Source organism: Pinus tabuliformis, chromosome 5_1, assembly GCF_031772625.1.
Source record: "Pinus tabuliformis cultivar Carrire ecotype Pingquan chromosome 5_1, CPIR1, whole genome shotgun sequence".
Taxonomy (NCBI): domain Eukaryota; kingdom Viridiplantae; phylum Streptophyta; class Pinopsida; order Pinales; family Pinaceae; genus Pinus; species Pinus tabuliformis.
In genome coordinates this window covers 263163361-263451718 of record NC_142305.1, presented here as the reverse complement: position 1 = coordinate 263451718, position 288358 = coordinate 263163361, and positions in this window count along the sequence as shown.

The following is a 288358-nucleotide window of genomic DNA, read 5'->3' as shown; positions in this document are numbered from 1 at the left end:
CACTGTGTCCACCAACTGCTATGTCTTTACCAAAGACAAAATCTAAGGGAGACTTTGGCATAAAACCAAAACAAGTCTCAAAAAGAGATCTCTGAGTAGAAGAGTGCTTGGCACGGTTGTAATCATGTTGCACATAACAAAAATTCGCATCCCAAAGCTTGGGATGATTACTGCAATAGACTATGAGAAACTGTATCACTGACCTGTTGACCACCTCTGTCTAACCATCTGTTTGTGGATAAATGACGTGTTCTTCTTCAACCTGGTGTCCATCAATTCCCATAGATTTGACCAAAACTTCCCAACAAATTGAGAATCTTGATAAGATAGAATAGAAGTAGGTAACCCAAAATGAACCCATACCTTCTGAAAGAACAACTTTGCTATTTGTTAAGTTGTAACTTGCTTGTCACAAGGTATCAAAATACACATTTTACTGAACCTATACACAAAAACACACAAATAATCATGACCTTTTCTAGATTTTGTCAATCCCCCAACAAAGTCCATGGAAATACTTTCCCAAGGAGGAGAAAAAATTGGAAGTGGAGTGTACAAGCCTAATTTTCTATTACTTGGTTTACTTTTAGCACACATTGTACATATTTTGATATATCTAGAAACTGTCTCATGCATTCTTGGCTAATAATAAAACCTTTGCAATTGTGCAAATGTTTTACTTACACAAAAATCACCTTATATGAGAGAAGTATGTGATTCTCGGATTATGTTAACTCTTTCAATTTGTGGAATGCATAAATTTCCCAGATGATATACGAGTTGGTCCTTTACATAATAATCCAATTCCTCTACTTGCTTTCCATGACTTAAAGTTGCATATACATCTTTAAAATCTACATCTTGAGCATATGGTTTAATGTAGCTTTCATTCATTACTGAGTTATGCTTAAGTATAGTAGATGCATTTATGATTGGTCTTGATAAAATGTCTGCAACCTTATTGTGTATGCCCTTCTTATATCTGATGAGAAGATGAAATTGTTGTAGAAAACCCATCCACCTATAATGTCTTGATTGCTGCAATTTAGTTTGTGAGTGAAACCATTGAAGTGGTTGATGATCTGTGTGTATGATTCGTTCCTTACCCATTAGGTAATGTTTCCACTTTTTCACACTTTGTACTAATGCATACAATTCTTTATCATATGTGGGATAATTAAGTACTGCAGAAGTAAATGTCTCAGAATGATAGCATATGGATTTTCTATGTTGCGTCAACACTACTCCCATGGCATTATCGCTGGCATCTATCTCAATCTCAAATGGATGTTGAAGATCTGGTAGTGCTAGTACTAGTGTTGTACTGGTTTTATCTTTTAAGGTGTCGAAGGCTTTCTGTTGTTTGCCTCCCCACTTAAACACATGTTTCAATCCTGTTAAAGCATGTAGTGAAGCTGCAATCGAAGAAAAATTAGCAATAAACTTTCTCCAGTATTGTGCTGCCCCTAGGAAACTCCTAACCTCTATAGCAGATTTGGGTTTAGGCCAATTCACAATGACTTCAACCTTCGAGGGATCTATCTTCAATTCACTGCCCCCTACAACATGACCCAAATAATTTGAAGATGTTCTACGAAATTCACATTTTGACAGTTCTACATAGAGATTTTCTCTTTTTAAAACATCTAAAGTCTACTTTACATGGTTTACATGGTCTTCCCATGTCTTAGTAAAAACAATAATGTCATCTAAATAAACAATTACAAAGTAATCAATAAATGGTCTGAGTACATCATTCATAACTCTGATAAATGTAGCAGGAGCATTAGTTAAGCCAAAAGGCATAACCAACCATTCATACAATCCTTTCTTTGTCTTGAAAGTAGTCTTCCATGCATCCTATTCAACAACTCTGACCTCATGATAGCCACTTCGCAAGTCTAACTTAGAAAAGTAAATTTCTTTTCTCAATTGATCTAATAGATCATCAATACGAGGAAGAGGATAACCATTCTTGATCGCTATTTTATTTAGTACTCTATAATCAAATTTATATTCTCCACGAACCATCTTTCTTTCTCACTAGCATGATTGTAGATCCATATGGTGATGTGCTTGGTCATATAAACCCTTTATCGAGCAACTTCTGTACCTACTTCTTTATCTCTGCATTATCTAAAGATGACAACCTATACATTCCAATATTAGGTAATGGAGCATCTTGCTACAAATAAATATCATGTACTATTTCTCGCTTGGGTAGTAGACCTTTTGGTTCTTGAAATAGAACATCATACTCTGAAACAACTTTAACTAAATTAGCTTTATGTTTAGAATCACAGCCTTCAAATGCATTAGATTTTTCTGGATCCTTTACCTTTACAACCATTAGTAAAAATTTCTTACTTGAATTCACAATTCCTTTCATCTACCTTGAGTTTATGAGAGAATAGTTATCTTTGAGTTTATGAGTTCTTTCAATGTATTCTATTTCATTTTTAATGAGTTGATACTTATTCTCAGCTCTATAGAAAATAACTTTCCTATCATACAAGTATGGAGTTCCCAAAACAATACCACATATATCCGATCGAATGATATCTAAATCAACGTCATCTACAAATGTTGATCCAATAGCAAACCTAAGTTTACATTGTCCCGTTACTTGTAGCTTTGTTTTATCACACACATAACCTAATGGATATGGCTTCTCATGAGGTTTTGTTTATAATCCCTACTTCTTTACAATTTTTCCAGAAATCAAATTTACTTATGATCCACTATAAAATAAAGTATCAACCTTATTGTGCTTGGAAATTACTCTAATATGAAAAAGCTCATTCCTTTCCCCCTCATTACTTTCATTATCAACAGATTGTGTAGAATTACTTGTGGATGCTTCAGAATCTTTACCTTTAATACGTGTGGCTATAACTTTTGTTTCATTGCCTGAATCTGATCGTAGGTCCTATTGAATAGCAGCAACATTCTTTTTATTCCTTCCACCGAACTTCTTAGGTCTCCGTTCTAGATGCAAAAGCCAGTTGTGTGCCTCATCATGTCCTTCTTTCTTACAGTGAGTGCATGAAGGTTTATCCTTCTATATAGTGTTTTCTTTACTCTCCTTCCATTTTAGTTTCTTCTTTTCCTTGGTCTTGCTTACAGAATATTTAGATGATCCCCAACCTCTGGGTTTACATTCTTACCTCTAGCTTCTAGATGTGTGGCTTGAACTGATACATCATCTAAGCTAGTGGGATTAAACATGATAATATTATGCATTAAACAACTATTAAGACCACCTATATACTTCAATAAAGTCTCAGGTGAGTCTAATGATATACCTAGAGTTAAATCTCTCTTTCTAAATTCCTGAGTATAACTCTGTACAATTTGTTCTTTCAACTAATGAAGAGTTTGCTAACTCATTATTGCCTACTGCATGTAAGGTAAAGGATAGAATTGACTTTTTATAGCAGAAACAAATTCATTCCACATAGAAATTATTTTACCATGTTTTTGCAGATTAACTTGTGTCTTGCCTTCCCACCATACTAGTGCAGTTCCTCCAAGTGGAAGGCTAGCCAGCTGAATCTTCTTCCTTTCTGAATCAATGTTCTGTACCCTGTAATCTACATCAATCTATCCTATCCAATTATGTAGCTTTTCTACATTTAGTTCTCCATCATAAATTGGTTAATCATACTTCCCCCCCGCACCCGCCTGCGTGGAGGGGTGTACAAACTTCCTGGGGTATACATCCGGCCAAAACAAAGACCTTTGAACAATCATGCTCCACACACAACAATCTCCCACTTGGAGAATGATTGTAGAAACTCCACCGCTGCTTCATTTGCTGGACAATGACTCTACTTTGGACCTGGCTATTTCTCATATTCATCGTCATCCTTGAAGACCAATTGAAACTGAACATATTCTCAGTTTCTCCCTGGTTACAACTTTTGTTAGCATATCTGCGGGATTCTGGCTAGTGTGTATCTTTTCCAGCTTCAACTCTCTATCTTCCAACACTGATCATATGAAATGGTACTTGAGCTATATGTGTTTAGTCCTAGAATGAAATGCTGAGTTCTTTGCAAGATGAATGGCACTTTGGCTATCACTGTATAACGTGCCCATATCATGCTCCTTACCCAATTCACCCATAAACCTTTGTAACCAAATCATTTCTTTACTAGCCTCTGTAGGAGCAACATATTCTGCTTCTGTTGTTGAAAGTGCAACAACACTTTGGATTTTTGAAATCCAACTGACATTTGTTCCACCAACAGTAAATACATATCCTGTAGTGCTCCTCCTGTTATCCCTGTCACCTGCCATATCTGCATCAACATATCCTTGTAGGGAGATGTTTGAACCACCAAAGCATAATGCTTTATTTGTGGTACCTTTCAAATATCTGAGAATCCATTTCACTGCCATCCAATGTTCCTTTCCTGGATTGTTCATGTACCTGCTTACAACTCCCACGGCATGTGCAATATCAGGCCTTGTGAAAACCATTGCATACATTAAGCTTCCAACTGTTGATGCATATGGATCTTTAGACATATAATCCATGTCCTCTTGGGTCTTTGGGCACATTTCCTTGCTAAGTTTGAAATGGCTAGCAAAAGGTGTACTAACTGCTTTTGCATTGTGCATGTTAAATCTTTTCAACAGCTTTTGTATGTACTCATTTTGAGACAATCTTAATTTACGATTTTTCCTATCTCTAGTTATTCGCATACCAAGGATTTGTTTTGTAGCTCCCAAATCCTTCATTGCAAATGAATTTGCCAATTTTCTTTTGAGCACATTTATTTCCTGCATGTTAGATCCTGCAACAAGCATGTCATCTACATACAATAACAATATAATATAGCTGTCATCATTTTTCTTTTTCAAATAAACACAATGATCAGAGTGACATCTAGTATAACCTTGTTCAAACATAAACTTGTCAAATTTTAGATACCACTGCCTTGGAGCCTGTTTTAAGCCATACAAGCTCTTCTTCAACTTGCACACTGGTTTCTCCTTCCCTTTCACCTCATATACTTGTGGCTGCTGCATATATATCTCTTCCTCCAAATCCCCATGGAGAAAGGTTGTCTTTACATCTAACTTCTCAAGATGCAAATCTTCAGCTACTACAAGACTTAAAATGGTTCTGATTGAAGTCATTTTAACAACAAGAGAAAATATTTCATCAAAGTAAATACCTTTCTTTTGTGCAAACCCCTTCACCACAAGTCTAGCTTTATACCTCTGTTTTCCTCCATCTTCTTCCTTCAGCCTGTAAATCCATTTATTCTTCAATGTATTTTTTCCTACAAGCAACCTGACTAAATCCCAAGTCTGGTTATGCATTAAAGAGTCCATCTCCTCTTCCATGGCTACCTCCCACTTCTTCCTGCTTTCAACCTGCATTGCTTCTTCATAACATTCGGGTTCACCGAAATGAGTCAACAATAAATAATATAATGAAGGAGAGTATCATTCATGGGGTCTACTTATCCTGGTAGATTTTCTAACATCACTTTCAAGTGTTTGGGGTGCCTGTTGTTGTTGTGGTGGTTGTTGTTTTTGTGGTTGTTGATTATTATTATTTTCAGGCACCTTTCCTTTTTCAGTGATTTCATCAAGAACTGCGTATTCCTTGTTTTCCTTTTCCTGTTTCTTTTCCTGCAACTAATTCTTATACAAGACCTTTTCATTGAATATTACATCTCTGCTCCTAATGATTTTGTGATTCTCGCAATCATATAAGCGATAAACAAAATCATTAACACCATATCCAATAAAGGTACATTTCTTTGACTTTGCCTCAAGCTTTGTTCTATTTTCTTTATCAATATGGACAAAGGCCTCACAACCAAAAGGCTTTAAAATAGAGTAGTTTACCTTTTTACCTGTCCATGCTTCCTCTGGAACACCATCATTCAAGGGACTTGAAGGACCTCTGTTCATTAGATAAACAACAGTATCTATAGCATCTGCCCAAAACTGTAAAGGCAATCCTGCATGCAATCTCATGCACCTTGCACGCTCCATGATTGTTCTGTTCATCCTTTCTGATACACCATTTTCTTGTGGTGTTCTTCGAACTGTCTTCTCTTTGCGAATTCCATGCTCTGAATAGTACCTATCAAAATCTTTGCTGCAATATTCACATCCATTGTCTGATCTAAGACACTTCAATTTCTTTCCTGTCTCAATCTCAACCAAAGCTTTCCATTTCCTGAAAGTATCAAATACATCAGATTTATTCTTAATACAATAAATCCAAGTTTTTCTAGTTGCATCATCATTAAAAGTAACATAATAATGAGAGCCACTGAGAGATGATACCTGAGCACGTCCCCATACATCTGTATGCACAAGCTCTAATTTTTCATTCTTCGTTTCCTTCCCAACTCTGAGAAATCTGACTCTCTTCTGTTTTCCATAAATGCAATTCTCACAAAAGTCCAAATCAACATTCTTCAAACCCGGCAACAAATTCCTTGAGTGAAGAATCTTCATCCCCTTTTCACTCATGTGTCTGAGCCTATGATGCCATAATGTTGCATCTGCTCCTTTGGAAGTTAAAGCATTAACAGAGTTAGAAATACCATTGCATAAATACAATGTACTAAACTTTTCACCTTTTGCTATTACCAAGGCTCCTTTGGTGACCTTCCAAGCTTTATCTGTGAAAGTTGTCACACAACCTTCACCACCTAACTGCCCTGTTGAAATCAGATTTTTCTTTAGATCTAGAACATGCCTTACCTCCTTTAATAGCCATTGGTTTCCATTCTGATGTTTTACAAGAACCTTACCCATTCCAACGATTTTACAGGGTTTATCATCACCCAAACGAACTTGTCCAAAATCTCCTTCAACATAGTCATGAAAATATTTCTTATCAGGTGTGGCATGGAATGAAGCCCCTGAATCTACCACCCAGGAATCAGTAATATTTTTGAAAGAAAGAATCAAAGCATCTTGTAACACCTCACCTGTCACATTTGCTTCATGATTGTTTTCTTGTTGTGCATCTCCTTCTTTTCCCTTTCGAGATCTACAGTCTTTCTTTAGGTGTCCTTTATTTCCACATTTCTAGCACACTATCCCCGAGCTGGACTTGGATCTATCTTTCCTTGATTTACTGTGATATCCTGAGCTCTTTCCCATTTCCATTTTTCTTCCTCTAGACTCTGCACTCAAAGAATTTCCCGATGTCTCACTGAAGCTTTTCCATCGCATTTCCTCACTAAGGATAGCACCGACAACATCATCAAACTTTAAAGTACTAGATCCAGAAACAGAGTTACTAATGGCCATTACCAAACCATTCCGACTTTCTGGTAATGGGCACAAGAATAACAGAGCTCTAACTTCATCATCAAAGTTTACCCCTACAGAACTTAATTGACTTGTAACTATATTAAAATCATTTAAATGGTTTGCAACAAATCCACCTTCTGACATATTCATATTAAATAACCGTTTCATAAGGAATACCTTGTTCGAGGCCGAGGGTTTTTCATATAGTTTCGACAACATCTGCATCAAACCCTCTGTCATGGTTTCCTGCGAAATGTTGAAGGCGATTGATGCAACAAGGCACAATAATATTGTTCCGAGTGCCTTTCTATCGAGAAGGTTCCATTCTTCGTCTTTCATACCCGTCGACATCTTTGTTTTTCCGCCCAATGGTAGGTATAGATCTTTCCGATACACATAATCTTCCATCTGCATCTTCCACAACGAGAAGTTTTGGCCGTTAAATTTCTCGACCCTAAACTTACCATCTTCCGCCATTTCTCCCACTCGAACCAGGAACCCTTCTTTCCTGCGATTTTATCAGCCAGATAGACCTTCGGCTCTGATACCAGTTGTTAGAAAATTATATATTACGGAGCAATGGAACACATAAAATATTGCAAAAATATAAACAGAGAAAACGCACAAAACTGTTGGAAATAATACTGAGAGGGGGGGTGAATCAGTATTATCAGATTAATCAAACTTTTCAAATGCCCAAAACATATACGCTACTTCAGTTAAGTGAACCAGCGTGTACACGCTACTGTGACGAAGTAAAACAGCGTATAAGCAGAAAACTCACAATTTAGTTGGCTTATTCTTCAATTAAGTGCATCAGGACATTATTCATCATATTAACAGTAAACATGTGCAGTATAACAGAACAGATAAAAAGCCACACACATGAACACCAAGATATAAGGTGGAAACCCAATGTGGGTGAAAACCACCTGCTGCAAGTTGTCTCTATCTTTCTTAATATGAAATTTCAGTTTACAATCTTTTGTACTGGTGCAGCCTTATACCAGTACGCAGGCTACAACCTGCAGAAGGCTTCAACCTTCTCTCGTTCTCCAAACTTCCTTGGAAGGGAGCTCCAACCCCCTTTTGCTTTTGTACTAGCCAAGATACTAGTACGTAGGTGCTGACCTACAATCTTCCTTCTTCCAGGTATCACTTTTCATACATTTCAGACTTGGATATTCCTGAAGCACAACATTACAATCTGAAGACCACAATTCATTCAATTTTCACAACAGATCATTGAAGCATAAAACAACCAACTTTGAATCACTGAACCACTGAACCCTGTCAATCACCAGTTACCAGAACACAGAGCAGACTACAGAACTCTGTAATAACAGTCAGATCCCACTGTAAACCCAAATCAAGCTTCAAAAGATATACGCTACTTTAATGAGCAGAAACCGCGTATACACGCGCTTTTACCGAAGCCAACCTGCGTACAGATCTAAAAATAAACTTTCTCAACTTGCAGCTGTACCAGATATTAGTTAGACTCAGAACGTAACATTGCGACAATATGCAGATCTAGAAATACGCATAATCAACCATAACATGATAGTGCATTTCAAACCATTTGATCCCGATCTCTCCTTAGATCTAGTTCTCCATCAACCGATGAGATCTCTCCTTAGCTCAGATCAACCAACTCAGAACCTGCATATCAGATCTCTTTCTCTCTTAGATATTCATGCCTTGTCGAAAGATGATCTTTGCCTAATGATCTTCTTCTCCTTATATAGCCTTAGGCCTTTCTCAATACCAAGAGCCAAAACCATAGTAACACAATACCATCAACTTTAAAACTAGGGATCGACACGCCCGTCGAGACATAATGGTCCGAAATCATAGGCACAACTTCCAAGGTCTAACCACCATGAACCAAAGGAACCTTTCCACATACACGCGCTTTTTCTGAATCTAACTTGCGTGTACACGCGACTTGGGCTTAACGAAAGAGCGTGTATGAGCTTTCTTGCCATGCTGTACTGAGATCTGTCTTCTGATTGAGTTGCCATCACCTGTACTAACCTTTGAGCACCTGTACCATCCACTGAGTGAGTTGCCATCAAGGACAACACTTGAACCATAATGCCAACAATCTCCCCCTTTGGACTTGATGGCAACCACCACACCAAGTCACTCTCCCCCTTTGACATCAAGGGCAAAGGGAGGACCAAGATATTCTCTTCCTTGGTAATCCTTCTGCTGTCCATACTGCTGTCCATACTCCCCCTGAGTACATGCTGAAATCTCCAAGTGTGCTCCCCCTTTGTGAATGCCAAAGAGTAACAATCTATCCATCCTGCTCACCAAGTGCTGTTCATGCTCCCCTTGACTGTAGGCAAGATCTGCAAAAGATGTTCTTCAAGAAGAACATGACTCTATACATCATAAAAGACCTTCCTATCACCAAAGACTCATACATACATCCATTTCTCAACTAAGTGAGGATATACAAAAAAAATGACTCATCCACCCAACCAAGTGGGGATACATCAATATTGACTCATCCACCTAACCATGATAATACATGAACATTTCATCATTCATCCCAGGCATAGTGGGGAAACCAACAAAGGCCGTTACATGACCTTGACACCATAAAAGAGACAAGAGAGATACATGACATAGAGACAACAGATCTAGACCAAGACTTAGGAAAGACATCAGCAGCATCTGATAAACATCTTGTTAGATCAGCAACTAGAATTTCTTTCTGAGCTCCTTCTCCTGAAACCAACAACCAAAAACATCTGAATGCCAACAATGCTTTATGAGACTTTTGAGCTGCTCCCCCTGAACCTGTGCCTGTTGCACTCCCTGAAACTGTGCCTGAATAATTCTGACATTCCTATTGCTGTTCAGAACTTCAGAGTTTTCCCTTGCTGTTCAGAACTTCATATACGCGTTTTCTCCTGTATAAAACAGCGTATGTACGCGGATATTCTTTCTGCAACAAGCGTCCAGCATACACGCGACTTTCCCACCATGAATCCGCGTGTATACGCTAATATTACTTCCGTAACCTGCGTATACCAACTTTTCTGTAGAACAAACAAATTTCAACAACAGGATGAAGCATTAACTACTCCCAGCTTTTGTCTGAGATATTCAAAAGTTTCCCTGGGCAGTGGTTTTGTGAGAATATCAGCAACTTGCTCCTTAGAAGGAACATACTCCAACTTGACCTTCTGTTCAAGCACTTGTTCCCGAAGAAAATGGTACTTGATTGGTATGTGCTTGGTCTTTGAGTGCATGACTGGATTCTTTGAAATGCTGATTGCACTTGTATTATCACATAAGATAGAGACAGGTGGAGTGCAAGTGATTTGAAAGTCCTGCAAGGTCTGCATCATCCAAAGAAGTTGTGTACAACAAGATGCTGCAGCTACATATTCTGCTTCAGCTGTAGATAAGGCAATCGAACTTTGTTTCTTGCTGAACCAAGATACTAATCTGGAACCCATGAAGAAAGCACCTCCACTTGTGCTTTTCCTATCATCCACACTTCCAGCCCAATCTGCATCTGTGTAAGCATGAAGAGTGAGATCAGTATTTCTAGGATACCATAAGCCATAGTTTTGGGTCCCTTGAAGATATTTGAAGATTCTTTTGACTGCCTGAAGATGAGTTTCCTTTGGGTTGGCTTGAAATCTTCCAACCATTCCTACTGCATGTGTAATATCTGGTCGAGTACCTGTCAAATAAAGCAAACTCCCAATCATGGATCTATAAGTGGGTTGGTGGACTGCTGCTGATTCATCATTTGCACTGAGGCTGCATCCTGTAACCATGGGTGTACATACTGGTTTTGACTCTTCCATGCCATACTTCTTCAAGATCTGCTTGAGGTATTTGGTTTGAGACAAGAAGATACCTCCTTCATTTTGTTGGATTTGCAATCCAAGAAAATATGTCAATTCTCCAAGAAGTGACATTTCGAATTCTTTCTGCATAACCAAGGCAAAGTTTTGACTCATAGTCTCTTCATTGCTGCCAAAAATAATATCATCTACATAAACAACAAGAATTAGCAATTTGTTATTTTCAACTTTTATATAGAGATTGCTATCTGCTGATCCTTTTGAAAAGCCTTGTTGGTGAAGATATTTGTCCAACCGATAGTACCAAGCCCTTGGAGCTTGTTTGAGCCCATAGAGAGCCTTTTTCAATCTGCATACAAGGTTTGGATCATTCCCAAGAATGAACCCATCTGGCTGCTCAATATATACTTCTTCTTCTAAGTCTCCATTCAGGAAGGCTGATTTCACGTCCATTTGAAATACCTTGAAGTTTTGAAAGCTTGAGAGAGCAAGGAACATTCGGATGGCCTCTAGTCTTGCCACAGGAGCAAAGGTCTCTTCAAAATCTATTCCTTCTTGCTGTGCATACCCTTTACAAACAAGTCTGGCCTTGTTTCTAATTACTTCTCCATTTTCATTTAACTTATTCTTGAAGACCCATTTTGTTCCTATTACATTCTTATCTTTTGGTCTAGGAACTAATTCCCAAGTGTTGTTCCTTTCGATTTGCTCAAGTTCTTCATCCATTGCTTTGACCCAACATTCATCTTTGCATGCTTCTTTCACATTTTGTGGTTCAATGGAGGAGAGTAGAGCCAAGTAGCTTGAAGCTTCTGCAAGTGTCCTTCTTGTTTGTACTCCTGCTTCTTTCTGCCCCACAATCTGAGTTTCTGGATGATTCTTTTGGACATATCTGGATGGAGTCTTCTCTTCTATTCTTGTCTGCTCCTCTGGTTCTTCTTGAGATTCTTCTTCTTCTTGAGGTTCTTCTTCTTCATCATTTCGCCTTTGAGAGTAACCTTCATCTTCTTCATGATGAACTTGCCTAGGAATATATCCCTTCTCATCAACCACTATATCAATACTGTCAACAATTCTGCCAAGTCTTTTATTGTAGCACTTGTATGCTTTGCTATGTGGAGAATAACCAAGAAGAATGCCCTCATCTGCTCTAGGTTCAAGTTTGCCAAGTTGCTCATCAGTGTTCTTAATATAACATTTGCTCCCAAAGATTTTGAAATGCTTCACGGAAGGAGTTTTACCACTCCAAAGCTCATGAGGTGTTTGAGTGCTGTTTACTCGGACATTTGTTTTGTTAAGAATGATAACAGCAGCATGTGCGGCTTCTCCCCAGAAGGTTGCAGGAGTACCTGATTCATCGAGCATAGCACGAGCCATTTGTTGGATAGTTCTGTTCATTCTTTCCACAACCCCATTTTGCTGAGGAGTTCTAGCTGTAGAGAATTCTCTTCTTATCCCATGTTCATCGCAGAAATCAAAAAATTCATTTGATGTGAACTCCCCACCTCTGTCAGATCTGAGGCACTTGATTTTGTGTCCTGATTCATTTTCGGCCAATGCTTTGAAGGATTTGAATTTTTCGAATGCTTCATCTTTGTGCTTCATAAGCCCTAACCAAACAAACCTTGAGAAATCATCAATGAATAATATCAGATATTCTTCTCCTCGAGGTGACCTTTTCCTAAATGGACCACATACATCTGTATGGACTAGCTCAAGAGGCAAGCTAGCTGACCCTTCCTTCTCTGGAAAGTTAGTTCTGGTCTGCTTTCCAAACTGACAAGATTTGCATATGGTGTTGTCTGGAATTTTGATATCTGGAAGATCGCGAACTGCCTGATATTTGCATGCTTTCCTTATTTGTGAGAAGCTTAGATGTCCCAACCTTCGATGCCATAACCAGTGCTCTTCATCCTTGCTAAGATAGCATTGTTGTTGTTCTTCTTCAAATATGTACAGATTATTTGGAGTTCTTTTGCCTTTGAGAACTGTTTTACCTGTATCAAGATCACGAACAAGACATCCATTCGATCTGAAAATAACCTCTGTTTTTTGATCACACATCTGGCTGACACTTAGAAGATTATGTTTCAATCCATCAACATACAAAACATTTCCAGCCTTGACCTTTTCTTTTAAAGGAGCAATACCTTTTCCTTTTATAGTAGCAGGAGTATCATTTCCAAAAGAGACTTTCTTTCCCTTTTCTAAAGTAGAATAAGATTCAAGTTTTTCTTTATCACCTGTCATATGTTTCGAACATCCACTGTCAATGTACCATAGATTTTCCTGTCCTTCTGCATAAAATGCTATCCCACATCTTTCTGTTTGAGGTTCCTTTATTCTCCATGTTTTGGTGCTTGTGGCTTGTTCCTTTTTCTCCTGAAACCTGCTCCTGCATTCAGAGTCTTTATGACCAAAATTATTGCAAATAGAACATTCAACTTCATTTTCAAGCACCGAAAAGTTGTTATAGGTCCTTTTTGTAATCCCTGTCATACTTCTTTGTTTTTGAGCTTCCCTAGTCATGATTGTTTTATATGCAACACATTGAGCTGCTCTGTGACCAAAGTTGTGGCAAGAAAAGCATTGTCCATTGAAGAAGCTTCTGCGGTTATTGAATCTACCAGCCAACTGATTGTAATTTCTATTTTCATCTATTCTTGAGCCAAACTGAGAAGATTTTACCTGTGGTTGGTTGTAGCTTTTGTTCATCCTTAAGGAGGATTGTCCCTGATAGTTTCTGTTTGTAACTCGTCCCTGCTTTACCTGATTATCTTCATTGTTCTTCCGCTCATTTCCTCTTGCTGCATCAAGATAACTTTTTGAGGTGGATGCTTGAGAGGTTTCTCCATTATAGCCCAAACCTGTTTTGTTTAGAGGAGACCGCTGCACACTAATAATCTCATCCAAGGTTTCAGATCCTTTGACAAATTTAAGATTAATAGTTTTTGTTTTCTCAATTTCTTTTCTGAGACCAACAATTTCACCTTCTAGTTTTTCAAGATGTTTTTCCTTTTCATCAATTTGAAATTGCAAAGTATCAATAATCACATTCCTTTCTTCTATGCTTCTCTTGAGTCTAGTGATTTCATTATAGAGATTATCCACATCTATAGCATCCTCATAATCATCATCTTCAAATGCCATTAACAGCTTATATTTATTACCTTGTTCATCTTCATCACTGTTTGATAAGCCATCACTATCTTCATGGGTGTAGTAGCTTTTCCTATTTGCACTTTGTTTCTTGTTCCATCTAGCAGGTTCTTTTCCTTTATCCTTATAAGGACATTTTGCAGCATAATGACCTACTTTCCCACAAGCAAAACATTTGAAAGGTAGCTTACCTCTGAACCTTCCAGAACCCCTTTGAAGATTTCTGACAAAATTTGATTCTTCTTCCTCTTCTTCTGGAACATGGCTTGCTTCATAGTAATCTTCTTTTCCTGATGCCTTAAAAGCAGCTTCCCTTCTGTCAGATGGACCTCCCTTTCTCATTTCATAAGCGGTTAGAATTCCATGTAGCTGAGACATAGTGAGAACACGGAGATTTTCTTTTTCTTCTATTGCAGATACTTTAGATTCAAACTTGGGGGATAAAGATCTTAGAACCTTTTGAACTACTATAGTTTCTCTTATTTCTTCACCCAAGTTTTTCATACAATTAACAATCTCATCTACCCGGAGAAAATAATTAGCCACACTTTCATCATTATACATCCTGAGAGTCTCATATTGAATCCTGAGTGTTTGAAGTTTAGCTTCCTTTACCTGTTCATCTCCTTCATAGCTAGTGATCATTTTGTCCCATATTTCTTTTGCTGATTTGAAGTGCATGACCTTCATGAATTCTGTTTGAGATATACTTCCTAATAGGGTAGCGACTGCTTTTGCATTTGTTTCATATGCCTTTTTTTCATCTGGATCTGTAGGAGTAGCTGAAGGAAAAGCATAGCCTTTTTCTACAATGTCCCAAACTTCTGTACCAAGAGATTGAAGATATGCAGTAACTCTTACCTTCCAATAATTGAAATTTGTTCCATCAAAAACCGGTGGCCTGATTGATGCTTCTTTCTCGTAGTTGCTCATGATGAATGATCTTCCTTCAAGCGATCAAGCTTCTCTGAAGGACCTGCTCTGATACCAATTGTTGGAAATAATACTGAGAGGGGGGGTGAATCAGTATTATCAGATTAATCAAACTTTTCAAATGCCCAAAACATATACGCTACTTCAGTTAAGTGAACCAGCGTGTACACGCTACTGTGACGAAGTAAAACAGCGTATAAGCAGAAAACTCACAATTTAGTTGGCTTATTCTTCAATTAAGTGCATCAGGACATTATTCATCATATTAACAGTAAACATGTGCAGTATAACAGAACAGATAAAAAGCCACACACATGAACACCAAGATATAAGGTGGAAACCCAATGTGGGTGAAAACCACCTGCTGCAAGTTGTCTCTATCTTTCTTAATATGAAACTTCAGTTTACAATCTTTTGTACTGGTGCAGCCTTATACCAGTACGCAGGCTACAACCTGCAGAAGGCTTCAACCTTCTCTCGTTCTCCAAACTTCCTTGGAAGGGAGCTCCAACCCCCTTTGCTTTTGTACTAGCCAAGATACTAGTACGTAGGTGCTGACCTACAATCTTCCTTCTTCCAGGTATCACTTTTCATACATTTTCAGACTTGGATATTCCTGAAGCACAACATTACAATCTGAAGACCACAATTCATTCAATTTTCACAACAGATCATTGAAGCATAAAACAACCAACTTTGAATCACTGAACCACTGAACCCTGTCAATCACCAGTTACCAGAACACAGAGCAGACTACAGAACTCTGTAATAACAGTCAGATCCCACTGTAAACCCAAATCAAGCTTCAAAAGATATACGCTACTTTAATGAGCAGAAACCGCGTATACACGCGCTTTTACCGAAGCCAACCTGCGTACAGATCTAAAAATAAACTTTCTCAACTTGCAGCTGTACCAGATATTAGTTAGACTCAGAACGTAACATTGCGACAATATGCAGATCTAGAAATACGCATAATCAACCATAACATGATAGTGCATTTCAAACCATTTGATCCCGATCTCTCCTTAGATCTAGTTCTCCATCAACCGATGAGATCTCTCCTTAGCTCAGATCAACCAACTCAGAACCTGCATATCAGATCTCTTTCTCTCTTAGATATTCATGCCTTGTCGAAAGATGATCTTCGCCTAATGATCTTCTTCTCCTTATATAGCCTTAGGCCTTTCTCAATACCAAGAGCCAAAACCATAGTAACACAATACCATCAACTTTAAAACTAGGGATCGACACGCCCGTCGAGACATAATGGTCCGAAATCATAGGCACAACTTCCAAGGTCTAACCACCATGAACCAAAGGAACCTTTCCACATACACACGCTTTTTCTGAATCTAACTTGCGTGTACACGCGACTTGGGCTTAACGAAAGAGCGTGTATGAGCTTTCTTGCCATGCTGTACTGAGATCTGTCTTCTGATTGAGTTGCCATCACCTGTACTAACCTTTGAGCACCTGTACCATCCACTGAGTGAGTTGCCATCAAGGACAACACTTGAACCATAATGCCAACAAAAACAAGAGAGACAAAGATATACGTGGTTCACCCAATTTGGGCTACGTGCACCCCGAACAACCAGTCCTTCCTTTCTATTATCCAGCAAAATGAAGAGACACAACCTACAACAAATCCATTGTAATATCCTTTGTTTTCTCTCATAGTCTCACCTCTCTGTTTCTCGCTCATAGAATACACATCTATTTCACAGCCTCAAATATAATACCCTCATACAAAGAGAGGGGTTGCCTTCTAGGGTAAAAAACCCTAAACTAAACATAAGTTCTACCGTCAGATCATCTGCCTAATGAACGGCCCAGATTGACTAGAAATTACTATACTTTTACAAGGCAATTTTGCATTTGCTTTTAGCTTCGGGGGCGCTGCCCCCGAGCCCCCGCCGGGGGACCACTAGCCCCCGAACCCCCCAGCCGAGGGGGATCAGCCCCCCCAAACCCCCGCGGGGGGGACAAGTCCCCCACATACCCCCCCACGTGGAGGGGTGTACAAACTTCCTGGGGTATACATCCGACTGAAACAAAGACCTCTGAACAATCATGCTCCACACACAACATTTTGGAATCTGTGATGCGATAATGTAATCTCAGCCATTGATCTCTGCGCTTGATCAACGATCTACGTTGTTTCATCGGATCACTATCCCAATTTCCATAGGGCCGCCTCCAATATATTCCGTCGATGCGATATGGCCGAACCCTTCAATCCGATTCGCTGATTTGATCTAGACCGTTGATCGATCCGATCTGACGGCTCTTGTGCAGCGGTAGTTAGACCTCCGATTAGCTCTATTTTCTACCATTATTCTTGGTTTTTCTTTTGTGATAGTGTTTTCCGTTAATATGTATATGAAGACTTGGAGGTTTTAGGATCCATTTTGTATCAACCACCCCCCCCAATGACCACAGATATATATATATATATATATATATATATATATATATATATATATATATATATATATATATATAATGTTAAAGAAAACATTTATGGCACCAGGGGGGGTTTGAACCAGCTCAGCCCGTGTGGGTTGGCCTCCAATGGACAACCCCGCAAAACGTGCAAACAAGACAAACTATTTGTCAGTTAATTAAATGCACCAACTATCAAAGGCGCCAAAAAAATTATGAATTCCAAGTTTTGAAGGGGCACGATTTGACCTCCCAACCACTAGGTAACCAACCTTCATACTTACCACTTGGCCAACACCTAACTATTTGAAAATTTCACCAACGTTCAACAATATAAACATTGTGTTTACTCATTAAAGAGGAGAGAGAACCAATAGAATAGTGGTGCATGAGCAATGTGTGGCGGAGTAAAGGGGTCTTCCCTTGGCACAGAAATCGAGGCAGGTTCCAAGAATATTCTTGGAGAATATTCTTGGGAATATTCTCATGCATATTTTTTAAGGAATCTTGGAGATTCCCTTAGAGGTAAAAATTAATTTCCTCACAATATTATCAAGTTTACAGTCATTTTTGTCAGATTTTTGTAGGGAACACGATGGTGAAGTCAAACTCGTCATCTAAGCAACAGAATCACTGACACCCCGCAGAAGAGAATCTTTAGAGAATCTTAAGGAATCTTTTGATTCCCTTGGACATTGAAATTCGGTAGACTTAGAATGCAGCCAAGTTCATATTCAAAAGTCTCATAGTTCTACAGGGATATCAATGGTGAGATCAGATTTACCATTTTAGGAACATATCTTCTGTCAGCGCATGGAGCAGAATCTTTGGAAAATCATGGGGAATATAAAAGATTCTTGTAGGCCCAGATTTTGACGGTGGAAGAATTTGATGAATGGATAGTCGATTTTACACCACATGACACCAAAAATTTAGTGGTGTAGTTAGTTTTTCCAACTGAGCCTTCAAGCTAACTTGAGAAGTGAAGGTACATGAAGGAGTCATGTTCTATTTACTTTCATTATTTCTAAGATGATGTATTATTTGTGATATCCTTGCTTGATGTTATGTTGAGGGATAATCATCACCATATTATGTAAGATGTCTTTAGCTTTTTATGTTATGTATCATGCTTTATATCCCTATGTAATTATGTTGAAGGGATACTCATTGCCACATTATGTGAGATCATGTTAGTTTGTCATGCTAAGAGGAAGCCTTCTTGAGTGAGAATTCCTTTAACTGGAATGTCTCATGGAGAGACAATCCACTCTTGTGGAGGGCATACAACCTTTTTATGACAAAGCATTTTCCATGTACATCATCATCTCTTACAACATTATATGAAGCGGCCTACACCATATTGACACCGGGCCCAGAGATGTAACCCACACTAGGTGAACTTTGTTATCAAATGTATTGTGTTCATGGTCTGCTGATTGTTTTCATATTTCCTCTTATTTAAGCATGCACATGTTGTTCTTTATGCTCTTTTAAATGCAATTCTAACAACATCACCGAAGTTAAAGGTCTTGGAGAATTCCGGTAGCTGAAGAAACCTGAATCTGATACACTGGTTAAGAATTAACAAATAATAAATCAGCTATCTAGATATACACAATATTCATAAACTATAGTCACGTACACACGTGGGTTTCCTGAATGACAATAGTGTACATAAATAAAAATATGAAATAAAAAGTCAAAGTGGGTTTTAAAATACTAATTCAGCGACCCTCTTAGTATCTTCCCTAACAAAAAATTTAAGTTAAAGATCCCCATCATGAACAATAACATTCATAGCTTGGCTATATAAATACTAAATCCCCAACTAATATGTACATTGATCTCAGTAATACCCTACATGGCCCATTTTACTTAATGATTAACGTCATAGTCATCATAAAACATACATCATGAGGCTTAATAAAAAACCAATAATATACTATCTTTTTCACGAAAACACTACCATTTAGTTAGTTCATATTTGTTACTCTCAATTCTAACCCTAATAAAAAATACACTACTTAATACACTCTTGTAGCACTAAAATTTAATCCCTCTGGCAATAGCCATCAATAAATTTTAGACTTGACAAGTTCTATGTAAGTTAGACACTTGATCATTATACTCACTGTCAACATTACAAATGACAAGCAATACCTAAAAAACAATAATAGTAGTACTTCTATGCCCATCAAGTTGGTTAAATAAGACTTCAAGTGAGTATCATAATAGTGAATTATCTTTACACACAAACATTGTTTCCCTCGTTGTAAAACCTCAACCACAACATCAACAAATATATAGTCCTTTTAACCATGCTCTTATCTTTTCCTAACACTACGCAAAACATGTAATTATGACATGATTTTTCACCACAATGATATGCGATATATTGCAGACAATTGTGATATTTTTTAATGACCAAACATGCACAGAAAAATTTAGTAATTCATTTCTTTAAGACAATCAAGAATAACCTATAGAGCATGATCAATAGTACAAATAGAGCTGATGATCCATTTAAAGTTGTGTCATTATTCCATGCGCCCTAACCGATGCTAGTGTTTTATTTGTTTGTTTTACGATTGTAATTGTTCGATCACTTGTTGAAGAAACAATGGTGTTTTGGCCTTGTATTGATAGCCGGGGTATTGATTTCCATCTTGATGTAATGTTGACCAAAGAGTATGTGTTATAAACACATGGAAAGTATGGGATTTTTGGATCATAGTTAGTCATGAAATAGAACATGTAATTTGCAAAATATTGTACTATATTTTTGTAGAGGATGAAGGTGTCAGCTCATTGCTTATGGCTCCAAAGAACAAAGGTGAAGGAGATTGAAGGGTAGCCTGAGGACACTTGTGCTACAAACAATGTACAAGATAGTTACAAATTATGTTCATGATTTTGGAGGACCAAAAGCTCCTCAGTGGGGAGGAATGATCGAGGTGGCTCTAGACACACTCGAAAGTTCAAGGTGACTTAGAATAGCTAAAAAATAATGGTAGTCATATTTCTTTGAAAATAGAACCAGATCGAAGTGCTCCACTCTGTGATTCCAACGGTCTAAATGAAACTCAAATCCGAGTTTGTGTGAGAGAGATAGAGCTAGTCAATTTTTTGGTCAAACTTTCCCAAGTGGTAGGCTTAATGATCCTACAAATTGGCCTAGATCTGGCACACGAAAACTAGCCACCGAGCGGGAAAAATTGTGGCCTACTTAATTTTTCCAATATCCATTATTTTCATTAAAACTAAAAATGACCATTAAAGTATAAACAACAAAAAAACATATTAAATTCATGGGGGCCCCTAGGCCACCAACCCCACCACTGATCTTAAAATGATATCGTAAATCAATATTAAGGTATTACAGACTCGTGTGCAAGAATGCCTATATTACTTATTGGGATCGAAAAAATTGCGAATAATATAGACAATCAGCAGTTAGAAAACATAACAGACACACACATCAGCACAACAAATAATCAAGAATTTCACCAAACTTCGTGGCTATGTCTCCTGGTCTAGCTTTCAGTTTCGGCCTCTATATTGAGTCTTCAAGAATAGATTATTACAAGAGTGAGGTCAAAAACAAAGTCTCAACCAACAATGACATCAAAGAGGGATCTACTTGAAAACCTCAAGTCTAAAAGAGTGCACCAACTCTCCCTCTGTCTAGTTCCTCTATTAAATCTGTCTCAATCTGATCGACTAACTCTCTTTCTGTGACTATCTTCAACTAACCCCTTTATGTGCTACCATTGAATGGATTTTAAGCCTATCGGCGCTGTCAGTTTGCATTCCTTTTTGGGCTCTCTGGCTCCCGGCCATTGTTCGTTCAAATTCCCATTGAGCATTAAACAATCATTGCAAAATGCTCTAAGGTATGGTGGCCACCTGTTTTCAAATGGAAAGGATCAGCGTGGGTGAAAATCCAAAAGAATCGTTTCTCTGTTTACACAAATAAATACACAGGAAATACTCTAAAAATAGTGACAATTTCCACCAAGCCGGACTTCTGAACTATAATTCTATCAGGTCTGTGTTTTATCACAATCGTAAATCGCAATGCTCAATGGCCAAGGTCTCCTTTGTATTTCAGTTTTATAATAGAAATTCACCAAAACAACCCGACAAAATGTCGCATATCAGATTTCAAATTTTACATAGCCACATCTATAATTCCTTTCGGTCTGCCCTGATCGCAATCGCATATCGCATTGGCATAGCCCCTTTGTATTGCTATGATCCCATTCCTTCGTCGATCACCGATCGTCAATATCAGCGCCATCGACCCAATACATATCATATGACGCCTTTGCATTGTTGCGATGCGATATTACAATGCAATATATCGTAATCGCATATTGCCGATCGCTATCACACCTTGGCCCTTTACTATCCTTTGGTCCTTCCCCTTTAGTTCTGTATGATGTGATAAGTCGCAAATCGCATATCGCATAGTCTTCAAGCTTGTGGTTTGGGCCTTCCCCTATTGGAATCTGCAATGTGATAATGTAATCTCGGCCATTGATCTATGCGTTTGATCAACGGTCCACGTTGTGTCGCCAGATTGCGATCGCAATTTCCATAGGGCTGCCTCTAATATACTATGCTGATATGATATCGCTGAACCTTCTGATGTGATCTGCTTATTTGATATAGACCGTTTATCAGTCTGATCTAACGACTCCTGTGCAGCGGCAGTTAGACCTCTGATTAGCTCTTTTTTTTGCCATTCTTCTTGGTTTTTCTTTTGCGATAGTGTTTTTTGATAATATGTATATGGAGACTTACAGGTTTTAGTATCCATTTTGGATCACGCCTTCCCACTAAAAAGTTTTTGGACCACCAAAAGTTCATTTTCAGGCATCGAGCAAGTGAGGATACAGCTCCCTCACTTGTTTAACTTCTATCCATCATGCTTTTCTTGGATTTGAACCTTTGAGCACTACTCTCAGGTACTCAACAATGAATTGAACCTTATTGTCTAGAACCGTGTCCTCCTATAACTCATTGAGATACTCAGGAAAAAAATTCCAAATATAAGGCAAGTGACATTGCTCTTCAGGATCTTTAATTAATGAAGTTTCCTACAATCTCAAGTTTTCTACATTAACGACTGAATAGGTCTGCATATATGCTCGCCAATCAAGGTGAAAAGCTTTTTCACCAATTTTATCAAGTATCTTGAGAGGTCCATACCTTATTGGCTTTAGCTTCTTACCTTCACCATGCATTCTGTCTTTGCTGATGTACAACTAGACTTGATCATCAACCTAAAAACTATGCTTATCTCGATGCTTGTCATGTCTTGCCTTGTACTTGGACTAACTTCCTTCCAGTTGTTCCTATACTTCCTTGTGAATTTCATGGATTTGTTCAATGAACTTGGTTGCTTTGTCCACATCATTGTGTCCACCAACTGCTATGTCTTTACCAAAGACAAAATCCAAGGGAGACTTTCGTATAAAACCAAAACAAGTCTCAAAAGGATATCTCTGAGTAGAAGAGTGCTTGGCACGATTGCAAGCATGTTGCACATAACACAAATTCTCATCCCAAAGCTTGGGATGCTTACTACAATAGAGTCTGAGCAACTAGATCATTGTCCTGTTGACCACCTCTATCTGACAATCTGTTTGTGGATCAAATGATGTGTTATTATTCAACCTAGTGTCCATAAACTCCCAAATATTTGACCAAAACTTTCCAACAAATTGAGAATCTCGATCAAGTACAATAGAAGTGGGTAACCCAAAATGATCCCATACATTCTGAAAGAACAACTTTGCTATTTTTTTAGTTATAACTTGCTTGTTACAAGGTATCAAAATACACATTTTACTAAACCTATCCACAACAACATACAAATAATCATGACCTTTTCTAGATTTTGGCAACCCCCCAACAGAATCCATGGAAACACTTTCCCAAGGAGGAGAAGGAATTGGAAGTGGAGTGCACAAGCCTAATTTTCTATTACTTGGTTTTCTTGTAGCACACATTGTATATCCTTTGATATATCTAGAAACTGTCACATGCATTCCTGGCTAATAACAAAACCTTTGCAATTGTGCAGATGTTTTACTTACACCAAAATCACCTTATATGAGAGAAGTATGTGATTCTTAGATTATGTTAACTCTTTCAATTTGTGTAATGCACAACTTTCCCAAATGATATATGACTTGGTCATTTACATAATAATCCAATTCTTCTACTTTCTTTCCATGACGTAGAGTTGCATATACATCTTTAAAATCTACATCTTGCGCATATTGTTCAATGTAGCTTTCATGCATTACTGAGTTATGCTTAAGTATAGTAGATGCATTTATGATTGGTCTTGATAACATGTATGCAACTTTATTGTGTATGCCCTTATTATATCTAATGAGAAGATGAAATTGTTGTAGAAAACTCATCCACCTATAATGTCTTGATTGCTGCAATTTAGTTTGTGAGTGCAAATATTGAAGTGGTTGATGATCTGTGTGTATGATTGTTTCCTTACCCATCAGGTAATGTTTCCACTTTTTCACACTTTGTACTAATGCAAACAATTCTTTATCATATGTGGGATAATTAACTACTACAAAAGTAAATGTCTCATAATGATAGCATATGGGTTTTCCGTGTTGCATCAACACTACTCCCATGGTGTAGCCACTGGCATCTGTCTCAATCTCAAATGGATGTTGAAGATATGATAATGCTAGTACTAGTGTTGCACTAATTTTCTCTTTTAAGGTGTTGAAGTCTTTCTATTGTTTGCCTCACCACTTTAACACATGTTTCAATCCGGTTAAAGCATGTAGTGGAGCTGCAATCAATGAAAAATTAGCAATAAACTTTCTCTAGTATTGTGCTACCCCTAGGAAACTCCTAACCTCTATAGCAGATTTGGGTTTAGGAAAATTCATAATTACTTCAACCTTAGAGGGATCTATCTTCAATTCACCATCCCCTACAATATGACCCAACTAATTTAAACATGTTCTATGAAATTCACATTTTGACAGTTTTACATAGATATTTTCTCTTTTTAAAACATCTAAAGTCTACTTTAGATGCTTTACATGGTCTTCCATGTATTACTAAAAACAAGAATTTCATCTAAATAAACAATTACAAAGTAATCAATAAATGGTATGAGTACATCATTCATAACTCTCATAAATGTAGCACGAGCATTAGTTAAGCCAAAAGGCATAACCAACCATTCGTGCAATCCTTTCTTTGTCTTGAAAGAAGTCTTCCATGCATCCTGTTCTGCAATTCTGACCTTATGATAGCCACTTTGCAAGTCTAACTTAGAAAATTAAATTGCTTCTTTCAATTGATCTAATAGATCATCAATACGAGGAAGAGGATAATGATTCTTGATTATTATTTTATTTAGTGCTTTATAATCAATGCATATTCTCCATGAACCATCTTTCTTTCTCACCAGCATGATTGCAGATCCACATGGTGATGTGCTTGGTCATATAAACCCTTTATCGAGCAACCTCTATACCTGATTCTTTATCTCTGCATTCTCTTAAGATGACAACCTGTACATTCCAATGTTAGGTAATGGAGCATCTTGCTACAAATAAATATCATGTACTATTTCTCGCTTGGGTGGCAGACCTTTTGGTTCTTGAAATAGAACATCATACTCTGAAACAACTTTAACTAAATCAGCTTTATGTTTAGATTCACGGCCTTCAAATGCGTTGGCTTTTTCAATATCCTTTTCATTTACAACCATTTGTAAAAATTGCTTACTTGAATTCACTATTCTTTTCATATGCTCTGAGTTTATGAGAGAATAGTTATCTTTGAGTTTATGAGCCCTTTCAATGTGTTCCATTCCATTCTTAGTGAGTTGATACTTATTCTCAGCTCTATAGAAAATAGCTTTCCGATCATATAGGTATGGATTTCCCAAAATAATACCACATATGTCCAATGGAACTATATCTAACTCAACCTCATCTACAAATGTTCATCCAATGTCAAACCTAAGTTTACATTGTCTCCTTATTTGTAGCTTTTTTTATCACACACCCAACCTAATGGATATGGATTCTCATGAGGTTTTGTTTGTAATCCCAACTTCTTTACAATTGTTTCAGAAATCAAATTTACTTGTGATCCACTATCAAATAAAGTATCAATCTCACTGTGCTTGGAAATTAATCTAATACGAAAAAGCTCATTTCTTTCCCCTCTCATTGCTTTCATTATCAACAGATTGTGCAGAATTACTTGTGGATGCTTTAGAATCTTTACCTTTAATACCTCTGGCTATAACTATTGGTTCGTTGCCTGAATCTGATCCCAGGTCCTGCTGAATAGTAGCAACATTCTTTTTCTTCCTTCCACCGAACTTCTTAGGTCTCCGTTTTGGATGCAAAAGACAGTTGTGTGCCTCATTGTGTCCTTCTTTCTTACAATGAGTGCGTGAAGGTTTATCCTTCTATATAGTTTTTTCTTTCCTCTCCTTCCATTTCAGTTTCTTCTCTTCCTTGCTCTTGCTTGCAGAATATTTAGATGATCCCCCAACCTCTGGGTTTACATTCTTACCTCTAGCTTGTAGATGTGTGGTTTGAACTAATACACCATCTAAGATAGTGTGATTAAACATGAGAATAGTATGCTTAAAATAGATATGAAGACCACCTATATAGTTCAATAAAGTCTCAGGTGAATGTAATGATATACCTAGAGTTAAAGCTCTCTTTCTGAATTCCTAAGTACAAATCTGTACACTTTGACCTTTCAACTAACGAAGAGTTTTCGAACTCATCATTGTCTACTGCATGTAAGCTAAAGGATAGAATTGATTTTTTATAGCAAAAACAAATTCATTCCATGTAGAAATTATTTTACCATGTTTTTGCAAATCAGCTTGTGTCTTTCCTTCCCACCATACTAGTACAGTTCCTTCAAGTCAAAGGCTAGCCAGCTGAATCTTCTTCCTTTCTGAATCAATGTTCTATACCCTAAAATATACATCAATCTGTATTATCCAATTATCTAGATTTTCTACATTTAGCTCTCCATCATAAATTGGTGAATCAAACTTCACATCCAATTTAATCAAAGAATTTTTCTTCTTTTTCTTATCAGGGCTAGTTTTATGCGAGTAATATGATGAGGATGATGAAGGTGATGATAGAGGAGATGGTGGAGGAGGCATTTCCCCTTTCCCTTTGCCTTGTGGAGGGGCAACTAGAAAAGGTTCCTCTCCTCCTTTGTCTGGTTTAGGTGTTGAAGTGATTTCACTTGGTCCCTTCTCAAGTTCCATATACATCTCTTCCACCATGAATTGGAGTGCCTTAAAACTTTCTATAAATTGAGATTCAGATCCCAATGTAGTTTCTTCTGCCATTCTCCTATGAGAATAGACTCTTCCAATCTCTGGATTAGCCTCAACAAATTTTCCTTCTCCTAGTCTGAGCTTTAACCTAGTTAGCATTCAAAATCCAGCACAAGCTTGTCTAACCTTAACAAAACCAAAACTGAATGCTCTGATACCACTTGATCTGAAAATGATATCTTAAATCAATATTTAGGTATTACAGGCTCATGTGTAGGAATTCCTATATTACTTAGTGCAATAGATCGAAAAAATTGCGAATAATATAGACAATGAGTAGTTAGAAAACATAACAGACACACACATCAAAAAAACAAATAACCAAGGAGTTCACCAGACTTCCTGGCTACATGTCCTGGTCTAGATTTCAGTGTCGACCTCTATATTAAGTCTTCAAGAACAAATGATTACAAGATTGAGATCAAAAACATAGTCTCAACCAGCATTGACATCAAAGAGGGATCTGCCTGAAAAGCTCGAGTATAAAAGATTGCACTAACTCTCCCTCTATCCTGTTTCTCTATTCAATCTGCCTCAATCTGACTGTCTGACTGTCTTTCTATGATTGTCTTCAGTTGAACCCTTTTTGTGCTGCCATTGAATGGCTTTTAAGCCTATTAGCACTGTCAGTTTGGATTCCTTTTCGAGCTCTCTATCTCCTGACTATTGTACATTGAAATCCATGTTGAGCATTAAAAAATCATTGAAAAATGCTCTAAGGTATGGTGGCCACCTGTTTTCAAGTAGAAAAGATCAGCACGGGTGAAAATCCCAAAGAATCGCTTCTCTATTTACACAAAGAAATACACAGGAAATACTCTAAAAACAGTGACAATTCCCGCCAAGCCAGACTTCAAATGATATTGAATCTAACCTATAAACTTATCAGGTCCGTGTTTTATCGCAATCAAAAATCGCAACGCTCAATGGCCAAGGTCTCCTTTTACTTTAGTTTTATAACGGAAACACACCAAAACACAGAAAACCCGACAAAATGCTGCATATCATATTTCAAATTCTATAAAGGTGCATCTAGAATTCCTTTCGAGTCTACCCTGATCTCATTCCTCCATAGATCATTGATCGCCGATATCGATGCGATCGCATATCGCATGACCCATGATCCTATTGGCATCACCTCTTTGCATTGTCACAATGTGATATATCAGAAACACATATCGTCGATCGCTATCACACCCTGACCCTTTACTATGCTTGGTCCTTCCCCTTTGGTTCTGTGCGATGCGATAAGTCCCAAATCGCATATTGCATGGTCTTTAGGCCTGTGGTTTGGGCCTTTCCCCATTGGAATCTGTGATGCGATAATGTAATCTCAGCCATTGATCTCTACGCTTGATCAATGATACATGTTGTGTTGTTGGATCCCGATCAGAATTTCCATAGGTCCGCCTCCGATATACTCCATCGATGTAATATCGCTGAACCCTCCAATGCGATCTGCTGATTTGATATGGACCGTTGATTGATCCGATCCGATAGCTCTTGTGCAGCGGCAGTTAGACCTCCAATTAGCTCTGTTTTCTAACATTATTCTTGGTTTTTCTTTTGCGATAGTGTTTTCCGTTAATATGTATATGAAGACTTGGAGGTTTTAGGATCCATTTTGGATAAACCACCCCCCCCAATGACCATATATATATATATATATATATATATATATATATATATATATATATATATATATATATATATATATATATATATAGAAAACATTGATGGGGCCAGGGGGATTTGAACCCACTCACCCCGTGTGGGTTGGCCCCCAACAGATGGCCCTGCAAAATGTGCAAACAACACAAACTATTTGGCATTTAATTAAATGCACCAACCATCAAAGGCGCCAAAAAAATTATGAATGCCAAGTTTGGAATGGGCAAGATTTGATCTCCCAACCCCTAGGTAACCAACCTTCATACTTACCACTTGGCCTACACCTAACTCTTTGAAAATTCCACTAGTGTTCAACAATATAAGCATTGTGTTTACTCATTCAAGAGGAGAGAGAACCAATAGAATAGTGGCGCGCGAGCAATGTGTGGCAGCGTAGAGGGGTCTTCCCTGGGCACAAAAGTTATGGCAGGTTCCAACAATACTCTAGGAGAATATTCTTTGGAATATTCTCATGCGTATCTTTTAAGGAATCTTGGAGATTCCCTCAAAGGTAAAAATTCATTTTTTCACAATAATATCAAGTTTACAGTCATTTTTCTTAGATCAAGTTTACAATAATATCCTTGCTTGGTGTTATGTTGAGGGATAATCATTACCATATTATGTAAGATGTCTTTATATTTTTATGTTATGTATCATGCTTTATATCCCTACATAATTATGTTGAAGGGATACTCATTGCCACATTATGTGAGATCATGTTAGTTTGTCATGCTAAGAGGAAGCCTTCTTAAGTGAGAATTCCTTTAACTAGAACGTCTCGTGGAGAGACAAACCACTTTTTTGGAGGGCATACGAACTTTTTATAACAAAGAGTTTTCCATGTACATCATCATCTCTTACAACATTATATGAAGCAACCTACACCATATTGACACCAGGCCCGGAGATGTAACCCACACTGGGTGAACTCTGTTATTAAATGTATTGTGTTCATGGTCTGCTGATTTTTTTCATGTTTCCTCTTGTTTAAGCATGCACATGTTGTTCTTTATGCTCTTTTAAATGCAATTCTAACAACATCACCGAAGTTAAAGGTCTTGGAGAATTCTGGTAGCTGAAGAAACCCGGATCAGATGCACTAGTTAAGGATTAACAAATAATAAATTAGCTATCTAGATATACACAATATTCATGTACTATTGTCATGTACATACATGGGTTTCTTGAATGACAATAGTGTACATAAATCAAAATATGAAATGAAAAGTCAAAGTGTGTTTTAAAATAATAATTCAGCTTCCCTCTTAGTATTTTCCACAACAACAAATTTAGGTTAAAGATCCCCATCATGAACAATAACATTCATACCTTGGCTATATAAATACTAAATCCCCAACCAATATGTATATTGATCTCAATAATACCCTGCATGGCCCATTTTACTTAATGATTAACATCGTAGTCATCATAAAAAATACATCATGAGGCTTAATAAAAGACCAACAATATACTAAATTTCTCATGAAAACAGTACCATTTAGTTAGTTCATATTTTTTACTCTCAATTCTAACCCTAATAAAAAATACACTACTTAATACACTCTTGTAGCACTAAAATTTAATCCATGTAGCAAAATCCATCAATAAAGTTTAGACTTGACAAGTTCTATGTAAGTTAGACACTTGATCATTATACTCACTCTCAACATTACAAATGACAAGCAATACCTAAAAAAAAATAACAATAGTACTTCTATGTCCATCAAGTTGTTTAAATAAGACTTCAACTGAGTATCATAATAGTGAATTATCTTTATGCACGAATAGAGAAACATTGTTTCCCTCATTGTCAAACCTCAACCACAACATCGACAAATATATAGCCCTTTTAACCATGCTCTTGTCTTTTCCTAACACTAAGAAAAACTTGTAATTATGACATGATTTTTCACCACAACGATATAACATATATTGCAGACAATTGTGACATTCTTTAATGACCAAACATGCACGGACAAATTTAGTAATTCATGTCTTTAAGACAATCAAGAATAACCTATAGAGCATGACCAATAGTACAAATAGAGCTGATGATCCATTTAAAGTTGTTTCATTATTCCATGCGCCCTAACCGATGCTAGTGTTTTATTTATTTGTTTTACCACTATAATTGAGCCATAATTTGCAAGTTGTTTTGTCTCTATCATTCCACTCAAAATGATTAACAATTATTAAATTCAATAATAAAGCATTCTTGTCATACCTTATAGAGTGTTTTTATGTGCTAGATAGAGCAAGTCACACCTTGACACCTCTGCACCTCAGATTGCTTCTAAGGTCTAATTTAGTTCTTTTACATCCATGATCACCCAAAGAAGAAGATAGAAAGGATGCAATGATTACCATACAAACCCCATATCATTCATGCAACCATGAATGCACCAACGAGATTAAAATAATCTCAACCAGATAAAAGAGATGTTCTTTATGCTAAAGAAAACAACATTATGCCAATGAATCCTTACCATCAAATCACATTGATTTTGAAAGAATTTTTCACTATCCTGAAAGAAAAACATATGAAAACTAAGTCAGAATGCACCATATCTTCATCACTTCAAGGAAACATCATATTTTTATCAATCATCCATGTGATTATACATAATCACTCATCATTACACTAATTCTTCTCACTTTACGCTACATAGGTCTTACATCCAATTAGGTAAACAACCATACCCCAGATCACAGACTTATGCCCATTGCATCTAATTAGATTACTATTAGATTGAGACATGCACCCTGCACCAAAACAAAACAAGAAAAAAATGACTATGCACCAAAACAAGACTCCTCTTTGCATCATTTGTATGCTAGATCGAATCATACAACAGTCACAAATGCACCATTGGAGGTCAATTATGGTCTGTATATATATAGTCATTGAGACTATGTACATACCGTGGGAGAGTCTATGGTATTTTCGATCGGAACCAAGTGAAGGATTTCACCATCAATTCCATGAGAATTTATCATGGTGAAGCTGACTTGGAGAGCCATGAAACTAATACCAAAACCACATATTTACCACCAACATTAAACAAAGAGAATTAGCCCCCCGAAAAAAAACCATGGGAATAGAGACATTGACTGTGAATGAGTAATCTAGGTTGCAGATGTGTTTATGAAATGGAAATATGGGTTGTGGATGCAATTTAGCCATGGCTAAATGGAAATATGAGTTATTGATGCAATTTAGAAATGGCTAAATGGAAATATGGGTTGTGGACACAATTTAGTCATGGCTAATTTGCATTTATTTCCTAAATTTAAAATTTTGTTACATCCAAGAAAAACACAAAACCCAAGATTCATCCCGTTGTTGGTCTATGTCAATATTCATGCCATGCCCCTGCCACTATAGATCCATGTTGACATCAATGCCAAAACATATCTCATCAAATTTATGATAAACTTATCCACCAAGTTTATAGAAAAAAGATACACTAATAGATACCATCATGCCCATTCTAACCACCACCTAGCCTAAAATTATGTCATTCTCAATACACCCATTTCTCAAGTTATTTGAATCCCTACCCATCATATCCTTGGAAAATAAAAAATCCACCTAACTAGTTTCCTCTGCAAAAACAACAAATCTTCAATGCATCAAATCTTCAATGCATCGCCACCTTTTTACTTCTCTCAAATAATTCAAGTAGCTTTCATATTTTTTTTAAAACCCAATAAATTTTAGTTGAGAAGATAGATACAAAGTAAGTGAATAATGAAAACCCAATATCCACTATTGCGCTAAGATCTCACATAAACGTAAAAGTAAATATTTAACATGTAATGTTTAATATTTAACATTTTTTATTTAATGTGGGCCCCATCTAGAAATAAATCTAATTATTATTATGTATAAATACAATATAAATTTAAAATATAAAGAAGTTTATGAACACTAAACAAGCCATTAATAAAAATAAAATATTAATAAAAATAAATATGGCTCATGGTATTGACCCTTCGTATTGAGAACCAATGGTATTGACCCATGGTATTCAGGAATGTAGCCTATTTAAAGGGGGGAATTAAACCTTCCATCTTTACTATGGATCTACGAGAGGGATCAAATATCTTGATACACAAACTAGCATAAAGTGAAAAAAGATGTGATCCCTCTCCGTGCTTGGTAGATCCAGAGTAAAGATGGATCTATGCTCATCTATTTCAATAAACTGCTTCAACACAATCTAACTATTCTACATTTTCATGTTTTTGTGTGAATCCAGCAACACAATTTTTGGTGAGAATGTCAATATTTTAGGAGAGATGGTCAATTTTCATTGTTTGAACTGCAATCTTGAACATAAAAATGGATTAAGAACATTAAAAGAACTTGGGTTTTAGATGAAATAAAATGAAAAACATTTCCTTATCCTTTTCTATGTATTTTTTATATGCAATGTCAAACCCCAAATTTTAGATTAGAATTGATGGAAAATAAACCCAGAATTTTAGATTAAATTAAAAGAAAAATATTATGGGTAACTCATTGGAGTAATCTAAACAATGCTCGAAGTCAAATCCCAGATTTTAGATTAAAAGATTTCCTTATATTTTTCTATTTCTTTGTTTAGCCATAGTGAATGGGTAACTTATTTGAGTAATCTAGACAATGACCAACATCAAACCCTAGTAATTTTAGATGAAATTAAATGGAAACTATTTCTTTTATTTCTTTCTCTCTTTGTTTTTTTAACCATGGTGAATGAGTAACTGATTGGAATAGTCTACACAATACCCAAGATCAAACCTCTAATTTTAGATAAAATTAAATGGAAAATATCTTTCTTTCTCCCATGGTTAGGGGAGTGAGCCTATTTTTTCAACCTTATGACAATAACCCAAAAATGTCTCACTCATAAATCCCACAAGAAAATCTATATTTTAATTTAAATATCAACTTTTCCACTAACCATTTTTTATTTCTCTTTCTTATTATTTCTTTAACCTCATTCTTATCCTATTTCTTTCCCTAATTGATAATTATTATTTCTATTCCTTTGTGCTCTCCCTGGTCCCCTCCTCCTCCCGACTTAGATATGTTTACTCATTCCGAGTTAAATATTTCGTGTGTCGTGCTTGTTGTTATATTTTTTCTTTTTGCCCCTCTTATTTTTACACTTTGCCACTTAAATATTTCCTTCAGGGTCCTTAGCTGTTATGTTTTTTCTTGTTTACTTGCTGTCCATCATGTCGTTTTCAGCTTAAGCTTCCCTCTTCCTCACTCTTTTTTTATCACTTATTCCTTTTAAAATGGTTTAATTTATTTATTATTTTTACTACAATTACCTTGTTACCCTTTTTAAGAAATTTTGATATTTTAAAATTTAGATTTTAATTTTAAATTAAATCATTGACTTTTTATTTTTTATCTTTTTCCAGTTTAGAAGTTATTTATTTAATTTTTATCTTTTCAAGTTTGTTTTGGAGGTTATTATTATTATTTTTTATTTTTATTTTACTCGTTCTTATTAACTGTTTTCAACGGCTATTATATTTTAATTATTATTTTTTTCTTAAATCAAATCTTCCCAAAAGCTATTAGGTTTGTATCCATATATATACGGATATATAATTAATTAAGTGTATGGGTAAATCTGGGTAGAGAAACTCTTCTGATTTGGACTCCGAACATAACTCAAGGTCAATTGGCAAACACATTCTGGAACAGAAAGTCGCACACCGCAAGCCATATATAATCATATACTTCGGTAACGATATGCAAAAGTGTCCATTCGAAATTCTTTGTTTCTTGAGTTCACACTCCAGCGAAATACGTGCGCTAGATTAAATAAATAAGTTCTATATGAAATATGAACGCTCCGTTTATGTCTAGAAATAGAGTCGCGGTAACTTAACTTTTTAAATTCTTTTTCTACTTTAAAACAGAATGGTAGGTTGAAGAATTCCACAGTTGGTTTGTAGAGTGTTACTGCGATTAAGACTGTACCCTATATCTGAATCATGACTGATTTTTGGCTTTGCTACTTTTTGTTTTGACTCTGCAGTTTTAATATCCGAAGCACGCGCGTAATCGGAAGAATCAACAAAGAGCCGTAAAAGTTGCTATTGTTGAAATGGAAGGAGAAAGCCGAAGAGGTCGAGAAGAAACACCCGAGGCAGAGAGTAGCAATCGCGGTAGCAGTATCGCAAACCCTTCCTCTTTGCCCTGCCGTAGTGCTCGGAGGAGAAGTAGGAGGAGGAGTGTGGACAATGACAGGAGGAACCAGGCGGAGAGTAGCAGTAGCGGTAGGAGTATCTCAAACCCTTCCTCTTTGCCCCGTGGTAGGAGTATCGCAAACCCTTCCACTTTGCCCCGCCGTAGTGCTCGGAGGAGGAGAAGTAGGAGTAGAAGTGTGGACAATGACAGGAGGAGCCAGGCGGAGAGTAGCAGTCGCGGTAGGAGTATCTCAAACCCTTCCTCTTTGCCCCGTGGTAGGAGTATCGCAAACCCTTCCACTTTGCCCCGCCGTAGTGCTCGGAGGAGGAGAAGTAGGAGTAGGAGTGTGGACAGTGACAGGAGGAGCCACACAGAGAGTAGCGGTCGCAGTAGGAGTATCTCAAACCCTTCCTGTTTGCCACGCCGTAATGCTCGGAGGAGAAGTAGGAGTAGGAGTGTGGACAATGACAGGAGCAGTGTGGAAAGCGACAGGAATAGCAGTGGAAGTCAGGATAATGACAGGAGGAGGAGGAGAACCTTTGATAATAACAGGAGGAGCAACAGGAGTAGCAGTAGAGTGGATGGTACGATCATTAGTACCAATCAACCTAGTAGTGTGGATGCGGCGATCATTGGTTCCAATCAACCTAATGGTGACAATGACGTGAGCAGCAGGAGAAGGCTAACAGCCAGAATGAGTGTTCCACGGTGGGAATACATCAATCCCTCGGCGAATCCTGCAACTGTTGCACAGCGTAATTACATCGTAAGTGACAATGCAGGAATAGAAGCGAGACGAACTCTGCGGCAAAGAAGGCAAGAATTTATTTTCAATACTTTTGAACAAGCTCGGCAAAGAAGGCAAGAATTTATTTTGGAACGAGCTCATTTTTTGGAACAAGCTCAACTTTTTATCATGATGATCCATGATCAGGCCATCCTACCGGCGGATAGAGCTGCCATGCAGCCCATCCTACCGGCGGATAGAGCCGCCGTGCAGCAGTTGCCCCGCGTAATCATTTCTGAAGAACATATCAATAATAACAATGATAATTCAACGTGCCCAATTTGTTGGGAGAAATACCAAGTGGGGGAGGAGGCATGCGTAATGGAGTGCGGGCACATGTACCACAAGGCCTGCATATTTGAATGGCTGGAAAACCAACGCACCTGTCCGCTCTGTCGATTTGAAATGCCTTCCACAGCATAATGTCTTAGATTTTATTTCTTTGCTATCTAGTTGGTTGTGATTTCCTTAAATAAATACTGCAGTGTGAGGTTGTGATTGGATTAAATAAATACTGCAATGTCATGGTTGTGATTTCATTAAATAAATAATGCAGTGTCATATCCAAACCTGATCAAATCTGTCATACAGATTCGTGAAAATACTGGTCGGTGAAAATACTGGTTAAGAAAGATTCCTCATTTCACGATTTCTTTAGGCTTTGCTGAAACAATTTAACTCCTTTCGTTTGAAGGTTTGGTTTGTTTCTGTTTTCTTTTTGCTTTTTGCTGTATAATTTCACTGTGTATGTTTTAGTACATGAATATCCTGAGTTTGAATGTTTAAAAGATTGCCTGTGATCATTGATCTTTTTTCAAATTCAATTTGTTTTGTTGGTTTGAAAATTAAAAAAGCATTGCAAAATATTTCTGTTCGTTTATTGATGGTTACATATGTATTAAATTTTTGGAATACATTTTTAGGTAAAATTGATAGATATATTGGTTATTTTGTTGAAAAATGTGAAATTAGTAGATGAATTAGTTATTTTAGTAAAACTGTAAAAAAAAAATTTTAGGAAAGTGGAAAGTAGAATAATTGATATATGTATTGGTTATTTTGGTCAAAATGTGATTGTTAGATATGTTGGTTATTTTGGTAGAACTGTAGAAAAAAAAATTGAAAAAGTGAAAAGTAGAATAATTGATAAATGTATTAGTTATTTTGGTAAAAAATGTAAAATTGTTAAATGTGTAAGTTATTTTTGTAAAATTTCTATTTGAGAAAAATAGAAAGTAGAATAATGAATAGATGTATTGATTATTTTGGTGATAAATGTGAAATGTTTGTTTTGGTAAAAAATATGATTGTAAAATGTATTGGAAAACCAACACACTTGTCCGCTCTGTCTATTTGAAATGCCTTACACAGCTTAATGTCATAGATTTTATTTCTTAGCTATTTAGTTGGTTGTGATTTCATTAAATAAATACGGCAGTGTGAGGTTGTGATCGGATTAAATAAATACTGCAGTGTCATGGTTGTGATTTCATGAAATAAATAACGCAGTGTCATATCGAAACCTGATCAAATGTGTCATACTGATTGGTGAAAATACTGGTTATGAAAGATTCCCCATTCCACGGTTTCTTTAGGCTTTGGTGAAACATTTTAACTCCTTTGGTTCGATGAAGGTCTGGTTTGTTTCTGTTTTCTTATTGCTTTTTGGCTGTATAATTTCATTATGTATGTTTTAGTACATGGATATCCTGAGTTTGAATGTTTAAAAGATTGTGTATGATCATTGATCATTTTTCAAATTCAATGTGTTTTGTTCCTTTTGAAAATTAAAAAAGCATTGCAAAATATTTTAGGTTATTGTGTTGATTGTTATATATGTATTAATGTTTTAGAATATATTTTTATGTTAAATTGATAGATGTATTGGTTATTTTAGTGAAAAATGTGAAATTATTAGATGTATTGGTTATTTTCTTGAAAAATATGAAATCTTTAGATGTATTAGTTATTTTGGTAAAAGTGTAAAATTTATTCCAAAGAAAAATGGAAAGTAGAATAATTGATAGATGTATTGGTTATTTTGGTGAAAAATGTGAAATTGTTAGATGCATTGGTTGTTTTGGTAAAACTGTAAAATTTATTCTTAAAAATGTGGAAAGCATGATAGTTGATAGATGTATTAGTTATTTTGGTGAAAAAAGTGAAATTGTTAGTTGTATTGGTAGTTTTGGTAAAACTGTAAAATTTCTTCCAAAAAAATGGAAAGTAGAATAATTGATAGATGTATTTGTTATTTTGCTGAAAAAGTGAAATTACTAGATGTATTGGTAATTTTGATAAAAACTGTAAAATTTCTTCCTAAGAAAAATGGAAAGTAGAATAATTGATAGATGTGTTGGTTATTTTGGTGAAAAATGTGAAATTGTTAGATGTATGGGTTATTTTTGTAAAACTGTAAAAAATATTTCTTGCAAAAATAGAAAGTAGAATAATTGATAGATGTATTAGTTATTTTGGTGAAAAATGTGAAATTGTTAGATGTATTGGTTATTTTAGTAAAACTGTAAAATTTCTTCTGAAAGTAGAAGCCTTGCTGAGTTTGAGTCTAAGGCTCAAGCCTATGCCTTAGGCTCAAGGTTACATGATGTAACAAATCATTGGATGTAGACAAGATCTCTATGAAGTGTACAAACAAGTGGGCTTATGTCTTTAGAGATTAGACCATTTTCTTCTTTTAAAATATTGAGTTTGAACCTTAGGCTGAAGCCTACATCATGTAACAAATCATTAGCTTGTCTACAAGATTGCTAAAAAGTGGACAAACAAAGGGGCTTAAATCCTTAGAGATTGGACCATTTTCTTCTTTCAAAACATTGGAGGGAATCTTTAACTAGATCTAGGCTTAAATCCTTAGAGATTGTACCATTTTTTTTTAATTGGATGGAATATTTGTGACCCTATTTGGATGGTGAGTTTGGCATGTTGATGAATGAGATCACTTTCTAGTTTTCATGGAATTGGTATGAAAGGGTCACAAACATCTAAGATTCTTTAAATTTAACTTTTTGCTTAGTTGAATGAAATTAATTTTGTGGAATTAATAAAAGATACCTAGGTTTGATGGATAATTATGTGAGAGAATTTTCAATTATATGATTTGAAAAAAACTTTAAAAGTATTAATTTTTTTTTAGGATATTAATATTTCAAATTTTAATTTTAAATGATATCATGAGATTTTTATTTTTATCAATATTTTATTTTGTTTTTTTATTTTATTAAATGTGTTTAATGGTTATTAGTGTGTTACAATCACCTTTGATCTTGATGCAAGGAGGCCTTAGGTAACAAGGCACCGATTATATGGTGCCATCTTTGATTTAATCATAAATAAAAAGCATGTTTTACTTCCCCCAAGTTTCTCTATGATGATTTTTTTAGTACAATATTTCTTGATCTATTTTATAACTTATATTGGAATGCATATGATATGATCTCTCTTGTTTTTGCCTTTTGATCTGTCTTGTAGCTATTTGGACGCAAGGAACAGCTAGGAGTGAGCATCTGAGCTAAGGGATTTTGATTATACTAAAAGTTCGAGAGCATAAGAGAGAGGTAGGCCATCTTTCTTTGTCATTTTTCATTCGGATCTAGGTTAGGGAAGTTTGCTTGTTTTATCATGGTTGTTCTTAGACGCACATATTGGACTAGAGGGATCACTTCTATCCATACAAGGGATTGCTTGGTTAAAAAATTTGGGACTTGGTTAGGAAGCCTACACCCTTTTCATCCTCCTTTCACTTTTTTCCTTCTCGTTAAGTTTGGCCAATAGTGGAAAGACATTATCTTTGGATTGATTTTTACTCTGAGTTGTTGGCGTCTTAGGGGATTAGGTCTAGAGTTTTTCCTCAGTCTTTCTTGTTTTCCCTAAAATTTCATAGAGCGTGTTTTATTAGTGACGGTCGCACTGTCTTCCACTTTTTACCCGTGTTGAAGACGAGCACACGTTTTTCTATGAAAAGTAGTCTCCCGAGCACGAGTTTTGCTATGAAAAGTAGTCGTGATAACCCTTCAACATGTGTTTTTCTATAGAAAGTAGTGTTTTTCCTTGAATGTGAGAATTTTTAGGGTCTCTACTAGAAACTCTGGTGTGTCATTGTCTCTCAAGTCCCTTTTCTGATTTAACTGCATCATTATCTCTTTGTATGCTACTAATTTCTTTGTGGAATGCAAAATATTGTCTCTTGCTTGAGGTGGTAAAAAATCAGATTTTGATTGAGTTTTTTTGAGTTTTGAGTTAATTTAGATCTTATTTTTTTTACTTGTGTGTTTGATAACTATTGATGTTGTGTTAATTAAAAATTTATTTCTTTTTTTCATTCATTAAAGTAATCAATTTTGCATTGAATTAGTATTGATTTGAAAAAAATTACTTTTAGTTAAAATTGCATTAGATCACTTGCATGAGAAGTTATTTTTTGGAAATAATCTTTGTAAATAGATCACTTTTTTCAATAATTGAAAGCTAAATGGTGCATTAGTTGCTTTAAATAATTTAAAGCAAGAACAAGAGCATAATTCATATAACTGCATCTTAGGGAAAGTGAAAATCAATTTTACTTTTTGGTATTGCATTTGGAAAGTGAAAGTGAAAGAAATAGTTATGAAATCTTTGTTTGTTGCATTATTCATTGTTGCATCATTGTTTGAATATCTTCCCTTACTATATTAGCTTTCACGAGAATGGAAAGTATCCTTTTCTCATGATAGTTGCATCATAGGATTTCAGGTGGCATCGATTTTAGCTTTAAAACTAAAAGATAAACTTAAAATTTACCTCAATTAACATTGACAGGTATAGGCTAGAGACGTCTTCTAACCTCGTTAAATGTAGGAGTTGTCATTTTTTTCTAGCTTTGTATCCTCAGGTGAAATCCCATTCCATGTATGGAAGTGTATAGGACTGTTCTCTAGTACTTTCAAGTATATCAGAGGCTCTCCACTCATGGTAAGTATATGGGAAGACTCTCATCTAACACTTACACATTAGACATCACTATTATGGAATGCGCTCCTGTGTACCATCACGTATATTTTTGGAGTCCCCTATAGGTTGTTATCCATCCATATGTAACCGAGTTTGCTGGCTTGTATACTGTGGTACATCGAACACAATATTCCAGGATATTGGTTGTCCTACATTAAGTCCTTGGTTCCACCAAGGTGTATATTGTAGTTGTTGTTTCATGGTAAACCTTTATTCCTAGTTGTCCCTTTTGATTTATTTGTTGTTAATTTCTAAAATTAATTGACCACTGAATAATAACCTTCGTGTGGAAACACTCCTTAGTAAATATTAGGTGGAGACTAATGGCAACAATTCCTGAGTCTACCAATCAAGGGGACTCCTCTAAAGCGAATCCCAGTCCTTTTCATTCTTTTGAAAATATTGGTGCTCCTTATATGGCAATGTTTTCCCTTCTCGGATTCACCATTGGTTTACAGGTTTGGTTATTTTAGACCCCTATGGTTCCAAATGTCCAAACTCTTCCTCAACCAAGCTCTCCTCCACTTGAATAGTATCAACCTCTCGTTGATTCTAAAGTTGACACTTTTCCTTCTTTGACTATTCGGTTTTCTTCCTCTGCTACCTCTTTGTCTCATGAAATATTGCAAGCTAGTAACGAGGTGGATAAGAAGAAGAAGAAAAGGAAGATTACGAGGAAGAAAAATAAGCAAGGGGGATACCCAACAACCATTGCTACCAATGTAACTGATGTTGAGAAACATTCCAATCAACCTCAAAAAGTCAAATTCCATTGAAATATTTGTAAGGGTGACCACCTTCCTCGAGAATGTATCAATATTCCCAAGATATTAGAAGTGTGGTCCATAGTTTCATATTGAACATCATCAACTTTTGGAGATCATGTTGGTGATAAACTTTCAACTAGTGACAATAAAGCCCATATGAAAAAGGGAAAATAGAAATTTCCCTATAGCTTATGTGAAGGGCGTCATCCTATTCACCTTTTTCCTTATATGGAAGGAGGCTCAAAAGTGTTGGATAACCTTACCACTTCTCAACCTTGTCTTCTAATTGTTTATTAGAAGCTTTCTTATTACCCTCCACTAGTTGATAAAGTGATTAGTGAGAAATCATCTCTTGTCAATCCCACTCTCTCTTAAAGTGAATCCCATGTGTTTATTTTTGAACAACCATTGGCTGAAAAAATGGCTGAACTCATTCCAATTTCAGTTGATCATATCTATCGAGTAAAGAGTGTATTTTATACCTCTCAAGTTCTTCTGGTTTCTTAAAATTCAAAAGAATTAGGGTGAAATCCTCTTATTACAATAGTACACGGGTGCAATCCTCCTATTCCCATGGTACAGGGAGGCGATACTCCTATTCCTGTAACACAAGAGGGTAGTTCGCCCATTTCCATGGCACCCCCTCCAAATAGCATGGTCACTTCCTTTGATTGTTGTCGACTGGAAGGATATCGTATACCTTCTTATGCTCCACTCTAGATCATGGTGAAAGCTTATAATATGGTTGTACATAGCACAATTATAGATAGAGTGTTTGTTAGTGTTATATCCTCTACTGCTAGGCAAGCTTTAGGTTCTCCCCAGCTTTTCCTCGTTACCAAGAATTTGTTAGCTTTTAACAGAGGATCCAATCAAGCATTAGGGATCCTTCCTAATTTGTCGATTACTTCGGGACGAAAAACCATCTATCTCGATGTGATGGCTATCCAAGGCCCTTTAAATTTTAATATACTCCTTAGTTCTGACTATGTTTATGTCATGGGATCTCTTGTCTCTTCTCTCTTTCATGTCATATGCTTCCCGCATGAAGGAAGAATTGTGACCATTGATTAGTTGTCATTCATTGGCCCTAATTCAATTCCTAATCAACCATCTTCCCTAAATGGTCCTTACATGCAAGTGGTAGCTTCTCCGCCACAGGTTAATAATGTGGCCACCTGTTCCATTCCCGCATTAATTGATGATCTAGTCATTGATATATTGCATCATGTACTAGGGACATTGGAACCTAATATTTCCATCGGATCCCTTGACATGTATCCATTTCAGAGTGGTTTTCTCTCATTTGATGAAAACATATTGGAATTCATGGTCTCTTATAGTCCATGATAAGGTTTCATGAGGTCAGTTCTTTCAATATGTCTACCTCGTTAAAAAATGAAATAGGTCCCCATGAGGATAATTCATTTACTATGTCAACCTCATTAAAATATGTAATAGATCCCCATGAGGATAATTCTTTTACTATGTCAACCTCATTAAAACATGAAATAGGTCCCCATAAGGATAGTTATTTTACTACGTCAAATTCATTAAAAAATGAAATAGGTGTGGAGCACGATTCTTTTTTTTTTTCAAGCTCCTTAAAAAATGAAATGAGGTTTCATGAGCGTGGTTCTTTTCATGTGTCAAGCTTTGTAAAAAATGAAACAAAACCCCTTCCAATTCGATTCTTTGATTAGATGTCATAAAAACCTAGTCGATTCTTTCACTTGATGTCGTAAGTGAACATTCATTCCATCCACTTGTTAGTAACCAGTAGTCTGCTTCGGTGAATGAAATGAAGCTTGGGGGTCATGTACCTCAAATTGGGTCATTATGTTGAAGGCATGCAAAATCATCTCAAACCTAGTTTATATTTGTTTCAATATTGTGTAAAAATGAAACCAAAACCAAGCATAGCTTGTCTCTATTTCAAGCTTGTGAAAAAATGAAATCAAATCCAAGCATAGTTTTTCCCACATTTCCAGCTTGTGAAAAAATGAGACCATCTTCAAGTATACTCAACCATAGTTTCCCATTTTTCAAACTTGTGTAAAAATTAAACCATTTCCATTTTACCTCTCGTGATTGCCATTTTTAACCTATTTTTGCTAGATGAGATTTGTTTTTTCCATTCTATCATCACCATCTCTTTGGCCGATCATACACTTTCACTTGGTTGTTTTACCCTTTCTTAAGGAACATTTATGATGAGTGGTCTTATTAGTAAGCCTCTTGACCTTTACATGTTTTGAGTAGCTACACCATGACTTGAACCAGTTGTTGTCCTTTTAAACCACTCATTCCTCCAGGTGGAGTCCTCTTTCAGCTATTTTCAGACTCCAAAATATGAAAAGATTACCGACCACTTGTATTTTCAAACTCGTAAAAGTAAACAAAAAGGCCTCTACTCAGTATAATTTTAACCCTTTTCTAGACTAAGATAGACTCTTGTATGAAAAAGGAAAACCTTAGTAGACCATGACTAAGAGGTTCTCGCAAATATTGTTTTCTACCTTTTCGGATTCAATAGACTATCTACGAAAAGTGACCTTTGGATTTTTCTTTTTCGAACTCTCTAAACATGAAAAAGACGTCAAGTTACCCCTTCGTCAGACTCGTAAAACTTAAATGACATAAGACTTGTCACCATGAAGAGACCGAGCTCCTACTTCCTAAGGCTCATTAAACTTGCTAGGATTGATTCATTTGAAGGATGAAATTAAACTACAAGAATATGGTATCCTGTTCAAGTTTGTAATTAAAAATAAAGAGGTATTTGCTAGTGATAATGGGGAGAAATGGAAGTAAACATGTCCTGTATTTTGTGTAAAGGCGGCATGTTACTCTTGAACACGACACTCATATGCATCTCATGTCGACTTTGGTATATATTCTCTTCGCCACTTACCTTTATGTGTTCAGGAAATCCTTTTTTCTCTCATTCGATTGCCCTTATTATCGTCATGACCTTCGATTGCATTTTGAGTCAATTGTTGCCAAACTTCGAGTCATGTCACCGATATGTTGAAGAGAAGTCCTATATGCAAAATTCAAACCTCTTCTACCTATGTTACCCTATCTACAACAATTGTGAATCACTCTTATCATTTTGATATATCCTATGTTTGGTGTCAATGATGTGGGAAACATTATGGGCCTCCTTCAAGTGATCACTTCCCTTTGACTTCAAGTCATTATCTAAGAATTTTATCTAGAAAATCGCTTTTATTATCTTGGAGCTTATATGCCTCAATTGAAATTTCTTCATGTCTGATGACATGCTTACATCATTGGCCTTTGATTGAATGATTTTGAAAGTGTTCGACTTCAACTCACATATTCACACTTGTGGATTGTACTGATGTACCTTGAGGACCATCATCATTATTGCAGGTTTTTATAGCACATGTTAACGGTTTACATTATTGACTGGTAATCAGGTGGTTTCTACCATGTTCGATGTCAGCACATCTATTCACATGGTTAGATTCATACTTTGATTGGGATAAAGATGAAGACCTTGGATCTCATGTATTAAAATCCAAGTTGCGAGGATTTATTGACTATTAATGACTATATACATTTTTCATACGGATGGTTGCATCCATGAAGTCGATCCTTAGACATCATCCTTTTCATATGAATGGTTGCATACATGTCATTGATCCATAGACATGATCCTTTTTAGATGGATGGTTGTGTCCATACCATTGATTCGTGTATTATACTTTGATGCATATTTCAGATGTATTATCAAGCATATGTACATATCAAAGATGTCATATTTTGTATCATGTTTGATTTGCAGTTCTCCTGACGGTGGTATCCCAAGCTCCTTGGCTTATTTGATAAAGCACTTCAACCATCACTTCATGTTCTGCTTTCATGCTTTAGGGGCATTTGTTACACAATATTTTGTCACATTCCCAACTCTATACCTGAAGTGTTTTCCTTTGTGCCACTATCATCACAAAAGTTGTAAAGCAACAAAAGTTGTATAAACTCATTCACCATGAATTATATGCTCAATACATCCCTGAAGAGATGGAGAACTAATGTCTTGAAGAAACATTGGAAAAATGTGTGGAAAATCCTAACTTGCAAGACCAATGCTACTTTTAGTAGGAAAAATCGTGTTGGTAACCATTTGTCGAACTAGTTACTAGCGCTAGAAGCATGACTTTTGATAGGAAAATCCATGTTGGTCCCCTTCATGACAATCCCATTTAGAGCCCTTGATCTTGAATGGGTTGGTCATTATTGGTTACCATTATTCTTCTTAGATGCAGCCATTTTACTAAGCTTGTTAAGTATGGCTTGGACTTGAAACCATCCTAAAGGAGACCTTCAACATAAAGGCACCAATTGTATGTTTCCCTCTCTAATTTAATCATTAATACAAAGAATGTTTTACTTCCCATAAGCTTGTCTATGATGGTTTTGTTAGTACCATACTCCTTGATATGTTGTATAGCTTATATTGGAGTACATATATTATGATATGTCTTGTTGTATTTTGATCTCTCTTATAGGCATTTAGACCCGAGAAAGAGCGAGGAGTGAGCTTGGGAGCTAACGGATCAGGATCATCATCAAAGTTCGAGTGCATAGGAGAGAGGTAGGTCATTTGCCTTTCTCATTTGTCATTGTGATCTAGGTTAGGGAAGTTTACTTGTTTTGTCAATTTTTGTTATTAGACCCACATAATGGGCTAGACATGATCACTTCTATTTGTATAAGGGATTACCTAGTTAACAAGGACTACGGCCTAAGAGATCCACAAAATTAGTGGGACCGAGGGGAAAGTTATATGAGTGCTTGACTTGTCTCCTAAGGGTTTTGTTGATGATGTTAGATGACTTTCTGTGATGCTTTTGATGATTCCACTTCTTTAAGGTCACATAGGAGGTCGAATCTAGTCATAGTAGCCTATTGTCTCATGTTGTATTTTGATCTCTCTTATCGGTATTTAGATGCAAGAAATAACGAGGAGTTAGCCTGAGAGCTAAGGGATCAGGATCATCATCAAAGGTCAAGTGCATAGGAGAGAGGTAGGTCATTTGTCTTTCTCATTTGTCATTGTGATCTAGGATAGGGTAGTTTACTTGTTTTGTCACATTTGTTACTAGACCCACATAATGGGCTAGACGGATCACTTCTATTTGTAGAAGGATTACCTGGTTAACAAGGACTATGGCCTAAGAGATCTAGAATATAAGTGGGACCGAGGGAAAAGTTATATGACTGGTTGACTTGTCTCCTGAGGGTTTTGTTGACGATATTAGATGACTGTGTGTGATGTTTCTGACGATTCCACTTCCTTAAGGTCACATTGGAGGTCGAATTTGGTAATAGTAGCCTCTCATCTCATGTTTACCCTAGTTGGCATGGTTACATGGCTGGATGTGGGAGAAAGGTGTTACAGATTGGTATCAGAGCATGGTTCAACTCTCAGACTAGATGGGCAATGTGTGTTGTTCATGCGTGCATGTTAGTTCCATGTGTGTATCTTACACTTACATTCCATGTTCTTGTTACATTTTCTTGATGTTAATCATGAGGATAGTAAGGTTGTTATGAGAAACTTGATGATTGATTTCGTAGAATTCATTATCATGAGTATATGATTAGTTACATATTGTTACATGTCGCTTAGATGTTGATTTTATGTCGCCTGCTTATTTTTAGTTTTTTGGTAGCATCGAAAGTCCTCTAGCCTTTAAAATTGGTGGAGAGGCTAAGGAACATGAGTTCTAAAGGACCTAGAAACCATTTGGTAAAATTCCGCTGGGATTGTATTTTAATAAAATAATTAATATTTTTAATGGAATTCCTAAGTCTAAACTTAGGGAAATTAAAATATTAATGGGTATTAATCAAATATGGGTGAGAATGATCTATAAGGTAGATCAAGTCATGTTTTAATCTTAGCCACTAATTATAGACTTAATCTTGACTTTAGAAGACTCAACAGGAAAAGTATAAGATGGAGGCTTGGGGTTGATTTAGAAACACACACATAGAGAACGAATTGAACTAAGTGACCATTTTGCAGCAGAGAGGCAAAGATAATCTAGGAGAAGGACTTTCTTGAGAATACTCACAAAAAGGCAAAGAGAGATTGTAGAGAGGCAGGATAGTAGATGGGAGAGTTCAGGTTGGGTCAGTCTAGGCCCACATAACCTCAACCTAGAGCCATAAGGGCCAACGCATAAGGGAAAGATGCCTATCAAAAAGAATTCAGAACTGCCAGAACAATCAGGATAGCTGATGCAGGGCTTACGTAGGGCCAGTGCATAATTAGTTAGGGTTAGCCAGTCTTGTTGCAAGATCAGCTAGAATTTCATAGGCGAGGTGAGGCAAAACTCATTCATTGTTTCCCCTAGTATTTTTCTCCATAAAGGATTGCTATATGAGAATCCTAGATTTGTATTTAGATATTTCTCCTTCATAATAATAAACCCTCGGTTATGTTGCAATAGTTTTCCTCCATTGGGTTTTTTCAGGACAATTGTGTCCAAAAATAAGTGTGTCATATGTATCTTGTTCTTTGCTTTGTTTTTTATTTAATGAGATCAAATATTAAATTAGTGTAGGATAGAGAAGTAATTTGATCCAGTATTTAGAAGAATAAATTAATGAATGTAATTTAAAATCAAGTAGGAGAACTAGATTCAGATTTGTTGTAGTAGGGATTCCTTCAGTGTAGGAATTTTCACATGGTATCAGAGCATTGATTTTGAAATAGGGAAGAGGAGATCCAATGCTGAAGAGTGAGGCCAAAAGCTTCACTTAGCAGCAAATTCGGATCCCCTTCAACTGAGTGCGTAGCCTTCGCCAAGAAGAATATCCAAGGAAATGTCTCTCTCAGTAAGACGATAAAGAAGTTTGATTTCAAGTCTGTGAGTTTGCTGAGGTAGAGGCAATGACGCAGAGCCTCAGTGCAGTACTTGAATGGTTCAGGTTTTGTTGGGTATAAATCCATTGGAAAAGAACAAAGGCACATAGAAAGGGACTTTTATCGTGAGAGAACTTTGTGAAAGAAAGTTCAAATTTCTCACTTGTTGAGGAGCTGAGCAGTGCTAAGTAGGTACTCAACATCGCCTTGACACGTAGTTCTTACCTTCCTATCCAGAACTGTGTCCTCCTGTAACTCATTGAGATGCTCAGGCAAAAAATCCCAAATAGAAGGCAACTGACTTTTCTCTTCAGGATCATCAATTAATGAAGGTTCATACAATCTCAAGTTTTCGGCATTAACGACTGAATAGGTTTGCATATAAGCTGGCCAATCAAGGTGAAAAGATTTTTCACCAATTTTATCAAGTATTTTGAGAGTTACATACCTTATTGGCTTTAGCTTCTTACATTCACCTTGCATTCTGTCTTTGCTGATGTACAACTAGACTTGATCACCAACCTGAAAACTATGTTCATCTCGATGCTTGTCATGTCTTGCCTTGTACTTGGATTGACTTCTTTCGAGCTGTTCCTATACTGCGATGTGAATTTCATGGATTTTTTCAATGAACTTGGTTGCTTTGTCCACATCACTGTGTCCACCAACTGCTATGTCTTTACCAAAGACAAAATCCAAGAGAGACTTTGGTATAAAACCAAAACAAGTCTCAAAAGGAGATCTCTGGGTAGAAGAGTGCTTGGCACGGTTGTAAGAATGTTAGACATAACAAAAATTCTCATCCCAAAGATTGGTATGCTTACTGCATTAGACTCTCAGAAACTGTATCACTATCCTGTTGGCCACCTTTGTCTAACCATCTGTTTTTGGATGAAATGATGTGTTCTTCTTCAACGTGGTGTCCCTCAAATCCCATAGATTTGACCAAAACTTCCCAAAAAATTAAGAATCTTGATGAGATAGAATAGAAGTGGGTAACCCAAAATGAACCCATACCTTCTGAAAGAACAACTTTGCTATTATTCAGCTGTAACTTGCTTGTTACAAGGTATCAAAATACACATTTTACTGAACCTATCCACAATAACACACAAATAATCATGACCTTTTCTAGACTTTGTCAATCCCCCAAAAAAGTCCATGGAAATACTTTCCTAAGGAGGAGAAGAAATTGGAAGTCGAGTGTACAAGCCTAATTTTCTATTACTTGGTTTTCTTGTAGCACACATTGTACATCTTTTGATATATCTAGAAACTGTCGCATGCATTCTTGGCAAATAACAAATCCTTTGCAATTGTGCAAATGTTTTACTTACACCAAAATCACCTTATATGAGAGAAGTATGTGATTCTCGTATTATGTTAACTCTTTCAATTTGTGGAATGTGTAACTTTCCCAAATGATATACGAGTTGGTCCTTTACATAATAATCCAACTCTTCTACTTGCTTTCCATGACTTAAAGTTGCATATACATCTTTAAAATCTACATCTTGATCATATTGTTTAATGATGATGGGCTTGGGAAGTGCAGACTGAGTTTCTGCATCTGCATTTACAATTGTTGCTTTATTTGAATGAATAGTAACATTATTGACTTGCTGTTTATGGGAGTCTGTTTCAATCTTCTGAACAGAAACAGGTTCAGAATGATGACTCCATTGCTGTAGTTCTTCTTGCTGGAATTGTGATTCAAGTTGCAAAAAATCGATCTTTTCTTGTGCATTATATAGGCAAGTCTGAATGTCACAGAGAGTGTCTTTGTTGATGTTTACCTTCCCATCAGTAGTGGAATATATCAAGGTTTTTAATAAATCTAATACATCACTAATTAAAGCCATTTTCACTTACAACAAAAGAGTACTGAAACAACTCTGCCCTTTTTTTTTTTAATATAGCAGAGAGTTATTCCAGCTGTCCATATCTTTGGAAAATTATAAATTAAAAACCCGGAAATTTAAGACACACAAAACCTCTATCTTTAATACAACGGCGCAGAAACTCCGTTTCGTCTAGCAAAACCTGTAAATAATAGCGATGAATTGGCCCCTAATAGCAGTAAAACCCTGTCAAAGTTTGTTGAGCAAAAGACCAAACAACACAGAAATCACGCCGAAGTGGAGTTTTCCAGAACCAAAAACCGTCTCCGAATATCTTAAATGGAAGATCTAAGGCACATAAATCGTACTTCAGACTGATAAAATGCAAGAAGCATTACCATAAGGAAGGACATGACACCAATGCTTGTATATTTCTAGAGCTTTCCGACATTCCAGATACTGCACAGGTCACTGAAGGTTCACTGATTTTTGTTTTTTTTTTTTGGCATATGCTGAGTGCTTTCCAACATACATAAGAAGAAAACAGTCCTTATCGCATATCAGATTTACATTGCATGGTTTTCAACATGTATTATAAAGCATACTATTCTTCAATATCATCACCATACCATTCGACCATGAAAGGGCTGAAGCTTATTAGGAGTCAACAAACCAGTGGTTAGAGCCTCCCTTCAATTCAGTGAACAACCCTCTGATCGAACCAGAGACTCGCCATTGTTGGTCTTGTTTTTAACAATAATGGAGATATATACAAGTGCCTAGATTGTCTGCACCACAGGTTCTATAACACTCGGTCCCTCTAAAATTTATTGCCAATTACTGCATTTTATTGGCTGAACCAACTCTCCAAATTTGAACCCCAATTTTCCTATTTCTTTCTTCAAATTGTGCTGCTACAACATATGTAAAAATGAACACAAATTCTGCTTAAAAACAGACCCAGTATAAGCGTGAAAATTCCTCCGCTGTTTAACCTTTGGATCCGAAGGAAAATTATTTGGAAATAGGATCGCCTACCTCGCCCTTGCGGCCGACTATTCTTCAATATCATCACCATACCATTCGACCATGAAAGGGTTGAAGCTTATTAGGAGTCAACAAACCAGTGGTTAGAGCCTCCCTTCAATTCAGTCAACAGCCGAGATTGTCTGCACCACAAGTTCTATAACACTCGGTCCCTCTAAAATTTATGCCAAATTACTGCATTTTGTTGGCTGAACCAACTCTCCAAATTTGAACCCCAATTTTCCTATTTCTTTCTTCAGACTGTGTTGTAACAACATATGTAAAACTGAACACAAATTCTTCTTAAAAACAGACCCAGTAGAAGCATGAAAATTCCTCCCCTGTTTTCCCTTTGGATCCGAAGGAAAATTATTTGGAAATAGGATCACCTACCTCGCCCTTTAATATTTTGGAACAAGTTCTGACATGTGTTTGGAATATCTTCTTGGCTGTTGATGCCCATTGCCAAGAAGCGATCCATCCAAGATGAATCTTTGTTCTTGATGGACGTCTGTTTTTGAAGCATCTGTGTGAAGAATGGCTGGTTTTATGCAGTGCTCACATGGATGAAGATCAAAGTAGTGATCTTTCAGATGGCCAACTCGGTCACAGTGTTGGGATTTCACTATCTGTCGTTTTTGTTGTTGTTGTTGCTGTGGAAGAGGGGCAGAATCTGGAACAGCTGAAGCTGAACTGTCATGAGGAGCAGGTGAACTGTCATAAATGAATCCAACACTCTGAAACTGAATGGGCTTGGCATAGTCTGGAATATGAAAGGACAAGTCCTTGTCATATCCAAGACTAGTTCTGTGCTTGTTGTGGACAAGCTGTTCCCAAGGTCTGATGGTGGGCTTAGGAAGTGCAGACTGAGTTTCTGCATCTGCATTTACAATTGCTGCTTTATTTGAATGAACAGTAACATTATTGACTTGCTGTTTATGGGAGTCTGTTTCAATCTTCTGAACAGAAACAGGTTCAGAATGATGACTCCATTGTTGTAGTTCTTCTTGCTGCAATTGTGATTCAAGTTGCAAAAAATCGAACTTTTCTTGTGCATTATATAGGCAAGTCTGAATGTCACAGAGAGTGTCTTTTTTGATGTTTACCTTCCCATCAGTAGTGGAATATATCAAGGTTTTTAATAAATCTAATACATCACTAATTAAAGCCATTTTCACTTAGAACAAAAGAGTACTGAAACAACTCTGCCCTTTTTTTTTTTTTTTTAATATAGCGGAGAGTTCTTCCACGTGTCCATATCTTTGGAAAATTATAAATTAAAAACCCAGAAATTTAAGACACGAAAAACCTCTATCTTTAATACAATGGCGCAGAAACTCCGTTTCGTCTAGAAAAACCTGTAAATAATAGCGACGAATTGGCCCCTAATAGCAGTAAAACCCTGTCAAAGTTTATTGAGCAAAAGACCAAACAACACAGAAATCACGCCGAAGTGGAGTTTTCTAGAACCAAAAACCGTCTCCGAATATCTTAAATGGAAGATCTAAGGCACATAAATCGTACTTCAGACTGATAAAATGCAAGAACCATTACCATAAGGAAGGACATGACACCAATGCTTATAGATTTCCAGAGCTTTCCGACATTCCAGATACTGCACAGGTCACTGAAGGTTCACTGATTTTTCTTTTTTTTTTTGGCATATGCTGAGCGCTTTCCAACATACATAAGAAGAACACAGTCCTTATCGCATATCAGATTTACATTGCATGGTTTTCAACATGTATTATAAAGCATACTATTCTTCAATATCATCACCATACCATTCGACCATGAAAGTGCTAAAGCTTATTAGGAGTCAACAAACCAGTGGTTAGAGCCTCCCTTGAATTCAGTCAATAGCCCTTTGATCGAACCAGAGACACGCCATTGTTGGTCTTGTTTTTAACAATAATGGAGATATATACAAGTGCCGAGATTGTCTGCACCACAGGTTCTATAACACTCGGTCCCTCTAAAATTTATGGCCAATTACTGCATTTTATTGGCTGAACCAACTCTCCAAATTTGAACCCCAATTTTCCTATTTCTTTCTTCAGACTGTGCTACTACAACATATGTAAAACTAAACATAAATTTTGCTTAAAAACAGACCTAGTAGAAGCATGAAAATTCCTCCCCTGTTTTCCCTTCGGATCCGAAGGAAAATTATTTGGAAATAGGATCGCCTACCTCACCGTTTAATATTCTGGAACAAGTTCTGACATGTGTTTGGAATATCTTCTTGGCTGTTGATGCCCATTGCCAAGAAGCAATCCATCCAAAATGAATCTTTGTTCTTGCAGGACATCTATTTTTGAAGCATCTGTGTGAAGAATGGCTGGTTTTATGGCAGTGCTCACATGGATAAAGATCAAAACAGTGATCTTTCAGATGGCCAACTCGGTCACAGTGTTGGCATTTCACTATCTGTTGTTTTTGTTGTTGTTGCTGCTGTGGAAGAGGGGCAGAATCTGGAACAGCTGAAGCTTAACTGTCATGAGGAGCAGGTGAACTGTCATAAATGAATCCAGCACTCTGAAACTGAATGGGCTTGGCATAGTCTGGAATATGAAAGGACAAGTCCTTTTCATATCCAAGACCAGTTCTGTGCTTGTTGTGGACAAGCTGTTCCCAAGGTCTGATGATGGGCTTGGGAAGTGCAGAGTGAGTTTCTGCATCTCCATTTACAATTGTTGCTTTATTTGAATGAACAGTAACATTATTGACTTGTTGTTTATGGGAGTCTGTTTGAATCTTCTGAACAGAAACAGGTTCAGAATGATGACTCCATTGTTGTAGTTCTTCTTGCTGCAATTGTGATTCAAGTTGCAAAAAATCCATCTTTTCTTGTGCATTATATAGGCAAGTCTGAATGTCACAGAGAGTGTCTTTGTTGATGTTTAGCTTCTCATCAGTAGTGGAATATATCAAGGTTTTTAATAAATCTAATACATCACTAATTAAAGCCATTTTCACTTACAACAAAAGAGTACTGAAACAACTCTGCCCTTTTTTTTTTAATATAGCAGAGAGTTCTTCCAGGTGTCCATATCTTTGGAAAATTATAAATTAAAAACCCGGAAATTTAAGACACACAAAACCTCTATCTTTAATACAACGGCGCAGAAACTTTGTTTCGTCTAGCAAAACCTGTAAATAATAGCGACGAATTGGCCCCTAATAGCAGTAAAAACCTGTCAATGTTTGTTGAGCAAAAGACCAAACAACACAGAAATCACGCCGAAGTGGAGTTTTCCAGAACCAAAAACGGTCTCCGAATATCTTAAATGGAAGATCTAAGGCACATAAATCGTACTTCAGACTGATAAAATGCAAGAAGCATTAGCATAAGGAAGGACATGACACCAATGCTTGTAGATTTCCAGAGCTTTCCGACATTCCAGATACTGCACAGGTCACTGAAGGTTCACTGATTTTTGTTTTTTTTTTTTGGCATATGATGAGTGCTTTCCAACATACATAAGAAGAACACAGTCCTTATCGCATATCAGATTTACATTGCATGGTTTTCAACATGTATTATAAAGCATACTATTCTTCAATATCATCACCATACCATTCGACCATGAAAGGGCAGAGGGCAGAACTGATACGCAAGTAAAGGCGTCAATAATGCTTTTGAGATTCGAGGTCCATTCCAGTGAAACATTTAGCATTCTGACAAGGTAGCAGAATGGCAAAGTCATAATGAGATGAAACGGCTAAGTGAAACGACTGATCACATTTATAATGGCAGGACAGAAATGGCACAAATAAGGCTGAGTGAAGGAGCGTTTCTCTGCGCTATTTCCCAGCGCCATTCAACCAAAATGCTTTCTTTCGGGACTTTGTACTTGCCATGGATAAGCTTGGCAGCATGGGCATTAAAACAGGCTATGAGCGAGAGATCAGAAAGTTCTGCGATGCGTTATTGTTTCTATGTATGTTAGCGATAATTCACGTGGGCGTTACTGTGAATGCCGCAAAGCCACCTGTAACAAACGCGTATGCGACTATGATGTACATACGTAAATATCAGCCATCCCTCATCATTATTATCATTGATATAATGCGTTGTTCCTGAAATAAAACTCCAGCAAGGAATGTGCTCAGTTATGACAAGAATGTGCCCAGAAATCTATACGCTCAGTTACCCAGGTCACGATTTTACTGAAGGCAGCTTTTTTTTATGGGAGAAAAACGTGTCCAACATTCAAATATAATTCACAGCCTGATGGAAATACGTTCCCTTCTCTCCATCAAATGCGCTCGTCGTTGTATTCTTCGCTGTCGTATTCTTGGTTGTCACACTTGTACCTTCAATTGCGGCAGTTACACAAAATATAGGATTTCCTTTCGTTTGGACCAAATGGAATCCGTGGGTAAAGAATGTGACATTGTGAACGTGACATGGATATTATTCTGAACGTGACATGGATATTATGTTGAACGTGACATTGTGTTAAACACACCATTCTTTCCTTTCTCAGTGGAGAAGATAAGGTGAATGTGGTTAACGAATCTATCCTATATCACGGGAGCCGATAGCATTTCACTCACCACATGGGTCTGCTATCATAGAGCCGCCCAGCTGCCCTGATATAACCATTTTAGATCACAAGAACCAATATTTTTTCACTTACCACGTGACTCTGCTATTGTAGAGCCCGCCACCATCCGTCATCTAACCATATACAATTTCCATTTGCAGTCATCTCACTTTCCTAGCAATTTCACTTTCTCTGTATCCAGATTTCATTTCTCTGTCTCTCAATTACTTGTCATTGAGGAAACAAGCATCAAAAAGCCATTGTTTGAGATGTCCAAGGAAATTAAAATGCCGGCTTTTACAGAGGAACCAGCTCGTCCTTTACAACCCCATGGATCATCTTCATCTTCGTATATTCTTTTGGTGCAACACTTGATTGATGGATGAAGCAGCGATCAATATATGAACATGGAACTCGTCGGAGAGGATCAACACACATGTTGTCACTACACCATATCAGTCCAACGCACATATACACCAGCATATAATCGGTCTTCAAAATATATGTGCCATCACCATCTTACATATACAACCAGCGTATAATAGATGCGTAGGTTTACACAGGCCACACAAAAAACAAGTGGCTCACAAAAGATTGAGCATATTATGAACGTACTTGCTCTGATACCATGTTAAACACACATGGACAGGAAAGAAAGATATGAAAGATAAATCATGTGATGCATCTTTTATTAACAGGAGATGTACATTTATAATACAATGTTGTGACTCTTGGGTTTCAGATCCCAAGGTCTCTTGGACTGCTTAGTCTTTGCGGCTTCCACACTAACCCTTTAGGATTAGGTGTCCAACACATGCATTACTGAGTTATGCTTAAGTATAGTATATGTATTTATGATTGGTCTTGATAAAATGTCTGCAACCTTATTGTGTATGCCCTTCTTATATCTTATGAGAAGATGAAATTGTTGTAGAAAATCCATCCACCTATAATGTCTTGATTGTTCAATTTAGTTATTGAGTGCAATTATTGAAGTGCTTGATGATCTGTGTGTATGATTGGTTCCTTACCCATTAGGTAATGTTTCCACTTTTTCACACATTATACTAATGCATACAATTCTTTATCATATGTGGGATAATTAACTATTGCAGAAGTAAATGTCTCAGAATGATAGCATATGGATTTTCCGTGTTGCATCAACACTACTCCCATGGCATTGTCACTGGAATGCGTCCCTTTGGTAGAGGAACAAGATCCCATGTATCATTTGCCAACAATGAATGATATTCTTCATTCATAGTTGCTTCCCAATGTGGATGGCCTGAAGCTTCTGCAAAAGTGTCAGGATCATGATTTACTGGAGCTTGAGCCAGTAAAGAAGAGGCTCTTTCAAACTGAGAACATGTACGTCGCTGATCTGTAGGATCACCGGCAAGATCACCTGTTGCATCTCCAGTAGCACGGACCCATCTTGGAAGTTGAGGATCCTGAGAAGATGGGGGAGGATTGTCATCCTCACTTTCATCATCTGAAGAAGAAATGTTTTCAAAAGTAGAAGAGATAGGAAGAGGTGGCACATCCGCCGGACTAGGCTCGCAAGCCGATTTATTTTCATCAAATTTTACATCTCTTCTAATGAGACATTTTTGTACTTAAATGGAATAAGTCTATAACCTTTTACATCTTCAGAATATCCAACAAAAGTACATTTATCACTCTTAGGTTCTAAAGCTTTATGCTTTTCATCTGGAATATGGGCCCATGCTTCACTTCCAAAAACACGAAAGTGACTTACATCTGGTTTAATGGAACTCCAAGCTTCTTCTGGAGTGATATTCTTTAGAACCTTAGTAGGAGTGCGATTGATTATATAATTTGCACAATTAATTTCTTCGGCCCAAAAACTAAGACTGAGTCCTTTAGATTGCAGCATACAATTAGCCATTTCCTTTAAGGTGCGATTTTTCCTTTCAGCTACACCATTTTGTTGTAGAGTGTATGGAACAGTATGTTGCATTTGAATTCCATTTTCGGTGCAAAAGTTGATGAATGTGTTTTTAACATATTCTCCACCATTATCAGTTCTTAGCTTAAGAATTTGATGTCCAGATTGTTTTTCAACAAAGGCTTTGAAGGCCAAAAATGTGTTAAATACTTCGCTCTTGATTTTTAAGAAGTATACCCAAGTGCGTCTGGAGAAATCATCAATGAAAGTTAAGAAATACTTGCAGCCAGAGAATGAAGCAACAAGAAGTGGACCACATAAATCACTGTGCACAAGCTGTAAAGGGGCTGAGGCGTGCCAAGAGGCACGTTTTTCAAAACTGTCCCGATGATGTTTTTCGAGTACACATCCGAAACAAACACCATCTCTGCAAGATACCATAGGAAGACCTGTCACCATATTTTCTTTACATAGATGTTGAAGGGAGCGATAGTTTAAGTGACCAAATCGCTCATGCCAAAGTTTGCTCACGTCGTCATTATGAGCAACAAATACTGAGGGAAGATTTGATGACCCAAAGTTGTGAAACTTATACAACCTTGTGGAATCATCAACAATACCAGTAGCTAGAATCTGTTTAGGATCTCGTAGATCCTTGATTACAACATCATGAGGTGAAAATTCAACAATTTTACCTTCACCTGAATGAGTTATCTGATATACAGATAGAAGGTTGCAGGATAAGGTTGGAACAGATAATACATCATTAAACTGACCATTGTCTAGATGAACAGTTCCAGTCCCTACAACATTAAGAGATCTATCATCACCAACATATATATTTTTGGTGTTACAATCATTTAAAGAAGAAAACATGGCTTTGTTTTTGGCCATGTGATAAGAGTCTCTAGAATCAATGAGCCACTCATGAGAATGAGAAGAAGAAGATACATTTAATGCATAACCAGACTGAGATGATTGACAACGACATGCAAAAAGTGCCATTCCTGAAGATGAAGTTGAAGTTGAAGTTGAAGAATGCTCCACATGGATGTTATGTTTCTTCATTGCGGCTTCCAAGGCTTCCATCTTCTTAAAGCATTTAGATTCTAAGTGGCCATCTCGATTACAAAAGTTACAATGTCTATCAGTCTTCTTCCATTTGTTTTTATTGGTCTTATCATTTTGCTGAAATGATCTTTCATTTTGAGGCTGAGTTTGCTTAGGACCCTTGTTTGGTTTAGGACCATTCTTTTTAGGATATGACTTCTTAGGATTCTTTGAATTTGGTTGCTGCTGGGCGGCTAACGCTTTCTTGGAAGAGTTTCCAAGATTAAGAAGACCAAGGTGTAAGAGTTTTTCTTGTTCTCTTATTAAAGAATCACAAAAAGAGTCAAAGGAAGGGGCCTTGTAGTCTTTTCCTTGACAAATGAAAGCTTCCCTTGTAGAATGGAAGGTGGAAACAAATACAGAGTAAGGATGGAATAAATAAGGTTACTATCTTCTTTCTTAACCTTAACACCTTCCAAGAGATATCTAAGGGTCTTGAATTTGGAGAAGAAATCTTCAATGCAAGAAAAATTATTAGGATCCAATGTAAGCAACTCATTTTCAAGTTTATGGGCTCTAATTTCATTTTTAATCCCAAAAAATTTAGTCATTTGTTCCAATGCTTCATGAGGAGTATCAAGTTCTGCAATATGGAATCTAAGATCAGGAGAAATAGACATCCCTATCTCACCACGTGCTTGATCTTGTCTATTTTCCCATTTTGCAGCCTTGTCTTCATCTTTTGGTTTCTTCTCTTGGCCTGTGGCTATTCTGTAGAGACCTTTACTTCTAAGTAAATCTTCCATGTAGGATATCCATTGGAAGTAGTTAGTGCTGTCAAGAATGACTTGGCATGGACTTTCCATTTTTAAAAAAACTGAAGCTGAAGATGCTGAAAGTAAGTGTTCCAATGGATAGATCTCGAAAAATTAGGCTGTTATAAAAAAAACGGCTCTGAAAAAGGCTTCCGGATGAAGAAGTTATGCCTTTTTGAAAAAAAAACAAATTGTTGAAGTTGCCGGCAAAGTGCGCGAATGTGCGAGAATGAAAAAAAACGCCCCCACAAAATGGAGATTTGAACTCAAGACCTCTACTCTCTTAAAATAGCTTTGAACCAATTGAGCTATACAAAAAATTTGAGAGAGAGAGAGAGAGAGAGAGAGAGAGGGGGGGGCCTTGGGTTGCGTGCTTGCCTTGAGAAAGCTTTTTTTCCTACAAAACAAAAACACAAAACCCAACACAAATATGCAAAGAAAAACAAACCTTACGGCTCGAAGTTAGCTTTAGCCAGAAACTAAATATTTTTCTCAATGTTTCTGATTTTCCAAGATCACACTAAGGTGCAGGGAAATGAGCATACGCATGAGAAAAAAAAACTTCCTTTCTGTTTCTGATTTGCCCAGATCGCACAGAGTCGCAGGGCAAAGAGCATACGCAGAAATGAAAGGTATAGATCCGGTAATAGAAAAGGCTAAATAAACAGAAACTGAAATAACCAGAGAGAAAATAACAGTAAACTGCAGATAAACACTCTATACCTCCAGATCTTAAAAATGACGCAGATAGGGCTACCGGAAACCTTTTCGCGTGAAACGAAAGGGGCTCCTCACTGGAACAGATGCTCCGAACACAACAGAGCAGTCCTCTCGGCCCGAAAGCAGTCAGAAACAGTAGATCTAGGAAACAACAGCTGCATGCAGTTCTATCGGCTTCAGATTTGGATCACCAACAGACGCGGCCCTAAAATAGCTCTGATACCATGTAGGAATTTACAGGGTAAGTTCCTTAGAAAGGACACCGCTGACAACCAGATCTCAAATCAATACACCAGTATTTTTGACGTGGTTAAAACCCTCAAAGAGGGAAACAGTCCACGGCCTGAGCCAACCTGGCCACTTAAGGCAATTTATTAATCAAATAATGAAAATTTACATAAGCTTTCTCTCATAGACGGATTACCCGAACAATGACCCTCCATGCACTTTAAATAGAACTCATGGACCAATCGGGTGTCAAGCCACGGATCAAGTGTCGGTAATACCGAGGAGAGAGTGAACCGTCGGATCACTACATATCGTGACCGTCGGATTGTAAGTTACAAAATGTACAACGGTAAAGAAACACACTTTACCTAACTCTATACCTAACTCTATACTAGACCAAGTTGAACTTAACTATTTCCTATGTGTCGGAATATCCTAACAGTTGGCACCTCCCAAGAACTACCATCCCCATTGGAGTCAATGTTAGTGTCGGTATCTTCATCCCTCCATCAATGATCAAATCTCTCTTTTTGCATGCATTTTGGGTGTCCCATCCGATTAGCTGCATTCCATTAGGTCATGGATCAACTGATGGTAGTGGTTCATTATCAAATTTCCCTCATGGTCTTTACCTGCTGGCCTATTTTCACATGCTCATGTCATTTACAGTCATCTTTTTTCCTTACATTTGTAAAAATCATTTTTATGGTTTTAGGTCTCATTAGGTCTAGGGTTTGTCACCATGGTCAGCAAAAAGCTCAATAAACGGTTAGCAGGCACATGAGGAGGTCTAATAAGTTCACAAAATCAAAATGTCAATGATGATATACTCAATAAGTGATTTTTACCTCAAAACTCTGTTTTGAGGTGAAAACAGAGTTTTTATTTCTATGTACAAAATTTTATGTAATTTCAATTTTTTCTATATGTAATAAGTTCAAAGTTGCTGCCCTAGCTCACCTTGCCAGATCTAGCCACTGCAGACAAAAACACAAGCATCAATGCATCAGTTTCTCAAATGATTAAGAAAAGTCAATTTCAATGGAAAAACAGAGTTCAAGACCAAAAGTGACTTTCAAATTAGAAAAGTGCATTTGAGATAAGTAAAAGTTTAAAGTCATTCATATTTAAAGTGAAAGAGGTCCTCTTTATCATTTCATTGTGCAAAATACTCTTGGAGAGAAAAAATCGTGATTTGGGAGCCAAGGAGACAAAAACCCTATTTTTCAAGGCAACTTGGCCTCGTGCTGCGCATTAGAGGTAGTGTGTTGCATATTAGGCATGCATTGTGCATTAGAGGCAAAACTATAGTGTTAATTTGAACTTGCACTACGCATCAGGAGGGCGCTATGCATTGGGCCTAGTGCACTATTCATGAGTCTAGATTTTTCTAAATCATTCCAAATCATTCCATAACCCTCAAATTTGCTACATTTGCATTCTAAAATAAGTAAGCAACATCCTACAGCTGAATTTGTGTTCACTTTTGTGTTCTTCATGAATCTTAAGTTTTAAATGAAACCCTAGATTCTCTTCACTGTTTTCCATTTCATTGTGCAAATTTCATTCCATCATCACAAAATATCATTAAACCCCTTTTCACTCTTTTATTACCCTAAAACACTCCATTTATCCCATTTTCCCATATCCCACTCCCCTAAAGTAACTAATTCCCTCATCAAACCCTAAAACCCTCACTAAACCCTAGTTTCCCAAAACTAATCCCCTCATTCCCCAATTCCATTTCCCGAGAGTAAAATCTCTTCATACTCATTGCCATTGTCCTCTTTCATCACCATTTTTCACCATATGTTCATCTCATCATTTTCCTAAGACAAGCACTATGGCAAGAAACAGTGACTCAAGCTATGAAGAGGAAACACAAAGTGACAGTTCAGGAGATAGGAATGTACAGCCTAGGAGACGTCACAAGGGTGACAAGATAATCAGAGAGGAGCCTATTAGCATTGTTGAACTTCTTGCATGCCCTCTTGCCACCACTTGTTTCAGATACCAATCTTGCTTTGAGTTTTGTGAGCTAGTTGAGACGGTTAAGTATCATCATGAATTGGCTAGGAAATTTGTCATCAACATGGAGGACAATATGGTATAGCTTGTTGGCATCAATTTCACTCTTTCACTAGCCATTATTGCAGAAGCAACTAGGATGCCAGATGTGGGGGAAAGATGGAACAAAAGACAAAATATCAGCAAACAAAACTATGAACCCTACATTAAAGCCAAATATCATAGTCAATTGGGCATGGTGTTTCTTTTTAAGTTTTTGGAGGACCGATATGTTCCACTAATAAAATTCATCATTAAATACTTCACATGTTATGGAAGGTTCTCTAGACTCTATTCCTATCATATCATATTGCTTATGCATTTTACCAGGGTTAGAATCATGAGTGTTCCATACTTCATTTGCAAAAATATAGAGAGGATGATTGCACTTGCTAAGAGAAAACCATACCCATAGCTGCTGAATAGCATTTATCACTTTTTTTTCATCGAGATTGTTGTTGTCCATCAGCTCACCCTATTGGGAGTGCCATGGGAAACCTTCATTGCCCATGAGATTTTCAAAGGGCCTCAAATTTTTGCAGAACCTCAAGAGGAAGGTGGACCTTCCAGGCAACAAAGAGAGAATGAAAGTAGAACTGAAGAGGCTCACGTTCTTGTTTTTATAACTCATTAAAAGGGGACAAGAAGAATTTTTTCAACTGCCAAACAAGTATTATCTCCACCAGTGGTGGAACGGGTCTCGTTCTCTTCACCGGACAACAGGCAAATGTTATCTTTGCCTGGAGTGAAAGGGGCTTTGGCTTCTTCTTCAGCAAAATAGGTACATGAAAAAGGAAAGAAACCATTGCATGATGAAGGGCCTTTTGAAGGCCAAGAGAAGGATTTTATTTTGATTGAGGAAGAGGACATTGATTTGGTCTCCTAGAGCTCAAGATTCAAGGATGGGATCATCAAGGAAAAAGAAGCTGAGATCCAAGCCTTATCACTTGACCTTGAGAGGGCTAAGTGGATCATTAATTACCTTGAGCAATAGAACAAGCAATTGGAGGACAAAAAAATAATGATGGAGCTCCAAACCATAAGGGAAAACCATCAAATGGCAAAAAGAAGGAAAATCAAGCTGACTTCACTAGAGCAAGAAATAGAGGCCGACCGAGAATCATGGTTGGAAAGAGTGAATGTCCACCTTGAGAAGCTTCCTGATAAGGCTAGTAAGGAGAAGAACATGTTGTGCCACATGGCCTATCACTATTTCACTCGGAACGAAATCTACAAAAGAAGGATAAGAAGCCTAAAAGCCAAGTTAGGGAGAGCCTTAAAAGCCAAAAAGGAGCAAGATAAACTTAGAATATTGGCTAAAACTTCCTTGGCTTAGAAAATAAATTGACAAGCTTGCCTCTTGCCAATTTTGAAGCATTTTGTAGAACTTTTTGTTATTTCCTAAATTTTAATTGCAAAGCACAGAAATTTTTCGTTGATGTGCAGTGCCACTGGCACTACGCATTGAGATGGTTGAGAATTTTGAGGAATAGCTTACATTTTTGGATTCCCCATGAAAAAATATGAAAACCCAGAAAATTTCATCAATTTTGGAGGAGATCAATGTCACCTAAAGGGCACAAAACACCTCAAAAATTCCCTCTCTGCCACTTTTTGACCCACAGGAAGCTGTCCTAGGAGAACTAATTTTTGAAGGGGCAAATAGACACCACATCCAGAAATTCCACCTGTCCTAGAAATTAGACAGAACACCTTTCCAACAATCCATCTTGGAGCTAATTTGGTGAAGCAGAAGGCCTTCAAACTCATCTTGGAAAATGTGTTACGCATTAGGCTAGTGGCACTGCGCATCAGGCAAAATTTTGCCAATTTTGCTCAGAAACACAAATTTTCACCTAGTTTTCTACCAGTTTAACTTTTCCTCTCATGGTAAAATTCATGATGTAATATGATGTAAATTTGCATACTTTTGATGTAAAAATGATGAAAAATGACTTAAGGAGGTAGATACATTAGTTTTAGGTGGTTTTGAGCTAAATGAATCAGTTTCCATAGTTTTAGAGGCAAGTTGTTCCACTGCCTATTTTTCAGTTCCTAGTTTAGATCTTGTTGAAACATCTCCTTGACTCATGGATTCGACCCCTGATGGCTAGCATGGGTGTTTTGATGCCTATATCTTGTACTTTCTTAGTCATTTGTCAAGGTTAGACTCTTGTGGATGCATTGAGCTACTTTGTACATCACTTCTGCAGTTTGGCAACGAAATAAACCTGAGTTTTGCAACATTTTGTGGGATTCTTGTGGTAATATGAATTAGCATTGTTTTCTTCTCTGTAATTTAGTTGATCTTATGTTTAGTGTATCAACATCTCTCTCTTTCTGCATAGCTAAATGAATCAAGTTTGAAAGGTGGATCTCATTGGTGTTTCAAACCTCTACCTTGGGGTTTATTTAGTTTTACATGTTTTACACTCTTTGTAGAGGACTCATGACACTTGCATGCCCTCTCCAGCTCCTCACTAGTCTTTAGACTCACCATTACACTCATTTCGAAGTCATAAAAAGCTTGCCTATCTCACCCCATAGAAACCTCTGCAAATCTGTGTTCACTTCCGAGACCCAAAGGTGCCTTCCGCATATGATCTAGCAACCAACCATTAAAATCAAACAAATTCCTCTGACAAAATATACCTATCCTAAATTTAGTTTTTATATTAGTCATCTCAAGCCTTCATTGATAAATTTTCATTGAGATTGACAAGGAGAGAGCCCTCTCCCAACCTGGTGGGGCTAGCTACCAGGTTAAGCATGGTTTGATGTTACCCTAGACTTGCCTTTCTCAGCCTCAGGTAGATTTAGGCCCTAACAGAAATTTCTACCAAGAAGTTCAAATTTCTCACTTGCTGAGCAACTGAGCAGTACCAAGTAGTGACTAGCATAGTCAGTTCGACTGTTGGGTGAGATGGCATCCCATGGGCTTAGATATCGGGATAGGTTAGAAGGTGCTTCCAACTATGTCATATGGAAGACCAAAATATTAGTTGTTCTGGAGGAGAATGATATCGAGGCCTACGTCAAAAGTGTCATAGCTTTTCGTACTGATGACGATCAAAATAAGAAGTACAAGGCCAAGCAGGAGAAGGAAAAGAAGCTCATTCTTGATGGATTTTGAGATCATGTGGTATCACACTTGTAGGGAAAGGATACAACCTGGGAGATGTGTGAAGCCTTGTCGTCTCTGTATGAAGACTCTTCTAATCAATGGAAGATGTATTAATAATAGAAGTTGAAGCAGACCTTGATGGAGAAAGGAGAAGGGGGAAATACTACCTTCAAGGGAGGAGATGTGGGTAACTCTTCAATAGGAGGAGTTAAGGAGGGACCTAGTGAAGGTCAACCTCAATGGCAGCTGTAGGAGTGGCAGAAAGAAGGAGGAGGAGGAGGAAAATGTAGCTCTAGCATTGAAGGGATAGAAGAAGGAGAAGAAAAAGGACATTTCAATGTTGAAATGCTTTGGATGTGGTAAGATGGCTCACTTTGCATCTCTGTGTCCTTCTAAGGAAAAGGATAAGGATGAGAAGCATGATCCAAAGGTTACAGCCGTAAAGATAGACAAGGATGATTTCACCATGAGTGCCCACACATCTCTAGGACGGAGATTTGGCGATATTGACTTGTATTCAGGAGGACTACATGTGGGGAGGATCCTTGAGGAATCCACCTCTTGTATCAATTCCCTACTATGAGATCCCAAGATTCAGCAGTTGCAAAATGGACCTATGTCAAATGATGCAGTGGATTGTTTGGAGGAAGAATGTAGTAGCTTGGGACCAAAGACTAGTTAGCACATAGCAAGGTTGGCAGCAGTGCACTTGGCATAATGCATAAGTCAACAGTAGTGCAATAGATTTATAGGGTCAGAGACTAGTAGTAGTTAGATTCTAACATTCATAGTATTATCTTGAACACAATTAAGTTCAGTTAATTTTGGATATTTTTTAGTCGCTTCTGTCAGCAGTTGAGTTGTAGTATGGATGCAGTGTTAGCATTGGAAGTGCTAGCAGTGTAGAAGATGCAGTGTTTGAGAGGAAGTTGTAGTATAGATGCAACAATGGTAGTGGCGGATTCACAAAAAATAGCAGAGAAGCAGAAACAACATAGTTTTGGTGGCAGCAACAATGCAGAAAGAAGGTGATTCAGAAACTGAGAAACATGCTCTTACACAACATTTTGTCACTGTCCCTGTACTCCTTGTTCATCTATCCTGGAGGACCTCCATAGTGAACCCCATATGCTTTCCCGTCATGAAGAGCATGCCTTTACATCCCTCTTCATCTGTAGAACATTTCCCGGTTACATCGTTTCCCAAGAATTTTCCCGTCATGAAGAGCATGCCTTTACATCCCTCTTCATCTGTAGAACATTTCCCGGTTACATCATTTCCAAAGAATCTTCCTTCAAGCTCATTTTTAAAGACCGACACTAGTTCTTAGTTCCTTTCTTGCACCAATTTTCAAAGTTTAAAACCAGGCCTAGCACTGAACGGTGCAAGTGAGCCATTTATCACCCATGCAGACCCTCTTTTGGGAAGCTTTGGAATATGGATTCCAAGCTTCTATGTCTAGAAGCTTCATGAACGAAAGTATGGTAAATGGTTGGGTTGGATAGAGCTGAGAGAGTCTGTTGGGGTCCTTTCCCCTATTAAAATGTAACAAACCAAAGAGATAAGGCCTCTCCTATCATAAGAGGATCCATATCCCCTGTCTCAAAGCTATATAAAGTCATCCTTTTCCAAGCTAAACTGGTCTTTTTTGGGAGCTTGAATAACGAACAAGATATTGATAGCTTTAGCCTTCTAGTTTGTGTTTTTTAAGGAAGAATAGGTGTATAGTGTGTTTGGCTTGGAACTAAGGGGACGAAGCCTTAAACTTCCATTTTTAAGGAAAAACCTATTGAAAAATGCCAACAAGAAATGCTAAAAATAGAAGTGCTAAAAATAGTAGTTTGGGTACCAGTGCTGGATTGGGCAATAGGGAATGAAAAATGGAAGTGTTAAAAATAGAATTTCTATTTCTAGTAGTTCAGGATGGATTCCTATTTTAGTCAGTCCCTATACTAAAAATAGGAAGTAAAATTTGAATTTGAACTTAACAGTTGTTTGAAAATAAATTAATTAATTCTCCATGAGTTAATTAGTTGTGAAAAATCAAACACGAAGTCTATGTAAGGACATGCAACAGTTTATCTATTAATTGAGGAATTTATCCATCAGTTAAAGATATAAGGATGAGTAGTAATTTGAGTAGTAATTAGTTGGGTCAGTTAACTGAGTCAGGTCTAATTATAATTGATTTAAATAGCTTGTTTAAATTAAGTAAGTTCAGTTAGTTAATGCATGCTTGCATAATTGCTGCACTTTTGATAACTGAAGATTCTATCATGAATAACTCATACATGTCAATTTAGATAGAGGCCTAGTTGAGATCAAAGAATGGACAATGTACTATCAATTGGATGAATATTTTTCCTATAAAGGAAGCTCATCCATAATGAGGATTTATCTCCTTTAGGACTGCATAGTTGGATCGAAGGTTAGTGAGTGTGTGAAGAGGCCAATTCAGAGATGTGGCTTCACTAGACCAGAAGGAAAATTGTGCAAGTAAATAGGAGGCTTGGAGGGCAGACGAGAAGGTTTGATAGAGGCCTTTGACTGTCTATGAGTAGCAGAGGTATTGCAAAGAGAGCATGATAGCTCTTGAGCTGATTCTTTTTGTAATACTAGCTATATTTCCACTTGTATGATAATACATAGTTTGGGTTTTAGGCTAAGGTTTTCCCTGGGTTATATCTTCCATGTTATGTGTGATTGGTTCCTTCTTATCAATTATGTGTGTTCTTATTGATGTTGCTCATGCTCGCTTAAGATTCCACTAAATTGGCTGTAGAAGTAGATCAAATATTTTGCTTTAGTCTATTGCATTATCAGGTGATCTACAGTGGGAATTTCTACAAAATCATGAGATGTTAATTGTGGTGCTGTAACCTGGATACGTCAAAGGATACCATCAACATCAAGGCTTTGGTTGAATTTCCTTCTAAGTTCATATTAATACAACTAATGGTTTATTTCCTACATTGGGTGTCATATTACCTTTCATGGCTTAAGACTCCTTGACGTTTTAAGAAGATTGAATTCAATTTTATGCTATCAAGTTTTCTATTGTTTCTTGTATGTTTTCTTCAGGTATTTGAATGAAAGGACGAAAGGAAGCTAAAGCAAGGAAGCAAGATCACCATCAAGCAGATTAGCGGTATAAGAGGTAGGCCTTCGTATTCGATTCTAATCTAAGGAAGTTTACATTGTATTGTATTTTTTGTGGCTAGGGCCACTCTCATGGGCTAGAGGAATTTTTCTTTTCCACATTGAAAATTTACCTACTCCAAAAATTGGTGACTTTGCTGGAGTAGGTAAATTATCAATGCAGATAAAGACAATTCCTCTAGCCCAAGAGAGTGGGTCTATCAACAAACAAGATAATCTAATGTAAAATTCCTTATATTAGAAAGTTGTAGGAGAAGGAAAAAGAGAAGCATCAGAAGAAGGAAATGAAAATATAGATAAATGAGAAAAGATTCCTTCAAGGTATGTTTAGAAAAATCATGTTGAATCTAAAGTTCTAGGTGAAAAGAAAGGAGTACAAACTAGAAGAACACTTTTTTGGAATTCCAGACACTTGGTATTACTATCCACATTTTAACCTAAAATTATGAATCATGTAAGAAAAGATGAATTTTGATTTAAGGATATGTGTGAAGAATTTGATTAAATATAAAATAATCATAAATGGGAATTGGTGGAAAAGCCTCACAAGAGAAATGTAATCGGGACAAAATCGGTGTTCAAGAACAAAATAAATGAAAATGGAGAAGCGGTTCGAAACAAAGAAATACTTGTATGCAAAGACTACACCAAACAAGAAAAAATAGACTTTGAAACAACATTTGCACCTCTAGCTAGACTTGAAGCAGTGAAAATATTTATTTCCTTTTCCAACTTTCATATCATTAAAGTATATCAAATGGATGTTAAATATGCATTTCTAAATGGGGATATAGAAGAAGAAGTTTATATTGAGTAACCTAAAGGATTCCTTCTTGGCAACAATAAAAAATTTGTTTGCAAACTTAAGAAGCCATTATATGGGTTAAAATAACCACCTCGTGCATGGTATTATTGCCTTGATAGGTATCATTAGCAACAATGCTTCAAAAAGGTGTTTGCAGATAGTAATTTATATGTCAAATTTGATGAGAAAAAACTTCTAATAATGGAGGTTTACGTATATGATATCATATTCAAAAGCACTATAGAATCTATGAGTGAAGGTTTTGCTTCAACTATGTAGCAAAAATTTGAATTATCTCTACTTGGTGAACTCACATATTTCCTTGGTCTTCAAGTTCAACAAATTAAGAATGGTATCTTCCTTTCTCAAACCAAGTTGGTATGCACACCAATGGAAACAGGACAAAATATTAGTCGAAATGATGATTCCCTTTAGTCATTCAACCAAAATACAGATCTATGATTGACAACTTGATGTACCTTATAGTTACAAGATCAGATATTATGCATGCAGTTGGAATTGTTGCATGATTTCAAGAAAACCCTAAGTAAACTCATCCTCAGGAAGTTAAAGGATACTCAAGTATCTGCAAGGTACTCAATATTTTGGTCTATGGTATCACAAAAATATAGACTTTTCACTTCATACTTACGCAGATGCAAATTGGGCAAGTAATGTTGATGAGCACAAAAGTACTAGTGGAAGGGCATTTTATTTTGGACCCTCCTTGGTTTCATGGTTCAACAAGAAAAAAATCTCCATCTATTTATCCACTAGTGTGGTAGAATATTTTGTTGTTGCATCTTGTTGTACTCAACTTCTATCGATGATCCAAACATTACAATATGTTCAAGTCACTTGTCCTAAAAAAAAACAAGAAAATAAGTATCTCTAGGAATCTTGTTATTCACTAAAAAAACAAGCACATTACAAGCAAATATAACTTTTTGAGAGAAGAGGTGCTTGAACAAAAAGTCAAATTGGAGTATGTTCCTTCAAAGGAACATGTTGCAAATATATTTACAAAGCCACTTCCATGTGATAGCTTTGAATATCTCAAGTAGAAATTAGGAATGATTCCTGCTTCATCACTCTACTAATTATTCTGATAGGTATGGTATGTTCAGGGGCGATTGTTGTTATGAAAAGTTTAACATTTTTCTTTCTTTATGTGGATCACATGAAGGGCAGTCCCATGTATATGCAATTTTTTATATAGACAGTCACACATGTTTCTATGAGATGAACAAAAATTGGGACAAACTCAGGGGGATTTTATGATATGCTTCAATTAGTTATTATTGTCTTTCTAGTTCTGATATTGAATTTCCACAGACTATTAATAATGCTTAACAATGATGGATGTTGATGACTATCATGGTCTTGCTACCTCACTAATCGAGGTCTCTAGTTTTGGTTATAAATGTTATATATGTCTCTTGATGTAAAGGTCATGTAAATACTCATGTTGTAAATCATTGTAAAATTATATAATTCATGTATGTAATCCTGTTATCTTGGAAAATTGATGTAATGTTGGATCAAATATGTAACCCTAATGTGTTGGGTGATTGATGTAAACATGAGTCATTTTTGATAGGAAAGGTCATATTTGGTTTAGTCATAAAGTCTTTTGTTTTTATTTTATATCTTTAGAAGTTTCAACATATTCTTAAGGGGAGTATGATCAATATGCATTTTCAAAATATCAGCTCTACAGTGATACTCTCTACACAAAGGGGAAACAAAGCCTTCATTCAGCATTGGTGAGCCCTTTGTCCTGGATGTCAAAGGAGGAGATAAGCTTGGTGTTTGGAGAAGAATACCTGGAGAAGCTTGGTAATAAGTCTTGGTATTTATAGGTGTGTTTACATATGGCGACCAAACACCCAAGTGGTTGCCATCAAGACCAAAGGGGGAGAAAGTTGGCATTATGGCTAATGTGTTGTCCTTGATGGAAACCTACTTAATACATATGTCAACATGATTAGAATAGTTTCTACAGATGTGATGAACAAAGAAATGATAGTTTTAATACTGATGAATGTTAAATATGAACTTTGGGGAAGTATATGTGGATCCTATTCAAGAAGGTCGCATACATATGTAGATATTGTGAATAAAAGTAGAGTACAAGATCTCACCATGGTAATTTGGATACTAAGCATATTTACCATGGTATTGGCCCATATTAATAAGTGTTACAATGGTTATTTGATCCCATCCAGGAATAATAAGGATATTACTAAGGGATTGGCCTAAGGTATTAGCTAAGGCTAAAGCTATATAAGGAGATGGAGATCAAATTGTTGTGTGTAGAAGTAACGTGATATACATGTGTGATCTGATTTGGAACATGTGTGTAGCAGCGAGCAAGGAGAAGACTTGTATTCGAAAGATATGAAGATGTGTTGACATATATGCTCGATTGATTTTCTTGTTGAAAATGTATAATTAGCTGACAATGATAGATATGTGGTTATAATGATGTTTTGATATAAAAATATTCAAAAGTTGGTAGTGTTGATAATGAAGGTTTTAGAGTGTGAAGATTGTGTTTACAATGAAAGTTTTCATATCTGTATGCAAGTTTGTCTCAGGCTATCCGCATGCATATGTAAATCTTCTTCTGGGTAGTCATGTATTTAATCTACGAATTATTTTCAATGTGTTCATATCTATATGTGGGTTTTGTACAATGTAAGTGCATACATACATTGATATGTTTTGTGGAATTCATGTACATACACCAGGCTTTCTCAATATGATATGTTCTATTATGATTGTTGTTGTTTGTTGATGATGTCTCTACCATGATAATCTATGTTTGGCAATGTTGTTTAGGTTGAATTAGTTATGGAATAGAATGTTGATTAGTGATGATGCTACAATGTGGTGATTTATAATTGTTTTAGTGATCTATGTATGATTCAATGATTGTTTAAGTGCTATATTTATTGATGATTCAATGCTCAGTATTCTAAGAAGTGTACACAGGTGTGTTATAGAGGAAATGCATACGTACATGGGTGTTCTTCTAAACAATATTGAATAAATTCTAATTTAGGTGGATCTAATATGAAACATTATGAATCATGGTCCACAGAGGTGATGATGGTTAGAGCCTTCGATAAGGGAGTTATAGACTCCTTCCAGTAGTAGCTGGTAAATTTGTGTAGGTGGTAGATGCTACCATATGGTAGGGGGTGATAAATGAGATTAGGGTGTTGGAGCTCACTTCTAGTGGGTGATTGAGAACGAGAGAAGGTTATAGCCTTCTATAGGTGGTCATCTGTGTATTGGTAAGAGACTGCATCAGTACAATAATTTAATATGCTTTCTTTTATAATAAAAGAAGAAGACATAGACGATGGAAATGGTGGTTTTCTCCCATATTGGGTTTCCATCTAAAATCTTGGTGTTGATATGTGTTGATATGTTTCTTGTGTGTTGATGATCTATCCTCTCTTTATAGCTCATGGATTTTGTTTAATAATGAAGTAATGATGCCGATCCAGGAGGCCCCAGACACACTCAGAAGTCCAAGATGACTCAGAATAGATGAAAACTAAAAGTGGTCATATTTCTCTCAAACCAGACCCAGATCAAATTACTCCTATCATTGATTCCAATGGTATGAACGACACTCAAATCTGAGTTCGTATGAGGGAAATACAACTAGTCAAATTTTTGGTCAAACGTGGCCAAGTGGTAGGCCTAATGATCCTACAAATTAACCCAGACTTGACACATGGAATCTGGCCACTGAGTGGGAAAACTTGTCGCCTAATTAATTTTCCCAATATCCCTTATCTTCCATAAAACTGAAAATGACAATTAAAGTATCTTTAGAGAATCTTGAGGAATATTTTGATTCCCTTGGATGATAAAATTCACTAGATTCATAATGCAACCAAGTTCATACTCAATAGTATAAGAATTCTACAAGGATCTCAATGGTGAGATTAATTTACCATTTGAGGAGCATATCTTAAGTCAACCCATGGAGCAGAATCTTTGGAGAATTATGTGGAATCTAAAAGATTCCTGTAGGCCCAAATTTTGACTGTGTCAGAATTTGACGAATGGATAATGAATTTTACACCACTCGACACCATAAACACGGTGGTGTAGTTACTCTTTTCAACTGAGCCTTTAATTTTTTGGCCAACTTCAGAAGTAAAGGTACATGAAGCAGTCGTGTTCTGTTTACTTTCGTTATTATTGAGATGATGTATGATTTGTGAGATCCTTATTTGATGCTATGTTGAAGGATCATCACTTCCACATTATGTGAGATGTCTTTAAATTTTTATGCTACACATAATGCTTGAGATTATTGTGTAACTATGTTGAATGGATACTCATTGCCACATTGTGTGGGATCATGTTAGTTTGTCATGTTGAGAGGAAGCCTTCTTGAGTGAGAATTCTTGTAAGAGGAACTTCTCATGGAGAGACAAGCCACTCTTGTGGAGTCCAAATGACCTTTCTATGACAAATAATTCTCCACGTACATCATCATCTCTTAGAAAATTATATGAAGTGGCCTACACTATCTTGACACTGGGCCTGAAGATGTAACCCACATTGAGTGAACTCTGTTATCAAATGTATCGTATTCATGATATGCTGATCGTTGTCATGTTTACTCTTGTTTAAGCATGCACATGTTTTTCTTTATGCTCTTTTAAATTCAATTCTAATAGGATCACAAAAGTAAAAGGTCTTGGATAATTTCGATAGCTGAAGAAACCCCTACCAAGTTTGGTATCAAAGTGTTCTTCTCACTGAGGTGAATTGAAAGTGTGAACGACTGAATGTGCAGAAATGGAGGATGACAAAGAAATGTATGAGGCCTTGCTTAGGATGTCCCAAATGGTGGACATAATGTATGAATCTTTTGGGGAACGAGAGATAGAAAGGGAAGAGAATGATGCTCCATCCACACCTTCGAGTGAACATTCATTTCCTTTATCATCTTCTGATCATTCGAATGAGGAGATCAACCAGAGCCTTAAATAAGATAATGTTGAATTTAAGATTCTTATATGAGAAGTGAAATAGGATAAGTGCATATTTCAACTTTAGTTTGGAGCCACGAAAGAGGCCCTAGAGGAACTGAAGCGCAAAAACCATAGTCTTCAAGTAGAGCATACTGAATTAAGGAGGCTTCTACAAGAAGAGAAAGGGGAAAAGAAGAGACTGCAACTTTAGCTACAATCCATGCAATAGGCCTTGGAGAAGTTGAAGAACAATGATGGTTTAGAGAGTCCCTCATCATCTATTTTAGAATCAATAGTTAAGGTAACCAATGTTGATTTTTCTTCATTTTCATCTTCACAAGATGTTATTTCTATTGGAAATGTGGAGATGCTGATCACATGTACTAGCATGTGACTCCTTACGAAGATGGGATACAAAGGAGGAGGACTTGGTGTTAATGGCCAACGCATGACTCAACAATTGGAGGCTGTGTAGAGTCCTCGATTCGCAAGTTTGGTATACACTGGAGGAGAGAGCTCAAACGTGTCAAAATATTCCAAGACATTGTTGAAACCATCGAGGAAAGAGAATGATGGGAGCACATCACCATCATCACATGGGACTGCACATTGTAGAGCAATATTTGGGGAAAGATCCCATTGCCATAATGGGATTGGAGACAACCAGGAAAAGTATAACAATTCTTAGTATTCCAGAGTTCATTTCGATTACAATCATGTTTTTAACAGTGAACATGAATCATGGCATAGAAAACACATGTATTTTTTCTAGTCTACATAACCATGTGATTGATGAGTGATGGAAGAGAATGGTCACAAGAAAGAGGATGAGGCGCACAAGGTCTTCTCCGTAGTAGGGAAAGAAGCAAGCTAATAAAATCTAGAGGAAGAGGACTTATTTTCGTTATTGCACCAGAGGCGGTAACCAAAGAGCCACATGTTGGAGGGTCCATTGAGAGAAACGTCGTAAGGACAAAGTGCCCATGTATGAGCTAGTTTAAAATGTTCTTTGAGAAGCGAATCCACCACAGGGAGATGAACCATTCACTTTGATAAGTGAGAGATTTGTTTTCTAGATGTGTTAGCTTGTCATGGTCGTATGTTTGTAAATAATTTGTTGCAGTTTAGATTATAAAAGTGATGATGTGTTTTCCAAACAATGATGGTTTGGCCTTGTATTGGTAGCTAGGGTATTGATTTCCATTTTGATGTAAACATGACCACAGAGTATGTGTTATAAACTAATGGAAAGTATGGGAATCTTGGGTCATAGTTGTTCATGAAATAGAGCATGTAATTTGAAAAATATTTTACTACAGGTTTGTAGAGGATGTAGGTGTCAGCTCATCACTTATGGCTCCAAAGAAAAAATGTGAAGGAGAAGGACGGGTAACCTGTTAGGACACTTGTGGTGCAGACAATGAACACGATAGTTGCAAATTATCTTCATGATTTTGGAGGACCAAATCTCCTTAGTAGGGAGCAATGATCCAGGTGGCTTCAAACACACTCAAAAGTACAAGATGATTTAGAATAAATCAAGAATGAAAGTGGTCATGATTCTCTCAGAGTATAACCAGATTGAAGAGCTCATCTCCCTGATTCCAATAGTGTGAAGAACACTCAAATCTGAGTTCCTATGAGGGAAATAGAGCTAGTCAAGGTTTTGGTCATACTGGGCCAAGTGGTGGACTTAATGTTCCTACAAATTGGCCCAGACCTGGCACAGAGAATCCATCCACCGAGAGAGTGAAATTGTGGCCTACTTAATTTTCCCAATATCCTTTATTTTCATTAAAACTGAAAATTACCATTAGAGTGTATATATATATATATAATGCTAAAGAAAACATTGATGGGGCCAACAAGGGTTGAACCTGCCCAACCCATGTGGGTCGATCCCCAAAAGGCGGCCCCGTAAAACATGCAAACAACACAAACTGTTTTCCATCTAATTAAACGCACCAACCATCAGGCGCACCAAAACATTTATGCACGTTGAGTTTGGAAGTGGCGGGATTTGATCTCATAACCCCTGGGTAACCAACCTCCATGAAACACTTCACCAACGGCCAACTCTTCAAAAATTCTGCCACCCTTCAACAATGTAAACAATGTGTGTTCTCATTCACTAGGAGAAACAACCAACAGACCAGAGGTGTGCGAGTAACATGTGGCAGCACAGATAGGTCCACCTTGGATACATAAATCGAGGCAAGTTCCAATAATATTCCAGGAAAATATTCTTATCCAGATTCTTTTAAGGAATCTTGGAGATTCCCTCAGAGGTTAAAATTCATTTTGTCATAATAAAATAAAGTTTACAGTCATTTTTCTCAAATTTTGATAGGGAAAGTGATGGTGAAGTAAGATTCATGATTTGAGGAGATGATTTGTAGGCACCCCACTGAAGATAATCTTTAAAGAATCTTGAGGAATATTTTGATTCCCTTGGATGTTGAAATTCGCCAGATTCAGAATAAAAATAAGTTCCTACTGAAAAGTCTCAAAATTATGCAAGGATCTCAATGCTGACATCATATTTACCATTTTGGGAGCATATCTTTAGTTAGCCCATGGAGCATATGAAATTCTAACAGCATCATAGAATTCAAAGGTCTTGGATAATTTTCTTAGCTGAAGAAATGCCTATCAAGTTGGGTATGAGACCGATCTTCTCACTGATGTGAATTAAAAGTGTGAACGACTGAATGTGAAACAATGGAGGATGACAAAGAAATGTATGAGGCCTTTCTTATGATTTCCAAAATGGTGGACATAATGTATGAAAATTATGAGCAACGACAGAAATAAAGGGAAAAGAATGATGATCCATCCACACATTCCAGTGAACATTCATCGCCTTCATAATCCTCTCATAATTTGAATGAGGAGATCAACCAGAGCCTTCAAGAAGATAACGATGAATTGAATATGCTTATACGAGGAGAGAAAGAGGAGAGGTAGCAATTTGAACTTCAATTGTGAGGCACGTAAGAGGATTTGGCAAAAATTGAAGCACAACAACCTGTTAGCCTCAATCTCATAATAAAACAATTATAAATACAAAATTATAATTAAATAAATCAAATCTTGAGAATTAGGAGTTAGTTCCTCAAACTAGGGAGTTTAGTTAGGATGAGAGATTCTCTCTAAGTAGTTAGGCTCTTATATTAGTGTGTTGTTGAGATATTTTCTCAACTATAGTGTCCAAGATAACATACTATCTTGAGAAAAACTTCCTCATGTATTTATTAGTACTATTATCATTCTTTGTACATTGGATTACATTATGAGAGGAATACATTGAAGCTCTCAGGTCATCTCCACCATGTCTGGTTTGGGTATATTTCTACTATTTATTTTATGAGAGTTTTATTAGTTTTGTTAAATTTATTCATGTGGTATCAGAGCTTGTAGTCTGTTGAGGAATCGATTGTGCATTCAAACACTATGTATTCTCTTTCTGTGGAACGTTGAGTATTGAAAATTGGATTGCATCATGAGAGGAATACAGTGAGCCTAAGACCTTTTCCACCATTTCTATGTATCTGATATTTTTTATGTGTTTTAATTTTGTTTAGTATCCTACATGTGGTATCCAAGCATGTAGCTGATTGAATGCGTTGATCCACAGAACTATGGAAAGCTCTGAGCCACTTCACCAATGTGTGATGCCAGTAACTCTTCACCCAGCAGCATGGATGTTCCCATGCAAGGGGTCAAATATGCACCTATTGTAGCTAAGGTGAATGGTCACAATTCCACTAGAGGAGAAAAGATAGGTTGTACAAATAGATCTACCAGTGTACCTAAAGATCAATCTGAAGCAAACCCTAGCATGCCTTTACATCTTCCTCGACCACTGTTAAGGTCTAATTCTTATCGTTTAATGAAATTTATAGAGGCAAACTTGGACTTCTGTTTTATTGAGAATGAAGAAAATGTTGAAAACTTAGTTGTTGGGAAGGCACAGGAAGAAGAAATGACTGCAAAATGTGAAGTTGTTTTGGGTTCAGGCCATGTTATAGCTCCAAATCTCACTCTTATGGTTTACGATGTTGTACTCATGGCCTAGGGAAACCCCTCCTTCCAGACCTGGTCCTAAAATTTAAAAAATAGTGTTTTATCCCTTATACGCGACATTGCCCTGAGTTAAACGCGTGTATACGCGGGTATGTGTATAGCCAACACGCGTGTATGTATTAAAACACTTAAAAAAATATAAAAATCCTTATTTTCGGGTAGAGATCGCGGGTTTTACGTGTTGATCACTTGTTAGTGCTCGTGGCCCAACTGTTCCCAACCAACTCCTAACTAAAAAACTACTTTGGAGATGGTATAAGAAGACATCAAAGGGAAGGCCTAAGGGAGGAGGGAGGAGAGAAGAGAGAGAAAGGTTATTATGCTGAGATTCTTCCCTTGACCATGTCTGAAGTCCCTTGTGCCTTCTGCACTTCCCGCATTTTGTACAGGAAACCTTTGTTTCCTTGTGTGTTGATGTTCATCCACCATCTATGAAATCATGGAGAGAGTCATGGAAGGAGTTTGTTAGAGGCTTGAGGCTGGAATGGATCCGGAAGGAAGCTTTGCTTGGAGCCTGCTGAAGGTGATTCAGGTGAAAATATTCCTTTTTATGTACTTTATTTGTCTATAATAAAAGAAACACATGTCTTGTTTCCCGAAATGAATCTTCTTTATGTTAATGATATTCATGTTGAAAATTCATATGTAAATGGTTGTTTGGATTTCATAACTAACTACCTTTCTTTATAACATAAAGATTGTTTCTTTATAAGTTTTTGTCCATGTACTGTTTTGTTCTTTGACTTGTTTGTTTTGCAGGACAAAAGAGAAGAAAGGAACTCCAAGAAGGGTTTGGACCCTAAGGGCCATCTCAAACATAGGACCAAAGGTACGTACCCTTATCATAGAATTTTCTTACAATAGCATAATGGCTGTATGAATGCATGTTTCTTTGAATAGATAACTTTCAGTCTACTAGGGTTTCCACCCAAAAAACCCTAGGGGAACTCTTCCCTCTATCAGAATTGGCGACTCCACTAGGGACAACACTCTTGTTGTTCCTAATTTGGGTGTTTTTCAAGCCAATCAGGGCTCATCTTCCTTGTCTGCTTGCTGCTACTGTCTGGTCTGTTCTTGAACTTTAAGCTTTGCCAGTTTCTTCAGTTTGTTTTTTTTTTTCTTGAAACTTTTCATATACGCTGTTTTTCTTAGATACAAGGAGTATATACGCAAGTTTCTTTGGGCGAGCCCGCGTATACGCAGGTTTCCTCAGATACAGTCGCATATACACGCAATATGTACTTCAGTACAGTCACGTATATACTGTAATTTTCAAGATTTATAAATCTTTTTAGTCTCTGAAGGTTTGTCTGGTGGTTTGAGTCACTCTGAAACAATCATTTTCCAGTATCAGTTATTTGTTCAACAATGAGCATCTTGTTCTGAATTCTCTCTGATTATAAGGAGTATTGGTCTTGTTGTTTTTTTTTTATTGCAAGCGTCATCGTTTTTTGCTAAAGCACGCAAGATTTCTTGCTAGGAATCTTGGCTGCTATATTTCATGAGGGTAGGAAGATTGATCACAATTTTTGTGTTAATCTTGCTTTTGGTGACTTTTTGTTTGCTTGACAAAATCACTTTTTATGACCATCCACTTCTTTGTTTCATGGAAGTTGTTGATTGACACTTTCTTGGAATTCGTCTTTTTGATCTTTTTGGTTTTTATTGCCAAAGCTTTCATTGCTGCTTTTGATTGTTAAGAGCGATTGCACACAAATTTATTTTTGTTGAGTTTTCATCCGTTGTGTGGTGTCGATTCGCAAAAGTGTTTAATTGCCTATTCTTCAATCACAAGTTTCAGTGTTGTTGAGAGCATTTCTTTTTTGAAAAGACTTTTTTGTTTGTGGCTTTGAAGAAAATCTTTTGAAAATCTTAGTTTTGCTTTCTTGAACTTGCTTTTCATTTGGTTTCCTTTTAGTGAAGTGAAAGTGCTTTATGTTTGTCTTAGAACTTGTTTTTAGTGTTTAGACGAAATGAATGGTAGCATCTCATATTCCATCTAGGCATTGTAAGTGGCAAGATAAAGTTTGATAAGCAAGCAACTTTCATTTTTGGTTTTTAGAGTAGTTTTAAATCTTGCATCCACATATAGTTGTTGCATTAGGATAGATTTGCATCCCCTTTTTAGGCATATATAGCTTTGTGAGTGTGAAGGGTGAATTAACGAAAAGAAAAGAAAAATTTGTTTTATTAGAAGTACCTCTGAACCCTATAGAAATTTCTCTTCATCGAAAAAACGAAAAAGTGCATGTGCATGTAGTTAAGTTTTTATTAATTTCTTTTGCATCAAAAAACACCACTAGTTTCACTTTCGTTACCTTGTGACTTAAAGAACAACCTAATAAAATCAATCGCTAACTAAAATTCACTAGAACTTTCTGTTTTAGTCAATTACACCAACAAGATTAGGATTTTAGGGCCTTGGATTAGGCGAGTGGAGAGTTAACTCTCCAAGGCCATATAAACGTCAAACATAGGAGTCTGAATAACGAGAGAAAATCCAATAGCGTTAGGAAGACCAGGAAAGCTCCGGATCTGGGAGTTAAGCACGAGGGTCTGTGAAGACAGGGAAGAGAGATACCCCCTCTCCTACTTGTCCGAACTTATCTCACGACTGTTCCACCTGGCTTCTGCGACGAGTTGGTATCCATAGTTGCTACTCCTAGGGAACTACACAGGTGGCTACAGAGGGGAATCCTGTGTCACCTGAGGTTGACGTTGCATCACTCTCGACAGTACTACTGGAGGGCACCCTTGCGAAGCTTGGGGGCTTGCACCGGCGTAGGCTATTGTTAGGAGGTCAGCGTAACTTCCTCTGATACCTTCGCTGATAGGACTGGGCCCTCATCATCCCAAACTATCTTCGGAAGGCCCCTTATTTCACTTTCTCGTATTTTGGTGTCCGGTCTTAATCACCCGGAGCGGAAATACTTGGAAGTTGTTTGACTGGTTGTATCTTTAGGGACTTTATAGTGTGTGCTCTGTGCTCTTAGTTGGCCTAGCTTTTGATTTTTTGAGTCTTTAGTTAGATCATAACAAAAAATTCAAAGTGGCTGACCGATCTCCTAGACGGTCTCGAAGACTTCATGGTCTTTCACCACTAAGTTTAGAACCTTCTTCTAGAAGGCGCAGAGGCAATACTACCGGTGGGTTCCGTCCCATGCCGGTTGACGCATCAGGGATTGATCCTCCTCTCAGGGGCATTAGCGGCCAAGCAAGGCCTGGCACTTCTGAACAAGAGAGGGACACTCCAGTCCTTTCTCGAGTTCTCTTTCAAGCGAAGAATAACATAGAGGTAGAAGAACTCTCAGAGTTGTTAGCGGCTCTGAATTCTCCACTACCATCTAGTCATCCAGACGTATTGCAATACGTTGGGACTCTGACAGATAGTCCGTCAAGTCCAGTTACGCTACGCGCTTACCATCGATGACCACTACTGGAAGGATAGCTTCTACAAGTGCTACGACTATGCAAACCCCAACATTAGTGCAAGGGGGAGGAACCATTTCCATCTCCTCTACTTCCTTGTTTGGATCTTTTGCTAGCACATCTTTAGTTGGGTCTACCTCCATTCCGTCCATGAGTGGAAATGCCCAAACCAATGCTTTTGGTACTGGATTCTTCCCATTTGGCACCCACTCACAGGGTATTCCATCGGTTCAGTTTAGTGCCGCTACGTCCATGATCAGCAGATCGGCTTCATTCCAGGGTTTTCCTTTTGGAAGTGGTCATATACAACATTCCCACCCAATGGTAGGATCCATGCCTTTTTCTTCTGTAGGACAAAGCAGCAATCCTTTCCAAGGTTGGAATAACCCTGGGGTTAGTAGCGCGGGAACTGGGAATCCGTTTATCGGCCAACAAGGGAATAGGCCGTACTCCACGGTTAGTTCGTTTCAAAGTATTCCTCCCCTTGCTTCGGCTTGGAATTCGTATCAGGGGTTATCAACTCCTTACAATCCTTTAGGAGGAAACTTTGTTGGTTATGGAGGTTATACGGCTGGAGTTGTCAAACTTCGAATTTTTCTGGATCACAAGGATTGCCTTTTGGTTCAGCTAGTTCTACTGGTTACTTCGGGCAGCCTGGTGCCTCCCAAATTCCAGGACAATCTTTTCAGAACTTTGGGAGTTCTACCCAGTCTGGTTGGAATCCCCAAGGTCCTCCTAGGCTTCCATTTCTGGCAACGTTGAACTTGCCAGATTTCACTAAGTTAACAAATGACCCAATCAACTATAATCCAACCTGGCCTCCGGTCCCAACCAAACTCCCTTCGGACATTCCAAAATTCATAGGGAAGAGTGGTGAAGACCCAGGCGACCATGTAACCACATTCCATTTGTGGTGCTCATCTAACTCCCTTATCGATGACTTGATTAGGTTGAGACTCTTTCAGCGCACCTTGACTGGTAATGTGGCCAAATGGTATATAGATTTTCTAGGGGGCAGCTTTACATCTTTCGCTGACAGCCAATATTTTCCTAAATCATTTCTAGTTGCCTGTCCGCTATGATGCCGGAACTGAACTTCTGGCCACCTTCCGTCAGGATAAGGCAACCCACATTCTTACCATATTCAGGAATGGAGATGGAGAAAGAGGCTCATTAAAGCCGAAATCCCTCCGGACTACCGTCTCGAGTGGTTTTTGATGTCTTTACAACCCGAGATCTCCAAGGATGTCTCCATGTCTGGGGTCTATTCTGAGGAGCAAGCCATTTTTAGGGCCCAACAATTAGAATTGTTCTACTCTCAGTCTGGGATCCTACAAAAGTACTTGCCAAATTCTCCTGGATCTACGGTTGACGTAGCTAAGTCGAAGCCAGGTCCGCACGCGGATGGTATCGTTGGGTCAGTACACACAACTATTGTGAACTTCTTGAATCAATTGCAGCAGTTGTCCTTGCAAACTGCTTCTAACAACCAAGTCACATCGTCTAATCCCCCCGCTTACCAAACTTCTTCAATTAATGCCGTCCAATCTGATAACCCCAAAGGAAATCAAAATTCCAATTAGAAAGAGAAAGGACGAGGTAAGAAAAAGAACGAGGATGGGAAGCCCGATGCAAATAAATCTGGCAACAACGTTGGTGGTGGTAGAAATGAGTCGAGAAAGAAAGTCAAGTTTCCATGCAAGTTGTGCAGTGGAGACCATCTAACTCATCTCTGCCCTAAGATTGAAGATGCTCAGTGCTTGTTAGGACGGCAAGGGACTTCTAGTTCTCAAGCTGTGTTAACCAACCCATTTCCCCAAGGGCAACAACTTCTTGCTGGCGCGAGTTCAAACCCTAGAACCTCTACAGGGGGCAACCAGGAAGGGGAAAAATCGTCAAATGTTTTCATGATGGGTTCTAATGTCCATGTGGCTACTCGGTCACGTGATTATGGTGAAGTCGAAACTTCCAAGGACAAGACTGTTCCTGAAAGTACTGACCTTCATATTGAGCGACCCCCTGTCGAGACTATACCACGGATACCGAAAGGTTCCGCTAAATGCGTGACTATTAATCCTAATGCTAGGGCCGCCCAAAATTACTCCATTGTGGAGGATCTGGCTTAGAGTCCGTGCGCCATGTCCGCTTTAGAGGTTGTCCAGTCATGTCCAGCTCAGAGAAGTGCTTTACTCTCCGCGATTGGAGCAGTCGATCCAGCTAACTCTTTAGTGCTCACTTTTGACATGTTAAATGTTAAAAAGTGACTCCCTCATCATATGGCTTTCCAAATAAAGTCTACATACCGAAAAATCAATATTTTTCGCACCATTATAGATGAATGAGCTTCCACATGCGTCATGTCAATGTCATGCTCGAAGGCTATTGGATCACCTTCGGCTGTTCCTTCACCCACCGTCTTGACTGCATTTGATGGTCATTCTCATAAGCCGCATGGGATTATCTCGGCCTTTCCTATATGTGTTGGGGGAAAGGTCGTCAATATTGAAGTAGAGGTCGTAGACGCTAACCTAGACTATAATCTCCTATTAGGAAGGAACTGGGTATACGAGATGGATGCCGTTGTTTCGACTCTATTTCACGCCATTTTCTTTCCTCATGAGGGGAAACTTGTTAAGGTTGATCAATTGGACTATTTTCCAGTCGATCCTCAAGCAAGCTCTGACTCTACTGTCCCTTTAGTGGATAACCCTCGCCAGCCGACTGAGAATTTAGGAGTAGGGATGTATTCCTCATTGATGGGTACATTTGATCTTCCCTCTCCTTTCGCTAAAATCAATGCTATTTCATCATCTAAGGAGTCTCCTCGAGAAGAGTTCTTCCGCACTCATTATTTTTCAGACCCTTGGACCTTACCTTCACCTACGACGACATTAGTTGAAGGACAAGTAAATGGAATGGCATTCCCTATATCTACAACTGAGCTTAGATATCAGTCTATCGTAGACTCTGCAGACAACGACTCTACTCCTTTTTCCGAAGAGGAGTTAGATGGTTATGTGGCCCCATCTTGGAGCCTCGATTCTACCTCTCCCTTGGATTTCTTAGATTCGGTTTTACCTTCTAAAGAAGCAATCCTCGAAGTAATGATGGGTATAGATCGACCTTGGGAAGACTTACACCATCGTTCATACTTTCTTCCTCCATTGCAGGAAGTAGAATCTAGATTCTCTGAACTCCTCACTAGTGATTTTTGTACGGTGTCAAACCCTTTCGCTCCAGCACACCTTCGTGCCGAAGGTAATATGTCGGTGATTTCAAAAACGATACCTATAAACATCTCTAGGGACCCTAACGTCATCGAGAATATCTTCAATGGAATTGAGTGTTCCCCTGAAGAAATTCAAATTTACACCGACCTATTTAAGGAATTTCGTGATGTATTTGCTTGGTCTTATGAAGAAATGCCTGGCATTGATCCTTCTATAGTTCAACATGAGAACAAGACATATGAAAACACGAAACCGGTTCGTCAAAGGCTTCGGCCGGTTAACCCTAGGAAAGCAACAGCTATCAAAGCTGAGGTTGAGAAGATGCTAAGGGCGGGTTTTATATACCCTATTCCTCTTACTGATTGGGTTTCTAATTCAGTCCCTGTGGATAAAAAGCAAGGAACAATCCGAGTATGCATCGATTTTAGGGACCTAAACAAGGCTTGTTCAAAAGATAAGTACCCCACGCCATTCATTGATCAGATTATCGACGAGTGTGCGGGTAATGAAATTTTTTCCTTCATGGATGGTTTTTCGGGTTATAATCAAATTTCTATCCATCCTGAAGATCAACATAAGACAACTTTTATATGTCCCTGGGGTACCTTTGCATACAGAAAGATGCCTTTTGGTCTTAAAAATGCTGGAGCCACTTTTCAGTGGGCCATGTCATATGCTTTCCACGACATCAAACATGTCATTGAGGCATACTTGGATGATCTCGCTGCTCATTCTCGAAAGAGAACTGATCATCCTAGTCATCTTCGATTGGTTTTTGAACGATGTCGTTTTTATAAAATCCGGTTGAATCCCAACAAGTGCGTTTTCGCGGTTACGTCCGGTCGGTTGCTAGGGTTCATCGTGTCCAATGAAGGGATTCGGGTTGATCCCTTCAAGGTTGAGGAAATAGTTCAGTTGCCTCCCCCGTCCTCAATTCGAATACTTCAAAGTCTTCAAGGGAAGGCTAATTTCGTAAGACGGTCTATAGCAAACTATGCCAAGATCACTAAAGGGTTCATGCATTTGCTACGGAAAGGAGTTCCATTTCCATAGGACGACTTTGCGCAGCGGTTGTTTGATGCTTTGAAAAAGGCATTAGTCTCTACCCCACTTTTGAGTCCACCGGATTATGGTAGAGACTTCCTTTTATATCTCGTTGCAGCAGAATCAACCATTGGTATGGTTCTTGTTCAGGAAGATGATGCTCTCGCCGAGCATGTGATTTATTATTTGAGCCGAGGCTTAATAGGTCTTGAACTTCGCTATTCTCCGGTTGAGAAGTTGGCCTTGGCAGCTGTCCACGCTGTCCAGAAGCTCCGTCATTATATCCTGGTACGCAAAACTTTTGTCTTAGCGAAGGTCAATCCATTTCAATTTGTCCTCAGTAGGCGAGTGATTAAGGGAAAATATAATAGATGGATAGTCATTTTGCAAGAATTCGATCTTGAGTTCTTGTCTGCCAAGTCTAAGAAATCCATGGTTTTAGCGGAGCTGATTTCTGAGCTACCCTGTGGAGAGGATACTGTTTATGAGGAAAGTTTTCCCGATGAACATTTATTCCTCATCTCTTCACTCAACCCTTGGTATGGAGATATCATTGTTTATCTCCAGACTTCAAAGTTTCCCTCTACTTTCTCCAAGGATGAACGCCGAAAATTACGTCACCTGGCTAAAAACTATGTTATCATTGGTGACACATTATACCGTCGAGGGGTTGATTCAATACTTCGGCGCTGTTTAACCTTACAGGAAGCAGAGTCTGTGCTCAATGACTACCACAGTGGAGCTTGTGGCGGTCATCTATCAGGGCTTGCTACAGCCCAGCGCATCTTATGTGCCGACTATTTTTGGCCTTCACTCTTTAAAGACTGTGTGGAAGCGGTCAAACACTGTCACCCTTGTCAAATTTTTACTCGAAAGATGCGCGCGCATCCAGCTCCTCTTTTTCCCGTTGTCACCGTCGGTCCCTTTACTAAGTGGGGTATTGATTTTACAACTTGTAATCTGCCTTTAGCGGCAAATCACAAGTACATTATCGTGGTTGTGGACTACTTTACGAAGTGGGCTGAGGCCATGTGTACTTATAAGAATGATAGTAACACGACAACATTGTTTCTTTTCAATCAGGTTATCTCAAGATTCGGTATCCCAAGAGAGATTGTCACTGACCATGGCAGTCATTTCCAGAATCAACTGGTGTCCGAATTGGCTCTTAAATTAGGTTTCCACCAGGAACATTCATCCCCTTATTATCCTTAGGCCAATGGATAGGTTGAGGCAGTCAATAAAACTCTTAAGACGATACTCCAACGGACGATCGATAGAAATCGGTCCAATTGGAAAAATGTTGTATTCGGCTCTTTGGGCACACCAAATCTCCGTCAAAACGGCTACTGGTTTTACAACTTTTCAGTTGGTTTATGGGATGGAATCTATCTTTCCGGTTGAATGTGAAATTCCATCTCTTAAGTTAGTTGTTGAGCTTCTTCTTGAGACTTCGAGTCTCGAAGAGCGCCTAATTCACTTGGAACACCTCGATGAGCAGCGTCGAGATGCCGCCATGGTGAATGACGCTCATAAGAAAAGGGTTAAAACACAGTATGATAAGTCTGTCCATCCTCGAGTCTTTGCTAAAGGTGACCTTGTCTTGGTCTATGACCAAGATAAAGACACCTTGGGGGCAGGAAAACTTAAGCCTATGTGGTACGATCCTTTCATTATTAAACGAGTTTTAGAAAAAGGATCGTATGAGTTAATTGATTTCGAGGGAAACAAGCTGGCGGAGCCACGAAACGGGCTCTACCTAAAGAAGTACTTTGCTTAGTTTTGGCCAGGCAATGGCTTCTTTGTACTTTATGTATATTTGTACATATATCGTCGAGATTTTTCTGATATCAGCACATTTTGGTCTGCTGTGACAGGTGTTGATGGATGATTTGGTCTATTTTGGGTTCACTGATGGTGCTAGTCAGCACACTCGGAATCTTGCTTCCGCAGCTTGGGTACTCTATTGTCCAACTTGTCAATTGATGGCATCAAGAGGCGTGTGCATCGATCCTGCTTCAAACAATATGGCCGAGTATATTGCTGTTATTAATTTATTATCTGAGGCAATCTCTCATGGGATCGACTCGTTCATAGTGTATCTTGATTCTCAATTGATAGTGTCTCAATTAAATAACATTTATCGAGTACGGGATCCATCTTTATATCGCCAGTATTTAAGGGTGAGGTTGTTGCAAAGATCATTTACTTATATTAATTATTTGCACATTCCAAGAACTCATAATTGGTTAGCTGATTCTATCGCTAATCAGGCATTAGACTGGCACATCAATCATTCATCATAATAAAATCAACCATCGAAAAGTCAAACTGTATATATATATATATATATATATATATATATATATATATATATATATATATATATATATATATCGTAAAACGTCTCGAGTGTACATATGTGTATCCAAAAAATATACAAAATTGGGACTCAAATGCCCATAATCATGTCCGGCATATCTAATGCCTCGGCTCAGGATGAGCGTCTAACTATGTAACTATAGAATTGGCCACACGCCGAAAAATGCGAACCCAGTCACGTGGGGTGCTGATAGAAACTGCTACCCTGGGGCGGAGTGCAGGAACCTTCTTGAAAAAGAAAGTACACAAGATGCTCCTATATCCAAAGTTTTTAGTCTGACCCCTCCTGATAGAAGTGAGATGGCTCTTCATGTTGGCCAAAAGAGGAGTATGCCAATCGAACACGGTAGTGAGACAGCCAACTTCCATGCTCATGTTTTGCCGTGAAGCCTGATGCAGAGAGGATGATCCGTTCACTCGAGCCATGGTGAACAGGATTATCCTGAGTGATAAACTCGCCACATGTGTGATGGAAATCTGGCTCCCAACCTTCTTGGGATGTCCCGGGCAGTATATCTGTACATAGTCCTCTATCAAGAGGCTACTCTGTGTCCTGCTACATAGTCCCCTTCGAGAAAGACCCGTGATAAAATAGATATCCTCCACTTCTACCCTGAGCGACATCTGATCGATCATAAAGGCTTCCTCATCGACATCCCAATAATCAATGAGCATCTCAAGCAGACACGTGTTCGCTTTCATATTTGGAAATTTGAAAAATTTAAGCAAACCGCATCCCCGTAGTGCATCTAATGCTTTTGGACTGTTCATAACTTCATTATCTATCGCTGCGTGCTCTCTTTCACGCCACATGACAGGCATCTTGAGAAAAAATCAATTCAAAACCATTAGTTTTTGTTTAAAAATGGTTCGTGGCATATACGCAGGTCCCTGTGCACACAGTCGCGTATAGGGCCCGCATGTACGTGGGTTCAATATTACCAACCTGCGTATATGCCGCGAGGAAATTTTTGACAAAATTTCAATGGTGAAACATCAATCAAAAATCTTAAAACTTGTCACAATCAATTGCAAGCTAAGTATAAGAGTTACCTGGAGGTTTTTGACGAATTTGAACGGTTGAATCTAGCTATGGGAAGTTTGCTCCTTTTGCTCCAAAACCTTTGCTCTCAAACTCAAATGGTAAAAATGGTGAGTCAAAAATTCCTTTTATAAGTTTTGAAAATGCAAAATTTTTTCAAAATTTTATTTTGTTTGGCCTCATGTGAGTTTTAACTTGGGAGCTTGGAATGTCGAGATTGTTTTATTTTTCAGGACATTTTGGACGTTTTTCGACAGTTTGAGATGGTTCCATGACTGCTGACCCGTCATCGCAGGTATCGTTTTCTCACTGGAATATAGGTTAGGGACATCATTTTTCCATTGCATTATGCATACTAGCCTCCATTTGCCGATACATCTGCCATAGGGTCGATCCCATTGTGTTATGATTCGTAAGCCATCTTCACTCGCTGATTCTTTAAATCATGACACGATGGTAGAGCCATCCTTTACATGGGCATCCTAGTTAGCACCTCGCTGACATTTGTTGCCCATGCTGCTCTGATTTGAGTAGGCTCGGGAGTCCTCTGTAGTCCCGCCATGACCTATGCGTTGAAGACTCATTCCTCTTAGCTTCTCCGCTTTGTTCTGGCCTTATACCCTACAGGCTCCTTTGTGTTGAGTTGTACTACTGCATTGCATGTTGACCACTTGCACCTTTTGGCCTAGAGTTGGCTTCACTTGGACTCATGTTTAAGCCAACTTTTGACCATGACATTTGCAAAATCAACCTTGCATACCTTTGACTTCTGCAGCTTGACACACCTTGACCCATGGAAGGAACATACCTTTGAGTGTCATTGACCAGTTTTCTCCTCCCTGCATTGAGCATAGGAACGTTCCTTTCCCAGGAACTAGATCATCTGTTTCGCCAACACTCGTTCTTTCCACTGTACCATAGCATTATTTTATTCTTTTTCCAGCTTAACAGAGAAAGGCAAAAAAAAATTAAATATTCCAAAAAAGAGCGGGAACGGGACATTATTTCTATTTATTGTTGGGAGCTAGAGTCAGTCGTGTCACCCTTGAACAAAGCACTGAAAACAAAGTCTCCTCCACATGGGTGGGATTTAGTTTGAATTAGGTACGCTATAACCATATTATTGATTCAGTTCTCCCCCGATTGGTTATCTCTTCCAATCATAGGGAGGGTTCCTTCGTGCCTCCTGCATGGCGAACTTATACAGAGTCATCATATGTTGCCACGTAGTCACATTGAGTCATGCTTTTCTTCAAGGGAAGTTAGCCTGAGTCGGCCTTTCTGCGGTGTCTCTTGACTCATTTTTTCAGTCAGCCATCCCTGGTTGTTAGTGTCATGTCTATTATCACATCAGTTATATTGGTCCTTTACTCGTGCCGGTTTGAGAAGGTCCCCATTGACTTCTTGCTGGCGGGTCTTGTCCTTATCGATGACGACATCTTGCTCTGAGGATAAGCCTAGAGCCGCACCCTGGCCCTATTTTCATTATTGATAGGTCACCTTGTGCTCAGCATCGATCAGTATCATGGGTCTTTGACTGAGTGGTTTCCCTTGTGTTCGACGTCAGCTTACATTATCACACATTGGGATTCGTGCAGTACCTTGGTTTCCATTTGACCCTATTGGTGGATACCTCGCCTCTGTGTCAGCTTTCATTATTGGTTGGTTCAGAGGGTTTCTACCGTGTGCTAACCACATCTTGTGTATGCCGGGAACGTACTTCGATTGGATTACTACATCTTTTTCGTTCGATTCCTTCCACATTATTGGCCTACGGGTTATACTTGCGCTAGATTGATGAAGTATGCCTTAATGCCTTCCTTCTAGCAGATCTTTCCCTATCGACTCTGACTCATTGCTCTGGGGCAAAGATCTAGAGTCCATTTGGCAGTACCTTGGGGTTTGCAGACATTAGTGGCAGATCCTTCGCTATCGACAGCAGGAAATCATCATTGTCTCCTGATCGATAGATTCTTACAAGTGTTCGACTCCAGCTCATCTATTCACACTTGTTAGATTGTACTGGGTACCTTGACGCTCATTATCATTATCGGTGAGTAGTCTCACGTTTGTTAATGGTATACATCAATGACCGGTAATCAAACGATTTCTCACATGGTCGACTTCAGATTATTTATTCCCATGGTGTAGAAATGTACCACAGCGGTCGGTGAAGACCTCAGGTTGTATCAGCATTTATTGGTTCACTTGAAAGTTGCTCCTGTTGCTGCTAGTTGATACCACTCCACTTTATATGTTGCAGTCAGTCATGGTGACATTCTATATGCTGGCACCTGAGTTTGCAGTGTAGTACCATCCTATTCCATCAAGTTCAGTTGGTACCTTTTGGGATCAGTCTTTGATATCAGTGATCCGTTGCATCTTTCAACATCATTGACAGTCTTATATGTGATATTCAAACATGTACTTGTTCATTATGATTAGATGATCCATTATGTATCTTTCAGTCATTTATACTTGTATACTTAGTGGATCCGCTTGTACTTGATATGCGGACATGCTTTACTTTTTTTGAGCATGGGTATGCCCGCTTCAGACAATGTTTCTTTCTGATCTCCTTTGGTGGCTTGGCAGGCTGAATTCTGGTGAAGTCCTCCTCGGTTTTTGACAGACTTCATTTCCATGTACTCGCATAATATATTTCGGCTGTCATGTACCCCTTGTGACCTCATATATTAGGGGGCATCTGTTATAGCTCCAAATCTCACTCTTATGGTTTGTGATGCTGTACTCATGGCCTAGGGCAACCCCTCCTTCCAGACTTGGTCCTAAAATTTAAAAAACAATGTTTTATCCCTTATACGCGACATTGCCCTGAGTTAAACGCGTGTATACGCGGGTATGTGTATAACCAACCCGCATGTATGTATTAAAACACTTAAAAAAATATAAAACTCCTTATTTTCGGGTGGAGATCATGGGTTTTACCTGCTGATCACCTGTTAGTGCCTGTGGCCCAACTGTTCCCAACCAACTCCTAACTAAAAAACTACTTTGGAGATGGTATAAGAAGACCTCAAAGGGAAGGCCTAAGGGAGGAGAGAGGAGTGAAGAGAGAGAGAGGTTATTATGCTGAGATTCTTCCCTTGACCAGGTCTGAAGTCCCTTGTACCTTCTGCACTTCCCCCATTTTGTACAGGAAACCTTTGTTTCCTTGTGTGTTGATGTTCATCCACCATTTATGACATCATGGAGAGAGTCATGGAAGGAGTTTGTTAGAGGCTTGAGGTTGGAACGGATCCGGAAGGAAGCTTTGCTTGGAGCCTGTTGAAGGTGATTCGGGTGAAAATATTCCTTTTTATGTACTTTATTTTTCTATAATAAAAGAAACACATGCCTTGGTTCCTGAAATAAATCTTCTTTATGTTAATGATATTCATGTTTAAAATTCATATGTAAATGGTTGTTTGGATTTCATAACTAACTACCTTTCTTTATAACATAAAGATGGTTTCTTTATAAGTTTTTGTCCATGTGTTGTTGTGTTCTTTGAATTGTTTGTTTTGCAGGACAAAAGAGAAGAAGGGAACTCCAAGAAGGGTTTGGACCCTAAGGGCCTTCTCAAATGTAGGACCAAAGGTACGTACCTTTATCATAGAATTTGATTACAATAGCATAATGGCTGTATGAATGCATGTTTATTTGAATAGATAACTTTCACTCTGCTAGGGTTTCAACCCAAAAAGCCCTAGGGGAACGTTTCCCTCTATCAGGCGAGCAACAATGTTTTAGTCATTCAGGCATTGTTCATGATGAAAATGGAAAAGGTTTTACAGGTTCTTACTCTTTGCTCACAGAGCGAGGAAATGTAGTAAATAGCGTGCACAAATAAGCGAATAAGCCAAAGGGATTACAGAATAGTGTATCATTGAAGCATTTGTCAAAATTGAACACGCCCAAATAACAGAAGCATCTGTACATATTACAAGCAATTAAATCTATAAGCGCCCATTAAAATCTGTTGTGGTATGCTTAGTGTATATAATTATTTGTTTCCTCATTTGAGAGAAGGATGTAACCAAATCCATAAATTTCTTTGGGATGTTCTGTATTCGGTTTCATCTCCATTTTTGTCCTGAGAGATCAAACAACAAGCAGATAAGACATCTATGTGAGGCTTCGAAGTGGCAATAAAAATCTACAGTATGACAAATTGGAGTGGTTACTGTTGTGTATACATATGGAAAAATATAAGGAAAATAATCCAACTCAATTCGATTTCTTTTTCCATATTCTAGATAAACAGTGATCCAAGATTTTTCCCCCATTCTTGATGGGCATCAGAATTGAGAATGGGTCGCTTCATAGTTTCAATCCACCATCCAGTAATGGCATGTATGAACTTTTAAAAATTTTACTATTTGTTTTAAATCGGATGCATGTGTTTAAATCAAAATCCAAAATTTATTCACCTTTGTTAGAAGTAACTTTATATCACTTTTCAAGTGATTTCATAAAGGCTCTTTTTGTTTGAAAAGTTATGTAAGGAGTTATTTTGAAATTTTGAGCATTATTGATGTAATGGAGAGATAAGATATATAAATTTTATGTTGGGAGTGATGGAAGTAGAGTGAATCTTTTGTAACAGAGTGATAAGCTATAAGTTTTAATTTGGAGAAATAAGTTGTATAGAGAATAGGTATATTTTGGAGCTATAAGTATTTTTTATTTGGACTGATAAGTGATTTTTTTAGATAAAGTCATTGTTGCACACCAAAGTAATATTTTACTTTGAGAGGGATTGAGTGAGTGCCAGTTTTTGAAGACAATTTCCTTCCAAAGTTTGCAAGTGTGACATTCTCATTGAGAAGTTTCCATGACAAAGTTGTGACATTGAAGAATGATGTACTCCAATAATTAATAAAATCGTATTTTTTGTGGTGCTTGTGTCTTAGATCTGCCTAGAATTGAATAAGGGGATATTAGGTACACCGTGTGTAATGAATGCGTGTGCATGACTTGTGTTCATATTATCAAAATTATATCTTTGTATTATGCTTAAAAAACTACGTGCACATAAGCAATCTTAAGTATAAGAACACTTAATCAAGCCCCTGTAATCAAGCTTAATTACACAATCACAAAGCATCACACCATCAACTCGATAAGATGATCTTCTAAGAAATCACATTTCACATCATGTAATCAAAGCAATCAAGTTAAGGATGCTACAAAATCAAGAATATACAAGCCAAGACGACATCAACATCATCAACACTTTTTGTATCACTTGCAGATAAACACTTTTTAACTGAATTGTACGAGTGTATTATTGGTTTTAATTAACATCCTAATTTGAATTTTTAAGGTGAATAAATTAAGTCAAGTAAGTCTTCAACTTGAGTCATCAAGATTGAGCTTTTCATTTGTCTCTTGGGTGCATTTTCAACAGTGTTTGACACCCTTCCTCTTTTAAAACTAGCACATTTAGTGAGTACATTGAAGAAAGCACAAAGTGTTAGTAATGAATCAAGAAAATTCAACAAAGCCATCTTGCAAGCAATCATCATCAAACGAGTGTGAATTCTAGTATTCTATTCTTCAAGCTCAATAAGAAAAAATCAACGGAGTGTGTCATTCAAACAAAAAAGCAAGCGAGTGTGTCATTCAAACAACCAAGAAAGCGAGCATGTCATAATCAAGTCAGTGTTTAATGCAAGTGCAATAAGCAATAAATCAAGGGAGCGTGTCATTAAAAAAACAAAGCAAGCGAGTGTTTCATTCAAATAACCAAGCAAGAAAGCATGTCAAAATCAAGCATGAAACTTCAATGCACGACATCTACAATAAATGAGCCAGTGTGAAGTTGATTGAAGCATTTACAAAGTGTCAATGAAGCATTCAAACAAAGCAATTATCATCAGGCGAGCGTGAAATGAAGAGTTCAGGAAACCAAGTTATAAAACTATAGAAAGTGTTTAAAGCATTAGCAATCAGAAAAAGTACAAGCAAGCCTGAATTCCAAGTGAGAAAGATAACATGGCGACGGACATTCAATTGTCCCAAATTCTTAGCAATTTGATTTTATCATCAGCTAGTGACATGGTGAATATTAGAAAAACAACTCTTGCTGATATTCAAGTGCATCTTCAACATGCACATGAAATGATTGAGTTTCTTCAACTAGAGTCGCAACTACAAAGAACTGAGTTGCTAGAGAATACTGATGCTTCCAATTCTTTGAACAATACAAATACAACTGCTAATTCCAAGTCACTGATCCAACCAACTTCAAGTGTCGAAATGGTCCCTAATCTAGTTCAACTCTATTCCAAAGAAATCATCAAGCCACGAGAAGAAATCCAAAGTAACAAAAATCAAGGAGGCTTAGGATATGTCATAAATGACACCAACTTGCATATCCTAGATTATTCAAGGCCCATTCACTTTGTTAATGCAAGGTTTTTTGCACAAATCACATCATCTAGTTTTGAGAAAGTTGAAGACAAACAAAAATACACACAAATTAAAGTTTCAGTCAAATAGACATGCACGCAACTTGAATTTGCAATTAAACGAAAATTCCTTCATTGTCAAAAAACTAGTTATTTGGAAGATCAGTGTTTTAATCTCCATCCTTGTCACCATTGTGGCAAGCCAAATCATTTATCATCACAATGAAGAAAACAACAACAGTCAACCAGATTGAAGATAAAGTATTCATGGATTGATCCCTCAGAATGGTCATCCACAGTCAGAAGATAGTATAAGTTTTACACTCGCATTCACTCACAGATATTGTAGCCAATGGTAAAATGAAGATGGTACTTTCATGCAGTTGAATGGGGGAGTACACAAGTGAAACTATCCTACACCTGGGGGGGGGGGAGGGAGTTTTTGAAATCAAGTGAAAATAATTGTCTCTCCTTTCAGCTGAAAAAGGGGGGGAAATGTAAATGAAATTGGCAGTGATTTTCGGACTGAAAGTGTCGACAACATCAATGAAGCACCCAGTGGGCATTTTCATCACTGAGTGAGCATCAACAAATTTGCTAATGGGGAATCGACAGCAAAGTCTACAGTGAGCAGTTTTGTAACACAAAAAAGGAAACAATGAGTTGTTTTTCAATGTCATCAGTCAGTGGGTGATCATCATCAACAAATTCTCCAATGTGCGTTCATCAACTTTTGTCAGTGGACAAACGAATACGCGAGTGGGCATTCATCAAATTTTTTTAGTGGACACAGGATGCTGATTTCAAGAAAAATAAAGTTGGATCCTTTTGTAGCTTCGCATGTGGTGGAGTTGTCAAGATACATTTAGAGATGAATCAGACATGAAATTGACTCATGGTCTCTTCATATTGCAGTTTTTTCAGCATCCATCTTTGGCTATTTTTTAGGCAAATGTTTTTGAGGATCAACTTGAGAACTTGGAAGAGGGTTCCTTGTTCTTATTTTGGATTTATCATTGAGGGGGTAATGTCAGCCTCACTCTTATAATAAAACAATTATAAATCCAAAATTATAATTAAATAAATCATATCTTGAGAATTAGGAGTTAGTTCCTCAAACTAGGGAGTTTAGTTAGGATGACAGATTCTCTCCATCTAGTTAGGCTCCTAGATTAGTGTGTTGTTCAGATATTTTCTCAACCATAGTGTCCAAGATAGATGTATTATCTTGGGACAAACTTCCTCATGTATTTATTTGTACTATTATCATTCTTTTTACATTGGATTACATTATGAGAGGAATATAGTGAGGCTCTCGGGCCTTTTCTACCATGTCTGGTTTGGGTATATTTCTGCTATTTATTTTATGAGTGTTTTATTAGTTTTATTAAATTTCTACACAACAAGAGTCTTCATGTAGAGTATAATGAATTGAGGAGGATTCCACAAGAAGAGAAAGAGGAAAATCAGAGACTGCAACTTCAGCTACAAGCCACGACAGAGGCATTGGAGGATTTAAAGAACAGCGAAGGCTTGGAGAAGCCTTCCTCACCTGTTTCAGAATCAACAGTTGAGGTAAACAATGTTGATTGTTCTTTAGTTTCATATTCACATGGTGTTATTTCTATTGGAAATGTGGAGATACTAATTACAGGAACTGTAATGCAACTCCTTACCAAGATGGGGTACAAAGGAGGATGACTTAGTGTTAATGGACAAGGCTTGACTCAACAATTGGAGGTTGTGCAGAGACGTCGATTTTCATGTTTGGGATACACTGAAGGAGAGATCTCAAAGGTGTCAAAAGCTTCCAAGACATTGTTGAAATTGTTGAGAAAAGAGAATCATGGGAACACTTCACCTTCATCCCATGGCAGTGTACATTGCATAGGAAGAGCTGAGGCAAGCTGTCATTACCATAATGGCAGCAAAGACAACCAGCAAAGGTATAATAAGTCTTAGTATTCTAGAGTTCATTTCGATTGCAATCATGTTGTTAATGATGAACATGAATCATGGAGAAGAAAATTATGAAGTTTTTGTGGTTTATGTAACTGTGGAATTGTTGAGTGTTGGAAGAGAATGGCGACACGAAAGAGGATGAGGCACGAAAGGCCTTCTCAAAAGTAGGGAAAGAAGCATGTTAAGAAAACCTGGATGAAGAAGAATTATTGTAGTTATTGCAACAGAGGTGGTCACCAAAGAGCCACATGTTGGAGGCTCCATCTAGAGCAATGTTATAAGGACAAAGCACCTGTGCATCAACTAGTTCAAAAACCTATTTGACAAGAAAATCCACCGCAGGGAGATGACCCATTCACTTTGATAAGTGAGAGATGGTTTCTTTAGATGTGTTATCTTGTCATGGTCAATTTTTTTAAAATCATTTGTTGCAATTTACATTGTAAAAGTGGTGATGTGGTTTTGATCACTTGTTGAAGTAACAATGATGTTTTGGCCTTGTATTGATAGCTGGGGTATTGATTTCCATTTTGATGTAAAGTTGACCATAGAGTATATGTTATAAACACATGGAAAGTATGGGATTATTAGATCATAAGTGGTCATGAAATAGAGCATTTAATTTGCAAAAGATTGTACTATAGTTTTGTAGAGGATGAAGGTGTTGGCTCATCACTTATGCCTCCAGAGAACAAAGGTGAACGAGAAGCAAGGTAATCTTAGGAAACATGTGCTATAGACAATGTACACGATAGTAATAGATTATTTTCATGCTTTTTGGACGACCAAAATATCCTCAGTGGGGAGGAAAGATATAGGTGGCTCCAGACACACTCAGAAGTCCAAGGTGACTCAGAATAGCTCAAAAATAGAAGTAATGATATTTCTCTCAAACCAGAACCAAATCAGACTACTTGGCTCCGTGATTCCAATGATCTGAATGACACTCAAATCCGAGTTCGTGTGAGGGAGATAGGGGTAGTCAATGTTTTGGTCAAACTTGGCCAAGTGGCAGGCTTAATGATCCTACAAATTGGCCAAGACCTGACACATGAAATATAGCCACAAAACGGACAAAATTGTGGCCTACTTAATTTTCCCAATATCCATTACTCTTGTTAAAACTGAAAATGACCATTATAGTATAAAAAACAAAAAAGTAATTAAATTTATGGGGTGGCGGGCCACCAACCCCAATACCCCCCCCCAACGGCCATATGATATATATAAGATGTTAAAGAAAAAATTAATGGGGCCAGGGGGGGTTTGAACCTGTCTGGCCCATGTGGGTCGACCCCCAACTGACGTCCCCACAAAACTTGCAAACAACACAAACTCTTTTTCATTTAATTAAATGCACCAACCATCAAACACACCAAATAAGTCATGCATGCCAAGTTTGGAAGGGGCAGCATTTTATCTCCAAACCCCTAGGTAACGAACCTCCATACTTACCACTTGGCCAACACTTAACTCTTTGAAAATTCCACCAGCCTTCAACAATATAAACACTGTGTTTTTTATTCAGTTGGAGAGAGAACCAACAATACAGAGGCATGTGGACAATGTGCAGCGGCATAGAGGGGTCTTCCCTGGGCATAAAAATCAAGTTGGGTTCTAAAAATATTCTAGGGGAATATTCTCAAGAATATTCTTGTGAAAATTTTTAAAGGAATCGTAGAGATTCCCTAAGAGGTAAAAATTCATTTTGTCAGAACAATATCAAGTTTACAGATATTTTTCTTAGATTTTTGTACGGAACATGATGGTGAAGTTAGATTTATAATTTAAGTAGTAGATTCCTAAACACCCCACAAAAGAGAATCTTTAGAGAATCTTGAGGAATCTTTTGATTCCCTTGGAATGCAATTAACTTCATACTCAAAAGTCTATAATTCTGTAAGGATTTCAATGGTGAGATTAGATTTACCCTTTTAGGAGCATATCCTCAGTCAACCCCTGGAGTAGAATCATTAGAGAAACATGGGGAATCTAAAAGATTCTTGTATGCCTAGATTTTGAGGGTGTCAAAATTCAATGAATGGTTAGTCGATTTTACACCACATGACGCCATAAATTTAGTGGTGTAGTTACTTTTTCAAACTGTGCCTTTCATTTTTTGGCCAACTTCAGAAGTGAAGGTACATGAAGCAGTCGTGTTCTATTTACTTTCATTATTGCTGAGATGATGTATTATTTGTGAGATCCCTACTTGATGTTATGTTGAGGGATCATCATTACCATATTATGTAAGATGTCTTTAGCTTTTTATGCTATGTATTATGATTGAGATCCCTATGTAATTATGTTGAAGGGATACTCATTGCCACATTATGTGAGATCATGTTAGTTTTTCCTGCTGAGAGGAATTCTTCTTGAGTGAGAATTCCTGTAAGTGGAACATCTTGTGGAGAGACAAGCAATTCTTGCGGAGGGCATATGACCTCTCTATGAAAAAGAGTTGTCTATGTACATCATCATCTCTTAGAACTTTATATGAAGCGACCTACACCATCTTGACACCGGGCCCAGAGATGTAACCCGCACTGGGTGAACTCCATTATCAAATGTATTGTGTTCATGATCTGTTGATTTTTGTCATGTTTCCTCTTGTTTAAGCATGCACATGTTGTCCTTTATTCTCATTTAAATGCAATTCTAACAACATCACTGAAGTAAAAGGTCTTGGGCAATTCTGGTAGCTAAAAAAGAGTTGTCTATGTACATCATCATCTCTTAGAACTTTATATGAAGCGACCTACACCATCTTGACACCGGGCCCAGAGATGTAACCCACACTGGGTGAACTCCATTATCAAATGTATTGTGTTCATGATCTGTTGATTTTTGTCATGTTTCCTCTTGTTTAAGCATGCACATGTTGTCCTTTATGCTCATTTAAATGCAATTCTAACAACATCACTGAAGTAAAAGGTCTTGGGCAATTCTGGTAGCTAAAAAAACTCAGATCAGATGCATTGGTTAAGGATTAGCAGATAATAAATTAGTTATCTGGATATACCTAGTATGCATACACTAAAGTTGCGTACATACACAGGTTTCCTAAATGACAATAGCATACAAAAATAAAAATATGAAATGAAAAGTCAAAGTGACTTTTAAAATACTATTTCACATAACCTAATAATATTTTCCCTAACAACAAATTTAAGTGAAAGATCCCCATCATCAACAATAACATTCATTCCTTGGCTATATAAATACTAAATCCCCGATCAATATGTATATTGATCTCAGTAATACCCTGCATGGCCCCTTCTACTAAATGATTAACTTTGCAGCCATCATAACAAATGCATCGTGATGCTCAATAAAAAAACCAAAAATATACTAGCTTTCTCATGCAAACAATGCTATTTAGGTAGTTCATATTTGTTACTCTCAATTCTAACCCTAATCAACAATACACTACTTAATACATTCTTGTAGTAATAAAATTCAATCCATGTAGCAACGGCAATCAACATTACAAATGACAAGAAATACCTATGAAACAATAACTATAGTACTTCTATGTCCATCAAGTTGCTTAAATAAGACTTCAACTCAGTATCATAAGAATGAATTATATTTATGCACGAATATAGAAACAATGTTTCCCTCATTGTCAAACCTTAGCCACAACATCAACAAATATATTGTGCTTTTAACCATGCTCTTGCCTTCTCCTAACACTAAGCAAAACTCATAACTATGACTTTATTTTTCATCACAATGATATCCCATATATTGTAGACAATTGTGACATTTTTTAATGACCAAACATGCACAGAAAAATTTAGTAATTCATGTCTTTAACACAATCAAGAATAACCTATAAAGCATGGTCAATAGTAAAAATATAGTCCATGATGCATTTAAAGTTGTGTCATTATTCCATGTGCCCTAACTGATGCTAGTGTTTTATTTCTTCGTTTTATGATAGGAATTGATCCATAATTCACCAGTCATTTTGTATCTATCATTCCACTCAAAATGATTAACAATTATTAGATTCGATAATAAAGCATTGTTGTCATACCTTATAGAGTGTTTTTATGAGCTAGATAGAACAAATCACACCTTGACACCTATGCACCTCATATCCCTTCTTAGGTATAATTTAGTTCTTTTACATCCATGATCACCCAGAGAAAAATATAGAGAGCATGCAACGATTACCATACAAACTCCATTTCACTCATGAAACCATGAATGCACCAATGATATTATAATAATGTCAACAAATAAGAGACATATTCTTTATGCTAAAAAAAATAAGATTAGGCCAATGAATCCTTACCATCAAATCACATTGATTTTGAAAGAATTTTTCCCTATCCCGAAAGAAAAACATATGAAAACTAAGGAAGAATGCACCATATCTTCATCACTTCAAGCAAACATCATATTATTATCAATCATCCATGTGATTATACTTAATCACTCATCATTACATCAATTCTCCTCAATTTATGCTACATAGGTATTACATGCAATTAGATAAACAACCATACCCCAAATCATAGACTTATGCCCATTGAATCTTATTAGATTACCATTAGGTTAAGAGATGCACCTTGCACCAAAACAAAGCAGAATAAAAACGACTATGCACCAAACCAAGACTCCTCATTGCAACATCTGTATGCTAGTTCAAATCATAACATAGTAAAAAATGCACCATTGAATGTCAAATATGGTCTGTATATATATATAGTCATTGAGACTATATACATACCATGGGAGAGTCTATGCTATTTTCGATAGGAACTAAGTGAAGGAATTGACCATCAATTGCATGAGAATTTATCATGGTGAAGCTGACTTGGAGAGCCATGATACTAATATGAAAACTATATAATTACCACCAACACCAAACCAAGATAATTAGCCCCAAAAAAAGAAAACAATGGGAATAGAGACATTGATTTCCAATTAGTAATCTAGGTTGCAGATGTGGTTTATGAAATGCAAATATCAATTGTGGACACAATTTAGCCATGACTATTTTTCGTTTATTTCTTAAATTTAAAATTTTGTTAAGTCGATCCAAAAAAAAAAACCCAAGATTCATCCCATTGTAGATCTATGTCAATATTCATGCCATGCCCCGTCCACTATAGATCCATGTTGACATCAATGCCGACACATATCTCATCAAATTTATAGTAAACTTATCCACCAATTTTATAGGAAAAAGATACACACTCATAGATACCATCATGCCCATTCTCACCACCACATAGCCTAAAAATATGTCATTCTCAAAACACCCATTTCTCAAGTTATTTGAATCCATATCCATCATATCCTTGGAAAATAAAAGTTCCACCTAAGTAGTTCCTTCTAAAAAAACAACAAATCGGTTTACTTCACCCTTCACTCTATAACTAAAAGGGCTTCTTCCTCTACCATGTTTGGATATCTCAATTCTCTTCCCTATAGAGACATTATTAATCATATCTTAATGTTATTATCTATAAATATCTTCAAAACTCTTTTTAAACCACATATAACTCTAAAGCATGATTTTAGAATTGCGAAGGATAAATTTGATTCTGCTTTAGGCCATGGAGTTGGCTAAATTTGTTGCCTTTATGACAAATCCTATATTCGCCAAATAGGTAGATCAATTAGAACTTGTCTGCATGAACATATATCTAATACATTCGACAACCACATCTCTAAGTTCACGATTAAAAAGGACTTCATAAGGATGAAGAAAAACAAAAATCACAGCATCAACAACTTTTTACTTTTCTCAAATAATTCAAGTAGCTCTTAGATTTTAAAAACCCAAGAAATTTTAGTTGAGCAAATAGATACAAATTTAGTGAATAATGAAAACCTAATATTCATTATTGTCCGGAGAGGTGCTCTACAACTGAGTATGGGGTAGATTTCACATAAATATAAATGTAAAAATAAACATAAATATTTAACATATAATGTTTAACATTTAACATTTTTAATGTAATGCTAGTCTTATTTAGAAATCAATCTAATTATTATTATGTATAAACACAATATAAATTTAAAATATAAAGAAGTTTATGAACACTGAAAAAATAGGTTGGTAAATAAATAAAAATATAAATAAATTAGAGGTATGGTAAAAAAATAAAGCCTCTTCTCCAAAGGTATCATAAATAAATAAAAATATAAATAAACTAGAGTTATGTAAATAAATAAAACCTATTTTTATATTTAGTCAATAAACCTTTTTATATCTAGGAAGACTCAAAAAAGAGGTTTAATTTAGGTGAAGCCTATGGTCCAAATACCATTTTAATAACATGGGCTAAATACCATGGGCGAGATACCATATTTATAAAAAAGGTATGTTAAATTAATAAAAATATAAATAAACTAGACGTATCGTAAATAAATAAAATATTTTTTTATATATGCCCCATAATCCATTTTATATTTAGGAACAATAAAAAATGAGGTTTTATTTAGGTGAAGCTTATGGGCCAAATACCATGGGCCAAATTATTATTAATACCATGCAAAAAAGTTATTAACCCTAGTATTAATATTAATAAAAATAAAGATGGCACATGGTATTCACCCATGGTATTGAGAACCAATTGTATTGACCCATGGTATTGACAACCAACTATAATGACTCATGGTATTCACGAATGTAGCGTATTTAAAGCGGGAATTAAACCATTATAGATCCATCTTTACTCTCGATCTATGGGAGGGATCAAATATCTTGATATGCAAACTAGCATAGAGTGAAAAAAGATTTGATCCCTCTTGGGGGTTGGTAGATCCAGAGTAAAGATGGATCTATGCTCGTCTATTTCAATAAACTGCTTCAACACAATCTAAATATTCTACATTTTCGTGTTTTTGTGTGAATCCAACAACCCAATTTTCGGTGAGAATGCCAATTTTCGGGTCAATTTTCATTGTTTAAATTGCAATTTTGAACATAAAAATGGATTCAGCACCATAGAAAACCTTGGTTTTAGATGAAATAAAATGAAAAACATTTTCTTTTCTTTTTCTCTATATTTTTTTTATCTGCAACATCAAACCCTGAATTTTAGATTAAAATTTCATGAAAAATAAGCCTTGAATTTTAGATTAAATTAGATGGAAAATATTTTCTTATCTTTTTCTCTTTTTTTTAGCCATGGTGAATGGGTAACTCATTGCAGTAATCTAAGAAATGCTCAAAGTCAAATCCATTTTAGATTAAAAGATTTCCTTATATTTTTCTATTTCTTTTTTTTAGCCATAGTGAATGGGTAAATCATTGGAGTAATCTACACAATGACCAACTTAGAACCCCAAATTTAAGATGAAATTAAATGGAAAATATTTTGTTTATTTATTTCTTTCTTTGTTTTTTTAACCATGATGAATGAGTAAGCTATACAAATGCCCAAGATCAAACCTCTTACTTTAGATGAAATTAAATGGAAAATACCTCTCTTTCTCCCTTATATCTTTCTCTAAGATGGTTGGGGAGCCTATTTCTTGAACCTTATGACAATAACCCAAAAATGTCAACCTCCTCTTCAACTTTTCCTCTAACCATTTTTTATTTTTCTTTCTTATTATTTCTTTAACCTCATTCTTATCCTATCTCTTTCCCTACTTGATAATTATTATTTCTTTTAGTTTGTGCTCTTCCCCTCCCCATTTAGATATTTTTACCCCTTCCCACTTAGATATTTTTACCCCTTCCTACTAAGGTATTTCCTGAATGATCCTTCATTGTTATATTTTTTCTTTTTGCCCCTCACTTAGATATTTTTATCCATTCCCACTTAAATATTTCTTTCGGGATCCCCTAATTGTTATATTTTTTCTTGTTTGCTTGCTTTCCATCATATTGTTTTCAGGTTAAGCTTCCCTCTTCCTCAGTCTTTTTTAATCACTTATTCTTTTAAAATGATTTAATTTATTTTCTTTGTTTATTAATGTCACGACTCCACGGTAATTATACCTAATAAAAAAAATTTGATTGCAAAACCTATGCTTTATGTCCATCCATATATTCGACATGGAATATCCACATGTATATATATACTTCACTTCTAAGTACTGGACATACTCCTATGATTAAGCATATATATAACTTTCAACTCAATAACGTATTGACCTATTATTATATGAATCATTGATGACTATACGATTAAGGTTAAGTCAATGGATGGCATTCATCGGATTCACTATTCCGACCAAACCCCGGTGCCAGGTGGTGAACGAATGTTTTAATGTCTTCACCTACCCCTGCCAGGTGGCTAGCACCGTGCAGAGGCCATGTTAAGTCTCGGTAGAATCGCTGGGGTTTGCGCGCAAAGCCTCCATTCGGATGAACGGCCAGGATTACATGCTCAAATCCAAGGGTTTACAATCATTCCAGGGTTTAGTGGGTTTATATACCACCGAGTCACTGTTTTCGGGTTCATTTGCATCTGTTTGGGAGAGGGCCGCATACTGCTCAGCTCGGTAGCCCTTCATGCACCAGCTATCAAGTCTTGCAACGCCATTCCAGGTACTCCGATGACTATTGCCCGCCATCTACAGGTCTTTCCTCACTGATAGATTTATATATATATTTATACAGTGCTCTTGCTACGTTTTGGATTACTATCGACATGAGCTAACCTTGTATGTTTTTCCGCTTGCAGGTATTTGCTTCGGAGTCCTTCTGTCGCTCGAAGAGCGATTATGTAACCGCTGTGCTCACAGGTATTTACCCCATCACGATTCGATGCAGAGTCTGCGATTTAATCTTGATAGGTGAGGGTTATTGTTATACGACTTGTCTTATAATGATTTTCTCAGCTTGAGGAATTCCTCATGGCGATATTTCTCTTAATGCTTCAGGGTTCCATCGTTCGGTCAAACCCTGGTTCGAGTCGCGGTTGGCCATTTCATGCCTGAACCCGCGACCTCTTTGATTTGTACAGTCTTATGTTAAATATCAGTTTGGCAGTATGCCCAGGTTTCATGTGTACTTGTTTAAGGGTTCACGGCCCTCCGTCGAAACCGAAATGTTCCAAATGAATTCAAGACATTCACTCGTTTACTGTTTCTCGTACTGTCGAGAATGTTTAATATGAACTCTCAAGTTTTTGTATGTATTTATGAAGGACGAGAACCTTCTTCAGCTCTCTGGACATTTGGATAAATATACTGTCACCGTACCCAACAGAGTTTCTGTCTATTATAATGTTAATATGTTTTTTCTTGAATACAATGCATATGTTTATCATTTGGTATAGTTTATACTAGCAATCTGCCCTGTTTTACCTGCATATAATCTTGGTTTAAGAATGTCTTTATGCTCGACGGATTATACGGGATTACTGTTATTCTTTTGTTCACAGAGAATTGTTTATTTCATTGAGGGTTGTATGGTAACAGTCGTATCTTCACTGGTTATACATGACTATTCCACGGCAGTTGTATGGCCATTCCCTCCGCGGGGTTTGGTTACCAGGTGACATCGTGTCGCCCTTACAATGTTAACGACACTACTCCCTGTGCTCTATACCGGTTGGGTATTGGTAACGGTATCACCGTGATTTCTTTTACACTAGTTTTCGAGCATAATGAAGTTTAAACCCTTAGCACAGGGTCTGTTTACATTTCTTTGTTACAGTCTTACTATATACTATGATCAGCATTAATATTTCAACGTGTTTCTTGTCTTATTTAGAGTCACGATAATTCTCTTGCCGTTCTGTTGTTTTCTTTGAATCCTACTATTGTTATATAGTGTAATGCATCTTTCTAATATGCACTTAAATACTCTGCGTACCGTTAGGGTCTTTCTGGACTCTGGTACAATTTGTATATAGATAATATGCTCTTGTTTCTATACAGATAACATACATTGGTTCTATACTGTTATTATGAAGCATTTCTAAATAGATAATATGCATCAATTTCCATACTGTTAGCATGCAAGATATACAGCAGATGGTCTCTGTTCTTTCTGTCTTAATAACCAGTTCTAGGTATTCATAGGAACTCTTTCTAACATTATATATTCCTTACATCTAGTTAGCAACAGAGACTTAGATTTAACTGTACTTTCTTCCTATACACTCAGTATACTGATACAGAAATCTGAGTCTGGTGAATAACTCGTACCTGGTCTACCAGCTACAAGAGTTAATGCTCCAGAAGTTCACCTGCATTTTACATACTTGCTCTTAACCACCCAGCCTTGAGATCCATGAGTACGTTGGATTCTCCCCCCGAGCTATCTTGCAGGCCTGCAGCCCTCAACAAGACTCAAGCACCTGAGTGCTTGGGTTATCTGATCCTCACCAGACTTAACCCTCCTTTACTTCCTTTTCCTTTCTTAGAATTTCTTCCCTTGTCTATCACCACAGCCCAGGGTTTTCCCCCCAGCACTTTTCCTGAGTGAAGGGTTAGTTTTCTTTCAGTTTCATAACTGTTTCCTTTTCTTTAGAGATCCTCCCTCCAGGAGGTTGCCATCATTTTCCAAAAAAAAATATAAATTCCATTTCATAATAAAATAATATCATTTTAGTCACAGTAACTAACAATCCACATTAATTTCTTACCACAGTAACATTTCATTTTTACATGTTTTACGGGATCATCACAATTAATCACTTATTCCTTTTAAAATGATTTAATTTATTTTATTTGTTTATTATTTTTACCCAACATTGCATTTTTCCCTTTAAATTTTTTTTGATATTTTAAATTTTAGATTCTAATTTTAAATTATATCATTGACTTTTTATTTTCATTTTAGGTTTTTTTACTTGATAGTTATATATTTAATTTTTATTTTATTAAATTTGTTTTAAATGTTATTATTATTATTTGGTTCGTTCTTATTAACTATGTTTAACGATTATTATATTTTAATTATTATTTTTTCTTAAATCAAATTTTCCGAAAAGCTACTAGGTTTGTATCCCCACATATATATATATATATAAAATTAAGAGTATGGGTAAATATGGGTAGAGAAGCTCTTCAGATTTGGACTCTGAACATAACTCAAAGTCAATTAGCAAACACTTTCAGGAACAGAACGTTGGCACACCGCAAGCCATATATAATCATATACTTCGGCAACGATATATAAAGTGTCCATTCGAAATTCTTAGTTTCTTAAGTTCACACTCCAGCGAAAGACGTGCGCCAGATTAAATAAGTTCTATCTGAAATATCAACGCTCTGTTTATGTCTAGAAATAGAGCCGAGGCAACTTAATTTTTTAATTTTATTTTTCTATTTTAAAGCAGAATGGCAGGTTGAAGAATTCCACAGTTGGTTTGTAGAGAGTTACTAAAATTAAAAAGGGGCGATTAAAATTCTACCCTATATCTGGATCATGAGTCGCGACTGATATTGGCTTTGCTACTTTTTGTTTTGACTCTGCAGTTTTAATATCCGAAGCACCTGCGCGCGTCATAGGAAGAATAACAGTCCGGCTTATTTGGTAGTCCGTGATCAAACAAAGAGCCGTAAAAGTTGCGATTGTTGAAATCGAAGGAGAAGGCCGAAGAGGTCGAGAAGAAACACGCGAGCCTGAGAGTAGCAGTCGCCGTAGGAGTATCGCAAACCCTTCCTCTTTGCCCCGCCGTAGTGCTCGGAGGAGGAGAAGTAGGAATGTGGACAATGACAGGAGGAGCGAGGCAGAGAGTAGCAGTCGCGGTAGGAGTATCTCAAACCCTTCCTCTTCTTCACGCCGTAATGTTCGGAGGAGGCGAAGTAGAAGTAGAAGTGTGGACAATGACAGGAGTAGGATTGGAACTCTGGATAATGACAGGAGTAGTAGGAGTGGAACCGTTGATAATGACAGGAGGAGGAGTACGAGTGGAACCCTGGATAATGGCAGGAGGAGGAGCAATAGGAGTAGCACTAGAGTGGATGGTACGATCATTAGTTCGGATGAACCCAATGATGACAATGACGTGAGCATCAGGAGAAGACAAACAGCCAGAATGATGTTGGGTATTTTTACATGGGAAAATACCAAAACCAAACAAAATAAACATCACAGAGTCAATGCTCTGTTTCCTTTGTTCCAGGACCTTTGCACAGGGAAACTATTAAAACAGAATGACTCATAACAGTCCATTACACAGTCACAACAAACACATCTATCGATTTAAAACAAAAAGACTGATACATATTTCATCCTCTGTGCAGAGAGGGATTTACAAAACAAACTCTGTTGCCCTCACAGATTTTCAACTGCTGTGGAGATTTCATAAACATCATGGTGTTCCTCTGTTCTTCAATGGGAAGAGGAAAACATTGCATCCCTGTTTTTAAAATTCTTTTCCCTTGCTCTCTCTTGCGCATACCATGCGCAACCTTAATGCACACCACAAAAAAAACTTTGCTCCACTGTGCGCAGGCACACATACATTACATTGTCAACTGCAGCACCATTCCAATGATATCTCGCACTGCTGTGCGTTTAAAAACTAACCCACACAACACTACGCAACCACCACTCCATTACAAAAAAAACTACGGCACGTAAACTATATTTATGTCAACGTATATATAAAAACATATATAAAAAAAATATAAAACATATTAAACGTGCCCATAACTATATTAAAGGCATGGGACGTATGCCCATCACCTTATTAAAGGCCTCACCAAAAAACTACGACAAACATTAAATTCCATAAATTTTTCCATCCGGCGGTCAAACCAAAAACCATTACCGCACGCAAAAATGTGATTTGACGTGGGCCCGTGCACCTTCGGGAAATCGACGGCTGAGATCGGGCGCCCTGATCACTTGCCTGATCCAACGAGGTTCGCACACCAACCTCGGGAAAAACAAACGGACTTTAGCGTCCGGGGAAAGCTGTTTCGGCTGCTGTACAGGGGACGCGTGGCGCAGTTTGATTGTGTCGGGGCCCCTGCTACGGATACCGCCTTCTGCGAATGGTGGTGCGGGGAGACCGGGCCGGTTTCGTTCTGGCGGTTTTGGGTGCAGCGGTTTGGGCGTTGGTACGACTGCTGAGTCGACTGCCCACGTCCGCCTGCTGCCTGCAGTTGGAATTAACATTCCAACACTCCCCTTTAATTTCAACTGCTGGGCATTAGGACATACCCAAACACTTCCTCACATAGAGGGATTCACCAACTGCTTCTGATGCAGTTCACAAACAAACAAAGTTGTCTTCCTCTTAATAGAGGGATTAACCTGAAACTGCGCTTAAGAGCACCTTCCTCATGACAGAGGGATTCACCATTACAATGTGCTGAAGAGCACCTTCCTCATGATAGAGGGATTCACCTGTTATAAAAAACATCTTCCTCTTAACAGAGGGATTCACCAAATGACTATGCTGAAAAGCATCATCCTCTTGATAGAGGGTTTCACCAAATGACTGTCTCAAATGCAGTTCCAAAACAAACAATCATTGCACTACTGTGTGTGCAAACTCATTACAATGTTCTCTTATGTTGCTGCATATTCTCTGCTGCACTGTTGTGCCATCTTCTTTGTTGTGTCTACCCCACACTGGTGTGTCTACACTTGCACTGCTTGTGCACTTTTCAAAGACAAGATACTCTATCTTTTCTGGAACAATTACACTGTCTCAACTTACAAATTTACACTGTTGTGTGTAAACATTTCTTACACTCACTGCTGTTGCATATATTGCATTTCAATTCAATGAACAACAAATTCATTACATTTACCTTTACTACTGTAAGGAAAATTTCTTTTGCATGTGCTGCTGTTCAAAACTTTTATTTCTTCAACAAAACTTCATGCTGCTGCATTTTCTTATTTGCATTGATGTGTGCTTCTCCTTCTTGCCATCATGGTGCTGTCCATAACTTCTTGCTGCTGCATTTTTCATATTCACTGTTGTCCATACCCATAACCATAGACTCTGTCATCCCTGGGTTTTTATTTGCTGCTGCGTTGCCTTTGCAATTTGCACTATGGCTGCCTTTTGTTTCATCATACTGTTGTGTGCCCATACACTAACTCTTTACTCTCCATTACTTGCACATAGAGAGAAATCATCCTCACGCTGTTTTGCGCTGCATTCTCCACACAACAAAAAAAAATTAACACGGGCTACTGCCTTTTCTTTTTACACCCTTGCTTCACACATTCTTAGTCTTCATTCAATTTTTTTTACACAATGCACTGCTGTGCAGTTCCTTTCATTTTTCTGCTACCACACATTATCATTCACCCATGTGCATAAAAAATCTGTTGTCCCTGTTTTTCTTTAGGCATTTCTGTGCATGTTGCATTGCATACAAAAAAATATTACATTTTTCACTGCTGTGTGAAAAATTTCATTACATTCTCAGCCAGTGGCCATTTACGCTCTGCTGCGTTTTGCCTTCTTCTAATTTTCTTATCACTGCTTTGCATTTTCATTCCCAATACAAAACATTTTCCATCTGTTGTGTATTATACTCACTCTGCTGTGAGTATATTCTCTCACATTACATAGAAGGAAACTACCTTCCATTGCTATGCATTTCAATGCATGTGCTCCATAACAAAAAAAATTTAAACTGCTGTTTTATGTTTTGTCCTCCCACTGCTGTGAGGGTTTCCATGCTTTGCATACTTTTCTTATTGTGCTGCTGCACTTCACATTTGAGCGCTGTCCCCTTTTCTTTTCTACTATTATAGTAGATTTAACTTCATATTTTTCCTTATAAAAAAAAATCTTCATCAAGGAGTGACTGTTAATACAGTTCAACAAGTAAAAATTACAAGCTCCCCTTTAATGTATGCTTGTCTTCTTTTGGCAGACTCTTCTCAAAACAAATTTAGATCCACTGGGGAGTTCAAGGGGTTTTCAGATTGCCTTTCCTTCCTTCTCCATACTTGTGTAACTTTCTTCTTTTGCATGAGTCTAGCTTGTGTAAGAGCCCATGTCAAGTTACAATCTCGTGCCATATGCCCAATGTTATGACACTTGAAACATTCAACATTGTTCATGAATAACATTTCATGACTTCTTCTAAAATTGTTTCTTGGAGATTTTCGGAGACCACAACATTTATCTTTATGAAATGCTCTACAGTCTTTTGCTATATAACCAAAGTTTGAACAAGCATAACAATAACCATAAAATGAACTTTGGTACCTGGGAGATGGAGGTTTTCTTGATGTACTTCTGAAGCCTTGCTGCCTTGAGATCCTTCGATGATCACCATTGCCTCTTAATTCTTTGACATCAGCTACATTTCTTCTTGGAGCTGGTTTTCTGCTTGGAGCAGGATTTCTTCTATTGCAGCCTTCATTTTTCTCCTTGCCTTTGCTGGAACTAGGAGCATCACCATCTCTTTCTGGCTTCTTCACATCTCCTTTGCTTAAAGCATCCTCATCCTTGTTTGAGGGTTCACCTACATACCCAAGTCCTGATTTATCAGATGGAGATCTGTGATAGTTGAGCATGTCATCCAAAGCTTGAGAGCTCTTCATGATTTTGTTCATCCCTTCAACCTTCTTCCTGAGGAGGACAATCTCTTCTTCTAGCTTTTCACATTCATTATTTTTCTTTGCTAGTTGTCCCTCAGTTTCTTCCTTGCTACGAGTAGCTTCAGCTGCTGCTATTTTGAAGGAGATAATATTTGTCTTCATTTTGGAGATTTCTTAATCTTTTGCTTGACTGCTCTTCATTTTCTTTTCAGCTCCTTGTGCCTGCTTCCTGGCTTCTTGTAGTTCAGACTTAAGGGAGGAGACCTCTACCTTGTACTGTCCAATCTCTTCCACAAGCTTATTCACTTTCTTGTGTCTTTGTTCAAGTTGACTTGTCAAGGCATCTTCCTGCTTCTTTGCACTATTCAGCTGATTTGTCATGGATATGACTTCTTCATGATGTTTCTTCTTGCATTGGTCAAGCTCCTTCTTAAGCTTGGCAAGCTCTTCATCCCTTTCTCTTACTTGAAGCTTGATGAGGTCAAGCTTCTCATTCTCAGCTTCTATGATGGGTTCATAAGTTTCTTCTTGACTCATTGTCATGGTCAGTGCTCCCTTTGCATGAAGGTCATGCAGTCTGTCCCATATATCCTTTGCTGATGTATATTTTCCTAGATTCCTCTTCACAGAATCAGGGAGTCCATTCAAGATAGTCTTTGCTGCTTGTGCATCATACTCCATGGATTCTTTATCCATCTTGCTGTCATCAATCACTGACTCCCAGACTTCAATCCCCTCAGACATTAGGAAAGCCCTCATCATTATTTCCCATACATCAAAGTTTCCATCAAACTTTGGAGTTTCAAACAAAATGTATTCAAATAAATTTTCTTCTATTTTAATAGAGGAGGGAGACACATTTTTAACAGGCCTGGAGGCTTTCTTCTTTGACCTTGCCATTTTTATCTAGGCTTTAAATACTTGACTGTGTTTTCTTTTTAAATCACTGACTGTTCTCTTAACAGTAATAGAAAGGAAAGCTTTGAAAAGTACCTTAACTCTTTTGGGTGAGTCTTCACACTGCTGGAGAAGTTTGACTGCTGCAACCACACCTTCCTTCAGCTTCTTTGAGTCTTCAAAGAGCCTGGACTAGCTCTGATACCACTGTTGGGTATTTTTACATGGGAAAATACCAAAACCAAACAAAATAAACATCACAGAGTCAATGCTCTGTTTCCTTTGTTCCAGGACCTTTGCACAGGGAAACTATTAAAACAGTATGACTCATAACAGTCCATTACACAGTCACAACAAACACATCTATTGATTTAAAACAAAAAGACTCATACATATTTCATCCTCTGTGCAGAAAGGGATTTACAAAACAAACTCTGTTGCCCTCACAGATTTTCAACTGCTGTGGAGATTTCATAAACATCATGGTGTTCCTCTGTTCTTCAATGGGAAGAGGAAAACAGTGCATCCCTGTTTTTAAAATTCTTTTCCCTTGCTCTCTCTTGCGCATACCGTGTGCAGCCTTAATGCACACCACAAAAAAAACTTTGCTCCACTGTGCGCAGGCACACATACAATACATTGTCAACTGCAGCACCATTCCAATGATATCTCGCACTGTTGTGCGTTCATTACAATTCCATGAGCTCTCGCACTGCTGTGCGTTTAAAAACTAACCCACACAACACTACGCAGCCACCACTCCATTACAAAAAAAACTACCGCAAGTAAACTATATTTATGTCAACGTATATATAAAAACATATATAAAAAAAATATAAAACATATTAAACGTGCCCATAACTATATTAAAGGCATGGGACGTATGCCCATCACCTTATTAAAGGCCTCACCAAAAAACTACGACAAACATTAAATTCTATAAATTTTTCCATGCGGCGGTCAAACCAAAAACCATTACTGCATGCAAAAATGTGATTTGACGTGGGCCCGTGCACCTTCGGGAAATCGACGGCTGAGATCGGGCGCCCTGATCACTTGACTTGGCTGATCCAACGAGGTTCGCACACCAACCTCGGAAAAAACAAACGGACTTTAGCGTCCGGGGAAAGCTGTTTCGGCTGTTGTACAGGGGACGTGTGGCGCAGTTTGATTGTGTCGGGCCCTTGCTACGGATACCGCCTTCTGCGAATAGTGGCGCGGGGAGACCGGGCCAGTTTCCTTCTGGCGGTTTTGGGTGCAGCGGTTTGGGCGTTGGTACGACTGCTGAGTCGACTGCCCACGTCCGGCTGCTGCCTGCAGTTGGAATTAACATTCCAACAAATGAGTGTTACACATTGGGAATACATCAATCTCGTCGAACCCTGCAACTGTTACACAGCAGAATTACATCACAAGTGACAATGCGGGAACACAAGCGAGACGAACTCTGCGTCCAAGGAGGCAAGAATTTATTTTCAATACTTTGGAGGAAGCTCAAATTTTGGAACAAGCTCATCTTTTGATGCTGATAGCCGACGTTGAGCCCATCCGACGGGCTGATAGAGCCGCCGTGCAGCAGTTGCCCTTTCTGAAGAACATATCAATAACAACAATGATAATTCAACGTGCCCAATTTGCCGGGAGAAATACCAAGTAGGGGAGGAGGCACGCGTAATGGAATGCGGGCACATGTACCACAAGGCCTGCATATTTGAATGGCTGGAAAACCAACCCACCTGTCCGCTCTGTCGATTTCAAATGCCAGTTTCTTAGATTTTATTTCTTTGCTATTTAGTAGGTTGTGATTTCATTAAATAAATACTGCAGTGCGAGGTTGTGATTGGATTAAATAAATACTGCAGTGTCATGGTTGTTATTTCATTAAATAAATAATGCAGTGCCATATCCAAACCTGATCAACTGTGTCATACTGATTGGTCAAAATACTGGTTATGAAAGATTCCTCATCTTACGGTTTCTTTAGGATTTGCTGAAACAACTTAATTCCTTTCGTTTGATGAAGGTCCGGTTTGTTTCTGTTTCCTATTTGCTTTTTGCTGTATAATTTCATTATGTAGGTTTTAGTACATGAATATCTTGAGTTTCAATATGTAAAAGATTGCGTATGATCATGGATCATTTTTCAAATTCAATGTGTTTTGTTGGTTTTAAAATTAAAAAAGCGTCGCAAAATATTTTACGTTCGTTTATTGATGGTTACATATGTATTACTTGTCTAGAATATATTTTTAGATAAAATGAATGGAGGTATTTGTTATTTTGGTGAATATTTTCAAATGGTTAGATGTATTGGTTATTTTGGTGAAAGATGTGATTCTTAGATGTATTGGTTATTTTGATAAAATTGTAAAAAAAATTCTTAAGAAAAATAGAAAGTAGAATAATTGATATGTGTATTGGTTATTTTGGTGAAATATGTTAAATTGTTAGATGTATTGGTTATTTTGGTAAAACTGTAAAATTTATTTCTAAAAAAATAGAAAGTAGGATAATTGATAGATGTATTAGTTATTTTGGTGAAAAAAGTGAAATTGTTAGATGTATTGGTCATTTTGGTAAAACTGTAAAATTTCTTCCTAAAAAAATGTAAAATTGTTAGATGTATTGGTTTTCTGGTAAAACTGTAAAATTTCTTCCTAAGAAAAATGGAAAGTAGAATAATTGATAGATATATTGGTTATTTTGGTGAAAATGTGAGATTGTTAGATGTATTTGCTTTATTTTGATAAAACTGTAAAATTTCTTCATAAGAAAAATGGAAAGTAGAATAATTGATAGATGTATTAGTTATTTTGGTGAAAATGTGAAATTATTAGATGTATTTGTTATTTTGGTAAAACCGTAAGGCTCAAGCCTATACCATGTAACAAATCATAAGATATAGGCAACATAGCTAATGAGTGAGTTTGAGCCTTAGGCTCAAGCCTACATGATGTAACAAATCATTTGATGTAAACAAGATCTCTATCGGGTGGACAAACACGTGGCCTTAAATCTTTAGAAATTACACCATTTTCTTCTTCTAAAATATTGAGTTTGAACCGTAGGCTAAGCCTACATCATGTAACAAATCATTATCTGTCTACAAGATCACTAACAAGGGGATGAACTAGGGGGCTTAAATCATTAAAGATTGGACCATTTTCTTCTTTCAAAAGATTGGACTGAATCTGTAACCAAAGTTGAGCTTAAATCCTTAGAGATTGGACCATTTTTTTTCAAAATCATGTAACAAACCATTAGTTGTCTACAAGATCGCTAACAAGTGGATGAACTAGGGGGCTTAAATCATTAGAGATTGGACCATTTTCTTCTTTCAAAAGATTGGAAGGAATCTGCAACTAGATTTGGGCTTAAATCCTTAGAGATTGGACCATTTTTTTCCTCAAAAAATTGGATGGAATATTTGTTACTAGATTTAGATGGTTAGATTGGCATGTTGATGAATGAGATCACTTTCTAATTCTCATAGAATTGGTATCAGTGGGTCAGACATATCTTAGATGTTTTAAATTTAACTTTGCTAGACTAATGTTGCTTAGTTGAATGAATCTAATTTTGTGGATTTAATAAAAGATACCTAGCTTTGTTTGATAAGTGTGTGAGAGAATTGTCAATTATATACTTTGGAAAAAATTTAAAAGTATTCAAAATTGTCTTTTCATTTTTTTAGAATTTTAATATTTCAAATTTTATTTTAAATTATATGATGGTTTTTTTATTTTTATCTTTTGTGATTTTATTGAATTTTTTATTTTGTTCCTTATTTTATTAAATGTGTTTAATGATTATTAGTGGCTTATACCTTTGATCTTGATGCAAGGAGGCCTTCAACATCAAGGCACTGATTATATGCTTCCCTCTTTGTTTTAATCATAAATAAAAAGCATGTTTGACTTCCTATAAGCTTGTCTATGATGGTTTTCTTAGTACAACACCTTGATCTATTATCTAACTTATATTGGAATGCATATGATATGATCTCTCTTGTTGTTGCCTTTTGATCTCTCTTGCAGGTCCTTGGACACAAGGAATAGCTAAGAGTGAGCATGGGAGCTAAGGGATTGGGATCATACTTAAAGGTTGAGTGCACAGAAGAGAGGTAAGCCATCTCTCTTTCTCATTTTTCATTGTGATCTGGGTTAGGAAGTTTGCTTGTTTTATCATGGGTGTTCCTAGACCCACACATTGGGCTTGAGGGATCGCTTCTATCCATAGAAAGGATTGGCTGGTTAACAAATTAGAGAACTTTTTGGGGACACACCTTTTTCATCCTCAAGTTTGTAATTTGAATTGTTGGTGTCTTAGGGGATCAGGTCTAGAGATTCTTCCTCAGACTTTTGCACAGAGCATGTTTTATTAGTGACTGTTGAGCTAAAAAACGTGTCTTCCACTGTTTACCCATGTTGAAGACGAGCCCTGAGTTTTCTATGAAAAGTAGTGTTGCAAGCAAGGGCTTTTCTATGAAAAGTAGGGGTGATAACCCTTCAACAAAGTGCACTGAGTTTTCTATGTAAAGTAGTGATGCAAGAAAGGGTTTTGCAATTAAAGGTAGCAGCAAGTGTATTTCTATATAAAGTAGTTTTGGTCAGTCAATGTGAGAATTTTTAGGGTCGCAACATAAAACTCTAGTGTGACATGGTCTCTAGGTCCCTTCTCTGCATTATCTAAATCATTCTATGAATATATTCTTCCAATTTCTTAATGGAATGCAAAATATTGTCTCTTGCTTGAAGCTGTAAAAATTCGAAATTTGATTGATTTTTTTTAAGTTTTGAGTCAATTGAGATCTTTGTTTATTACTTGTCTGTTTGATAGCTATTGATTGTTCTATTAATTAAACATTGATTTCTCTTTTTCATTGATTAAAGGAATTAATTTTTCATTTAATTATCTTCATTTCAAAAAAATTACTTTTCATTAAAATTGCATTAGATGACCTGGGTGAAAAGTTATTTTTTGGAATTAATTATTGTAAATAGATCACATTTTTCAATAATTTAGTTTTTTGGTATTGCATTTGGAAAGTGAAAGTGAAAGAACTAGTTAGGAAAGCTTTGTTTGTTGTATTATTCATTGTTGCATCATTGTTTGAATATCTTCCCTTACTATATTCACGTTCATCAAAATGGAAAGAATTATTTTCTCATGATAGTTGCATCATAGGATTTCAGGTGACATCATTTTTAGCCTTAAAATAAAACTAAATTGAAGATAAACTTAAAGATAGGAAGGGACCGTTCTCTAGTACTTTCATGTATATCAGAGGCTCTCCATGCATGCTAAGTATATGGGAACGCTCTCATCAAATAGTTACGCATTAGACATCACTACTATGAAATGCAGTCCCAAGTACTGCCACATATATTTTTGGACTCCCCTATAGGTTTTTATCCATCCATAGGTAGCCGAGTCTGACACCTTGTATATTGTGATACAACAAGCACAACATTCCTGGAGATTGGGTGTCTTATGTTAAGTTCTTGGTTCGAGAAAGGTGTATATTGCAGTTCATTTTTGCTTGGTAAACCTCTATGGGTAGTACCTCATTTCTTATTTATTTTTTGTTCATTTCTAAAACTAATTCACCACTAACTAATACCATTCCTATGGAAATGCTACTTAGTAAATATTAGGTGGAGACTAATGGCAAAAATTCCTCAATCTACCAATCAAGGAGACTCCCCTAAGGGGAATCATAGTACCTCTCCTTCTTTTGGAAATATTGGTGCTTCTGATATGGCAATGTTGTCTCTTCTTACATATACCATTGGTTTACCAGTTTGGTTATTTTCAACCCCTGTGGTTTCGAATGTCCAAACTGTTCCTCAACCGAGCTCTCCTGCACCTAAATAGTATAAATCTCCACTTGATTCTAAAGTTGACACTTTTCCTTCCTCGCCTGTTCGGTCTTCTTCCTTTTCTCCCTCTCTGTCTGGTGAAATATTGCAAGCTAGTAATGAGGTGGATAAGAAGAAGATGAAAAAGATGATTAAGAATAAGAAAAATAAGCAAGGGGGAAACCCAATAGCGATTGCTACCAATGTAACTAATGTTGAGAAACGTTCCAATCAACCTCATAAAGTCAAATTCCCTTGAAATATTTGAAAGGGTGGCCACCTTCTTTGAGAATGTCTTGGTATTCGAAAGATATTGGAAATGTTGGTCCATAGTTTGATATCGAACATTGTCATCAACTTTTGGAGATCATGTTGGTGATAAGCTTTCAACTAGTGACAGTAAAGCCCATAGGAAAAAGGGAAAAGACAAATTTCCTTGTAGGTTATGTGAAGGAAATCATCCTATTCACCTTTGTCCTTATATGGATGAAGGCTCAAAAGTGTTGGATAACCTTACCACTTCTCAACCTCATCTTCTGACTGGTTATTAGAAGCTTTCCTATGACCCTCCACTAGTTGATCAAGTGATTCATCATAAATCATCTCTTGTCAGTCACACATTCTTTGAAAAGTAATCCCATGAGTCTATTTCTAACCAATGATTGGTCAAAAAAATGGATGACCTAATTTCACTTTCAGTTGATCATATCTATCCTTTAAAGAGTGAAGTGTGTACCTCTCAAGCTCTTCTAGTTTCTTCAAATTCGAATGAATTAAGGAGAAATCATTTTGTTACCATGGTATAGGGGGGTGATCCTCCTATTCCCATGGTAAAAGGAGGCGCCTCTTATTCCTATAACAAAAGTGTGTAGTTCTCCCATTCCCATGGCACCCCCTCTGAGTAGTAGGGTTGTTTCGTTTGATTGGAGGCGACTGGAAGGATATTGTCGACCTTCTTATGTTCCATTCTATATCATGATGCAAGCTTATAATATGGTTGTACATAGAAAAATTATAGATGAAGGAGTGTCTATTAGTATTCTATCCTCTACTGCTCAGAAAGCTTTAGGTTCTCCTTAGCTTCTGCTCGTTACCTAGAATTTTTTAGCTTTTAACAGAGGAACCAATCAACCATTAGGGATCATTCCTAAGTTGTCCATTAATTTGGGAGGAAAAACCGTCTATCCTGATGTGATAGTTTTCCAAGGCCCTTTAGATTTTAATATACTCCTTGTTCATGGCTTTGTTTATGTCATGGAATCTCTTGTCTCTTCTCTCTTTCATGTCATATGTTTCCCGCATCAAGGGAGAATTGTGACCATTAATCAACTATCATTCATTAGTCCTAATTTAGTTCCCAATCAACCATCTTCCCTAAATGGTCCTTTCATCAAAGTGGTAGCTTCCCCGCCACAAGTTAATTATGTGGCCACCTATTCCATTCCTGCACTAACTCATGATCTAGTCATTGATATAGTGCATCATGTACTCGGGACATTGGAACATGATATTTCCATCAGATCCCTTGACAAGTATCCCTTCTAGAGTGTTGTTCTCTTTTCCGATGAAAACCTCTTGGAATTCATGTTCTTTCATAGTCCATGATCAAGGTTTCATGAGGATAGTTCTTTTACTATGTCAACCTTGTTAAAAAATGAAATAGGTCCCCATGAGGATAGTTGATTTACTATGTCAACCTTGATAAAAAATGAAATAGGTACCGATGAGGATAATTCTTTTACTATGTCAACGTTTTTAAAAAAATGAGATACGTTCCCATAAGGATAGTTCTTTTACTAGGTTAGCTTCATTAAAAAATGAAATAGGTGTGGAGCACATTTCCTTTTCCTATGTTAAGCTCCTTAAGAAATGAATCAAGGTGTCATGAGCGTGGTTCTTTTGTTGTGTCAAGCGCATTAAAAAATGAAACAAAAACCCTTCCAATTCGATTCTTTAATCATATCTCGTAAAATCCTTGTTGATTCATTCATTTGATGTCATAAGTGAACATTCATTCCATCCACCTATTAGTAACCAGCAGTTGCTTCGGTGAATGAAATGAAGCTTGGGGTCATGTACCTCAAATTGAGTTATTATTTTGGAGGCATGCAAAATCATCTTGAGCCTAGTTTATCTTTGTTTCAATCTTGTGTAAATATAAAACCAATCATAGTTTGTCTCTGTTTCAAGCTTGTGTAGAAATGAAACCAAATCCAAGCATAGTTTTTTCCCCCGTTTTAAGCTTGTGAAAAAATGAAACCATCTTCAAGTATACTCAAGGATAGTTTCCCATGTTTCAAGATTGGGTAAAAAACAAACCATTTCCATTTTACCTGTTGTGATTGCCATTTTTATCAACCTATTTTTTGCTAGATGAGCCTTGGTTTTTTCATTTCATCGTCACCATCTCTTTGGCCAATCATATGCTTTCACTTGGTTGTTCAACAGTTGCTTAAGGGCTTGACCAGAACCAATTACTATCCTTTTATACCACTCATTCGTTTAGGTGGAGGCCTCTTTCAGCTCTTTTCAAACTCCAAAAATATGAAAAGATTACTCAGCACTTGTATTTTCGAACTTGGAAAAGTAAATGAAAAGACATCTACTGGGTATAATTTTAACCCTTTTCTAGACTAAGATAGACTCTTGTATGGAAAAGGAAAACCTTAGTTGACCATGACTAAGAGATTCTCCCAAATATCATTTTCTACCTTTTCAGATTCAAGAGACTATCTATGAAAAGGGACGTTTGGATTTTTCTTTCTCCACTCTTTTTTAAACTCTCTAAACATGAAAAAAATGTTGAGTTACCCCTTTTTTTGACTCCTAAAACTTAAACAATGTAGGACTTGTGACCATGAAGAGACCAAGTTACTCCATCCGAAGGCTCAATAAATTTACTAGGATCAATTCATTTGAATGATGAACTTATACAATAAGCATATGGTAACCTCTTCAAGTTTGTAATTAAAAATAAGGAGGTATTTTCTAGCAATAGTGGGGAAAAATGGAAGTAAACATGTCTTGCATTTTGTGTAAAGGTAACATGTTACTCTTGAACATGACACTCATATGCATTTCGTGTCGGCTTTGGGATATATTCTCTTTGCCACTTTCCTTATTGGATTTGGGAAATCCCTTTTTCTCTGATTCGATCACGCCTATTATCATCATGACCTCCAATTCCATTTTTGAGTCAAGTGTTGCCAAACTCTGGAGTTGTGTCATGGATATGTTGAAGAGAAGTCCTATCTATAGATTCAAACCTCTTCTACATATGTTACCCTCTCTACAATAATTGTGAATCACTCATATCATTTTGAGATATTTTATTTTTGGTGTTGATGATGTGGGAAACATTATGGCCCTCCTTCGAGTGATCACTTCCTGTCAACTTCAACTCATTATCTAAGAATTTTATCTAGAAACTCCCTTTCAGTATCTTGGAGCTTATATGCCTCAATGGAAATTTCTTCATGTTCGAAGATATGTTTACATCATTGGCCTTCGATTGAATGATTTAGAAAGTGTTTGACTTCAGCTCACATATTCACACTTTTAGATTGTGCTGGTGTTAACACCCAGGTTGTTCCCTATGACTCCCAAGGGAATACGGCCGGGGTAACCACTAACCAATCTTTGGATCACAGCCTCTAGCCAAACTGTAATCAGAGAGGGCTCTCTCTTTATGATTTGTCTCTGTTATGATGGTGTTTTAGGCTAGCTATTATGCTCAGGTTTTGTTTTATGTTTTGGTTGAAGGATTTCTTTCAGGTCTTAAGATGTAGTGTTTAGAGAGTACAATATCATTGGGCAATGGAGTCTGGAGTTGTGAAATGCTTAGAAATGAAGGATTGGTGGTGTTCAAACAGCAGGGCCTATTGTGTATCTTAGACAAACAAATTTAGCTTGAATGATGATGTATGTCAACCAACAGAAAGCAATTAAGAATTTTCTATTAAGCTGGTGAGGTGAAAGTGTAACACGCTGCACAGGAGCAAAACTTGAATTCATGTGACAAAGGTCACTGTGAAAGATGTATTCTGAAAGTGCAACAATTAAGAATTACACTTATCAAGATTGCATCTGAAGAAAACATTCATTAACAACACAGATTGAACTCAGGGTATTCACTGAATAAATCCTGAAAGTTATTCTTTCTCCTAGTTGCTAAATATGCAGAGTTAGATAACATATATGGATTTTAACAAATCAAAATACATAACAGAGAGAGTTACAGAGACTTATTGTATGGTGAAATACACAGGAATCCAGCAGCTTTTTAACAGACACCAGAACGCATTCAACACTTCAAAAATCCGAGAAATTCCATCACTTTCTTTATTAACTTCTGAAAGGATTACAGCATAAGAACTTCTTCAGGAGAAATCAACAACAACCCTTGCAAGCTCATGCGAAGGGGACTTTATAGGAATGCTTATACAAAATATCTCAGGCATTGAGTCATCTGAGAGAGAAAATATCTTCATAAATTCGTACAGAAAGTAGAAAAGAAGTTATTACAACTTTGAATGCAGCATAAATGCTCTTTAAGTCTGTCAGAGGATAATTTGACCTTTGGAGGTCATTGAGTCGGTTGAACCGCTTTGCTTTAACGCTGAATAATGTGTCTTTATTTTTTGCTGCGCTGTATTTTCTCGGCCCTGCCACCTGTGGTTTTCTATTTTTGCTTTGTTGGCCGATACATCTGCTGAGTTGGCTCAGCTTTAATCCATAATGCATGCTGATTTTGTTAAACTGTGCTTTGCATAACAATTCATATTTTTAAGAACAAAATTTGGTGAATGGCCCATTGTTTACAAAATTTTCTGTATTGTATTTGTCCACCAGTCCTGTGTAGGGAGTTGATGCCTGAGAATTGCATCCATAGTCTCCTCCGCCTCTGTATACTTGTAAAAATTGGGTGCCACATCAAACAGGTGATTGATCTCATTCATTATAAAAAACAGATTTTCTACCTTGTTGTAGATAATCTGTCCTGTAGCTGGCCTTGTTTCTTCTGAGCTGCTGGCTTCACATTGATTTCATTCGTGGAAAATGCATTCACTCTTTTGGCATACTGCTCATGAATGAGCAGTCTCCCTGCGCTGTTCAGTAATCTAGGGAGTCCTCTGTTTTGCAGCACCAGGAATTTATCCATGAATCTTTTTACCTCAATCTGCATGTCTTGGGTTCTTCTCTCTAGTGTCTGCACCAAATTTCTTAATGTGAGAACCCTTTTGATTAACTGAATGGCCTCAGTCCTATTGGGAATTACCATGTTTGCCAGTTGAGTACTTGTTCTATTATTTAGCAGATTGATCATTCTGGTGGCAATTTCAGGCATGTTGCCTAGAGCAGCCCTTGACTTGTGAATTTCAGCTTGTGCTTTTGGGATGAGCTCTACCTGCTCATGGATTGTCTCTATATACTGCCATTGGTCAGTAATAGACTGGCCAATGTTGGCCCATAGCATTGCCTTAAGCCCAGCTATGACTTTGTCTAATTTGAGCTCATTTTCTAGCTCTTTTATCCTGTTTTTTAGGGCTTTCACCTCCCTGTCCTTCTCTGCCACAGCTTGTTTGGATTTATCATACCTATCATTTACCTTGGCCAATTTATCCCTGGTCTCATTTAACTCAGACATTTGAGCTTCCAGGATTTGAATTTCATTCTTTAGCTTTTGCATGTCCAAGCTAGGGGCCTGCTCTGTTGGTGGAGGTGCTGCTTGATCAGTCTGTTGAGGAGGAGGAACAGTAGTTGTGGCAGCTTCCTCAAGATTTATGATTTGAGGAGGAGGCTGGGAAGTCTGCCCTTCTTCTCTCTGTTTCAGAGATGCCTGTAATGTTGCCTTTGCAGCCTCTGATTCTCCCAGCTGCTCTTGTGTCTGGAGGAGATTCTTATATAGAGATATCAACAGATCAGTGGCATCTTTTTCAGTTCTTTGTTGGGCCACTTCATCTGTCTGAGGGTGAATAGTGGCTGGGAGCTTGAATTTTCTCTTTAGAGCTGCCATATCTGCATCCCTCAGTTTCAATATCTCCTGTATGCCCTTGATGTCTTTGGGATTATGCCCAATCTCTATGATTATGTCTTCTAGGGCCCTGATCCTGTTGTCCTTTGCCTGGGATGATGCTCTCTCCAACTCTAGCTGAGAGGCTGTATTGTTAAGGCTGTTATGTAGCCTGTAGTTATCTAATGTTTGGTCTGCTAGGGAAGCATAGACCATCTCACCCGTTTGCTTATGCAGTTCTATATTGTCCAATGGGTGGATATCCTTGGCAAGGACCTCCAGATTGGTTTTGAGGTAATCTGAGGTAGATTGGGGCTGCAGTGCTATTGGCATAAAATGGCTCATGATCATTTTGCCTTCCTGTACATCAAAGGCAGACATGAGTCTTTGCTGATTGGTGGGAGCCATGTTTAACAGATGATTGTACAGCTGTCTCTTGATGGGCTCATTTCTCCTCTTAATGTCGATGAACTGTTGTTTGATACTGAGTCCACCTTCTTTCTGCTGGCCGGAGGAGTTGACTTCTCCTCCCATTGTTCTCTCTTGTTCCTGCTAGAAGGAACTTGTAGATGCCTCCATACTAGGCATGCCCATACCCAAAGATTGCCCTGTAGGCAACTCTTCCTCAGAGAATGGATTTATCCTCTATATTTTCTCCCCCTGGCTTGCTGATGTGGTTAAGGGAGTTTCTCTATCCCTTTTTCTACTAACATCCTCCCTTTGTGGAGTTTGGAGGACTGATGTTTCATTGGCAGCTTCTTGCCTAGGAGGCACTATGTTTTGAGGTTGTTGGTCAGTGAGGTTTTGGGCCTCAACTGCCCCTTCTTTCTTTGTAGGCTGCTCCTTTTACTGCTATCCTTCTCTTTGATGCAGTTCCTGTTGTTGTTGTTGTTGCTCTGTCTATTGCTGTACTTCTTTATCCACCTGCTGCTAAGTCACTGGAGGTGGCTGCTCCTTGCCATGGAGTGATTGTTCTGTCTCCATTTCCTTTTCTTTGCCTTTGCTGGATATATTTTCAGTGGCCTTGGTAGTTTGCTGTTTGGCAGTTGAGGAGGATGCAGCTGCTCCCACTTGTGTGCTCGGAAGTGTGAATACCTGTGAACAAAGTTCAAGGTCATCCATCTTCCTTAGATTCCTTAGTGCCCTCTGGTTTAGCTCTTCTTGTGACATGGGCTCTTCTAAGGTCCCTCTCCTCCATTTGTCTTGGTTTGCATATTTTTCAATGTGAGGGATACTATGGTGATCATAGGCAGATAACTTATATTTGAGCCTCCTCATAGTTATAAAATGATTAGGGTCATAGGGTGTCCATAGGAAACTGGTTTGCAGGCCAAGGGACTCAAGCATTCTATCTGCTTCCTTCCATCCTTGCTCCCTCTCCTTATAGATAAAATGGCCAAGTTGGCTTTTCACCTTTAACTGTGCTTTTTTGCCTTTTCCTGAAAAGTGAAGCACATCAACCCGGCCAAATTGCCTAAAGTACTCTAGGGCAAATAGCCTCATAGGAACATACTTAGGTAATCTGAATGGAGGCAAATCACACCCATATATCCTGATGACAGTGTGGTTTTGGTAGAAGTACCAATCCCCAATGCTGTAAGCTTTGGATAGCTGAAGAATTCTCTGCACGTCATCAGTGAGTCTCGGAGGAGGTGAGCTCATCAGCATTGCCATAGCTGGATGGATGAACAGATCTATGAATTCACAGTAAGTGTATGGAGACTCGGGTGTAGTGTGGAAGACAGAGGACCAATAGACCACTGATCTGGGATTGCCTTGGGCATCCATTCTTTTGATTGGAAAATGAAATCTCTCATATTGATGGTACAAGATCAAATGGTAAATGTAGGAGGTGTATCTGAACATCTTTTCTCTGGATAAATTCATTAGCTGCTCATGCATTTTGTCAGAGATGTAGGTGGCATAATCATAGCAAACTGGAAGTCTGCCCGGAGCGAACATCAGCATCATCACCATCACAGTTTGGTCTACCAATTCTATTGAGCTATAGCCCAAAATCAGACTAATCATATCTACCAAGTCCCTGCCCAACTGGTTAAGGTATACTTGGTTGAGAGGAGGATATTGCACAGAATCAGAGTCAATGTATAACTGATTTAACTTAGTGATTTGGGCATCTGTCAATCTATTCCCTTGTTTTATCAAGTCTACTAGTGACAAGGGGACCAATTTTTTCTGAGTTTTGAAGCAGAGCATGTTCCTGATGGCTTCAGGAGTGATGTAGAAGAGAGCAGAACCAGAAGGATCCAACACAGACCTCTGGGTAGGGTCATAGTATTCAGCACAAAGATGGATCAAATCAGGGAATTGATTGACTTGAGGCAACTTAAAAATAGGAAGAAAAGAATCCCATATACCCAACACATCTGCTCCAGTTTCATGCTTGGCCTTAAGTTCATTGAGCAGGTGGATATGGAACTTGGTCCTCATCAACATCTCTTCTGCAATCTGATAATCCATATCTGCCAAGGCTTGCCATTCCAAGTTCCTTTGAGGGGCATTTAGAGGCTGAACATTTAGTACTACAGGTGTCTCCATTGCCAAAGAGGATTCTGAATTAGGTGTAAAGTGGTTTCAATTGAGCAGGACAGTATAGAGGAGTGTCTCTTTACCAGGGAAGGTGAATTTATAAGGAACAGAGAGTAGTTCTAATAAACAGCAATTGAAATATTGTTTAAAGCTAAAATAAGACCAATGACTGGCCTCACTCTGTCTTTCTCAGTGGTTAAACTCAGTTTAAATGAGTCTGTCGCGATTGCGCGAACAGAGCTTGGTTTTTAGTGAAAGTATGGGCAAACAAGGCTCGGCTAGTATTCTTCGAGTTCACAACTGTAAAAGGGCCAAGTGCAAGGATTTCTGCTGGTGAATTCAAGAGTTTTTCCGTTATAAGTTCTTTTGAGGGAATTTTCAGACAAAGCAGGTACATGAAGGATTTACAGTGGAGAATACCTGGTAAAGAGTAAGCAATGGTCGTGGATGACTGTGGAAATGGTGCGCTACCAGTCTCCTGGTCAGGTTCTGCAGGTTGGTAGACTTTTGGTCGTAAAAATCGCATGCAGGAGCAACGGGCGTTTTTGTAGAAAAGTGAGAAAAACGCGACATTTGGCTATTATATTGGTTTTTTGGACTTTTGGCACATTTTTCTGCTGACGTCAGCATGACGTCATAGGTGGGGTCAGGGCAGGCTGACGTCATAGGTGAGGTGGCGGGCTCTGATTGGTCCACGGGGATGGTGAAGTGGCAGGACAGATCGGCAGAAGGTCGGGCGCAACGGTTGACGTGATGGCATGGTGGCACTGACGTGGGATGACGTGGTGGTGACGTGGGGGTGACGTAGTACAGGCGGGATAACTGAAACCGGAAACAGCCAGCGGTTTCATATCGCACCGCTTATGGTACGGGGGAGGTATCTGTCAGGCGTACCTCCGATGAGCTGTGGTGGAGACGCGTGGCGACCGCATGACGTAACCCTTCTGACAGATATCGGAAGGTATCTGTCGGACGTCGGGGCCCTTCCGATATCTGTAAGGACCGTTGGATCCATGATGCTTGATCGGACGGCGGTCGGGTCGATGACATGCTCGGTGGATATGGCAAAGGCGCGGCATTATTTAATATTTATTTTCGGGATGCGCGCTTAGGCGGAGGATCATCGGGGTATGGTGTTTAGTAAGGTTTTTCAATGTATTTCGAAAAATCAAATATACGCGCCGAAACTTTGGTTAAGCGGCAGAAGTGGGTTTTTTGGATTTTTTCATGATTTCAAAGGGGTTATGGGTAGAAAGGGGCTTGTATAGGGTTTTTCTTTGCAAATGATGGTTTAATGAGTGGAATGACTTGAAGCAAGGGGGAGAGATGAGGTATAGGTTCATCCAAGTGACCAGATGTCATTTTGATTCCTTTTTTAGAGAACATATGGCTATAATGCCAAGGGGAGGGGTGTCACACGGAATTTGTCAAGGGTGCGGACACGACTGACCTTCCTAGAAGTCTAAGACATTCTAATGACAAACAAGACAAAATGGAGTGATCTTTCTCTAAATACACCTTTTACAACATGAAAACTACAAGTGTTTAGGCTTACCTTATTCCAAAACGCTGTTGTTGAAGTCCGTTCTTGACGATCCGGATGAGCTCCTCCTTCAAGTCAATTCCTGCAACCACAAACAATCAAACAATTACCAAGCACTTGAATTTCATATAATAAAACATATATTCAACATGCAGACCAAGGAACACATGAAATAACTCATTAACACAAGCTATTGAGAAAAATAAACCAGTTTGTATTAATAACGAAACAAAGAAACTCTTACAACCTGGCCTTGGTGTTGTGCAAGTTCCTCCCAGGGTCCATCAAGGGTTTTCCTCTACTTTGACAAAGCTCACCCTCTTCCAAGTAGAATCAAGTAAAGACAATCTCTCCTTACAAAGGCTCTAATGGAAGACCTAAATCCTGCAGCATTTACCCAAAGAAAATGTATAGCTCCAACCTCCTCTCCTTCTGGCTCAATGACTTTATTTATAGTGCTGTAAAGAGGTTATTCAGGTCCACTATCAATGGGATCATCCCCCTCTTTGGGTGGGATAGCTCCCTTATTGATGGGATAAGTTCCCCTTAATAGAGATACATGAACCAACTGGAGGCGCATCCATTTCATCAAACCGACCTCTAGAATGTTCTAGAAGTAAGCACAAGTAACTTTTTCAAGATAAAACTCGCGCATTTTGCCTTTTACAGAGGGACGCACCTGTCCCTTAACATACAGAGCGTCCATGGACGCAGATTTTGTGAACAAGGTCCGCGTCCCCGCAGGTAAGACTAGAGAGAACCTGCGACCCCAGAGATAAACATGATTTTTACAAGACTTTCTCTCTTCTTTGAGTTTGAGATGGATAACAGAGGCATGAGACTTGCCTAAGAGGGTAGCATGACTGTTGATTTGAGCCATACTAACTGTAAGTAGTCAAGGTGACATTTTTTAGTGTAACAAGGGGTATTTATACAAAATTTGGGGTTTATACACCATGGTGTTAATATTAGTAGGGGAAAGGTGATATAGGGGATTTATATAGTAAAGTTAGAGTTAATATGGATGGGGGGGGTGAATGAAGGGAGAAAACACTAAGTTTATTTGTGAAACACTTGGCTTCAAGAGTAGATCAAAATGAAAATATTTTTACACAAGAAATGTGGCTGGTGGAGAAACAAGAACCACCATGAAACCATAATCTTTTTCCATGAATCTTGACTGATGAGGGAGTGTTAGTAATAAAATGAACAAGGGGAAGAGGGAGGTTAGACATGCTTCCTGCTACAACTTGATGAAGAAGAACACCTTCTCAATTGATTGACTTTGCTTTGGTAAACACAGTTAACACACCTGCAATGGTAAAGATAACCTTTCTGCAACCCCAACTACTTACCGAGCTACTTGCCTAGCATTTTTTATTTCTTCTTGGAGGGTGCACTTGGACTTGCAGACCCTTACTTGCCTTCTCTTTTCTTTGGCTTTTCTTTTGTTTTTCTATCTACTTCTACCCTTATTTCTTCCAAGGTCCCAGATTAAGCTGTTGGGAGCCTTTTTGCTCTACCTAAACTACTTGTCTGCCAGGATTAAACAGTTTGGACAGACTCCTTTCTCTATTCTATAACTGAAAAATTTAAAACATGACATGGTCCATATTAGACTGTTGGACCATTCATCAAAATTTGAGTTCATACCAGGCTATAAGCACAGATTGGATTCTCTTGGAAATATGTGATCTTTGAATCATCAAAGCAAAGCATATTTGGACCTTTTCACAGTCAATCATGAAATATGAAACCTATTGGTATAGGTAGCTAATAGTGGCTCCACATGGGGATGGTTTTTCATTTGAAAGACCAAGAACAGCAGGTCAGAATGCCTTGGCCCTTGACTGTTTTTATGAATTTGAAGTTCGCTGCTTTGGAATGCCAAAATTGTGTGCTTCTCTTCTTGGTAGGCCTCTGATTCTTTTCACCTTTTGCTGATAATTAATTACACTTGAGAAACTGCATTTTACAATTTAACAGAAAGTAATATATACATTTGGGTATGTACAATGGAAGCTCATGCTGTACTTATGGGTGGTATTGAAAATAGTGCTTCAGCATCTTGCCATTCACAGGACCTTCATCCAAGTCAGTTTCATTGAGACTTTTTAGGAAGTAAGTGTTGTTACCTTGCACTGCTTGGACAGCAAATGGTCCTCTCCATAAGGAATCAAATTTTCCATGTTTTCCTTTGTCTTCTCTTCTTGCATCCCACTTGAGGACTTTGTCACCAATGTTAAAATCTTCTGCCTTAGTTCTTTTATCAAAGGCCTTCTTTAGTTTTTCTTGTAGAACTTGAACTCTGCTGAAAACTTGATCTCTAGTTTGCTGCAGACATATGATTTGATTGATTCTTCTTTGCATATCATTTGGTTCAGCTTGGCTTTCTTGAAGAAGTTTCATAACAGGCACTCCTAGTGATGAGGGGAACTTGGCCTCTAATCCATAAACCAACTCATATGGGCTGGTCCCAATTGATCTCTTGGTTGTTAGTCTATCTGCCCATAAGGCATTCACAAGCTTCTTATGCCAATTCTTTTTGTTCTCTTCAAGTACTTTCTTTATGATGTTTACCAGACTTTTATTTGATGACTCAGCAAGACCATTACCTTGGGGATAGTAGGCAGTAGAATGACCCAAGGTAATGTGAAATTTGTGGCAGAAATTCACCATCTTTTTAGATCTGAAAGCAGCAGCATTGTCTGTAATTATTTTATCAGGGCAGCCAAATCTAGCCAGTATGTTGTTCTCCAAGAACTGAATGATTATTGAATCATTTGCTTGTCTACATGGGGCAGCTTCAATCCACTTGGTGAAATAGTCTGTTGCTGTTAGAATCCATCTGTGCTGTCCTGAGGATGAGGGATGAATTTCCCCAATGAAATCCAAACCCCATTGTTGAAAAGGTCTCTCTGTTGCAATAGGCCTTAAAGGAAGTGGCAGCAATTGCCTCTTTCCCTCAAACACTTGGCATTTATGACATGATGTGATGAATTTCTTGACATCAGAGAACATGGTGGGCCAGTAGTATCCAGCCCTTAGTATTTTATCCACAGTGGACTTCTAGTACAAGTGTCCACCACAGTCACCTGCATGAAATTCTTTTATGATATTGTCAGCTTCATTTTCAATTAAACAGTGCAGCAATATACCTTCATGGTTTTTCCAAAGCAGATTGCCATCCATCACACAAAATCTTGAGGTTTTCATTTTTAAGAATCTACACTTAGTTCTGGATAGTCCTGGGGGAGCACACAGGTTTTGTAACACATAACAGATATCAGAATACCAGGGGGATTGTTCAAAGGCTACATTGATCTTTGGAGTCGCCAGCTCTGGTTCACTGTCCAGATGGTTAATGTCTAAGGCTTGAAAATTTGCTTCTGTCATTAATTTGGCCAAAACTTGTCCTTTTATTAGTTTTGTAGGTTTTATCTCAATATCAAATTCCAAAATGTTGGCAATCCACTTTCCTCTTCTGCCCTCTAAATTCTCTTGGGTGAGAATGTCTTTGACAATAGGACTTGGCACATATGCTATAACATGGGAGTATAGGATGTAAATCCTAAAGTATTTAATGGCTTTGACCAAAGCATAAGCTTGCTTTTCCATGATTTGGTATTTCAGGGTGCATCTCTAAGAGCTTTGCTAAAGAAGGCAATTGGCTTCTCATTTCCTTGGTCATCCTTCTGTAGTAAAACAGCAGCAATAGTATGCTCAGAGGCAAAAGAGAAAATGATAAATTCTCTGTCAAACTGAGGATTGGTCAGCACTGGGGTTTGAGTAAGGGCCAATTTTATACTTTCAAATGCTTGATTGGCTTCAACAGTCCATTTTACCTTTGAATCTTTCTTTAGCATGTTATTTAATAATCTGGTTAGTTCTGCTAAGTTTGGGATAAACCTTCTCAAGAAATTGATTTTTCCCAAGAATCCTTGCAACTCTTTGACATTTCTTGGGTGAGGCATTTGTAGGATAGCCTGTATCCTATCTGGGTCAATTCTAATGCCATCTTTAGAACTGATGTGGCCCAATAGCTTGCCTTCTTCTAAACCAAAGAGGGACTTCTTAGGATTCAAGGAGATTCCATATTTTCTGCATTTCAGGAAGATCTGTCTCAGATGTTTTATATGTTCTTGGTCTGATTTTGAGAAAGGTGTAAGGTCATCTAGGTAAATGACTAAAAAGTCATGAATCTCCTTTGCAAAAGCAATGTCCATTGCTCTTTGAAATGTTTCCCCTGCATTTTTCAATCCAAAAGGCATCTTTACATATTTGAAAGTTCCCCATGGGGTTGTAAATGATATTTTGTCCTGATCATCAGGGTGAACTAGGATTTGATTGAAGCCTGAAAATCCATCCAGTAATGAGATCCTTGAGGCCCCTACCACCCTTTGAAGAATGTGATCCATCTTGGGTAAGGGGTAGTTGTCTTTTAAGGATACTTGGTTCAGATTCCTTAAGTCCACACACAGCCTAATTTCACCAGTCTTCTTTCTTGTAGGGACTAAGTTGGAGATCCATTCAGAGAATCTGATTGGTGCTATGATGCCTGCCTTGAACATTTTTTGTACCTCTTGTTCCATTGCTGGGAGAAGCATAGGATTGATTCTCCTCAGTTTTTGTTTAAAGGGCTTTTGATCAGGTTTGAGAGGGATAGTGTGCTGGATTACAGAGGTGTCATAGGACTTTAGGTCCTCATAGCTCCATGCAAAAACATCCTGGAACTCTTTAAAGAGGTCAATGTATTTTGGCTTTTGGTCAGGAGGTAAGGAAGCAGATAATTTAATTATCTTGGGTTTGTCAATTGTACCTATGTTACATTCTTCAATGGCTGCATTTAAGGGCTGCATTTTTGGTTTTCTGGGAATATCATTTGAGTCAAAGATGTCTTCTAGTGGGGTTAGGCCTATTGGTAGAAAATTGTCTTTCAGCTCAATGATTTCAGTTTCAGCATTGGACACTTCCTCTTCACAGTTAATTTGTTGAATTTGTTGGATGTTTTCTATATTGAAAATAGTTGGATTCAACATTTGTTTTGCCGTTCTAGGTGATATTGGCTGAGTAGTCTGTTGAAACTGTATTTGTGATGGACATGCTCCATCAAATATTTGTGATTGACTTGCTGTCTCATTGTCAATATTTAGTCCTGCAAATTCTTTCTGCAGAGTTAAAAAATGGTTTATTTGCTTGTCATCCTCAAATACTTGCCAATCATTAACATTGTTTGGAATGGAGGGTCTGTGTTTTACCTCAGCTGTAAAACAATGATGGGGCTCAAAGGGCAACTTGCAGGTACTTGCAAAGGTGGCTAAACTATGAGCATGTAGATTTTGGGTTCTGGGAATTTTAGTAATTTGGAATTCAGAGAAAAAGTTTAGTACCTCAGCAACAGCAGACCTATAAGCCCTTAGTCTTTTGTCATTGGTGACAAAGTTTCCCTTCACTTGTTGGATAACTAAATCTGAATCACCCATGATTGAAACCCTGGCAGCTTGCAAGAACTTTACCAACTTGAGTCCTAGTAAAAGAGCTTCATATTCTGCCATGTTATTAGTACATCTGAAATTCAATCTATAGGCTCTGCCTTCTGCATGACTATTTTCTTTATTGTGTACCCAAACTCCAGCTCCTGCCCCTAATTTGTTAACTGAGCCATCAAATTCAAGGAACCATAGAATATCCTGTTGGAAAGGAGATTTGATGATCTGTTCATGGGCTGGTAATGTGAGTAGCAGTTGTGGTTTTTTCTCTAGCTTGTCTTCTAGGACAGTCTCATTGTTTGATTGGATGTTCTTGACAACTAAGGCAGCAGCAACATTTAGTGTTTGATTGACTGTTGTTTCATGGGTGATACTACTTTCATTTGAATCTTCCTCTTGTATGAATATCTTGTTTTCAACCTCACCTTTTGAGGGAGTTGTGGTGTCATTGAAGAGAATGTATGAGTCTATGTCTGAATGGACAGCATATATAGGAAAGTTTTGAGGCTTTTCTTCACTGCTGACCATGTATTTCATTAGTGTTTCTCTGTACAGTCTTTTTGGTTGCCCAAAAATAGAGATGGTGGCATATGACATGTCTAATTGCAGGGAACCTTGGAGTTTAGCTCCCCATGATCTTGATAACAGCATCCCATACTTAGGTGGGATATCAGCAACTACCACATCCATTAGGATTGTCTTGTTTGGGTATTGAACCAAAGACACGCATAAATCTTTTATGAGACCTAGACACTTGACTTGGCTGGAGTCAAAGGAAAACAGATCCTTATATGGTCTTGTTATGTCTAAATTCAATCTCTCCATGACTGCTTTTGGCATGAGATTGTGAGAGGCACCTGAGTCAAACATTGCATTATGTAATATTTTATCATGAATATGTAAACTGACATAGAAAGGCAGTACCCCTGTGATTACTGTTTTTCCATCCACTTCTGGGCCAAACAGGAGTTCTGGGGTGTCATCCATCACATTGACATCATCTTTGTTACTAGTGAGTTGAAGGGACCTTTTGATCTGTAGTTTATAGATGTCATGCTTGGCAAGTTCTAAGAGAGGAATTGCTATCTTTAATTTGCCAATTTATGTTTCTAGATCAAAAGGTTTTTCAGATTGGGTCTTGGGGTTATAGGTGACAGTTCTTTCCTTGTTCATTACATCTTCTTCTTGATTTTTTTCTTGACTTTGGGACTTATCCTTTTTACCCATCTCTTGAGGAGTAACATTTAAATTAGGATGAGAGGATGAAGTGGCCAGAGACTGTTGTCTTAAGGACAGTGGCTCAGTGATCTCTTCAACCATCACTTCTTCTGTAGGTGAATTTATTTTGTCATTAGGTTCTGTGACTATAACTCTTTCAGGCTGCTGATTATCCTTTTTCTTTTCAGGCTGGCTGACATTCACAGTTCTGCTCCTTAGCTTGTATTGTTTATGGACTTCATAAACAGCAGTGTCATAGCCTTGTTTAAAGTCAAAGGATTCACCTGATTTAGTTTGGAACAGTTTGATTTCCTCATCCTCATGATCTTCTTGTGTTAAGAAAACTTGACTTTCACCATCTAGGCCTATTAAATTAATCTCTGGATCTTCATTGGGCTCTGCTGAAGTGGAAGTTTCTGCATAATTTTCTTGGAAAGGGGGTCTTATGTCTTGATCAGCACTGGTTTTGCCAATACCTGGGTTTTGAGTTCTCCTAAAATTTGGATTCCTAGGAGGGTTGTTTTGTGGTGCTTCCCATGATGATTTTCTTTCAACCGATTCCACTCTATCACCTAATCTTTTCATTCCATTAAGTATGGCATCAAGCTTTTGATCAAAGGCAGAGGGTTCATCTTTGAAAACAGTCCTCTTTTCCAACCTTGCCCTGTTTCTTTTGGCAATTAGGTTGGCTTCCACTGTGACAGCAACCCTTTGGGCCTCTTCAAGGGATTGACAGTCTCTTTCCTTCAACTGATAGGCCATGTCAGGGTCAAAACCATCAGGGAATTTGTACAAGGCTAAATCAGGAGGAGGCCTTAAATTCTGTGGAATTGAGTTATATACATTGTTAAATCTTGCACAATACTCCAAAACAGTCTCCTGGGGACCTCTTTTGATAGTGTCATATTCCCCAAGTATGTGCAGAGGATCTTTCTTCTTCTCCCATCTACTAGTAAAAGCTTGATACAGTTCAGCAGGAGTTGTAATGGAGTTTGCATTCAGGGATCTAAACCAAGTTCTTACATCCCCAGTTAGGCTTTGAACAAACATCCTCATTCTGACACTGTCATCATCTATTTCATAGGTCTCAAAATGGTCTTGCATCCTCTTGGCATGCTGGGCAGCTGTCAGAGGGCCATTGGAGTCAAAATATGAAATTTTGGTTTGGTAATCTTGGGGTAGACCTGCAGCATTAGCTGGTATCTGCAATGGTGCATATCTGTTAGCCATATTTACAGGATTTAGAGGATTAACAGGGGCAGCTGGGATAATAGGAACAGTGGGTATCACAGGGGTAACAAGTAGGGGTGAACCTAGAAGGTTGGTCAAGGGGATATGTGCAGTGGATGAAGATGTGAGAGGAGGACTTTGAGATGTGGAAGGAGAACTAGGGGAACTAGGGGTAGACCGGAAAAGGACCTTGCATGGGGTAGATATAAGGCTAGGATGATCTGAATCTGAGGTTAAATCAGCAGGCTGCTCCTGCTTTTGCTGCCTCCTAATGTTTCTTGGGATGGTATTTGGATTATTAACAATGATAGGTGGATTAGGGTCAGGATTTTCCCTAGTATGCCGTGGATTTTTCTTAGGAGCCAGTTTCTAACTGTTTTTTAGGATTTTGTAGGAAATTTTTATATCTGAAAGGACTGGATGAAGATTTTGGAATGGCTATATATTCTCAGAGCTAAGATGAAGATTCCCTAAACAAGCTCCTCCCTAAAGCTGTTAATGTGATACAGAAACAGATTAAAGGCCTCTTGACTTATTTCAGGCTTGATAGTAGCTTATGGAAGATATATAGTAATTAAAAAACCTCAAGAAGTCCCCAGCGGAGTCGCCATTTATGTTAACACCCAGGTTGTTCCCTATGACTCCCAAGGGAATACGGCTGGGGTAACCACTAACCAATCTTTGGATCACAACCTCTAGCCAAACTGTAATCAGAGAGGGCTCTCTCTTTATGATTTGTCTCTGTTATGATGGTGTTTTAGGCTAGCTATTATGCTCAGGTTTTGGTTTATGTTTTGGTTGAAGGATTTCTTTCAGGTCTTAAGATGTAGTGTTTAGAGAGTACAATATCATTGGGCAATGGAGTCTGGAGTTGTGAAATGCTTAGAAATGAAGGATTGGTGGTGTTCAAACAGCAGGGCCTATTGTGTATCTTAGACAAACAAATTTAGCTTGAATGATGATGTATGTCAACCAACAGAAAGCAATTAAGAATTTTCTATTAAGCTGGTGAGGTGAAAGTGTGACACGCTGCACAGGATCAAAACTTGAATTCCTGTGACAAAGGTCACTCTGAAAGATGTATTCTGAAAGTGCAGCAATTAAGAATTACACTTATGAAGATTGCATCTGAAGAAAACATTCATTAACAACACAGATTGAACTCAGGGTATTCACTGAATAAATCCTGAAAGTTATTCTTTCTCCTAGTTGCTAAATATGCAGAGTTAGATAACATATATGGATTATAACAAATCAAAATACATAACAGAGAGAGTTACAGAGACTTATTGTATGGTGAAATACACAGGAATCCAGCAGCTTTTTAACAGACACCAGAACGCATTCAACACTTCAAAAATCCGAGAAATTCCATCACTTTCTTTATTAACTTCTGAAAGGATTACAACATAAGAACTTCTTCAGGAGAAATCAACAACAACCCTTGCAAGCTCATGCGAAGGGGACTTTATAGGAATGCTTATACAAAATATCTCAGGCATTGAGTCATCTGAGAGAGAAAATATCTTCATCAATTCGTACAGAAAGTAGAAAAGAAGTTATTACAACTTTGAATGCAGTATAAATGCTCTTTAAGTCTGTCAGAGGATAATTTGACCTTTGGAGGTCATTGAGTCGGTTGAACTGCTTTGCTTTAACGCTGAATAATGTGTCTTTATTTTTTGCTGCGCTGTATTTTCTCGGCCCTGCCACCTGTGGTTTTCTATTTTTGCTTTGTTGGCCGATACATCTGCTGAGTTGGCTCAGCTTTAATCCATAATGCATGCTGATTTTGTTAAACTGTGCTTTGCATAACAATTCATATTTTTAAGAACAAAATTTGGTGAATGGCCCATTGTTTACAAAATTTTATGTATTGTATTTGTCCACCAGTCCTGTGTAGGGAGTTGATGCCTGAGAATTGCATCCATAGTCTCCTCTGCCTCTGTATACTTGTAAAAATTGGGTGCCACATCAAACAGGTGATTGATCTCATTCATTATAAAAAACAGATTTTCTACCTTGTTGTAGATAATCTGTCCTGTAGCTGGCCTTGTTTCTTCTGAGCTGCTGGCTTCTCATTGATTTCATTCATGGCAAATGCATTCACTCTTTTGGCATACTGCTCATGAATGAGCAGTCTCCCTGCGCTGTTCAGTAAGCTAGGGAGTCCTCTGTTTTGCAGCACCAGGAATTTATCCATGAATCTTTTTACCTCGGTCTGCATGTCTTGGGTTCTTCTCTCCAGTGTCTGCACCAAATTTCTTAATGTGAGAACCCTTTTGATTAACTGAATGGCCTCAGTCCTATTGGGAATTCCCATGTTTTCCAGCTGAGTACTTGTTCTATTATTTAGCACATTGATCATTCTGGTGGCAATTTCAGGCATGTTGCCTAGAGCAGCCCTTGACTTGTGAATTTCAGCTTGTGCTTTTGGGATGAGCTCTACCTGCTCATGGATTGTCTCTATATACTGCCATTGGTCAGTAATAGACTGGCCAATGTTGGCCCATAGCATTGCCTTAAGCCCAGCTATGACTTTGTCTAATTTGAGCTCATTTTCTAGCTCTTTTATCCTGTTTTTTAGGGCTTTCACCTCCCTGTCCTTCTCTGCCACAGCTTGTTTGGATTTATCATACCTATCATTTACCTTGGCCAATTTATCCCTGGTCTCATTTAACTCAGACATTTGAGCTTCCAGGATTTGAATTTCATTCTTTAGCTTTTGCATGTCCAAGCTAGGGGCCTGCTCTGTTGGTGGAGGTGCTGCTTGATCAGTCTGTTGAGGAGGAGGAACAATAGTTGTGGCAGCTTCCTCAAGATTTATGATTTGAGGAGGAGGCTGGGAAGTCTGCCCTTCTTCTCTCTGTTTCAGAGATGCCTGTAATGCTGCCTTTGCGGCCTCTGATTCTCCCAGCTGCTCTTGTGTCTGGAGGAGCTGCTTATATAGAGATATCAACAGATCAGTGGCATCTTTTTCAGTTCTTTGTTGGGCCACTTCATCTGTCTGAGGGTGAATAGTGGCTGGGAGCTTGATTTTTCTCTTTAGAGCTGCCATATCTGCATCCCTCAGTTTCAATATCTCATGTATGCCCTTGATGTCTTTGGGATTATGCCCAATCTCTATGATTATGTCTTCTAGGGCCCTGATCCTGTTGTCCTTTGCCTGGGATGATGCTCTCTCCAACTCTAGCTGAGAGGGTGTATTGTTAAGGCTGTTATGTAGCCTGTAGTTATCCAATGTTTGGTCTGCTAGGGAAGCATAGACCATCTCACCCGTTTGCTTATGCAGTTCTATCTTGTCCAATGGGTGGATATCCTTGGCAAGGACCTCCAGATTGGTTTTGAGGTAATATGAGGTAGATTGGGGCTGCAGTGCTGTTGGCATAAAATGGCTCATGATCATTTTGCCTTCCTGTACATCAAAGGCAGACATGAGTCTTTGCTGATTGGTGGGAGCCATGTTTAACAGATGATTGTACAGCTGTCTCTTGATGGGCTCATTTCTCCTCTTAATGTCGATGAACTGCTGTTTGATACTGAGTCCACCTTCTTTCTGCTGGCCGGAGGAGATCACTTCTCCTCCCATTGTTCTCTCTTGTTCCTGCTGGAAGGAACTTGCAGATGCCTCCATACTAGGCATGCCCATACCCAAAGATTGCCCTGTAGGCATCTCTTCCTCGGAGAATGGATTTATCCTCTGTCTTTTCTCCCCCTGGCTTGCTGATGTGGTTAAGGGAGTTTCTCTATCCCTTTTTCTACTAACATCCTCCCTTTGTGGAGTTTGGAGGACTGATGTTTCATTGGCAGCTTCTTGCCTAGGAGGCACTATGTTTTGAGGTTGTTGGTCAGTGAGGTTTTGGGCCTCAACTGCCCCTTCTTGCTGTGTAGGCTGCTCCTTTTCCTGCTGTCCTTCTCTTTGATGCAGTTCCTGTTGTTGTTTTTGTTGCTCTGTCTGCTGCTGTACTTCTTTATCCACCTGCTGCTGAGTCACTGGAGGTGGCTGCTCCTTGCCATGGAGTGATTGTTCTGTCTCCATTTCCTTTTCTTTTCCTTTGCTGGATATATTTTCAGTGGCCTTGGTAGTTTGCTGTTTGGCAGTTGAGGAGGATGCAGCTGCTCCCACTTGTGTGCTCGGAAGTGTGAATACCTGTGAACAAAGTTCAAGGTCAGCCATCTTCCTTAGATTCCTTAGTGCCCTCTGGTTTAGCTCTTCTTGTGACATGGGCTCTTCTAAGGTCCCTCTCCTCCATTTGTCTTGGTTTGCATATTTTTCAATGTGAGGGATACTATGGTGATCATAGGCAGATAACTTATATTTGAGCCTCCTCATAGTTATAAAATGATTAGGGTCATAGGGTGTCCATAGGAAACTGGTTTGCAGGCCAAGGGACTCAAGCATTCTATCTGCTTCCTTCCATCCTTGCTCCCTCTCGTTATAGATAAAATGGCCAAGTTGGATTTTCACCTTTAACTGTGCTTTTTTGCCTTTTCCTGAAAAGTGAAGCACATCAAACGGCCAAATTGCCTAAAGTACTCTAGGGCAAATAGCCTCATAGGCACATACTTAGGTAATCTGAATGGAGGCAATTCACACCCATATATCCTGATGACAGTGTGGTTTTGGTAGAAGTACCAATCCCCAATGCTGTAAGCTTTGGATAGCTGAAGAATTCTCTGCATGTCATCAGTGAGTCTCGGAGGAGGTGAGCTCATCAGCATTGCCATAGCTGGATGGATGAACAGATCTATGAATTCACAGTAAGTGTATGGAGACTCGGGTGTAGTGTGGAGACAGAGGACCAATAGACCACTGATCTGGGATTGCCTTGGGCATCCATTCTTTTGATTGGAAAATGAAATCTCTCATATTGATGGTACAAGATCAAATGGTAAATGTAGGAGGTTTATCTGAACATCTTTTCTCTGGATAAATTCATTAGCTGCTCATGCATTTTGTCAGAGATGTAGGTGGCATAATCATAGCAAACTGGAAGTCTGCCCGGAGCGAACATCAGCATCATCACCAGCACAGTTTGGTCTACCAATTCTATTGAGCTATAGCCCAAAATCGGACTAATCATATCTACCAAGTCCCTGCCCAACTGGTTAAGGTATACTTGGTTGAGAGGAGGATATTGCACAGAATCAGAGTCAATGTATAACTGATTTAACTTAGTGATTTGGGCATCTGTCAATCTATTCCCTTGTTTTATCAAGTCTACTAGTGACAAGGGGACCAATTTTTTCTGAGTTTTGAAGCAGAGCATGTTCCTGATGGCTTCAGGAGTGATGTAGAAGAGAGCAGAACCAGAAGGATCCAACACAGACCTCTGGGTAGGGTCATAGTATTCAGCACAAAGATGGATCAAATCAGGGAATTGATTGACTTGAGGCAACTTAAAAATAGGAAGAAAAGAATCCCATATACCCAACACATCTGCTCCAGTTTCATGCTTGGCCTTAAGTTCATTGAGCAGGTGGATATGGAACTTGGTCCTCATCAACATCTCTTCTGCAATCTGATAATCCATATCTGCCAAGGCTTGCCATTCCAAGTTCCTTTGGGGCATTTAGAGGCTGAACATTTAGTACTACAGGTGTCTCCATTGCCAAAGAGGATTCTGAATTAGGTGTAAAGTGGTTTCAATTGAGCAGGACAGTATAGAGGAGTGTCTCTTTACCAGGGAAGGTGAATTTATAAGGAACAGAGAGTAGTTCTAATAAACAACAATTGAAATACTGTTTAAAGCTAAAATAAGACCAATGCCTGGCCTCACTGTGTCTTTCTCAGTGGTTAAACTCAGTTTAAATGAGTATGTCGCGATTGCGCGAACAAAGCTTGGTTTTTAGTGAAAGTATGGGCAAACAAGGCTCGGCTAGTATTCTTCGAGTTCACAACTGTAAAAGGGCCAAGTGCAAGGATTTCTGCCAGTGAATTCAAGAGTTTTTCCGTTATAAGTTCTTTTGAGGGAATTTTCAGACAAAGCAGGTACGTGAAGGATTTACAGTGGAGAATACCTGGTAAAGAGTAAGCAATGGTCGCGGATGACTGTGGAAATGGTGCGCCGCCGGTCTCCTGGTCAGGTTCTGCAGGTTGGTAGACTTTTGGTCGTAAAAATCGCATGCAGGAGCAACGGGCGTTTTTGTAGAAAAGTGAGACAAATACGACATTTGGCTATTATATTGGTTTTTTGGACTTTTGGCGCGTTTTTCTGCTGACGTCATAGGTGGGGTCAGGGCAGGCTGACGTCATAGGTGAGGTGGCGGGCTCTGATTGGTCCACGGGGATGGTGAAGTGGCAGGACAGATCGGCAGAAGGTCGGGCGCAACGGTTGACGTGATGGCATGGTGGCACTGACGTGGGATGACGTGGGGGTGACGTAGTACAGGCGGGATAACTGAAACCGGAAACAGCCAGCGGTTTCATATCGCACCGCTTATGGTACGGGGGAGGTATCTGTCAGGCGTACCTCCGATGAGCTGTGGTGGAGACGCGTGGCGACCGCATGACATAACCCTTCTGACAGATATCGGAAGGTATCTGTCGGACGTCGGGGCCCTTCCGATATCTGTAAGGACCGTTGGATCCATGATGCTTGATCGGACGGTGGTCGGGTCGATGACATGCTCGGTGGATATGGCAAAGGCGCGGCATTATTTAATATTTATTTTCGGGATGCGCGCTTAGGCGGAGGATCATCGGGGTATGGTGTTTAGAAAGGTTTTTCAATGTATTTTGAAAAATCAAATATACGCGCCGAAACTTTGGTTAAGCGGCAGAAGTGGGTTTTTTGGATTTTTTCATGATTTCAAAGGGGTTATGGGTAGAAAGGGGCTTGTATAGGGTTTTTCTTTGCAAATGATGGTTTAATGAGTGGAATGACTTGAAGCAAGGGGGAGAGATGAGGTATAGGTTCATCCAAGTGACCAGATGTCATTTTGATTCCTTTTTTAGAGAACATATGGCTATAATGCCAAGGGGAGGGGTATTTATACAAAATTTGGGGTTTATACACCATGGTGTTAATATTAGTAGGGGAAAGGTGATATAGGGGATTTATATAGTAAAGTTAGAGTTAATATGGATGGGGGGGGTGAATGAAGGGAGAAAACACTAAGTTTATTTGTGAAACACTTGGCTTCAAGAGTAGATCAAAATGAAAAGATTTTTACACAAGAAATGTGGTTGGTGGAGAAACAAGAACCACCATGAAACCATAATCTTCTTCCATGAATCTTGACTGATGAGGGAGTGTTAGTAATAAAATGAACAAGGGGAAGAGGGAGGTTAGACATGCTTCCTGCTGCAACTTGATGAAGAAGAACACCTTCTCAATTGATTGACTTTGCTTTGGTAAACACAGTTAACACACCTGCAATGGTAAAGATAACCTTTCTGCAACCCCAACTACTTACCCAGCTACTTGCCTAGAATTTTTTATTTCTTCTTGGAGGGTGCACTTGGACTTGCAGACCCTTACTTGCCTTTTCTTTTCTTTGGCTTTTCTTTTGTTTTTCTATCTACTTCTACCCTTATTTCTTCCAAGGTCCCAGATTAAGCTGTTGGGAGCCTTTTTTCTCTACCTAAACTACTTGTCTGCCAAGATTAAACAGTTTGGACAGACTCCTTTCTCTATTCTATAACTGAAAAATTTAAAACATGACATGGTCCATATTAGACTGTTGGACCATTCATCAAAATTTGAGTTCATACCAGGCTATAAGCACAGATTGGATTCTCTTGGAAATATGTGATCTTTGAATCATCAAAGCAAAGCATATTTGGACCTTTTCACAGTCAATCATGAAATATGAAACTATTGGTATAGGTAGCTAACAGCTGGTGTACCTTGAGGACCATCGCCAATATTGGTAGATTCAATAGCACATGTTAACAGTTTACATTATTGACAAACAATCATGTGGTTTCTACCATGTTTGACATTATCACATCTATTCACATGGTTATATTCGTAGTTTGGTTAGGATAAAAATGAAGACCCTGGATCTCATCTATTAAAATCTAGGTTGCAACGATTTATTGAGTATTGATGATTGTATACATGATCACTTTCATATGGATGGTTGCGTACATACCGTCAATGCATGTACTATATTTTGATGTGTATTCAGATGTATTATCAAGCATATGTATCTATTAGAGATGTCATACATTGTATCATGTTTGATTTGTAGGTCTCCTAACAGTGGTATTCCAAGTTCCTTGGCTTAACTCATAAAGCACTTCAACCATCATTTCATGTTCTGCTTTCATGCTTTAGGGAAATTTGTTACACAATATTTTGTCACATTCCTATCTTTATAGCTCAAGTGTTGTCCTTTGTGCCACTATCGTCACAAATGTCGTAAAGCGACGAAAGTTGTATAAAATCATTCACCATGAATTATATGCTCAATACAGCCCTAAAGAGATGCAGAAATAATGTCTTGAAGCAATTTTGGAAAAATGTGTGAAAAGTCCTAATTCACAAGATGAGTGCTACTTTTAGTAGGAAAATACATGTTGGTAACCTTTTGTCGAACTAGTGACTAATGCTAGCAGTGTGACTTTTGATAGGAAAATCCATGTTGGTCCTCTTCACGCAGTTTCTCCAAAAATAGAGCAGAAGCTTCTCTTACTAGAAGCCTCGAGAACGATGAGTTGGTAGTTGTTGGATGAATATATGGTCGAGTACTACCATTTAGAGCCCTTGACCATACCTTTGGGGATCTTACCTTTAGGGTAAGGACATTCTTCCGCATTTGGTGGATCTATAACTCCCTCTCCCTCACTATAAATTTGTTCTTCACTTTCGTCAATGGGTTGATCATTATTGGTTACCATTGTTCTACTCGATTCTTCTTAGATGTAGCCATTTCATTGAGAGAGGAAAGGAAACCTTCTTAAGTTTGGCTTGGACTTGGAACCATTCTAAAGTAGACCTTCAACATAAAGCCACCAATTGTATGCTTCCCTCTCTGATTTAATCATTAATGCAAAGCATGTTTTACTTCCCATAATCTTGTCTATGCTGATTTTCTTAGTACGATACTCCTTGATATGTTGTATAACTTATTGGAATACATATATTATGATATGTCTTTTTGTTGTATTTTGATCTCTCTTGTAGGTATTGAGACACAAGACATAACGAGTGAGCCTAGGAGCTAAGGGATCTGGATCATCATGAAAGGTCGAGCGCATAGAAGAGAGGTAGGCCATCTCCCTTTCTCATTTGTCATTGTGATTTAGGTTAGGGAAGTTTACTTGTTTTGTCACATTTGTTACTAGACCCACATAATGGGCTAGAGGGGATCACTTCTATTTGTAGCAGGGTTTACCTGGTTAATAACGACTATGGCCTAAGAGATCCAGAACATTAATGGGACCAAGCGACAAGTTATCTGAGTGTTTGACTTCTCTATTGAGGGTTTTGTTGATGATGTTGGATGAGTGCATGTGATGCTTATGATGATTCCACTTCCTTAAGGTCACATAGGAGGTTGAATTTTGGTCATAATAGCCTCTCGTCTCACGTTTACCACGGTTGGCATGGTTACATGGGTGGATGTGGGAGGAGGGTGTTATAGAATGGTATTAGAGCATGGTTTAACTCACAAAATAAATGGGTGGTGTGTATTGGTCATGCATGCATGTCAGTTCCATCTATGTCTCTTACACTTGCATTCCATGTTCTTGTTACATTTGATTGATGTTAATCATGAGGATAGTAAGGTTGTTATGATAATCTTGATGATTGATTTTGTGGAAGTCATCATCCTGAGTATATGACTAGTTACGTATTGTTACATGTCATTTATATGTTGATTTTATGTCCCTTTGGTAGAGGGAGTGACGCAGAGCCTCACTGTGGTACATGAAGGGTGTAGTTTCTGTTGGGGTAGAAATCTGCTGGAAAATAACGAAGACACATAGAAGGGGACTTTTTTCTTGAGAGAAATTTCTGCCAGAAAGTTCAAATTTCTCACTTGCTGAGTAGTTCTAAGTAATGACTAGAGGAGTTAGTTCGATTGTTGGGTAAGATGGCATCGCATGGGCTCAGAGATCATGATAGGTTAGATGGTGCTTCCAGCTGTGTCAAGGCCTATGTCAAAAGTGTTGTATTTGTCCCTGGTCACATCGATCAAAAGAAGACAGACAAGGCTGAGTAGGGGAAGGAAAAGAGGCTCATTCTCGATGGATTTTGAGATCATGTGGTATCACACATACATGGAAAGGATACAAACTAGGAGATGTAAAAAGCCTTTTCATCTCTGTATGAAGGCTCTTTCGGGCAATTGAATATGTAATAGAGTTTAGGCTTCTGTGATCCATATCAAGTTAGAGAAAGATTCTTCGGCGAAAATCACATGGAGTCTCATTTTTCGATGCGTTTCGAACCAACTAGTGTGGTTCATCGTCAGGACAAGCTGAAGAAACAGATCTAGCTCATCATGCTAAATAGTCTGAGCGGAGCCTCCAACAGCTATCTACGCTAACGGCTAGTTTGACTCAAGGAAAAGGGTCAACAATTATTATAATAGTTTAATTCGTAAAAATAAATAAATTATTATTAAGGTAAATGGTACGAGACCTAATAATTAAAAATTATAAGTTAATTAATAAAAAGGAAAATTAGTCAAATAAATGACCTTCAAATGCCTAGAAAATATAAATAATTTTATTTAAAAGTATTAAAAAATAAAAGGTAATAAAGAAAAACAAAGTTAATAATTAAAAACTATAATTTAATTAATAATTTAAAAGGAAAGTTAGTTAATTAAATGACCTAATAATAAATGGATAAGTGAAATAAAATATTATTATTCAGGGTATTTGGCATGAGACATAATAATTAAAAATTATAAGTTAATTAATAATTTAAAAAGGAAACTAGGTTAAATAAATGACCTTATAATAAGGGAATAAGTTAAATGCCTAAGAAATATATGAAGAATATATAAAAAATAATCTTATTTAAAAGTATTATTAAAATTGTATGTTAATTAAAAATAATAAAAGGTAATAAAGAGAATCATAGTTAAAATAGAAGTGGAAGCAGACCTTGATGCAGAAAGGAGAAGGGGTGGACATCTTCAGACACTAGAGACTATAATTCTACAGTGGGGTCCACTCCTCAGTCAGCCACGATCGTCAGGATAACCGTGAATGGAGTCTTTGATGAATGGAAAGTATTCTTCCAAAAATATTGGATAGGGAAAGACTACTTTCAAGGGAGGAGATGTGGTCGACTCTTCAATAGGAGGAGTAATGTAGGGACATAGTGAAGGTCAACCTCAATGGTAGTAGTGGGAGTGGCACAAAGATGAAGGATGAGGATGAAAACATAGCTCTACCATCGAAGGGATAAAAGTAGAATCACAAGAAGGAAATTTTGAAGGTGAAATGTTTTAGACGTGGCAAGATGGGTCACTTTGCATCTTATTGTCCTTTAAAGAAAAAGGATAAGGACAAGAAGCATGATCCAAAGGTTGTAACCATGAAGATAGACAAGTATGAATTTGGTATGAGTGCCCACACATCTCCAGGAGGGATATGCGGTGATGTTGAGTTGTAGTCAGGAGGATTACGTTTTGGAAGTATCCTTGAGGATTCCACCTCTTGGATCAATTCCTTTCTCATGGACTTACTGTCAGATGATGCAATGGATTGTTTGGTGGACAAATGCAATAGCTTGGGACCAGAGACTAGTTAGCATGGAGCAAGGTTGACAACAATGTAGTTGGAAGAGTGCATAAGTTAGCAGTAGAGAAAAAGATTTAGAGGGTCACAGACTAGTAACAGCCAGATTCTAACATTCATTGTATTATGCTGAAAAAAGTTAAGTTCCGTAATTTTTTGATGTTTCTAAGTTTCTTCTCTCAGTAGGTGAGTTGCAGTATGGATGCAGTGTTAGCAGCGGCAGTACTAACAGCGTTTGAGAGGGACTTGTAGTATAGATGCAACAATGGTAGTGGCAGTGTCATGAGCAGTAGTAGAGAAGTAGCAACAACATAGTTTTGGTGGCACCAACAGTGCAAAAAGAAGACGCTTTAGAAATAGAATAGTGTGTTGTTACATAATATTTTGTCACTTTCCCTGTACTACCCATTCATCAATCCTGGAGGACCTCTATAGTGAACCCCATATGCTTTCCCATCATGAAGAGAATTCCTTTACATCCCTCTTCATCTGCAAAACATTTCCCTCTTACACCATTTCCCAAGAATCTTCCTTCAGTATCAGTTTTGAAGACTAGCACTAGTGCTTAGTTCCTTCCCTATGCTGATTTGCATATTTTAAAATCATGCCTAGCATCGAATGATGTAAGTTAGCCATTCATCACCCACACCAACAATCAAGTTTTGGAAAGTTTTAAAAATCGATTCGAAGCTTCGAGATCTTGAAGCTTCGTGAATGGAAGTCTGGTATATGGTTGGGCTCAATAGAGCTAAGAGAGTCTGTTTGGGCTCCTTTCCCCTATTAAAATGGAATAGAAAAAATAGATAATGCCTCTCCCATCATTATAGGATACAAGATGAACTCCTTTTCCAAGATGAACTAATATTTTGGGACCTTGAATAACCAACAAGATATTGATAGCTTTAGCCTTCTAGTTTGTGTTTTTGAAAGAAGAATAGGTGTATAGTGTGTTTAGTTTGGTACTAAGGGGAAGAAGCCTTAAAATTTTATTTTTAAGGAGAAACCATGAGATGTTAACAGTCATGTTGGAACCTAGATACGTCGAAGGATACATGCACTTTCAAGGTTTCGGTTGTATTTCATTTTGAAGTTCATATTAATACAACGACTGGTTTATTTCCTACATTGGGTGTCATATTACCTTTCATGGCTTAAGATTCATTTACCTTTTAAGTATATTGAATTCAATTTTATGCTATCACATTTTCTATTATTTCTTGTATGTTTGTTTCAGGTATTTGAATGAAAGGAAGCTGAAGAAAGGAAGCAAGATCACTATCAAGAAGATTAGTGTTATAAGAGGTAGGCCTTCTTATTCAATTCTTGTCTAAGGAAGAATACATTAGATTGTCTTGTTTGTGGCTAGAACCACTCTCTTGGGCTAGAGTAATTGCCCTTGCCTGCATTCAGAATTTACCTACTCCACAAATTGGCAACTCCGCTAGAGTAGGTAAATTCTCAACGTGGACAAAGACAATTCCTCTAGCCTAAGAAAGTGGGTCTAGCCACAAAGAAGACAATATAATGTAAACTTCCTTAGATTAGAATGTTGTAGGAGAAGGAAAAAGAGAAGCATCATAAGAAGGAAATGAAAATATAGATACATCAGAAAATATTCCTTCAAGGTATGTTCAAAAAAATCCTGTTCAATCTAAATTTCTAGGTGAAAAAGGAGTACAAACTAGCAAAACATTTTTTTGGACTTCCAGACACATGGCCTTACTGTCCACATTTGAAACTCAAAGTATGAGTCAAGTAAGAAAACATGAGTGTTGGTTTAAGGATATGTATGAAGAAATTGATCCAATATAAAATAATAATAAATGGGAAGTAGTGGAAAGGCCTCATGAGAAAAATGTAATCGGGACAAAATCGGTGTTCAAGAACAAAATAACTAAAAATGGAGAAGCAATTCAAAACAAAGAAATACTTGTATGCAAACTATGCCCAATAGGAACAAATAGACTTTGAAGAAACATTTTCACCTCTAGCTAGACTTGAAGCATTGAAAATCTTTCTTTCTTTTCCCAACTTTCATATCATTAAAGTATATCAAATGGATGTTAAATATGAATTTCTAAATGGGGATCTAGAAGAAGAATTTTATATTAAATAACCTGAAGGATTCATTCTTGGCAATGATAAAAAAATTGTTTGCAAACTTAAGAAGGCATTGTATAGGTTAAAATAAGCTCCCCATGCATGGTATTATTGCCTTGACCGGTATCTTTAGCAACAATGCTTCAAAAAGGGGTTTGTAGATAGCAATTTATGTATCAAATTTTATGTCAACAAACTCTTAATAGTAATAGTTTATGTATATGATATCATATTTGGTAGCATTGTAGATTCTATGAGTCAAGGATCTGCTTCAACTATGTAGCAACAATGCGAAATGTCTCTACTTGGTGAACTTACATATTTCCTTGGTATTCAAGTTCAAAAAACTAAGAATGGTATCTTCCTTTCTCAAACCAAGTACCTAAAATAGATTTAAAGAGATATGTAATGGATGACCGCAAGTCGGTATGCACACCAATGGCAACATGATGAAATATTATTTGAAATGATGATTTCATTTAGTTGATAAACCAAAATACAAATCTCTGATTGACAACTTGATGTACCTAATAGTTACAATATCATATATTATGAAAGCAATTCGAATTGTTGGACGATTTCAAGAAAATACTAAGGAAACTCATGCTTAAGAAGTTAAGAGGATATTCAAGTATCTGCACGGTACTCAAGATTTTGTTCTATGGTACCCAAAAAACATGGACTTTTCACTTCATGCTTACACAGATGCAAATTGGGCAAGTAATGTTGATGACCACAAAAGTACTAGTGGAGGAGTATTTTATTCAGGACCCTTCTTGGTTTCATGGTTCAACAAGAAAAAAAATCTCCATCTCTTTATCTACTAGTGAGGCAGAATATGTTGTTGTATCTTGTTGTACTCAACTTCTATGGATGATCCAAAAATTACAAGACATTCAAGTTACTTTTCCTCAAACTGTACCTATTGTTTGTGACAATACTAGTGCCATAAGTATCTCTAAGAATCTTGTCATGCACTAAAAAACAAGCATATTACAAGAAAATATCATTTTTTGAGAGAGGAGGTGCTACAACAAAAAGTCAAATTGGAGTTTGTTACTTCAAAGGAACATGCTGCAAATATATTTACACAGCCACTTCCATGTGATTTCTTTCAATATCACAAGCAGAAATTAGGAATGGTTCCTGTTTCATCACTCTACTAATTATTTTGATAGGTATGGTATGTTTAGGGGGCGTGTTACACAACATTTTGTCACTGTCTCTGTACTCCCCATTCATGATCCTAGAGGACCTCTATAGTGAACCCCACATGCTTTCTCCTCATGAAGAAACTCCCATTGTGTCCCTCTTCATGAGAAGATAACTTCCCTTTTACACCATTTCCCTGAAACTTTTGTTTTTTCGAGTTTACAAGACCGATGCTAATGACCTTAGTCTCCCCCATGCCAATGTGCAGATATTTTCACTATCCCTCGCATCGACTAGAGCGACTAAGATGTGTTCCAGTCACGTCAGTCTTGTTATGGAAATTCTTTTAAATTAGGAGCCAAAGCTTCTAGCTCTAGAATCTTTGTAACAAAAGTCTGGTAAATGCTTTGGCCGGATGGGGTTGAGGATGATAGTTTGGGCTCCTTTCCCCTATAATGATGGAACTAATTCAAGGCATAAAACCTTCTCCCATGACAAGACGATCCATCTCCCATCCATTTTTCCTATATAAACCTCCCTTCTTCCCAAGGACAAGCTAGTTTTCGGCTGAGTGTTTATATTGGAGTGTTAATGCTATTTTGGTTTGCAGTAGACAGCAAGCTATTACTAGTTGTAGCTATCTAATTGTGTGAGGGAGAAGTGTGATTTGGTTTGGAATGAAGCCTAAAGGGAGGAGCCTTTAAAATATTGTTGATTGATGCCATCATGGAATGCTAGCAGACGTGTGTGGGAACCTAGTCTTGTTAGAGGAGGACTACAATGTCAAGACAAATGGTTGTAATCTCTCTTTGATATAAATATATGTAACTATGAATTGGTTTCGTACATGTTTTGTAATATTACATATTCATGGCTTAATGTTTCTTGACTTGTTAAGTAGGTTGAATTACAATTTCTCTATTATTACATTTTTCGCGTGTTGTCTTTTACTTGTTTCAGGTCTTTGAAGAAGGAAGGGAGAGATCACTCGAGTGAGCAAGCAAGGACATCATCAAGTGGGATAAGTGGAACAAGAGGTAGTCCCTCTTGATTGGTTCTAAAGTAAGGAAATATTCCATAGAATATATCTATTGTGGCTAGACTCATTATTGCGCTAAAGGAATTTGTTTGTGTCCGCACTTATAATTTTACTTCACCACAAATTGGCAACTCTGTTGCCGACTCAATCCTTTTTTTTGTCTTGGATTTCATGATTTCATGAGAACTTCTCTAGTTCCACTTTTTCCCTTTTCTTTTGTTTATTTTCTCCTGCTTAGTAGCGTGAGTCTAAAATTCATAGTAGCAGATCTGGTCCGTGTTTCAATTTTTTTTTTCTTAGCTCCCTTGATCAGTGTGCTTAATCCACTGACAATCATGTTGATCAGCATGATATGCTAAGGAATAATCATGCCAAGTAGCCTCTGCCACATGTTGTTAGTCAGGCAGTCGTGCTTGCCTGTAAGTGAAGATTAGGGTTTGTCCCCAATCTTGGCCAGTGTGTTTTGCTCTCATGATTTCGACCCCATAAGCCTTCTAGATCATTTTCTCCCTGACTAGAAAGCTTCATTTAGCTTGCTTTGTGTGCTTGCTTGGTTTAGCCCACCCAAAAGGGACTAGAGTCACCTTTCATCCTTTTCGTGACTCTTAAAATATGAAAAGGCAAAGTTTTGTTTCAATGTCTTTAAATTAACTAAACATGAAAAATTCTTGGTTAAAGTTATCTTCCTTTGTGTTTCCTTAAAATTGAATTACAATGGAAAAATTCCCATAGTCTACCAGTCAAGGGTTCCCCTCGGTTGGGAATCTTGGTCCTTCTCCTTCTTTTAGAAATGTTGGTTCCCTTTATATGGCAACATTGTCCCTTCCTGCGTTAACCATCGGTCTGACTGTCTGGTTTTTTTCGACCCCGATGGTCCCGAGCATCCCGAACCTTGTCCAAAAATCTCCTTCATTCGAATCATGTCATGATGATTCTAAGATTGACCCCTTACCTTCTTCCCCCATTTCTTCACCCTCCTCTTCTACTTCTCCTAGTGAAAGTTTCAAATCTAGTCACCAGGAGGCTAAGAAGAAGAAGAAGAATACAAATAATAAGAAGTCAAATACGCGAGAGGTCAACCATGAAGCTATTACTCCAAATGCACCCCCCGTAGACAAACCTTCTGATCGATCGTAGAAGGTAAAATTCCCTTGCAGGTTGTGTAAGGGGGACCATCTCCTTCAGTATTGTCCTCGCATTCCCAAAGTTTTAGAAGTGTGGTCTCAAAACCTAAACCGAAATTGGCCAAGGCAATAAGGAAATAACGAAATAAGGAAATTGGCCAAGGCAAAGGTACAATGCCTAAGGTACAAAGCCCAGGCCTGAGAAAAAAAATGGTTGTTCCTTCCAAGAAAACAGAGGAAATTAAAATATTGTGAAAAGAACAGCAGAGATTGCTTAACGTAATTAAGCAACTTTGACAACAAATAAAAGTCTTGAAAATGGAGAAGAAATCAAAAGGAACCTCTTTGGTAAAGCATGCAACTGCCCAGGAAAAACCCCTTAAGAAAAATACCAAGAGGACTCAAGTCCAACCTATTATTTAGAATTGAAAGGAACAACATCTGGCTATTGCAAATGTAGAAGTACAAACAGACAATGAACCAGCCTATGATAAGGAAATCCAGACAGAGGCATTGTCCTCTAGCGAGAAGGAAACTTAGACCAAAAAGACAAGATGTCGTAATAAGGAGATCCAAGTAGATCTCTAGCCCAAAATTATCATGTTTGATAATGACTTGAGGATATTATCTCTGCGAAAAGATTTGGCACAAGCCCAACAAATAATAGAGAAACTCTCAGAGGAGAGTGTTCCTCAAGAAAAATACCAGAAGTTTCAACAGCAACTGAAAAACATCAATGCATCAAAAAGACAGGCCTTTGAAGGATGACGAAAGGTAGGAGAAAGAGTAAAAAAGGTAACCCATAGACTAGACACAGTCATGAATCAAATGGATACCTTATGTTCTTTGTATACTGATGTTTTAGCATGTAAGGTACCTGCCATAAACTATTCTTTGTTTTTAATGGAAACATGTTTACAACTGAAAATTAAAGTTGTCAAGGCAGGAGTACCTATAGAGATAAAAACCATTGATGACTTCATAAACTGTTGTAAGCATTACCAGGTGAAAGTTCAACGATTGTTATGTGAACTTTATTTGCAAAATCTTGTAGTAAATGGAGAAATAGAGTAGAACCCTAGCCCTTTTATTGGTGATTTCCAACTACACGCATTTATTTATTTTGGTGTTAATCAGATAAAGTTGCTTATATTCTACAATGTATTTCAAAGACAGGAGAATGGATTAGATCTATGGGTGAGGGGTGAACCTAGAGACCCATTTCAATTATGGAATAAATATAGGAGCCTAATGAGAGCTCAGGGTGTGATCCAGACATTGGACCTATTCACACAACATTCATTCGGCACGGGGTAGAATACTTCTTTACCATCAAAGACCTTCGTGTAGTAGTAGCCAAATCCCGATACCAGACTTCTAATCGGAATATTCAAAACATAGAACCATTCAATTATGAGAATTTTAAGCTAGATGCTGACCACTTGGGTATCTATGGTAACCTCATTTTGTGGGAAGGCCTGTCTTGGTTAGACTGTAGGTTCCAAAGTCCAATCATTTGGTATCCTGCACCAGGATATAGAGCCTTATATCAATTTCCTGAAGGTCAAACACGGCATATTTTTGAATTCTTAGCTAAGAATCATGGTTGTAGACCACCTACTGAGAACCCTTCTCCATCCTATTCCCTAACTACCTTGCATGTCAATTACAATGTTTTCATAAGGGCATGAAAAAGGGTAAGTAGAGGGGTGTGTTGAGCATTAGAGAAGGTATGTAATTGCCACTTATTTCGTTATCTTTTCCTTTAATTTTTAACTTCTTTACATTATGGAATGGGCATATGATGAAGGATTATGATGAAGTTTAGGAGATTTGTGAGTAACATAAAATGACTGATTATTACCTTTTCTTATGCAGAAAATGAAGAAAATGGAAGATCGCCATTCCAAGGGAAAAGACAAGACAAAATCAATTGTTGTCCCTTCGATAGGGAACCGCATCCAAACAAGGCAATCCATATCAGAGCACATAAGCTAGGAAAAGGAAGAGGAGATACCAAATCAATGCAAGAGAACAAAGAGATAACTGAGAAATAACGATATGGTATCTTTGTTATTTCCGCTCGACTGCTATGAAAAGGGACAACATTGCTAGCCCAAGGGGTGGATTATTGTTGTTTGATAAAATTCACTATTGTAACTTAAACTTTGATCAACAACTATCTTTAAAGAGCAATTACTATAACTCGGTTTTCATGATTAATGCATAAACTCTATTGATGTTCCATCTCTAATTCTGGAGTAATCACGGCAGTGCATCCCTGGAGGCTACGGGACCGACCCCAGTGGATCACTTACTTCCTATACCATTATTTTCCAATTCCAAGTCGTGTGTGGTTTGATTTCTTTTATTTGCTTCGTTCAGTAATCTGTTGTTCCTTATCATTTCATGTATTGGCTTTGTTATATTTCATTCATATTTGAATAGTAAGGTTATCCTCTACAACTGGAGTGTTATGCTATTCATTCCACATTTATATCACATTTTCGTTCCTTTACAAATTGGTATTATTGTATAACATTGCTATTCCTTTACAGTTTACCATTACTTTTCATTTATAGAATAACAGTGTTGTGTATTTATGGATCGATACTATTGTCTATTTTGCTACAGCTTACCTCTAAGTGTGATAGTTATTCATTGGGATTACTATTCCAGGCTATCGCAATTACTGCTTCTTCATAACCGTGATTAATATTGTTATGCCAAAAATCTGATTACTTCTTCTCTTAGTATAGATGAAATGTGTGTGACATTCTATTTAGCTTGCTGTGCATTTACATTCGATCTAGGTTACTGTTCAATATTTTGTAAATTTACCTTAGTTTTCTATTCCATTTTCTGTTTGCTATTCAAATCATTTCTGAGGTAGAGAATTCTGCTTAATTCCTTTAGATTACAATTGTTGCTCAATTCATTTCTATAGGTTAAAGCTTTGCTCTTCAATCTTTTTAAAAATAGATTAGTTGATGGTAACTTTCCTATTAATTGAATTATCATTTCAAGTAATTGCTTCGGTGTGAACATTGATTGTTGTTGTCCAGTTCCTAGATTGATGATCTTCTCCTTGAATGCTTTTCAATTGCATCAGTTTACAAAGGGAAGAGTTATCATTACTGCATGCTTGACTGATGAAGTGCTGTAGTTTCTTAAATGAACGATTTAGATTTTTGAGTTCTTGCCATTACATTTAGAGTTTGTTTCCAACATTTATTTACTTTTGCAAGACCACTATACTACTAGCATTACTCTTGACAATTGATTGTCTCAAACTGAGTACACTATTTGAGATAACAAATCGTACCTGGGTTGATAATTAATGTAAGGTAAATATAGGTGAAAAAGACCCTTTTTACTGCTCGACATAGAGCTAGAGTTTTTATTACATCCAAACTGGTAGATGAGGTTGACCTTGACATTGTACCTTTGAACATTTGTGGCACTTTATTTGGGAGTCCATATTTGTATGACAGGAAAGTAGTTTTATTTCGCCATGAAAACAAGTATCATTTCACGAAAAATGAGGTGGAATACATTGTTAGAGCTAAGTGTGAAGAAAACAATTCCATTCGTGTAAGTGTATGTCAGATGAAAAGATTGATCAATTCCAGCAAAGATTGCATGCCCGTGGTTGTGAGATAAAACTATGTAGAGACATCTAGAGATTTCCAAGGTTGTTATCCCATTCATAAAAAAGGAATTGTGTGAAATTGTCTCTAATTATAATGGGATTTTTCGGAACGAAGTGAGTAGCCTCCAAAGCGTGAGATCCAACATGAAATTAACTTGTACAAGGATGCTCCTTTACCCAATATTGGTATGTACAAGTTGTTAGCCATTGAGATGGAGGAGATAAATAAGCATGTGAAGGAATTGCTAAACTAAGGGGTCATAAGCCCAAGTTCTTCTCCCTGCGGTTTATCTATTTTGTTGGTTCCAAAGAAGTATGGAACATGGAGGATGTACAGGGACTATAGGGCACTAAAAAAATAATAGTGAAGAATTGGCACCCTCCCCCTCATATTGATGATTTATTAGATCAAATAAAATATGTTATCTATTTCACAAAAATAGACTTGTGCAATGGCTATCATTAGGTTAGGATTTGAGAACATGATGTATGAAATAGTAAATTCAGGAAAAAAAGGGTTGTTTGAATGGTTGGTGATGCCATTCAGACTATACAATGCTCCGACCACATTCATGAGGGTGATGAATGATATTTTCATGCCTTTTCTTGTTGATTTTGTACTTATGTAGCTTGATGACATTCTTGTTTTCAGTAGGACATGGGAAGATCATTTGAGACTTGTTAAAATGGTGCTTGATGTTTTGCAAAAAGAAAAAAATGTATGTCATAATGTCCAAATGTGAATTTGGGAAGACCTTTTTGGTTTACTTGGGTAACATTTTTGGAGGTGGATAGTTAGAAATAGATCCTTATAAAGTTGATATGATTGTAAAGTTGCCTAAACCCACCAATGTTATAGAGGTTTGTAGTTTTTTAGGTGCAACACAATAGTGGATAAGGTCCATTTCCAAATTCTCCATAATTGCATCCCTCTTGCATGCAAGAAAAGTGTGAAGCAAACTTTATAGTGGGGAGGAAAGCAACATAAATCCTTTGACACACTAAAAGAGAAGTCAATATCACACCAATATTGGCCTTACTTGACCTGCAGCAGGCTTTTAAGATCGAGACAAATGCTAGTTGATACGCCATGGGAGCAGTGTTGATGAAACAAATGAAACTTTTATGTTACCATTGGGAAAAATTCTCCGAGGTTATTATGAACCGTACCACATATGACAAGGAGTTGCATGTCTTGGTTCAAAGTGTGAAGAAGTAGAAGCACTCTTTGATAGGCAAGGAGACCATCATTCACATAGATCACCCACCTTTATATTACCTCAAATCGCAAACCAAGCTTCAACAAGCACACCATTTCATTTGGATGGGATTCCTCTAACAATTTCACCTAGGAATAAAATACAAGAAGGGCACCAACAACCAAGTGGAAGATATGCTTTCTCACCCTCCTATTTTTGCATCTATAGTTTTGTAAAATATCTCTTTATCTTTTGAAATTTATGCTAAGCATTATGTTGATGATGGATATTTTAAGGTCATTTGTGAAAATATGGCTCATGCATCGTAGGTAGACAATTACCATTTTGGGGGAAAGTTGTTGTACCACCTTGGCACAATTTGTATCCCTGCCAATGAAAGAATACATGTAATCAAAGAGGCATATACCTCTCTTGTCTTGGGTCATTAGGGAAAACATTCTGTCATTTGTAGAGGTTTTGTTTTTGGCCTCACATGAAAAATATTTTGACTTGATATGTAAAGGGATGTGTGTTGTGTTCAGTTTTCAAGCCTACTAATAGGAAATTGGGGCTCTACTCATCACTCACTATTCTAATTCGTCCATGGGAAAGTGTGCTAATTAAATTTGTTAGATGTTTTCCTTTCTTTAGGATAGCTTATGTCTTTTGAATGTCATTTTGGATCGATTAACAAAATGTGTGTCCTAATGCCTTGTAAAATGCAAATCACTGCAAAGAAAACTGCTCATCTCTTCTTGCAATTTGAATGGGTCCACTTCGGGTTCCCCATATCCATTGTCTCTCATAGAGACTATCATTTTCTTAGATAATTTTGGACAAGTTTGTGGAGAATGATGGAAACCAAGTTGAAGAGAATCATGAAATTTCATCCACGGACTGACATGAAAACAAAGGTTGTCAATCGCACAATGATGAAATTACTCTGGGGCTATTATCACAAGCATCCGAAGTTGTGGGACAAGAAACTTCCTTATGTACAACAAGCATACAACAGGGAATTGAATTAATCCACTTAGAACTCACTATTTGAGACATGATTTGGACATTTTCCAAACGATCCCTTAGATATTTCCTTACAGGGTGATGAATATCATACTGAGAGAGATGACAGGGACAAAGTATGAAATCTCATTCAGTGAATTCAGATGATTCACTAGTAAATGCAGGAGCAGTTGGAGAAAATTCAAGCCCAATACAAAGCTTGACATGACAAACACCAAGTTGATCACCAATTATAGGTTGGACACATGGTGTGGCTCCACATCAAAAAATATAGAATGAAAGGGGAAGGAAAGAAGTTGAGACTAATATGCTATTATCAATTCAACATACTATAGAAGATTGGAGGCAATCCTTTTCATCTCGATTTGTCAGCATACATGTAGATGTATTTAGTGGTGAATGTTCAAAATTTTAAGTTTTATCAACCTACTTTGGTCATGGACACCAAAGAGGTTGGAAAAGTTCCTATAGCGGATGAATTTGCACCTGAATACTTAGACAAGCTACTTCAAGATAGAATTCTTGATAGGAGAACTAGGACTTCTCAATTGGGATATGTGTAGTACCTTCATATTGGTTTCAAGGAAATGCATCCAAGTAAAGCCCATTAGATTGAAAATGATAAAGTGAGGGAGAAATTCCCTCACTTTCCAATTGACTAAAAATATTTTAGCAACCCAAAATCCCATTAGTGGGGAGGAACGATCTAAGATCTTAAGAGAAAATATATTTGAAGTCCTTAAAATGTAGCAAAAACAATCTCAAATAAAAGAGATCATTATTCTAAATCCAGTGGCATGAAAAAAACCTCAAACATACACTGCATGTGAAAGTTATTGCCCGCTAAAGTTTTTCAAAACAACTAATTTTTTTGCAGGTAGGACACAAAGTAGCACGTGGCAAGATGATGTCAATAGTATAGATGTTGACATCATCTGTATGGCTATTGACACTAGTAAGGTGACATGTACATATAGATATAGGGGGAACCAACCATAGGTTGACACGTGGTAGGATAATGTCAGCAAAGTAAAATGGCAGTACAGACGGATGACAGAGCACCACATGGGAGGGCGATGTTAGCAAGTTTAGCGATCACTTAAGTGAGAGAAAATTTTCATTAGCGATGATCATCAGAATATGACCACCAACAATGACAAATTTGTCACCTCTTTAAAATGCTGATGACCCTTAAAAATCAACGGAAATTTTTTAACTATTGTGTCTTAAAAAAAAATAAAAAAATGTTTAGGCCGATTGGCCAACATTAAACCCAATCAAACGAGACAGATTAAATATATGTGAATGTCATTTAATTGGACACTGTAAATTTGGGATCAGTGGGTGTTGAACCAACACCAGGTGGTGAGTTAGCCCATGGGTAGTGGCCCCATAACTATTGCCCTCCAAAATCCCAAAATCACCAAGTTTAAAATCAACATGTCGATCGATTCCATGTAAACACAACTTGTTTTCGCTTATTGGGGGAGGACTCACACCCAATAGAGTCTTGCCACAACGCTTGCAGAACCTTGAGCTAGAACTCTGCCCCTAACTGTCACAATTTTCGAGAAAGATTCCTAAGATTCTTGGGAAAATATTTTTGAATAGAATATTATAGGCAATCTAAGAGATTCCCTAGAGCCCAAAAGTCACCTACTCAGAACAAGGTCAAAATTATAGTCGTTTGACACAATTTCATGCCATGAATTCAATGATTGATATTAGTGGCCACCCTCCTATACCACCTAGACCCCCTAGTCAGTTTCAATTCTTTCCTTAATTATAGCACAATTTACTATTTTTGTTAGTTTTTCGGGTCTTCAACTTCAGGAGTTGTTTTGAGGCACTACGTCGCTTTTTGGGGAAATTTTCTTCAATGATTGCTAAATAAGTCATACAAAAAGTTGTATTCCTCAGATAGATCTTTCAAATGAGTTATCATACATGTGAAACAGAGATAAAATGACTAAGTTACGACCCTGGAAAGTTGGCTGCCCAACAAATCCTAAGAGGGCCCATAAACTCTTGGTGTTACATCTCCTCGGGTTATCGTTTTGGTGGTTTAGGGTTTTCTCTTATAGTTCAATGATAAAAAGGCCCTTGAGACTCATTATAACTTAGTTTAGAATTACGTAGCTGCCACATCTCTTCTCAAGGATATGTTATTATCACCCGAGCTAGTCTTCTTTCCATAATGTTTGTAAGAATTTTTCAGTATTTGATAGTAATGAAATGAAGTGTTATTTTTGTTCCATCTTTGTATTTATGGTTATATATATAATTTTTTGTGTTCGTGTTTAACTTCATACTAGTGGTATCATAGCAATCTGCTCTTTCTTTGTTTTTCTTTGCATGCTCCCAACAAGTAAGGAGTTATGGATTGAACTGGTCGAAGCTTTACAAGACTAGGCTCGCAAATCCTGATGGAATCCCATGGGGGAAGAGAAGAAAGATGAGGGGGTAGGAGATCCTTTAAAAATCATGCTTGAATAAGCCCTTGAGTGACAAAGGAATGCAATGACAGATAACTTTGCCTAGATCCTTCGACAACTACCCACAGATGATGCCTCTTCATCCAACAATGACTCTGGAGATGCCACTTCTTTTAAGGTACAACTTAACTTCCATATTCCCATATTCAAAGGCATATGACCTTTATATGACAAATATTTGTGGATGTACATCATCAACTCTTACGAAATTATATGAAAAAGCCTACACCATCGTGACATCGGGCCTGGAGATGTAACCGACATTGGGTGAACTCCGTTATCAAATGTATCGTGTTCATGATATGTTGATTTTTGTCATGTTTCCTCTTGTTTAAGCATGCACATGTTTTTATTTATGCTCTTTTAAATGCAATTATAACATCACGGAAGTAAAAGGTCTTGGAGAATGCAGGTAGCTGAAGAAATCCCTATCAATTTTGGTATGATGGCGGTCTTCTCGCTAATGTGAATTGCAATCATGAATGATTGAATTTGCAGCAATGGAAGATGAAAAAGAAATGTATGAGGCCTTTCTTAGGATGTCCAAAATGGTTGACATAATGTATGAATATTATGAGGAATGAGAGAAAGAAAGGGAAAAAAATGATGCTCCATCCACACCTTCCAGTGAACATTCATCGCCTTCATAATCCTCTCATCATTTGAATGGGGAGATCAACCAAAGCCTTCAAGAAGATAACGTTGAATTGAATATGCTTCTATGAGGAGAGAAAGAGGAGAAGTAGCGACTGGAGCTTCAGTTGCAAGGAACATAAAAGGCCTTAGCAAAAATTGAAGTGCGACAACCAGAGTCTTGAAGTAGAGCATATTGAATTAAGGAGGATTCTACAAGAAGAGAGAGGAAAAGTAGATACTAAAGCTTCTGCTACAAGCCATGATAGAAGCCTTGGAGAATTTAAAGAAGTAAAAAGGCTTAGAGAAGCCCTCATCACCTATTTCAGAATCAATAGTTGAGGCAAATAATCTTGATTGTTCTTCAGTTTCATCTTCACATGATGTTATTTCAGTTCGAAATGTGGAGATACCGATTATAGGAACTAGAATGAGACTCCTCACCAAGATAGGGTACAAAGCAAGAGGACTTAGTTTTAAAGGACAAGGCATGACTCAACAATTGTAGGTGATGCAGAGACCTCAATTCGCAGGTTTGGGACACACTGAAGGAGAGAGCTCAAAGGTGTCAAAAGCTTTTGAGACATTTTTGAAACCGTCAAGTAAAGAGAATGATGGGAACACATCACCTTCATCCCATGGTAGTACAGATTACATAGGAGGAGTTGAGGCAAGATTTTGTTGCCATAATGGCACCGGAGACAACCATGAAAGGTATAATAAGTCTCAGTATTGTAGAGTTGATTTCGATTATAATCATGTTGTTAATGATGAACATGAATCATGGCAATGAAAAACATGAAGTTTTTGTGGTTTACATAACCATGTGATTTCTGAGCGTTGGAAGAGAATGGCGACATGAAAGAGGATGAGGCGCAAAAGGCCTTCTCCAAAGTAGGGAAAGAAGCATGTTAAGAAAATATGGAGGAAGAAGAATTATTGTAGTTTTGCAACAGAAGTGGTCACCAAAGAGCCACATGTTGGAGGCTCCATCTAGAGAAACCTTATAAGGACAAAGCACCTACGCATCAACCAGTTGAAACAATTGTTTGACAAGAAAATCCACCACAAGGAGATGACCCATTCACTTTGATAAGTGAGAGATGATTTCTCTAGATGTTTTATCTTGTCATGGTTGTATTTTTTTAAATCATTTGTTGCAATTTAGATTGTAAAAGTGGTGATATTTTTTCGATCACATGTTGAAGCAACAATGATGTTTTGGCCTTGTATTGATAGTTCGGGTATTGATTTCCATTTTGATGTAAATTTGACCACAAAGTATGTGTTGTAAACACATGGAAACTATTGGATTCTTGGATCATAGTTGGTCATGAAATAGAACATGTAATTTGCAAAATATTGTACTACATTTTTGTAGAGGATGAAGGTGTCCACTCATCACTTATGGCTCTGAATAAAAAATGTGAAGGAGAAGGAAGGGTAACCTCAGGACACTTGTGCTGCAAACAATGTACACGATAGCTATAGATTATGTTCATGATTTCAGAGGACCAAAAGCTCCTCAGTGGTGAGGAATGATCCAGGTGGCTCTAGACACACTCAGAAGTCCAAGGTGACTTAGAATAGCTAAAAAAATAAAAGTAGTCATATTTCTCTTGAAACATAACCAAATCGAAGCGCTCCACTTTGTGATTTCAACGATCTAAATGACACTCAAATCCAAGTTCATGTGAGGGAGATAGAGCTAGTCAATTTTTTGGTCAAACTTTCCCAAGTGGTAGGCTTAATGATCCTACAAATTGACCTCGATCTGGCACATGAAAACTAGCCACTGAGTGAGAAGAATTATGGCCCACTTAATTTTCCCAATATCCATTATTTTAATTAAAATTGAAAATGACCATTAAAGTATAAAAAACAAAAAAATATTAAATTTATGGGGGCCCCCTGGACACCAACCCCACCAATGATCTTAAAATGATATCTTAAATCAATATTAAGGTATTACAGACTCATGTGCAGGAATTCCTATATTACTTAGTGTAACGGGTCGAAAAAATTGAAAATAATATAGACAATGAGTAGTTAGAAAACATACGAGACAGACACATCAACACACCAAATAATCAAGGAGTTCACCAGACTTCCTAACTATGTCTCCTCGTCTAGATTTCAATGTCAACCTCTATATTAAGTCTTCAATAACAAATTATTACAAGAGTGAGCTCAAAAACAGAGTCTCAACCAACAGTGACATCAAAGAGGGATCTACTCGAAAACCTCAAGTCTAAAAGTGTGCACTGGCTTTCCCTCTGTCTAGTTCCTATATTAAATATACCTCAATCTAACCGACTGACTGTCTTTATATGACTGTCTTCAACTAACCCCTTTATGTGCTGCCATTGAATGGCTTTTAAGCCTATCAGCGCTGTCGATTTGCATTCCTTTTCAGGATCTCTGGCTAACGGCCATTGTCCATTCAAATCCCTATTGAGCGTTAAACAATCATTGCAAAATGCTCTAAGGTATGGTGGCCACCTGTTTTCAAATGGAAAGGATCAACACCAGTGAAAATCCAAAAGAATCGCTTTTCTGTTTACACAGAGAAATACACAAGAAATACTCTAAAAATAGTGACAATTTCCACCAAGCCGGACTTCAAATGATATTGAATCTGACCTATAATTTTTCGGGTTCGTGTTTTATCACAATTGCAAATCGCAATGCTCAATGGCGAAGGTCTCCTTTGTATTTCATTTTTATAACATAAATACACCAAAACACAAAAAACCCAACAAAACGCCACATATACAACCACATCTATAATTCCTTTCGGGTCCGCCCTGATCGCAATCACATATCCCATTGGCATAGCCCCTTTGTACTGTTGCAATCCCATTCCTCTGTCGATCACCAATTGTTGATATCAGCACCATCGGGCCATCACATATCGCATGACCCCTTTGCATTGTTGCGATGCGATATTGTGATGCGATATATCGCAATTGCATATCACCGATCACATATCTCTTCTTTCAATTGATCTAATAGATCATCAATACGAGGAAGAGGATAATGGTTCTTGATCATTATTTTATTTACTGCTCTATACTCAATGCATATTCTCCATGAACCATCTTTCTTTCTCACCAGCACGATTACAGATCCACATGGTGATGTGCTTGGTCATATAAACCCTTTATCGAGCAATGTCTATACCTGATTCTTTATCTCTGCATTCTCTAAAATTACAACTTGTACATTCCAATGTTAGGTAATACAACTTTAACTAAATTAGCTTTATGTTTAGAATCACAGCCTTCAAATGCGTTGGATTTTTCGAGATCCTTTTCCTTTACAACCATTTGTAAAAATTGCTTACTTGAATTAACAATTCTTTTCATCTGCCCTGAGTTTATGAGAGAATAGTTATCTTTGAGTTTATGAGCTCTTTCAATGTGTCCTATTCCATTTTTAGTGAGTTGATACTTATTCTCAGCTCTATAGAAAATAGCTTTCCGACCATACAAGTATGGACTTCCAAAAACAATACCACGTATATCCAATGCAACTATATCTAACTCAACCTCATCTACAAATGTTGATCCAATAGCAAACCTAAGTTTACATTGTCCCGTTATTTGAAGCTTTTTTTTATCACACACCCAACCTAATGCATATTGCTTCTCATGAAGTTTTGTTTGTAATCCCAACTTCTTTACAAGTGTTTCAGAAATCAAATTTACTTGTGATCCACTATCAAATAAAGTATCAATCTTACTGTGCTTGGAAATTACTCTAATACGAAAAAGCTCATTTCTTTCCCCTCTCATTACTTTCATTATCAACAGATTGTGCAAAATTACTTGTGGATTATTTAGAATCTTTACCTTTAATACCTCTGGCTGTAACTGTTGTTTCATTGCATGAATTTGATCCCAGGTCCTGCTGAATAGTAGCAACATTCTTTTTCTTCCTTCCACTGAACTTCTTAGGTCTCCGTTCTGGATGAAAAAGCCAGTTGTGTGCCTCATTGTGTCCTTTATTACAATGAGTGCGTGAAGGTTTATCCTTCTATATAGTATTTTCTTTCCTCTCCTTCCATTTCAGTTTCTTCTTTTCCTTGCTCTTGCTTACAAAATATTTAGATGATCCCCCAACCTCTGGGTTTACATTCTTACCTCTAGCTTCTAGATGTGTGGTTTGAACTGATACACCATCTAAGCTAGTGAGATTAAACATGAGAATAGTATGGTTAAAATAGATATAAAGAACACCTATATACTTCAATAAAGTCTTAGGTGAATGTAATGATATACCTAGAGTTAAAGCTCTCTTTCTGAATTCCTGAGTATAACTCTGTACACTTTGACCTTTCAACTAACAAAGAGTTTGCCAACTCATCATTGTCTACTGCATGTAAGCTAAAGGATAGAATTGATTTTTTATAGCAGAAACAAATTCATTCCACGTAGAAATTATTTTACCATGTTTTTGCAGATCAGCTTGTGTCTTGCCTTCCCACCATACTAGTACAGTTCCTCCAAGTCAAAGGCTAGCCAGCTGAATCTTCTTCCTTTATGAATCAATGTTTTCTACCGTGCAATTTACATCAATTTGTCTTATCCAATTATCTAGCTTTTCTACATTTAGTTCTCCATCATAAATTGGTGAATCAAACTTCACAACTAATTTAATCAAATAACTTTTCTTCTTTTTCTTATCAAGGCTAGTTTTATGTGAAGAATATGATGAGGATGATGAAGGTGATGATAGAGGAGATGGTGGAGGAGGCATTTCCCTTTTCCCTTTTCCTTTTGCAGGGGAAACTAGAAAAGGTTCCTCTTCTCCTTTGTCTAGTTTAGGTGTTGAAGTTCTTTCACTTGGTCCCTTCTCAAATTCCATATACATCTCTTCCACCATGACTTGGAGTGCCTTAGAACTTTTTATAAATTGAGATTCAGATCCCAATGTAGTTTCTTCTACCATTCTCCTCTAAGAATAGACTCTTCCAATCTCTGGATTAGCCTCAACAATTTATCCTTCTCCTAGTCTGAGCTTTAATCTAGTTAGTATTAAAAATTCAACACAAGCTTGTCTAACCTTAACAAAACCAAAACTGAATGCTCTGATACCACTTCATCTAAAAATGAGATCTTAAATCAATATTAAGGTACTACAGAATCATGTGTGGGAATGCCTATATTACTTAGTGCAACAGATAAAAAAGATTGCGAATAATATAGACAATGAGTAGTTAGAAAACATAACAGACACACACATCAAAAAAAAAAATAACCAAGGATTTCACCAGAATTCCTAGCTACATGTCCTGGTCTAGATTTCAGTGTCAACCTCTATATTATTACAAGAGTGAGCTCAAAAACAAAGTCTCAACCAACAGTGACATCAAAGAGGGATCTGCTCAAAAACCTCGAGTATAAAAGAGCTCACTAACTCTCCCTCTATCTTGTTCCTCTATTCAATCTGCCTCAATCTAACTGACTGACTATCTTTCTATGATTGTCTTCAATTGAACCCTTTCTGTGCTACCATTGAATGCCTTTTAAGCCTATCACCATTGTCAGTTTGGATTCCTTTTCGAGCTCTCTGTCTCCCGACTGTTGTCCATTGAAATCCATGTTGAGCATTAAACAATCATTGAAAAATTCTCTAAGGTATGGTGGCCACCTGTTTTCAAATAGAAAAGATCAGCTTGGGTGAAAATCCCAAAGAATCGCTTCTCTGTTTACACAGAGAAATACACAGGGAATACTCTAAAAACAGTGACAATTGCCGCCAAGCCAGACTTCAAATTATATTGAATCTGACCTATAATATTATTGGGTCCGTGTTTTATCGCAATCGCAAACGCAACACTCAATGGCCAAGGTCTCCTTTTTACTTCATTTTTATAACAGAAATACACCAAAACACAAAAAACCCGACAAAACATTGCATATTGGATTTCAAATTTTATACAGTTGCATCTGGAATTCCTTTCGAGTCTGCCATGATTGCAATCACATATCACATTGGCATAGCCCCTTTGTATTTCTACAATCTCATTCCTCCATAGATTGTCGATCGCTGATATCGGCGCCATCGCATATCGCATGACCCATGGTCCTATTGGCATCACCCCTTTGCATTGTGACGATGTGATATATCAGAAATGCATATCGTCGATCGCTATCACACCCTGACCCTTTACTATGCTTGGTCCTTCCCCTTTGGTTCTGTGCGATGCGATAAGTCCCAAATCACATATTGCATGGTCTTCGAGCCTATGGTTTGGGCCTTTCCCCGTTGGAATCTGTGATGCGATAATGTAATCTCGGCCATTAATCTCTGTGCTTACTCAATGATACACGTTGTGTTGTCGGATCGCGATCACAATTTCCATAGGTCCGCCTCCGATATACTCCGCCGATGCGATATCGTTGAACCCTCCAATGTGATCTGCTGATTTGATCTGGACCGTTGATTGATCTGATCCGACAGCTCTTGTGCAGCGACAATTAGACCTCTCATTACCTTTGTTTTCTAACATTATTCTTGGTTTTTCTTTTGCGATAGTGTTTTCCATTAATATGTATATGAAGACTTCGAGGTTTTAGGATCCATTTTGGATGAACCACCCCACATATATATATATATATATATATATATATATATATATATATATATATATATATATATATATGTTAAAGAAAACATTGATGGGGCCAGGGGGGTTTGAACCCACTCAGCCCGTGTGGGTTGGCCCCCAACGAACTGCCCCACAAAATGTGCAAACAAAACAAACTGTTTTCCATTTAATTAAATGCACAAACCATCAAAGGTGCCAAAAAAATTATGAATGCCAAGTTTAGAAGGGGCAAGATTTGGTCTCCCAACCCCTAGGTAACCAACCTTCATACTTACCACTTGGCCAACACCTAACTCTTTGAAAATTCCACTAGTGTTCAACAATATAAACATTGTGTTTACTCATTCAAGAGGAGAGAGAACCAATAGAATAGTGGTGCACGAGCAATGTGTGGCAACGTAGAGGGGTCTTCCCTGGGCACAGAAGTCAAAGCAGGTTCTAAGAATATTCTTGGGAATATTCTCATGCATATTTTTTAAGGAATCTTGGAGATTCCCTCAAAGGTAAAAATTCATTTTGTCACAATAATATCAAGTTTACAGTCATTTTTCTCAAATTTTTGTAGGGAACACGATGGTGAAGTCAAACTCGTCATCTAAGCAACATATTCACTGACACCCCGCAAAAGAGAATCTTAAGGAATCTTTTGATTCCCTTGGATGCTGAAATTTGCCAGATTCGGAATGCAGCCAAGTTCGTACTCAAAAGTCTCATAATTCTACAAGGATGTCAATGGTGGGATCAGATTTACCATTTTAGGAGTATATCTTCTGTCAGCCCATGGAGCAGAATCTTTGGAAAGTCATGGGGAATATAAAAGATTCTTATATGACTAGATTTTGATGGTGATGGAATTCGATGAATGGATAGTTGATTTTACACCACACAACACCAAAAACTTAGTGGTCTAGTTAGTTTTTCCAACCGAGCCTTTCATTTTTTGGCTAACTTGAGAAGTGAAGGTACATGAAGGAGTCGTGTTCTATTTACTTTCATTATTTCTCAGATGATGTATTATTTGTGATATCCTTTCTTGGTGTTATGTTGAGGGATAATCATTACCATATTATGTAAGATGTCTTTAGGTTTTTATGTTATGTATCATGCTTTATATCCCTACATAATTATGTTGAAGGGATACTCATTGCCACATTATGTGAGATCATGTTAGTTTGTCATGTTGAGAGGAAGCCTTCTTAAGTGAGAATTCCTTTAACTGGAACGTCTCGTGGAGAGACAAACCACTTTTGTGGAGGGCATACAAACTTTTTATAACAAAGAGTTGTCCATATACATCATCATCTCTTACAACATTATATGAAGCAGCCTACACCATATTGACACTGGGCTCGAAGTTGTAACCCACACTGGGTGAACTTGTTATCAAATGTATTGTGTTCATGGTCTGCTGATTGTTTTCATGTTTCCTCTTGTTTAATCATGCACATGTTGTTCTTTATGCTCTTTTAAATGCAATTCTAACAACATCACTGAAGTTAAAGGTCTTGGAGAATTCCAGTAGCTGAAGAAACCTGGATGAGATGCACTGGTTAAGGATTAACATATAATAAATTAGCTATCTAGATATACACAATATTTATATACTATTTTCATGTACATACGTGGGTTTCCTGAATGACAATAGTGTACATAAATCAAAATATGAAATGAAAAGTCAAAGTGGGTTTTAAAATACTAATTCAGCTACCCTCTTAGTATTTTCCACAACAACAAATTCAGGTTAAAGATCCCCATCATGAATAATAACATTCATACCTTGGCTATATAAATACCAAATCCCCAACCAATAAGTATATTGAACTCAGTAATACCTTGCATGGCCCATTTTACTTAATGATTAACATCGTAGTCATCATAAAAAATACATCATGAGGCTTAATAAAAGACCAAAAATATGCTAACTTTCTCATGAAAATAGTACCATTTAGTTAGTTCATATTTGTTCTTCTCAATTCTAAACCTAATAAAATATACACTACTTAATACACTCTTGTAGCATTAAAATTTAATCCCTTTAGCAAAAGCCATCAATAATGTTTAGACTTGACAAGTTCTCTGTAAGTTAGACACTTGATCATTATACTCACTATCAACATTACAAATGACAAGCAATACCTAAAAAACAATAACAATAGTAATTCTATGTCCATCAAGTTGGTTAAATAAGACTTCAACTGAGTATCATAATAGTGAATTATCTTTATGCACGAATAGAGAAAAATTGTTTCCCTCATTTTCAAACCTCAACCACAACATAAACAAATATATAGCCCTTTTAACCATGCTCTTGTCTTTTCCTAACACTAAGAAAAACTTGTAATTATGACATGGTTACATTTTTTAATAACCAAACATGCACAGACAAATTTAGTAATTCATTTCTTTAAGACAATCAAGAATAACCTATAGAGCATGATCAATAGTACAAATAGAGTTGATGATCCACTTAAAGTTGTGTCATTATTCCATGCGCCCAAATCGATGCTAGTGTTTTATTTGTCTATTTTACCACTATAATTGAGCCATAATTTGCAAGTCGTTTTGCATCTATCATTCCACTCACAATGATTAACAATTATCAAATTCAATAATAAAGCATTCTTGTCATACCTTATAGAGTGTTGTTATGTGCTAGATAGAGCAAGTCACACCTTGACACCTCTGCACCTTAGATCACTTCTTAGGTCTAATTTAGTTCTTTTACATCCATGATAACCCAAAGAAGAAGATAGAAAGGATGCAATGATTACCATACAAACTCTATATCATTCATGCAACCGTGAATGCACCAACTAGATTAAAATAATCTCAGCGAGATAAGAGAAATGTTCTTTATGCTAAAGAAAACAATATTATGCCAATGAATCCATATCATCAAATCACATTGATTTTGAAAGAATTTTTCACTATCCTAAAAGAAAAATATATGAAAACTAAGTCAGAATGCACCATATCTTCATCACTTCAAGGAAACATCATATTTTTATCAATCATCCATGTGATTATACATAATCACTCATCATTACACCAATTCTTCTCACTTTACGATACATAGGTCTTACATCCAATTAGATAAACAACCATACCCCAGATCGCAAACTTATGCCCATTGCATCTAATTAGATTACTATTAGATTGAGACATGCACCCTACACCAAAACAAAACAAGAGAAAAATGACTATGCACCAAAACAAGACTCCTCTTTGCATCATTTTTATGCTAGATCGAATCATACAGTAGTCACAAATGCACCATTGAAGGTCAATTATGGTCTGTATATATATAGTCATTAAGACTATGTACATACTGTGGGAAAGTCTATGGTATTTTCGATAGGAACCAAATGAAGGAGTTCACCATCAATTCCATGAGAATTTATCATGGTTAAGCTAACTTGGAGAGCCATGATACTAATACCAAAACCACATAATTACCACCAACATTAAACCAAGAGAATTAGCCCCCAAAAAAGAAAACCATGGGAATAGAGACATTGATTGTGAATGAGTAATCTAGGTTGCAGATGTGTTTATAAAATGGAAATATGGGTTGTGGATGCAATTTAGCCATGGCTAAATGGAAATATTGGTTATGAATGCAATTTAGAAATGGCTAAATGGAGATATGGGTTGTGGAAACAATTTAGTCATGGCTAATTTGCATTTATTTCCTAAATTTAAAATTTTTTTACATCCAAGAGAAACACAAAACCCAAGATTCATCGTGTTGTTCATCTATGTCAATATTCATGCCATGCCACTCCCACTATAGATCCTTGTTGACATCAATGCCAAAACATATCTCATCAAATTTATGATAAACTTATCGACCAAGTTTATAGAAAAAAGATACACTAATAGATACCACGATGCCCATTCTAACCACCACCTAGCCTAAAAGTATGCCATTCTCAATACACCCATTTCTCAAGTTATTTGAATCCCTACCCATCATATCCTTGGAAATAAGAAATCCACCTAACTAGTTTCCTCTGCAAAAACAACGAATCTTCAATGCATCACCACCTTTTTACTTCTCTCAAATAATTCAAGTAGCTCTCAGATTTTTTTAAAAACCCAATAAATTTTAGTTGAGAAGATAGATACAAACTAAGTGAATAATGAAAACCCAATATCCACTATTGTGCTAAGATCTCACATAAACGTAAACGTAAATATTTAACATGTAATATTTAACATTTAACATTTTTAATTTAATGTGAGCCCCATCTAGAAATCAATCTAATTATTATTATGTATAAATACAATATAAATTTAAAATATAAAGAAGTTTATGAACACTAAAAAACCAGGTATGGTAAATAAATAAAAAAATAAATAAAGTGGAGGTATGGCAAATAAATAAAACCACTTTTTATACTTACTCCAAAGGTATGGTAAATAAATAAAAATATAAATAAATAAATCCTCTTTTTATCTTTAGTCCATAAGCCTCTTTATATTTACGGTGAAGCCTATGGTCCAAATACCATTTTAATACCATGGGAAAAATACCATATTTATAAAAGAGGTATGGTAAATTAATAAAAATATAAATAAACTGGAGGTATAGCGAATAAAAATAAAATAATATTATATTTACTCCATAATTCACTTTATGTTTAGGAACACTCAAAAGTGAGGTTTTATTTAGGTGAATCCTATGGGCCGAATACCATGGGCCAAATTACTATTAATACCATGCAAAAGAAACATTATTTACCCTAATATTAATATTAATAAAAATAAATATGGCTCATAGTATTGACCCTTGGTATTGAGAACCAATGGTATTGACCCATGGTATTCACGAATGTAGCCTATTTAAAGGGGAAATTAAACCGTGCATCTTTACTCTAGATCTGCGAGAGGGATCAAATATCTTGATATGCAAACTAGCATAAAGTGAAAAAAGATTTTATCCCTCTCGGTGCTTGGTAGATCCAGAGTAAAGATGGATCTATGCTCATCTATTTCAATAAACTGCTTCAACACAATCTAACTATTCTACATTTTCGTGTTTTTGTGTGAATCCAGCAACACAATTTTGGGTGAGAATGTCAATTTTCAGAGAGACAGTCAATTTTCATTGTTTAAATTGCAATTTTGCACATAAAAATGGATTAAGAACCTTAAAAAAACTTAGGCTTTAGATGAAATAAAATGAAAAACATTTCCTTATCTTTTGCTATGTATTTTTTTATCTGCAACTTCAAACCCCAAATTTTAGATTAAAATTTGATGGAAAATAAACCCGAATTTTAGATTAAATTAAACGGAAATTTTTTTCTTATCTGTTGCTCAATATTTTCTTATCTGTTGCTCTTTTTTTAGCCACGGTTGAATGGGTAACTCATTGGAGTAATCTAAACAATGCTCGAAGCCAAATCCCAGATTTTAGATTAAAAGGTTTCCTTATATTTTTCTCTTTCTTTGTTTAGCCATAGTGAATGGGTAACTTATTTGAGTAATCTAGACAATGACCAACATCAAACTCTTGTAATTTTAGATGAAATAAAATGGAAACTATTTCCTTTATTTCTTTTTCTCTCTGTTTTTTTAACCGTGGTGAATAAGTAACGGATTGGAATAGTCTACACAATACCCAAGATCAAACTTCTTATTTTAGATAAAATTAAATGGAAAATATCTCTCTTTCTCCCATGGTTGGGGGAGCCAGGCTATTTTTTGAACCTTATGACAATAACCCAAAAATGTCTCACTCATAAATCCCACAAAAAAGTCTATATTTTAATTTAAATATCAACCTCCTCTCAACTTTTCCACAAACCATTTTTTATTTTTCTTTCTTATTATTTCTTTAACCTCATTCTTATCCTATTTCTTTTCTTAATTGATAATTATTATTTCTGGTCCTTTGTGCTCTCCCTGGTACCCTCCTCCTCCCCACTTAGATATGTTTACTCATTCCGAGTTAAATATTTCGTGTGTGGTGCTTCGTTGTTATATTTTTTCTTTTTGCCCCTCCTCATTTAAATATTTTTACACTTTGCCACTTAAATATTTCCTTCAGGGTCCTTAGCTGTTATGTTTTTTCTTGTTTACATGGGAAAATACCAAAACCAAACAAATAAATACCACAGAGCCAATGCTCTGTTTCATTTGTTCCAGGATCTTTACACAGGGAAGCTTTTAAAACCAAAATAACTCATAAGACATCATTTCACAGTCACAAAGACATTTCTATTAATTTAGAACAAAACACTGATACATATTTCTTCCTCTGTCCAAAGAGGGATTCACTAAACAACGTTCTGTGCTCTTACAGATTTTCCACTGCTGTGGAAATTACATAATCAGTTTTACATTGAGGGGCCAAAGCAACATTACAGCCCCTGTTCCTGATGTCTCGCACTGCTGTGCGTTTACAAAGAAAAAAAAATTACACTACTGTGCGCTGCCGCAGCCACAATACACATTACAAAAAACTTTGCTGGAACTCTGCGCAGCCACCACACCATTACATTACCACAATACACTACGCACATACATAACACTACCACAATACATTTCCAACAAACATAGTGCGCAGGCACCACTACAAAACTCCACCAAAACTACTGCGCGTATGCACAATGCATAAAACTAATACACGTAGACCTTTTTTTTAACATATATAAACATATATATAAAAAACATATATAAAACTATACGCCCATACCCATATTAAAGGGCCTCCAACAAAACACTACGTAAAAACATATATAAAACAATATATGATAATGTGCCCATAACCATTTAAAGGCATCCACCAAAAAACTACGACCAACCATTAAAAACCATTAATTCTTCCATTCTCGGCGGTCAACAAAAAAAACTTCCACACCACGCAAAATCTGATTTGACGTAGGCCGGTGCCACGTGTCGCCACCACAGCGCATCGGGCCCAGTCGATAAAGTCCGCGCAGCTTCGCGGCGATCTGAGCCTCCAAACTCGATCTGACGGAATTCGCACACCACTCTCGCCCAAACAAAACGAACTTTAACCTCCGGGGAACAGCGGATTTGGCTGCTGTACAAGGGACGCGTGGCGCGTCCTGATTGTGTCGGGTCCCCCTTCACGGATACCGCCTTCTGCGAATGGTGGTGCGGGGAGACCGGGCCGGTTTTCCAAAAAACCTCCGCGCTGTTGAAATTACAATTTAACACTCCCCTTTAATTTCAACTGCTGGGCATTAGGACATACCCAAACACTTCCTCACATAGAGGGATTCCTCAGTACTGCTGTTACAAAGATATCTTCCTCACATAGAGGGATTCACCAACTGCTTCTGATGCAGTTTACAAACAAACAAAGTTGTCTTCCTCTTAATAGAGGGATTAACCTGAAACTGTGCTTAAGAGCACTTTCCTCATGACAGAGGGATTCACCATAACAATATGCTTAAGAGCACCTTCCTCATGACAGAGGGATTCACCATGTGACTGTGCTTAAGAGCACCTTCCTCATGACAGAGGGGTTCACCATCACAATGTGCTGAAGAGCACCTTCCTCATGATAGAGGGATTCACCTGTTATAAAAACATCTTCCTCTTAACAGAGGGATTTACCAAACAATGTTAAAAAGCATCTTCCTCTCAACAGAGGAATTCACCAAATGACTGCTTCAAATGCAGTTCCAAAACAAACAATCACTGCACTGATGTGTGTGCAAACTCGTTACAATGTTCTTTTATGCTGATGCATATTCTCTGCTGCACTGTTGTGCCATCTTCTTTACTGTGTCTATCCCACACTGTTGTGTCTACACTTGCACTGCTTCTGCACTTTTCAAAGACAAAATACTCTGTCTTTTCTGGAACAATTACACTGTCCCAATTTACAAATTTACACTGCTGTGTGTAAACATTTCTTACACTCACTGCTGTTGCATATATTGCATTTCAATTCAATGAACAACAAATTCATTACATTTACCTTTACTGCTGTAAGGAAAATTTCTTTTGCATGTGCTGCTGTTCAAAACTTCTTGCTGCTGAATTTTTTTTTATTTGCATTGTTGTGTGCTTCTCCTTCTTTCCATCATGCTGTTGTCCATAACTTCTTGCTGCTGCATTGCCTCTGCAATTTGCACTGTCGCTGCCTTTTGTTTCATCATACTGCTGTGTGCCCATACTCTTGGCACTTCATTCTCCACAAAAAAATAACACAGGCCGCTGCCTTTTCTTATGCACCCTTGCTTCACACAATCTTAGTCTTCATTTTTTTTACACAATGCACTACTGTGCAATTCCTTTGGCTTTCTGCTGCCACACACATTCTTATACATCCAGTGTGCATTAAAAATCTGCTGTCCTTGTTTTTCTTTATGCATTTCTTTGCATGCTGCATTGCATAAAAAAAACATTACATTTTTTTTACTGCTGTGTGAAAGAATTTCATTGCATTCTCAGCCACTGGGCATTTACGTTCTGCTGCGTTTTGCCTTCTTCTCATTTTCTTCTCACTGCTTTGCATTTTCATTCCCAATAGAAAACATTTCAATCTGCTGTGTATTATACTCACTCTGCTGTGAGTGTATTCTCTCATACTACATAAAAGGAAACTACCTTCCATTGCTATGCATTTCAATGCATGTGCACCACAAAAAAAAATTCAAACTACTGTTCATTCTAATCCATGTGCTCCACAAAAAAAAATTTCAAACTGCTGTTTTGTGTTCTATCTTCCCACTGCTGTGAGGGTCTCCATGCTTTGCATTTTTCTCTTATCTCGCTGCTGCTCTTTACATTTCAGCGCTGCCATCTTTTCTTCTTTATGCATTTCTGTGCATATTGCATAAAAACAAAGCAAAAAACATTGCTGATTTCATCACTGCTGCATATTACCTTTCAGAGGGATTAACAAAGATTTCATTTGCAACTGCTGCGCTGCAATACATCCTCCATCAACAAATGACTGTTAATACAGTTCAGCAAACAAAAAATTACAAGCTCCCCTTTAATGTATGCTTGTCTTCTTTTGGCAGACTCTTCTCAAAATAAATTTAGATCCACTGGGGAGTTCAAGGGGTTTTTAGATTGTATTACCTTCCTTCTCCATATTTGTGTAACTTTCTTCTTTTGCATGGGTCTAGCTTGTGTGAGAGCCCATGTCAAGTTACAGTCACATGCCATATGCCCGATGTTATGACACTTGAAACATTCAACATTGTTCATGAATGACATTTCATGATTTCTTCTAAAATTGTTTCTTGGAGGTTGTCGAAGACCACAACATTTATCTTTATGAAATGCTCTACAGTCTTTTGCCATATGACCAAAGTTTGAGCAAGCATAACAATAACCATAAAATGAACTTTTGTACCTAGATGATGGAGGTTTCCTTGATGTACTTCTGAATCCTTGCTACCTTGAGATCCTTTGATGATCACCATTGCCTCTTGCCTTTTTGCCATCAGCTACATTTCTTCTTGGAGCTGGTTTTCTACATGGAGTAGGATTTCTTCTATTGCAGCCTTCATTTTTCTCCTTGCCTTTGCTGGAACTAGGAGCATCACACCTTCTTTCTGGCTTCTTCACATCTCCTTTACTTAAAGCATCCTCATCCTTGTTTGAGGGTTCACCTACATACCCAAGTCCTGATTTATCAGATGGAGATCTGTGATAGCTGAGCATGTCATCCAAAGCTTGAGAGCTCTTCATGATCTTGTTCATCCCTTCAACCTTCTTCCTGAGGAGGACAATCTCTTCTTCTAACTTTTCACATTCATTATTTTTCTTTGCTAGCCGTCCCTCAGTTTCTTCCTTGCTAGGAGTAGCTTCAACTGCTATTATTTTGAAGGAGATAATATATGTCTTCATTTTGGAGATTTCTTCATCTTCTGCTTGACTGCTCTTCATTTTCTTTTCAGCTCCTTGTGCCTGCTTCCTGGCTTCTTGTAGTTCAGACTTAAGGGAGGAGACCTCTACCTTGTATTGTCCAATCTCTTCTACAAGTTTGTTCACTCTCATGTGCCTTTGTTCAAGTTGACTTGTCAAGACATCTGCCTGCTTCTTTGCTTCATTCAGCTGATTTGTCATGGATATGACTTCTTCATGATGTTTCCTCTTGCATTCTTCAAGTTCCTTCTTAAGCTTGGCAAGCTCTTCATCCCTTTCTCTTACTTGAAGTTTGATGAAGTCAACCTTCTCATTCTCAGCTTCTATGATGGGTTCTTCTTGACTCATTGTCATGGTCAGTGCTCCCTTTGCATGAAAGTCATGCAGTCTGTCCCATATATCCTTTGCTGATGTGTATTTTCCTAGATTCTTCTTCACAGAATCAGGGAGTCCATTCAAGATAGTCTTTGTTGATTGTGCATCATACTCCATGGATTCTATATCCATCTTGTTGTCATCAATCACTCACTCCCAGACTTCAATCCCCTCAGACATTAGGAAAGCCCTCATCTTTATTTCCCATACATCAAAGTTTCCATCAAACTTTGGGGTTTCAAATAAAATGTATTCAAATAAATTGTCTTCTATTTTAATAGAGGAGGGAGACACATTTTTAACAGGCCTGGAGGCTTTCTTCTTTGACCTTGTCATTCTTATCTAGGCTTTAAATACTTGACTGTGTTTTCTTTTAAATCACTGACTCTTCTCTTAAGAGTAACAGAAAGGAAAGCTTTGAAAAATACCTTAACTCTTTTCGCTGAGTCTTCACACTGCTCGAGAAGTTTGACTGCTACAACAACACCTTCCTTCAGCTTCTTTGAGTCTTCAAAGAGCGTGGACTAGCTCCGATACCACTGTTGGGTATTTTTGAATGGAGAAAATACCAAAACCAATCAAGCAAATACCACAGAGCCAATGCTCTGTTTCATCTCTTCCAGGAGCTTTGCACAGCGAAGCTATCAAAAACAAATTAACTCAGAACACAATCCATTTCACAGTCACAACACATTTCTATTGATTTAAAAACAAAAAAAAACCGTTACAACTTTCATCCTCTACGCAGAGAGGGATTCACTCGAGAGACTCTGTCTCTCTCTCGCTTCTGGTCTTCCACTGCTGTGGGTATTTACAAAACCAATCTCATGCTATCTCTTGGTTTTGCGATGGCAAACCAATACAATACATCCCTGTTTTCAAATTCTTTTCGCACTGCTGTGCGTTCAATACATTTCCATGAACAAAAAAAACGTGCACTGGTTCAACACCATTACAATGCACCTCTGTTTTACAATGGCGAGCAAAAACATTACATCCCTGTTTTTGTTTTATCGCACTGCTGTGCATTTACAAAAATCGCACTACTGTGCGCTGCCGCAGCCACAATACACATTACAAAAAAAAATTTGCTGGAACTCTGCGCAGCCACCACACCATTACATAAAAAAATTGTGCACACACACAAACAATACCCATCACCAAAACAAACGCGCACTTCACTATACTCTGCCGCAGCCACAATACACCACAACACTAAAAACTTTTTGCGTGCGCAGGCACAATACATACTGCAACCAGGTCCACTTACACACGCTAGCTTACATGACCATATATAAAAGCATATAAAAAAAATATAGGACGAATGCCCCATAACCATATTAAATGGGCCGCCACCTAATTCCACGTAAAACCCATAAAAACCATTACTTTTCCTCCACGGCGGTCAATTAACAAAACGACAAAAAATTCATTTTGACGCGGGCGGGGTCGGCTGACGTCACTTCGGTGCCACGTGTCGCCACCTCATTCGTCGGGCCCGATCGTTAAACTCCACGCAGATCCGAGCCTCGATCCAACGCAATTCGCTCACCGTCTTCAGGCAAACCAATCGACCCTTAGCGTCCGGGGAGAAAGCGGATTTGGTGTTGTACATGATTGTGTCGGGTCCCCTTCACGGATACCGCCTTCTGCGAGCCGGTTTTCCAAAAAAACCTCCGCGCTGTTGAGATTACAATTTAACAGGTAGGAGTATCTCAAACCCTTCCTGTTTGCCACGCCGTAATGCTCGGAGGAGGAGAAGTAGTAGTAGAAGTGTGGACAATGACAGGAGCAGTGTGGAAAGCGACAGGAATAGCAGTGGAAGTCAGGATAATGACAGGAGGAGGAGGAGAACCTTGGATAATAACAGGAGGAGCAACAGGAGTAGCAGTAGAGTGGATGGTACGATCATTAGTACCAATCAACCTAGTAGTGTGGATGGCGCGATCATTCGTTCCAATCAACCTAATGGTGACAATGACGTGAGCAGCAGGAGAAGGCTAACAGCCAGAATGAGTGTTCCACGGTGGGAATACATGAATCCCTCCGCGAATCCTGCAACTGTTACACAGCGTAATTGCATTGTAAGTGACAATGCAGGAATAGAAGCGAGACGAACTCTGCGGCAAAGAAGGCAAGAATTTATTTTCAATACTTTTGAACAAGCTCAGCAAAGAAGGCAAGAATTTATTTTGGAACAAGCTCATTTTTTGGAACAAGCTCAACTTTTGATCATGATAATGGATGATCAGGCCATCCTACCGGCGGATAGAGCCGCCGTGCAGCAGTTGCCCCGCGTAATCATTTCTGAAGAACATATCAATAATAACAATAATAATTCAACGTGCCCAATTTGTTGGCGGAGAAATACCAAGTGGGGGAGGAGGCACGCGTAATGGAGTGCGGGCACATGTACCACAAGGCCTGCATATTTGAATGGCTGGAAAACCAACGCACCTGTCCGCTCTGTCGATTTGAAATGCCTTCCACAGCATAATGTCTTAGATTTTATTTCTTTGCTATCTAGTTGGTTGTGATTGGATTAAAAAAATACTGCAATGTCATGGTTGTGATTTCATTAAATAAATAATGCAGTGTCATATCCAAACCTGATCAAATCTGTCATACAGATTCGTGAAAATACTGGTCGGTGAAAATACTGGTTAAGAAAGATTCCTCATTTCACGATTTCTTTAGGCTTTGCTGAAACAATTTAACTCCTTTCGTTTGAAGGTTTGGTTTGTTTCTGTTTTCTTCTTGCTTTTTGCTATATAATTTCATTGTGTATGTTTTAGTACATGAATATCCTGAGTTTTAATGTTTAAAAGATTGCCTGTGATCATTGATCTTTTTTCAAATTCAATTTGTTTTGTTGGTTTGAAAATTAAAAAAGCATTGCAAAATATTTCTGTTCGTTTATTGATGGTTACATATGTATTAAATTTTTGGAATATATTTTTATGTAAAATTGGTAGATATATGAGTTATTTTGTTGAAAAATGTGAAATTAGTAGATGAATTAGTTATTTTAGTAAAATTGTAAAAAAAAAATTTAAGAAAGTGGAAAGTAGAATAATTGATATATGTATTGGTTATTTTGGTCAAAATGTGATTGATATGTTGGTTATTTTGGTAGAACTGTAAAATTTTTTTTTTGAAAAAGTGAAAAGTAGAATAATTGATAAATGTATTAGTTATTTTGGTGAAAAATGTAAAATTGTTAAATGTGTAAGTTATTTTTGTAAAATTTCTACTTGAGAAAGATAGAAAGTAGAATAATGAGTAGATGTATTGATTATCTTGGTGATAACTGTGAAATGTTTGTTTTGGTAAAAAATATGATTGTAAAATGTATTGGAAAACCAACACACTTGTCCGCTCTGTCTATTTGAAATGCCTTACACAGCTTAATGTCATAAATTTTATTTCTTAGCTATTTAGTTGGTTGTGATTTCATTAAATAAATACGGCAGCTTGAGGTTGTGATTGGATTAAATAAATACTGCAGTGTCATGGTTGTGATTTCATGAAATAAATAATGCAGTGTCATATCGAAACCTGATCAAATGTGTCATACTGATTGGTGAAAATACTGGTTATGAAAGATTCGCCATTCCAAGGTTTCTTTAGGCTTTGGTGAAACATTTTAACTCCTTTCGTTCGATGAAGGTCTGGTTTGTTTCTGTTTTCTTATTGTTTTTTTGCTGTATAATTTCATTATGTATGTTTTAGTACATGAATATCCTGAGTTTGAATGTTTAAAAGATTGCGTATCATCATCGATCATTTTTCAAATTCAATGTGTTTTGTTCCTTTTGAAAATTAAAAAAGCATTGCAAAATATTTTAGGTTATTGTGTTGATGGTTATATATGTATTAATGTTTTAGAATATATTTTTATGTTAAATTGTAGATGTATTAGTTATTTTAGTGAAAAATGTAAAATTATTAGATGTATTGGTTATTTTCTTGAAAAATATGAAATCTTTAGATGTATTGCTCATTTTGATAAAAGTGTAAAATTTATTAGAAAGAAAAATGGAAAGTAGAATAATTGATAGATGTATTGGTTATTTTGGTGAAAAATGTGAAATTGTGAGATGCATTGGTTATTTTGGTAAAACCGTAAAATTTATTCTTAAAAAAGTGGAAAGCACAATAGTTGATAGATGTATTAGTTATTTTGGTGAAAAAAGTGAAATTGTTAGTTGTATTGGTAGTTTTGGTAAAACTGTAAAATTTCTTCCAAAAAAATGGAAAGTAGAATAATTGATAGATGTATTTGTTATTTTGCTCAAAAAGTGAAATTATTAGATGTATTGGTACTTTTGATAAAAAATGTAAAATTTCTTCCTAAGAAAAATGGAAAGTAGAATAATTGATAGATGTGTTGGTTATTTTGGTGAAAAATGTTGTCACACACTACATTACATATACATAAAAAAAAATTTTACAAAGCCATAAACGGTAACCCTACTACACTATATAACTTTTCCCTTTAAGCATTATTGCATATTAATTTAAATGCTGCATCATCCAACACCTTATACTATATAACTTTGTAATTTATATGCTGCATTGCCCAACACCTTACCCCATGTCGGATTATATGTTGCTTTGATGTTTATATATTGCAGGAAATTTGGTTTATGGTGGGTTGTATGATATTACATTTAACCTTAACTCATCAACCCCCTTGCGCGGAGATTTGTGGTCCTGCCGCAGCCCTTGCAAGAGCCAAGTCATCCGCTGTCTTTATGATTTTGGTCCACACTATGGTAGGTGGCATGGCTTGCCCGCTTGGCCATGTGACACCTCGGGTTCTGGTTTGTCAGCTTCTCCGCTCCAGTTTCCCGCTCTACTTCAACGATCGGGATTCACTCCTCGGATCGAAGTGTTGGGAAAAGCCCGAGGGTTTTAGGTCAATACATAAACCCGCCGAAGCAAGTCTGGAGCTCATTTGTTTCGCAAGGTCTACCCGACTCCACTCTGGTGCTCAGACACCAATTCGAATCAACCAGCATCGTCCTCGCAACATGTTAACCTTGTGGAGGCCGTGGAGTGCTCATCGTAAAGCTTACACAGGTAATGTTCATCTGCTTCTCTATTTGTGGTTCGCATTTAGAGTTAAATTTGTTACCCGTTAGAAACTCATACTGATTTGTTTTCCCTTTGTTGGTAGTGCATGCAGATGGGTCCGTTCAAGCCCCTCTCACAACATCGAGGTGTTAACCTCAATCGCCTCAACTCTCTCAGCAGTTACAGGTAGGAGGTATACCTCTTATTTTATTTTCCCCTCGGTGCGAGAGCTCTAAAGCTCCTTCGACCCTAATATATTCGCATTTGTGATTATTGCAGTCCGTTGTCCGGATGCTGGTTCTCTATCGTTTTTTTTTTATTTTCTGAGGTATTTCCCCAAGAGGACCCTCACGACTTATATGGGTTTTATTATCTCGCTTGAATCCATGTCCGGCTTCGTGAAATATAATACACGGCGGAACCTATGTACTCGATTCCATTTATTTGTGGATTAAATTTTTGGTATATCTAACCTTTCGGCATCTTTGGACAATGGTGCCTCTGTGTTTAATTTTAAAGGCAAATTGTACACGAACTGGCCGTAATGCCAACTTTTGGTTAGCAGAACCAGTCTATATTTTTTGAGTTTTCGGTTTTATAAACAAATGTTAACACTTTCAAGGTTATACTATCTGGGTTCTTTTCTCATTTGCATTTGAAGATTTTACTCTGTCTGAGCCCCCTTCTGGGTTGCTTGCGTTTTGAGCAATTATTAATATGATTTGCGTTCTGAACAATATTAATATGATGCACTGTTTTCTTTGCTTACCAATGGTTTCCGCCTCCAACTATGGTTAAGCTGTCCGTCTCTGCGACGACAGGGTTCTTCAAATTTACTTATATTTTGTTACAGTTTCGGAATAAATAGTTCTAGTATCTCCGTGTAATTCTTGTCATTGAATAGTTCTGTTATTGATTTTCTTGGCTCGGTTTATTCGGTAGCGCCATACTACTTTCCATTCCTTTGAAAATGTTGGATTATAACCCATGTATGGGGTTTTCTTGATAGCATGCACAGGTTCTTTGTTCTGATATGGGTTACCCCGGAGGAAAATTCCTCTCGGTCGTGCTCACAGTAGCGGTTGCGCCTCCTCCAAATTGTTTAACCCTAACTTGAACACTGTTTGATGCCTCGTTTTCCTTTGTTAATCTATATTAGTCTGATTTCTCTGCTAGTGTAGCTTGGAACATTATTATTTGATAACATTGGTTGTATCTGGTTACTGTATGGCTTCTCCATCTGATATGATTACAGAGTTTGTTTTCTTTGCCTGAAACAATATGTTAGATCTTCGAATTTCAACAATTTTCTTATAATTAGAAGTGGGTTCATCTCCTTTCTGTCGGTGTTTTTAAGAAAAGATTTACAGCCTGCATTCATTGCTCAGGCTCAAAATGTCTCTGATATTGTTTCGGCACATTACATTAACAGTTGGTTATATTCTAAGGCATTCATGACTGCTTGTCTCATAAAATGCTTTTATTTGCTTGGGACTACCTATGTCCCTCTGATTGTTTCTTATTATGTCTATCGATTAATAGTTTGTCTTTTTAGTTAAAACTACACCTGTGTAGCTATATTAACAGCATGATAGTAACTGAGGGAATGAAACACAGTTATTTCTTGACTACTATAAGTCCACTGTATATTCATCATTCAAAATTCATTAAATGCTCTGTAGTATGAATCCATACCTCGTTCGCCAGAGTCATGAATAGGTACTTTAGCAAGTCTCCTGCTTTTCGATTCTGCTCTTCCACCCAACCATGAGATCCATCTATCAGACTGGATTCTCCCCCCGAGCCATCTTGCAGACCTTCAGCCCTCAACAAGATATGCGCACCCTTGTGCCTGGTTATCTCGTCCTCACTAGACTTAACCAGTTTTCTTGTATTTGTCCTCTTTCTCTCTTCTTGGAAAGAGATCCTTCTGTCTGTCCCCACAGCCCAGAACTTCCTCCCCACTCGAGGACTTTTCCTGTTTGGGAGGGTAGTCTCAATCAGTTATTACAATTGACTTCTTTCTTTGAAATCCTCCTTTAAGAGGCTGCCAGCATTTCAAGAAAAATATTTAAATTTCTCAGTAAAGTAATATACCAGAGTTTTGTTTTTTTTTTCTTAAAATAAAACAACTACCACACTATCTTTTACCATAGTAAAATTCCACATTACATCATCTGGGGTCGTTACATCTCCCCCTCCTATGATTGGACATCGTCCCGATGTCTATTTTCCCTAAACAAGTTCGGGTAAGCTTCTTTAAGGAGTTCCTCATCCTCCCAGGTGGCCTCATCAGGCCCATAGTGCTGCCACTGCACTTTAGCTTGGAAAATAACCCGCTTCCGCAACCACACTTCTCTCCGGTCGAGAATGTTCAGTGGTTCGACCAGAACCTCGCCTTCTGGCTCAACCTGCAACTAACAACAAGTCTAGTTATTTTCCTGTTTGAGGTCAAAGCTTAGCTAGAACAACCAGATTAATTCTTACCCGAACATCTTGCCATTGGATCACGTGTTTAGGATCGTAGACGTATTTTTTTAGCACAGAAACGTGGAAAACATTGTGAATCTTAATATGACTTGGCAGGGCGAGTTGATAAGCTACTGGCCCCACTCTTGCCAAGATTTGAAAAGGTCCAAAATAGAGTGGAGCAAGTTTGGCACACCCACTCCACTGCAAGGTACTCCTTCTGGCTTGAATTCTTACAAACACATGGTCTCCGACCTGGAATTCCTTAAATCTTCTCTTCCGGTCTGCAAAACTTTTTTGTCTATCTTGGGCAGCCTTTAAGTTGGTACGCACCCTTTTCACCATGTCTTCCATTTCCTTGAGCATTTCTGGGCCAAATCTTAACCTATCTTCATGTCCACCCCAACTTGAGGGTGTGCAGCACTTCCGCCCATACCTTAAAGGGACTCAGCTGTGTTGACGTGTGATACCCATTATTATACCAAATTCAACCAGGTGAAGATATTCTTCCCATTGCGTCGGTTTTAGCATCACACATGCTCTCAACATGTCCTCCACCACCTGGTTCACTCGTTCCGTTTGGCCATCGGTCTGAGGATGATAGGCTGTGCTAAAGTTCAGCTGTGTTCCCAGTTCAGCAAACAATGTTCTCCAAAAAGTTGATGTAAACTTGACATCACGATCAGATATTATCACCTTCGAGAGTCCATGCAATTTGAACACATTTTGCATGAAAATATGAGCAATTTGCACAGCCTTATACGTGGACTGTACAGGTATAAAGTGTGCTGCCTTACTCAGCTTATCCACCACCACCATAATGGAATCATTATTTTTCTTTGTTCGAGGCAACCCGGTTATAAAATCCATGGAAATAGTTTCCCATTTCCATTCCGGAATGGGTAAAGGTTGTAGCAGTCATGTTCGATGCAAATGCTCTGCCTTAATCTATTGACATTCCAGACATCGCGGCAGGTATTCAGCTACATTTTTCTTCATTCCTGGCCAAAAGTATTCCTTCCGAAGTGCGGTGACCATTTTTTGGTATCCTGGGTGCCCGGTGTAGTGGCTGATGTGAAATTCATCCAGAATCAGTTTCCTAAGGATATCTTCATTAGGTACATACAACCTTTTATTAAAATACAACATTCTGGCATCATCTAATTCATATCGTTGCTGTGTATCCCTACCAGAGAGTTGTTGTACCTACTGTTTAATTTGCTGATAATCAGCATCCTGATCAGCTGCTATTTTTATCTTTTCAAGCAAGGTATTCTGCCATCTACTGACCGAAATTTTGCACAAGCACTGCACCTTTCGACTCAATGCGTCAGCTACCCGGTTCTCCTTTCCTTTTAAATGTTTAATTTCAAAATCAAACCCACTTAGGAAATCCGCCCAACGAGCTTGCCTCGTGTTTAAGGTGGGTTGACTGAAGTAGTTTGTTAGACTATGATGGTATGTTAACAACAGAAATTTTCTTCCCAAGAGGTAATGTCGCCACATCTTCAGTCCATGAATAACGGCTGCCTACTCCAGGTCATAGGCATAGTATTTCTGCTCGTGTTCCTTTAGTTTCCTTGATTCATATGCAATTACTCTTCCTTCTTGCATCAACACTCCTCCCACACCCTCTTTACTTGCGTCAGTACAAACCACGTAATCCTTATTAGGATCAGCTATACACAAAATGGGTGCGGTGGTGAGTAAGTGTTTAAGCTGCTCAAAGCTCCGCTGACACTCTGAGATCCATTTGAACGTCTTCCCTTTCGTTTGTAAGTAGGTGATAGGGTATGCTACCCTTGAAAAACCTTCCACAAACCTTCTATAATAATCAGCTAGCCCCATAAAGGACCTAATATCTGCCACGTCCTTTGATATGGGCCATTCCATTATGGTCCTTATTTTCTCAGGATCTACTGCAATTCCTTCCTTGGTGATTATATGGCCTAAGTATTGTATTTCTTCCTCGAAGAAATCACACTTACTAAACTTAGCATATAACTGATGTTCTCGCAGAGTCTGTAGCACTACTCTAAGATGTTCCTCATGCTCCTCCCTCGATCGAGAGTAGATCAGAATATCATCAATAAATATCAACACAAACTTATCCAAGAACCTGTGAAACACACTGTTCATCAAACACATAAATGTAGCAGGTGCATTGGTCAGACCGAAAGGTAGCACCACAAACACGTAATGCCCATACCGTGTTCTGAAAGCTGTCTTAGCGATATCTTCCTCTTTGATTCTAATCTGGTGATAACCAGATCGCAAATCGATCTTAGAGAACACCGTTGCCCCCTTCACCTGGTCGAAAAAGTTCATCAATCCGGGGCAGAGGGTATTTATTTTTGATCGTGAACTTATTCAGCTGACGATAGTCAATACACATCCGAAGAGTTCCATCTTTCTTTTTGACAAAAAACACTGGGGCTCCCCATGGTGGTATACTAGGACGGATGTAATTTTTGTCTTGCAGCTCCTGCAGTTGCATTTTTAATTCTGTTAATTCTGGCACGCTCATTCGGTATGGTGCCCGTGACATGGGTGCTGCCCCCGGGGTCAGTTCGATGGTAAAGTCCACATCTCTTTTAGGTGGTAACCCTGGTACCTCCTCTGGAAAAACATCTGCAAATTCTTGCACCACTGCAATGTTATCCAGCGTAGCAGTTTTGTCCTTCTGATTTGCGTAACCCACATGAATAGCATAAATCTGACATTTCTTTTTGATGCATTTAGCTAGCTCGGACACTGTAATGGGTCGGAACCGTACGGGGTGCTTGATCCCTTGTAGTTCTTGCTGCTCACCAAGATCATTCTTATAGTAAATGGTTTTAGTCTTGTAGTTTACTAATGACCAGTGTTTCTCCAGCCAATCCATCCCAATCAGGATGTCATATGAACCCAAGGGTAGTACGTTCAGATCCACAATTATTGGCTGTCCTGCTACGGTTAAAGAGCAATTATTTATTTTCGCCAAGACCCGTCTTTTGGCTCCCGTAGCTAGTTGGACCAACCACGGATTTCTGAATTTTTCAGATTGTAATTTACACTGTTCCACTATTTTTGGGCTAATATAACTTAAAGTAGCTCCTGGATCAATGAGAACATCTATACAAAAGTTTGAGATTTTACCTTCAAATTCCACCATAGTCGGCTGGTATTCTGCTTGGCGATCATCCAAAGCTGCGTTAATCCTCGGTACACTACGTGCCACATCCCCAACGGTCGATGCTTCGTGAATCTGGGATATCTGGTCCGTACCCTTTCACTGTGGGCAGTTCTTAACATAGTGAGGTCCTCCACAGCCCCAGCATTGAACTGGAGGTCTGGTCATTCCTTCACCTTCTGGCCTAACAGGCTGTTCACTTACTCTAGTCTCACTTGTAGGCCTAGCCCGGAACGTACTTCTTGCTACATTTATGATGTTCAATCCTTTACCAGCTCCCTTACCACCATTACTGCGACCTCCTTTGCTGTTTTCGACAATCCGACTACCCTTCTTTTCATTCCATCTTTTATTTGAAGCATCCCCCTTCTGTTTATTCTGCTGGTAACAGATCCTTGCTTTGCGGATAGCCTCATCCATTGTCCTAGGATTGTCAAACTCAATCCTTTCTCTTATATATGAAGGTAAGCTGCTCACAAACCTTTGCACCTTGGCTTTTTCCTCCTTAATATAGGGTACATAACGTAGCAGAGAAGTAAAACGATTAATGAATTCATCCATAGTTTGCTGCTCCAGTCGTAAATCATGGAATTCCCTTGCCTTTTCATCGTAGAAGCGCTCGGTCAGATATCTCTCTTTGAAGTATTTCTGGAACTTCTCCCAGGTGATAGTCTGTTCACTTACCCCCTTGACTATCTTGATTTCCTCCCACCACAGGGTTGCTTTACCTTGTAACTGGAAAATAGCCAGTCGCGCCTTCAAGTTATGATCATACTCATACAACTGGAAATATTTGTTCATGTTTATTAGCCATGCTTCAGCTGCTTCTTCCTGTTCCCCATCAAAATGTGGGGGTTTAATTTTTCGAAACTCTCCCTGCAGTTCCATCCTCTGACGTTTTGAAGTTTGTTGTTCTGGTACATTATCAGAATGGTCCTCCTTACCTTCTGAATTTTCAGGTCCAATTTGATAGTTTCGTTCTTCCGTCATCTTCTCCTGTTCCGCACTAGGATTAGATAAGGGTGGGTTCTGCCTGTCCGACAAACTCTTCAGAATTCTCTCTTGTTCCACCGTCAAGCGCGCGTTGTCTTCTCGTAATCGTGCCATCTCATTTTTCAACTCCTGAACGGTTTCCAGGATTGCGAGATTTGTACTTCGTGTTTCCTCGCCCAGCTGTACCCACAGCTCTGGGTTTTCCCGAGGGGCACTGCCGGCTTCTTGCATTTCTCTTCTTTTTCTTAGCTAGCTATTAGTTGTTGTGTTCCTGTATCTTACCCCTAAAATGGACAGAAACAACAGTTAATTGATTTATTAACTCTCTATACATATGTATGGTGTAATTTCCTGCACAGTGAAACATGTCGTTCCTGAGGCCACAGTGTTGAAACTGGGCTCTGATACCAATTTGTCACACCCTCGATTACATATACATAAAAAAAAAATTACAAAGCCATAAACGGTAACTCTACTACACTATATAAATTTTCCCTTTACGCATTACTGCATGTTAATTTAAATGCTGCATCATCCAACACCTTATACTATACACCTTTGTAATTTATATGTTGCATTGCCCAACACCTTACCGCATGTTGGATTATATGCTGCTTTGATGTTTATATATTGCACGGAGATTTGGTTTATGGTGGGTTGTATGATATTACATTTAACCCTAACTCATCAACCCCCCCAGTACGCGGCTTATATTAATTTGGCACAGAGATTTGTGGTCCGGCCGCAGCCCTTACAGGCGCCAAGTCATCCGCTGTCTTTATGATTTGGGTCCACACTATGGCAGGTGGCATGGCTTGCTCGCTCGGCCATGTGACACCTCAGGTTCTGGTTTCTCGGCTTCTCCGCTTTAGTTTCCCGCTCTACTTCAACGATCGGGATTCACTCCTTGGATCGAAGGGCTGGGAAAAGACCGAGGGTTTTAGGTCAATACATAAACCCGCCGGAGCAAGTCTGGAGCTCATTTGTTTCGCAAGGTCTACCCGACTCCACTCTGGTGCTCAGACACCGTTCGAATCCACCAGCTTCATCCTCGCAACCTGTTAACCTTCCGGAGGCCGTGGAGTGCTCATCGTAAAGCTTACACAGGTAATGTTCATCTACTTCTCTATTTGTGGTTTGCATTCAGAGTTAAATTTGTTACCTGTTAGAAATTCATACTGATTTGTTTTCCCTTTGTTGGTAGTGCATGTAGATGGGTCCGTTCAAGCCCCTCTGACAACATCGAGGTGTTAACCTAAATCGCCTCAACTCTCTCGGCAGTTACACGTAGGAGGTATACCTCTTATTTTATTTTCCCCTGGGTGCGAGAGCTCTAAAGCTCCTTCGACCCTAATATATTCGCATTTGTGATTGTTACAGTCCGTTGTCTGGATGCTCATTCTCTCTCGTTTTTTTTTTATTTGCTGAGGTATTTCCCCAAGAGGACCCTCACGACTTATATGGGTTTTATTATCTGGCTTGAATCCATGTCCGGCCTGGTGAAATATAATACACGACGGAACCTATGTACTCGATTCCATTTATCTGTGGATTAAATTTTTGGTATATCTACCCTTTCGGCATCTTTGGACAATGGTGCCTCTGTGTTTTATTTTAAAGGCAAATTGTACACGAACTGGCCGTAATGCCAACTTTTGGTTAGCAGAACCAGTCTATATTTTTTGAGTTTTCGGTTTTATAAACAAATGTTTACACTTTCAAGGTTATACTATCTGGGTTCTTTTCTCATTTGCATTTGAAGATTTTACTCTGTCTGAGCCCCCTTCCAGGTTGCTTGTGTTTTGAGCAGTTATTAATATGATTTGCGTTCTGAACAATATTAATATGATGCACTATTTTCTTTGCTTACTAATGGTTTCCGCCTCCAGCTATTGTTAAGCTGTTCATCTCTGCGACGGCAGGGTTCTTCAAATTTACTTATATTTTGTTACAGTTTCGGAATAAATAGTTCTGGTATCTCTGTGTAATTCTTGTCATTGAATAGTTATGTTATTGATGTTCTCAGGTCGGTTTATTCGGTAGCGCCATACTTCTTTCCATTCCTTTGAAAATATTGGATTATAACCCATGTATGGGATTTTCTTGATAGCATGCACAGGTTCTTTGTTCTGATATGGGTTACCCAGGAGGAAAATTCCTCTCGGTCGTGCTCACAGCAGCGGTTGCGCCTCCTCCAAATTGTTCAACCCTAACGTGAACACTGTTTGATGCCTCGTTTTCCTTTGTTAATCTTATTAGTATGATTTCTCTGCTGCTGTAGCTTCGAACATTATTATTTGATAACATTGGTTGTATCTGGTTACTATATGGCTTCTCCATCTGATACGATTACAGAGTTTGTTTTCTTTGCCTGAAACGATATGTTAGATCTTCGAATTTCAACAGTTTTCTTATAATTAGAAGTGGTTTCATCTCCTTTCTATCGGTGTTTTTAAGAAAAGATTTACAGCCTGCATTCATTGCTCAGGCTCAGAATGTCTCTGATATTGTTTCGGCACATTACATTAACAGTTGGTTATATTCTAAGGCATTCAGGACTGCTTGTCTCATAAAATGCTTTTATTTGCTTGGGACTACCTCTGTCCCTCTGATTGTTTCTTATTATGTCTATCGATTAATAGTTTGTCTTTTTAGTTAAAACTACACCTATGTAGCTATATTAACAACATGATAGTAACTGAGGGAATGAAACACAGTTATTTCTTGACTACTATAAGTCCACTGTATATTCATCATTCAAAATTCATTAAATGCTCTGCAGTATGAATCCATACCTGGTTCACCAAAGTCATGAATAGGTACTTTAGCAAGTCTCCTGCTTTTCGATTCTGCTCTTCCACCCAACCATGAGATCCATCTATCAGACTGGATTCTCCCCCCGAGCTAGCTTGCAGGCTTTCAACCCTCAACAAGATATGCGCACCCTTGTGCCTGGTTATCTGGTCCTCACTAGACTTAACCAGTTTTCTTGTATTTTTCCTCTTTCTCTCTTCTTGGAAAGAGATCCTTCTGTCTATCCCGACAGCCCAGAACTTCCTCCCCACTCCACGACTTTTCCTGTTTGGGAGGGTAGTTTCAATTAGTTATTATAAATGACTTCTTTCTTTGAAATCCTCCTTTAAGAGGTTGCCAGCATTTCAAGAAAAATATTTAAATTTCTCAATAAAGTAATATACTAGAGTTTTGCTTTTTTTTTTCTTAAAATAAAACAACAACTACCACACTATCTTTCACCATAGTAAAATTCCACATTACATCATCTGGGTCATTACATCTCCCCCTCCTATGATTGGACATCGTCCTGATGTCTGTTTTCCCTAAACAAGTTCGGGTAAGCTTCTTTAAGGAGTTCCTCATCCTCCCAGGTGGCCTCATCAGGCCCATAGTGCTGCCACTGCACTTTAGCTTGGAAAATAACTCGCTTCTGCAACCGCACTTCTCTCCGGTCAAGAATGTTCAGTGGTTCGACCAGAACCTCGCCTTCCGGCTCAACCTGCAACCAACAACAAGTCTAGTTATTTTCCTGTTTGAGGTCAAAGCTTAGCTAGAACAACCAGATTAATTCTTACCCGAACATCTTGCCATTGGATCACGTGTTTAGGATCATAGAGGTATTTTTTTAGCACAGAAACGTGGAAAACATTGTGAATCTTAATATGACTTGGCAGGGCAAGATGATAAGCTACTGGCCCCACACTTGCCAAGATTTCAAAAGGTCCAAAATAGCGTGGAGCAAGTTTGGCACACCCACTCCACTGCAAGGTACTCCTTCTGGCTTGAATTCTTACAAACACATGGTCTCTGACCTGGAATTCTTTAAATCTTCTCTTCCGGTCTGCAAAACTTTTTTGTCTGTCTTGGGTAGCCTTTAAGTTGGTACGCACCCTTTTCACCATGTCTTCCATTTCCTTGAGAATTTCTGGGCCAAATCTTAACCTATCTTCAGGTCCACCCCAACTTGAGGGTGTGCGGCACTTCTGCCCATACAGGACCTCAAAGGGACTCAGTTGTGTTGACGTGTGATACCCATTATTATACGCGAATTCAACCAGGTGAAGATATTCTTCCCATTCCGTCGGTTTCAGCATCACACATGCTCTCAAAATGTCCTCCACCACCTGGTTCACTCGTTCCGTTTGGCCATCGGTCTGAGGATGATAGTCTGTGCTAAAGTTCAGCTGTGTTCCCAGTTAAGCAAACAATGTTCTCCAAAAAGTTGATGTGAACTTGACATCACGATCATATATTATCACCTTCGGGAGTCCATGCAATTTGAACACATTTTGCATGAAAATACGAGCAATTTGCACAGCCTTATACGTGGACAGTACAGGTATAAAGTGTGTTTCCTTACTCAGCTTATCCACATTCCAGACATCGCGGCAGGTATTCAGCTACATTTTTCTTCATTCCTGGCCAAAAGTATTCCTTCCGAAGTGCGGTGACCATTTTTTGGTATCCTGGGTGCCCGGTGTAGTGGCTGATGTGAAATTCATCCAGAATCAGTTTCCTAAGGATATCTTCATTAGGTACATCCAACCTTTTATTAAAATACAACATTCTGGCATCATCTAATTCATATCGTTGCTGTGTATCCCTACCAGAGAGTTTTTGTACCTACTGTTTAATTTGCTGATAATCAGCATCCTGATCAGCTGCTATTTTTATCTTTTCAAGCAAGGTATTCTGCCATCTACTGACCGAAATTTTGCACAAGCACTGCACCTTTCGACTCAATGCGTCAGCTACCCGGTTCTCCTTTCCTTTTAAATGTTTAATTTCAAAATCAAACCCACTTAGGAAATCCGCCCAACGAGCTTGCCTCGTGTTTAAGGTGGGTTGACTGAAGTATTTTGTTAGACTATGATGGTCTGTTAACAACAGAAATTTTCTTCCCAAGAGGTAATGTCGCCACATCTTCAGTGCATGAATAACGGCTGCCAACTCCAGGTCATAGGCAGTGTATTTCTGCTCGTGTTCCTTTACTTTCCTTGATTCGTATGCAATTACTCTTCCTTCCTGCATCAACACTCCTCCCACACCCTCTTTACTTGCGTCAGTACAAACCGCGTAATCCTTATTAGGATCAGCGATACAGAAAATGGGTGCGGCGGTGAGTAACTGTTTAAGCTGCTCAAAGCTCCGATGACACTCTGAGGTCCATTTGAACGTCTTCCCTTTCTTTTGTAAGGAGGTGATAGGGTATGCTACCCTTGAAAAACCTTCCACGAACCTTCTATAATAATCAGCTAGCCCCATAAAGGACCTAATATCTGCCACGTCCTTTGGTATGGGCCATTCCATTATGGTCCTTATTTTCTCAGGATCTACTGCAATTCCTTCCTTGGTGATTATATGGCCTAAGTATTGTATCTCTTCCCGGAAGAAATCACACTTACTAAACTTAGCATATAACTGATGTTCCCGCAGAGTCTGTAGCACTACTCTAAGATGTTCCTCATGCTCCTCCCTCGATCGAGAGTAGATCAGAATATCATCAATAAATATCAACACAAACTTATCCAAGAACCTTTGAAACACACTGTTCATCAAACACATAAATGTAGCAGGTGCATTGGTCAGACCGAAAGGTAGCACCACAAACTCGTAATGCCCATACCGTGTTCTGAAAGCTATCTTAGCGATATCTTCCTCTTTGATTCTAATCTGGTGATAACCAGATCGCAAATCGATCTTAGAGAACATCGTTGCCCCCTTCACCTGATCGAAAAGTTCATCAATCCGGGGCAGAGGGTATTTATTTTTTATCGTGAGCTTATTCAGCTAATGATAGTCAATACACATCCGAAGAGTTCCATCTTAATTTTTGACAAACAACACTGGGGCTCCCCATGGTGATATACTAGGACGGATGTAATTTTTGTCTAGCAGCTCCTGCAGTTGCATTTTTAATTCTGTTAATTCTGGCACGCTCATTCGGTATGGTGCCCGTGACATGGGTGCTGCCCCCGGGGTCAGTTCGATGGTAAAGTCCACATCTCTTTAAGGTGGTAACCGTGGTACCTCCTCTGGAAAAACATCTGCAAATTCTTGCACCACTGCAATGTTATCCAGCGTAGCAGTTTTTTCCTTCTGATTTGCGTAACCCACCTGAATAGCATAAATCTGACATTTCTTTTTGATGCATTTAGCTAGCTCAGACACTGTAATGGGTCAGATCCGTACGGGGTGCTTGATCCCTTGTAGTTCTTGCTGCTCACCAAGATCATTCTTAAAGTAAATTGGTTTTAGTCTTGCAGTTTACTAATGACCAGTGTTTCTCCAGCCAATCCATCCCAATCAGGATGTCATATGAACCCAAGGGTAGTACGTTCAGATCCACAATTATTGGTTGTCCTGCTACGGTTAAAGAGCAATTATTTATTTTCGCCAAGACTCGTCTTTTGGCTCCCGTAGCTAGTTGGACCAACCACGGATTTCTGAATCTTTCAGATTGTAATTTACACTGTTCCACTATTTTTGGGCTAATATAACTTAAAGTAGCTCCTGGATCAATGAGAACATCTATAGAAAAGTTTGAGATTTTACCTTCAAATTCCACCATAGTCGGCTGGTATTCCGCTTGGCGATCATCCAAAGCTGCGTTAATCCTCGGTACACTACGTGCCACATCCCCAACGGTCGATGCTTCGTGAATCTGGGATATCTGGTCCGTACCCTTTCGCTGTGGGCAGTTCTTAACATAGTGAGGTCCTCCACAGCCCCAGCATTGAACTGGAGGTCTGGTCATTCCTTCACCTTCTGGCCTAACAGGCTGTTCACTTACTCTAGTCTCACTTGTAGGCCTAGCCCGGAACGTATTTCTTGCTACAGTTCTGTTGCTGAATCCTTTACCAGCTCCCTTACCACCATTACTGCGACCTCCTTTGTTGTTTCCGACAATCCGACTACCCTTCTTTTCATTCCATCTTTTATTTGAAGCATCCCCCTTCTGTTTATTCTGCTGGTAACAGATCCTTGCTTTGCGGATAGCCTCATCCATTGTCCTAGGATTGTCAAACTCAATCCTTTCTGTTATATATGAAGGTAAGCTGCTCACAAACCTTTGCACCTTGGCTTTTTCCTCCTTAATATAGGGTACATAACGTAGCAGAGAAGTAAAACGATTAATGAATTCATCCATAGTTTGCTGCCCTAGTCGTAAATCATGGAATTCCCTTGCCTTTTCATCGTAGAAGCGCTCGGTCAGATATCTCTCTTTGAAGTATTTCTGGAACTTCTCCCAGGTGATAGTCCGTTCACTTACCCCCTTGACTATCTTGATTTCCTCCCACCACAGGGTTGCTTTACCTTGTAACTGGAAAATAGCCAGTCGCGCCTTCAAGTTATGATCATACTCATACAACTGGAAATATTTGTTCATGTTTATTAGCCATGCTTCAGCTGCTTCTTCCTGTTCCCCATCAAAATGTGGGGGTTTAATTTTTTGAAACTCTCCCTGCAGTTCCATCCTCTGACGTTTTGAAGTTTGTTGTTCTGGTACATTATCAGAATGGTCCTCCTTACCTTCTGAATTTTCAGGTCCAATTTGATAGTTTCGTTCTTCCGTCATCTTCTGCTATTCCGCACTAGGATTAGATAAGGGTGGGTTCTGCCTGTTCGACAAACTCTTCAGAATTCTCTCTTGTTCCACCGTCAAGCGTGCGTTGTCTTCTCGTAATTGTGCCATCTCATTTTTCAACTCCTGAACGGTTTCCAGGATTGCGAGATTTGTACTTCATGTTTCCTCGCCCAGCTGTACCCACAGCTCTGGGTTTTCCCGAGGGGCGCTGCCAGCTTCTTGCATTTCTCTTCTTTTTCTTAGCTAGCTATTAGCTTTTGTGTTCCTGTATCTCACCCCTAAAGTGGACAGAAACAACAGTTAATTGATTTATTAACTCTCTATACATATTTATGGTGTAATTTCCTGCACAGTGAAACGTGTCGTTCCTGAGGCCACAGTGTTGAAACTGGGCTCTGATACCAATTTGTCACACCCTCGATTACATATACATAAAAAAAAAAATTACAAAGCCATAAATGGTAACTCTACTACACTATATAAATTTTCCCTTTACGCATTACTGCATGTTAATTTAAATGGTGCATCATCCAACACCTTATACTATATAACTTTGTAATTTATATGCTGCATTGCCCAACACCTTACCGCATGTCGGATTATATGCTGCTTTGATGTTTATATTTTGCACGGAGATTTGGTTTATGATGGGTTGTATGATATTACATTTAACCCTAACTCATCAACCCCCCCAGTACGCGGCTTATATTAATTTGGCGCGGAGATTTTTGGTCTGGCCGCAGCCCTTACAGGCGCCAAGTCATCCGCTGTCTTTATGATTTGGGTCCACACTATGGCATGTGGCATGGCTTGCCCGCTCGGCCATGTGACACCTCGGGTTCTGGTTTCTCGGCTTCTCCGCTCCAGTTTCCCGCTCTACTTCAACGATCGGGATTCACTCCTCGGATCGAAGGGCTGGGAAAAACCCGAGGGTTTTAGGTCAATACATAAACCCGCCGAAGCAAGTCTGGAGCTCATTTGTTTCGCAAGGTCTACCTGACTCCACTCTGGTGCTCAGACACCGGTTCGAATCCACCAGCGTCGTCCTCGCAACCTGTTAACCTTCCGGAGGCCGTGGAGTGCTCATCGTAAAGCTTACACAGGTAATGTTCATCTACTTCTGTATTTATGGTTCGCGTTCAGAGTTAAATTTGTTACCCGTTAGAAATTCATACTGATTTGTTTTCCCTTTGTTGGTAGTGCATGTAGATGGGTCCGTTCAAGCCCCTCTGACAACATTGAGGTGTTAACCTCAATCGCCTCAGCTCTCTCGGCAGTTACAGGTAGGAGGTATACCTCTTATTTTATTTTCCCCTGGGTGCGAGAGCTCTAAAGCTCCTTCGACCCTAATATATTCGCATTTGTGATTATTGCAGTCCGTTGTCCGGATGCTGGTTCTCTCTCATTTTTTTTTATTTGCTGAGGTATTTCCCCAAGAGGACCCTCACGACTTATATGGGTTTTATTATCTGGCTTGAATCCATGTCCGGCCTGGTGAAATATAATACACGGCGGAACCTATGTACTCGATTTCATTTATCTGTGGATTAAATTTTTGGTATATCTACCCTTTCGGCATCTTTGGACAATGGTGCCTCTGTGTTTAATTTTAAAGGCAAATTGTACACGAACTGGCCGTAATGCCAACTTTTGGTTAGCAGAACCAGTCTATATTTTTTGAGTTTTCGGTTTTATAAACAAATGTTTACACTTTCAAGGTTATACTATCTGGGTTCTTTTCTCATTTGCATTCGAAGATTTTACTCTGTCTGAGCACCCTTCCAGGTTGCTTACGTTTTGAGCAGTTATTAATATGATTTGCGTTCTGAACAATATTAATATGATGCACTGTTTTCTTTACTTACTAATGGTTTCTGCCTCCAGCTATGGTTAAGCTGTCCATCTTTGCGACGGCAGGGTTCTTGAAATTTACTTATATTTTGTTACAGTTTCGGAATAAATAGTTTTGGTATCTCCGTGTAATTCTTGTCATTGAATAGTTCTGTTATTGATGTTCTCGGCTCGGTTTATTCGGTAGCGCCATACTTCTTTCCATTCCTTTGAAAATGTTGGATTATAACCAATGTATGGGGTTTTCTTGATAGCATGCACAGGTTCTTTGTTCTGATATGGGTTACCCCGGAGGAAAATTCCTCTCGGTCGTGCTCACAGCAGCGGTTGTGCCTCCTCCAAATTGTTTAACCCTAACGTGAACACTGTTTGATGCCTCGTTTTCCTTTGTTAATCTATATTAGTCTGATTTCTCTGCTCCTGTAGCTTCGAACATTATTATTTGATAACATTGGCTGTATCTGGTTACTGTATGGCTCCTCCATCTCATACGATTACAAAGTTTGTTTTCTTTGCTTCAAACGATATGTTAGATCTTTGAATTTCAAGAGTTTTCTTATAATTAGAAGTGGGTTCATCTCCTTTCTGTCGTTGTTTTTAAGAAAATATTTACAGCCTGCATTCATTGCTCAGGCTCAGAATGTCTCTGATATTGTTTCGGCACATTACATTAACAGTTGGTTATATTCTAAGGCATTCAAGACTGCTTGTCTCATAAAATTCTTTTATTTGCTTGGGACTACCTCTGTCCCTCTGATTGTTTCTTATTATGTCTATCGATTAATAGTTTGTCTTTTTAGTTAAAACTACACCTGTGTAGCTATATTAACAGCATGATAGTAACTGAGGCAATGAAACACAGTTATTTCTTAACTACTATAAGTCCACTGTATATTCATCATTCAAAATTCATTAAACGCTCTGCAGTATGAATCCATACCTGGTTCGCCAGAGTCATGAATAGGTACTTTAGCAAGTCTCCTGCTTTTCCATTCTGCTCTTCCACCCAACCATGAGATCCATCTATTAGACTGGATTCTCCCCCCGAGCCATCATGCAGGCCTTCAGCCCTCAACAAGATATGCGCACCCTTGTGCCTGGTTATCTGGTCCTCACCAGACTTAACCAGTTTTCTTGTATTTTCCTCTTTCTCTCTTCTTGGAAAGAGATCCTTCTGTCTGTCCCCACAGCACAGAACTTCCTCCCCACTACCAGGACTTTTCCTGTTTGGGAGGGTAGTTTCAATCAGTTATTACAACTGACTTCTTTCTTTGAAATCCTCCTTTAAGAGGCTGCCAACATTTCAAGAAAAATATTTAAATTTCTCAATAAAGTAATATACCAGAGTTTTGTTTTTTTTTTCTTAAAATAAAACAACAACTACCACACTATCTTTTACCATAGTAAAATTCCACATTACATCATCTTGGGTCATTACAAATGTAAAATTGTTAGATGTATGGGTTATTTTTGTAAAACTGTAAAAAATATTTCTTGCAAAAATAGAAAGTAGAATAATTGATAGATGTATTAGTTATTTTGGTGAAAAATGTGAAATTGTTAGACGTATTGTTTATTTTAGTAAAACTGTAAAATTTCCTCTGAAAGTAGAAGCCTTGCTGAGTTTGAGTCTAAGGCTCAAGCCTATGCCTTAGGCTCAAGGTTACATGATGTAACAAATCATTGGATGTAGACAAGATCTCTATGAAGTGTACAAACAAGTGGGCTTAAGTCTTTAGAGATTAGACCATTTTCTTCTTTTAAAATATTGAGTTTGAACCTTAGGCTGAAGCCTACATCATGTCACAAATCATTAGCTTGTCTACAAGATTGCTAAAAAGTGGACAAACAAGGGGGCTTAAATCCTTAGAGATTGGACCATTTTCTTCTTTCAAAACATTGGAGGGAATCTTTAACTAGATCTAGGCTTAAATCCTTAGAGATTGTACCATTTTTTTTAATTGGATGGAATATTTGTGACCCTATTTGGATGGTGAGTTTGGCATGTTGATGAATGAGATCACTTTCTAGTTTTCATGGAATTGGTATGAGAGGGTCACAAACATCTAAGATGCTTTAAATTTAACTTTTTGCTTAGTTGAATGAAATTAATTTTGTGGAATTAATAAAAGATACCTAGGTTTGGTAGATAATTATGTGAGAGAATTTTCAATTATATGATTTGAAAAAAACATTAAAAGTATTAATTTTTTTTTTTAAATATTAATATTTCAAATTTTAATTTTAAATGATATCATGAGATTTTTATTTTTATCAATATTTTATTTTGTTTTCTTATTTTATCAAATGTGTTTAATGGTTATTAGTGTGTTACAATCACCTTTGATCTTGATGCAAGGAGGCCTTAAGTAACAAGGCACCGATTATATGGTGCCATCTTTGATTTAATCATAAATAAAAAGCATGTTTTACTTCCCGAAGTTTCTCTATGATGACTTTTTTAGTACAATACTTCTTGATCTATTTTATAACTTATATTGGAATGCATATGATATGATCTCTCTTGTTTTTGCCTTTTGATCTTTCTTGTTGCTATTTGGATGCAAGGAACAGCGAGGAGTGAGCATGTGAGCTAAGGGATTGTGATCATACTCAAAGTTCGAGAGCATAAGAGAGAGGTAGGCCATCTCTCTTTCTCATTTTTCATTCTGATCTAGGTTAGGGAAGTTTTCTTGTTTTATCATGGTTGTTCTTAGACCCACATATTGCACTAGAGGGATCACTTCTATCCATAGAAGGGATTGCTTGGTTAAAAAATTTGGGACTTGGTTTGGAAGCCTACACCCTTTTCATCCTCCTTTCACTTTTTTCCTTCTGGTTAAGTTTGGCCAATAGTGGAAAGACATTATCTTTGGATTGATTTTTACTCTGAGTTGTTGGCGTCTTAGGGGATTAGGTCTAGAGTTTTTCCTTAGTCTTTCTTGTTTTCCCGAAAATTTTTAGAGCGTGTTTTATTAGTGACGGTCGCACTGTCTTCCACTTTTTACCCGCGTTGGAGAAGAGCACACATTTTTCTATGAAACGTAGTCTCCCGAGCACGAGTTTTGCTATGAAAAGTAGTCGTGATAACCCTTCAACATGTGTTTTTCTATAGAAAGTAGTTTTTTTGCTTGAATGTGGGAATTTTTAGGGTCTCTACTAGAAACTCTAGTGTGTCATCGTCTCTCAAGTCCCTTCTCTGATTTAACTGCATTATTATCTCTTTGTATGCTACTAATTTCTTTGTGGAATGCAAAATATTGTCTCTTGCTTGAGGTGGTAAAAAATCAGATTTTGATTGAGTTTTTTCAAGTTTTGAGTCAATTTAGATCTTATTTTTTTACTTGTGTGTTTGATAACTATTGATTGTTGTGTTAATTAAAAATTTATTTATCTTTTTCATTAATTAAAGTAATCAATTTTGCATTGAATTAGTATTGATTTGAAAAAAATTACTTTTAGTTAAAATTGCATTAGATCACTTGCATGAGAAGTTATTTTTTGGAAATAATTTTTGTAAATAGATCACTTTTTTCAATAATTGAAAGCTAAATGGTGCATTAGTTGCTTTAAATAATTTAAAGCAAGAACAAGAGCATAATTCATATAACTGCATCTTAGGGAAAGTGAAAATCAATTTTACTTTTTGGTATTGCATTTGGAAAGTGAAAGTGAAAGAAATAGTTATGAAATCTTTGTTTGTTGCATTATTCATTGTTGCATCATTGTTTGAATATCTTCCCTTACTATATTAGCTTTCATCATAATGGAAAGTATCCTTTTCTCATGATAGTTGCATCATAGGATTTCAGGTGGCATGGATTTTAGCTTTAAAACTAAAAGATAAACTTAAAATTTACCTCAATTAACATTGACAGGTATAGGCTAGAGACGTCTTCTAACCTCGTTAAATGTAGGAGTTGTCATTTTTTTCTAGCTTTGTATCCTGACGTGAAATCACATTCCATGTATGGAAGTGTATGGGACCGTTCTATAGTACTTTCAAGTATATTAGAGGCTCTCCACTCATGGTAAGTATATGGGAACACTCTCATCTAACACTTACACATTAGACATCACTATTATGGAATGCACTACTATGTACCATCACGTATATTTTTGGAGTCCCCTATATGTTGTTATCCATCCATATGTAACTGAGTTTGCTGGCTTGTATAGTGTGGTACATCGAACACAATATTCCAGGATATTGGTTGTCGTACATTAAGTCCTTGGTTCCACCAAGGTGTATATTGTAGTTGATTGTTTCATGGTAAACCTTTATTCCTAGTTATCCCTTTTGATTTATTTGTTGTTAATTTCTAAAATTAATTGACCACTGAATAATAACCTTCCTGTGGAAACACTCCTTAGTAAATATTAGGTGGAGACTAATGGCAACAATTCCTGAGTCTACCAATCAAGGGGACTCCCATAAAGCGAATCCCAGTCCTTTTCATTCTTTTGAAAATATTGGTGCTCTTTATATGGCAATGTTTTCCCTTCCTGGATTCACCATTGGTTTACCGGTTTGGTTGTTTTAGACCCCTATGGTTCCAAATGTCCAAACTCTTCCTCAACCAAGCTCTCCTCCACTTGAATAGTATCAACCTCTCGTTGATTCTAAAGTTGACACTTTTCCTTCTTTGACTATTCGGTTTTCTTCCTCTGCTACCTCTTTGTCTCATGAAATATTGCAAGCTAGTAACGAGGTGGATAAGAAGAAGAAGAAAAGGAAGATTACGAGGAAGAAAAATAAGCAAGGGGGATACCCAACAACCATTGCTACCAATGTAATTGATGTTGAGAAACATTCCAATCAACCTCATAAAGTCAAATTCCATTGAAATATTTGTAAGGGTGACCACCTTCTTCGAGAATGTATCAGTATTCCCAAGATATTAGAAGTGTGGTCCATAGTTTCATATTGAACATCATCAACTTTTGGAGATCATGTTGGTGATAAACTTTCAACTAGTGACAATAAAGCCCATAGGAAAAAGGGAAAATAGAAATTTCCCTATAGCTTATGTGAAGGGCGTCATCCTATTCACCTTTTTCCTTATATGGAAGGAGGCTCAAAAGTGTTGGATAACCTTACCACTTCTCAACCTTGTCTTCTAATTGTTTATTAGAAGCTTTCTTATGACCCTCCACTAGTTGATAAAGTGATTAGTGAGAAATCATCTCTTGTCAATCCCACTCTCTCTTAAAGTGAATCCCATGTGTTTAGTTTTGAACAACCATTGGCTGAAAAAATGGCTGAACTCATTCCAATTTCAGTTGATCATGCCTATCCTGTAAAGAGTGTATTTTATACCTCTCAAGTTCTTCTGGTTTCTTAAAATTCAAAAGAATTAGGGAGAAATCCTCTTATTACAATAGTACACGGGTGCAATCCTCCTATTCCCATGGTATAGGGAGGCGATACTCCTATTCCTGTAACACAAGAGGGTAGTTCGCCCATTCCCATGGCACCCCCTCCAAATAGCATGGTCGCTTCCTTTGATTGTTGTCGACTGGAAGGATATCGTATACCTTCTTATGCTCCACTCTAGATCATGGTGAAAGCTTATAATATGGTTGTACATAGCGCAATTATCGATAGAGTGTTTGTTAGTGTTATATCCTCTACTGCTAGGAAAGCTTTAGGTTCTCCCTAGCTTTTCCTCGTTACCAAGAATTTGTTAGCTTTTAACAGAGGATCCAATCAAGCATTAGGGATCCTTCCTAATTTGCCGATTACTTCGGGACGAAAAACCATCTATCTCGATGTGATGGCTATCCAAGGCCCTTTAAATTTTAATATACTCCTTAGTTCTCACTATGTTTATGTCATGGGATCTCTTGTCTCTTCTCTCTTTCATGTCATATGCTTCCCGCATGAAGGAAGAATTGTGACCATTGATCAGTTGTCATTCATTGGCCCTAATTCAATTCCTAATCAACCATCTTCCCTAAATGGTCCTTACATGCAAGTGGTAGCTTCTCTGCCACAGGTTAATAATGTGGCCACCTGTTACATTCCCGCATTAATTGATGATCTAGTCATTGATAGACTGCATCATGTACTAGGGACATTGGAACCTAATATTTCCATCAGATCCCTTGACAGGTATCCCTTTCAGAGTGTTTTTCTCTCATTTGACGAAAACATATTGGAATTCATGGTCTCTTATAGTCCATGATAAAGGTTTCATGAGGTCAGTTCTTTCAATATGTCAACCTTGTTAAAAAATGAAATAGGTCCCCATGAGGATAATTCATTTACTATGTCAACCTCATTAAAATATGTAATAGATCCCCATGAGGATAATTCTTTTACTATGTCAACCTCATTAAAAAATGAAATAGGTCCCCATAAGGATAGTTATTTTACTACGTCAACTTCATTAAAAAATGAAATAGGTGTGGAGCACGATTCTTTTTTTTTGTCAAGCTCCTTAAAAAATTAAATGAGGTTTCATGAGCGTGGTTCTTTTCATGTGTCAAGCTTTGTAAAAAATGAAACAAAACCCCTTCCAATTCGATTCTTTGATTAGATGTCATAAAAACCTAGTCGATTCTTTCACTTGATGTCGTAAGTGAATATTCATTCCATCCACTTGTTAGTAACCAGTAGTCTGCTTCGGTGAATGAAATGAAGCTTGGGGGGCATGTACCTCAAATTGGGTCATTATGTTGAAGGCATGCAAAATCATCTCAAACCTAGTTTATATTTGTTTCAATATTGTGTAAAAATGAAACCAAAACCAAGCATAGCTTGTCTCTATTTCAAGCTTGTGAAAAAATGAAATCAAATCCAAGCGTAGTTTTTCCCACATTTCCATCTTGTGAAAAAATGAGACCATCTTCAAGTATACTCAACCATAGTTTCGCATGTTTCAATCTCGTGTAAAAATTAAACCATTTCCATTTTACCTCTCGTGATTGCCATTTTTAACCTATTTTTGCTAGATGAGATTTGTCTTTTTCCATTCTATCATCACCATCTCTTTGGCCGATCATACACTTTCACTTGGTTGTTTTACCCTTGCTTAAGGAACATTTATGATGAGTGGGCTTATTAGTAAGCCTCTTGACCTTTACATGTTTTGAGTAGCTACACCATGACCTGAACCAGTTGCTGTCCTTTTAAACCACTCATTCCTCCAGGTGGAGTCCTCTTTCAGCTATTTTCAGACTCCAAAATATGAAAAGATTACCGACCACTTGTATTTTCAAACTCGTAAAAGTAAAAAAAAGGCCTCTACTCAGTATAATTTTAACCCTTTTCTAGACTAAGATAGACTCTTGTATGAAAAAGGAAAACCTTAGTAGACCATGACTAAGACGTTCTCGCAAATATTGTTTTCTACCTTTTCGGATTCAATAGACTATCTACGAAAAGTGACGTTTGGATTTTTCTTTTTCGAACTCTCTAAACATGAAAAAGACGTCAAGTTACCCCTTCGTCAGACTCGTAAAACTTAAATGACATAATACTTGTCACCATGAAGAGACCGAGCTCCTACTTCCTAAGGCTCATTATACTTGCTAGGATTGATTCATTTGAAGGATGAAATTACACTACAAGAATATGGTATCCTGTTCAAGTTTGTAATTAAAAATAAAGAGGTATTTGCTAGTGATAATGGGGAGAAATGGAAGTAAACATGTCCTGTATTTTGTGTAAAGGCGGCATGTTAATCTTGAACACGACACTCATATGCATCTCATGTCGACTTTGGTATATATTCTCTTCGCCACTTACCTTTATGTGTTCAGGAAATCCTTTTTTCTCTCATCGATTGCCCTTATTATCGTCATGAACTTCGATTGCATTTTGAGTCAATTGTTGCCAAACTTCGGAGTCATGTCACCGATATGTTGAAGAGAAGTCCTATATGAAAAATTCAAACCTCTTCTACCAATGTTACCCTATCTACAACAATTGTGAATCACTCTTATCATTTTGATATATCCTATGTTTGGTGTCAATGATGTGGGAAACATTATGGGCCTCCTTCAATTGATCACTTCCCTTTGACTTCAAGTCATTATCTAAGAATTTTATCTAGAAACTCCCTTTTATTATCTTGGAGCTTATATGCCTCAATTGAAATTTCTTCATGTCCGATGACATGCTTACATCATTGGCCTTTGATTGAATGATTTGGAAAGTGTTCGAGTTCAACTCACATATTCACACTTTTGGATTGTACTGATGTACCTTGAGGACCATCATCATTATTGCAGGTTTTTATAGCACATGTTAACGGTTTACATTATTGACAGGTAATCAGGTGGTTTCTACCATGTTCGATGTCAGCACATCTATTCACATGGTTAGATTCATACTTTGATTGGGATAAAGATGAAGACCTTGGATCTCATGTATTATAATCCAAGTTGCGAGGATTTATTGACTATTAATGACTATATACATGATCATTTTCATACAGATGGTTGCGTCCATGAAGTCGATCCTTAGACATCATCCTTTTCAGATGAATGGTTGCATCCATGTCATTGATCCATAGACATGATCCTTTTTAGATGGATGGTTGTGTCCATACCGTTGATTCGTGTATTATACTTTGATGCATATTTCAGATGTATTATCAAGCATATGTATATATCAAAGATGTCATATTTTGTATCATGTTTGATTTGCAGTTCTCCTGACGGTGGTATTCCAAGCTCCTTGGCTTATTTGATAAAGCACTTCAACCATCACTTCATGTTCTGCTTTCATGCTTTAGGGGCATTTGTTACACAATATTTTGTCACATTCCCAACTCTATACCTGAAGTGTTTTCCTTTGTGCCACTATCGTCACAAAAGTTGTAAAGCAACAAAAGTTGTATAAACTCATTCACCATGAATTATATGCTCAATACATCCCTGAAGAGATGGAGAACTAATGTCTTGAAGAAACTTTGGAAAAACATGTGGAAAATCCTAACTTGCAAGACTAATGCTACTTTTAGTAGGAAAAATCGTGTTGGTAACCATTTGTCTAACTAGTGACTAGCGCTAGAAGCATGACTTTTGATAGGAAAATCCATGTTGGTCCCCTTCACGAAGTTTCTCCAAAAATGGAGCAGAAGCTTCTCTTATTAGAAGCCTTGAGAACGATGAGCTGGTAGGTGTTGGATGAAGATATGGTTGAGTAATCCCATTTAGAGCCCTTGATCCTACCTTTAAGGATCCTTTGGGATACGAAGCTTCTTCCCCCTTTGGATCTCTCATACCCTCTGCTTCACTCTAAATTCATTCTTCACTTTCTTGAATGGGTTGGTCATTATTGGTTACCATTCCTCTGCTCGATTCTTCTTAGATGCAGCCATTTTACTAAGAGAGGAAAGGAGAGCTTGTTAAGTATGGCTTGGACTTGGAACCATCCTAAAGGAGACCTTCAACATAAAGGCACCAATTGTATGTTTCCCTCTCTAATTTAATCATTAATACAAAGAATGTTTTACTTCCCATAAGCTTGTCTATGATGGTTTTGTTAGTACCATACTCCTTGATATGTTGTATAAATTATATTGGAGTACATATATTATGATATGTCTTGTTGTATTTTGATCTCTCTTATAGGCATTTAGACCCGAGAAAGAGCGAGGAGTGAGCCTGGGAGCTAACGGATCAGGATCATCATCAAAGTTCGAGTGCATAGGAGAGAGGTAGGTCATCTGCCTTTCTCATTTGTCATTGTGATCTAGGTTAGGGAAGTTTACTTGTTTTGTCAATTTTTGTTATTAGACCCACATAATGGGCTAGACATGATCACTTCTATTTGTATAAGGGATTAACTAGTTAACAAGGACTACGGCCTAAGAGATCCACAAAATTAGTGGGACCGAGGGGAAAGTTATATGAGTGCTTGACTTGTCTCCTAAGGGTTTTGTTGATGATGTTAGATGACTTTCTGTGATGCTTTTGATGATTCCACTTCTTTACGGTCACATAGGAGGTCAAATCTGGTCATAGTAGCCTATTGTCTCATGTTGTATTTTGATCTCTCTTGCCAATATTTAGATGCGAGAAATAACGAGGAGTTAGCCTGAGAGCTAAGGGATCATGATCATCATCAAAGGTCAAGTGCATAGGAGAGAGGTAGGTCATTTGTCTTTCTCATTTGTCATTGTGATCTAGGTTAGGGAAGTTTACTTGTTTTGTCACATTTGTTACTAGACCCACATAATGGGCTAGACGGATCACTTCTATTTGTAGAAGGATTACCTGGTTAACAAGGACTATGGCCTAAGAGATCTAGAATATAAGTGGGACCGAGGGAAAAGTTATATGACTGGTTGACTTGTCTCCTGAGGGTTTTGTTGATGATATTAGATGACTGTGTGTGATGTTTATGACGATTCCACTTCCTTAAGGTCACATTGGAGGTCGAATTTGGTCATAGTAGCCTCTCATCTCATGTTTACCCCAGTTGGCATGGTTACATGGTTGGATGTGGGAGAAAGGTGTTACAGATTGGTATCAGAGCATGGTTCAACTCTCAGACTAGATGGGCAATGTGTGTTGTTCATGTGTGCATGTTAGTTCCATGTGTGTATCTTACACTTACATTCCATGTTCTTGTTACATTTTCTTGATGTTAATCATGAGGATAGTAAGGTTGTTATGAGAAACTTGATGATTGATTTCGTAGAATTCATTATCATGAGTATATGATTATTTACATATTGTTACATGTCACTTACATGTTGATTTTATGTCGCCTACTTATTTTTAGTTTTTTGGTAGCATCGAAAGTCCTCTAGCCTTGAAAATTGGTGGAGAGGCTAAGGAACATGAGTTCTAAAGGACCTAGAAACCATTTGGTCAAATTCCGCTCAGATTGTATTTTACTAAAATAATTAATATTTTTAATGGAATTCCTAAGTCTAAACTTAGGGAAATTAAAATATTAATGGGTATTAATCAAAATATGGGTGAGAATGATCTATAAGGTAGATCAAGTCATGTTTTAATCTTAGCCACTAATTATAGACTTAATCTTGACTTTAGAAGACTCAATAGGAAAAGTATAAGATGGAGGCTTGGGGTTGATTTAGAAACACACACAGAGAACGAATTGAACTAAGTGACCATTTTGCAGCAGAGAGGCAAAGATAATCTAGGAGAAGGACTTTCTTGAGAATACACACAAAGAGGCAAAGAGAGATTGTAGAGAGGCAGGATAGTATATGGGAGAGTTCAGGTTGGGTCAGTCTAGGCCCACGCAACCTCAACCTAGAGCCATAAGGGCCAACGCATAAGGGAAAGATGCCTATCAAAAAGAATTCAGAACTGCCAGAACAATCAGGATAGCTGATGCAGGGCTTACGTAGGGCCAGTGCAGAATTAGCTAGGGTTAGCCAGTGTTGTTGCAAGATCAGCTAGAATTTCATAGGCGAAGTGAGGCAAAACTCATTCATTATTTCCCCTAGTATTTTTCTCTATAAAGGATTGCTATATGAGAATCCTATATTTGTATTTAGATATTTCTCCTTCATAATAATAAACCCTCAGTTATGTTGCAATAGTTTTCCTCCATTGGGTTTTTTGAGACAATTGTGTCCAAAAATAAGTGTGTCATATGTATCTTGTTCTTTGCTCTGTTTTCTATTTCATGAGATCAAATATTAAATTAGTGTAGGATAGAGAAGTAATTTGATCCAGTATTTAGAAGAATAAATTAATGAATGTAATTTAAAATCAAGTAGGAGAACTAGATTCAGATTTGTTGTAGTAGGCATTCCTTCAGTGTAGGAATTTTCACATGGTATTAGAGCATTGATTTTGAAATAGGGAAGAGGAGATCCAATGCTGAAGAGTGACGCCAAAAGCTTCACTTAGCAGCAAATTGTATCCCCTTCAACTGAGTGCGTAGCCTTCGCCAAGAAGAATATCCAAGGAAATGTCTCTCTGAGTAATACGATAGAGAAGTTTGATTTCAAGTCTGTGAGTTTGCTGAGGTAGAGGCAATGACGCAAAGCCTCAGTGCAGTACTTGAACGGTTTAGGTTTTGTTGGGTATAAATCCATTGGAAAAGAACAAAGGCACATAGAAAGGGACTTTTATCGTGAGAGAACTTTGTGAAAGAAAGTTCAATTTTCTCACTTGTTGAGGAGCTGAGCAGTGCTAAGTAGGTACTCAACATCCCCTTGACACGTAGTTCTTACCTTTCTATCCAGAACTGTGTCCTCCTGTAACTCATTGAGATGCTCAGGCAAAAAATCCGAAATAGAAGGCAACTGACTTTTCTCTTCAGGATCATCAATTAATGAAGGTTCATACAATCTCAAGTTTTCGGCATTAACGACTGAATAGGTCTGCATATAAGCTGGCCAATCAAGGTGAAAATATTTTTCACCAATTTTATCAAGTATCATGAGAGTTACATACCTTATTGGCTTTAGCTTCTTACATTCACCTTGCATTCTGTCTTTGCTGATGTACAACTAGACTTGATCACCAACCTGAAAACTATGTTCATCTCGATGCTTGTCATGTCTTGCCTTGTACTTGGATTGACTTCTTTCGAGCTGTTCCTATACTTCCTTGTGAATTTCATGGATTTTTTCAATGAACTTGGTTGCTTTGTCCACATCACTGTGTCCACCAACTGCTATGTCTTTACCAAAGACAAAATCCAAGAGAGACTTTGGTATAAAACCAAAACAAGTCTCAAAAGGAGATCTCTGAGTAGAAGAGTGCTTGGCACGGTTGTAAGAATGTTAGACATAACAAAAATTCTCATCCCAAAGCTTGGTATGCTTACTGCATTAGACTCTCAGAAACTGTATCACTATCCTGTTGGCCACCTCTGTCTAACCATCTGTTTTTGGATGAAATGACATGTTCTTCTTCAACGTGGTGTCCATCAAATCCCATAGATTTGACCAAAACTTCCCAACAAATTGAGAATCTTGATGAGATAGAATAGAAGTGGGTAACCCAAAATGAACCCATACCTTCTAAAAGAACAACGTTGCTATTATTCAGCTGTAACTTGCTTGTTACAAGGTATCAAAATACACATTTTACTGAACCTATTCACAACAACACACAAATAATCATGACCTTTTCTAGATTTTGTCAATCCCCCAACAAAGTCCATGGAAATACTTTCCCAAGGAGGAGAAGAAATTGGAAGTCGAGTGTACAAGCCTAATTTTCTATTACTTGGCTTGCTTGTAGCACACATTGTACATCTTTTGATATATCTAGAAACTGTCTCATGCATTCTTGGCTAATAACAAATCCTTTGCAATTGTGCAAATGTTTTACTTACACTAAAATCACCTTATATGAGAGAAGTATGTGATTCTCGGATTATGTTAACTCTTTCAATTTGTGGAATATGTAACCTTCCCAAATGATATACGAGTTAGTCCTTTACATAATAATCCAACTCTTCTACTTGCTTTCCATGACTTAAAGTTGCATATACATCTTTAAAATCTACATCTTGAGCATATTGTTTAATGTAGCTTTCATGCATTACTGAGTTATGCTTAAGTATAGTATATGTATTTATGATTGGTCTTGATAAAATGTCTGCAACCTTATTGTGTATGCCCTTCTTATATCTTATGAGAAGATGAAATTGTTGTAGAAAATCCATCCACCTATAATGTCTTGATTGTTCAATTTAGTTTGTGAGTGCAACTATTGAAGTGGTTGATGATCTGTGTGTATGATTGGTTCCTTACCCATTAGGTAATGTTTCCACTTTTTCACACATTATACTAATGCATACAATTCTTTATCATATGTGGGATAATTAACTATTGCAGAAGTAAATGTCTCGGAATGATAGCATATGGATTTTCCGTGTTGCATCAACACTACTCCCATGGCATTGTCACTCGCATGTGTCTCAATCTCAAATGGATGTTGAAGATCTGGCAGTTCTAGTACTAGTGTTGTACTGATTTTATCTTTTAAGGTGTCAAAGGCTTTCTGTTGTTTTCCTCCCCACTTAAACACATGTTTCATTCCTGTTAAAGCATGTAGTGGAGCTACAATAGACGAAAAATTAGCAATAAACTTTCTCCAGTATTGTGCTGCCCCTAGGAAACTCCTAACCTCTGTAGGAGATTTGGGTTTAGGCCAATTCACAATGACTTCAACCTTATAGGGATCTATCTTCAATTCACTGCCCCCTACAATATGACCCAAATAATTTAAAGATGTTCTGCGAAATTCACATTTTGACAGTTTTACATAGAGATTTTCTCTTTTTAAAACATCTAAACTCTACTTTATATGGTTTACATGGTCTTCCCATGTCTTACTAAAAAAAATAATGTCATCTAAATAAACAATTACAAAGTAATCAATAAATGGTCTCAGTACATCATTCATAACTCTCATAAATGTAGTTGGAGCATTAGTTAAGCCAAAAGGCATAACCAACCATTCATATAATCCTTTCTTTGTCTTGAAAGAGTCTTCCATGCATCCTACTCAACAACTCTCACCTCATGATAGCCACTTCACAAGTCTAATTTAGAAAAGTAAATTGTTTTATTCAATTGATCTAATAGATCATCAATACGAGGAAGAGGATAACCATTTTTGATCGCTATTTTATTTAGTACTCTATAATCAAATTTATATTCTCCACGAACCATCTTTCTTTCTCACCAGCATGATTGCAGATCCACATGGTGATGTGTTAGGTCATATAAACCCTTTATAGAGCAACTTTTGTACCTACTTCTTTGTCTCTCCATTCTCTAAAGATGACAACCTATACATTCCAATGTTAGGTAATGGAGCATCTTGCTACAAATAAATATCATGTACTATTTCTCTCCTTGGTGGTAGAACTTTTGGTTCTTGAAATAGAACATCGTACTCTGAAACAACTTTAACTAAATTAGCTTTATGTTTAGAATCACAGCCTTCAAATGCATTGGATTTTTCTAGATCCTTTACCTTTACAACCATTAGTAAAAATTACTTACTTTAATTCACAATTCCTTTCATCTCCCTTGAGTTTATGAGAGAATAGTTATCTTTGAGTTTATGAGTTCTTTCAATGTATTATATTTCATTTTTAGTGAGTTGATACTTATTCTGAGCTCTATAGAAAATAGCTTTCCTATCATACAAGTGTGGATTTCCCAAAACAATACCACATATATCCAATGGAACTATATCTAAATCAAGCTCATCTACAAATGTTGATCCAATAGCAAACCTAAGTTTACATTGTCCCGTTACTTGTAGCTTTGTTTTATCACACACATAACCTAATGGATATGGCTTCTCATGAGGTTTTGTTTATAATCCCAACTTCTTTACAATTTTTTCAGAAATCAAATTTACTTGTGATCCACTATCAAATAAAGTATCAATATTATTGTGCTTGTAAATTACTCTAATATGAAAAAGCTCATTTCTTTCCCTCTCATTACTTTCATTAGTAACATATTGTGTAGAATTACTTTTGGATGCTTCAGAATCTTTACCTTTAATACGTGTGGTTGTAACTGTTGTTTCATTGCATGAATATGATCCCAGGTCCTATTGAATAGCAGCAACATTATTTTTCTTCCTTCCACCGAACTTCTTAGGTCTCTGTTCTAGATGCAAAAGCTAGTTGTGTGCCTCATCATATCCTTCTTTTTTACAATGGGTGCATGAAGGTTTATCCTTCTATATAGTGTTTTCTTTACTCTCCTTCCATTTTAGTTTCTTCTTTCCCTTGGTCTTGCTTAGAGAATCTTGAGATGATCCCCCAACCTCTCGGTTTACATTCTTAACTCTAGCTTCTAGATGTGTGGCTTGAACTGATACATGAGAATAGTATGCTTTAAATAGCTATGAAGACCACCTATATACTTCAATAAAGTCTTAGGTGAATCTAATGATATACCTAGAGTTAAAGCTCTCTTTCTGAATTCATGAGTACAACTCTGTACAATTTGACCTTTCAACTAACGAAGAGTTTCCTAACTCATTACTACCTACTTCATGTAAGCTAAAGGATAGAATTGATTTTTTATAGCAGAAACAAATTCATTCCACGTAGAAATTTTTTTACCATGTTTTTACAGATCAGCTTGTGTCTTGCCTTCCCACAATACTAGTGTAGTTCCTCCAAGTGGAAGGCTAGCCAGCTGAATCTTCTTCCTTTCTGAATCAATGTTCTATACCCTGTAATATACATCAAACTATCCTATCCAATTATCTAGCTTTTCTACATTTAGTTCTCCATCATAAATTGGTTAATCAAACTTCACATCTAATTTAATCAAAGAAATTTTCTTCTTTTTCTTATCAAGGCTAGTTTTATGTGAAGAATATGATGAGCATGATGAAGGTGATGATGGAGGAGATGGTGGAGGAGGCATTTCCCCTTTCCCTTTACCTTGTGGAGGGCAACTAGAAAAGGTTTCTCTGCTACTTTGTCTGGTTTAGGTGTTGAAGTGCTTTCGCCTCGACCCTTCCTAAATTCTAGATACATCTCTTCCACCATGGCTTGGAGTTCCTTAAAACTTTCTATAAACTGAGATTCAGATCCCAATGGAGTTTATTCTGCCATTCTCCTCTGAGAATATACGCTTCCAATCTCTGGATTAGCCTCAACAAGTTCTCCTTCTCCTAGTATGAGATTTAATCTACTTAGCATTCAAAATCCAACACAAGCTTGTCTAACGTTAACAAAACCAAAACCAAATGCCTTGATACCACCTGATATGAAAATGAGATCTTAAATCATTATTAAGGTATTGCAGACTCATGTGTAGGAATGCCTATATTACTTAATGTAATGGATTGAAAAGATTGCGAATAATATAGACAATGAGCAGTTAGAAAACATAAAAGATACACACATCAAAAAAGAAAATAATCAAGGAGTTCACAAGACTTCTTGGCTACATTCCTAGTCTAGATTTCAGTGTCATTGTCGAACTCTATATTAAGTCTTCAAGAACAGATTTTATTACAAGAGTGAGCTCAAAAACAGAGTCTCAACCAAAAGTGACATCAAAGAGGGATCTTCTTAAAAACCTCGAGTCTAAAAGAGTGCACTAACTCTTTGTCTATCCTATTCCTCTATTCAATCTGCCTCAATCTCACCGACTGACTGTCTTTCTATTATTATCTTCAACTTTGAATGGCTTTTAAGCCTATCAACACTATCGGTTTGGATTCCTTTTCAGGCTCTCTATCTGAAGGTTTGGTTTGTTTCTGTTTTTTCTTGCTTTTTGCTGTATAATTTCACTATGTATATTTTAGTACTTGAATATCCTGAGTTTGAATGTTTTTCAAATTCAATGTGTTTTGTTGGTTTGAAAATTGAAAAAGCATTGCAAAATATTTTTGTTAGTTTATTGATGGTTACATATGTATTAAATTTTTGGAATATATTTTTATGTAAAATTGATAGATATCTTGGTTTTCTTGCTGAAAAATGTGAAATTGGTAGATGAATTAGTTATTTCAGTAAAACTGTAAAATTTCTTCTATGAAAAATGGAAAGTAGAATAATTAATATATGTATTGGTTATTTTGTTGAAAATGTGATTGTTAGATATATTGGTTATTTTGGTAAAACTGTAAAATTTCTTCCTTAGAAAAATGAAAAGTAAAACAATTGATAAATGTATTAGTTATTTTGGTGAAAAATATGAAATTGTTAGATGTGTTGATTATCTTTATAAAGATGTATTGATTATTTTGGTGATAAATGTGAAATGTTGATTATTTTGGTAAAAAAATATGATTGTTAGATGTATTGGAAAACAAACGCACTTGTCCGCCCTGTCGACTTGAAATGCCTTAACACACCATAATGTCTTAGATTTTATTTCTTAGCTATTTAGCTGGTTGTGATTTCATTAAATAAATACGGCACTGTGAGGTTGTGATTGGATTAAATAAATACGTCAGTGTGAGGTTGTGATTGGATTAAATAAATACTAGTGTCAGGGTTGTGATTTCATGAAATAAATAATGCAGTGTCATATCGAAACCTGATCAAATGTGTCATACTGATTGGTGAAAATACTGGTTATGAAAGATTCCTCATTTCACGGTTTCTCTGGGCTTTGGTGAAACAGTTTAATTCCTATCGTTCGATGAAGGTCTGGTTTGTTTCTGTTTCCTTATTGCTTTTTTCTGTATAATTTCATTATGTATGTTTTAGTACATGAATATCCTGAGTTTGAATGTTTAAAAGATTGCGTATGATCACCGATCATTTTTCAAATTCAATGTATTTTGTTCCTTTTGAAAATTAAAAGAGCATTGCAAAATATTTTAGGTTATTTTATTGATGGTACATATGTATTAATGTTTTAGAATATAGTTTTTATCTAAAATTGTTAGATGTATTCAATGTATTTTGTTCCCTTTGAAAATTAAAAAAACATTGCAAAATATTTTAGGTTATTTTATTGATGGTACATATGTATTAATGTTTTAGAAAATATTTTTATGTAAAATTGATAGATGTACTGGTTATTTTGGTGAAAAATGTGAAATAATTAGATGTATTGATTATCTTCCTAAAAATATGAAATTGTTAGATGTATTAGTCATTTTGATAAAAGTGTAAAATTTATTCCTAAGAAAAATGGAAAGCAGAATAGTTGATAGATGTATTGGTTATTTTGGTGAAAAATGTGAAATTGTTAGATGTATTGGTTATTTTGGTAAATCTGTAAAATTTGTTCTAAAAAAATGGAAAGTACAATAATTGATAGATGTATTTGTTATTTGGGTGAAAAATGTGAAATTGTTAGATGTATTGGTAATTTTGGTAAAACTGTAAAATTTGTGCCTAAGAAAAATGGAAAGTAGAATAATTGATAGATGTAATGGTTATTTTGGTGAAAATGTGAAATTGTTAGATATATGGCTTATTTTGGTAAAAATGTAAAAAAAAAAAAAATCTTACAAAAATGGAAAGTGGAATAATTGATAGACATATTAGTTATTTTGGTGAAAAATGTAAAATTGTTATATGTATATGTTATTTTGGTAAAACTGTAAAATTTCTTCTTAAAAAAATGGAAAGGAGAAGCCTTGCTGAGTTTGAGCCTCCACCTCAAGCCTGCATCATGTAACAAATCATAGAATGTAGACAAGATAACTAATTAGTGAGTTTAAGCCTTAGGCTTAAGCTTACATGATGTAACAAATCATTGGATGTAGACAAGATCTCTATTGAGTGGACAAACAAGTGGGCTTAAATCTTTACAGATTAGACCATTTTCTTCTTTTAAAATATTGAGTTTGAACCTTAGGCTCAAACCTACATCATGTAACAAAAGATTAGCTTGTCTACAAGATTGCTAACAAGTGGACAAACAAGGGGGCTTAAATCCTTAGAGATTGGACCATTTTCTTCATTCAAAAGATTGGAGGGAATATGTATTGGTTATTTTGGTAAAACTGTAAAATTTCTTCTTAAAAAAATGGAAAGGAGAAGCCTTGTTGAGTTTTTGCCTCAAGCTCAAGCCTACATCATGTAACAAATCATAGAATGTAGACAAGATAGATAATGAGTGAGTTTAAGCCTTAGGCTCAAGCTTACATGATGTAACAAATCATTGGATGTAGACAAGATCTCTATCTAGTGGACAAATAAGTGGGCTTACATCTTTACAGATTAGACCATTTTCTTCTTTTAAAATATTGAGTTTGAACATTAGGCTCAAACCTACATCATGTAACAAATGATTAGCTTGTCTACAAGATTGGTAACAAGTGGACAAACAAGGGGGCTTAAAAATCCTTAGAGATTGGACCATTTTCTTCATTCAAAAGATTGGAGGGAATCTTTAACTAGATCCAGATTTAAATCCTTAGATATTGCACCATTTTTTTTTTCAAAAAATTGTATGGAATATTTGTGACCCTATTTGGATGGTGAGTTTGGCATGTTGATGAATGAGATCACTTTCTAATTTTCATGGAATTGGTATGAGTGGATCACAAACATCTAAGATGCTTTAAATTTAACTTTTTGCTTAGTTGAATGAAATTATGTTAGCCTCTCTCATAAAACAATAATAAATCCAAAAATAAATTAATTAATTAAATAGTCCAAGTTAGGAATTTGTGCCTAACTCTTGGGTTGTTCCTCTAAGATAGGAATTAGTTTAGGTAACTCCTATATTGGTGTGTGTGGTGAAAAATTATCGCAACCAAAGGAGAAATTATCTCAACCAAATGTGTCTAAGATAGCACGCACTATCTTGAGAACACTGTCTCTCATCTATTTATTTGTAACACTATATTCAATTTTTTTTAGAAAAATGAATGAGAATGAGAGATACTAAAGCTTTTTATGCCCATATTTTGTGTTTGGTTTTTATGTGTGCTTTATCTATTTGTCTGAGTTAATTTCTATTTTCAATATGTGGTATCAAAGCACACGGTTTTTTCACTTTGGGATTGAGAGACTGTGTATTGGCGCAGAGACAAACTGTGACAGCGTGTTGTGCAGAGCCGGATGCTGATGAATAAAGTTGGAGCTAGGTTATTGAAGCAATAATTGATAAATTTGATTATGCAATGTTCAGCAAGAACCGAATCAGCATTGAAGTAGTGGACCGATTTCCTGAGGCTGAAAACTACAATGACAGTCATCGATTCCAAGCTGTGTTAGTTCTGGACTGTACGCAGGAATAAACTGTGCGTTAACGATTCTTTCCAGAGCGTGTCTCATAAGAAAACTGTAAGTGTTTTCCCTGAGTGGAATCGCTGATTGGTGTGAGCATGTTCAGTGATTATACATTCGACATTTGGCACGTTATCTTATCAACTAGAAGAACTTATCCGTTGAAGATTCCACATGGGAGGATGAGAATTTTATGCAGAAGTATCCAAAACTACTCAAGCGTTGAGGACAACATTTTTTTGAAGGAGAGGGGCATGTTGGGTCCCTATAATACTACTGATTACCCCATTACTATTGTATTTATACCCCTTATTTATATTGTTGTGCCCCTATTACCCCCATATTGTTATTTCTGTGCCCCATAGAATCTCTCTATTTTTATTTTTGTGGCTTTATATTATTATTGTTAGGTCGGCTGGATTATATTGTGACTCCTTAGACTCCTATATATAGAAAGGAGGTTTTGTCATTTGTATCATCCAAGAATTGTTCATTTATGTAATGTAAAGGAGGTTGCCCCCTCGAAGAGGCTGAATTCTAAGGCGTGGATCTCTCTTTTCTATCTTTCTGTGAGTTGGTTTCATAACAGAAATCCTCTTGTTACCATGGTACACGGGGGAAATCCTCCTATTCCCATGGTACAAGGAGGAGATCCTCCTATTCCTGTAACACAACAGGGTAGTTCTCCCATTCCCATGGCACCCCCTCCAAGTAATATGGTTGTTTCCTTTGATTGTTATCGTCTGGAAGGATATCGTATACCTTCTTATATTCCACTCTAGATCACGGTGCAAGCTTATAATATTGTTGTACATAGCACAATTATAGATAGAGTGTTTGTTAGTGTTCTATCCTCTACTGCTAGGATGGCTTTAGGTTCTCCCCAGCTTTTGCTCGTTACCTAGAATTTGTTAGCTTTTAACAGAGGAACCAATAGACCATTAGGGATCCTTCTTATGTTCCCCATTACTTTGGAATGAAAAACCATCTATCTCGATGTGATGGTTTTCCAAGGCCCTTTAGATTTTAATATACTCCTTAGTTGTGACTATGTTTATGTCATGGGATCTCTTGTCTCTTATCTCTTTCATGTCATATTTTTCCCGCATGAAGGAAGAATTGTGACCATCAATCAGCTGTAATTCATTGCCCTAATTCACTTCCTAATCAACCATCTTCCCTAAATGGTCCTTACATGTAAGTGGTAGCTTCTTTGCCACAGGTTAATAATGTGGCCACTTGTTCCATTCCTGTATTAATTGATGATCTGGTCATTGATATAGTGCATCATGTACTAGGGACATTAGAACCTGATATTTCTATTGGGTCCCTTCATAGGTATCCCTTTCAGAGTGTTTTTCTTCCGTATGATGAAAACCTCTTGGAATTCATGGTCTCTTATAGTCCATGATAAAGGTTTCATGAGGTTAGTTCTTTTAATATGTCAACCTCGTTAAAAAGTGAAATAGGTCCCCATGAGGATAATTCATTTACTATGTCAACCTTGTTAAAAAATGAAATAGATCCCCATGAGGATAATTCTTTTACTATGTAAACCTCATTGAAAGATTAAATAGGTCCCCATACGGATGGTTATTTTACTACGTAAACTTCATTAAAAAATGAAATAGGCATGGAGCACAGTTCCTTTTTTTGTGTCAATCTCCTTAAAAAATGAAGCAATGTGTCATGAGCGTGGTTCTTTTCACGTGTCAAGCTTTGTAAAAAATGAAACAAAACCCCTTCCAATTCGATTCTTTGATTAGATCTCGTAAAATCCTAGTCATTTCTTTCACTTGATGTTGTAAGTGAACATTCATTCCATCGACTTGTTAGTAACTAGTAGTCTGCTTTAGTGAATGAAATGAAGCTTTGGGGGCATGTACCTCAAATTGAGTCATTATGTTGGAGGCATGCAAAATCATCTCAAACCTAGTTTATATATTTTTCAATATTGTGTAAAAATGAAACCAAAACCAAGAATAGCTTGTCTCTATTTCAAGCTTGTGAAAAAACGAAATCAAATCCAAGCATAGTTTTTTCCCACATTTCCAGCTTGTGGAAAAATGAAACCATCTTCAAGTATACTCAAGCATAGTTTCCCATGTTTCAAGTTTGTGTAAAAATCAAACCATTTCCATTTTACCTCTCGTGATTGCCATTTTTATCAACCTATTTTTGCTAGATGAGCCTTGGTTTTCTCATCCTATCGTCACCATCTCTTTGGCTGATCATACGCTTTCACTTGGTTGTTTTACCCTTGCTTAAGGAACATTTATGATGAGTGGTCTTATTAGTCAGCCTCTTGACCTTTACATGTTTCAAGTAGTTACACCATGACCTGAACCAGTTCCTATCCTTTTAAACCACTCATTCCTCCAGGTGGACTCCTCTTTCAGCTATTTTCAGGCTCCAAAATATGAAAATATTACCAACCACTTGTATTTTAAAACTTGTAAAAGTAAATGAAAAGGCCTCCACTTAGTATAATTTTAACCCTTCTCTAGACTAAGATAGACTCTTGTATGAAAAAGGAAAACCTTAGTAGACCATGACTAAGAGGTTCTTGCAAATATTGTTTTCTACCTTTTTGGATTCAATAGACTATCTACGAAAAGCGACCTTTGGATTTTTATTTTTCAAACTCTCTAAACATGAAAAAGACGTCAAGTTACCCCTTAGTAGGACTTGTAAAACTTAAATGACATAAGACTTGTCACCATGAATAGACTGAGTTACTACTTCCTAAGTCTCATTAAACTTGCTAGGATCGATTCATCTGAAGGATGAAATTGTACGACAAGAATATGGTATCCTCTTCAAGTTTGTAATTAAAAATAAAGAGGTATTTGCTAGTGATTGTGGGGAACAATGGAAGAAAACATGTCCTGTATTTTGTGTAAAGGAAAAATATTACTCTTGAATATGACAGTCATATGCATCTCGTGTCAGCTTTGGTATATATTCTATTCGCCACTTAACTTAATGGGTTCAGGAAATCCTTTTTTCTCTCATTTGATCACCCTTATTATCATCATGACCTCCGATTCCATTTTGAGTCAAGTGTTGCCAAACTTAGGAGTCATGTCACTGATGTGTTGAAGAGAAGTCATATATGCAAAATTCAAACCTCTTCTACCTATGTTACCCTATCTACAACAATTGTGAATCACTCCTATCATTTTGAGATATCCTATGTTTGGTGTCGATGATGTGGGAAACATTATGGCCCTCCTTCAAGTGTCACTTCCTTTCGGCTTCAAGTCATTATCTAAGAATTTTATCTAGAAACTCTCTTTTAGTATCTTGGAGCTTGTATGCCTCAATGGAAAGTTCTTCATGTTTGATGACATGCTTACATCATTGGCCTTCAATTGAGTGATTCAGAAAGTGTTCAACTTTAGCTCACATATTCACACATGTGGATTGTACTGATGTACCTTGAGGACCATCATTATTATTGTAGGTTTCTATAGCACATGTTAACGATTTACATTATTGACTCGTAATCAAGTGGTTTCTACCATGTTCGATGTCAGATTTGTACTTTGGTTGGGATAAAGATGAAGACCCTAGATCTCATCGATTAAAATCCAAGTTGTGAGGATTTATTGAGTATTAATGACTGTATACATGATCCTTTTCATATGAATGGTTGCATCCATGTCATTGATCCATAGACATTTTCCTTTTTAGATGGATGGTTGTGTCCATACCATTGATTCGTGTATTATATTTTGATTCCTATTCAAATGTATTATCAAGCATATGTATATATCAAAGATGTCATATATTGTATCATCTTTGATTTGCAGTTCTTCTAATAGTGGTATTCCAAGCTCCTTGGCTTAACTGATAAAGCACTTCAACCATCACTTCGTGTTCTGCTTTCATGCTTTAGGGGCATTTGTTACACAATATTTTGTTACATTCCCAACTCTATACCCGAAGTGTCGTCCTTTGTGCCACTATTGTCACAAACGTTGTAAAGCAACAAAAGTTGTATAAACTCATTCACCATGAATGATATGCTCAATACATCCTTGAAGAGATGGAGAACTAATGTCTTAAAGAAATTTTGGAAAAACGTGTGAAAAATCCTAATTTGCAAGACCAGCGCTACTTTTAGTAGGAAAATCCATGTTGGTAACCTTTTGTCAAACTAGTGACTAGCACTAGAAGCATGACTTTTGATAGGAAAATCCATGTTGGTCTTCTTTAGGTAGTTCCTCGAGAAATGGAACATAATTTTCTCTTATTAGAAGCCTGGAGAACAATGAGTTGGTAGTTGTTGGATGAAGATATGGTCGAGTACTCCCATTTATAGCCCTTGATCCTACCTTTAAGGATCTTACCTTTGGGATATGTACCTTCTTCCCCCTTTGGTGGATCTCTCATACCCTCTGCCTCACTATAAATTTGTTCTTCACTTTCCTCAATGGGTTGGTCATTATTGGTTACCATTCTTCTCCTCAATTCTTCTTAGATTTAGCCATTTTACTAAGAGAGGAAATGAGAGCATCTTAAGTTTGGCTTGGACTTGGAACCCTCCTAAAGGAGGCATTCAACATAAAGGCACCGGTTGTATTCTTCCTTCTCTAATTTAATCATTAATAGAAATCATGTTTTACTTCCCATAAGCTTCTCTATGATTGTTTTCTTAGTACCAGACTCCTTGATATGTTGTATAGCTTATATTGGAATACATATATTATGATATCTCTTGTTGTTGTATTTTGATCTCTCTTGTAGGTATTTAGATGCGAGAAAGAATGAGGAGTGAGCCTGGGAGATAATGGATTGGGATCATCATCAAAGGTCGAGTGCATAGGAGATAGGTAGGTCATCTGCCTTTCTCAGTTGTCATTGTGATCTAGGTTAGGGAAGTTTACTTGTTTTGTCACATTTGTTACTAGACCCACATAATGGGTTAGACAGGATCAATTCTATTTGTAGAAGGGATTACCTAGTTAACAAGGACTACGGCCTAACTGATCCAGAACATTAGTGGGACCAAGGGACAAGTTATATGAGTGGTTGACTTGTCTCCTAAGGTTTTGTTGATGATGTTAGGTGACTTTGTGTGATGTTTTTGATGATTCCACTTCATTAAGGTCTCATAGGAGGTCGAATCTGGTCATAGTAGCCTCTCCTCTCATGTTGTATTTTAATCTTTGTTGCTGGTATTTAGACACGAGAAATAACTAGGAGTGAACGTGGGAGATAAGGGATTGGGATCATCATCAATGTTCGAGTGCATAGGAGAGAGGTAGGTCATCTGTGTTTCTCATTTGTCATTGTGATCTACGTTAGGGAATTTTATTTGTTTTGTCACATTTGTTACTAGACCCACATAATGGGCTAAACGGGATCACTTCTATCTGTAGAAGGGATTACTTGGTTAATAAGGAAAATGGCCTAAGAGATCTAGAATATAAGTGGGACCAAGGTAAAAGTTATATGATTGGTTGAATTGTCTCCAAAGGGTTTTGTTGATGATGCTAGATGACTGTGTGTGATGTTTCTGACATTTCCACTTCCTTAAGGTCACATAGGAGGTCGAATATGGTCATAATAGCCTCTCGTTTCATTTTTACCTTGGTTGGCATCGTTACATGGTTGGGTGCGGGAGGAAGGTGTTACAGATTGGTATGAGAGCATGGTTCAACTTTCAGACTAGATGGGCAGTGTGTGTTGGTCATACGTGCATCTCAATTCCATGTGTGTATCTTACACTTGCATTCCATGTTCTTGTTACATTTTCTTGATGTTAATCATGAGGATAGTAAGGTTGTTATGAGGAACATGATGATTGATTTCATGGAATTCATTATCATGAGTATATGATTAGTTACATATTGTTACATGTCACTTACATGTTGATTTTATGTCGCCTACTTATTTTTAGTTTTTTGGTAGCATCAAAAGTAATCTAGCCTTGAAAATTGGTGGAGAGGCTAAGGAACATGAGTTCTAAAGAACATAGAAACCATTTGGTGAAATTCCACTGGGATTGTATTTTATTAAAATAATTAATTTTTTTAATGGAATTCCTAAATCTAAACTTAGGGAAATTAAAACATTAATGGGTATTAATCAAAATATGGGTGAGAATGATCTATAAGGTAGATCAAGTCATGTTTTAATCTTAGCCATTGGTTAAAGACTTAATCTCGACTTTAGAAGACTCAATAGGAAAGGTATAAGATGGAGGCTTGGGGTTCATTTCGAAACACACACACAGAGAATGAATTGAACTAAATGATCATTTTGCAGCAGAGAGGCATAGATAATCTAGGAGAAGGAATTTCTGGAGAATACTCACAAAAAGGCAGAGAGAGATTATAGAGAGGTGAGATAGTAGATGGGAAACTTCAGGCTGGGTTAGTCTATGCCCACGTATCCTCAACCTAGAGCCATAAGGGCCAACACATAAGGGAAATATGCCTATCAAAAAGAAGTCAGAACTGCCAAAACAATTGAGATAGCTGATGGAGGGCCTACATAAGGCTAGCGGAGAATTAGCTAGGGTTAGCAAGTCTTGTTTCCAGATCAGCTGGAATTTTGTTAGGCAAAGTGAGGGAAAGCTCATTCAATGTTTCCCCCAATATTTTTCTCTATAAAGGATTGCTATATGAGAATCCTAGATTTGTATTCAAATATTTCTCCTTCATGATAATAAACCCTCAGTGATGTTGCAATAGTTTTCCTACCCTCAGTTTTCTCGGGACTATTGTGTCCAAAAGTAAGTGTGTCATATGTCTCTTGTTCTTTGCTCTATTTTCTGTTTCAAGATGTCAAGTATTAAATTAGTGTAGGTTAGAGAAGTAATTTGATCCAATATTTAGAAGAATAAATTAATGAATGTAATTTAAAATCAAGTAGGAGAACTAGATTCAGATTTGATGTAGTAGGGATTCCTTCAGTGTAGGAATTTTCACATGGTATCAGAGCATTGATTTTGAAATAGGGAAGAGCATATCTAATGCTGAAGAGTGAGGCAAAAAGATGCACTTGGCAGCAATTTAGATCCCCTTTAAGTGATTACACAGCCTTCGCCAGGAAGCATACGCAAGGAAATCTCTCTCTGAGTAAGACGACAGAGAAGTACCATTCGCAGCCCATGAGTTTACTGAGGTAGAGGGAGTGACAGAGAGCCTCAGTGCAGTACTTGAAGGGTGCAGGTTTTCTTGGGGCATAAATTCACTGGAAAAGAATGGAGACACATAGAACGACACTTCTATCATGAGAGAACTTGTTAGTGTCGGTATCTTCATCCCTCCATCAGTGATCAAATCTCTCTTTTTGCATGCATTTTAGGTGTCCCATCCAATCAGCTGAATTCCATTAGGTCATGGATCAACTGATGGTAGTGGTTCATTATCAAATTTCCCTCATGGTCTTTACCTGCTGGCCTATTTTCACATGTTCAGGTCATTTACAGTCATTTTTTGTCCTTACATTTGCAAAAATCATTTTTAGGGTTTTAGGTCTCATTAGGTCTAGGGTTTGTCACCATGGTCAGCAAAAAGCTCAATAAACGGTCAAAAGGCACATGAGGAGGTCTAATAAGTTCACAAAATCAAAATACCAATGATGATATACTCAATAAGTGATTTTTAGTTTTTATTTCTATGTACAAAATTTTATGTAATTTCAATTTTTTCTGTATGTAATAAGTTCAAAGCTGCTTCCCTTGCTCATCTTGCCAACTCCAGCCACTACAGAAAAAAACACAAGCATCAATGCATCAGTTTATCAAATGATTAAGAAAAGTAAATTTCAATGGAAAAGTAGAGCTCAAGACCAAAAGTGACATTGACATTAGAAAAGTGGGTTTGAGATGAGTAAAAATTTAAAGTCATTCATATTTTAAGTGAAAGACTTCATCTTTATCATTTCATTGTGGAAAATAATCTTGGAGAGCAAAAATCGTGATTTGGGAGACAAGGAGACAAAAACCCTATTTTTCAACGCAACTTGGCCTAGCACTGCGCATTAGGCAGGCACTGCGCATTAGAGGAAAAATTGCAGTGTTATTTTGAACTGGTGTTGTACATTGGGCCCAGTGCACTGCGCATCAGTCCAGATTTGTCTAAATCATTCCAAATCGTGCCATAACCCTCGAATTTCCGACATTTGCATTCTACAAGTAAGTAAACAACATCCTATAGCTGAATTTGAGTTCACTTTTGTATTCTTCATGAATCTTACAAGTTTAAAATGAAACCCTAGTTTCTCTTCACAGTTTTCCATTTCATCGTGCAAATTTCATTCCATCATCAGAAGAACATCATTAAACCTCTTTTCACTCTTTTATTACCCTAAAACACTCCATTTAACCCATTTTCCCATATCCCACTCCCCTAAAGTAACTAATTCCCTCATCAAACCCTAAAACCCTCACTAAACCATAGTTTCCCAAAACTAATCCCCTCATTCCCCAAATCCATTTCCCAAGAGTAAAATCTCTTCATCTCATCATTTTCCTAAGACAAGCACTATGGCAAGAAACAGTGACTCAATCTATGAAGAAGAAACACAAAGTGACAGTTCAGGAGACAAGAATGTATAGCCTAGGAGACCTCACAAAGGTTGGAAGATAATCAGAGAGGAGCCTATTAGCATTGATGAACTTCTTGCATGCCCTCTTGCCACCACTTGTTTCAAATACCAACCTTGCTTTGAGTTTTTTGAGCTAGTTGAGAGGGTTAAGTATCATCATGAATTGGCTAGGAAATTTGTCATCAACATGGAGGACAATATGGTACAACTTGCTAGCATCAATTTCACTCTTTCACCAGCCATTATTGCAGAAGAAACTAGGTGTTGGGTGTGGAGCTTGATTATCTTCTTTATTCAAAGGTTTCAGCTGGATGTATACCCCAGGAAGACTGTACACCCCTCCATGAGGGGGGGTGCGGGGGGGACTTGTCTTCGCCATGGGGCCCGGGGGGTAAATCCCCCCCGTCTAGGGGGTTCGGGGGTGAGTGGTCCCCCAGTGGGCGTTCAAGGACAGTGCCCCCAAAGCTAAAAATAGATGTAAAGCTGCCTTGTAAAAGTCTAGTAATTTCTAGTCAATCTGGGTCGTTCATTAGGCGGATGATCTGACGATAGAAGTTATGTTTAATTTATGGTTTTTTCCCTAGAAGGCAACCCCTCACTATATATGAGGGAATTCTATTGCATCTATGTGGATCTATATTCTGAGTGAGGAAAAGAGAGGAGATTGAGAGCGAAGAGGGAGTTACAATGGATCTGTTGTATGTTGTATCTCTTCGGTTTGTTGGATAATATAATAAAAGAAGGACTGGTCGTTTCTCCATGGATGTAGCCCAAACTGGGTGAACCACGTATATATGTTTCTCTCTTGTTTTATGCATTTTCTGTGTTTATATTTTTGCAATATTTTATGTGTTTCATTTCTCTGTAATATATAATTTTCTAACAACTAGTATCAGAGCCGAAGGTCTATTTGGCTGATAAACTTGTAGGAGAGAAGGGTTCCTGGTTCGAGTGGGAGCAATGGTGGAAGATGGTAGGTTTAGGGTCAAAAAATTTAACGGCCAAAACTACCAACTGTGGAAGATACATATGGAAGATTATCTATATCAAAGTGATCTATGCCTACCATTGAGCGGAAAGACAAAGAAGTCGACGATTATGATAGACACAGAATGGGATATTCTTGACAGAAAGGAACTTGGAAGAATACGGTTGTGGCTAGCGGCATCGGTGCATTAATATTTCAAAGATAACGACAACACAAGGCTTAATGTCGACATTAGCCAAACTGTATGAAAAACCCTCAACATCAAATACGGTATTTCTTATGAAGCATTTATTTAATATGAAGATGTCAGAGGGTGGATCTATTGCTAATTATTTAAATGATTTTAATACAGTTACAAGTCAATTAAGTTCTGTAGGCGTAAAATTTGATGATGAAGTTAGAGCTCTGTTATTCTTACACTCATTGCCAGAAATTTGGAATGGTTTAGTAATGGCCATTAGTAACTCTGTTTCTGGATCTAGTACTTAAAGTTTGATGATGTTGTTGGTGCTATCCTTAGCGAGGAAATGCGATGGAAAATCTCCGATGAGACATCAGGTAATGCTTTGAGTGCAGAGTCTAGAGGAAGAAAAATGGAAAGAGGAAAGAGCTCAGGATATTGCAGTAAGTCAAGGAAAGGTAAACTCAAGTCCAGATTGAGGATAGTGTGCTGGAGATGTGGAAAGAAAGGACACCTAAAGAAATATTGTAGATCTCGGAAGGGAAAAGAAGGAGATGCACAACAAGGAAACAATCATGAAGCAAATGTGACAGGTGAGGTGTTACAAGATGATTTGATTATTTATTTCGAAAATATTACTGATTCTTGGGTGGTAGATTCAGGGGCCTCATTACATGCCACAACTGATAAGAAATATTTTCATGACTATGTTCAAGGAGATTTTGGACAAGTCCATTTGGGTGATGATAAACCCTGTAAAATTGTTAGAATGGGTAAGGTTCTTGTACAACAGCAGAATGGAAACCAATGGCTACTAAAGGAGGTAAGGCATGTTCCAAATCTGAAGAAAAATTTGATTTCAACAGGGTAGTTAGGTGGTGAAGGTTGTGTGACAACTTTTACAAATAAAGCTTGGATGGTCACCAAAGGATCCCTGGTAATACCAAAAGGAGAAAAGGTTGGTACATTGTATTTATGCAATGGTATTTCTAATTTTGTTAATGCTTTAACCTTTACAGGAGAAGATACAACATTGTGGCATCATAGGCTCGGGCACATGAGCGAGAAGGGGATGCAAATTCTTCACTCAAGAAATTTTTTGCCAGGTTTGAAGCATGTTGATTTAAAATTCTGTGAGAATTGTGTTTATGGAAAACAGAAGAGAGTGAGATTCCTTAGAGTTGGGAAAGAAAAGAAGATTGGAAAATCAGAGCTTGTGCATACAGATGTATGGGGACTTGCTCAGGTATCATCTCTTGGTGGCTCTCATTATTATGTTACTTTTATTGATGATGTAACCAGAAAAACCTAGATTTATTCTATTCGAAATAAATATGATGTATTTGATACTTTAAAGAAATGGAAAGCTTTGGTTGAAAATGAGACAGGGAAAAGGTTGAAGTGTCTCAGATCAGATAATGGAGGTGAATGTTGCAGCAAAGAGTTTGATAGGTATTGCTCAAACAATGGAATTAGCAGAGAGAAAACAGTTCCAGGAACACCACAAGAAAATGTTGTGTCAGAAAGGATGAACAGGACAATCATGGAGTGTGCAAGGTGCATGAGATTGCATGAAATAATGCCTTTACAATTTTGGGCAAATGTTGTAGATATTGTTGTTTAGCTAATAAATAGAGGGCCTTCAAGTTCCTTGGATGGTGGTATTCCAGAGGAGGCATGGATAGGTAAAAAGGTAAACTACTCTTTTTTAAATACTTTTGGTTATGAAGCCTCTGTCCACATTAACAAAGAAAGTAGAACAAAGCTGGAGGAAAAATCAAAGAAATGTACCTTTATTGGATATGGTGTTAATGATTTTGGTTATTGCTTATATGATTATGAAAATCACAAAATCATTAGGAGTAGATATGTAATATTCAATGAAAAGGTCTTGTATAAGAATTAGTTGTAGGAAAAGAAACAGGAAAAAGAAAACATAAAATACAGAGTGCTTGACGATATCAAAGGAAAAGTGATGGTGCGTGAAAATAATAATGATCAATATCCAAAACGATAACCACAATAGCAACAGGCACTTCAAACACCTGAAAGTGGTGTTAGAATGTCTACCAGGATAAGTAGACCCCTTGAACACTACTCTCCTTCATTATATTATGTATTCTTGACTGATTCTGGTGAACCGGAATGTTATGAAGAAGCAGTGCATGTAGAAACGAGGAAGAAGTGGGAGCAAGCCATGAAAGAAGAGATGGACTCCTTAGGACATAACCAAACTTGGGACGTAGTCAGGTTGCTTGCAGTAAACAACATTGTAGAATAAATGGGTTTACAGGCTGAAGGAAGAAGATGGAGGAAAACAGAGGTACAAAGCTAGACTTGTGGTGAAGGGGTTTGCATAGAAGAAAGGTATTGATTTTGATGAAATATTTTCTCTTGTTGTTAAAATGACTTCAATCAAAACTATTTTAAGTCTAGTAGCAATTGAAGATTTGCATCTTGAGTAGTTATATGTAAAGATAGCCTTTCTCCATGGGGATTTGGAGGAAGATATATATATATGCTGCAACCACAAGAATGTGAGGTAAAAGGGAAAGAGAAACTAGTGTGCAGGTTGGAGAAGAGCTTGTAATGGCTTAAAACAGGCTCCAAGGCAGTGGTATCTAAAATTTGACAGGTTTATGTCTAAATAAGGTTATACTAGATGTCAATCTAATCATTGTGTTTATCTCAAAAGGAAAAATGATGGTAGCTATACTATATTGTTATTGTATGTAGATGATATGCGTGTTGCAGGTTCTAACATGCAGGAAATAAATGTGCTCAAAAGGAAATTGGCAAACTCATTTGCAATGAAGGATTTGGGTGCTGCAAAACAAATCGTTGGTATGAGAATAACTAGAGATAGGAAGAATCGCAAATTAACATTGTCTCAAAGTGAGTACATAAAAAGGGTGTTGAAAAGGTTTAATATGCAGAATGCAAAACCAGTTTGTATACCTTTGGCTAGCCATTTCAAATTAAGTAAGGAGGCATGTCCCAAGGTTCAGGAAGAAATGGCTCATATGTCTAAAGTTCCATATGCATCAGCAGTTGGAAGCTTAATGTATGCAATGGTCTGCACAAGGCCTGATATTGCACATGCAGTGGGAGTTGTAAGTAGGTACATGAACAATCCAGGAAAATAACATTGGATGGCAATAAAGTGGATTCTCAGGTATTTGAGAGGTACCACAAATCAATAATTATGCTTTGGTGGTTCAAACATTGCTCTACAGGGATATGCTGATGCAGATATGGTAGGTGACAGAGATAACAGGAGGAGCAATACAGGATATGTGTTTATTGTAGGTGGAATAACTATCAGTTGGGTCTCAAAACTACAAAGTTTTGTTGCACTCTCAACAACAGAAGCAGAGTATGTTGCTGCTATAGATGCTAGTAAAGAAATGATTTGGTTACAAAGGTTTCTGGATGAATTGGGTAAGAAGAAGGAGTTGGGCAGGTTATATAATGACATCCAGAGTGCCATACATCTTGGAAAGAACTCTGCATTTCATTCCAAGACTAAGCATATATAGCTCAAGTACCATTTCATACGGTCAACGTTGGAAGATGGACAGTTAACAAAAGTTATAACCAGGGAGAAATTGAGAATCTGCTTAGTTTCAATTGGTATTCAAGTATGATGAAGAAGATGAGAAACAGCTAGTTCCAGAGAGGAGTCATTGTCTAGAAAATGAAGCAGCGGTGGAGTTGCTATAATTAGTCTCCAAGTGGGAGATTGTTGGGTGTGGAGCCTGATTATCTTCTATATTCAAAGGTTTCAGCCGGATGTATACCCCAGGAAGACTATACACCCCTCCACGTGGGGGGGTAGATCCCCCCGGCTAGGGAGTAGGGGGGCAGCGCCCTCAAAGCTAAAAATAGATGTAAAATTGCCTTGTAAAAGTCTAGTAATTTCTAGTCAATCTAGGTCGTTAATTTGGTAGATGATCTAACGGTAGAAGTTATGTTTAATTTAGGTTTTTTTACCCTAGAAGGCAAATCCTCACTATATATGAGGGAATTTTATTGCGTCTATGTGGATCTATATTCTTAGTGAGGAAAAGAGAGGAGATTGAGAGAGAAGAGGGAATTACAACAGATTTGATGTAGGTTGTATCTCTTTAGTTTGCTGGATAATATAATAAAAGAAGGATTGACTATTTCGCCATGGACGTAGCCCAAACTAGGTCAACCACGTATATCTGTGTCTCTCTTGTTTTATGTGTTTTTTGTGTTTATATTTCTACAATATTTTAATTGTTCCATTGCTCTGTAATATATAATTTTCTAACACTAGGATGCCAGATGTGGGGGAAAGATGGAACAAAAGATGGAATATTAGCAAACAGAACTATGAATCCTACATTAAAGCCAAATATCATAGTCAATTGGGCAGGGTGTTTCCTTTTAAGTTTTTGGAGGACCAGTATGTTCCACTAATGAAACTCATCATTAAATACTTCACATGTGACGTAAGGTTATCCAAACTCTATGCCTAGCATATCAACTTGCTTATGCATTTTACCATGGTTAGAATGATGAGTATTTCAGACTTAATTTGCAAAAATATAGAGAGGATGATTGTGCTTGCAAAGAGAAAACCATACCCACAACAACTGAATAACATTTATCACTTTGTTGTCATCAAGATTGTTGTTGTACATCAGTTCAATTAGTTGGGAGTGCCATGGGAAACCTTCATTGCCCATGATATTTTCAAGGGACCTCAAATTTTTGCAGAACCTCAAGAGGAAGGTGGACCTTCTAGGCAACATAAAGAGCATGAAAGAAAAATTGAAGAGGCTCACATTCCTTTGTCTATAACTTATGAAAAGGGGACAAGACGACTTTTTGCAACTACCAAACGAGCATTATCTCCACCAAGGGTGGAAGGGGTCTCGTTCTCTTCATCGGACAATAGGAAAATGCTATCTTCACCTAGGGTGAAAGAGGCTTTGCCTTCTTCTTCAGCAGAATAGGTACAGGACAAAGGAAGGCAACCATTGCATGATGAAGGACCTTCTGAATGCCAAGACAAGGATTTTATTTTTGTTGAGGAAGAGGACACTGATTTTGGCTCCCAAAGCTCCAGACTCAAGGATGGGATCATCAAGGAAAAAGAAGCTGAGATCCAAGCCTTATCACTTGACCTTGAGAGGGCTAAATGGATCATTAATTACCTTGAGCAACAGAACAAGCAATTGGAGAAAAAACAAACAATGATGGAGCTGCAAACCATTAGGGAAAACCGACAAATGGAAAAAAGAAGGAAAATCAAGTTGACTTCACTAGAGCGAGAAATAGAGGCTGACCGAGAATCATGGTTGGGAAGAGTGAATGTCCACCTTGAGAAGCTTCTTGATAAGGCTAATAAGGAGAAGAACACGTTGCGCCACGTGGCCTATCACTAGTTGGCTCGGAACAAAATCTGCAAAACAAGGATAAGAAGCCTAATAGCCAAGTTAGGGAAAGCCTTAAAAGCCAAAAAGGAGCAAGATAAACTTAGAATCTTGGTTGAAGTTTCCTTGGCTCAAAAAAGCAATTGATAGGCTTGCCTCTTACCAATTTTGAAGCATTTTGGAGAACTTTTTTTCATTTCCTAAATTTTAATTGCAAAACACATAAATTTTCCTCTGATGCGCAGTGCTACTCGCGCTGCGCATTGAGCTGGTTGAAAATTTTGAGGAGTGGCTTACATTTTTGGATTCCTCATGAAACAATATGAAAAGCCAAAAAATTTCATGAATTTTGGAGGAGATATGGGTCACCTAAACGGCAAAAAACACCTCATAAATGCCCTCTCTGCCACTTTTTCGACCCACGGGAAGCAGTCTTGGGAGAACTGATTTTTGAAGGGGAAAATGGACACCAAATCTAAGAATTTACATGTCCTAGAAAATAGACAGAAAAAACTTTCCAACAAGCCATCTTGTAGCTAATTTGATGAAGGGGAATGCCTTGAAACTCAACTTGGAAAAGGCATCACGCATCAGGCACAATTTTTCCAATTTTGCTCAAAAACTCAAATTTTCACCTAGTTTTCTACTAGTTTGACTTTTTCTCTGTCATGGTCAAATTCATGATGTAATATGATGTAAATTTATGTAATTTTATGTAAATATTATGAAAAAATACTTAATGAGGTATATGCATCATTTTAGGTGGTTTTGAGCTTAATGAATCAGTTTCCATAGTTTTAGAGGTAAGCTATTCCACTGCCTATTTTTTAGTTCCTAGTTTAGATCTTGTTGAAATAACTCCTTGACTCATGGATCTAACCCCTAATGGCTAGCATGGGTGGTTTTATGCCTATATATTGTACTTTCTTAGTCATTTGTCAAGGTTGGACTCTTGTGGATGCATTGAGCTACTTTGTACATCACTTCTGCAGTTTGGCAAGGAAATAAACCAAGGTTTTGCAACATTTTGTGGGATTCTTGTGGTAATGTGAATTAGCATTATTTTCTTCTTTGTAATTCAGTTGATCTTATGTTATGTTTATCATCATCTATCTCTTTCTACAGAGCTAAATGAATCAAGTTTGAAAGGTGTAATTCATTGGTGTTTCAGTGCTCTACCTTGGGGTTTATCTAGTTTTACATGTTCTCTACTGTTTGAAGAGAACTCATGACACTTTCATGCCCTCTCCAGCTCCTCACCAGTGTTTAGGCTCACCATTACACTCATTTCAAAGTGCTAAAACACTTTCCTCCCTCGCCCCACAGAAACCTCTGCAAATCTGTGTTGATTTCCTGGACCCAAAGCTGCCTTCCCCATCCGATCCATCAACCAACCATTAAAATCAAACAAATTCCTCTGAGAAAACATACCTAGCCTAAAATTAGTTTTTATATCAGTCATCTCAAGCCTTCATTGATAAATTTTCATTGAGATTGACAAGGAGAGAGCCCTCTCCCGACCTGGTAGGGCCAGCTACCAAGTTAAGTGTGCTTTGATGTTATCCTAGACTTGCCTTTCTCAGCTTGAGGTAGATTTAGGCCCTGACATAGTGGCGACCATACTGGGGAATGGAAATTTTATTTGTTTGTTATTGTTGTTTGCTTTATAAACTATAGATGGAGCCTGAAGTTAGCCAGGTAGCCTTCGAACTGCTCTTGCTCTACAAGTCCATCAGTAGATGAATGCTACTTCAGTCAATCTCTAGTTTAGTTTATGAACTAAACATATGAATTTTAAATTGCCCCAATACACTAAATAAATCTAGACTTTTGGATGATGAGTTTAGAATTCAATACGCTGACAATATTGTAATGTCAATTTGATTTTTGGGAATAATTCAACACATTGGCTTCCATATGATACACCAAGGCCAATCCTAATCCTAATCCTCCTCCCATGTATGAAAACCCAAATCTCATTCCAAGAATTCTCTGCCAAGAAATTTATGTGATTCCGGTGTTTAGATCTCATTCATGCCCAATCTTTTTTTTAATATCTTGAATATCTCCCATTTGATGAACATTTTGATATATCATTGTTTGAAACTAAGTCTGAAAGTGCTATTGGTGCTACTGTTCTAAATCCAGAGTTTTTCCAATATCTTGAAACTGAAAGAGCAAATAGATCAACTGATGCTTATATTCTAAATATTCAAAATTTAATTATGGCTACCAATATTCCTGAGTTCTTAGAATCTGCATCTGCTACTCTTGGTTCATCTGCTATTGTGTCTAGTTCAAAAATTCCTACTGAGCCTCCTTTTATTCCCACCATTCCCGTGCAGCCTACAATATCTAATCAAAGATATTCAGCCTCTTCTCCCCCATCAACCCCTTCAACACCTCAAACATCAAATATTTCTTCATCCCCTTCGACACCTCATACACCCATCACATCAACTGCTATCGTTGTTCCCACTCCTCCTACATCCCCAAGGCCAGTTTTAAATCCACCTTGAGCAATGGCTGCTAGATATGCACCTCTTATTTTTCCATAGAGCTTGGATGCTATGCCTGTTGATTACAAAAGTAAAGCCCCATTGTTTGATGCTTCCCAAAGTATTACAGCACAACAGCGTGTTGACAAGATGAGTGATTTATTTCATCTCCATGAGATAGATGAAGGGAATGTGACTATGACATTATTTGTGTAAACTTTTAGACATGAAGTGCGAAAGTGGTTCAAAGCAGTACCTACTGGAACTATCAATACATTGGTGGTTCTTCAAAGACAATTTCTAGATCATTGGGAGGTAAAGAAAAATCCACTCCAAATCCTTTCATAGTATGAAAACATAAAGAGGAATGTTGGTGAAAGTGTCCAGGATTATTGTGTTGGATTCAATATTGTTTATAATGTTATTCCAGCTGATATCAAGCCACCAATGGGGCTACATTTGATAAAATTTCCTAATGGCTTTGATCTCGACATGGCATATCAATTGGGAGAAAGAGACCTGGCTACATTGAAGGACATGTAGAAAATCGCAAAGAGCGTGGAGGCAAATCTACTAGCTAAGAGAGCTAGGAGAAAGACTGAGAAGAAGGTGACCATAAAGGAAGAAGCTTCTTCCTCAGATCATTTGCTTCGTAAGCTTGAGAAGATTTTCGATAGGTTATCCATTGCAGATAAGCCTGAGACATAGGTTAGAAATCCAAATTTTCATGGTCAGTAGCAACCACACTTCAGAGTCAAGAAACGAGATCAAAGAGCTCAAGACCCATCAGCTCAGCAGCAGGTCAAAACACCATTACAACAAAACTATGTCCATGCCACTGAATCAGAGGATGATGAGTCTCCAATAACAAAGGAGAATCACTTTTTTACACCAGATGGTTTTTCAATTTATATCACCGAAGATGAAGAGTGTTCAGAAAGGTCAGCTGTACAAAAATATGAAGATTTTATATTAGCAAATGAAACAGTCCTAGAAGAGGAATCAAATGAATACCAGAGGGGATACATGAATGCATTGGCAACACAACAAAGACAGTACTCACTCAGGAGTAGGGATGTACCGATTAATCCAATTCAGAAGCGGAAAGAAGAAACACCACCAAAGAATGATTCTCCAAATGTTTATAAAAAGGGAAAGGAGCCAGTGGATCCTACTTCTAGCAACGTACAATCAGCAAATGAAAAGTCAAATAAGCCAAGTGCAACAAAGGAGAAGACTGAAGAGAAGGATGCTCAGTCAAAGAAGTAGAGAAAACTACAGCCTTTAGCTTAGAAAATGAGATTGCCAAGTTAAAAGTGTCAATACCTTTGACTGAATTAATGAAGAATAGTAGTTATAAAGGTTAAGTGGCAAACATTTAGAATATAGACCCCCTGTCTGATATGGTTAATGTGGAAGATGACCAGCCCAAGCTTATCTTTGGTCCTGCATTAGAAGGCCAATCTGATGATAGTGATGTAGCCCCTTTTTACATCAGCCTTAGATTGAATGATTATGTTTTGCAGAATGCCATGTTTGATTAAAGAGTGTCTCACAACCTAATGCCAAAGGAAATTATGGAAAAATTGTCTTTGGACATCACTCGCAAGTATCATGATATTTATTCCTTTGATTCGAGTAGGGTCAGATGTATTGGTATCATTAAAGATTTGGTTGTGACTTTAGACCAGATTCCAGCAAAGAATGTTCTTATGGATGTAGTTGTGGCCGACATTCCCCCTAGATTTGGCATGCTTTTATCTAGGTCATGGGGTGAAAAACTGAAAGGGACATTGCAATTGGATTTATCCTATGCCACTATTCCTCTTTTTGGTTAGTTGAGGAAATTATATAGGGAGAAACGGATGAAGTATATGATCACGAGCAAAGAGAAACCTTTGAATCAACCAATTAATTATGTACATACAGATTTAGAATATTTTGTTCTTTTTCTGACATTGGTTTCAATGATGTAAATAGTCAATTAGTTGAAGTTGACGATATACCAGAGATAACAGAAAATTTCAGAGTTGTACTTGATCAAGAGAGACAAAGGCTTAAAAGTACCACTAAATAGTCAACGTCCCACCAGCAACAGAAAATTGATGGACAACAACCAAAGGTAGAAGAGCAGGCAGAATTTCAACACTTGGAGGAAGAAGCCAGTTTGTGGAGTATGGAATTTTATGGAGCAGTAGGTAAGGAAGGTGCTGGAATTGGTATTTGGATATGCAGTCCTATTTTCTTACCAAATAAAGTCCTAAATAATGTAAGATTTTGTTCATATAATTTCTCCTTTGATTGTTCCAATAATGAAGCTGAATATGAGGCACTAATTGAGGCTTGAAAATCCTCAAGAAGTTGAATGCAAAGAGAATTTCAGTTTATGGCGACTCTCAATTAGTAATCAAACAAGTCACGGGTGAAGACCAAGCCAAAAATCCTCAAATGAGGGCCTACCATAATGCGGTTTTAGATATCTTGAGGTTGTTTCCAGATTATACCTTGACATGTGTTCCTCATGCACAAAATGTTATTGCAGATTCCCTTGCTACAGCTGCAAGTAGCTTAAATATCCTAATGAATTCAAAAAATAAGTTTGAAATTCATGTGGAACATTGCCCAACTGTCCCTGATAATCTAAGACATTGGCAGGTGTTTCAGGATGACAAAGAGATTGAAGAATTTCTGCAAAATGAAGGCAAATATCAAGACACTTCTATAGATGGCGAGCAAGATGATGGTGAACCAGACATAGAAGTAAATTAGACAGAAGTTCTACAGCTGAAGGAAAATGTCATCCCCAAAGGCATTATACCTTTAGAGGAATTATTTCATCAAGATGATGTAGCCCAAAAGCCAAGTTTAATGCCGACCAAAAAGGGAGTTGAAGATGTGAATATCGGAACAACAAAATATCCAAAGATGGTGAAGTTGTCAAAGGCATTACTTCCCCAGGTAAAGGCAAAATACATTAGTTTATTATCTTAATTTACTAATGTATTTGCATGGGACTATACAGATTTGAAGGAGTAAAATAAAAGTATAATTCAACACATCATTCCAATCAAGCCAAAACAGAAGCCATTTTGCCAAAAGTTGAGAACGATTAATCCGAAGTTGCTGCCATCAATAGAGAAAGAGGTGAATCGATTATACAAGGCTGGTATAATCATTCAAATAAGTTTTTCATAATGGATTTCAAATTTGGTGCCCGTGCGGAAGAAGACAAGTGAGATTAGATTTTGCAATGAGTTCAGAAATTTGAAAAAGGTGTTGTTGAAAGATAATTATCCATTGCCAAAAATGGACCACATACTCCAAAGAGTAGTTGGGGCATCTCGTATGTCACTGCTCGATGGGTATTTGGCTACAATCAAATTTTGGTCCATGAGGATCACAGGGAAAAACATCATTCACCACTCCGTGGGGGGCATTCCATTATGCCAAGATGCCATTCATTTTAAAGAATGCTCGTGCAACTTTTCAGCGGGTTATGGATATCATCTTTGCAAATGAGAAAGATGTATTTTTAGTAGTGTATCTTGGTGATTTGACGGTCTTTTCCAATTTAGATGAGGAGCATCTCTACCATCTAAAAATTGTTTTTCAGCATTGTAGAAAGTATGGCATATCTCTTAATCCCAAAATGAGTTTGTTTTCCATGGACGAGGGGAAGCTTGGTCACATAATATCCAAGGAGGGAATCGGCATCGATCCTGCTCGAGTGGAAGCCATTCAAAAAATTGATTTTCCTCGTAGTAAAAAGGAGATCCAAGCATTTAACGGTAAGATGAACTTCTTACATCATTTTGTGCCAAATCTAGCTGAACATTTGAGGGAAATTACAAATATGTTGAAGAAAGATAGTGTGGTAAAGTGGACCGAAGAATCCATAATGTATTTCAACCTGGTAAAGCTGGCTCTTTCTTCAACTCCAATTTTAATCAGCCCAGATTATTCCCAATATTTCATATTATTTTCATTTGCTTAAGAGTATACTATGGTAGGAGTTGTAATGCAAAAAAGAGACCGTCATGAGAAGCCAATTTCCTTCTTCAGTATGACAATAAGAAATGTTGCCTTAAAATATAACATTATTGAAAAGTAAGCTCTTTCCTTGGTGAAAGATTTGAAAGATTTCCAAGTATATATTCTGCACCCTCATATTCTTTCTTATGTCCCTAACACAGTCGTCAAAGATGTTTTGGTACAAATAGATCCGGAAGGGAGGTGAGGCAAATGGATTGCAGCTTTGCTAGAATATGTCTTGGAGATAAAGCCAACAAAGCTCATCAAGGGGTAGGGTCTAGCAAGACTGATGGCAGAGTCTAATTTGCATGCCTTGGACATAAACTTGATTGTTGCTATGTCCGAAGAAGATGAAAACGTCTCACTCGTTCAAGTATCTAAATTTTTTCTCCATTCTCCTTGGTATTTAGATATTGTATATGTGCTCCAGCAGCTTTCACTGCCACCAGGGATGGCTAAAAATAAAAGTAGAACTCTAAAACTAAAGGCTTCCAAATTTTGTATTATGAATAATGCATTGTATTGGAAAGATCCCAGAGGTATGTTGCTGAATTGTTTGGTTGAAGAGGAAGAAAAACAGGTCATGGATGATTTTCACAAGGGAGACTGTGGAGGTCACCTATTTTGGAAAACGACGGCTAATAAAATTTTGAGAGCAGGGTACTATTGGCCTACCCTCTTTGCTGATGTTTATAAAACTGTTACGAGTTGTCACAAATGTGAAATTTTTTAGGGAAGGAGAAAATTGTAGCCTCTACCTCTTAAGACAGTTGAAGTAAGTGCTCCATTTTAGCAATGGGGCCTAGATTTTATTGGAGAGATTCATCCCACATCTTCATCTCAGCACAAGTGGATCTTAACAACGATAGATTATTTTACAAAATGGATTGAGGCAATCCTCACTCAGCAGGCTACAGATGTGGTAATAATTCAGTTTCTTGAAAATAATATTTTGTCATTTTTTGGTTGTCCTAGCAAGCTTATTACATATAACGCAGCAGCTTTCAAGTCCAAAAAGATGATTGATTTTTGCAGGAAATATCAAATTACCTTGGAGCATTCTACTGCATACTATCCGTAAGGTAATAGATTGGCTGAATCTTTGAACAAATCATTGGTCAACATCATCAAAAAGCTGCTGGAAACAAACAAAAAGAGCTGGCAGAAGAAGTTGGTTAATGCACTATGGGCGGATAGAGTAAGTCAAAAGAAGTCAATTGGCATGTATCTGTTCAAAATAGTATATGGTATTGACATGGTGTTCCCAACATCTCTCGCGGTCCTGGTTGTAAAACTTCTGCAGGAAGCTGGCAGTGAGGAGGATCATTTTCAGTGAAGAATAAGCCAAATGATCCATTTACAACAGATGAGAGAGGAGGTTTTTTAGAATACCTTCAGGCTACAATATAGAACTAAGAAAATCTATGGTTGGAAGGCAAAGGAAGACAAGCTTCAGATTGAAGACATAGTGCTAAAGTGGACGCTAGAAACGAGGACAAAGGCAAGCATGGAAAGTTCGAGAATCTGTGCAAGGGACCATATAGAATTGTTGCATATCGAGGTAAAAATGTTTTTCCCCTCAAAGAAATGAATGGAGAAGATTGTCCAGGAGGACAGGTCAATGGTTAGCCACTGAAATGGTATTATGTTTGAGAAGTTTTCTGCTATCATAATTTGTCACTGTATATACCATTTTATTTCCTTCATTGGAAAATGTGTACTGTCGTCATTCATTCAGTTTGTGGCTCGAAGTGAAGGCTTTTAAACTAAAGGTTTGATTTCAGTTTTTGGTTATTTAGTGTGGGTTGTTTGAGTCATTTTTGAGTTAGTTTTCAGTCTTGTAATTGAGTCAGTTTGAGTAAAGATATTGGTCTTAGTTTGCTGAGGTTATTGACTCCATTTTTCCCAATGGAAGAGGCACTATCTGCTTTCCAAAGATCTGTAGTTCTTGGCACCTCCCAAGAGCTACGATCCCCATTGGAGCCAATGTTAGTGTCGGTATCTTCATCCCTCCATCAGTGATCAAATCTCTCTTTTTGCATGCATTTTGGGTGTCCCATCCGATTAGCTGAATTCCATTAGGTCATGGATCAACTGATGGTAGTGGTTCATTATCAAATTTCCCTCACGGTCTTTACCTGCTGGCCTACTTTCACATGTTCATGTCATTTACAGTCATCTTTTTTCCTTACATTTGTAAAAATCATTTTTATGGTTTTAGGTCTCATTAGGTCTAGGGTTTGTCAGCATGGTCAGCAAAAAGCTCAATAAATGGTCAGTAGGAACATGAGGAGGTCTATTAAGTTCACAAAATCAAAATGTAAATGATGATATACTCAATAAGTGATTTTTACCTCAAAACTCCATTTTGACGTGAAAACAGAGCTTTTATTTCTATGTACAAAATTTTATGTAATTTCAATTTTTTCTATATGTAATAAGTTCAAAGTTGTTGCCCTTGCTCACCTTGCCAGCTCTAGCCACTGCAGACAAAAACAAAAGCATCAATGCATCAGTTTATCAAATGATTAAGAAAAGTCAATTTCAATGGAAAAACAAATTTCAAGACCAAAAGTTACTTTGACATTAGAAAAGTGCATTTGAGATGAGTAAAAATTTAAAGCCATTCATATTTAAAGTGAAAGAGGTCCTCTTTATCATTTCATTGTGCAAAATACTCTTGGAGAGAAAAAATCATGATTTGGGAGCCAAGGAGACAAAAACTCTATTTTTCAAGGCAACTTGGCCTGGTGCTATGCATTAGAGGTAGTGTGTTGCATATTAGGCATGCATTGTGCATTAGAGGCAAAACTATAGTGTTAATTTGAACTGGCACTACACATCAGGAGGGCGCTACGCATTGGGCCCAGTGCACTATGCATCAGTCTAGATTTGTCTAAATCATTCCAAATCATTCCATAACCCTCAAATTTGCTACATTTGCATTCTAAAAATAAGTAAGCAACATCCTACAGCTGAATTTGTGTTCACTTTTGTGTTCTTCATGAATCTTAAGTTTTAAATGAAACCCTAGATTCTCTTCATTGTTTTCCATTTCATTGTGCAAATTTCATTCCATCATCACAAAAATATCATGAAACCCCTTTTCACTCTTTTATTACCGTAAAACACTCCATTTATCCCATTTTCCCATATCCCACTCCCCTAAAGTAACTAATTCCCTCATCAAACCCTAAAACCCTCACTAAACCCTAGTTTCCCAAAACTAATCCCCTCATTCCCCAATTCCATTTCCCGAGAGTAAAATCACTTCATACTCATCGCCATTGTCCTCTTTCATCACCATTTTTCACCATATCTTCATCTCATCATTTTCCTAAGACAAGCACTATGGCAAGAAACAGTGACTCAGGCTATGAAGAAGAAACACAAAGTGACAGTTCAGGAGATAGGAATGTACAGCCTAGGATACCTCACAAGGGTGACAAGATAATCAGAGAGGAGCCTATTAGCATTGCTGAACTTCTTGCATGCTCTCTTGCCACCACTTGTTTCAGATACGAATCTTGCTTTGAGTTTTGTGAGCTAGTTGAGACGGTTAAGTATCATCATAAATTGGCTAGGAAATTTGACATCAACATGGAGGACAATATGGTACAACTTGCTGGCATCAATTTCACTCTTTCACTAGCCATTATTGCAGAAGCAACTAGGATTCCAGATGTGGGGAAAAGATGGAACAAAAGACAGAATATCAGCAAACAGAACTATGAACCCTACATTAAAGCCAAATATCATAGTCAATTGGGCATGGTGTTTCTTTTTAAGTTTTTGGAGGACCGATATGTTCCACTAATAAAATTCATCATTAAATACTTCACATGTTAGGGAAGGTTCTCTAGACTCTATGCCTATCATATCATATTGCTTATGCATTTTACCAGGGTTAGAATCATGAGTGTTCCATACTTCATTTGCAAAAATATAGAGAGGATGATTGCACTTGCGAAGAGAAAACCATACCCACAGTAGCTGAATAGCATTTATCACTTTTTTGTCATTGAGATTGTTGTTTTCCATCAGCTCACTCTGTTAGGAGTGCCATGGGAAACCTTCATTTCCCATGAGATTTTCAAGGGGCCTCAAATTTTTGCAGAACCTCAAGAGGAAGGTGGACCTTCCGGGCAACAAAGAGAGAATGAAAGTAGAACTGAAGAGGCTCACATTCTTGTTTTTATAACTCATTAAAAGGGGACAAGAAGAATTTTTCCAACTGCCAAACAAGTATTATCTCCACCAGGGGTGGAACGGGTCTCGTTCTCTTCACCAGTGATCCGGATTTAAACAGGAACGCAACAAATTACAGAGATAACCATATACACAAAGATGCAGCGGAAATAATACTTCATTTCATTAATGGAAAATACTGAAATATGCTTACAAATTGAAATGGCAATAAACTAGCTAGGGCAATGGTAGCTTATCTCTGAGAAGAGATGTGATGGCTACATGCCTTTGAACTGTGTTACAATGAGGCTAGAAAGCCTATTTATTGTTGAGAAACAATGGAAAAACCCTTAACATTCCAAAACCTAACCCTAGGAGATGAAACCCCAAACTGTGGGCCCCGTTTGGGGGTAAGTTGGTACATCAACTTCCCGGGGTCGTAACTTTGGCATATGATCTCCGTTTGACGCGTACAATAGCTCATTAGAAAGATCTATCCGAGCACTATCATTGTTGGAACAGGCAACACTAGTCAATTCCATGGACTCGTGTTGCCCCTGGATTCCCCAAAAAACGTCGTTTAGGGCCTCAAAACGGCTCCAGAAGTTCAGGACCCGAAAAACTGCTAAAAATAGTAAGTTGTGCTACAATTAAGGAAACTGAAAAATGTTGAGAAAGACAATGGTGGGGGTCCAGGTGGACTTGGCAGGTGGCCACCAATATCCACCTGGATCATTCCTCCCCCCTTAGGAAGCAATGGTCCCCATTGCGTTGAGCTCCTCCATGAGATGAGGAAACTTCTGCTGAACTTGTTCCCTGGTGAGCCACTTGCCCTGCTGAAGGAGTTGGCCCGCTTTGACAACTCGATACAGTTGGATATTCTGTTGGCGAGTGTTCTTGATCTGTGTGTCCATGATCCGATCAGTTGCAGCTTGTTCCATGCAATCTGGATTTAATTCTGTGGGTTTGAGTTGTTCTGCAATGTCGGATGTGTCTAGCAATGGTGGAAAGTATGGCCGAAGGCGGTCCACATTAAATACTGGGTGCAGGCCAAGGAGTGGGGGAATGCTGAGCTCAAATGCATTGTCTCCCATAGCCTTAGTAATGGTGTAAGGACCATATCGGAGTGGTCTCAATTTCTGATAGGCTCCAGTAAGGCGTTCCTTTTGCAAATGCAACCAGACTTTGTCGCCCACCTGAAACTTGTGTGGCACCCGATGTTGATCATGTCGCTGCTTGTACTTGGCATTTGATTTCTCAAGAATGTCATGGACCTGCTGGCGAATATGTTGGATGCGCTCAATGAAGCTGGTGGCCTTATCTGTTTCGGACTGGACATGAGCTGAATTCATGTGAGTAGCTGCAAGTGGCATGGCCACATCAATGGGGCATAGTGGCTGGAATCCCAAACCCACCTGAAAAGGGCTATGGCCAGTGGAGCTGTGAAGAGCTCGGTTGTAGCTGTGCTGAACATAGGGGAGGCTCTCGTCCCATGTGCGTGGATGCTTTGAGTTATACATGCGCAGAATGTGCACAATCATCCTATTGACAACCTCTGTCTGGCCATCAGTTTCAGGATGGAAGGCTATGGACTTCGTGAGTTTGGTGTCCAGCATTGACCAGAGATTGGACCAAAAGGTGCTGAGAAACCGACTGTCCCGATCTGAGATGATAGACTGTGGGATCCCAAAGTGCACCCACACTCATTCAAAGAAGAGTTTAGTAGTGGCTTCTGCTGTGATATTCTTCTTGCAGGCCATCATAATGGCCATCTTTGAGAACCTGTCGACGACCACAAAAACACAGTCATTTCCATGCTTAGTGGAAGGAAGGCCTGACATGTAATCTATGGAGATGGATTTCCAAGGTCGACTAGGGGTAGGCAACGGGGTATAGAGGCCTTGCTTCTTAATGGTCGGTTTGGCAATGGCACAGACAGTACATGATCGGATGTACTTCCCAACATCCTGTCGAAGATTCGGCCAATAGAAATAGTTTTGCAGTACTGCCACTGTTTTCTCGACCCCGAAATGCCTAGCAGCCCGACTGTAGTGTGCTCCCCAAATCATCTTGGCACGCTCGCTTGAAGGAACACAGAGGTGACCGAGGTGGCATAATAGGGCATCCTGGAGGTGAAAATCTGCAACCTGCCGACCCTCCAAGAGTGTCTGGTATGTGTGGCCGAATTCTGGGTCGCTTTTGTAGATAAGTGGCCAATCAGAAGTCTCGTGCCCGCAAGAGTTGAGCACGGTGGTTAGCGCCATGATCGGTGGTCGACTGAGGCAATCTGCAACATTATTGGTGCTGCCCTTTTTATACTTGATATTCAAGTGAAACTGTTGCAGGTATGTAGACCACTTCTGATGGCGATCATTCTGCAATTTCCCTTGGGTCTGTATGAACTGCAGAGGTCGGTGGTCTGTGTGGATGACCGTTTCCTTCCCCAAAATGTAATGCTTCCATTGTCGGCAGGCCTGTACAATGGAATACATCTCTTTATCATAAGTGGGGTACTTCCGGACTGTGTCTGAAAGTGTTTCACTGTGATATGCCACTGGATGTCCATGTTGAGTAAGGACTGCCCCAATAGCATAGTCAGAGGCATCTGTCTCGACCTCAAATGGTTGTTGTAAATCTGGTAACGCGAGCACTGGTGCCGTGCAGAGGCGATCCTTCAAGTCCCTAAATGCCTTCTGTTGAGATTCAGACCAAAAGAATTTTGCTTTCGCCCCGCCCTTGGTGACTTGACTCAAGGGCCAAGAAATATGAGAAAATCCCAACACAAACCTGCGGTAGAAGTTGGCAAGACCTAGAAAGCTGCGGAGCTCTGTTAGAGTGGTTGGAGAGGGCCAATCCTGAATGACTTGGACCTTGGCTGGATCGACATGCACCCCCTGTTCATCAATGATGTATCCCAGATACTGAACCTCGGTCATGCCAAAAGTGCATTTCTCCAAATTGGCACATAGCTTGTGTTGCCGCAGTGTTTGGAGAACCTGTCGGATGTGGTGGAGGTGCTCTTCCCAACTCTGGCTGAAGATCAGAATGTCATCCAAGTATACTACTACAAAGGAGTTGGTGAATGGCCGCAAGATGTCATCCATTAGCCTCATAAAGGTTGCAGGAGCATTCGTCAATCCGAAAGGCATGACCAACCATTCGAAGAGGCCCTCCTTGGATTTGAAGGCAGTCTTCCACACATCTGAGGGTTCAATTGGTACCTGGTGATATCCTGACTTCAGATCGATCTTGCTGAAATATTTCGCCCCCTTTAGTTGGTCTAGGAGGTCATCAATCCGCGGGATCGGGTACCTATTACGGACAGTGATCTTGTTCAGCGCCCGATAGTCAATACAGAGTCTCCACGTCCCATCCTTCTTCTGTACCAACACTATCGGGCTCCCACAGGGCGAAGAACTCGGACGGATGTGACCTTTCTGCAGGAGCTCCTGAATCTGCCTCTTGATTTCATTGTTCTCCAGAACGGAGCGCCGATAAATTGGTCCATTGGGTAGCGGCGCACCTGGGGTCAGATCGATGGAGTGCTTGACTTGACAGTGCAGAGGAACCCCTGCCGGGGAGGTGAAGATGTCTTCGTACTCCTCCACAATCTTGTCCATCTTTAGCTGCCGTGCAGAGGGACCCCGTTTGGAGGCCGCGACCACTGTCTTCTTCTTCCCTTGAGGGCGTATCATCAGGAAAACAAATTTCCTGGTTTTGGAAATGATCTTACTGCATTGTTTTGCAGTAATCAAGGAGATGGCGGCAGGTGGTGCTACCTCTGGTATCCTGAACAACTTATTTCCCAATGTAATAATAACAGCACGGGGTCTTGATTCATACACAGCATGTCGCTTCCACAAGTATGGTTGTCCTAGTAATACATCACAAACTTCAAGGGGAGCAATGTCACACAATACCTCATCCGTGAAGGGCTTGATGTTGTATGGAAGGCGACACTGCTGGCTCACGCGAAGATCTCGCCCTTGGTGAAGCCACCCAATGGTGTATGGTTGTGGATGTGCTGTGGTCGGTAAGCCCAACCGCTTCACGACCTCTGCCGAAATGAGGTTCTTTTGACTCCCGCTATCAACAATGAACTGTATCGGGGAGCCCTTTACCCACATCTGGGAGTGGAAGAGACGCTCCTCCTCCTCTGGATCTTCGGGTTCATTTTTCTGGATCTTTGCGGTAGCAACAGTGGCGCTGGGATCCGCATCAATGATCTGCTTCCCTTTTTCATACCCCTTATCGGGTTCTGACTAAGAGTCGGAACTTGTATCTGATTCTGAAACCTTTAGCTCAGCCACCAGTGACTGCTTGGCCCGACACTCACTTGTGTTGTGAGTGGAGCTCTTATGGAACTCGCACCATTTTCCAGTGTCCTTTCTCGGCTTCGCGGCGTTGCTCTTTGCTTGCAGCTTCGGCTGGTTGTCTTGGGTTGTCCCACCTTGGCTTTGTCCTTTGTTCTGTGGTTTAGGGGCACCTTTCCCCTGCTTTGGATTCGCAGATCCAAAGTCTCGCTTCTTTTGTTTAAACTTCTGCTCGACCTTGACGGCATACCGGTATGCTGCGCCGAGCGAGGGGATGTTTAGGAACTGTATTTCTTCCTGGATGTACTTGTGCAGGCAGCCACGGTATTTGAGTATCAAATGTTGCTCCGAATCCTTGATACCCAACTTTGTGCGAAGGGTATGGAAAAGATTGGTGAACTCCGGCACGTCTTGGTCCCTTCCCTGCCGCAGCGTGGTCCACTTTATGTATTCATCCTCATAGCTTCCGACAGGGTAGTACTGCTCCTTGATGGAATCCCGGAACGAATCCCAGGTGGGTGCGGCTGAAAATAGTGAGCCAGTACTTTCATCCTTCTGCTCGCAGTAGGTTTCCCACCAGTCCTTGACGTGGGGGGCTGCTTTGAGAAGAGCAAAAACAATCTTTTCCCGACTCGAAAATTCATGAACAGAAAAATAACCCTCTAGCAGATTTAACCATTTATCTACGGCATCGGCGTCTATCTGACCCTCGAATATGGGGATTTCAAAATTAACTTGTACCTTAAAGGGTGTGGCGTTTCCAGAGGAGCTGCTGGAAGCCGATGCGCCGCTTCTGGGTAGCCGCTGAAGGATCTGCGCAAAGCTGTCCATCATCGCGTTCCGTTGTCGCTCGAGCGCTTCTTCGAGCAAGATTTTGATGGGATCTCCTGCCCCCTCGTCTTTCTTCTCGTCCGCCATGGGAGGCCGTCAGGATTTGCGAGGCTGGTCTTGCAAAGGTTCAACCAGTTCAAGCCCTAACTCCTTATATCCCGACCTTGTTGGGGACATGCAAAGAAAAACATAGAAAAAGCAGACCGCTCTGATACCACTGATCCGGATTTAAACAGGAACGCAACAAATTACAGAGATAACCATATACACAAAGATGCAGCGGAAATAATACTTCATTTCATTAATGGAAAATACTGAAATATGCTTACAAACAGAAATGGCAATAAACTAGCTAGGGCGATGGTAGCTTATCTCTGAGAAGAGATGTGATGGCTACATGCCTCTGAACTGTGTTACAATGAGGCTCGAAAGCCTATTTATTGTTGAGAAACAATGGAAAAACCCTTAACATTCCAAAACCTAACCCTAGGAGATGAAACGCCAAACTGTGGGCCCCGTTTGGGGGTAAGTTGGTACATCAACTTCCCGGGGTCGTAACTTTGGCATATGATCTCCGTTTGACGCGTACAATAGCTCATTAGAAAGATCTATCCGAGCACTATCATTGTTGGAACGGGCAACACCAGTTGATTCCATGGACTCGTGTTGCCCCTGGATTCCCCAAAAAACGTCGTTTAGGGCCTCAAAACGGCTCCGGAAGTTCAGGACCCGAAAAACTGCTAAAAATAGTAAGTTGTGCTACAATTAAGGAAACTGAAAAATGCTGAGAAAGACAATGGTGGGGGTCCAGGTGGACTTGGCAAGTGGCCACCAATATCCACCTGGATCAACCGGACAACAGGAAAATGCTATCTTCACCTAGAGCGCAAGGGGCTTTGCCTTCTTCTTCAGAAAAATAGGTACATGACAAAGGAAAGAAACCATTTCATGATGAAGGGCCTTCTGAAGGCCAAGAGAAGGATTTTATTTTGATTGAGGAAGAGGACACTCATTTGGGCTCCCAGAGCTCAAGATTCAAGGATGGGATCATCAAGGAAAAAGAAGTTGAGATCCAATTCTTATCACTTTACCTTGAGAGGGCTAAATGGATCATTAATTACCTTGAGCAATAGAACAAGCAATTGGAGGACAAAAAAATAATGATGGAGCTACAAACCATAAGGGAAAACCAGCAAATGGCAAAAAGAAGGAAAATCAAGCTGACTTCACTAGAGCAAGAAATAGAGGCCGACCAAGAATCATGGTTGGAAAGAGTGAATGTCCACCTTGAGAAGCTTCTTGATAAGCCTAGTAAGGAGAAGAACATGTTGTGTCACATGGCCTATCACTATTTCGCTCGGAACGAAATCTACAAAAAAAGGACAAGAAGCCTAAAAACCAAGTTAGGGAGAGCCTTAAAAGCCAAAAATGAGCAAGATAGACTTAGAATATTGGCTAAAACTTCCTTGGCTTAGCAAAGAAATTGATAAGCTTTCCTCTTTCCAATTTTGAAGCATTTTGGAGAACTTTTGTTATTTCCTAAATTTTAATTGCAAAGCACAGTAATTTTTCGTTGATGTGCAGTGCCACTGGCACTACACATTGAGCGGGTTGAGAATTTTGAGGAATGGCTTACATTTTTTAATTCCCCATGAAAGAATATGAAAACCCAGAAAATTTCATCAATTTTGGAGGAGATAAATGTCACCTAAAGGGCACAAAACACCTCAAAAATGCCCTCTCTGCCACTTTTTGGACCCACAGGAAGCTGTCCTAGGAGAACTAATTTTTGAAGGGGCAAATAGACACCACATCCAGAAATTCCACCTGTCCTAGAAAGAAGACAGACCGACCTTTCCAACAATCCATATTGGAGCTAATTTTGTGAAGCGGAAGGCCTTCAAACTCATCTTGGAAAATGTGTTACGCATTAGGCTAATGGCACTGTGCATCAGGCAAAAGTTTGCCAATTTTGCTCAGAAACACAAATTTTCACCTAGTTTACTACCAGTTTGACTTTTTCTCTCTCATGGTCAAATTCATGATGTAATATGATGTAAATTTATGTACTTCTGATGTAAAAATGTTGAAAAATGACTCAAGGAGGTAGATACATCAGTTTTAGGTGGTTTTGAGCTAAATGAATGAGTTTCCATAGTTTTAGAGGCAACTTGTTCGACTGCCTATTTTTCAGTTCCTAGTTTAGATCTTGTTGAAACATCTCCTTGACTCATGGATTCAACCCTTGATGGATAGCATGGGTGTTTTGATGCCTATATCTTGTACTTTCTTATTTATTTGTCGAGGTTAGACTATTGTGGATGCATTGAGCTACTTTGTACATCACTTCTGCAGTTTGGCAAGGAAATAAACCCAGGTTTTGCAACATTTTGTGGGATTCTTGTGGTAATATGAATTAGCATTGTTTTCTTCTCTGTAATTTAGTTGATCTTATGTTTAGTGTATCAACATCTCTCTCCTTCTGAATATCTAAATGAATCAAGTTTGAAAGGTGGATCTCATTGGTGTTTCAAATCTCTACCTTGGGGTTTATTTAGTTTTACATGTTTTCTATTGTTTGTAGAGGACTCATGACACTTGCATGCCCTCTCCATCTCCTCACTAGTCTTTAGACTCACCATTACACTCATTTCAAAGTGATAAAAAATTTGCCTATCTCAACCCATAGAAACCTCTGCAAATCTGTGTTGATTTCCAAGACCCAAAGGTGCCTTCCCCATATGATCTAGCAACCAACCATTAAAATACAACAAATTCCTCTGAGAAAACATACCTAGCCTAAAATTAGGTTTTATATTAGTCATCTCAAGCCTTCGTTGATAAATTTTCATTGAGATTGACAAGGAGAGAGCCCTCTCCCAACCTGGTGGGGCTAGCTACCAGGTTAAGCGTGGTTTGATGTTACCCTAGACTTGCCTTTCTCAGCCTGAGGTAGATTTAGGCCCTAACAGAACTTTCTACCAGGAAGTTCAAATTTCTCACTTGTTGAGCAACTGAGCAGTACCAAGTAGTGACTAGCGGAGTTAGTTCGACTATTGGGTGAGATGGCATCCCATGGGCTTAGATATCAGGATAGGTTAGAAGGTGCTTCCAACTATGTCATATGGAAGACCTGAACATTAGTTGTTCTGGAGGAGAATGATATCGAGGCCTACCTCAAAAGTGTCATAGCTTTTCCTACTAATGATGATCAAAATACGAAGTACAAGGCCAAGCAGGAGAAGGAAAAGAAGCTCATTCTTGATGGATTTTGAGATCATGTGGTATCACACTTGTAGGGAAAGGATACAACCTGGGAGATGTGTGAAGCCTCGTCGTCTCTGTATGAAGACTCTTCTAATCAATTGAAGATGTATTAATAATAGAAGTTGAAGCAGACCTTGATGCAAAAAGGAGAAGGGGGAAATACTACCTTCAAGGGAGGAGATGTGGGTAACTCTTCAATAGGAGGAGTTAAGGAGGGACCTAGTGAAGGTCAACCTCAATGGCAGCCATAGGAGTGGCAGATAGAAGAAGGAGGAGGAGGAAAATGTAGCTCTAACATTGAAGGGATAGAAGAAGGAGAAGTAGAAGGACATTTCATTGTTGAAATGCTTTGGATGTGGTAAGATGGGTCACTTTTCATCTCTGTGTCCTTTTAAGAAAAAGGATAAGGATGAGAAGCATGATCCAAAGGTTACAGCCGTAAAGATAGACAAGGATGATTTCACCATGAGTGCCCACACATCTCTAGGACGAAGATGTGGCAATATTGACTTGTATTCAGGAGGACTACATGTGGGGAGGATCCTTGAGGAATCCAACTCTTGTATCAATTCCCTACTACAAGATCCCAAGATTCAGCAGTTGCAAAATGGACTTATGTCAGATGATGCAGTGGATTGTTTGGAGGAAGAATGTAGTAGCTTGGGACCAAAGACTAGTTAGCACATAGAAAGGTTGGCAATAGTGCACTTGGCATAATGCATAAGTCAACAGTAGTGCAATAGATTTATAGGGTCAGAGACTAGTAGTAGTTAGATTCTAACATTCATAGTATTATCTTGAACACAATTAAGTTCAGTTAATTTTGGATATTTTTTAGTTGCTTCTCTCAGCAGTTGAGTTGCAGTATGGATGCAGTGTTAGCAGTGGAAGTGCTAGCAGTGTAGAAGATGTAGTGTTTGAGAGGAAGTTGTAGTATAGATGCAACAATGGTAGTGGCGGATTCCCAAACAATAGCAGAGAAGCGGAAACAACATAGTTTTGGTGGCAAAAACAATGCAGAAAGAAGGTGCTTCAGAAACAGAGCAACATGCTCTTACACAACATTTTGTCACTATCCCTGTACTCCTTGTTCATCTATCCTGGAGGACCTCCATAATGAACCCCATATGCTTTCCCGTCATGAAGAGCATGCCTTTACATCCCTCTTCATCTGTAGAACATTTCCCGGTTACATCATTTCCCAAGAATCTTCCTTCAAGCTCATTTTTAGAGACCGACACTAGTTCTTAGTTCCTTGCTTGCACCGATTTTCAAAGTTTAAAACCAGGCCTAGCACTGAACGGTGCAAGTGATCCATTTATCACCCATGCAGACCCTCTTTTGGGAAGCTTTGAAATATGGATTCGAAGCTTCTATGTCTAGAAGCTTCATGAACGGAAGTATGGTAAATGGTTGGGTTGGATAGAGCTGAGAGAGTCTGTTTGGGGTCCTTTCCCCTATTAAAATGTAACAGACCAAAGAGATAAGGCCTCTCCTATCATAATAGGATCCATATCCCCTATCTCAAAGCTATTTAAAGTCATCCTTTTCCAAGATAAACTGGTCTTTTTTGGGAGCTTGAATAACGAACAAGATATTGATAGCTTTAGCCTTCTAGTTTGTGTTTTTTAAGGAAGAATAGGTGTATAGTTTGTTTGGCTTGGAACTAAGGGGAAGAAGCCTTAAACTTCCATTGTTAAGGAAAAACCTATTGAAAATGCCAACAAGAAATGCTAAAAATAGAAGTGATAAAAATAGTAGTTTGGGTACCAGTGCTGGATTGGGCAATAGGGAATGAAAAATGGAAGTCTTAAAAATATAATTTCTATTTTTAGTAGTTCAGGATGGATTCCTATTTTAGTCAGTCCCTAGACTAAAAATAGGAAGTAAAATTTGAATTTGAACTTAACAGTTGTTTGAAAATAAATTAATTAATTCTCCATGAGTTAATTAGTTGTGAAAAATCAAACACGAAGTCTATGTAAGGACATGCAACAGTTTATCTATTAATTCAGGAATTTATCCATCAGTTAAAGATATAAGGATGAGTACTAATTTGTGTAGTAATTAGTTGGGTCAGTTAACTGAGTCAGGTACAGTTATAATTGATTTAAATAGTTTTTTTAAATTAAGTAAGTTTAGTTAGTTAATGCATGCTTGCATAATTGCTGCACTTTTGATAACTGAAGATTTTATCATGAATAACTCATACATGTCAGTTCAGATAGAGGCCTAGTTTAGATCAAAGAATGGACAATGTACTATCAATTGGATGAATATTTTTCCTATAAAGGAAGCTCATCCATAATGAGGATTTATCTCCTTTAGGACTGCATAGTTGGATCGGAGGTTAGTGAGTGTGTTAAGAGGCCAATTCAGAGATGTGGCTTCACTAGAACGCAAGGAAAATTGTGCAAGTAAATAGGAGGCTTGGAGGGCAGACGAGAAGGTTTGATAGAGGCCTTTGACTGTCTATGAGTAGCAGATGTATTGCAAAGAGATCATGATAGCTCTTGAGCTGATTCTTTTTGTAATACTAGCTATATTTCCACTTGTATGATAATACAGAGTTTGGGTTTTAGGCTAAGGCTTTCCCTGGGTTATATCTTCCATGTTATGTGTGATTGGTTCCTTCTTATCAATTATGTGTGTTCTTATTGATGTTGCTCATGCTCGATTAAGGTTCTGCTAAATTGGTTGTAGAAGTAGATCAAATATTTTGCTTTAGTCTATTGCATTATCAGGTGATCTACAGTGGGAATTTCTACAAAATCATGCGATGTTAATTGTGGTGCTGTAACCTGGATACGTCAAAGGATACCATCAACATCAAGGCTTTGGTTGAATTTCCTTCTAAGTTCATATTAATACAACTAATGGTTTATTTCCTACATTGGGTGTCATATTACCTTTCATGGCTTAAGACTCCTTGACGTTTTAAGTAGATTGAATTCAATTTTATGCTATCAAGTTTTCTATTGTTTCTTGTATGTTTTCTTCAGGTATTTGAATGAAAGGAACGAAAGGAAGATAAAGCAAGGAAGCAAGATCACCATCAAGCAGATTAGCGTATAATAGGTAGGCCTTCATATTTGATTCTAATCTAAGGAAGATTACATTATATTGTATTTTTTGTGGCTAGGGCCACTCTCATGGGCTAGAGGAATTTTCCTTTTCCACATTGAGAATTTTCCTACTCCAAAAATTGGTGACTTTGCTGCAATAGGTAAATTATCAATGGAGATAAAGACAATTCCTCTAGCCCAAGAGAGTGGGTCTATCCACAAACAAGATAATCTAATGTAAAATTCCTTATATTAGAAAGTTGTAGGAGAAGGAAAAAGAGAAGCATCAGAAGAAGGAAATGAAAATATAGATAAATCAGAAAAGATTCCTTCAAGGTATGTTTAGAAAAATCATGCTGAATCTAAAGTTCTAGTTGAAAAGAAAGGAGTAGGAACTAGAAGAACACTTTTTTGGAATTCCATACACTTGGTATTACTGTCCACATTTTAACCTAAAATTATGAATCATGTAAGAAGAGATGAATTTTGATTTAAGGATATGTGTGAAGAATTTGATCAAATATAAAATAATCATAAATGGGAATTGGTGGAAAAGCCTCACAAGAAAAATGTAATCGGGACAAAATCGGTGTTCAAGAACAAAATAAATGAAAATGGAGAAGCGATTTGAAACAAAGAAATACTTGTATTCAGTGGAAAAAAGAAATACTTGTATGAAAAGACTACACCAAAAAGAAAAGATAGACTTTGAAACAACATTTGCACCTCTAGCTAGACTTGAAGCAGTGAAAATATGTATTTCCTTTTCCAACTTTCATATCATTAAAGTATATCAAATGGATGTTAAATATGCATTTCTAAATGGGCATCTAGAAGAAGAAGTTTATATTGAGTAACCTAAAGGATTCCTTCTTGGAAGCGATAAAAAATTTGTTTGCAAACTTAAGAAGGCATTATATGGGTTAAAATAACCATCTCGTGCATGGTATTATTGCCTTGACAGGTATCATTAGCAACAATGCTTCAAAAAGGTGTCTACAGATAGTAATTTATATGTCAAATTTGATGAGAAAAAACATCTAATAATGGAGGTCTATGTATATGATATCATATTCAAAAGCACTATAGAATCTATGAGTCAAGGTTTTTCTTCAACTATGTAGCAAAAATTTGAAATATCTCTACTTGGTGAACTCACATATTTCCTTGGTCTTCAAGTTCAACAAATTACGAATGGTATCTTGCTTTCTCAAATGAAGTTGGTATGCACACCAATGGAAACAGGATGAAATATTAGTGGAAATGATGATTCCCTTTAGTCATTCAACCAAAATACAGATCTATGATTGACAACTTGATGTACCTTATAGTTACAAGATTAGATATTATGCATGCTGTTGGAATTGTTGAATGATTTCAAGAAAACCCGAAGTAAACTCATCCTCAGGAAGTTAAGAGTATATTCGAGTATCTGCAAGGTACTCAAGATTTTGGTCTATGGTATCACAAAAATATAGACTTTTCACTTCATACTTATGCATATGCAAATTGGGCAAGTAATGTTGATGAGCACAAAAGTACTAGTGGAGGAGCATTTTATTTTGGACCCTCCATGGTTTCATGGTTCAACAAGAAAAAAAGCTCCATCTATTTATCTACTAGTGCAGTAGAATATGTTGTTGTTGTATCTTGTTGTACTCAACTTCTATGGATGATCCAAACATTACAATATGTTCAAGTCACTTGTCCTAAAAAAAAAAGCAAGCAAATAAGTACCTCTAGGAATCTTGTTATTCACTAAAAAAACAAGCACATTACAAGCAAATATAACTTTTTGAGAGAAGAGGTGCATGAACAAAAAGTCAAATTGGTGTATGTTCCTTCAAAGGAACATGTTGCAAATATATTTACAAAGCCACTTCCATGTGATAGCTTTGAATATCTCAATTAGAAATTAGGAACGATTCCTGCTTCATCACTCTACTAATTATTCTGATAGGTATGGTATGTTCAGGGGCAGTTGTTGTTATGAAAAGTTTAACATTTTTCTTTCTTTATGTGGATCACATGAAGAACAGTCCCATGTATATGCAATTTTTTATATAGACAGTCACACATGTTTCTATGAGATGAACAAAAATTGGGACAGACTCAGGGGGATTTTATGATATGCTTCAATTAGTTATTACTGTCTTTCTATTTCTGATATTGAATTTCCACGGACTATTAATAATGCTTAACAATGATGGGTGTTGATTACTATCATGGTCTTGCTACCTCACTAATTGAGGTCTCTAGTTTTGGTTATAAATGTTATATATGTCTCTTGATGTAAAGGTCATGTAAATACTCATGTTGTAAATTATTGTAAAATTATATAATTCATGTATGTAATCCTGTTATCTTGGAAAATTGATGTAATGTTGGATCAAATATGTAACCCTAATGTGTTGGGTGATTGATGTAAACATGAGTCGTTTGTGACAGGAAAGGTCATATTTGGTTTAGTCATAAAGTCGTTTGTTTTTATTTTATATCTTTAGAAGTTTAACCATATTCGTAACGGGAGTATGATCAATATGCAGTTTCAAAATGTCATCCCTACAGTGATACTCTCTACACAAAGGGGAAACAAAGCCTTCATTCAGCATTAGTGAGCCCTTTGTCCTGGATGTCAAAGGAGGAGATAAGCCTGGTGTTTTGGGAAGAATACTTGGAGAAGCTTGGTAATAAGTCTTGGTATTTATAGGTGTGTTTACATATGGTGACCAAACACCCAAGTGGTTGCCATCAACACCAAAGGGGGAGAAAGTTGGCATTATGGCTAATGTGTTGTCCTTGATGGAAACCTACATAATAAATATGTCAACATGACTAGAATAGTTTCTACAGATGTGATGAACAAAGAAATGATAGTTTTAATACTGATGAATGTTAAATATGAACTTTGGGAAAGTATATGTGGATCCTATGCAAGAAGGTCGCATACATATGTAGATATTGTGAATAAAAGTAGAGTACAAGATCTCACCACGGTAATTTGGATACTAAGCATATTTACCATGGTATTGGCCCATAGTAATAAGTGTTACAATGGTTATTTGATCCCATCCAGGAATAATAAGGACATTACTAAGGGATTGGCCTAAGGTATTAGCTAAGGCTAAATCTATATAAGGAGATGGAGATCAAATTGTTGTGTGTAGAAGTAACGTGATATACATGTGTGATATGATTTGGAACATGTGTGTAGCAGTGAGCAAGGATAAGACTTGTATTCGAAAGATATGAAGATGTGTTGACGTACATGCTGGATTGATTTTCTTGTTGAAAATGTATAATTAGCTGACAATGATAGATATGTGGTTATAATGATGTTTTGATATAAAGATATTCAAAAGTTGGTAGTGTTGATAATGAAGGTTGTAGAGTGTGAGGATTATGTTTACAATGAAAGTTTTCATATCTGTACGCAAGTTTGTCTCAGGCTATCCGCATAGATATGTAAATTTTCTTCTGGGTAGTCGTGTATTTAATCTATGAATTATTTTCAATGTGTTCATATCTATATGTGGGTTTTGTACAATGTAAGTGTGTACATAAATTGATATGTTTTGTGGAATTCATGTACATACACTAGGCTTTCACAATATGATATGTTCTATTATGCTTGTTGTTGTTTGTTGATGATGTCTCTATCATGATAATCTATGTTTGGCAATGTTGTTTAGGTTGAACTGGTTATGGAATGGAATGTTGATTAGTGATGATGCTACAATGTGGTGATTTGTAATTGTTTTAGTGATCTATGTATGATTCAATGATTTTTTAAGTGCTATATTTATTGATGATTCAATGCTCAGTATTCTAAGAAGTGTACACAGGTGTGTTATAGAGGAAATGCATACGTACATGGGTGTTCTTCTAAACAATATTGAATACATTCTAATTTAGGTGGATCTAATCTGAAACATTATGAATCATGTTCCACAGAGGTGATGATGGTTAGAGCCTTCAATAAGGGAGTTATAGACTCCTTCCAGTAGTAGCTGGTAAATTTGTGCAGGTGGTAGATGCTCCCATATGGTAGGGGGTGATAAATGAGATTAGGGTGTTGGAGCTCACTTCTAGTGGGTGATTGAGAACAAGAGACGGTTATAGCCTTATATAGGTGGTCATCTGTGTATTGGTAAGAGACTACGTCAGTACAATAATTTCATATGCTTTCTTTTATAATAAAATAAGAAGACATAGACGATGGAAATGGTGGTTTTCTGCCATATTGGGTTTCCATCTAAAATCTTGGTGTTGATATGTGTTGATATGTTTCTTGTGTGTTGATGATCTATCCTCTCTTTATTGCTCATGGATTTTGTTTAATAATGAAGTAATGAAGTCGATCCAGGAGGCCCCAGACACACTCAGAAGTCCAAGATGACTCAGGATAGCTGAAAACTAAAAGTTGTCATATTTCTCTCAAACCAGACCCAGATCGAATTGCTCCTATCATTGATTCCAATGGTATGAACAACACTCAAATCTGAGTTCATATGAGGGAAATACAACTAGTCAAATTTTTGGTCAAACGTGGCCAAGTGGTAGGCCTAATGATCCTACAAATTAACCCAGACTTGACACATGGAATCCAGCCACTGAGTGGGAAAAATTGTGGCCTAATTAATTTTCCAAATATCCCTTATCTTCCATAAAACTGAAAATGACAATTAAAGTATCTTTAGAGAATATTGAGGAATATTTTGATTCCCTTGGATGCTAAAATTCACTAGATTCATAATGCAACCAAGTTCATACTCAACAGTATAAGAATTCTACAAGGATCTCAATGGTGAGATTAATTTACCATTTGAGGAGCATATCTTCAGTCAGCCCATGGAGCAGAATCTTTGGAGAATCATGTGGAATCTAAAAGATTCCTGCAGGCCCAAATTTGACTGTGTCAGAATTTGACGAATGGATAATTGATTTTACACCACTCGACACCCTAAACTCGGTGGTGTAGTTACTCTTTTCAACTGAGCCTTTAATTTTTTGGCCAACTTCATAAGTAAAGGTACATGAAGCAGTCGTGTTCTGTTTACTTTCATTATTATTGAGATGATGTATGATTTGTGAGATCCTTATTTGATGCTATGTTGAAGGATCATCACTTCCACATTATGTGAGATGTCTTTAAATTATTATGCTACACATTATGCTTGAGATTATTGTGTAACTATGTTGAATGGATACTCATTGCCACATTGTGTGAGATCATGTTAGTTTGTCATGTTGAGAGGAAGCCTTTTTGAGTGAGAATTCTTGTAAGAGGAACGTCTCATGGAGAGACAAGCCACTCTTGTGGAGTCCAAATGACCTTTCTATGACAAATACTTCTCCACGTACATCATCATCTCTTAGAAAATTATATGAAGCGGCCTACACTATCTTGACACTGGGCCTGAAGATGTAACCCACATTGAGTGAACTCTGTTATCAAATGTATCGTATTCGTGATATGTTGATCGTTGTCATGTTTACTCTTGTTTAAGCATGCACATGTTTTTCTTTATGCTCTTTTAAATTCAATTCTAAGAGGATCACAAAAGTAAGAGGTCTTGGATAATTTCGATAGCTGAAGAAACCCCTACCAAGTTTGGTATCAAAGTGTTCTTCTCACTGAGGTGGATTGAAAGTGTGAACGACTGAATGTGCAGAAATGGAGGATGACAAAGAAATGTATGAGGCCTTGCTTAGGATGTCCAAAATGGTGGACATAATGTATGAATCTTTTGGGGAATGAGAGATAGAAAGGGAAGAGAATGATGCTCCATACACACCTTCGAGTGAACATTCATTGCCTTTATCATCTTCTGATCATTCAAATGAGGAGATCAACCAGAGCCTTAAATAAGATTATATTGAATTTAAGATGATTCTATGAATCAAGTTTGAAAGGTGGATCTCATTGGTGTTTCAGATCTCTACCTTGGGGTTTATTTAGTTTTACATGTTTTCTATTGTTTGTAGAGGACTCATGACACTTTCATGCCCTCTCCAGCTCCTCACCAGTCTTTAGACTCACCATTACACTCATTTCAAAGTGATAAAAAACTTTCCTATCTCACCCCATAGAAACCTCTGCAAATCTGTGTTGATTCCTGAGACCCAAAGGTGCCTTCCCCATATGATCTAGCAACCAACCATTAAAATCAAACAAACTCCTCTGAGAAAACATACCTAGCCTAAAATTAGTTTTTATATTAGTCATCTCAAGCTTTCGTTGATAAATTTTCATTGAGATTGACAATGAGAGAGCCCTCTCCCAACCTGGTGGGGCTAGCTACCAGGTTAAGCGTGCTTTGATGTTACCCTAGACTTGCCTTTCTCAGCCTGAGGTAGATTTAGGCCCTAACAGAAATTTCTACCAAGATGTTCAAATTTCTCACTTGTTAAGCAACTGAGCAGTACCAAGTAGTGACTAGCGGAGTCAGTTCGACTGTTGGGTGAGATGGCATCCCATGGGCTTAGATATCAGGATAGGTTAGAAGGTGCTTCCAACTATGTCATATGGAAGACCAGAACATTAGTTGTTATGGAGGAGAATGATATCGAGGCCTACGTCAAAAGTTTCATATCTTTTCCTACTGATGACGATCAAAATAAGAAGTACAAGGCCAAGCAGGAGAAGGAAAAGAAGCTCATTCTTCATGGATTTTGAGATCATGTGGTATCACACTTGTAGGTAAAGGATACAACCTGGGAGATGTGTGAAGCCTTGTCGTCTCCGTATGAAGACTCTTCTAATCAATGGAAGATGTATTAATAATAGAAGTTGAAGCATACCTTGATGCAGAAAGCAGAAGGGGGAAATACTATCTTCAAGGGAGGAGATGTGGGTAACTCTTCAATAGGAGGAGTTAAGGAGGGACCTAGTGAAGGTCAACCTCAATCGCAGCTGTAGGAGTGGCAGAAAGAAGAAGGAGGAGGAGGAAAATGTAGCTCTAGCATTGAAGGGATAGAAGAAGGAGAAGCAAAGGGACATTTCAATGTTGAAATGCTTTAGATGTGGTAAGATGGGTCACTTTGCATCTCTGTGTCCTTTTAAGAAAAATGATAAGGATGAGAAGCATGATCCAAAGGTTACAGCCGTAAAGATAGACAAGGATGATTTCACCATGAGTGCCCACACATCTCTAAGACGGAGATTTGGCGATATTGACTTGTATTCAGGAGGACTACATGTGGAGAGGATCCTTGAGGAATCCAGGTCTTGTATCAATTCCCTACTATGAGATCCCAAGATTCAGCAGTTGCAAAATGGACTTATGTCAGATGATGCAGTGGATTGTTTGGAGGAAGAATGTATTAGCTTGGGACCAAAGACTAGTTAGCACATAGCAAGGTTGGCAGCAGTGCACTTGGCATAATGCATAAGTCAGCAGCAGTGCAATAGATTTATAGGGTCAGAGACTAGTAGTAGTTAGATTCTAACATTCATAGTATTATCTTGAACACAATTAAGTTCAGTTAATTTTGGATATTTTTTACTGCTTCTCTCAACAGTTGAGTTGCAGTATGGATGCAGTGTTAGCAGTGGAAGTGCTAGCAGTGTAGAAGATGCAGCGTTTGAGAGGAAGTTTTAGTATAGATGCAACAATGGTAGTGGCAGATTCACAAACAATAGCAGAGAAGCAGAAACAAGATAGTTTTGGTGGCAGCAACAATGCAGAAAGAAGGTGCTTCAGAAACAGAGCAACATGCTCTTACACAACATTTTGTCACTGTCCCTAAACTCCTTGCTCATCTATCTTGGAGGACCTCCATAGTGAACCCCATATGCTTTCCCGTCATAAAGAGCATGCCTTTACATCCCTCTTCATCTGTAGAACATTTCCCGGTTACATCATTTCCCAAGAATCTTCCTTCAAGCTCATTTTTAAAGACCGACACTAGTGCTTAGTTCCTTGCTTGCACCGATTTTCAAAGTTTAAAACTAGGCCTAGCACTGAACGGTGCAAGTGAGCCATTTATCACCCATGTAGACACTCTTTTGGGAAGCTTTGAAATATGGATTCGAAGCTTCTAGGTCTAGAAGCTTCATGAACGGAAGTATGGTAAATGGTTGGGTTGGATAGAGCTGAGATATTCTGTTTGGGGTCCTTTCCCCTATTAAAATGTAACAAACCAAAGAGATAAGGCCTCTCCTATCATAAGAGGATCCATATCCCCTGTCTCAAAGCTATATAAAGTCATCCTTTTCCAAGCTAAATTGGTCTTTTTTGGGAGCTTGAATAACGAACGAGATATTGATAGCTTTAGCCTTCTAGTTTGTTTTTTTTAAGGAAGAGTAGGTGTATAGTGTGTTTGGCTTGGAACTAAGGGAAAGAAGCCTTAAACTTCCATTGTTAAGGAAAAACCTATTGAAAAATGCCAACAAGAAATGCTAAAAATAGAAGTTCTAAAAATAGTAGTTTGGGTACCAGTGCTAGATTGGGCAATAGGGAATGAAAAATGGAAGTGTTAAAAATAGAATTTCTATTTTTAGTAGTTCAGGATGGATTCCTCTTTTAGTCAGTCCCTAGACTAAAAATAGGAAGTAAAATTTGAATTTGAACTTAATAGTTGTTTGAAAATAAATTAATTAATTCTCCATGAGTTAATTAGTTGTGAAAAATCAAACACGAAGTCTATGTAAGGACATGCAACAGTTTATCTATTAATTGAGGAATTTATCCATCAGTTAAAGATATAAGGATGAGTGCTAATTTGAGTAGTAATTAGTTGGGTCAGTTAACTGAGTTAGGTCTAGTTATAATTGATTTAAATAGTTTGTTTAAATTAAGTAAGTTCAGTTAGTTAATGCATGCTTGCATAATTGCTGCACTTTTGATAACTGAAGATTCTATCATGAATAACTCATAGATGTCAGTTCAGACAGAGGCCTAGCTGAGATCAAAGAATGGACAATGTACTATAAATTGGATGAATATTTTTCCTATAAAGGTATCTCATCCATAATGAGGATTTATCTCCTTTAAGACTACATAGTTGGATCGGAGGTTAGTGAGTGTGTGAAGAGGTCAATTCAGAGATGTGGCTTCACTAGAACGCAAGGAAAATTGTGCAAGTAAATAGGAGGCTTGGAGGGCAGACGAGAAGGTCTGATAGAGGCCTTTGACTATCTATGAGTAGCAGAGGTATTGCAAAGAGAGCATGATAGCTCTTGAGCTGATTCTTTTTGTAATATTAGCTATATTTCCACTTGTATGATAATACAGAGTTTGGGTTTTAGGCTAAGGCTTTCCCTGGGTTATATCTTCCATGTTATGTGTGATTGGTTCCTTCTTATCAATTATGTGTGTTTTTATTGATGTTTCTCATGCTCGATTAAGATTCCGCTAAATTAGTTGTAGAAGTAGATCAAATATTTTGCTTTAGTCTATTGCATTATCAGGTGATCTACAGTGGGAATTTCTACAAAATCATGAGATGTTAATTGTGGTGCTGTAACCTGGATACGTCAAAGGATACCATCAACATCAAGGCTTTGGTTGAATTTCCTTCTAAGTTCATATTAATACAACTAATGGTTTATTTCCTACATTGGGTGTCATATTACCTTTCATGGCTTAAGACTCCTTGACGTTTTAAGTAGATTGAATTCAATTTTATGCTATCAAGTTTTCTATTGTTTCTTGTATGTTTTCTTTAGGTATTTGAATGAAAGGAATGAAAGGAAGCTACAGCAAGGAAGCAAGATCACCATCAAGAAGATTAGCGGTATAAGAGGTAGGCCTTCATATTCGATTCTAATGTAAGGAAGTTTACATTATATTGTATTTCTTGTGGCTAGGGCCACTCTCATGGGCTAGGGGAATTTTCCTTTTCCACATTGAGAATTTACCTACTCCAAAAATTGGTGACTTTGCTGGAGTAGGTAAATTATCAATGCAGATAAAGACAATTCCTCTAGCCCAAGAGAGTGGGTCTATCCACAAACAAGATAATCTAATGTAAAATTCCTTATATTAGAAAGTTGTAGGAGAAGGAAAAAGAGAAGCATCAGAAGAAGGAAATGAAAATATCGATAAATCAGAAAAGATTCCTTCAAGGTATGTTTAGAAAAATCATGCTGAATCTAAACTTCTAGGTGAAGAGAAAGGAGTACAAACTAGAAGAACACTTTTTTGGAATTCCAGACACTTGGTATTATTATCCACATTTTAACCTAAAATTATGAATCATGTAAGAAAAGATGAATTTTTATTTAAGGATATGTGTGAAGAATTTGATCAAATATATAATAATCATAAATGGGAATTGGTGGAAAAGCCTCAGAAGAAAAATGTAATCGGGACAAAATCAGTGTTCAAGAACAAAATAAATGAAAATGGAGAAGAGATTCGAAACAAAGAAATACTTGTATGCAAAGACTATGCCAAACAAGAAAAAATAGACTTTGAAACAACATTTGCACCTCTAGCTAGACTTGAAGCAGTGAAAATATTTATTTCCTTTTCCAACTTTCATATCATTAAAGTATATCAAATGGATGTTAAATATGCATTTCTAAATGGGGATCTAGAAGAAGAAGTTTATATTGAGTAACCTAAAGGATTCTTTCTTGGCAACGATAAAAAATTTGTTTGCAAACTTAATAAGGCATTATATGGGTTAAAATAACCACCTCGTGCATGGTATTATTGCCTTGACAGGTATCATTAGCAACAATGCTTCAAAAAGGTGTCTACAGATAGTAATTTATATGTCAAATTTGATGAGAAAAAACTTCTAATAATGGAGGTTTATGTATATGATATCATATTCAAAAGCACTATAGAATCTATGAGTGAAGGTTTTGCTTCAACTATGTAGCAAAAATTTGAAATATGTCTACTTGGTGAACTCACATATTTCCTTGGTCTTCAAGTTCAACAAATTAAGAATGGTATCTTCCTTTCTCAAACGAAGTTGGCATGCACACCAATGGAAACAGGATGAAATATTAGTCGCAATGATGATTCCCTTTAGTCATTCAACCAAAATACAGATCTATGATTGACAACTTGATGTACCTTATAGTTTCAAGATCAGATATTATGCATGCAGTTGCAATTGTTGCATGATTTCAAGAAAACCCTAAGTAAACTCATCCTTAGGAAGTTAAGAGGATATTCAAGTATCTGCAAGGTACTCAAGGTTTTGGTCTATGGTATCACAAAAATATAGACTTTTCACTTCATACTTATGCAGATGCAAATTGGGCAAGTAATGTTGATGAGCACAAAAGTACTAGTGGAGGAGCATTTTATTTTGGACCGTCCTTGGTTTCATGGTTCAACAAGAAAAAAAGCTCCATCTATTTATCTACTAGTGCAGTATAATATGTTGTTGTTGCATCTTTTTGTACTCAACTTCTATGGATGATCCAAACATTACAATATGTTCAAGTCACTTGTCCTAAAAAAAAACTAGCAAATAAGTATCTCTAGGAATCTTGTTATTCACTAAAAAAACAAGCACATTACAAGCAAATATAACTTTTTGAAAGAAGAGGTGCTTGAACAAAAAGTCAAATTGGAGTATGTTCCTTCAAAGGAACATGTTGTAAATATATTTACAAAGCCACTTCCATGTGATAGCTTTGAATATCTCAAGTAGAAATTAGGAATCATTCCTGCTTCATCACTCTACTAATTGTTATGATAGGTATGGTATGTTCAGGGGCAGTTGTTGTTATGAAAAGTTTAACATTTTTCTTTCTTTATGTTGATCACATGAAGGACAGTCCCATGTATATGCAATTTTTTTTATAGACAGTCACACATGTTTCTATGAGATGAACAAAAATTGGGACAGACTTAGGGGGATTTTATGATATGCTTCAATTAGTTATTATTGTCTTTCTAGTTCTGATATTGAATTTCCACGGACTATTAATAATGCTTAACAATGATGGGTGTTGATGACTATCATGGTCTTGCTACCTCACTAATTGAGGTCTCTTGTTTTGGTTATAAATGTTATATATGTCTCTTGATGTGAAGGTCATGTAAATACTCATGTTGTAAATCATTGTAAAATTATATAATTCATGTATGTAATCCTGTTATCTTGGAAAATTGATGTAATGTTGGATCAAATATGTAACCCTAATGTGTTGGGTGATTGATGTAAACATGAGTCGTTTGTGATAGGAAAGGTAATATTTGGTTTAGTCATAAAGTCTTTTGCTTTTATTTTATATCTTTGGAAGTTTCAACATATTCTTAAGGGGAGTATGATCAATATGCAGTTTCAAAATATCAGCCCTACAGTGATACTCTCTACACAGAGGGGAAACAAAGCCTTCATTCAGCATTGGTGAGCCCTTTGTCTTGGATGTCAAAGGAGGAGATAAGCTTGGTGTTTGGAGAAGAATACCTGGAGAAGCTTGGTAATAAGTCTTGGTATTTATAGGTGTGTTTACATATGCTGACCAAACACCCAAGTGGTTGCCATCAAGACAAAAGGGGGAGAAAGTTGGCATTATGGCTAATGTGTTGTCCTTGATGGAAACCTACTTAATAAATATGTCAACATGATTAGAATAGTTTCTACAGATGTGATGAACAAAGAAATGATAGTTTTAATACTGATGAATGTTAAATATGAACTTTGGGAAAGTATATGTGGATCCTATGCAAGAAGGTCGCATACATATGTAGATATTGTGAATAAAAGTAGAGTACAAGATCTCACCATGGTAATTTGGATACTAAGCATATTTACCATGGTATTGGCCCATAGTAATAAGTGTTACAATGGTTATTTGATCCCATCCAGGAATAATAAGGACATTACTAAGGGATTGGCCTAAGGTATTAGCTAAGGCTAAAGATATATAAGGAGATTTTGATGAAATTGTTGTGTGTAGAAGTAACGTGATATACATGTGTGATCTGATTTGGAACATGTGTGTAGCAGCGAGCAAGGAGAAGACTTGTATTCGAAAGATATAAAGATGTGTTGACATATATTCTCGATTGATTTTCTTGTTGAAAATGTATAATTAGCTGACAATGATAGATATGTGGTTATAATGATGTTTTGAGATAAAAATATTCAAAAGTTGGTAGTGTTGATAATGAAGGTTGTAGAGTGTGAAGATTATGTTTACAATGAAAGTTTTCAAATCTGTACACAAGTTTGTCTCAGGCTATCCGCATGCATATGTAAATCTTCTTCTAGGTAATCGTGTATTTAATCTATGAATTATTTTCAATGTGTTCATATCTATATGTTGGTTTTGTACAATGTAAGTGCATACATACACTGATATTTTTTGTGGAATTCATGTACATACACTAGGCTTTCACAATATGATATGTTCTATGATGCTTGTTGTTGTTTGTTGATGATGTCTCTATCATGATAATCTATGTTTGGCAATGTTGTTTAGGTTGAACTGGTTATGGAATGGAATGTTGATTAGTGATGATGCTACAATGTGGTGATTTGTAATTGTTTTAATGATCTATGTATGATTCAATGATTGTTTAAGTGCTATGTTTATTGATGATTCAATGCTCAGTATTCAAAGAAGTGTACACAGGTGTGTTATAGAGGAAATGCATACGTACATGGGTGTTCTTCTAAACAATATTGAATACACTCTAATTTAGGTGGATCTAATATGAAACATTATGAATCATGGTCCACAGAGGTGATGATGGTTAGATCCTTCAATAAGGGAGTTATAGACTCCTTCCAGTAGTACTTGGTAAATTTGTGCAGGTGGTATATGCTCCCATATGGTAGGGGGTGATAAATGAGATTAGGGTGTTGGAGCTCACTTCTAGTGGGTGATTGAGAACGAGAGAAGGTTATAGCCTTATATAGGTGGTCATCTGCATATTGGTAAGAGACTGCATCAATACAATAATTTAATATGCTTTCTTTTATAAAAAAAGAAGAAGACATAGACGATGGAAATGGTGGTTTTCTCCCATATTGGGTTTCCATCTAAAATCTTGGTGTTGATATGTGTTGATATGTTTCTTGTGTGTTGACGATCTATCCTCTCTTTATTGCTCATGGATTTTGTTTAATAATGAAGTAATGATGCCGATCCAGGAGGCCCCACACACACTTAGAAGTCCAAGATGACTCAGAATAGCTGAAAACTAAAAGTGGTCATATTTCTCTCAAACCAGACCCAGATCGAATTGCTCCTATCATTGATTCCAATGGTATGAACGACACTCAAATCTGAGTTCGTATGAGGGAAATACAACTAGTCAAATTTTTGGTCAAACGTGGCCAAATGGTAGGCCTAATGATCCTACAAATTAACCCAGACTTGACACATGGAATCCGGCCACTGAGTGGGAAACATTTTGGCCTAATTAATTTTCCCAATATCCCTTATCTTCCATAAAACTGAAAATGACAATTAAAGTATCTTTAGAGAATCTTGAGGAATATTTTGGTTCCCTTGGATGCTAAAATTCACTAGATTCATAATGCAACCAAGTTCATACTCAACAGTATAAGAATTCTACAAGGATCTCAATGGTGAGATTAATTTACCATTTGAGGAGAATATCTTTATTCAGCCCATGGAGCAGAATCTTTGGAGAATCATGTGGAATCTAAAAGATTCCTACAGGCCCAAATTTTGACTGTGTCAGAATTTGACGAATAATTGATTTTACACCACTCGACACCATAAACTCGGTGGTGTAGTTACTTTTTTCAACTAAGCCTTTAATTTTTTGGCCAACTTCAGAAGTAAAGGTACATGAAGTAGTCGTGTTCTGTTTACTTTAATTATTACTGAGATGATGTATGATTTGTGAGATCCTTATTTGATGCTATGTTGAAGGATCATCGCTTCCACATTATGTGAGATGTCTTTAAATTTCTATGCTACACATTATGCTTGATATTATTGTGTAACTATGTTGAATGGATACTCATTGCCACATTGTGTGAGATCATGTTAGTTTGTCATGTTGAGAGGAAGCCTTCTTGAGTGAGAATTCTTGTAAGAGGAACGTCTCATGGAGATACAAGCCACTCTTGTGGAGTCCAAATGACCTTTCTATGACAAATACTTCTCCACGTACATCATCATCTCTTAGAAAATTATATGAAGCGGCCTACACTATCTTGACACTGGGCCTGAAGATGTAACCCACATTGAGTGAACTCTGTTATCAAATGTATCGTATTCATGATATGCTGATCATTGTCATGTTTACTCTTCTCTAAGCATGCACATGTTTTTCTTTATGCTCTTTTAAATTCAATTCTAAGAGGATCACAAAAGTAGAAGGTCTTGGATAATTTCGATAGCTGAAGAAACCCCTACCAAGTTTGGTATCAAAGTGTTCTTCTCACTGAGGTGAATTGAAAGTGTGAATGACTGAATGTGCAGAAATGGAGGATGACAAAGAAATGTATGAGGCCTTGCTTAGGATGTCCAAAATGGTGGACATAATGTATGAATCTTTTGGGGAACGAGAGATAGAAAGGGAAGAGAATGATGCTCCATCCACACCTTCGAGTGAACATTCATTGCCTTTATCTTCTTCTGATCATTCAAATGAGGAGATCATCCAGAGCCTTAAATAAGATAATGTTGAATTTAAAATGCTTCTATGTATCAAGTTTGAAAGGTGGATCTCATTGGTGTTTCAGATCTCTACCTTGGGGTTTATTTAGTTTTACATGTTTTCGATTGTTTGTAGAGGACTCATGAAACTTGCATGCCCTCTCCGACTCCTCACTAGTCTTTAGACTCACCATTACACTCCTATCTTCCAAAGTGATAAAAAACTTTCCTATCTCACCCCATAGAAACCTCTGCAAATCTGTGCTAATTTCTGAGACCCAAAGGTGCCTTCCCCATATGATCTAGAAACCAACCATTAAAATCAAACAGACTCCTCTGAGAAAACATACCTAGCCTAAAATTAGTTTTTATATTAGTCATCTCAAGCTTTCGTTGATAAATTTTTAGTGAGATGGCAAGGAGAGAGCCCTCTCGCAACCTGGTGGGGCTAGCTACCAGGTTAAGCATGGTTTGATGTTACCCTAGACTTGCCTTTCTTAGCCTGAGGTAGATTTAGGCCCTAACAGAACTTTCTACTAAAAAGTTCAAATTTCTCACTTGTTGAGCAACTGAGCAGTACCAAGTAGTGACTAGCGGAGTCAGTTCAACTGTTGGGTGAGATGGCATCCCATGGGCTTAGATATCAGGATAGGTTAGAAGGTGCTTCCAACTATGTCATATGGAAGACCAGAACATTAGTTGTTCTGGAGGAGACTGATATCGAGGCCTACATCAAAAGTGTCATAGCTTTTCCTATTGATGACAATCAAAATAAGCAGTACAAGGCCAAGTAGGAGAAGGAAAAGAAGCTCATTCTTGATGGATTTTGAGATCATGTGGTACCACACTTGTAGGGAAAGGATACAACCTGGGAGATGTGTGAAACCTTGTCGTCTTTGTATGAAGACTCTTCTAATCAATGGAAGATGTATTAATAATAGAAGTTGAAGCAGACCTTGATGCAGAAAGGAGAAGGGGGAAATACTACCTTCAAGGGAGGAGATGTGGGTAACTCTTCAATAGGATGAGTTAAGGAGGGACCTAGTGAAGGTCAACCTCAATGGTAGCCGTAGGAGTGGCAGAAAGAAGGAGGAGGAGGAGGAAAATGTAGCTCTAGCATTGAAGGGATAGAAGAAGGAGAAGCAGAAGGACATTTCAATGTTGAAATGATTTGGATGTGGTAAGATGGGTCACTTTGCATCTCTGTGTCCTTTTAAGAAAAATGATAAGGATGAGAAGCATGATCCAAAGGTTACAACCGTAAAGATAGACAAGGGCGATTTCACCATGAGTGCCCACACATCTCTAGGACAGAGATTTGGCGATATTGACTTGTATTCAGGAGGACTACATGTGGGGGGGATCCTTGAGGAATCCACTTCTTGTATCAATTCCCTACTATGAGATCCCAAGATTCAGCAATTGCAAAATGGACTTATGTCAGATGATGCAGTGGATTGTTTGGAGGAAGAATGTAGTAGCTTGGTACGAAAGAATAGTTAGCACATAGCAAGGTTGGTAGCAGTGCACTTAGCATAATGCATAAGTCAGCAGTAGTGCAATAGATTTATAGGGTCAGAGACTAGTAGTAGTTATATTCTAACATTCATAGTATTATCTTGAACACAATTAAGTTCAGTTAATTTTGGATATTTTTTAGTAGCTTCTGTCAGTAGTTGAGTTGCAGTATGGATGTAGTGTTAGCAGTGGAAGTGATAGCACTGTAGAAGATGCAGTGTTTGAGAGGAAGTTGTAGTATAGATGTAACAATGGTAGTGGCGGATTCACAAACAATAGCAGAGAAGCGGAAGCAACATACTTTTGGTGGCAGCAACAATGCAGAAAGAAGGTGCTTCAAAAACACAGCAACATGCTCTTACACAACATTTTGTCAATGTCCCTGTACTCCTTGTTCATCTATCCTGGAGGACCTCCATAGTGAACCCCATATGCTTTCCCATCATGAAAATCATACCTTTAAATCCCTCTTCATCTGTAGAACATTTCTCGGTTACATCATTTCCCAAGAATCTTCCTTCAAGCTCATTTTTAAAGACCGACACTAGTGCTTAGTTCCTTGCTTGCACCGATTTTCAAAGTTTAAAACCATGCCTAGCACTGAACGGTGCAAGTGAGCCATTTATCACCCATGCAGACCCTCTTTTGGGAAGCTTTGAAATATGGATTTGAAGCTTCTAGGTCTAGACGCTTCATGAACGGAAGTATGGTAAATGGGGGTTGGATAGAGCCGAGAGAGTCTGTTTGGGGTCCTTTCCCCTATTAAAATATAACAAACCAAAGAGATAATGTCTCTCCTATCATAAGAGGATCCATATCCCCTGTCTCAAAGCTATATAAAGTCATCCTTTTCCTAGCTAAACTGGTCTTTTTTGCGAGCTTGAATAACGAACAAGATATTGATAGCTTTAGCCTTCTAGTTTGTGTTTTTTAAGGAAGAATAGGTGTATAGTGTGCCTGGCTTGGAACTAAGGGGAAGAAGCCTTAAACTTCCATTGTTAAGGAAAAGCCTATTGAAAAATGCCAACAAGAAATGCTAAAAATAGAAGTGCTAAAAATAGTAGTTTGGGTACCAGTGCTGGATTGGGCAATAGGCAATGAAAAATGGAAGTGTTAAAAATAGAATTTCTATTTTTAGTAGTTCAGGATGGATTCCTATTTTAGTCAATCCCTAGACCAAAAATAGGAAGTGAAATTTGAATTTGAACTTAACAGTTGTTTGAAAATAAATTAATTAATTCTCCATGAGTTAATTAGTTGTGAAAAATCAAACACGAAGTCTATGTAAGGACATGCAACATTTTATCAATTACTTGAGGAATTTATCCATCAGTTAAAGATATAACGATGAGTGCTAATTTGAGTAGTAATTAGTTGGGTCAGTTAACTGAGTCAGGTCTAGTTATAATTGATTTAAATAGTTTGTTTAAATTAAGTAAGTTCAGTTAGTTAATGCATGCTTGCATAATTGCTGCACTTTTGATAACTGAATATTCTATCATGAATAACTAATACATGTCAATTCAAATAGAGGCCTATTTGAGATCAAAGAATGGACAATGTACTATCAATTGGATGAATATTTTTCCTATAAAGGAAGCTCATCCATAATGAGGATTTATCTCCTTTAGGACTGCATAGTTGGATCGGAGGTTAGTGTGTGTGTGAAGAGGCCAATTCAGAGATGTGGCTTCACTAGACCACAAGGAAAATTGTGCAAGTAAATAGGAGGCTTGGAGGGCAGACGAGAAGGTTTGATAGAGGCCTTTGACTGCCTATGAGTAGCAGAGGTATTGCAAAGAGAGCATGATAGCTCTTGAGCTGATTATTTTTGTAATACTAGCTATATTTCCACTTGTATGATAATACAGAGTTTGGGTTTTAGGCTAAGGCTTTCCCTGGGTTATATCTTCCATGTTATGTGTGATTGGTTCCTTCTTATCAATTATGTGTGTTCTTATTGATGTTTCTCATGCTCGATTAAGATTCCACTAAATTGGCTATAGAAGTAGATCAAATATTTTGCTTTAGTCTATTGCATTCAGGTGATCTACAGTGGGAATTTCTACAAAATCATGAGATGTTAATTGTGGTGCTGTAACCTGGATACGTCAAAGGATACCATCAACATCAAGGCTTTGGTTGAATTTCCTTCTAAGTTCATATTAATACAACTAATGGTTTATTTCCTACATTGGGTGTCATATTACCTTTCATGGCTTAAGGCTTCTTGACATTTTAAGTAGATTGAATTCAATTTTATGCTATCAAGCTTTCTATTGTTTCTTGTATGCTTTCTTCAGGTATTTGAATGAAAGGAATGAAAGGAAGCTAAAGCAAGGAAGCAAGATCACCATCAAGCAGATTAGCGGTATAAGAGTTAAGCTTTCATATTCGATTCTAATGTAAGGAAGTTTACATTATATTGTATTTTTTGTGGCTAGGGCCACTCTCATGGGCTAGAGGAATTTTCCTTTTCCACATTGAGAATTTACCTACTCCAAAAATTGGTGACTTTGCTAGAGTAGGTAAATTATCAATGCAGATAAAGACAATTCCTCTAGCCCAAGAGAGTGGGTCTATCCACAAACAAGATAATCTAACGTAAAATTCCTTATATTAGAAAGTTTTAGGAGAAGGAAAAAGAGAAGCATCAGAAGAAGGAAATGAAAATATAGATAAATCAGAAAAGATTCCTTCAAGGTATGTTTAGAAAAATCATGTTGAATCTAAAGTTCTAGGTGAAAAGAAAGGAGTACAAACTAGAAGAACACTTTTTTGGAATTCCAGACACTTGGTATTACTATCCACATTTTAACCTAAAATTATGAATCATGTAAGAAAAGATGAATTTTTATTTAAGGATATGTGTAAAGAATTTGATCAAATATAAAATAATCATAAATGGGAATTGGTGGAAAAGCCTCACAACAAAAATGTAATTGGGACAAAATCGGTGTTCAAGAACAAAACAAATGAAAATGGAGAAGCGATTCGAAAAAAAGAAATACTTGTATGCAAAGACTACGCCAAACAAGAAAAAATAGACTTTGAAACGACATTTGCACCTCTAGCTAGACTTGAAGCAGTGAAAATATTTATTTCCTTTTCCAACTTTCATATCATTAAAGTATATCAAATGGATGTTAAATATGCATTTCTAAATGGGGATCTAGAAGAAGAAGTTTATATTGAGTAACCTAAAGGATTCTTTCTTGGCAACGATAAATTTTTTTTTTGAAAACTTAGGAAGGCATTTTATGGGTTAAAATAACCACCTCGTGCATGGTATTATTGCCTTGACACGTATCATTAGCAACAATGCTTCAAAAAGGTGTCTACAGATAGTAATTTATATGTCAAATTTGATGAGAAAAAACTTCTAATAATGGAGGTTTATGTATATGATATCATATTCAAAAGCATTATAGAATCTATGAGTGAAGGTTTTGCTTCATCTATGTAGCAAAAATTTGAAATATCTCTACTTGGTGAACTCACATATTTCCTTGGTCTTCAAGTTCAATAAATTAAGAATGGTATCTTCCTTTCTCAAACGAAGTTGGTATGCACACCAATGGAAACGGGATGAAATATTAGTCGAAATGATGATTCCCTTTAGTCATTCAACTAAAATACAGATCTATGATTGACAACTTGATGTACGTTATAGTTACAAGATCAGATATTATGCATGCAGTTGGAATTGTTGCATGATTTCAAGAAACCCTAAGTAAACTCATCCTCAGGAAGTTAAGAGGATATTCAAGTATCTACAAGGTACTCAAGATTTTGGTCTATGGTATCACAAAAATATATACTTTTCACTTCATACTTACGCAGATGCAAATTGGCCAAGTAATGTTGATGAGCACAAAAGTACTAGTGGAGGAGCATTTTATTTTGGACCCTCCTTGGTTTCATGGTTCAACAAGAAAAAAAGCTCCAAACTTCTATGGATGATCCAAACATTACAATATGTTCAAGTCACTTGTCCTAAAAAAAAAAGGCAAATAAGTATCTCTAGGAATCTTGTTATTCACTAAAAAAACAAGCACATTACAAGCAAATATAACTTTTTGAGAGAAGAGGTGCTTGAACAAAAAGTCAAATTGGAGTATGTTCCTTCAAAGGAACATGTTGCAAATATATTTACAAAGTCACTTCCATGTGATAGTTTTGAATATCTCAAGTAGAAATTAGGAATGATTCCTGCTTCATCACTCTACTGATTATTCTGATAGGTATGGTATGTTCAGGGGCGGTTGTTGTTATGAAAAGTTTAACATTTTTCTTTCTTTATGTGGATCACATGAAGGACAGTCCCATGTATATGAAATTTTTTATATAAAGAGTCACACATGTTTCTATGAGATGAACAAAAATTGGGACAGACTTAGGGGGATTTTATGATATGCTTCAATTAGTTATTATTGTCTTTCTAGTTCTGATATTGAATTTCCACGGACTATTAATAATGCTTAACAATGATGGGTGTTGATGACTATCATGGTCTTGCTAGCTCACTAATTGAGGTCTCTAGTTTTGGTTATAAATGTTATATATGTCTGTTGATGTAAAGGTCATGTAAATACTCATGTTGTAAATCATTGTAAAATTATATAATTCATGTATGTAATCCTGTTATCTTGGAAAATTGATGTAATGTTGGATCAAATATGTAACCCTAATGTGTTGGGTGATTGATGTAAACATGAGTCGTTTGTGATAGGAAAGGTGATATTTGGTTTAGTCATAAAGTCTTTTGTTTTTATTTTATATCTTTAGAAGTTTCAACATATTCTTAAGGGGAGTATGATCAATATGCAGTTTCAAAATATCAGCCCTACAGGGATACTCTCTACACAAAGGGGAAACAAAGCCTTCATTCAGCATTGGTGAGCCCTTTGTCCTGGATGTCAAAGGAGGAGATAAGCTTGGTGTTTGGAGAAGAATACCTAGAGAAGCTTGTTAATAAGTCTTGGTATTTACAGGTGTGTTTACATATGGTGACCAAACACCCAAGTGGTTGTCATCAAGACCAAAGGGGGAGAAAGTTGGCATTATGGCTAATGTGTTGTCCTTGATGGAAACCTAATTAATAAATATGTCAACATGATTAGAATAGTTTCTACAGATGTGATGAACAAAGAAATGATAGTTTTAATACTGATGAATGTTAAATATGAACTTTGGGAACGTATATGTGGATCTTATGCAAGAAGGTCGCATACATATGTAGATATTGTGAATGAAAGTAGAGTACAAGATCTCACCATGGTAATTTGGATACTAAAAATATTTACCATGATATTGGCCCATAGTAATAAGTGTTACAATGGTTATTTGATCCCATCCAGGAATAATAAGGACATTACTAAGGGATTGGCCTAAGGTATTAGCTAAGGCTAAAGCTACACAAGGAGATGGAGATGAAATTGTTGTGTGTAGAAGTAACGTGATATACATGTGTGATATGATTTGGAACATGTGTGTAGCAGCGAGCAAGGAGAAGACTTGTATTCGAAAGATATGAAGATGTGTTGACATATATGCTAGATTGATTTTCTTGTTGAAAATGTATAATTAGCTGACAATGATAGATATGTGGTTATAATGATGTTTTGATATAAAAATATTCAAAAGTTGGTAGTGTTGATAATGAAGGTTGTAGAGTGTGAAGATTATGTTTACAATGAAAGTTTTCATATCTGTACGCAAGTTTGTCTCAGGCTATCCGCATGCATATATAAATCTTCTTCTCGGTAGTTGTGTATTTAATCTACGAATTGTTTTCAAATTTGTTCATATCTATATGTGGGTTTTGTACAATGTAAGTGCATACATACATTGATATGTTTTGTCGAATTCATGTACATACACTAGGCTTTCACAATATGATATGTTCTATTATGCTTGTTGTTGTTTGTTGATGATGTCTCTATCATTATAATCTATGTTTGGCAAAGTTGTTTAGGTTGAACTAGTTATGGAATGGAATGTTGATTAGTGATGATGCTACAATGTGGTGATTTGTAATTGTTTTAGTGATCTATGTATGATTCAATGATTGTTTAAGTGCTATATTTATTGATGATTAAATGCTCACTATTTAAGAAGTGTACACAGATGTGTTATAGAGAAAATGCATACGTACATGGCTGTTCTTATAAACAATATTGAATACACTCTAATTTAGGTGGATCTAATATGAAACATTATGAATCATGTTCCACAAAGGTGATGATGGTTAGAGCCTTCAATAAGGGAGTTATAGACACCTTCCAGTAGTAGCTGGTAAATTTGTGCAGGTGGTAGATGCTCTCATATGGTAGGGGGTGATAAATGAGATTAGGGTGTTGGAGCTCACTTCTAGTGGGTGATTGAGAATGAGAGAAGGTTATAGCCTTCTATAGGTGGTCATCTGTGTATTGGTAAGAGACTTCATCAGTACAATAATTTAATATGATTTCTCTTATAATAAAAGAAGAAGACATAGACGATGGAAATGGTGGTTTTCTTCCATATTGGGTTTCCATCTAAAATCTTGGTGTTGATATGTGTTGATATGTTTCTTGTGTGTTGATGATCTATCCTCTCTTTATTTCTCATGGATTTTGTTTAATAATGAAGTAATGATGCCGATCCAGGATGCCCCACACACACTCAGAAGTCGAAGATGACTCAGAATAGCTGAAAACTAAAAGTGGCCATATTTCTCTCAAACCAGACCCAGATCGAATTGCTCCTATCATTGATTCCAATGGTATGAACGACACTCAAATCTGAGTTCGTATGAGGGAAACACAACTAGTCAAATTTTTGGTCAAACGTGGCCAAGTGGTAGGCCTAATGATCCTGCAAATTAACCTAGACTTGACACATGGAATCCGACCACTGAGTGGGAAAAATTGTGGCCTAATTAATTTTCCCAATATCCCTTATCTTCCATAAAACTAAAAATGACAATTAAAGTATCTTTAGAGAATCTTGAGGAATATTTTGATTCCCTTGGATGCTAAAATTCACTATATTCATAATGCAACCAAGTTCATACTCAGCACTATAAGAATTCTACAAGGATCTCAATGGTGAGATTAATTTACCATTTGAGGAGCATATCTTCAGTCAGCTCATGGAGCAGAATCTTTGGAGAATCATGTGGAATCTAAAAGATTCCTGCAGGCCCAAATTTTGACTGTGTCAGAATTTGACGAATGGATAATTGAATTTACACCACTCGACACCATAAACTCGGTGGTGTAGTTACTCTTTTCAACTGAGCCTTTAATTTTTTGGCCAACTTCTGAAGTAAAGGTACATGAAGCAGTCGTGTTCTGTTTACTTTCATTATTATTGATATGATGTATGATTTGTGAGATCCTTATTTGATGCTATGTTGAAGGACCATCACTTCCACATTATGTGAGATGTCTTTAAATTTTTATGCTACACATTATGCTTGAGATTATTGTGTAACTATGTTGAATGGATACTCATTGCCACATTGTGTGAGATCATGTTAGTTTGTCATGTTGAGAGGAAGCCTTCTTGAGTGAGAATTCTTGTAAGAGGAATGTCTCATGGAGAGACAAGTCACTCTTGTGGAGTCCAAATGACCTTTCTATGAAAAATACTTCTCCACCTACATCATCATCTCTTAGAAAATTATATGAAGCGGCCTACACTATCTTGACACTGGGCCTGAAGATGTAACCCACATTGAGTGAACTCTGTTATCAAATGCATCGTATTCATGATATGCTGATCGTTGTCATGTTTACTCTTGTTTAAGCATGCACATGTTTTTCTTTATGCTCTTTTAAATTCAATTCTAATAGGATCACAAAAGTAAAAGGTCTTGGATAATTTCGATAGCTGAAGAAACCCATACCAATTTTGGTATCAAAGTGTTCTTCTCACTGAGGTGAATTGAAAGTGTGAATGATTGAATGTGCAGAAATGGAGGATGACAAAGAAATGTATGAGGCCTTGCTTAGGATGTCCAAAATGGTGGACATAATGTATGAATCTTTTGGGGAACGAGAGATAGAAAGGGAAGAGAATGATGCTCCATCCACACCTTCGAGTGAACATTTATTGCCTTTATCATCTTCTGATCATTCAAATGAGGAGATCAACTAGAGCCTTAAATAAGATAATGTTGAATTTAAGATGCTTCTATGAGAAGTGAAAGAGGATAAGTGCATATTTCAACTTTAGTTTGGAGCCACGGAAGAGGCCCTAGAATAACTAAAGTGCAAAAACCATAGTCTTCAAGTAGAGCATACTGAATTAAGGAGACTTCTACAAGAAGAGAAAGGGGAAAAGAAGAGACTGCAACTTCAGCTACAATCCATGCAAGAGGCCTTGGAGAAGTTGAAGAACAATGATGGTTTAGAGAGTCCCTCATCATCTGTTTTAGAATCAATAGTTAAGGTAACCAATGTTGATTTTTCTTCATTTTCATCTTCAAAAGATGTTATTTCTATTGGAAATGTGGAGATGCTGATCACATGTACTAGCATGTGACTCCTTATGAAGATGGGATACAAAGGAGGAGGACTTGGTGTTAATGGCCAATGCATGACTCAGCAATTGGAGGCTGCATAGAGTCCTCGATTCGCAAGTTTGGTATACACCGAAGGAGAGAGCTCAAAGGTGTCAAAATATTCCAAGACATTGTTGAAACCATCGAGGAAAGAGAATGATGGGAGCACATCACCATCATCACATGGGAGTGCACATTGTAGAGCAAGATTTGAGGAAAGATCCCATTTCCATAATGGGATTGGAGACAACCAGGAAACGTATAACAATTCTTAGTATTCCAGAGTTCATTTCGATTACAATCATGTTTTTAACAGTGAACATGAATCATGGCATAGAAAACACATGTATTTTTTCTAGTCTACATAACCATGTGATTGATGAGTGATGGAAGAGAATGGTCACAAGAAAGAGGATGAGGCGCACAAGGTCTTCTCCATAGTAGGGAAAGAAGCAAGCTAATAAAATCTAGAGGAAGAGGACTTATTTTAGTTATTGCACCAGAGGTGGTAACCAAAGAGCCACATGTTGGAGGCTCCATTGAGAGAAACGTCGTAAGAACAAAGTTCCCATGCATGAGCTAGTTTAAAATGTTCTTTGAGAAGCGAATCCACCACAGGGAGATGAACCATTCACTTTGATAAGTGAGAGATTTGTTTTCTAGATGTGTTAGCTTGTCATGGCCGTATGTTTGTAAATAATTTGTTGCAGTTTAGATTATAAAAGTGATGATGTGATTTCCAAACAATGATGGTTTGGCCTTGTATTGATAGCTAGGGTATTGATTTCCATTTTGATGTAAACTTGACCACAAACTATGTGTTATAAACTAATGGAAATTATGGGAATCTTGGGTCATAGTTGTTCATGAAATAGAGCATGTAATTTGAAAAATATTTTACTACAGGTTTGTAGAGGATGTAGGTGTCAGCTCATCACTTATGGCTCCAAAGAAAAAATGTGAAGGAGAAGGAAGGGTAACCTGTTAGGACACTTGTGGTGCACACAATGAACACGATAGTTGCAAATTATGTTCATGATTTTGGAGGACCAAAAGCTCCTTAGTAGGGAGCAATGATCCAGGTGGCTTCAAACACACTCACAAGTACAAGATGATTTAGAATAAATCAAGAATGAAAGTGGTCATGATTCTCTCAAGGTATAACTAGATTGAAGAGCTCATTTCCCTGATTCCAATAGTGTGAAGAACACTCAAATCTGAGTTCCTATGAGGGAAATAGAGCTAGTCAAGGTTTTGGTCATACTAGGCCAAGTGGTGGACTTAATGTTCCTACAAATTGGCCCAGACCTGGCACAGAGAATCCATCCACCGAACGAGTGAAAGTGTGGCCTACTTAATTTTCCCAATATCCTTTATTTTCATTAAAACTGAAAATTACCATTAGAGTGTATATATATATATATATATATATATATATATATATATATATATATATATATATATATAGATATATAATGCTAAAGAAAACATTGATGGGGCCAACAAGGGTTGAACCCACCCTACCCATGTGGGTCGATCCCCAAAAGGCGGCCCCGTAAAACATGCAAACAACACAAACTGTTTTCCATTTAATTAAACGCACCAACCATCAGGCGCACCAAAACATTTATGCACGTTGAGTTTGGAAGTGGCGGGATTTGATCTCATAACCCCTGGGTAACCAACCTCCATGAAACACTTCACCAACGACTAACCCTTCAAAAATTCTGCCACCCTTCAACAATATAAACAATTGTTTTCTCATTCACTAGGAGAAACAACCAACAGACCAGAGGTGTGCGAGTAACATGTGGCAACACAAATAGGTCCACCTTGGGTACATAAATCGAGGCAAGTTCCAATAATATTCCACGAAAATATTCTTATCCAGATTCTTTTAAGGAATCTTGGAGATTCCCTCAGAGGTTAAAATTCATTTTGTCATAATAAAATAAAGTTTACAGTCATTTTTCTCAAATTTTGATAGGGAAAGTGATGGTGAAGTAAGATTCATGATCTGAGGAGATGATTTGTAGGCACCCCACTGAAGATAATCTTTAAAGAATCTTGAGGAA